General features: G+C 37.8%; 5 protein-coding genes across 7 annotated transcripts in view; 4 read left to right on the top strand and 1 right to left on the bottom strand.

Annotated features, from left to right (window-relative positions):
• LOC134755842 (semaphorin-1A-like) overlaps positions 1-76672 on the bottom strand; it is a 164333-nt gene extending 87661 nt beyond the window's left edge. The window contains exon 1 of the mRNA XM_063692462.1: positions 76538-76672. The gene's annotated coding sequence lies outside the window, so the exon portion shown is untranslated. The remainder of the gene's footprint in view (positions 1-76537) is intronic.
• Positions 76673-98500: 21828 nt separating this feature from the next.
• On the top strand, positions 98501-181400 carry LOC134755847 (major facilitator superfamily domain-containing protein 12-like). 2 transcript variants are annotated; one of them, XM_063692479.1, is made up of 10 exons: positions 98501-98553; positions 172179-172348; positions 172790-172873; positions 173894-174116; positions 175711-175822; positions 176227-176465; positions 177070-177256; positions 180012-180123; positions 180416-180566; positions 181231-181400. In XM_063692479.1, the coding sequence occupies exons 1-10, from the start codon at positions 98537-98539 to the stop codon at positions 181364-181366; spliced, it is 1431 nt and encodes a 476-aa protein (XP_063548549.1). In that variant the 5' UTR covers positions 98501-98536; the 3' UTR covers positions 181367-181400. The 2 variants fall into 2 exon arrangements, with proteins under 2 accessions (XP_063548549.1, XP_063548548.1); XM_063692478.1 differs by lacking the exon at positions 98501-98553 and adding an exon at positions 166708-167071.
• A 3169-nt stretch (positions 181401-184569) lies between these two features.
• On the top strand, positions 184570-190317 carry LOC134756210 (uncharacterized). The gene has a single exon (XM_063693038.1). It carries the CDS (start codon positions 184570-184572, stop codon positions 190315-190317), a length of 5748 nt encoding a protein of 1915 aa, XP_063549108.1.
• Positions 190318-192627: 2310 nt separating this feature from the next.
• Positions 192628-206142, top strand: LOC134755832 (chromodomain-helicase-DNA-binding protein 1). 2 transcript variants are annotated; one of them, XM_063692445.1, is made up of 24 exons: positions 192628-193031; positions 193998-194086; positions 194167-194523; positions 194616-194795; positions 194942-195126; positions 195254-195583; positions 195798-196048; positions 196145-196258; positions 196336-196500; positions 196603-196883; positions 196969-197326; positions 197425-197799; positions 198192-198443; positions 198653-198820; positions 199304-199424; positions 200219-200394; positions 200927-201098; positions 201501-201663; positions 201848-202214; positions 202757-202969; positions 203055-203369; positions 204191-204402; positions 204659-204943; positions 205206-206142. In XM_063692445.1, exons 1-24 carry the CDS (start codon positions 193023-193025, stop codon positions 205408-205410), a joined length of 5343 nt encoding a protein of 1780 aa, XP_063548515.1. In that variant the 5' UTR covers positions 192628-193022; the 3' UTR covers positions 205411-206142. The 2 variants fall into 2 exon arrangements, with proteins under 2 accessions (XP_063548515.1, XP_063548514.1); XM_063692444.1 differs by having other exon boundaries at positions 204599-204943.
• A 4871-nt stretch (positions 206143-211013) lies between these two features.
• Positions 211014-234347, top strand: LOC134755856 (agrin-like). Its single transcript, XM_063692489.1, has 17 exons — positions 211014-211099; positions 212787-212932; positions 213318-213554; positions 213974-214189; positions 214659-214871; positions 221750-221962; positions 223067-223167; positions 223294-223408; positions 226675-226908; positions 227302-227467; positions 229772-229943; positions 230236-230377; positions 230810-231070; positions 231336-231482; positions 232180-232443; positions 232740-233283; positions 233516-234347. The coding sequence occupies exons 2-17, from the start codon at positions 212818-212820 to the stop codon at positions 233673-233675; spliced, it is 3300 nt and encodes a 1099-aa protein (XP_063548559.1). The 5' UTR covers positions 211014-211099; positions 212787-212817; the 3' UTR covers positions 233676-234347.
• Positions 234348-288358: the final 54011 nt, after the last annotated feature.

The raw sequence follows: 288358 nt of genomic DNA, 5'->3' as shown, positions 1-288358 counted from the left end.
TCTAACTACATACCAATAGTGTTACATTTTAATTTATGGATTTAATACTAAGTTGGTTCATTTGTTGGAATTCTCTATTTCGTAATAGGTAGGTAGGTTATACCAAAATGTATTGGGAAAGCGATTGGCGGGCCACAGGGTCCAAAGCAATATCTGAGGCTGCAACCGGGCTTAACGCCAAAATGAGCGAGTTAAGGTTATACTCCGATTGCAATGTATGATGATTGTAGCAGCGTTTCTGTTACAATATTGCTGCTGTAGCGTTGTAACAGCGGGGAACGGGCGATATTTACTGTCAATTTCCTTAATCAATTCAGTTGCTTTCGTTGCCGCATTACTGTCGTGATGGAAATGGTTACATTCGTATGGTGACTGCAGCAGCATTGTTATTGAACCAATGTTAATAATTGATAAAATGGTGACGGACTTAAAGTTCTAATCACGGCAGCAATGCAGCAACGACAGCTACATATTTTATTCATTAAGGACATATGCCTGTGACATTGCTCGCGTCAATGCTGCAGTAGTAATGCTGCAATAGCAATGCTTTTACAACCGGAATGTAACCTATGTCTTGAGAAAGGGTTACATGAAAACCACACTTAATAAAATCTTTATTAAAACTAGCGTATTCGGACGGAGACCCGTAATTAATGGACGCTCCCTGGATCCTTAATAATCGTTAAAATAGCGTAAAAGCACGCCGGTCGTAAGTCTTAATTCTGTTAGTGGTCACTAGTCACTAGTGTGACGCACATACCTATTTGTGATACACTTTCGAGCCTCTCTTCAGGGAGCGACCCTAAAACGTCGGACCAACCCTTCGTCAGACTACTGGTAATATTTTATCGCTTCGGTGCCACCTACCTACACTGAGCCCGGATAATTTGTTTCGATAAAAGGTGAGTTTAACAAGGCTTTTCTGTGCCCTTTTCTACAGGGCAGCGAAATGCGAGAGAAAGTCAGGCAGGCGAGACTTTCACCGCCGTAAATTGTCCTATCTCGCATGGTTTTCCATTATTAAGTGCGATAAACTTTACAAATTAGAGATTAATTCTACTCGTATTGTTTAGGAAATATTTATAATTATTTAAGTACTGCGGAATGGAGTATCGAGACTATTCGAGACAAACCATTCTGGTTTAACGATGCTTTTTATCAAATATCATGTAATTGTGATTTATCTCTAATAAATAATAAAAATAATGCAAAACCAATTATACCTACTCGACTGCTTGGCTAATTTGATTAATTTGTAATACCTAATTCAATTTAAAAAAAATATGGCTGTCTGTAAAGTCGGTTTACGGACGATAATTTTGCGTGATAATGATAACGTCATATAAGAAAATTGACCTCGTCCTAACCAATTTCCTTTTTAGAGAGCTCTAAAGACTGGAAAGATATTTCATTACTTTTCCCGAGAAATTCGTCGTCTAAGCAGGCGTTGCTAATCTTAGCACTAAAAGCTCTGAGAGCAATCTTCAATATTTCTCAGAGGTAGCCGTGACGTAACTTCGATAGGTAAGCTCACAATGCGGTAATATTCGGCGAACACCCGACGCAAGCTGTTTGTGCCTGACGTTACCATGAAAAGCGTGATTTACCTGCCTCCAGGGAAATACCATCGAACGCCCGGCTGCGATGCGGGTAATACGCACGCAGCTCTAATTCAGCTAATCTCCCTTTCTCGACTCTGCGGTTATAGGGTTCCATGTCATGATCCCGGCTAAGTGATATCTTAATGTTATCTCGTACGAGATTACTGTCGGGATTCTTCGTAATAAATTTCCTTATGGTTCCGCGTTGCGGAACGTTGCGAGTCATTTGCCGTCGACGTAGTTTGTTCTAGCATATTGATAAAGGCCTGTCATCAAAATCGAACGTAGAAAATGTTAACAGTGATATATGTAAATTATTTATTACTAAACATTTTATAGGACTAGTGTTGACAACTACGTCCAATTTACGGCGACATGTAAATTGTAAATAGGTATTAGCACTCGTCGTTCATTTAAAAGTGGCTTAATACTTTATGATTTATTTAGCTTTACATTTAGTGAAAATTAAGATGAAAACGTAAATCCAATATATTACAAAAAATTATATACATATATATCTTTAGAAATTAAGTGCAATTTATACAACTATGTAAATATCACGCTAAAATAGGTAGTAAGTACGTAGTACTTGATCCACAGAACTAGTAGTCAAATAAGGCATTTAGTATTCATATCCTTAGTTGTTATCGATTCGATTGTATCAGAAAGGCAGAGTTGAATCGGAGTCGAGTCAGAAGAGTTAACGAGTTAGACTCCCAAGCAATATTACAACACAAACTGACAATTCACTATTACGTGAAATGAATTATTTTTGCGACATTTATAGAAAAGCAGCAACCGTTACTCAATGAAATAAAGGCCACGGGGCAATATTCAGAAATCAAAAGTTAATGGGCATTTATATGAATTTTAGTGCTCTATTGGGTCCACATGTCCACAAGAGGGGCTGGCCTCTAGAGCGAAGGAGTTCCCGCAAGAATATCATTCTCAATAATTTTAATATATCCGAGGATCATGCTTATGGTTAAAACAATCATCTATCACGCCAATTGACAAGAGTAAATAAACTGAATAATATATGATAGGTACATGTAAATCACGACGTCGCAAAAGATACTAAACGACGGTATAGTACTGTCTATCACTGGACTCTTTTATTCCTTTCAATTCTCATGAAGGTGATACAAAGGACTGTTTGCATAAATCCTGACTGTCGAATAAATGGCTTGTATGAGTTGTATGCCTCTACTTATCGTCTCTCGGATCTATAACGGCTCCACCGGGGTTTATTAAGCCAGATGCCCGATGTTAATTCACAATCTTTATTTTTATACTGCGATCGAACTGTTGATGTCTGTTTGGTCTGAATTAAATCCAATTTTAACGTTAACATGGCCATTGAAGTGTTTGAATAAAGTCTAAACGAAAAATGTGTGTTAAGCGATATCGAGGCCAACATTGTTAGCAGTGGCGAAGAAAAGCCCTTCAGATTCCCAGTAAGAGCAAGCGTTATCATATATACGCCATGCCTCTGAATATATAAGACGTGTAAAAACCCGTTAAGAGAGGTTATCTCTTGTAGAAAATTGCTTTGTATCTCTAAAGAAATAACGTGGCAAGGATATTCGTTTTGCGAAACTTTCAGAATCAGTTTCGCGACGCTAAAAGTCAGCGATTGATGTTTACCTATGCTAAAAAGATACATAGGTACCTACAAGCAAACAAGCATCACTGATGCGATTAAATAAGATGTGCAGTTGCGTGCACGTATTTGCATTGTTTATTTTTATTATTAAATTCTTATTATTTATTTATATTCTTTTACCATAGATGGCTTACATGAATCATTTTTCTGTGATCCACGAAAACAAAAAAAATATATCCTCGTATGAGTTTGTTTAGAATTGCTAACTGCAATACACAGCAAAAACAATTCGTGTAATATTGAAATACATACATAGTAGAGTAAAAAATTATGTAGAGGCATTGACGCGGGGACCGAATACACATGTAAGTAGATATGTCATGTATGTGTAAAATATAGGGCTTGTTAGGTATCCTGTTTGAAGAAAATATAAAGGTGGTTTAAGCGCAGCATACCGTTCTACGAGTAGAGAAGATTTTTATACAATAAAGGTCTATTGTTAAAAAGTATGTTATTATGAATATAGAGTAGTGAGTAGTCTGAACACTGAAGTAAATGGAATATTTAAATTTGCTTGCGTGCGGAGGCGTGCGGGCGGCGCGGCGTCACGCGAGTGCTCATGACAGATACTGCACACTCCACCATATAATACCTACCCTCACATAAAAACTACATACCCGAAGTGACTCAGTAGCGAGTGCTTTATGCTCACTCATGTTTTGTCATAACTTTTATTGATGTGCTGCTTTTAACCGCCGAACCACTAACAAAATATGTGAATCACGGAACAATCGTATAACGTAACATCAAAATCATTATTTCGAACTAAACATGGGTATGTTTTACATTTTTTACTTAAGATAGGGTCATAGTCAGTCACGGAAATGGGGTTGGAGCTTTTATGTTTATATTTCACATTTAATTGTGCTAGCTGGCAGGTCATCTAACGACGTCAATTACAGGGTGGGTTCAGTGCAAGGGGAGTGCAGCCGGAGAGCGTCAGCCGGTGACTCACCAGCGCGCCCAGACGGCGCCGGCACGCACTGTCTTGACCCCCCCCCCCCTATAAAACAGCAGCAACGTGCTGGTTGCGCACAACTCTAGCTCATATGGCTCCCGACACGGATAACGAACTACTCTTTACCCCTTTGTAAAGAGAATTTCGAGACACACGCGAAAACAAAGGAAGAAACTAACTCGCCTGTCTGGGCTATTGGCGTCCTGTGCCGGCTTCGCATACTAAGTAATGCAGTAACTTTAAATCGTTATTTAGTAGTTACGCGTATACAAAAGTAGTTGGGAATACGATTTCAATTACTAATTGGTGTTGGATTTATTTCCAAGTTAAGGTTTTGTTCATGTTATATTTTTTACGATTGTTCAGAATTCGCAATTTGGTAGTGACTAGTGACGTGTAACGTCCATTGGACTTGCAACATTTTACATTTATAATGTTTTACTATTTTAAGAAGTCGGTGAAATATTTTTCGAATGTGCGTTTGAGTGACAGTGGAACGAGGACGGTGGGTTGGTTCGTTTCTATCAGGGTAATGCTGGGCTGTAAAGCTGTAATTCTCAGATGCATCAGAAGAAATAAATATCATACTCGTTAACGTGAGTTCTAACATGCTAGTTCCTATCCTATCCTATCAGAAATGAGTTAAATAATTGAACAAGTTTGACCTTAATAAGAAGTAGTTCACTGTATTTTCGCAATCTTTGAAAAAATATTGTTTTAACTAAGAATATAGATTGCGCGTGGCACGCGCTCAGACACAATGGTCACGCGCTCGGACACAATGGCCGACCGCTCGAAAAAAACAATGTCTTTTATTTAACACATAAGGGTCTTTGGCGTAAAACTCATTAGAGAAGATTCATTCAATAACCAGTCATCAGCGTCATCGCCTCCCGTTTGATACTTTTTCAGAAGATAGTTTGTGAGTTCGTGCTGTGTGTCGCTACAAGTGTTAGGTGACCCAAACCCAAACACATCACTATGCCCGCCTACAACGATAGCGCAAGACCTCCTCCAACCGGCTTTCTCGGCGCGCGGCAATACGCAATACACGGTCGTCGTGAACGCTGCTCGCACTATTAGTGCTTGAGAAAGGAGACCTAGGCTCTCCGAAACATGTCGCGCGAGTGACTAAAACAAGCGAGTCTAAACCGTGAAATTATTTAATGATGATAGTTTAGATGCTATTGTTAATAAAACAAATCGTCAGCCGGTTGTATCGCGGTGGAAAGACCGTGTTACGCGTTTCGGTGGCTGCCATTCCTCAACCCACCAACGGAGCGGCAGCTGACGTTCACGAGGGTTCATCATACATAGCCGTTAACCGCTATACGAGTTTTCGCACGGGAGGCGATGACTGACGAAATTTGCGCCTGGCTCGCGGTCTATTATGTACTCTATATTTATATTTAAAAAATAAAAACAAACTGATTTAAATCCAAATAATTGATTCCTCAGATTTATTTAAGATTTGCCCTTATTTAAAGCTAAGAAACACTGAAATACTGAATCGCTTTTAGTTGTACATTCAAAACTTTACGCTAAAGAAATTTTAAAAACAGAAGACCGAAAAATGCTTCGGTTTTTCCGAAAAACTCTTGCAAAGCGGCGAATTTCCTTAAAGAGTTTGTTCCCACAAATAACTTGTTACGTCAAGCACCTGGATTTATTAAATGTCGCTGCGAAAAGTGCCTTGATATTTATTTGTTATGAGGAATTTATATATATATATATATATATAAACACACAAGTATGAATGTATTCAGTTTAAGCTTATTCAATTGCTGCAATTAAATAACCTACTTATACATAGGTAATGTGTAGAACGAGCTTTTAGAGTTTAGAGATTGTAAGTAGTTTTTTTTGCGTTGTTGCTCCTGTTTTTTTGTTGAGAATCAATTGTCTACCAACTGCATATAATATAAGCAATACAAAAATCATGAATGAAAGTCAAAGACTATAGAATATCGATACATTCGCATTTAGCGCTCGAAATGCCTCTTAAACTCTAAATTACATATATTTTAAACGTGATGTCACGTCTTTGTAGCAGCCGTCCTAATGTATGGAAAAAAAAATACTTTAAATTTGACGGTCTAACAATTTAGTTTTTACTTTATTATGATAAACTGATCATCTTTTATCCATTTAACTAGTGAACAACTTAATTTTAACTAGATTAGAAATAGTAACTTTAAACTGTAGTACCTACCTGAAGTTAAATATACGAGTAAAGCATGTTAACTATGTAAATAAATATCAAATTCAATTAGGTATATTACGCGCTGCACTGAGTATGATAGTTTTTAACTTTTACATCGTTGCCATAGATACGTATTTGAATATAGCAGGTTATACTTTATTTTGACAAATCAAACGCTAACAAGCTTATATTATAAATTCCGAAATTTAGTAAATCGTGAATTCATTGGAATTGTCTCAGTACAATAGTAGGGAGGAGACAGGCGGCCAGACGTACGCACACGCTTTTTATAGACAGACGCCGCAAATAAAGTTTAATATGTTGCGCGCCGGCGTCTGCAGCATCACGTTATTTTAGATCAGCCAATTCACAATGCCTTATCTCGACTGTAAGCTTGTCTCCCTTATTACTTGACCTCGAGATTCTTAAAAAATATGCGTAATCAGTGTACACATTTACACTGGTTTCCATGAAAATTCGGTAGACTTTGTAACCTAACAGTGAAGCAGAGTTTCAAACCGAACATTTCTTTCGGGTTGAGCTTCAATATATCATGAGATGAGCTCGATATTTTACGATAGCTATGGTAGTAAATTAGGATTTAACAATGGAAAATGGAGCCGTGGCAGACTGAAAAGGTGGAAACGCGTAAAATAAACTGGGAGGAGGGCAACAGGAAGATTAACTTAAATCATATAAAAGGAACTTGTATCTCACACCTGTCATGTTACATACATATTAAAATATGTAACGTTCTCGAGAAAAAGGTTACCACATCGCAGTAGCGCCGCAGGTAATAACTACCAAAAATATGAAAACGACGCATTTAGAGGTGAATGATTGTAAACGTTCGTATACAAAAAACTCTACGATCGACGCAAAAAAGACTATATACGAGTATACAAATAGGCTGTAATAAAGTACATTTTTCAAAACCCTTTAATCAGTTGGAAAGGCAGTTAATTATTCCGAAACTCGGTTATATTCTGTATTTGTTAAATTAATATTCTGAATCACGAAGTCCATTGCTTTCTAAATCCCCAAATCATTTCAAACTATCTCTGTTCAACAAAGCATTTGAATAACTAAGTAACTTTATTTAATGAAACATTAAATGGTTTCTCTAATTTAGGTATTCAACGGCTTCTATTATTCGTAATGAATAAGATTTGTACAATGAAAACGTAATTATAGCTTTAAATCTTTGTACTTAGTCTAAGAGATAAACGCAAATCTACTTACATCATCGAGTACCTACATATTTGGCAAGGACTAAAAACACGAGTATTTGCTACACGCCTACGTTTAGATTATATCAAATAATATGTAGAGAAACGGGACCTGTAGTTTTGACTGAATATACCTACTAATATTTTACTAGTGCTAACTAAGATAAGATAATCAATCAGTTAACTGGTTTATAGTAGGTATATTGGTTTATATAATAATTCGAACACTTTATGAATAATCCATTGTTTAATCAGGTAGTAAGATTGCGATTAGACTTTACTCTATTTGTATGTACCTATGTAGATATGTATTAACTGTTTATTAATACGACACAAATACAGGATAGGCAGTACAAAGGGGAACTTTTCCCTTTCAAGGATCTCTCAGTTAACCTTTGAGGAGATGAGAATTAATGAAGAATGGTAGGCAACCATAGCACTTAGGCAGTAAATACAATAGACTAGCTAGAGGAAATCAATAAAATAATAAAAAGAGGGCCATTGAGAGTTTTATCACCTGATAATAATACTTAATTAATGATTGACCACGTTTTGACATTAGTTGTGATTATGGATGATGTGATTGAACGAAAGTCCGCTTCAAAAGTTACGAGATTTCCTGTTGGTCAGTGGACTGATGTATAAAAATAAAGGAGCGCGACCTCGACCTGATGTTCCCGGGCCATTAGTAGTTCCTTACTTAATGGATATCTATCTACTCACACTCGAGACTAACATAAAAACTCACATCTTAGCGACAAGTCGAAGCTCGTGAACTTACGACACCTTTAATGTGGCACTATTTTCACTTCTATTGTAAAAAGAGCTTATAATTATGTAACAATTATGTCGGCTATGTCGTTTTGAATTCAGAGTTAAAATAAACCTATATCGGTAAACACGTAGTTAGTAAGTACCTAATCTTCGGTATAAAGAGAACTAAACGGGATATTTTTATCTTTCCATGAAAGTTTTCGTCAATATTTGTTAATGTTTTATGGCGTGGCGGCGTTTTATGAACCTTCCATGTAATACCCTGTCTAAATGTATTGAAATATGAAATGTATTCAGAATATGTGTTATTGGGTACGTCATTCAACTTTAGTACCAAACATCATGTTTCTAGATGTTTATTAGATTTTAATCTATAAATATGTAAGTTTAGCGACAGAACACCAACAGAATCGGTAGGCATGCCTTAGCATATTTGGCTTACTTCGTCGTCACAAAATAGACAAGCCGGTGTGATTCGAGTAGCTTGGACGCCAAGCCACAGATCGACCTATATCTACTTAGATTTAGTTACCTGGAACCGGTAATTATACACTGCATTTACACTGGAGAATATGTAGTTAACTAAGCAAAGGTACCTCAATCGCATTTAACAATGGCAAGGTAAAGCTTATCCGAGTTCTCTTTGACCGACTTGCGAGACTTGCACCGAATCCTAGACCGGTACGACTAAAACTCATTTACTATTCAGTAGTTACGGTAATTACACTAATTAATACCTATTGAGTCAAAGACCTATGTAAATCCGTATAAGATGAATAAAGTCAAAAAACGTGCCTCGGAAATCAAGAAAAATTTATTCTTGGATGGATGGCGCCTACACCGTTGGCCTATTCTCGACTAGATGGCGTTGAAACACAATATCAGTGAGAAAACATGGGTCAAAGTAATATAAAAATAATAAATACAAATAAAAAAAAAACATTTATAAGTATATATACGTTTTTTGATATTTTTATACATTTTTACTTTTAGTTTTAATCGTGTATCGATAGATGGCAGTATATTTACTGTGACTACAAAATTTACTATGACAGTAACCCCCTATCCTATATATTTATTCTCTTTGATTTGAGATACCTAATAATGCCCTAGAAGCCCGACTGTGGCCTTTGTTACTTAATAATAAGTAATAACAAATATTGTTTATCATTAAAATAGGTACAAACATAATATATGTTTGTATTTAAATGACAACAAACAAGTTTAATGCGTAACGGGACACATTTGATTCAGAAAATCAAAACTGACCGAGAGCATGCGGATCACGCATATTTAAATAATCGTACGTAGGTATACTTTCATATACGAATACATCCAAAACGAGTAACGAATAATAAAATTTTCAATAGGTATTGGCTTCTTATCTAAGAACGAATAAGGAATTGAAAGAATTACTTATTAATGTATAAAATACTTATTCACATATTTAATTATTATACAATACAAATGACTACGGCTACTAAATAGTGACAGCTGGTCGAAATGATAGAAGCATGCGAGATTACATAAACGTACATACCTAATCAATTACTTACTCCACTTTATTCTGTTCTAGATGCCAGTGCGACCACGTCAAGCCTATGTTTAGAGAAGAACCGGTGTTTTAAATCAGCGCCGAGAGTGTGGGCGCTGCGCTGTGCGCAGCTTGCGATGGCAAAAAATACGGATTCGGCGAATCGGCACCTGCTGCGTTTAAAAACATTAAGTAAATAATATAAATGCTAACACGTTTTGTAGAAACAGCGAGATCCTAGGGCTATTGATAAATACAATTAAAAACTTGTCGTGTGCTGTTCTGAGAACACTTGTAGTGACCAAAAAGTAAAATTGCAGTTGCAGTAAAACTTATTGAAACGTCTACATGACGTTGAACTGAAATAACCTTGGCGTGAAATTTCTCTAGTGAATTTAACGAGGGAGCACTGAAAATTCCACGCCCTGTCTCCGCGCCACTTGTCAAAAGACGTTTAACTGAATGAGAATAGCCCGCGCGCGCATTTTCTATGTCCTTGAAGTTCCACTGCAACTGAACAGCTATTCTTATTGCTTTACTGGTGGTTCTATTCGTGGCTGTGAGCTGTACTTGAGATTAAATATTATGATTATGGCCACTGCTTGTGTTTTCCTAGGTGGTTCGCTCGCATTTCCAATTGCACGTTTCGTAAACAACGCAGGAGTCAGAGAGAATCAAATTAATAAAGAATCCATATCGCCACCATACAACGCCACGCTCTCATCATGGTCGTAGTTGGCGGTATTTATTATGTGTTGAAGGTGCGAAAACAGGTCCAAAATCTTTATTGCACTGCAGGTGTAAAATTGTAAATCGCGTTTATCGATAACTTTTTACTTTTCATGATTGGTTTATTGCAAAGACATCAATTCAATTGCAGATCCAAATATTGATTTTAAATCGGGTATCCAAGACAAGATCAGTGATCTAGTTACAGTTAATTATTGCAAGCTGAGGTAAATAACGGTCGCGTCGCACCCCCGGCCCGCCCCTAGGCGTAGCGGCCTAGCGGCTAATTGCAGTAGAAAAACCCGGCGCATGCGGCTAACGGCAGTATGGAACTGTGGAAATATATAGAAGGCAGGGTTGCCACTTGATTGTCGGCTTTCTTCGAATCCATTCGACGTTCGTTTATTATTAAAGTTAAAGCTTTGGCTTTGTGCATGTCGATGTTCCAAAGTTGGCACGAATGAAATGAACCAAACAATTGAACCAATCAGTGCTATTCCTCTCCGAGTAACCTGTTCTTTGGTGACAGCACGATCTCTTCGCAGGTAGGTGCTCAACAAGGAGATCCGTTGGGTCCTCTGGTATTTTGCCTTGCGATGCAGAATTGTATAACGGCATTGCAGTCACCATTGAATGTGTGGTACTTGGATGATGGCACTATTGGTGGAAGCTCTAATGTAGTTCTGGATGATGTGAGTAGGCTCTTGCCGGCTTTGCAATCAATTGGGTTGGAGGTAAATTCCACCAAATGTGAGCTATATCCATGTGGTACCTTAGCATTAGATTCCGTGCCCAACTTCCAATCGGTTTTTCCAGGTCTCCGGCTGCTGAACAAAACTTCATTTTCGTTATTAGGAGCACCCATTTTTCCTGACGGGGTGTGTTCGGCGGTTCAGGCTAAAACCCAGGCGCTTGAGTCTGCTTTTGTGCATTTTAAACACTTGTCGGCGCACGTTTCACTAATCTTACTTCGAAACTGTTTTGCGATGCCTCGTGTGACGTATCTCTTGAGGACTGCACCGATTTGGAGGTTTGATCAAGATGTACAGGTTTTTGATCGTGTGCTTCGGCAAGGCTTAGAGGGTGTTTTGAATGTCAGCTTTAATGAACCACAGTGGCGCCAGGCATCACTTCCTGTTCGATATGGGGGTTTGGGGGTACGTTGCATGCGTGACGTCGGTTTGGTAGCTTTCCTAGCATCATCTCATGCGGCATCAGGTCTTGCCACTAGAATCCTTTCCTTCGATGGTGGCAATATCTGTATTACATTTCTTCAGGAGGCTCTTTCCGAGTGGTCGTTCCGCTTTGCAGGAGTTGAACGACCAGAGAACCCCTCATCACAAAGACTATGGGATGATATTTTGTGCCGTGAGTGGCATAAGGGCCTGTTGGAGGGTGCCGTGGGGAAAGACGTTGCCAGGCTAAAGGCTGTTAGGGAACCTGAGTCCGGGGCATGGTTACATGCCTTGCCGACACCACACTTGGGAACCTTACTTGATAATGACACATTACGGATGGCGATTGTACTAAGAATTGGGGGCAAGGTGTGTGAGCCACATCAGTGTAAGTGTGGGGTAATGGTGGAGGCGGATGGACACCACGGGCTCAGCTGCTTGCGGTGTGTGGGTAGGATACCCAGGCACTGTGCCATTAACGATTTAATAAGGCGAGCTTTGGTGTCGGCGAACGTCCCATGCATCATGGAGCCCCAGGGTCTAAGTCGTTTGGACGGTAAGAGACCGGACGGCCTTACGCTTGTTCCTTGGGCGAAGGGCCGCAGCTTACTTTGGGATGCCACGTGTGTGAGTACTTTTGCTCCCACTCATCTCGCGCGCACGGTGAACAAGGCAGGTGCAGCGGCTGAAAGTGCTGCTAGGTTCAAGCATAGCAAGTACGCAAACCTTGAACAGGTGTATGATTTTGTCCCGGTTGCCGTCGAGACGGCTGGACCTTGGTGTGCCGAGGCCAAAGCCTTTATTAAGGATATAGGGCGACGCTTAAGAGAAAGGGGCGGCGACCCTCGCTCTGGTTCTTTCCTCGTCCAAAAGATATCCCTGGCCATTCAGCGAGGTAATGCCGCCAGTATTTTTGGCACATTTGGTCCGGGGGATAATCAGAGTGGGGGGTAATATTGTATTTGTTATAATTTAGTTTTACTTTTTTGCATTAATTACCTTTAGCTTTAAGTTTATTTGTTTTGTTTTAATTTGTTACTAACAATATATATAAATACCAAACAAATGACACCTATCGCTGCGGAATTCACCTTGTTGAGATACCTATAGATAACAATTTTGACAGAGTATTTGTTTGGCCAGCCTTTAGGATAGACCCATATAATAATAATAATATGTTTGTTTTCATTATCAATTATGTGATGATAATAATTTATATTCTGATGTTTGACATGTAATATTTTAAGAATATTATGAATAAATGAGTATGAGTATGAGTATGAGTAATATATGTGCTTAATAGACAACCTTTCAAATCCAGATAATTTATCATCTTAAACGAAAACTATATACCTATTATACGAGTATATAGGTATAATACATGAATGTAGTAAATAATCAGAATAATGTAATAGACATGCAATGTGAAATCTATGACAAGATAATCCATACCCATACTAATATTATAAATGCGAAAGTGTGTCTGTCTGTCTGTCTGTCTGTTACCTCTTTACGCTTAAACCGCTGAACCGATTTAGTTGAAATTTGGTATATAGATAGTTCGAGTCCCGGGGAAGGACATAGAATAGTTTTTATAGGTATTCGGCCGAATACCTACTAGTTGCCGAATGTTCGTGGCATCTCTAGTTTTAAGCATTATGTTATGAAACCAAAGGCGAACTATTAACAAAAGTCACTGTTATGGTGGCTATATTACAAATTGTAATTAAAAAACGTAGAGTAATGCCTCCAGCAGCTATTACCTAATGATCGTGTTCGGCAACTTTATGAAGATAGTCTCTTTTATATAAATTAGCAATTAACATGATTAATTAATTATTAGCATCCATTAACATACTCGTCTGCAAAGTTTATATTAATTACCTGTTGGTTCGTACTGTTCGTAGTATCAAATTCTGAATACTTATATCAAAGTATATGTAACTTAGTATATCATAAATAAAGTCTAAGGAAAAAACGTGCCTTGGAAATCAAGAAAAAGTCATTCTCGAGTAGATGGCGCCAAACCTTTGGCCTATACTCGGCTAGATGGCGTTGATGACACCGTCATAGGTCCAAGTCATATGGCGTTCTAAAAAAAATAAAAATCATTTATGCATATATAATATATATAATATAAATATATTTTTTTTTATATTTTCACATATTTTCATTTTGAGGTTTAATCGTGTGTCGATGTCGATACCGATAGGTGGCAGTCAATTTACTGTGACTACAAAATTTACTATGACAATAACCCTCTATTCTATACTATATCTTCTCTTTGGTTATATGTAACAACAGATAATTTTTCTATGTTATCTGACATGAGGCGAGTCGTTTTCCGAGATGTACGGAAAACTGGACAAATGGAAATCCTTCGGGGCGGCGTGCGTCAACAACATAATAAACTATTGCGCTAACGCAAATAAAGTGTGGCTAGTTAGTTTATTACCTACTAGATTTATCTGAATTCGTAAATAGAAAGGTAGACAGGAAAGAGAGATAAGAAAAAAGCGGCCAAGTGCGAGTCGGACTCGCGTTCCAAGGGTTCCGTATATTACACAATTTAAACAATGTTTTTTATTTTGTGAAACGTGAGTGAAATGTCTTTAAACACCCGTAGCTACGGGTCGGATCAAAAACTAAGTAATTAAGTCCGACTCACGCTTGACTGCAATTTCTAATAGGTTTTCCTGTAATCTATAGATAAAGATCTATTTTGTTTTTTTTTCAAAATTTTAGACCCAGTAGTTTCGGAGATAAAGGGGGGGGGGGTTACATTCTTTGATATTAGAATGAGAAAAATGAAGGCGGATTATGTAGATACCTGAAAATAAAGAAAATTACTGTTAAATAAATGTTTGTAAAGTGATAACATTCAACAAGTGATGGAAACTAAAATTTTAATTACTTTTGGACAAATAGAATTAAAAAAATATCGTATGCCTCATACATTCATGTGAATCGGCAAAATATTACAGTTTAGATTTGTTAGGCATAGCGATTGGTTACATTACAACTGCTTAAGTGACAATACCGCAGGTAATTGTTTACTATGACTGGTTAATTTATCAGAGCCGTAACGTGTACTAGCCCCGCGAAGGTTGTATGTAAAAGCGGTATAAACGGCCTAGTACAAGAACGGGTTGGTCCAGGAATTTAATTATTACGAAGTAGTATAATGCATAGTTTAGTGGAAAATGTGGAAAGGTCCAGCGACACCTGCTCTCGTTAGCCTTATTATATCAGCTGCCTCCATGTGCCCTACGTAAATTATTCAAAACATTATAAAATAATAACAGTCATGTTTTTCACCCACCTCTCATATTCTGAAAATGGGTTGTGGTTTGTATTAAGATAAGAAGCAGGTCAAAAGTGATATGATTCGAACTTGGGGACGAAAAATGGTGTTTTCCTATTTTTCACCGTCCCGTAAGAACGTCTCGGGAACAAATGGAAAAATCTCATAATATTAATATACCATGACCGATGAGATGACCGCGTTAACTTGGCAGTAAGAATGCATTGCGTATAGAAAGATGACAGCCCTAGCCACGTAAAACTATCGGCTTCCCTATTTAAATGAATTAAAGAAATCGTCATTGTAGTCGCAAATCTTTCAAATGTTTTAAATTACAGTTGGGCCGTAAATCAATTCGAAGAAAATATGTTGATTAAAATATTTCTCAGAATGTTAACAAATTATAATATTACAAATATTCATGAGCAAAACCTAGAGACCCAGATCTCTGACATCTTCGGGTCACTTAGTAACAGAGTGTGTGGGTAAATATGTTTTCGCGAGACTAATTCGAAAATAACTTACGAACATCCAATATAGTAACGGAAAGGTCATCAAAGTTCAATGTCCGTGACACCATAAGTGCAGGTGCTCGGCAGCTGTATTCAGTCCCTTGGCTGCACAATGTCACATGTGGTTATCATGCCCTATCTCATATAAGACGTCATTCTACTAGGGATATTACTTAAGACTCCATTCGCGCACGCGTCGACTTTAATTAGAAATGTCAACAAGAAATAAAGCATGTGTTTATACGTATGGATACCGAGAACAAAATCCAGCAAAAAAATACGACGACACAAGAAAAACAGCAGGTTTGTTAAGGACGCCGAACTGGAACATTTTAACCTTTATTTTGATAAGAGTGTCTTACAAGTAAAACCCTTTTAGGTTTATCGTTGTGTAAACATTTTAGGCCCTTACTTTAGGCAATTAAATGCCGAATTCGATTTCGTTATGTTTTCTTGTAACGCATTGGTATGCGTATCATCATGTGATCAAATTTCTCGTGATATTAATTGTACTTAAGCGCTAGTCAAAAAGCGTTGCTTGTTATAGCTGTAAACATTTAAGCAACCTTAACTAAGTTATGATTAACTATATTCATGTACATATTAATTCGTCTCACTGTTAAATTAATATTGGAACCTTGAGAGCTAATCATCGTTAAACACGTGCATACACGTGTGGGAGATGTCTTAACCTCTTTGATTACGGAAAACTGAGTTGGACAGGTACAATATTCTTTTAATTCAAACGAATGATTTTGAAGCCAATTAAGCTCACGGCCATGTCATTAAGTTAAATAAAGCGTAAAAAATATTGATTTAGGAGACCAATGTGTTTTTTTTTTCATACATAAAAATATGACGAACGCCTTAGTAAATGCCTCTTGATTTATTTATAGGCATACGCATTGGCTTTTTATGTGATATCTTTTCAAGCATTTCTAAACCTTCAACGATACTTTGGATCGTATGTAGAGGACAAGTTACTTTATACTTAGCAAAACCATTTATTTACGTTTTAAGATTCTTGAACTGAGATAAAAAGAAATATACTAGTGATATGTTTATTTCTTTAATATCTTAATATGACTTCCATGGCCGTATTATTGATGATTAATGGTTGGTTGAAGTAATTTATTTACAGTCGAGCGAACAATGCCGACAATTTCTAGGTGCATGGGACTGCGTAAACAGCGGGTCGAAACTTACGATCATGTATCGTTTTAATTTAAGGGTGCTAAATGTCAGCATGCTGTATCAATTGACCTTTCGTACACTTGACTGCATTCTTTGGCAGTTGCTAACCGTCAGCGTCAGTATTGTATCTGTATGATATTTTTTATTGACTTTAAGAATACGCTCTTGAGTTTTTTTATATAAATTTGTTAAATAGGTAGTCATGGACTAAGGCGACTATAAAAATATGTGTTTTAATATCATGCTCCATACAGTACAGTCAGATAAATTAATTAAATTTCAGTAACAATCAATATGAATTATATAAAAGTAATAAACTGAAATAGATGTCCTACTTATATTTAAAAAAACGAAGCCCTCCAGTGGTGAAGGTGGTGATAAATATTTAATAAAATAATTTGATAATTTGATTTCGAAATTTTAAAACGTAGTAAATATAAGAGCCTCGGTAGAGAGTATCATTTCGTTCCATTTGGAGTTGAAACTCTAGGTCCATGGGGTCCCAGCGCGCATAAGTTGTTTGCAGAAATCGCGAAGCGTCTGGTTGACGTAACTGGTGACCGAAGAGCTGGCGGCTTTCTCGCACAACGTATCAGCATTGCGATACAGCGGGGAAATGCCGCCAGCATCCTTGGTACAATGCCTCAAGGGCCTATTTTAGATTTAAGCTAGTTATTAATTTCGTTTACGTAGAACCACTGTATATATCTTGTATGTAAATAAATTAAAAAAAAAAATTGATTTCTTCCCAAAGTTGTGTATATAAAAGTCGCTATTAGGGACGTCATACTTATTGTCTTTGTGACAACGTACGGTACGGAATTGTACCATTGGTACCTACTTAAACTTGACCGTACGTACCTGCTTTATTTAAATGTGGCTTTCCATTACAGAAGGGTCCTTATGCTTCAAATGCAATAAGGACGTTTCAATCTGAAATTCCAACAGAAGTTCTGACGGAAAGTCACAAATAAATATGCTTTGTTTTAACGATGAGCAAGAATGCTTCCATGGGCCGTTGTACTTGACACATAAATATCAACATCATTATTATGCTAATTGCAATACCTGCTTGGTAAGGCTAAAGTACTAGCAAGTAGGTACTACGAAATCTTAAGTAGAATCGTAATTTTAAAGGACATTAATTTAACTACCTACCTAGGTTACTGTAATTGTCTGTTGTAATCATTATGAATAGTAAGGTACTGTACGAATACCTATATTAATATTCAACATTGCTAAATAAATACTTAAAACGATATTTAATTCTCGTGTTAAGTCTACCAAATATTCTGGACATTCGGATTTTAGTACTAAGTATTTATAAGTCCCCAATCCGCATTGGGCTAGGCGTGGGGACTATAGCCCAAGCCCTCTCGCGCATTGAGAGGTGCCCAGCAGTGGGACGTAAGTATATGTATTAGGCTGAGTTATTATTATTGATATGTCTTTCCCCTCACGGAACAGTGGTGTTCCGGACTTTTGGGAGGCGTGCGCGGAGCCGAAGCCAACACGTAGAGTCCCTTTTGACACTAATGAAATGTAAGGGATACACCGAGCGGAGGCTGCCCTTGCCCGTGTCACGGGACGCACGCAGAGGCAGCACCCGCCAGGGTGTAAGGACAATTGGAGTTGATGGAATCCAAAATAAACTAGGTTATTGGGTGAATGCGATGGACTAAGTACTGAGCTATGGGATAAAAAACCGGACGCCTGCCTAATATAGTACGCAAGTTTATTTCTAGCAGACGGTGACTCGCCCTCACAAGATGGGCCCCCACAAAAAGCGGCATCTAGGATGGCCCAAGGGCAACACCGGTGTGAGCGGCTCAGAGGTATCGAGAGGTGTGCGCCGCTTTCTACCCGCCACTGTGCCAACTCGCGTCTTATGCATATTTCACTTCCACCACTGGAGCATATACTTAGCTCTAATGACTCCACTCTCGCCGGCCGGCCAAGGCAAGCCAGATAATCCCGTCCAACCCACCCTCTTTCGGGTGACAGAACTCCCCAGGAACACTCGGGTAGATACGTGAGGTCGCTACTCCCCAACAGCTAGCCACAGGCTGCCCTACGTTGACTGATTCCTTATGGATAGTTCCTTGCATTTCGAAAACCATATCATTGAAACGGTTAGAAATTGCTTCTATAGATTAACAGTTCTTTACAGGGTGCGAAACTATCTCAGTGTGGACATGCGCGTGAAATTATGTGACACTCTTATCCTATCCAAACTTAATTATGCGGATACGGTATACGGGAACTGTTTACTGGCTCGCACCAAAAGAGTTATTCAACGACTGCAAAATGCCTGCGCACGCTTTTGCTTCCCGATACCACCTCGGTCGCACATAAGTCCATACCTGAGTACTAATAAACTCTTAAACATGAATAATCGACGCATTCTACATTTTGCTACGCTCCTCTTTGGTATCTGTAACAGTAAAAGGCCGGTGTACTTATTTGAGAAATTGACCATCTATCAACACATCAGACGTGGTCCCAGACTACTATGCCCAAGGCACAGAACCGCTGCATTCCGTGGCAGCTTTCGCTACGCTGCCACGAAGTGCTGGAATAATCTTCCGCCACCAATCCGACAGAGCAGTACTATAGGTTCCTTTAAATCAAGACTCAAAGCGTACCTAATGGACCAACAAAGTTTTGCTGCCTGAAGCTAAATATTAAAAAAATCCGGATCCCGTTATCGTCATTATTACCTATTCTGTTCTGTTCTTTAGTTATTCACAAGTTAAGTTATGTATATTTGTATATATATATATAAATTCGATGTATATATTTATGTTAGTAGTACTCTATGTTATTATATCACGTCGTCCACAACGTGTCCCGTCCCGAACTATGCTGTCCCGCACACTCCGCTGGCTCCACAGAAAACCAGCGCCGTCGACCACGCTAGTCGTGCCAGCTGCATTGCTGAGTGGAGACCATTTCAGCTTCACATCTCTATTTCTACTGTTTCGTTTATCTTTGTCTTGTATTTGCTATATATGTGTTGTATTGATGTGTTGTCTGAATAAATGATTTCTATTCTATTCTATTCTATTCTGATTGCACTGGTAAAACCAGCAGGCGGTGGTGTCGTGAGGGTCGTCACATCCCTACGCCTTATTATTTATTATTCCTTTATTTATTTTTAGTCCTAGGCTAGGCTTTTTACAATATGAGTATAAAAGTAAAATACAAAAACAGTTACAAAACATTACAAAAAATATATAAACACATTATAACCTAACCTAACCTAACCTAGGGTGCCGCCGGCAGCGGGGCAAGGCCCAAACTGCCGGTGGTCAGGGCCGCAGAGAGAGGAACCGGCGGACTATCCGCGCCGTGTCCAAGATCACCGCTTTCTGCATCTGACCCTTGATCCAACCACATAGCGGGAGTCTCAAGGTGTTGGACGAGACTCTTCGCTATGAGACCGTTCGCTGAAACGACTATCGGGACAATGATCGTCGAATCAACATCCCACTTAACTAGGCGGTTATCTCGTGAGCCAAGTCTAGGTACTTACTGGACTTGTCCTTCTCGGCTTTCACGAGATTCTCATCATGGGGGATGGTGATATCGACGAGCACGGCCCGGCATTGCGATCGATCTATTATCACAATGTCAGGATTATTAGCTACAATAGTCCTGTCAGTGATGATAAATCGATCCCAATAGAGCGTGGCACGACCATTCTCGAGAACTGGCACAGGTAAATACTTGTAGTACGGTAGTTAGTGGTCCACAAGGTCGTATAGAAGAGCAAGTTGCCGGTGAATAAACCTGGCTACAAGATTATGTCTGTGCAAGTACTCGCCGTTAGCAAAATGAGAACAACCGGAAATGATATGCCTGAGTAACTCTCCGGGACGGTGGTCTGCCCGACACATTTAGGATATATTTCCGATAATTGTTCGTCATCATAACTTCGTCCGCAATTGCACAGGCAGAAGAGGTCCCCGAATCGTAACCAGTTCACCGACGCGAGCAGGTTTACATCGGGTCCCATGAGGGCCTTGTAGAACCGTCCGTGTAGCACCTTACTCTCCCATACCGCCCTGCGGCCCGCAGTACTTTGTACCACAGGTTTGTGCCAGTTCTCGTTTGCCAAGGAGAGCGGCGTGAAGTTCCTGTCCACTGCCACCACATCACGATGCATCACACACTCGTTGTTAAGGAAATAATTCCTGAGATTGCATACCTCGCGGTTGTGGAGATCTTTGGCGTTAAGGAAGCCTCGACCTCCACACTTCCTTGGGATGTACAATCTCATAACTGACGAGCGTGGGAGCATACGGTGTGTGATGAGCAGTAGACGGACCCTTCGATCCAGGACGTCCAGCTCGGTCTGAGTGCACCTTAGTATGCTAAAGGAGTATATGAGTAGGGGCATTACCCAGGCGTTGAAGGCGCGCACTTTGTTGCCTCCTGACAAAAGACTATTAAGGACTTTTGTGAGCTGACTGAAAAAGCGCTCCTTCACCGACCGTCTAATGGTGGACCGTCTAATCACAAAAAAGAAAACAAAAGAAAAGAAAGCGTAATAGGTTTTTTTTTATGGTTGAATGCCAAGACGTTGTGTCACAATTTGACGTTTAGAAACAAAATAAGGTTGCTTTACAGGCCTAGGTATGTAAGGCTGTATGAAATTCCTTTACATATAATCTTCACTCATCGCACCGGATACGTAGTATTTCCGGACCTAATTTGAAGTAAGTCATGTCAACATTTCATTGCAAATTTGAGAATAGTTATTTGTTATACAAGGGTGCAAAGTTGTATTTTACCCGCGAGTGTTTCAACACACGAGAAGTAAAATACATTTGCGCCCGTGTGTAACACAAAACTTTTCACCTCACTATAGCGAGGAAAGTGCAACATCCACAGGCGTTAGATCATCTTCATCACTGGAATCACTCATTTCTTTACGATATTATAACAGAAAACTCTGGAAGGTGTGTATTTTTACGCGAGTCGGTGAGAAAAGGTTTTAAGTAAATAAATTGTTGACAATGTTGACATTTCTGATGTATGAAATGTCAACGATGCGTTTTGAAATTGCATCGACTCAACTTGTGCGTTCAGAATTATATTTAACATCATTATAAAAAAACAAACGTTTCTTATGGAATTTTAAGGTTTATGACTTAAAATCATTAAATAAAGCTAAATTTGGTGTTTTTTATTAAATTCTCAAACCATTTATTTAATGATAATTAATATCGAACGAACCATTATCATGAGCGTTTTACGTTTTGTCATCTGTCAAGCTACTTAAACACGCTCCATCCAAGGTCAAATTACTTTCCCCACTAGTGGATAAAACGCGTTATTCCCCGCTTGTATTGAAGGATAAACGACAACTTTCCGAGCTAGTGAGTGGAAAAAAATATTTTACATCGAATTCGAGCGCGCTGCTACTGTAATGATGAGTAAGTAATATACTAAATTTTGGATGTACATAGTTTGAATATTAATAAGCATAAGGTTCAACTAAAAGCAGCAGTGAAAAGCCAGCAGCGTAAATCGGGTCGAGGATTTAACTCCAAAATTCGACGTTCTCCAGTTTTCGTCGAGTTTAGCGATGCTACGATTTATCAGCTTTCTTGTTTTATAGCGGTCGTAAACGACGAACGCGCCGAACGGCATCGGTCGAGAGCAGATAACAATACAAATGCTAATCGCGCGACCTCCACTTCTGATTTCTTACTCAAATCTGAAGTTTCCGTGACACGACACGGTTTCGCAATATCAGAACTAGATTTTAATATTCCGATTTCATATATTCACGAAATGAATTAATCCTGAATAAATGAATAGGTAAAAGATTAATGTGAGCAATTTTTATAATACTAATTCGTCAGATTGCCGCCTTCCTGTCTATCGACATTATTAGATTACACATAGATTTATCACCTTGTTTTAATGCAACAAGTCACCATTAAAAATCATACCGTGTGTTTCCATTTTAACTTTTGTACCTACTCAATGTAGAATAGGTAAGTAGAGTTAGACCAAGACAAGTCTGCAACAATTTTGACAGCACACGCAGTGCAAGTGTTATTTTAAACGTCAAACTTCTATGAAATTATGACTTCTAAATAACACTTGCACTGCGTGTGCTATCAAAATCATTGCAGACTTATTGTCTTGGTCTAACTCTATTTGTTATATTTTCCAGAATAATCGGGTATAAAGATAATAACGCATCGATGTATTCATAAAGTGGCAGAAATTGTTTCCTCACTCTGGTACGTGATACCATTGTTGCAGTATGGCACGGACGGTTGAACATGAATTTAAAGTTTCAACTGGCCATAATTTTCCAGCATTTTCCTCGCGGGTTCGAACGTGGTATATTTTCTAGAGCATGATGTCAGCGGTTCGCCTTGAGGTTCCGTGCAGCATTCCGCGTCGATCCCGCACTACACTGCACGTGGAACCTTCCAACTAATTATACCTACACTTGTTGTAAACTAACACACATCAATCAATCGGCCGGCACGGGCAGCGCATAGTTAAAACTTATAATATAAGTTTATTTGCGTTCAATGAGCAAAATATTTGTTTTATTACAAAGTCTAGGCGTGAGATTTGCGTTTAAGTAGCCTACTTACAGAAATTTATTAAGCTAATCTTTGCCGATTTATCTAGTTCGCATAACAAAGTTCCTAATATCCTATTAAATTAATTATCATAATGATATTACTGTTCACAATAAATATTGCTATTCAGCGACATGATATAAAGTTCGATGTAATTTTTCATCTAACTCGGTTTTCAACTAGATATCACTCTGGATATCCCTGAACTATATTTTAAACCTTTCAAAAACATCACACCCTGTTTGAAAGAACAATTTATCACGCATTGTTCGCTCACAATCTAGAAACTTCACTGCTTCAAACTTCCTAAAGGACCGGAACCGTTAAGAACTTTTATTTAAATAAAGAGAACACAACGAATGTTCATGTGGGCAGATTAGTCTCTCCAATAGGGAATATAGGGATACACGACGCCACCGACTAATGTTGATATTTTAGCTGTCCCTTAACTCACGTAATGTGCTTACTTGACACACGTCTTCTGCCCTCGTAAGTTCATTAATGGACTCTTTTATCTCACGAAACACCTTTTGTACTGTTAACAACTGTCACTTAGTTTACTTGTGAACTAATCTGATGTCAACGCAACGTGACGACTAGAGGGAGTTGTTAAAGGCAAATAATGTTGTACAATGGTTGTACTTATATGATCACTTATTACTCCCGAACTATTAAAATTGATTTTGTAAAATCTACATAGTAAGATTGTGTCGAAATTAAGCCTATTGTGTATACAGAAATGTCAGTACGTATAGGTAAATACCCAATGAAACATTTTGTTATTATAATTTTTACATAAATATTGAAAAACTAATTAAGAGTGGGTTGATGATATTACCAAAGAGAATAGATAGTATAGAGGGTTAATTATTGTCATAGTAAATTTTGTAATCACAGTAAATTTACTGCCATCTATCGACACACGATTAAAACTAAAAATGAAAATGTATAAAAATATCAAAAACTGTATAAATATTTATATGGATAAATGATTTTTCACACCTGATGGTCTCATCGGAAGATCAGCGCTGGAAGTCACATTTCGTGGCACTTTAATCTTATTTTATGTTTTCTTTTATATTATGTAATGTCTTGTTTGTTTGTGCTTACATTATAAAGCGATACAAGGATGTTCTGAAAAGACATATGAAGAGATGCAAACTACAACCCTCGGTCTGGGAGCGGAAGGCAGCGCAGCGGCCCGAGTGGCGGCGCCTCATTCACGATCGAGTCACTGATTTCGAGACTGAACGCCGCAGTGAGCTCGACAGGAAACGAGATGAGCTTAAGGCTCGGCCGCCAACCTCGATTTGCTACAACTATGTAGGTGGTGCGCTGACGTGCCCAAAATGTGCTCGAGTATTTAGCAAGAAGATAGGGTACGTGAGCCACCTAAGGGCGCACCAGAGAGCGGATCAGCTACACGCTAATAACGCGAATTAAAAATTGCCTACTCCAGAGCACACAGTCGCTGTGGCCGAAATCGATCAGGAGAGCATCATCATCACATTATAAAATCTTATTCTATTCTATTCTATTTTTATTTTTTTAGAACGCCATATGAATATGACTGACCCATGTTCTTTCACTGATATGTGCAGTGCCGGATTAAGCCAGCGCGGGGCCTGTAGCAAATTCTATCATGGGGCCCATGGATTATTTTAATTTTGTTGGACGAAGTGAACGAACGAAGTGAAACTTAGGATTTTTACGGCCACGCGGAGCCCGTGGCATATGCTACTTTTGCCACGTTTTCTAATTATTGGTTTATTACGCACGGACCTACCAAATTAATACTCAGTCCTCTCCTGACCTAATAGGAACATTAGGAACTAACATTGCCCGGGTCTTTGTTTAAGTAACTACTAAAACAAATATCGTGTCGATTATTATAGTGTTTGTTTCAGACTTTTTGTCGTAGGAATCTATAGGTATTTACTAGGGAGAACGACTTACGGACCAATTCGAATATTAGTTATTAAATCTGATTCCGATACGGTACTGATCTGTCAGTGTCAAAAATTGCATTTCTTCAACCAAAAATGTCACTTTCGACACCGACAGATTAGTATCGTATGGGAATCAGATCTAATATGTAAAACTCGAATTGACCCGTAAGAGACGATGCGTGGGCGGCCATATTGGTTCAACAAACTAGCGTCATCTCGTCAACGAATCCACCCATGCGATATTTTAATAATTTATCTATTAACTATGTAAATAAATGTCACTACACTATCTCGTAAAACATTATGTTGTTTTGCACCTGTTCGCATTTAAATAACATATTATGTGCCCATAATCATTTTCATTATTTTAATATCCTGTTTTAGCGTCTACTTGTGTTGTTGTTTACCCTACTTTATATTATTGTCAAATTTGTGATGTTAAGTAAATGTGTGTTATGTTCACCACTGGAGGGCTTCGTCACTTTTTCTTTAATATATGACATCTATTACAGTTTTTAATTTATATATAGTAGTGTGACTACTTAAAAAACACAAATCAAAATATTTAATAAAATAATTTGATTTGTTCCCAAACTTGTAAATGTATGTATTTTGTTTCTTTAAATATTTTTTATTAGGTGCGTAAATCATTCAATTGCTAACAAACTACCAAGATATTAAAAAACTGGACACTTTCCACCTACGTTGTCTGCGCTCAATTCTACGCATAAAGTGGCAAGACAAGGTACCGAACACGGAAGTTTTACGTCGCGTCAAGATGCCGGGTATTGAAGCACTGATCATGAAGCATCAGCTAAGGTGGTGTGGTGCGTATGGAGAATGAGAGATTGCCCAAAGCGATTTTCTACTCGGAGCTCTCTTGTGGAAGGCGAAAGCAGGGAGGTCAGTACCTGCGACATAAAGATGTCCTCAAACGCAACCTAGGCGCTTGCGGTATACCGACTGACTGCTGGGAGGACATTGCATTACAAAGATCGGAATGGCGTTCTAGTGTTCATAGGAGTGTAGACCAATTTGAGCAGCAGCGATTGGAAGACCTAGATGCTAAGCGCCATATCCGCAAGACACGACCTAAGCCCTCCTACACGTGACCGCATCTTCAAGACAAAGTTTGGTTTTGCGAGCCCATGGGAGCCACATCAGGGCATTTCATAGTCCGGACCAGAATTGCTAATGGGGTCGCCATTGCCGGATGCGGCAAGGAAGAAGATGATGAGACTGCCTTAGAAGTCAGCAGTTATGCATAGTGGTAACAATCATGTACAATTTAGATTGCTTTTTAAATCTGACAACTACCTACAAAATGTAGGTCACAGACGTAAACTGTGTACTATCGAGTATTTTATAGTCATTATAACAGACATCAGAACACATACCAGGTTAGTGAGGTTTGTACGACAAAATGTAAATAATTCAAAATTAATTCAAAACTACTTTCGAACATGTTCAGGATCGGTTTCTAAATCAAACTAATAGAGACAAGTGTATTTAGCAACCACTCTGTTTGTGACAGTTGCTAATGATTTGCTTAGTTTAGAAATTGGAGCACATATATACTTATGACTTAGGCCATGCAGTATTTCGCTACGGTGCGGTGACGGCGCGACGAGACGAGATGGCGACATCCAAGACGACAGCGGACCTTGGAGCGAGGCGGTTGAAGGATGGGTGAGCCGCTCCTTTTCTAATAAGTATGTGACCACTGTTTCGCAATACAACTGTATCTTTAGATGCATCTTCTGTCGTAAAATTGTGCTTGACAATGAACGATGTTACATTATTAGTAGGTATTTAACATGATGAGTTCGCGTCACATGCAGTATTATAAAGTCTTGTAATGTTTATGAGTATTTTAGGTTATACTCTTAGAAGGATCACGGGAACAGATCGTATATATTTAGTAGCTTATTCAATCTTGACCGCTAAATCAATTTTGTCTAAGGCACCATTTAGCCTAATAAACAATATTTAATTAATAAATAAAAGATTACATTTCTTACAAATAATTATATAATTACACGAGGTAATTTAGTTAAACCCGTTCGTTATAGCTTCCGGTGCAAGAGTTCCCATAATGCTCACGGCATTACCCCGCTGGATGGCTATAAATAAATTATTACATTAAATAGCACGTCACCTTAAACTGTATTAAACTGCAATATCATTTGGGAAACTGTCGTTTTCATCTGATACGCGTCGTAATCGAATTTTACGGTTATTGGCGTCGCTGTAAAAAGCCGGCGGTGGATTGTGACGGACGGGTGAACCGTATCGTGCCCTGGCCAGCCCCGACTTTTCTGATTACGTCGTGAACTCCGAGCGCAGGGCAGGTAACGTTCAATTTATGCACAACAGAAAACAAAAAGGTTAACAAGTAGATTTTTTCTTCTTAATAGGTAGGTATTCTATGTAGATTCTGATTTTTATATGTTTTACAAATGGCCAAGCTGTCATTTAAAAATGACGAATTTATTAGAGCCCGCGAGCCAAGGAACACAGGGCCTACCGCGAACACCGAAGTTCGCAAATTGCGGTCATCTTTCTCTTTTACTCCAATCAAGCCGTAATTAGAGTGACACACAAAGATGCTTACAATCAAACAGGATATAATATTATAGAGCGGTACTGTCATAGTAAATTTTGTAACCACAGTAAATTCACTCATCTATCGACACACTTTAAAACTATAAATGAAGATTTATAAAAATACGATAAAATGTTTTTAAATATAGATAAATGATTTTTTTTTATTTGCATTAATTATTTTGACCCATGTTCTTTCACTGATATGCGTTAAAATTGTTAAATAACGAACAAAACCGTCAACGCCCTCTATACGAGAGTAGGCCAAAGGTAGTAGCGCCATCTGATCGAGCGTCAAATTTTCGTGATTTTCGAGGCACGTTTTTCCTTAGACTGTATCCACTTATTACGGAGTTATATCTATCTTTGCTTACAATGAACTTCGGTGTTCGCGGTAGGCCCTCAGATTTCCGTATCCCGGGCAATAACTAACTTGTAAAGTGGTTAAGGGCGATGCGTTTGGATGGTTTTTTACATGTTTGGGTGGCTGCCGTTCCTCAGTCCACCAAGGGAGCGGCAGCTGACGTTTACGAGGGTTCATTACACATCGCCCTGAACCACTTTATGAGCGCGCGGGATGCGATGACCGACGAAATTTGCGCCGGGCCCGCGGACTAATCGCTATCGCTCTTATTGTGAATTGTGAAACGAGCGCTGCATCGGCGGCGTGCGTGAAGTCTCAATGTCGGGTTATGACGGCTCAGTTACTTTACAAATAAGAGTACCAGCCTTTAGAGACATAATTTTAGAGAAAGGATCATTTTTAGTTAGCCTTCATTTTATAATAACTTAACAAGGCTTGTTAGCGAATAAGCTAATCCCGTATATAATTAGGTGTTATTGTTAAATGCCAAGTATAAATTTGTAACCGGTAAGACACTCGTATGGTCTCGGAAGTATGCAGTAGGGACGAGTAATGATCGCCTCGAGAGATAGTCTAATGGTACTCTTAATCGCTATCTGCAGGGGAATTGTGGTGTAATTAACATTAATCATAAAAATGTTGGGTCGGGAGTACTAATGGGCAGCATCAGTCGTAGGCCCCGGTCACTGAGCGGTGACAAAAGATACAACTTGCAGACGACGCTGAGAAATAGCCTCGCACTATGCAATAAAAGCTGATGTAGCTTTCATCCTAAGGACTAATTGTGACTAACGAATGCGGGTATAATGCCTACAATTACCGATATTAAAGTCACCAGATATGATTTGTATTAGGTATGTGTGACTTAAATAGAACTAGTGAAATGCACACAAAAATTGTGTTTAATCGCTTGCTACATTTGCGTTTTTTATAGTGAATTTGTATAGGTAAGTATAGGTAAGTATAGGTAGGTATAGGTGAGTATAGGTAAGGTATAGGTAAGTTATAAATAAAGGTATAGTATGAATTTTATTAAATGATTCATTCGGCTCGGTCCCGTTAAACGTATAAAACCTTTGTTTTATACGTTTTTAGGGTTCCGTCCCTCAAAAGGAAAAAAACGTCCGTCCGTGTAAAAAAATAGTTTAATTTGTACGAAACCCTCGGTGGGCGAGTCAGACTCGCACCTGGCCGGTTTTTTTATACCTACACATTTGTATGCAGGGGTGCTATGTTAATAGTTTTGTTGACTGTATATTATACATGCGTATTATCGGGCTATATATCATTTGCCTTAATTTTTAATACTTACACGAAGCTTTCCCACCGATTTTCGAATCCTATATTTCCACAATATGACGCATTTTTGAGAAAAAGAAGAATGTTTCTAATTTCACATTTAAAATCGGGTCTATCGCGAATTTATTTTGTTACCTTTATTTACCGACGTTTCGACAGGTAACAAAATAAATTAGCGATAGACCCGATTCTAATTTCTATAAAAAATGTATGAACAAATACAAATGCATTTATTTCATTACGTTTTACAGTTCTTATGGTAAGCAGAGAACGGTCAGTTATCCTTCTAATTGATCGATCAAGTACTTACCTACCGCAATGTAAAAAAATGTTTGGTTGTATCTTTCCCGCCAGAATAACAAACTTGCAATAAATATCACACAAAGCACATTTTTCGTTCCCGGTGTTGGACTGTCCAATTGAGTGTTTGAGTGAGGTTGCGTGCCGGGGCTCCGTGCCTGGCTCCGGTGTCCCGCCGCATGTCGCCGGTCACGCCAGTACCACCACCAGTACACAGTACCTACACCACCTATCCAATTCTTTGTTACCCTAGTTTATACTGTGTAGGTGCAGGAGGCTGACTAAGGTATTAAAGCTGACAAGCTAACCAAAGGTATGTAATTTAGGTAAACAAAATAAAAGATGATACTGATTCAAGTACTTACTGTTTATTATCACAATATCAAATGTATCCTCAGTCTTCACACTTAACTCACCAATGCAGGTATAGAACGCTTGCGTTGCTATATTTAAAGCATAAGCGTTAATAAAATAATTTAACCATACAATACAATTCACAGATTAGCACTTTCTCTTTTAAATCTTCTTTCCTGTTGGTGGTTAAAACAAGACTGACTACAAGCCGTTGCCACTATTCCCGCTACTTTATCGCGTCATCACTGTCGGCCAATCAGAACGCCGCGCCACCATTTTAGCAGCGCCCTGATTGGTCGACGTGCCAACTGTCCGACTTGGTTTAATCATTACACTTACTATATTTACTAAATAAATCAGATTATTAATAATAAAAGTACAAATAGATGTAAATAATATGTTATTAATTATATGGAGCTAACAGTCGGCCATCCAATTTGATGCAACGACCTCGTAAATCTAGAATTATACAACACAAAGTTAATGAAATAAGCATTAGTTCATAGTACATCGAAGAAACTTTAGTTAATACATAGTTAAAAATTTAAACATAAAAGGCATTACTTCATGGCCTTGACTAATCTATCCGTGATATAACATTATTTCATAGCCCATACAGGGAAACAAGAAAAACTATACTTAGTCTTATCCTAGCAGGCATTATTTCATGGCCTGTAAAGTACATACAAGCAGGCGTTATTTCATGGCCTGGATTTATATATTAGTAGGCATTATTTCATGGCCTGAGTTTATATTTTAATAGGCATTATTTCATGGCCTATGCGTATTTGCAAGCAGACATTATTTCATGGTCTGTGCAAGCTGAAATGAAATTATTATTAGTAGATAGGCATTATTTCATGCATAGGTACTGGAAAAGATATAATATATCATTATCAACATAAAATATTTTAATAATCTCGGACTCTCTATTTATCATTTATATATACATACAATGAGATCTGAGAATAACCCTAAATCAGTTTCAGTATTCGTAAACTAATCATTCTCAGTTTGGTCATCAACTTCATCATCTTCTCCGGAGGAGATATCGTGAGGCCTCATATAATTCAACCAAGGTCTGATTTTATCAACGGCTACCACTGTAGAATAATTTTTGGAACCCTTTTTCGTCATAGGGGTGTCCTCAATTTGGTACCTATCATAATCGAACACTTTAGTTATTCTATATGGGCCCTGAAATTTAGGTATAAGCTTTTTACTACTCCCGGTAGCTTGAACTTGCCTTTCAACACGGACTAAATCCCCAACCTCGTATTTCTTGGGATTACAACGTTTTGCATCATAATATATTTTTTGGGATTCCTGTGACGCTTCTATATGCGAATTTATATCCTCCCTAATCTTATCTACATCTTGACAATTTGTGCTAGTAATGTCGTCAGTTAACTCTGTCAGGATACGACTTTCACTAGGCCCTATTAACCTTATACCAAATAGCGCCTCCGCCGGTGTACGGTTAATACCTTTATTGTACGTATTATTAAGCCCCCATTGGACATCGGGCAAGTGGTCGTCCCATTTGTTTTCGGCTGATCCAATGCATTTCGCAGTCAGAGCGTCCAACAACGTCTTATTATAGCGTTCCACTTGCCCGTTGGCCCTGGGTGTGGAAACGGCATTTAATACGTGCTTAATATTCTTCTCACTTAAGAATTTCTTAAAAGATTCGCTAGTGAATGAAGTGCCCCGATCGGTAATAATACGGCGAGGAACACCAAAAATTCCGAAGTACTCGCGAAAAGTATTAATAGATGTTTGAGATTTAGTATTTCTAACAGGTTTCAAGTATATGTATTTTGTAAACGAATCTATTATGACCAGTATGTAGACGTTACCTCTTTTGCTCCTAACAAATGGTCCTACATGATCGGCATGTAGCGTATCGAACGGAGTGTCGACCTTCTGAATCGGATGCAGATACCCCGGTTTCTTACCTCCGCCTGACTTAGAGTATGCGCATTCAAGACAAGATTTGACATATTTTGTGACAAAACCACGCATCTTGGGAAACCAATAAGAAGCCCTAATCTTTTCTAGGGTTTTATCTACGCTGAAGTGTCCTATATCGTCGTGATTCTGCCTAACTACTTGCCAACGCACACCTTTTGGGACTACCCATCGGTCGCCATCGGGAGTAACTCGAAATAACTTGTTATTCTTTATTTTGTAGTTGGATTTAATATCAACGACATTATCTAACTCAGGGTCATTTAGGATGCCAATTATTCTCTGAACCTCACTGTCTGCATTCTGAACGGTAGCTAACCAATCCGAATTTATTATATTAAAAACGTTATGTGATACGCTAACTAACGGCGGCGAATCAGGGACAGGGTTGCGGCTAAGCGCATCAACGTGAGACATTACTTTGCCAGGCCTATATTCAATGTTGAAATTGTACTCTTGCATTTGCTCCCACCACCTAGCAACACGAGGCAGCATGTCTCTTTTTTGAAAGGTAGCTCTAAGCGAGTTACAATCGGTAACGATCTTAAAAACAATTCCTACTAGGTATACTCTAAATTTATGCAAAGAGGCCACTACGGCAAGCGTTTCAAGATCATAGGACGAATAATTTTGCTCTTCTGGGGTGGTTTGTCTACTGAAATACGCCACAGGCTTAAGGATGCCATCCCTATTCCTTTGGAGCAAAATACCAGCGACGCCTATTTTGCAAGCGTCGGTGTGTAATTCGGTGCTGGCTTTAGGGTCGTACAATGCCAAAGTTGGCTTTTGCGCTAACTCACGTTGAAGGGTTCTAAAGGCGTTCTCTTGTTCGGGTCCCCAGAACCATTTGACGTCATTTTTCAACAACTGTGTCAAGGGTTTGGCAATGACAGAAAAGTGAGGTACAAACCGTCGGAAAAAACTCGCAAGGCCTAAAAATTGCCGAACATTATGCTGGTTTTCAGGAACTGGGAAGCGTTCCACCGCCTCTATCTTCTTCGACCCTGGACGTATCCCATTTTCAGATACTTCGAAGCCAAGATAATCAACTGAACGACCAAAAAAGAAACACTTCGAGAGTTTTAGAGTAAGGCCCGCGTTACGAAACAAATCTAAAACAGACTTTAACCTTGACATTCCCTCAGCAATATCCTTTGATGGTATAATGATGTCATCTAGATAGGCTAAGGCTTCCTTGTGACGGGCCGAGCCCAGGACTTGGTTCATAATACGCTGAAACGTTGCAGGCGCATTAGCGAGACCGAAGGGCATCCTATTAAATTCGTAATGCCCGTCGGGTGTTACAAACCCAGTCTTATATCTGTCGTCCTCGCGTATGGGTATTTGATAGTACCCTGACGCTAAGTCCAAGGTGGTATAAAACTGATTACCCGCTAAAACATCAAGTTGATCGTCGATGAGGGGCATAGGGAAGTTTTCCTTCACTGTCTTTTTGTTAAGGGCTCTAAAATCGATACATAGGCGTAGTTCCCCGGTTTTCTTTTTAACAATAACGACTGGACTGGCATAGGGTGACGTAGAAGGACGAATAATATCATTATCCAAAAGCTCCGAGATCATGTCCCTTACCTTTTCCTTCTCCGATGCAGCTAATCTATAAGGTCTATAAACAACGGGGTCATCATCTTGTAGCTGTATGGACATATGCCCTACTGACGTGATACCCAGCTCTGATAAATCGAAAGCAAAGCACGTTCTATACTCATTCAGCAAATTTAGAAGTTGGTTTATATCCTGAGAATTGAGATCTTCACCACATCTTAAATCAGAGTTTGATATACCAGAGTCCTGCTCTACATTACGGGTCCTAACATTCATAACATGTACGCTGGTCTCCTCCTGAGCTATTCGGCCACGTGCAACCAAAGCATCTTTGACTAATGAACAAGTATCAGGAGCAGGGCAATCTGCCATAATCTGACCTATCCCTCCAACACCAACTCGAAATACACCGGACGATATAGAATAATTCACTCCATTGTTGACTCTTAACCCTCCTTCTATAAAAACGTCGCCTTCGTAAATCGGGTCAGTGCGTACGGTAAAGACGGTCGGGCCTGAGATCTGGACATCACTATCGCAAAGTAGTTTGATTTTATTATGCACAGCAGCTAACTGATCGACTTGAACTTCATCTAAATGACTGCTATTGTTATCATTCACAATAGCTGATTGATCAACCCGAGCTATATCTACACGACCACCAGAATTATTATTCGACCTAACTAATTCATCAACCTGAACTATTTTTAAATTTCTACTAGTTTTAATTACGAGAATATGAGGTTGTTCTGTGTACGTCTGCCCAACTATCAACTTGAAAGGACTGCTACCATCGGGGACAACTAGTAAGTCTACATTAGCCGCCACACCATCCAATGTAACTCGAACATTGCGCTTTCCCAACGTTTGTACTGCCCCATTTCCAAATCCTTTGAGCACTGGAAAAGCACTAGTTAAATTGATTTCTAAATCATCTTTAATATTAAACAATTTTATAAATTCTGAAAGATTAATCATGGAAATTTCGCTGCCTAAATCAACAAAGCAATCAACCGGTATATCATTTACCAGAGCTGTTTTAAAATATTTATCAATAGGTTTTTGATCAAGGGGCTTTACAGAAGTTGGATCTATAGATGAAATACTCGCAACATTACTCTCAGCAACGCGCATTGTTATCTTTTCATTGGGCAGCTTTGCGTAACATTGTTCGGTTTCGTGGCCTACTCTCGAACACCTACCACATTTCTTTAACGGTAGCGTACATTGGGAAGTAATATGACCTTCTTTCTTACAATTAGAACAACGCAAAGGCCTTTGATTTACGCGTACCTGACCATCCTGAGTTCTTGAAGGTAAGTTTTTGGGAAATTTACGTTCTATATTCGGTTTTGTGTTTCTAGCATTGCGCAAATACGGAAGCAATTTATTAGGGTCGTCATATTGTGCTGCTTCCGCACCTAACCTTACGGAACGATCGTCGATGCCGTGCAAAATGCATTCTACCGCACGCTTGCCATAAATATTACACCTACTTAACAACGCTACCTTCTCATAATAATATTCCTCCAAAGAGTCGGAGAATCGTGCCCTTTTAGCTAACATGTCGGTGAGCATAGTACCATAGTTCTCCTCCGATGGAAAAGCTAATAACAGTTTTTCCTGCCATTCGACCCACGAAAAGAGAACAGACGGGAGACTCTCGTACCACCTCTGTGCAATACCTTTTAATTTTGGCAATGCGAAGTGGATAATCTGCTTTTCTGTCCAGTTGTATATGCTGGCGCATTCGTTTACTTTATGTAGCCACATTGTCATAGTCTGTTCTTTTTTTCCTGGATCGAATTCAGGTACCGTATTATTCATAGAGAGTTTATCTAAACCAACATTAGGATTACTAAATGTCTTTAAAGCTGATACCAGATCCGCAATATTAGTAATATTCAAAGGCTCACCAGTATCCTTGGTTCTTCGCTCGCCACGACTGCGTGCCCTGTGTCTGCTCAGGTTGGTACGTCGAGGAGTTGAGCGGCGTGATCGGTGGCTGCGCCGGCTTCGTGACCGACGTGTCGGGCTACGCGAGCGGTGCCCCAACGGCCCCGGAGCAGCCGCGTCAAGGCTGCCGCTCACGTGGCTCTGCTGAGTGCCGGGGTCCCGGCTGCGCGTCCGTTGGTTCAGCGTCCGACGGCTGCGCGACCGCTGACTACTCGGGCGTCGGCTGCGCCTCTCGCCCCGCCGACGCTGGTCTTCGTCCGGAGAGCAGCGGCTGATACGCCCCCGCGAGCGCCTACTGGTGCGGCTGCGCGACCGCCGCGGTGCCCGGCTGCTCGTCCGCTGCCTGATTCTGCTGCGCGACCGTTGGTGCGTCGAAGCCTCTCTCGTAGGACTCGTGGGGGTATACAGCTCCCGACCATGAGATCCAGTATTCATAGCGACCTGGAACGTTCAAATTATTCGCGAAAATCACACACAGATAGCTAAATAAGCTAAATAACTACACACTTTTATTTCTATTTAACGCTCTGTGCGAATTAAGACACATATAAGAACACACTCGTAATCCTACAGCTGTATAATAGCCCTCAGTGATATTTAAATAGCTTAGGGCTGATTAAAAACTGCATAACGGCTCTAAAAACTAGCATTAATACGCGAAGAGTAATATAAAGATATATTTGCTACGACCATACACAGCTTCAAGGGTTGTCTAATGCTTTAACCATAATAAGGTCGTGTGGCGTATGATACAGCTTATATAAAATAAACGAGTATCGGTTTTGCTACTACGATTGTAATTGGACCTATGATAATAAATTTTAAGTTGCTTTTATCTTATAAAAAAGACGGTAGTATTTAACACAATTAATTTTAAACTAGCACAGCATACATTATTCAACTCTTTTCCAAAATAACATATTTAATGTAAGCCTAGCGCAGCAAATAAGTACTGATGCAATTTCATTGTTAATCAACACTTAATTTTTGATTAATTAGCACTTGCAGCAACTCATTTGCACATATGACGTAATTCGTTAACAAGAACTACATACCTTTGTTAAATTTCTAAGCAATCGGTTAAGATAAAAGTTTATAATTCAAAATGTAGGTAGTGGACGTAGCGGTTTGACGAAAACAAAAGCATTAAGTAGAAAAAGAAAAAAAAGTGTAATTATTTATCACTTTAATGGTTCATATATCCCACTGGCTGAGATGTAGGTGCAGGAGGCTGACTAAGGTATTAAAGCTGACAAGCTAACCAAAGGTATGTAATTTAGGTAAACAAAATAAAAGATGATACTGATTCAAGTACTTACTGTTTATTATCACAATATCAAATGTATCCTCAGTCTTCACACTTAACTCACCAATGCAGGTATAGAACGCTTGCGTTGCTATATTTAAAGCATAAGCGTTAATAAAATAATTTAACCATACAATACAATTCACAGATTAGCACTTTCTCTTTTAAATCTTCTTTCCTGTTGGTGGTTAAAACAAGACTGACTACAAGCCGTTGCCACTATTCCCGCTACTTTATCGCGTCATCACTGTCGGCCAATCAGAACGCCGCGCCACCATTTTAGCAGCGCCCTGATTGGTCGACGTGCCAACTGTCCGACTTGGTTTAATCATTACACTTACTATATTTACTAAATAAATCAGATTATTAATAATAAAAGTACAAATAGATGTAAATAATATGTTATTAATTATATGGAGCTAACAACTGTTACATGTTGTGTGCAACCCATCATTTGACCATAATGCCGTAAACGGTAAACGAGGGTAGTTTCTCGCGCCCCGCCGAGTCATCCGGCGCGGAGGGCTGCGGCCCATAGTCTGCGCCGGTCCGTCACCGTCAACGCAAGCTCTTGATGAACTCCTCGGTACGGAGTGAAACATGTCGAGCGTTTTTCGACTTAAAATACGTGAGTGACCCGTTATTAATATATTTAATGATATATCTATAATAATAAAAGTACCTACTTACTACCATAATATATTATATGTACATATGTAGACGCGGATATATATACCTACTTCATTTTTCAACAGATCGTGTTTTCATGTAAAATATAATAAACACCGCAAGTATTATGTCTATATTCTTCAAATATATATACCTATATATGTAGTACCGTAAACTTGCTCAACTTTGCTAATGCCAAATGTTGCCTGACTTGAAAAAAACAGTGAACTCATAGATGCAACGATTCATTAGTTACTTCCTTTAGCAGAGGCGAGTAAATTGGCATTACGCGTGCTCTTATTGGTCGGAAGCGAGCAGGCGCTGATTTACACGGCGGCGGCAGCTGCCACTTATAGGAAGTCGGTGCTTGGACAGATGCACGAAAAAGGAAGTCGAGAAACGAGATCTGATTTCAGTTACTTACTGGTAATGTAATATTTATTTGCCCTAAACTACCGACTACGAAACTACCCTCGTTTACCGTTTACGGCATTATTGTCAAATGATGGGTTGCACACAACACTCACTACGTTATTCGCTAATGGTTCGTCCACAGGCACTGACCAACCACAAAAATTCGGATGACGACTAATTTCGATAGCCTCCCGTACTTTTCGCTCCCGTACGGTTTCGCGTCTAATCGAGCTTGAGACGCTATACAGTGTGATTTTGTTATATGTCATGACCATGACCATACTCTTAGGGATGAATATGTAGGTCATATCAATGATATGATAACTCCATGATATGTTATAGTCGTCCCAAAATTGAAGCGTTTAAATTATACCTATACTTGCTGCAATACCAACTGGCAACTGAGATTATAATGCAATCTCCTTAGGACCAACCAAGAGTGAAAGAGATGGCATTATAACCTGACTCCCCACTTAGTTTTGCGGCAAGTATACCTGACCAGCTATACCTGAGCACGTGCTAACGTTCTAGCTTATGTTCAACAACGAGTGTAACAAAGATCAATGCTGGTATGCGAAAATTAATCAACAAAAACAGATTCATTTGTAGGTACAGTCACGCTCTGTGATTTGGAAGCCATTTAGGGATCTAGCTAAATATTGGACATTCGAAAGCGTAAGTATGGAACAACCAATTTAGCTAGGACTCTAAATGGCGTAACAATCGCGGAGCGTGATAGTTAGTATCTACTGAAATAAATACTTATAGTATTTTTTGTGGTTCTTATGTATGAGTATAGCCTATCTATAGGTATGCATATAAGATCATTGGATCAGTTGTTCAGTACGATGTACATATCCTCATCTACTACTGCACTCCATGGACCATTAAAATTCAAAGCCTGTAGAAATGTAATTACTTCTCCATCTAGAGTTCCATCGACTTTTATTCGTAGTAATTAAGTTAAACGCCGGTTTTACATCTCAAGGATCGAATCGACTCGCAGATGAGTTTCTCTTGATCATAAATTTTATTACTTTTAATATGGTTCATTATAGCTATGCGCGGTTTTTGATAGTCACTGTGATTTTGTGAAATGTTTTCCTTGAAGATGGCAAGTTGTAGTTTGTGTGAACGGAAAGCTCAGGTGTTTCTGCACACAATCAGCAGTAAAAGGGAACGAGGCTTATTGAAAAGAAACGAAGTAGAAAAGAATATCTACGTGTGTATTCATAGTAGGTAGGTAAGTCACGTAATTACGTAGTAGGTGAATTAAGATAATTAGTGACTCACTCACGGTCTGGAAAGTTTACTGTTCCTTTTGAATCCGTTAAGAAACGGTGTCATATAATAGGAAAATTAGTCACCATGAGAAAATCAAAGACATGATTTTTAATTGCTCAAAGATTGCAACAGAACCGCGGGTCAATCAGTGTAATATATTTTATAATAATCTAGAACACCTTTGAAAATATTTAGTACATACCTACATATAAGATGTAAGTAACGTTTGGTCGCGTCATTTCCCTACACTATGAACCGGTAGGTCGCCGCCTTGGTGACAACATAATGCCTGCTTTATTATTTATAATACCTATATACTACATCTACTCGGAAGATGGCTCGTAATCAGAGGAATGGCACTACGATAAGTGGATAAGTGTTCTAAGAAATCACGAATTTCAACGGCTAAATAGCAGCCTCAAGAGTGTGCTGAAATGATTCGTTCTTGAAACTCCAAAGCAATTTATGTAGGTCCCTAACATATATGTAAGGTGCGTTGGGGTAAGATTGAAAGGGTTTAAGGGGTAAGATAAAAAGCCGCCCGTATAACGAAGCATTAAGGGCGGCTTTTCATCTTACCCCTCATGATTTTTCAATTTCCTTTTCAATCTTATCCCAACGCGCCTTACACGTGTTTTTAACATGACAAGCCTGCATGCTGGGGTCAAATAATAGAGCTAACTAAAGTAGCTAATGTAAGCAGTCATTAAACACTTAAATAAGATATACGCCGCAGACAAGAATGTGCAAACTGCAAATCCAATAGTGGAAGTTTGTGTTAAGGGGCCAACTATTTAGAACAATTTGCATGTTCTTTACTTCAGCCTTTTCGAGATAAGAATAGAGTATGACGGGCAGCGCAACAATTTCACGCCCAGGCCGAGTTGGAGTAATGAATTAGCTGTGTCCAGTAAATCCTTCGCAGGATTTATGTTGGCTAGATCGTTGCAGTTTATCTTGGCGCGGTCGCCGGCGCGGCGATTTCACGGCAAGAGGCGCGGGCGCACAACACGCAACACTAAATCACTCGATATCGATATTCGATAGTGTTTGATGCGCGTGCGATACTTAAACGCTACCACTTCACTACCAACTGCAATCGCTCTAGATATATAATGGCTTTAATTGTAAATAGCTATAATGGCTCTTTGTTTACCGGAGCAGATAACAGGCCTTATTAACTGCCTTGATCTTATTTAATTCCTAAAGAATTCGAGTGGAGGAATTTATGCTGTGTAATGGGTTGTTGAAATGTAAAAAAACTTGACATTAGATTAATATAATTTAGTGGCTGGAAGACGGCTTGGCGCGTACGCGCAGGTGTTTAGTTGCATCATGCGGTGCATTCCTGCCGTCTGCGTCTATCTATTCGACAGCCATGCATTCAGCCTGTTATGTCGGGAATTCTTACGCAAGGTATTTTATACGCTATGCACTGTGATTAGAAGCACTGAGAAATATCCATGAACTTAACTACGAGCATTTAACGTAATTACTGCGGCTTAATTAGATATCCATCGAAGCTGTATAATTACTGCAGCTTTTACAATTGCGTATGGATTGCATTGCCGTTGCCGCTTTACCTAATAAACTGCAATTCCTTTGGATAAAGTTCTGCCAATTATATTATGCAATTAATTTTGCAATAAGAATATTCATTGAATGATTAGGCATTTAAGAAGTCTTATTTAATTTATTATCGATTTATTAATAGATGCGACTGTGTAATGAATCGCCCTCATAATACATATATCTGCCATCTACAAATTTTCTCTCTCTAATGAAGAGGTCACAAAAATATCAATTTCCTAAACAAACATTTTTAAGACTAGGTAACTAATCAAAGGAATAACCTTATAATATTATAGTACATCGTAATACAGTTTAAAATAAATAAAAAAGGCATCCTAGTTAACCGTCATTGGCGCCTCATTTTTTACCCCGTCTCGTCTATCGAAAAATTACAAAAACATGCTTATTATGGATCATTATAATAACGTTAGGTACTTAATGGTTTTATTTGTGCAAAAATGATTGAAACTTGTCTAAATATACCGGGTGTTTCCTGTAACAGGAGCATTAAATTAAACTGGAGGCTGTACTTCTCAAACTGACCAACATTTGTTCAGCAACTTTTAAAAATAACTTGTGTTTTGATTTTCATTACACTTTAAAATTTATTCTAAGACGCAATGTATAGCAAAATTTGTTATGTTTAAAGGGTGACAAGCAACGTCAAACATACAGATGGCAGCGTACATGGAAAATAATGTTTAATATAATATTCTTGAAAATAAATAAAAAACATATATTAAATTTAAAATTAAATAAACTAAGTAATCTCTAGAACTAAACTAAACTTATAAAACTAAACTAAACTAAACTTACTTATGTTTAATTAGTATGAAAAAGGTATAATCTAAATATTTCATAATTTTAAAAAGTTGCTGAACAAATGTTGGTCAGTTTGAGGCGTACAGCCTCCAGTTTAATTTAATTCTCCTGTTACAGGAAACACCCGGTATAACTAAATATTACGAGTCGCAGTTGTGTTATGTTATTGATAGTTGATATATAAATAGTTGTAAATATGAAATACTGTATTTGACATGTAAAACTATGTTTTATAAAGGATTAAATGAATGAATGAATGAATGATGATGTTAAATTGCTTGTCTAATTGTGAATATATGCGATATTAGGAACATTAAATAAACACTTATGTTCCATATACGGCAGTGGTAAGTTGAAATCTTGAAGCTATAACATATATTGTATAATCTACATAATGTACAACATATTGGTTTGATGGTTACACGTAGGCCGCTGCCCGGCTGCCCACTATAACTAAAGCGTATACTAGGTACATACGTAGGCGAACAACACGCGAACGCAAAGCGGCGCGGCGCGGAGCGGGGTGAATCAATCATTTGATACCTATAGAAATGTCTGTCGTGGCCGTGGGCGATCTCGTTGCGAACGCGAACGCCTTAGGCCGGCCGCGCCGCTTCGCTTCGCGTTCGCGTGTTCGCCTAATACGTAAGACGCAGCGTTATAGCATAGAGTAACTTATACTAGAGCGGTACTGTCATAGTAAATTTTGTAACCCCAGTAAATTCACTGCCATCTGTCGACACACTTTAAAACTAAAAATGAAGATTTAAAAAAATACGTTAAAATGTATTTAAATATGGATAAATTATTTTTTTATTTGCATTAATTATTTTTATATGATTTTGACCCATGTTCTTTCACTGGTATGCGTTAAAATTATAAATAACAAACGAAACAGTCAACGCCCTCTATACGAGTGTAGGCCAAAACTAGTGGCGCCATCTGACCGAGAGTCAAATTTTCGTGATTTTCGAGGCACGTTTTTTCCTTAGACTGTATCCATCTATTACGGAGTTATATCTATCTTTGGTTATAGTGATGACGTCGTAAATAATGTAATAGGTACTTATTATGGAGTGCTACCAGACGTTTTTCTCGTAAAGAGACGTTACGACTCAGGAGTCTCAGGACATTTCGTCAATTATGACAACCTTGAAATGGCAGACGGCGTGCCCGAAGCATAAAGCTTAAGCCCTTGTTACCAGTACAATAAATACATTACTATAATATACTAATAAAAAGTACATTACGTAACAACAACACCGCCTTATGTCCGCAAGTGATATCAACCTAAACAAAAAGGTAAAAAAAAACAACACCGAACGCTTTTTTTTACCGAGATGACGTTGTACCTACGATATGACCTTTGTTAATGATTCGCCTTCACATAACTTATTCAGCAGATTGAATTGATTGAGTCATTAGTCAAATTGTTTGATATTAGTTTATTGCGCACTCGTAATTAATAACAGCATTCTACACAACAAGAAATCGTGTTAAAACCATTTACAATACCCGCATAAACAAATAAGCTTAAGGCCAATATTTTTTAGTCGTGTTTTTTAAACGGGACCCTATTACTAAGACTCCACTGTCCGTCGTTCTGTCTGTCACCAGGCTATATCTCATGAACCGTGATATCTATCTAGACAATAGAAATCTATATTATATAAACGTAAAAGTCCTGACTGACTGACTGACTCACTTAAATCAACGCCCAGCCCAAACCGTTGGACCTAGAGAGCTGAATTTTTCACAATAGATAGCTTTTACGACGTTAGTATCCCCTAAGAAGGGGTTTTTCAAAATTCATCCCCTAAGGTAGTGAAAAAGGGGTTGAAAGTTTGTATGGAGACCATAAATTTTTTTGAGTGCGGGACTTGAAACTTTGTATAAAGGCATATTATTAAAATACTAGAAAAGTAATTTCAGCGTTTTTGAAAATTCATCCCTTAAGGTGGTGAAAAAGGGGTAGAAAGTTTGTATGGAGGTCAAACATTTTTTTAAGTGCGCGACTTGAATCTTTGGATAAAGGCATGTAATTAGAATACAAGAAAAGTGATTTCAGCGTGTTTAAAAATTCATCCCCTAAAGTGGTTAAAAAGGGGTTGAAATTTTGTCGTAGTCCTAATTTTATTTTAAGCTAGGTACTTGAAACTTCATAGAAATATATATAATTAAAAGAGAAAAAACTTATTCAGTGTTATTAAAAAATTCATCCCCCAAGGTGTAAAAATGGGGTTGAAAGTGTATGGAGGTAAAATATTTTTTTGAGTGCGGGAATTGAACCTTTGTATAAAGGCATATATTATTAGAATACAAGAAAAGTAATTTAAGCGTTTTTAAATATTAATCCCCTAAAAGGGTTAAAAAGGGGTTCAAAGTGAATCTATTACAAATGCTTTGAAACTTCTTAGAAAGGCAATTTTTTTGAGTGCGGGAATTGAACCTTTGTATAAAGGCATATATTATTAGAATACAAGAAAAGTAATTTAAGCGTTTTTAAATATTAATCCCCTAAAAGGGTTAAAAAGGGGTTCAAAGTGAATCTATTACAAATGCTTTGAAACTTCTTAGAAAGGCATTGTATAAGATTCCAAAAAAGTTATTTGAACGTTCTTAAAAATTCAACCCCTAAAGGGGTTAAAAAGGTACAAATTTTCTTTTAAGCTAGGAACTTGAAACTTGGTAAAAAGGGCATTATATTAGAATAGACGAAAATTGATTACTTACACCGTTTTTGAAAAGTTTGTATTAATAGTTTCGGGAGCGATTTTTTTTTTAAATAGTGGACTTGTAAATCTTCTAAGAGGGTCGAGAGGGATTATATCGGGAACAATTTTTTTCAGTTAGGGTCTTGAAACTTCGTAGTTTGTGAAAGACAAATTTCATGCGTTGTATAATTAACAAATGATTAACCGTCCCTACTGATATCTTTTGCTGCATAATGTTCTATATTATGCTCATGTAGAATATATAACCACCAACATACAAATCCACGCGTACGAAGTCGCGGGCAACAGCTAGTTTTCTATAAATTAAATTTGTACGGAACCCTCGGTGGGCGAGTCCGACTCGCACTTGTCCAGTTTTTTATAAAATTATTGTGTAATGTTTAGATTTCTTATCTGCGACCAATCGGTCTGAACTTCTGAAGTAAACTGTCGTTCGCTTGACCTAACAAAAATTGATTACAAAAGATAGTTGCACTTTTTGAAACGGTATAATTGGCCGTTCGATGCGGACTATTTTTTAATCCAAAAGAAAAGTCGGAACAAGCCGATTACGGTCAGTCAATGTATTATTACCTACTTTCCACGCTTAAATACAGTTCGGTCAATATTTAAAAGCCTCTTGTTGATTTATAAGACGTTTTCAGTAACTTTTTTTTCTTTTTTTTGATGACCATACAACGCAGGCTTTATCTGAAAATTAGCACCTCTAGGGACTGGTCCCGTTGTTATCTAACCACGAGGTGTTATTTCGGTGGGAGCACGGTTTCAGATAAATTATTTACGAACACGCACAGACCAAAATCACGTTTGACCTACCTACCTTTTTATGAGAATGTATGTTCTAGAATGGTTGTAGGCTCACGCGCTAAGTACATGTGCTCGTTATACACAGTTACACGTACAGTTATTTGAAGTCGCTTTACATGGTACATTACATTCAGGAACTTATCAAAGTTTGCCAATAAAGGCTCTCGAATTGTTCCTAGAAACCATTAATGGCGACGGACTTGATACTTAAAGGATAATTTTGGGGCAAGAACACTACGCGTTTGTGGACACACGACCTCTGTGACACTATGCGTTTCCTCTGGGGTCAAGGTTAATGCTTCTGATAGGTTTAATTTGAAAGTGGGCGGCGGCGGCAAGATCCGTTCAGACGATTGCATTGAAAATTCACCACGGCTTTTTAACAACGCCTACTTAAAAGACCGACTCCTTTTGAGCACCCGGAGCGAGATTAGAGATAATTCATTTTCATGTCTGTGACGACTGTTTGAATATTAATGCTCACAGTGAAGTCGCGCAAACTTCCAAGGGCAGAAGAGTGTTGAATAATCGGGACTTATTTAACTCTGACCAAGCTCGTTATCACGGCGGTTACGTACGTCACGAAACTCAATTAAATGGAACCATATACACATTTAGTTGTATACACACAATTTATTTATTAAGCCTGTTGCATTTTAAAGCAAACAGCGGTTATGCTCGTTGCCATAAAAATGTGTAATCAACTAAAACAATAGACGTTAAAGTAATGAATAAAAATATGAGGCGTATCTATTTGTATAAGTAATTAGATTGAACAATGTGCTGGTCCGGTTACAAATAACATAAATTGTATAATATGGTATCCACTCCAATTTCTAAAACAGTCGCTCCTGACTTGTCACATTCCACCATTATCAGACATCTAATAAAATAAATTCGTGAATGTAATAAAAAAAACAAATAACGTTTTAATCGATATTAGAAGCTACTGATACTAAGCAACTGATCCTATGTACTAGTAAGTGGGTTAGTTACATTTAGGCGATTGTTTAGTAGATTTGTGGTCCAAAGAGGCCGTTGATTAGGATCCGAACACGCGAAACGGTGTCGCTGAAAGAATATTATGCAGCAAATAATAGCAGTAGCAGCGGTTAACCGCTTGTTAATAATTACCATACAACGCATTTGATTTGTCTGTCACAACACTAACTACGAAGTTTCAAGCCCCTTACTGAAAAAAAAAATGTTCTCGATATAAATACTCCCTCTAGAATCATCATCTCATCATCTGGATGCAGTTTTGTTTCTTTTTAAAAATAAAAGAATGATTCCTTTAAGTAAAATGAGCTAACTGAAGGTTTTAAGGGCCCTGGAGGGACTTTCCCTCCAGGGCCCATTAATTTTTTCCACCCTGCCTGTATAGATAGATTTACCTATAAGTACAAGCATTAAAGGAAATTAAAGAAACATCGCCATCGTATTTATTGAAAATAAACATGATTATCTTCTGATACTCGATAACCTCTGATTACGTCCATTATTGGATAACGTTCATCTCAATATTTTGGTTAAGTATTGCTTTTCTGTAATAAGAAATCTCATTATACTCGTACAAATAGGTAATTTACAATTTGATGAACGACTTCCAGTATCATACACACTGTAATCACAATGCTTCCTTTGCCTACTCCTACTTTCGATAAATTAAGAGTTATAAATGTACTTGTTGGTATACTTTCGTGAATTTTATGTCCATATAGTATACGAATTAAGCTACAAACTACTTTTACATCATCCTTTTCGCACACTTCGTGTCAGCATCCATAAATGGAAGTGGTTTCATTCACTGTTTACAAAAGTAAAAAGGAAAGTTTAAGTAGTAGGTGTACCTGACGTGCATGTCACGCAAACCGTCGTGTAGTGATAGCGATTCCGCTGTTTTTGTAGGTAGTTTTCATGTAATGAAAAACATTTGTCCTCATCAGCTTTTGTAGATCGAACAATGCATTGGTGATATTAAAACACTTGCTGGACAGACAATGTGGCTCGGATGACACCTATCTAACCCTTTCCCCAGAACAATGGCCTCATTAACTGCAACAATAACACTCCGGTGGACCGGGCGATGCTCGGCTTGTCCAGACTTCTATTATTCCAATGTTAAAAAAATATTTAAATTGAATTCGCCGCTCTCTCTCTTAGTTTATTTTGTGTCCATTCTGCATAGGGCGCTTGCAACATTTATTGCACTCGTGACCAGCCTGGCCGATCTGTATATCTACGACTTATGTTCGCCAAACTTATACATAAACTGGCGTTTTGCGTTGTATTAACATGAAGTTTTATTACTTGGCAGTGCTCCACGCACGGGCGTTAATCTGGCGTGAGCCCTCGAGCCGTTAGTATTTACTGCATGGCTTGTGCAGATATTCAACATGATGTTTTGTATGTCAGCCAGTGTGCAGTGTATTGTGAGCCTGTCTGCCGATCAAAATTCACAGCACGAGCCACCTGCCATGCCAGCCGCAGGCAGGCTTTCACGCAAACATACCTACCGGTTGTGTGTAAGACAACGTTCACCTTGTTGCTGCCGCCATCCCGTGTGTGCCCGCTCCATTCATACTATTGATAGGATAATACCGTCCGCTACGCTGCGCGAAGTTCAACATAAAGTTTCCCGGGACTAGCTTTGTACATTCTTCGGGAGGGCGGTGTTCTGGGATTGTGGCACAAAATTTACGCGCCCTTAAATTAAGCAGAAAATCTTTATCACCGAACACAATACAAGGAATTATTTATTAACTACCAACCATTTCACTAAGCAAGTCTAAGGATATATAAAATCACGTACAGGTAAATAATGGGATAAAGTTGTTTGTACGTTCATAGCAACCTTTATCTGGACAGAGTCCGAAATTAAATACTGGAATAGCGATTAACGGCGCGCGGCCATGTTTTAGCTTAGCTTTATTTATTATTCAGTATCTGTCGCCTTTGATGTAATTTATAAAGGCGTAGTTAGATGAATACGAATCGGATTACGATCGCAGCTTCTGGCTGTAAGATAACGTAGGGACTAAGTACAAGAAGCGATCGGACACCTTTTGCAATGTCCAGGGATTGGCGGCCACTGACATAGTTTCTAACCTATTCAAAGTATAATTGCGATGGACGCTAAATATAATTGCACATTGGCATTCGTATCGCGCCGCTGTTCGCCTGAGCGCCCTCACACGCATCACAATCAGCCGGCGACCCCGCAGCCTACAAATTACAAATGAAAACTTATATTAATGTTTTGGTTGGTAATTCATTTTAAAACAATAGCTTCCAACGCTGTGTTGAATACTTTACGCAACGTTAATAATAGCCATTTGCCGTTTGTATGTTGAGTTGGTGTAGCTGCTATACAATACAGACGGGAGCGGGTACGTGCCTTAGAAACCGACCTGTTATAAACATAGAGATATTACATTCTGTGCGGAAAGAGAAGAATCGTGGAATGTAAGGGAGCCCATACATTCTACGACTCTTCTCTTTCCGCACATGATTTTTTTAAATAGGTTTTTATTTTCTAATTTGCTTGCTATAAATAGCAATGTATTACGTACGTTCAGTATGCACCCCATGATACGCATATAAAAATGATCGTTAATTACGGAGTATAAAACACCACGTCTGTTATGGTAATGCAATGATAATAATATCGTAACATCTATGAAAAAACTATTGCAAACGTCGGAGACACATTTTATAAATCTTAATGTCTCAATGAATTAAATCCTTATTCAGGCTGGTGCTTAAAAACACGCTTGATTGTATGGAGGTTGTTTGTTTATTACGCTAGTATTCATATATTGAAAACAACTTAGGGTCAACGTCCTGACTCAGTTCCTTTCACTTTCTTGGCTTTTCTTTACATAGGGATTCTTTACCTACAAGTTGAATTGAACTTTTAAGGCCACACTTTTAATATGTTCACCATATAAAATGAATACCGAAGTGCAATAGCAGGAATAAGAGGATGATGCATGGGTCATAACATAACTTCAAAGGTAATGCATATAATACATAATTGCATAGATTAGAAAAAAAACTACCGTACGCCTCTAAACATTTTATTACCCAAAAACGCTAGATTTAGGTGTGGCTCGTACTAGGTAACAGTTCCGACGGTTGCTGCCGCGTCCCAACCAGTTTAATGAAGAGATTTGGCACGACTGCACGCGGCTTAACGGTGTATCTCCCCGCAACTAATATCTAAATACATAATTATGTCTGTCTAGGCCAAGCAATAAGAAGGTATAGAGGGAAATGCTAGGAACACAATTTTCCGTAGCTTTGTTTGGACTAGTTTGGAGATGAACATATCAAAAGTCCCCGACCGTAACCCTGGTGCTGGGGGGAAAGGGGGGTTTGAAGGTTCAATTTTTCGGTTTTTCGATTATATCTCGGAAACTATCCGTCTGAGCGACATGGCCACTTATACGAAATGTAGTGATTTAATTTGTTACATGTTTTATTACGTCAAGTTTTTTTATTTATTGTATAGTTTTTGAGATATCCGCTCTTGAAGGTTTATTTAGGGCTCTCATTTTTATCTTGATTATCTACATAAGTGAAGCTGCTAGGCCGGGTTTGGTAACAGTTTCGTATAAATCGGGGGTGCTGAATTCATTTATGGTATTATAATAATAATAATAGTAATAGTAACTATAATATTAGTAATATTCACTTTATTGACGGTCTGAAAAAATACAAAAGGTTTCTTGTTAAATTTACTTGAATGATAAGCCTTTTTATAGGGACGCAGATACCAACAATGGAATCTACGATTAACTACATTTTCACTTGGCAAGCTTGGCTATACAAACTATTGTAGGTAATTAGCACGAGGATGATCGATGTGTTTTATATTTTTTCCAGTATTGTCAGCGCAATTTCCGACGACCCGAGAGCAATTTTATATAATAACAAAACAGGGGTAGCGGAGCGTGAATCCGCGCTCTTCCTGTGGCTGCTACCTTATCCGAGCATGCTACATAAAACATTGATAGAGCTCAGCATTGGTCAGCTATATGGCCTATATGCCCAATAAAATCTAGATATGGTGTGGACACTAGACCGATGGTGCAAAATGCAGCGGGTTAGCAAGAAAGCTTACGATCACGAGTATCTGCTTATGAATCTATACAAAATGTGTATCTACACAATGCCGTTTTGTCATACGGTTCGGAAAAGAGCGCAGCGTATGGCACCTCTATTAGTGTACACGTGCGAGCATGTATAAGTCTAGCCCCAGCTCACGACGACAATGGCAACGCTACTTCCAATATCCCTTCATTTGCATACTCCACTCCGCGTCTGTCGGAGCCGTCGGAGGTATCTCTATTTTACTTGAATGTATAGCTTTGCGGTGTATTGATAAATACCGAGCTTTTCTTTGAGATAGCGGAAACAAAATAATAATGAGGTATAAAAATAAAAAGAATTTCCTAAGTTACTAGTTATACAATGATGTCGAAAGAAATCTGGGGGCACGGCAGTGCCCCCGCCAAGTCGAGCAAAACAAAGAGGCACGGCCGTACCATCCTTTTCTCGAAGCCATTCAGGCAATTTTCGACGTCCTGTAATTTTGTGCTGGCTAAAGCTAGAGCCCTGAATTTTGAGTGACATATAGGGCATGATATGGCTTACATATATTCCCAAGAACATTCAATTTGAACTTGTAGTTTAAGAATTATTGCATGTCAAAGTTCCTTAGTTTTGTCACTGACACACTCACTCACGATTATCATAATTCTAAAGTACTTCTAGCAGACCCACGAGCTCCAAATTTGAAACTTAATTAGTTTTTAGCGTATTAAGCCAATAAAAACTTAAAAATACTGCAATATCAGTCACGTTTTAAAGATTTAATAACTGCACAAGTAAGTTTGTAATCCTATATAAACATATGCGATAACCTAGTTACGTTTGCAGTTCCTAGAATTAGTATGCTAAGTATAGGTACACTACGTTGTACGATGTGAGTATAAATAAAGATGTGTATACATAGTATGAGTATGGTATGGGTATGAGTACACGAAAAGAAGGACTGCCTACAAAAAGAGATGAGATCCCATCAAAAACATTACATGTAAAAAGATGCCAGTCTCGCAACGCAATACTTCTACTACAAAAAAGTTTAGAAATGTAATATGATACCAAGTCGGTTATTTTAGTCAGTGACAGAGGGTGTTAAAACCGCATCAATATTAGATATCTTTAATTTTTAATACGTATAATGACTTGGCCATCGCACGGCTGCATAATGAGATAAGGATCATCGTCAACTATAAAAAATAATTCTAATTGAACATAAAGGGGCCCACTGACTATCAGTCCGCCGGACGATATCGGCCTGTCAGTTAGAACAAAGATTTGACAGTTCCGAACAACTGCCAGCGCTTTGGTGCAAACTGTGCTGTGTAAATATGTTGTTATAATAATAATAAATAAATAAATTATGCAGCCGTGCGATGGCCAAGTCATTATACGTATTAAAAATTCAAGATATCTAATATTGACGCGGTTTTAACACCCCCTGGCACTGACTAAAATAACCGACTTGGTATCACATTACATCTCTAAACTTTTTTGTAGTAAAAGTATTGCGTTGCGAGACTGGCATCTTTTTACATGTAATGTTTTCAATGGGTATATTTTACCTAACAATGCCGCTAAAAAAAACCGTGAGTCCTTACAAAACAGTTGTCTTTATTACAAGCTTTTTATTAACCTGCAATGTACCTAAGTATGTACATAGTAAATATGTACCTACGGGTCAAATCTTGCAAGTTAAATTTGACCCACTTCCCGACTTTCATTGTAGGTGAAAATTTTCATACATGATGATGATGATGCTCTCCTGACCGATTTCGGCCACAGCGACTGTGTGCTCTGGAGTAGGCAATTTTTAATTCGCGTTATTAGCGTGTAGCTGATCCGCTCTCTGGTGCGCCCTTAGGTGGCTCACGTACCCTATCTTCTTGCTAAATACTCGAGCACATTTTGGGCACCACCTACATAGTTGTAGGGAATCGAGGTTGGCGATCGAGCCTTAAGCTCATCTCGTTTCTTGTCGAGCTCACTGCGGCGTTCAGTCTCGAAATCAGTGACTCGATCGTGAATGAGGCGCCGCCACTCGGGCCGCTGCGCTGCCTTCCGCTCCCAGACCGAGGGTTGTAGTTTGCATCTCTTCATATGTCTTTTCAGAACATCCTTGTATCGTAAGTGCTGGCCACCACATTTACGCTTACCATTCTGGAGTTCTGAAAAGAAGATGCGCTTCGCCACTCTGTCTTCTGACATCCGAGACACGTGCCCACACCACCGCAGCTGCCGCCTCATCAGATACACCTCAATGCCTCTAACATTTGCGCGCCTCAGGATGTTTGTATTTCTGACCCGGTCCATCCATTTGATGTTCATGATGTCTCGGAGACATTTAAGGTGGAATCTGTCGAGTGTACGTATATGCTTACGGTAAAGGACCCATGTCTCAGACGAGTACAGCAGATTCGGCAGCACTGCTGTCATGTACTGTTGTTCCAGTGCAGCGCAAAAACGACCACTCTCCCCGCGCCGCCTGTGTGCAGGTCTTGGACAAAGCCCAACTTGCAAAGCCAGACCTCTCTACCTCAACCCATCGCCACAGGACTTTCCATGTTCATTTACCAGTATCCAGAAACAGTCCGTTGCGCAGGATATATTATGGTGCGTAAGTGCTCGCGCAAGCACAGACGCACCCTCTTGTCCTTACCCCCCTTGTTCCAATGGAACGGATAGCCGCTACGATCGGAGAGAAGTAGAGATGCAGTATCTAGGTAGCGATAACAGGTCTCCTATCGCTACCCTTCAGGCCCTCCACAATTGCCTAGCTACCTCGCCACCGGTGGCGGACTGCTATTCAGCCGAAGCAGACACTATGCACTATGCGGGGAGCGACCGCAAGGCTTAGGTGCAAGCACCTAAACCCCCCTCTACCAGGTTCGGCCCACGAGTCGACGTGGTTGCCCGGGGTGTGGCAGCTGCGTGCAAACAACTACGAGGAGCCACTGGTGAGAGTTCATGGGCATCAGTGATTTTAACTAGGTAGTCCCCCGCCAATAGGCCGACTGGGTGGATCCGACACTGAAAGCCCACTACACCCCAAACTTTCATACATATGTATAAATCGGGTGACAATGCAATATTATGATAACATCGAGCTGATCTGATGATGGAGACAGGTGGAGCCCATAGGAACTCTGTGATAAAACAACAACCTAATTGAGTTTGGGGTTTTTAGAAATGTCTAGATGAATATTCATTGCTTTAAAAAAAAGTACAGTCAGCGATAAAAGCTTGTACCAAAAATAATTTTTTTTGGCAAAACATCTAATTTCTAATAATGGTCACAATTAATTTTCCCATTAGGTTTTCGTAATTAGATCAGCTGTTTTGCAAATAATCACAGGCAATATTTGACATGGAGGGCAATGTTGAGGAAGATGGCTGTGGGTAACACGTATTTTACTCGTAAAATATATTATGTTTCCTACACACTCCACAATCATATGTAGTATTTTTTTTTCCCTAGCCTGATTTAGTGTCCCACTGCTGGGCAAAGGCCTCCCCTCGCTTCCTCCACTCGACCCTGTCGTTTGTAGTTTCCCGCCAATCCGGATAAAATGCGTCCAAGTCGTCCCGCCATCTCCTTTTCGGCCTACCTGCACCCCGGCCAGCACCATCTAGTGTTCCGTGGGTCCCACTCGGTAACCATATTCGTATGAGTCTCAGTGTGTTAGTTAGTATGACGGCAGGGCAGGAATAGGTGAAACAGGAAATTTCCCGAAACTAAAGTTGAAAGCGAATATCGAAGATCTCGTATACAAGTTGAAAATAAGGATGAAACAGGCGTTTCCGCCATTGTAATAGTAAAAACAAGTGCAAAAGGACAATTACAAAAACGCTGGAAGCAATCCAGCGGGCGTTCTCTTAATTGGATGAGACCACTTACTCTAAACGACATCTAGCTCCCTGCACCCCACACCTACTGTACGAGTGCATCTTGTAAAACTTTTCCTATTGTCGTTTACATGCAAAAGTTGCAAAACATAAGTTCATAGTTTACGAGTTTACATAATAGTGAACTCCTTAAGTAAAAAAGCTTTTTTTTATGGTGATTCGTGTGTATATAGTAAAGGCCGGCCTTTTGAAGTAAATAATGGTATTACAAAGATAAATAAAGATTTGTTTTTAACGCTTATTTATTTTTAAAATCGTGCAGTCGATCTATAAATTTTCGATACACTTTTAGCTGAGGCTACCGTTTAACTGAGCCCATTGGTAAGGCTTGGCTGCATGAAGCTATATATTATGTATCACTTAAGTATATTAAATAAATGCATATAAAATGTAGAATAAATAGTACATTGTGCAACGTGGGGGGTAAGTGTAATTTTGCAAAAGAGGTCTTTAGATGCACGACAGCCGCAGGCTGGAGTGCATTAAAGACTCGAATTTGCAATATTCTTACCGCCGGAGTTACACACAATGTTTATCATCACACTTGCCAAAAAAAAACAAATTTCAAGCGAAATAATTCTTAAATACGGTGACATTTCAAACATTTGTCCGCCATATTGTCATTCGTTGACAGGTTACTCAGGTTAGGCATCGAAGGCACAGACCTATCCGGCATTCAGGCACGATTGAAAATTGTATTTGCAGCATTTTAGTGAATTACGCCGTACCGCCAGTACTAAGTAGTAGTGTTTTCGCATCTCGTACAACAAAACAAACGTCACGAGAAAGTTACTCTCTGATTACCTTAACAAAAGCTCTTATTCTAATCATTATAAGTGGGAGTATTTGTTATTCGATGGCAATTTTTTTGTATCTCTGCTGTTGCAATGAAAGTGTTCTCTATTGTTACGCTCGTCGTAGTCATGTTGCTTTAATTGCTATAGGTGTACGTGCTAGTCCGGGAGAAGGGTGCAACTAGTGCAAGTTACGCGTGCGTTTTTTACGCGAACGAAATGCCAATGTTTATTGGTTGTTGATTACCCTAAAATCTGAACTAGCCTCATCAGTAGTACACTTGGTTATTCTATATCCAACTTTATAAAAAAGTAGGCACTAATAGCTTCAATGTTTCGGGGGTTTAAAAATACGTAATACATACTAGGGCTCAACTTTTTCAAGGTTTTACATGACTTAATGGCAGGTGTAGAACGAAATTACACAAATTGACTAAGTCCAACAGTAAGCTCAAGAAGGCTTGTGTTGTGGATACTCAGAAAACGATATATACCTATAATGTACAATACAAATACTTAAATACATAGAAAACAACAATGACTCAGGATCAAATATCTGTGCTCATCACGCAAATAAATGCCCTTAACGGGCCTCAAGACCCAGGATCATCGGCGGCAGGGTCACTACCGACTAGCTACTCGTAGCTAGGCCATATCGGTCAAATGACATGAAAAATTCATCGATTCCATATCATTGATCTAAGGAGACTAACATCTGTTTCACTGAGCACTCGTTACTTAAAATATACTGCGTTGAGATAACGGTTCCCTTCAGAGCTGATCTCAGCAGCCACGTAACGTTAAATAATCCTGAAGTAATGCGTCGAGCCTGACTGCGGTTACTTAAGCACGGCCTCGGAAGATAACTAACAACTGTCATTATATTATTGAGTTTCGCAACTTTTGTCTCTGACTGCGTCACTTTATTCGAATTCTCTTATATAAAAAGTTATTTTCAGTAGCGTGTTCAAGTCGCTTTAGAGAAAGGAATCATTTCATCTTGTCTTGATAAGAGAAACTTCTATTAGAGTATTAAGGAACTAACTTTTCTGTTGTAGATCCATTCTAAAGACTACACTCATATACACAATACAATTATAAGATACTGCAGTTTTGTTTAAAATAACTGGGGAATAGTGCAACCGTTTGTAAATAAGGAGAAAACTTACCAATTTTTATTTTATTATATTTCTTCTTGCTGCATAGTCGTTTCCTCACGATGTTGCTCGCTTTTATTGCTGTTGAGCAATGTTTCCTAACTTTGTTAATATTCAGGCCAAATTATGTCATTTAGTTATGGTGCGTCTCGCTTGCGCGAATACATGTACCCGACAAGTACCTACGAGTGAAATGGGAGATGACTAAATGACATCATTTAGATATCATTCTGATGACAGTGTTCGATTTTCCTGACTCCCTTAAACTATTTGGGAAACTATTTTTACCCCAATTTACAATGACTCCTTACAAGACAAATCTTCGGATATGAACAATATTAATTCAACTCAACCTCTTAAATGCCCGCATATGTGGACGAATACAAACTTTAACTTGTAAGTTTTTATTAACTAAAACTGGACTAAATCGCATAGAATTAAGCTAGAAAATTATCTCCGACGTTTCGGAAGCGACATTGGTCTTGTGGTCCCAGAGAAAAATTTATTAAAATTTATATTTTTACATAAATCATCTGATATACTTACATGTATGTATTTTTTTAAACTGGCAAAACAGCATCGAGGCAAAATGTGAGAACTAATGGAAATCAATGAGTGGAAGTAGGGTTGCCATTCATCAGGATTTTGTCTGACATGTCGTGTCGCGTCGTCGCAGGGATTTCGCAGTTATGGTAAGCTTAGCTTTAGCTTTGGCTTTAAGCGATGACGGACATTTTGACTTAGCCAGATCTACTCTCTAAAGTTAATTCCGCACAGATATATTTATTCCTAAAAAATGAGTCTGACCCTTGGCTGTTTTATTATCTTACAAGTTACATTACACGTCAAATAAATTTGAACATTTTAGAAAAGCAGCTAAGTTAGTAAAACTTTCTATATGAATTAACTACTATATTATTATTCTTCGAAGCATTACTCATTAAGTCATTACTCAATGTCCTTGAATAGCAATATAGTCGACCAACTGTGGCACACTTCTTATACCTATGCAATTGATACAAATTGCCATCAATCAATTTCAGTACTAAACGATCTCTAATAATTGGTTGGTTCAATCTGTTTCAGCAGCCTAAGCTTGCAATGGCTACTATGAGAACTGAATCACAATATTCTAATAATGGCTGGTCGGTCGGATTGTCGGAGTCTAAAAACCGGACAAGTGCGAGTCGGACTCGCCCAATTCGTTATTATAGCGGTAACAGCAATACATTATCTGTGAAAATTTCAACTGTCTAGCTATCACGATTCATGAGAGACAGACAAACAGACAGTTGAGTCTTAGTAATACGGTCCCGTTTTTACCCTTTGGGTACGGAACCCTAAAAATGCAAATCAACAGGATTCCGGATTGCATAATCAAATAGAGCTAGCTCGGTTACCAAATCAAGTATTGGCACTATTTCGAAAAATTATAAGTTTTATAACATTTAATTGATTTAAGCTTTGATTGACCTTAACTAGAAAATTCAACACATTCTAACCCACTGGCGGTTTTGTGGAAATTGGCGGTGATATAGATTTTTATCCACCCCTCGTCCCATATGACAAATAAGACAAATTTTCCAAACGCAAGTAATATTAGCTTTCCTGTTTACATAGTAAAATGAATTCCTGTGTTTGTTTATTAATCCATCAACTGATGAATTAGATTGGCATGTGTTGGAAATGAGAAATGTTGTAAACGAAACCGAACAACGGTAAGATAGGATCATTCTTGGAATACCTATAAAAGTTTTGTTGTCAAAGAAGGAACCTACCCTAAAACATTTTGTGTTAAATTAGGATATTTAACCGTAAGAAGCAAACGAAGATCCAATTGAGTATTCGGTGAGTGTCGCTTGTCTGGCTTCCCAAGAAACATTAGTAATGACATTTAGACTTGTCAAATACGACGCCTCCGTGGCCTACTTACGGAATTTCATTCCAGCCAGTGACGAAGAATTTAAAGAATACTTTAAAGAGCATATATAACTAGTAGTTCACTCCGAACTGAGAATTCGCGGTTCGCCAAAATGTTAGATCCATTGAGTGCACCTACCTAGACGGCAAAGGATCGAAAACCGCGTGCGATTTATTGCAAGGTCTGCGGAGTCCTTAAACTGATAAATTTGAGTCCCCATAGAGATTAAAGTAAAATGTATCTGTGGTAACCCGTAATCTTTCCTGTCAAATGTCAAATACCTACCTATATTTTGTTAATTTTATTTCGTTATTATAAATCTTGCCAATTACATTACAGTTGGTCAAACCAAATTGTCAGTAAATAAGAACAAAAAAAAACTATACTGATCCTTTTCTTTTGGGTGCTAATAATACTAGTGTAAGACAAAGATAGTATGATTCTCTCTGTCTATGTTTGAAATAAGACAGTCCTTTGATAAACTATAAAAATGTATAAACCGAGCACTTTCATTTGATACCCAACTCGACCATACTTTCTTGCAAATAAGATGACCAGAATAGAAGAGAAATAGCTTTTTGGCCTTCTACGCTCTTCTAGCTCCATAACCCCTTGATCGAGCCTGCTCATAATTTAATGACTAAAATATAATGGCTTTATCTACACGTTAACCCAATTTCATTTATGTAAATTAGAACAAATTTATTTAAGTTATTGTCCATCAAACTATCCTCTGATAGTTCAGTTTTAAAACCCACCACTTTATTCGCGGATGATATATCTCTCGCTATATCGTGTAAAGATGATCATGACTTGAAAAATCAATTGGACTCTGTGCTAACGGACATAACAACTTGATTAGCCGACCACAATCTACAAGTCAACTTTACAAATACAAAACTGTTAGAATTTAAGCCACATCAACGAAGTGCAATAAACCTAAATTACTCGTTTGAAGGCACCCAACTAGTTTGTGGATACATTCCCTCTTTTGGGCATTACTATAGACACCACAATTAACTGGAGAGAACACATTAACAAAATAATGACAAAACTAAATATTTATATACGCACTACGTAAACTAAAAATATGTACAAATACAAAAACTGCCACGTGCGCCTACTATGCTTACGCACATGCTTGGTTGTCGTACGGTATAGTGCTGTGGGGAAATAGCTCAGATTCTATTCATCTATTTAGGTTACAAAAGCGGTGCGTTAGAATAATTTGTAATATAGGCATGGGAGATAGCTATAAGGAATGTTTTATAGAGCTAGGAATTTTAACTCTGCCATCAATTTATATCAGAGGCGAGCATGTTTGTTAAAGGAAATATGAATTTATTTCCACGACATTCGCGACCAGAAAACTTACGTGCAAGAAGTAAATTGGAAAGACCAACCTCAAAGTTACAAATGGTACATAACGGACCGTTTGCAATGTGCGTCAAAGTTTACAATAATTTGCCAGCTGACCTAAAGAATGAAAATAGCCTACCCAAATTTAAAACCCAATAAAAAAAATATCTACTACAGAAAAACTTTTATTGTACTAATGAGTTTTTTCGGAAAACTAATAATTCATTTTTACCTGCCAGTATCTTTACTCTCATACCTACTATAATTAACACTAAAATTTTAAAGTATAATTCTAATTAATTTAAATTCTTCATGAACAATAAAGATTGTAAGCCAATATTTTGACGCATATTTAATTATTTAATATTTAATAATTCGATTTTTATTAAATTTATGTATTAATGATATTATTTTAATTAAGTACATATTATGATTAGTACTAGAAATGTAAAAATACACCTAGATTTAAGAATGTTGCAATCCCCTTACAGGGTGTTATGTACCTACAAATGTATTTTTTGTAACACCTGTATTCTGATGAACATGATAGCAATAAAGATATGAATATGAAAAAAAAACATCGAAATGCCGGGACGTGCCCCTAGCCGGCCGTGCCGTGTGTTCCAAGTTGAATGTAAGAACTTCACTTCGCTTCGCTCGCTCGTTCGACTAATATTTAAACAATAATTAAATATGTTCTATTGTTTATTACAGTGCTCAGGCAAGACCAACTGAATAGCAATAATCTAGCAGTCTACGCATAATGCTAAAATTTAAACATAATAAATAATTAAATATAGTACTAGTTTTTTTGTAAAACAGTGGTGCCATGGGGGTTCGCGGGTTGTACAGGTCACATCAAAGCCACTAGTTTATTCTGGTTGCCGTAATACTTATGTATATATATCCTATTCAGACGTGTTCACGATATACTCCAAACAAATGAAAACTTATAATTTCAATTTGCTTCATTTCTAAAGCTTCCAACTGTAGAGCATCGAACTTCTTGACATTTACCTAGTTGCCTTCCTGCGAGTCAGTCATAGACGAATTTAATGAAGCAACTTATTCGCAGCACGTAGTACTGTAAAACAACGTAATGACGGCCGGAAAACGCTACCAAATTAATGCTGACCGTCATTAGAAACTCCCGTTTAACAAACTGTAGTCTACATTACATATCTCATTAATCAGTGAAATGTTCACTTAACATTGGAGGTTAGAGTTTAAACCTTAAGGGGACTAAGTATCATTAATATTGAGCCTTTTGAGAAAGAACATGGGCCAATTATTATTTGTAAAAGAGGAACGGATTTCCTACTGTAACAGTTGTAATACCAGATAAGTATAAGAGATATATGTATAACAAGCTAAAATATTTTCTTTCGAATGTATAGTCGTAATTATGTCCAATATTTTGGTAGTCAAATAAAGTCAAATGTACACACGCCTTACGGACGAAGGTTAGAGTTTATACCTTAATAATGAAAGTAAGGCAAAGCCGATGGATGGGCGGGCATTAGGTGCACGGATTACTCGTTAGCATAAGTCAGACGTATCCCGAGTTCATCGCGGCTGAGATTTACTCCGGGCCGCGATCCTGTCGCCTGACCCCGCGGGAAAGCTGCGCCGCACGTGCTTATGTAACTCAAATATATTGTTCAACTTTGATGTTGCACTACGACATATAATAATAATGACTTTGGTCTTCATTTCTCAGATTCACCGGCATCCTGATACGATGTGAAAATTAATCTTTACGAATGGGCAGCATGTCGTAGTTTTACTGATTCAATTATCCCCGGTACATAGAAACCAAACTCAAATACATAAACTAAGAAAACCAGGGACTACAATATAATACAAATTTATACTCAATAGTAGAAAATAATACAGAAAATACACAAGTAGACAGCAACACAAGTAGAGGTATAAACAGGCGAAATTATCGCTGAAAAGCTATCTCTCCCAGATAACCACTTCAACTACATTATATATACACACACTATATTTCAAATTCAGCCATATAAACCCGGAATCATACGTATATATTTACGCACGTATAAATATTAGTCCTAGGTCCTAGTCCATGACGATTCAATTCAGCAAGCGCGTCTTTTACCAGTATGATTTACGTTTCAATTTGCAGTAAAACTTTCACAACTAGAGGTCCCCGATTAACGAAACCCAAATTAACTCAATGCGTAGGTACTCAAGTTCTCAACCTACTCCATTGAACTTTTGTTAAAGAGCCGTTGAGCTTGACCCGCAACCTTTGCGCTGTTAAAATTGTTAAATTAGTAGGTAAATGAAGTAGTAAGTCAGGTGAGATGGTGAAATATTCAAAATAATGGTCAAGGCCGAATCCTTGTGATAAAGAGACATTTAAAATTGTGTGAAAGTCCGACGCACACAACGAAATCAGTGATATATTTTTTCGTTCCTGAAAAGGGCTTACTTAATTGTTATCATTAAGACAGCAGTCGCCTAAGGTCCGAAATAAAAGCCCTGTTCTGTAATTAAGTGAACCTCTAAATGTACCAATTGAATGATCTCATTATATAACGCAGTTAGCAAACTGTGTTAACAAACTGTAGTTTTGTCAAATGGAAGTTCCTAACGATGTACAGTATTAATTTTATTGCGTTTTCCTGCTATGTTGTCGTAAGACTCGTAAGGGTAGTACCGGGCCACTGTATCCTTGATGGCCATGTATTGTCTTAGTATACGAAAATATCAATTTATTTATTATATTTATATACCATTACCATCTCGATTCGTTACCGTATAAACCTTCAAAAGCTCAAAATAGTATTTTTAGGGTTCCGTATCCAATGGGTAAAAACGCGACCCTATTACTAAGACTGCTGTCCGTCTGTCTGTCACCAGGCTATATCTCATGAACCGTGAACGTGATACATAGACACTTGAAATTTTCACAGATGATGTATATTTGTTGCCGCTATAACAACAAATACTAAAAAGTACGGAATCCTCAGTGCGCGAGTCCGACTCGCACATGGCTGGTTTTTTCTACTTGTCGACTGTAATGGTTGAATTAAGATTTCGTATACCAAACTATAATTGCGTACTTTTCATGTATGGGCTCCCAACTCAACTATAATATTCATTTGGATACGCTGTAGTCAACTATAAAAACAATTGACCAATCACGTGCCGCCGCGCTCCCATAGAAAAGACAAGACTTAACGGGCAACAACAGGTGCGCGTTGATGTTTTTTGTACTACATTTTTGTAGTAATAATTTTCATTAATTTATTTAGGTTTTATAGTAAAAAAGGTATTATTTTAGATGACTCGTAGAAAAAGTATTGTACACAATAGTAATATAATCAAGCTTTTCAATCTCGTGCCTCACTTAGGCAACTCAGCAACCTTTGTTGCCTAAACACGGTACTCAACTGAAAAGCTCTCTATTAGGTATATCACGATTGTATAATAGTACATTTCGAAGCTAGTGCGGAAAGTATGTCATTACTTCACGAGTACCGAGAGGCAAGACTCGGGACGAGTGAAGAATGACATATCCGCACGTGTATCGAACGACGTTTTTTAATACAGTTGCGAAAAAATAAGAAAAGCAACAAGTAAGGAATGGAATTCCAAACTTTTATATTATTAATTCTGTGACACTGACATCATTGATATTGACATTATGAAGAGGTGTTTTTCTAGCTTTTATTCGACAAGAATAGATTTTCGCACTTAAACTATCGTGAGACATATTTCAAAATATTTATCAGTACGGTTTTTACTCACTATTATTTTTAGTCGCTTTTGGCGACATGTTTCGGATTCTTTGGGAAACATGTCGCCAAAAGCGACTAAAAATAATAGTGAGTAAAAACCGTACTGATAAATATTTTAAGAATAGATTTTGTTATTATTATTGAACCCACTTCAATGAATGTTTTTTTTCCAATGCATGTTCTATAAGACAGAAACAATTGTAAATATTAAAACATTGTACTATTATTACCTAAATATCGTTATTTACGATTATTTGTGTATCGTATATTTATAAAAACAATATCGAATGTTGCCTTTGGAAACTTAAAACATTCTTGCAGTAAGAAAATACGCCTCTTCTTTGACAGGCTTCCGTTCCATTCAGACAACTCATTAAGAACGGTTTTTCAACATTAAAAAATAAACGTGTTATAATACTTATAATGATGAAGAGGATAAAATATGAAATATGCATTTTTTTTGTATTCTTACATTAACAGTAGGTTTTTAAGTTAATTACGACGTTTAAAAGAAACTAATATTAACACTCATCAATAAGTAGTCATGAATTGGAACAAGTAAAAATTTTAAAAAATTGAAAAAGTAAAAAGCACTAGTTCGCAAAAACCAACTTTCCGCACGCTAAACAGCCACGAAAAGTAGCACTTTTTGAGCACCTGTATTAAAAAATATATTATTGTAATATAACCGTATTCTATGTATTGACTCAAATTAAGGCCAAAAACGGTGCAAAGATGGCCAAAAGCGGTACCTCTATCCTAGTTTCAGGGTAGCACGTGCTGCGAATTGTTGCCTACTAAATACTTTTTATTGAGTTGGTAGGTTTGACATCCTATTTATTATATATCCTGTTTATTGACATGTATAAAATACTAGCGATCCCGGCGAACTTCGTATCGGCATAATTTTCGAAATCCGCACCCCTACAACCTAGAAAATGGTATCCATGACGATTTGACGAAAAAAAGTAGGTACATGTCAGCTAACTTGGATTCTATAATTATGGCCAAATTTTTGAAATAAAAGAAACAAGAGAACCTAGAAAACAATAGCCATAACGATTTTTACGTAACAGTGCATGTCCGCTATCTTGGATTAAAAAATTTCGAAATTTGCACTCTCTACAACCTAGTAAACGATACCAATGACGACTTTTGCAAAAACCTAAAATACGATATCGATGACGAGTTTTATGAAATATTTTTTTGAAAACGTCAGCCGTCAGCTATATTTTTTTATAATAAGAGGAGGAGGTGATATGCACAGCGATCTCTTAAGATGAAAGAAAGAGAGATGCTTTCCAGCTCTTTAGTTCGTTGGTGGAAAGTTTTCACCAACGAACTAAAGGCGAGGCGAAAAGAGAAATCCTAGTTGCTGAATTTTAGACACTGTGCGAATTTCCTGCTTAACATCTCGCGCGACCGTGGAAAAACAAATTAAGCTAGTCCCATAATTATGTCCCATTCCTAAATTACCTAATAGTGAAAGGTATATACATAGGTAATTATAACTTGGCAGTAGTAGGTACTAATTACATAGGGTTATGTTACGAGCATCAAATAAGTTTGTATAACAACATTGTAATTACCCAGTGTATGATTAATAGATACAAATTAGGTACTAACATTCTGACAGCAAACCTTTTCAACATATCAAAAGAATTTTATACCTTTTTAACGTTCAAGATCATTTTAATAGAGGTAGTTTACTCTAGTGTTGCTGGTAGTAATTACTTTTAAGGCAAATGTGAATAATTTAAAAGCTTTGCGCTGTTATGAAATTAATTTAATTGGACTTTACCTTCGTGCTCAATGGTAGCGGGACCTTCACCGCGGTTGCGCACTCAGCCTTATTCCTACGAGAATCAGTTCAGCACTCACCTACTTTCAATCTCGTTAAACGCCTCGAACAAAGAGTTCAGTTTGCTCCATCACATTATCACACTTAACAATGATTAAATGTTAAGAAAGAAAGCAGTAACAGCCACGGTGCTGCTCCTTATAAGCAAACTTGCCGGCACTTCCTTCTTGTTGATTGTCTGATAATTCAGTTTATTCAAACTCGCGTTGATAGTATTGACAAGTTTAACCATGAAGACACTAGAATATTAGTTGAACATAATTGATAGTTAACATAAAATGTATCTCGTATTCAATTTTACACAATGGTCACCCAACAATCAATGGATTCACGTCACAAAAATAAAAAACGTCACTTGGACCGTAGTAAGCAACGCAGGCGCTGCGGCCACGCTCGGCTAACTTCGGTTCCCGTCGTCCGTAAAAAAGAAAAACAATCTTGCTTCTCCTTCGCACTCGAGGAGGCTACGAGGCTACGAACCTTCCTACATGATCAGATCAGTGAACCACAAAGAAACAGAAACCTCTGTCTTTCTCTACCGGCGCGGCGCGCGGCGGGCGGGTTTGAAACCGGTTTAGTATTGTTACTTTTTAGTCCTTAGGAATAAAAACTCATGCATAGATAATCGAGCATCGTGCAGCGCGAGGCACGGAGTTTTATCTGAGGCGGCCGTGCCGTCATGCCGTGGAAGGAAGCTGTTACTGAACGGAAATGGACACGGGCACTCATTATACCTAATACACGAATAATTTAATAGCTCTTGACAGTCTTGACGATGGGTGCACTACATTTTTTATAATTACTTTTCATATAATATAGTTTGATATATCGTAGATTTGAATAAGGTAATAAATGGCATACTACCGTAATACCTAATCAACGGAATAAATAATGTTACTTTTGGTATAATGGTCATAAGGTATATTTTCAATATCGAGCTATTATACTTAGTAACTGTATCTCGAGTATAATTACAGTGAGAGGCCTCATTCGGTTCCCGTAGGTATGTTTACTTTTCTCTTAATTAATATGTTAATTATACAGGATTTTGACTCTTGGGGACCCTATACATCTCCGAGGATAATTTGATAAACTAATCTTATAGCTCTTGAGTTCTGACACTTATTAAAATTTTACACCTATAAATAATTTTAGATTTTTTTGTATGTACAATGTACATACATGTTTTTTTTTAATTATTTTTGTAGTTTTTTTTATGTAAGAGTTTTGAATAATTCACGGTTAGCCGGGATATGGCCGTGATTACCTTTTGTATTGTTTTTGAGCTCCCGATATATCGACGCAGTTACATGCATCTTGTTCACGGGTCGCCCGTGCATGCATGCAAGATGCATGTAACTGCCACGTAATATCGGGAGCTCATAATCAATACAAAAGGTAATCACGGTCCACACACATCCCGGTCAATATGTCTAGTTTATTTTATGTAGTTCGACATTAAGAAACCTTATTATTATAGCCTCTTTATATCTCAGAAAAAAATCACATTTAGTTACATGTATAAACACATTGAAGTACAAGTACACATACAAGCACATAATTTTACAGCTTAATTAAAATAGTAATACATTTCGACATAGGTACAATCGTTATTTCTAAAACAATTTAATTACAAATATGCTTAAATGAATACTAATTTTATATAATATTTTTTTAACTAATTTTTCAGAAAAAAAAGATAGATTCGATTACATTAAAATAGTAGTTAAAAATGATATTTATATCATTTCAGCAATAACATTTGGGAAGTCATGAATGAATAAAATTCAAAATTTAATTTAAAAAAATATCTAATATAAATTATGTAATTCAATTAATGAGCAAAAATTGTTGTATAAAATTATTTAAAATTAATTTGATTTGAAATATTGAAGTAATCATATTTATATCACAGTTTTAAAGTTAATAAATAAACAAAAAAATGTATTTTAAAAAGATTAGTTCACATACATCTCTAAGTAATTGTAATACGCTAGTTTGAATTGTATCTAGATTGCCTAGATTTTATTTTATTTATTATTGTATTTTATTTTATAATTTATTGTACCTATGTGTGTGTTTTGTAAATTGTAATTGTATGTAAAAATATATATATATATATATTTGTAAATTGTAAGTTAGTGAACCTTAATTATTAGTTTTAAGATTTGTTGTACTTACTAACACTATATGGATCAAATGATTTGAAATAAATAATTGAATTGAATTGGTAGTTGCAGTTAGTTCTATAAATTCAATGTTGACGTGTAAAAGTGTCCTTGTGGCCTTATTTGCTGAATAAATGTTGAAGTCGAATATTTTGAAAAATTAAAAAATTAGGTACTAAATGAAATTATTTTCAAAATTGCTTTCTTGGGGTTAGATATGAGGATATTACGAACCATTAAAAAAAAATCAGCCATATCGTAACTTGGTATGTTTTGAAAACTACTTTTGTTTTATTAAAAAAAAAAATGGCTAAAATGTATTAGATGTGGTATATTTTCAGAAGGGCCTCAAAAAGCCCTTTCATAAAATACCACACACGATACGTTTCTGTTTTTTTTCCATACAAAAAAAATCCCTTAAAGGATTTTTTTTTTGAACTGCGGGTCATAAATTTTGTTTTGACTAGTATGCGTGTGCCAAATCGCTAAACTGTACATTGATTTGCGGTTTTTCTTTGAAATTGGGCTCGTACGGCTTCCACTGGGTGGGCGTATAGGTTTAACTGAAAATGTATTCGGATACCTATTTATACTGATTCATGTAGGCTTTTAGGCATAACGGTTAATTAATCAAGTATTAAGCAACGTGCTCCCGGCGCTGGAAAATTGAGGTCGGTCTAGCTATTTTCTAGAGCCCATGTCAGGCCAGTCGGTGTTAACGGTTCACTGTAAATATTATTCTTATGGCAACGATCGTTGGGTTGAAATATATATAAGATAAGATAATCGTTTATTTGATAAAACACGAGTTATATATAAGATGTTAATAAATACAAATTCAGTTCTTTACATGTCTGGCCGGAATTTCAGCATTCAAATATTTATCACAAAAATAATTCTAGACCCCGCTATCGGAGGTGCAAAATGGTAGCTGTCAAGTTCTTAGGGATGGACAAAAATATTTATGATGTCGATATCGATACTTGATTTTTCTGTACAATTAGTTTTTTATGTACAAGTACCATTTATTTGGCTAAGATATTATATTAAGTTAATTGTTGTATGTATTTATTGTGCACTAGATTACTGCAGAGAATCTAAAAAACCTGATCATTCATTAAGAATACGGTATCCTGGTGGAAATAAAAGAGAGATTTATATTTTGTTTTTAATTCATTTATAACGATAATTTCTTAGTAATGATGAAAGTTTTTTTATTTATAAAAATTAAAAATGATTAATACATGTTCATTTTGTAATTATAAAGTCCTATTTAATAAAATAAACACGTTTAATTAAAGTCTTAGACTATCATTCGGGTAAAGATAAAATATCGACATATAGTAGCTATAATTATCGACATGTAGCAAGTATTTCAAAATATTTTTTCACATCACCAATTCGAAAAAGGGGTTTTACTTCCCTGCTAGGAGCGATCAAAGTGGCACTTTTCTTCCCTGCTAGTAACACTTTTCTGTTCTAAGACACTATTTTTACAATTTTTTGCACATTATTTTTTTAGCTTAAATAATATTTTTAACCGACTTCAAGATTTCAAAGGAGGAGGTTCTCAATTCGGTTGTATGTTTTTTTTTTTTTTTTTTTTTTTTTTTTATGTTTGTTACTCCATAACTCCGTCATTTCTGGACCGATTTTGAAAATTCTTTTTTTGATTGTAAGTATATACATACAGATTGGTCCCGTTTTTGTCAAGAAGCAGTTCTGATGATGGGATCCATGAGGAATCGAGGGAACTCCTCAAATGTTAAAGGCATACATATAGTGATTTTAGTATTTTCATCAACAAATCAAGCACTTACATTTAAAAAAGTGACATTTGATGAAGTGGAACTGCTGATGATGATCAGAACGGAACTCTTCAATGACGCATAGTTCACGTTTGACGATTTGTCCTCTTCGTTATGTTTGTTAAGCAAGTTAGGTTTTCAAGATACATTTTTGTCAAGCTCGAGTTCTGATGATGGGATCCATGAGGAATCGAGGAACTCCTCAAGTGTGAAAGGCATACATATAGTGATGTTTGTATTTTTATAAACAAATCCAGCACTTCCATTTTAAAAAGTGACATTTGATGAAGTGGAACAGCTGATGATGATCAGAACGGAACTCTTCAATGACGCATAGTTCACGTTTGACGATTTGTCCTCTTCGTTATGTTTGTTAAGCAAGTTAGGTTTTCAAGAAACATTTTTGTCAAGCTCGAGTTCTGATGATGGGATCCATGAGGAATCGAGGGAACTCCTCAAATGTGAAAGGCATACATATAGTGATTTTTGTATTTTTATAAACAAATCCAGCACTTCCATTTTAAAAAGTGACATTTGATGAAGTGGAACTGCTAATGATGATCAGAATGGAACTCTTTAATGACGCATAGTTTACGTTTGGCGATTTGTCCTATACTTTATGTTTGTTAAGCAACTTAAGTTTTTAAGACATATTTTTGTCTAGCTCGAGTTCTGATGATGAGACCCACGAGGAACCGAGGGAACTCCTCAAATGTGAAAGGCATACATATAGTAATATTTGTTTTTTTATCAACAAATCCAGCATTTACATTTAAAAAGTGACATTTGATGAAATGGAAACTGCTGATAATGATCAGAATGGAACTCTTCAATGACACATAGTTCACGTTTGGCGATTTGTTCTCTTCCTTATGGACCCAGCCCTAATTTTGGACCCAGACTCGGACCCAGACCCGGGTCTGAACATGGACCCGGGTCTGAACATGGACCCCAACTCGGACCCGGACCCGGACCGAACTCTGACCCAAACTTGGACCCGTCAGCCGGACCCGGACAGCCGGACACGGACCCGGACTCTGATCCGGACCCGGAAATGCTACTAGAAAAGTGGGTTAGGTGGGTGGTTGGGTTTTGAACTGCGATTCTCACAGAACAGAACTGCTATTAGAAAAGTAGGTTAGGTTAGAGCTGTGACCCTTACAGAAACGAAATGCTATCAGAAAAGTAGGTCAGGTTAGGTTAGAACTGGGACCCTTAAAGAAACGAAATGCTACTAGAAAAGTGGGTGGTTTTACCTCCTTTTCTACATTATTAGGCAAAAGATGCTGTCTTTTTCATTTCATTGTCTGGAATCTAAGAGTGCACCATCAACAATAAGTGAACTTTCAGCGGCATCCCCCATTGAAGTCGGTTTTTTTTTCTTAAAAATTATTAAACATAATAATTACCTCATAGGTGATGTGAAAAGCAGTATATGTCACATGGTAGCAAAATTATTTACATCTTGGGCGTAACACACTTGAATCCCTCACTACGCTCAGGATTCTACTTTAGAATCCCTCGTTACTCTCGGGATTCTATTATAGAATCCTTCGCTTCGTTTAGGATTCAATTGTACGCCCTCGCCGTAAATATGTCATTTTGCTCCCTTGTACGCATTTACGCATCCCTAAGAATGGCTTGAAATTGATAACTACCATTTTGCACCTCCGACAATCTCCGGTCTAATAATTACAAATATTAAATAAGCAGTACCGAAAAATGTTGAAAAAATGTCAATGTTGTCAATATCCAAATTATTAATCTAAATTATCTAAAAATTATATATGTAGGTAAAAGCACCGTTATATAAGCACCGACACCGGCGCCGGGAAAGCAAAAATGTATGGCTCGCTTTTTACTTACCGGCGCCGGTGGTATCGGTGCCGGTGCCGGGCTGGGCTAATGGAAAAACAGGCATTAAGGGTCGGTAGATGATTTTACTTTATGATTTAGAACATAATAAGCAACTTTATGTCGTCTACGCACGACTTAGTCGAACTTTACGAGCATGAGGAGTGAAAAATAACTTAGTTTAAGCACACTTACACGTAGCACTTTTAAGTATTAAATATAAAATGAAATATACGTCATACCTATACTAAAGAAAAGTCACCAGGCCCACAAGCAAGCAAGCCGGCCAAGCCGGGTTACATCACTTTTATATATTTATTTAAACTTTAGTGTATACTCGTAACTGCTTCTTTAGTGTATGCAATTTATTTCATTGTATAGTTTTTATTTATTTTAGTTTAGTAGGTAACGATAATAAAAGGATGTATAATTAAACTTTTGTAACAACTTCTGCATATTAGTATAATTAAACATTAACTTATGTATACATAATATACATATACATATAATATTAGCTATAAAATTATGGATAAATAATTTATAACATTCTTTGTGTACCCCGTGTAGATGTAAGTATTATACGTACGAGTAAGCAACCTAGCTGCTCGTGCATACATATACATGGATCAATGAATATAGATGCACTCAAGTTACTGATAACTTTGTTACTTAATGATAACCTTGTTTTCTGCTCCTACACTAGCTACTTTAGATTAGAAATTATTTTATTAAGGTAGGGCACTCAAGGTCTTATAGGCAGTTTGTTGCCTAAATAAATAATATATATATATATTATAGGTTCCTAGTAGCGTGATTAAGTACTTGAAAAAAAACACAAATCGAAAACAATCAAAAGTAAGTAGGTATCTATCTATAAAAGTAAGTAGTACAATGTTTTGGTCATAGTCGTTTTAATGCAAAATAATCATAAAATTATAATTATCTAATAAAATAATTTTCAAAATATTTCATTAGATAAACTACCGTGAACCGTTGATGAAATAAAATAGGTACCATGTTCGACCTAGATAAAATTTAGGACGAAGTGCAATTTTGAAGCGTATAAAAAAAGGAAAACATCCAAAAAAGGAACTCAACAAGTTACCTGACGACACGTCGGGTATGCTTATTTATTTCAGAAGCGCCCCAGTTTTAAAAGAAAAATACAGGTTCAGAACTATCTTTATTTGCCGTTTTATTTGTAATATCTGCGAGCTTTGTGCTAGAAACCTTAATTCTAAAATGCTCGTGGTCCAATACAAAATCAATTAGACAACGTGTAATCAGAAAGCTGACCGCGTGCTGTAAAGTGGTGGTGAGCTGCGGCGGCCGCGGCTACGGGTGACCTACAAAACTGCTTCTACTAATAGGTACTACACACACTAGCGGTGTAGAGACACTAACGCCTAACCAACTTCTACGTTATATTACTTAGGGCGATAAAGACATGATAGACTAGACGCACCTCAATACATAGTTGAATGGTTTAAACGTTTCAGTTAAAACGCGTAAATGTAACCTGAGTATGGTTAAACGACTTTGCTTTTCATTAATTTGTTATTTGTTTTACAAGGGGCAAAGTTGTTGTGCGAATACGAGAATTGATATCCGAGCAATCAAATTATTCCAAAACTAAACCTCGAGCGTAAAGAGTCATTCGAAAAGTGGAATCATGAGCGTTGTGAGGGTATCAAGGCACGAGGGTTAAACAAACTTTACTCCTGAGTGAAACATTTTTCACCACACCAACGCGAGGAAAATATGAACTGTAAAACATTACAAATCAAAATCATCCCTTTCTACCAGCCAATATGAGGAAACAACTCAAATTTTGCATCAGTTTACTTTGCCACTCTTGTGGATAAAATGAAACTTTCTTAGACTTATATTGTCCGGGATATGGTTTACTAATGTATTGCCAAAAATCGTTTCCCAAAGTATTACTTCCCAAACTATTTTACACAAATTATCATTTGGCAAAATTTCATTTCGCAAATTTTCATAATCCAACCTAACCTAACCCAACCTAGTACGTCATTTTCATTTCGCAAGTATGGGGTTGGGAAATGAAATGGTTGCGAAGTAAAAAACTTGCTAAAATTTCATTTGGGAAATGAAACTGATGCCATAAGTTTGTTGGGAAGTGAAATTTGGCGAAAAATATTTTGGCTAAACGGCGGTATATAGACCGTGATTACCTTTTGTATTGTATTAATAAGTCTATTTAAACTAACCGTAAATCATTCAAAACTGAAACTTTCTTATCTGTTTTTGAAGTATTTTAGTGCGATATTTTAAATCTGATATTGTACGAAATATTATCGATCAGAATTTTATTTTATTTTAAAGGTCTGTAAATGTGTGTTAAGTGACAGAAATATATATTAACATTTCTTAACAGATAATCTACCTATAAAATAAAAAGAGGCCTTGATCTTTCTTGGATATTCTCCTACCATAATAAATTTAGGATCCTTTTATCGAGATGCAGTGAGATAATCAAGTTATGCATATCTGAAATGCATGTTTGACAGTTTAATTTATAGTAAACTCGGGCATATTGTAAACAACAAAATTAAGCCTTTTTAAACACCAAAAGAGTGACAAGACGAAAACACCATATATTTTACATTATCTTATGAAGTAATAAAAAGGACAGCAAGTGCTGTCCAGAGCAGCTGGTATGTCAATATGATCAAACGCAGTTGCCGGTAGTACTTATACATATAATATATGTTGGTTTTATTAGCACATATAAGTAAATAAAGTTGCGAGCGGCACAGGATCGGTCGGAGTGGCGAGCCTTGGGGGAGGCCTATGTCCAGCAGTGGACGTCTATCGGCTGACATGATGATGATGATGATGAAGTAAATATTTTGCCCCGTAAGTCGCTTGTTGAAAGAAGCACTAAAGTTATCATAACAAAATTTTCTGTATTGTGATTCATGCAGCGAAACGTTTAATAATAAAACAGACATGCACTTTACGATATATAAATATAATATGTAGATATGCACTAAATGTATAATTTCACAGAATATATTTTCGACTACTCGCCTTAAAATTTGGGCGCACGAATCTTAAAAATTACGCCCAGCTGTGTTGGTGTTTTTCCGTTTATATAGTCATGAATCTTTTGTACAATCGGATCATGACCGACGTACTCATTTATTTTGTATGTATAAATAGTAGATTGTTAACGAAGGGATGAAAGAGAAATCTTTCAGAGCATGAGAAATGGAATAGTGACACATCACAACGGAGCAAAATGACATATTAACGGCGAAGGCATACATTGAATCCTGAGCGTAGTGAGAGAACATACTGCTTTTCACATCACCTATGAGGAAATTGGTATGTTCCAAAATATTATTTAAGCTAAAATTGTGTCCTAGAATAGAAAATTGTCACTTTGATCCCTCCTAGCAGGGAAGCAGAAGCCCCTTTTCGAATGGTTGATGTGAAAAATAAGTTTCTGACACTTAAGGCGGATTGCACCGCGCACCATCAACAATATTATTAACGTTAATTATGGCGCCAGTAGTATAGTAGGTATACCGGCCGTATTTAGAGAATCAAACTTTACCAACACGTAAATGTTCATCAACATTATCAGTGACATATTAAATATTAACTTTTTTAGGGTTATTACTTTATTGACTTCATATTATGTCAGTCTCGTCACCATGCACCGGCAGGGGTCGGCAAACAGCGGCTCGCGAGCCGCTTGCGGCTCTTTGAAGGTAGGATTGCGGCTCTTCAAGGGACCAAAAACATCAGATTTAGAGTTCTTAGGCCAGTGAAAACAACATTTGCGGCTCTTTGAGATTCCTAAAACTGGTGACTTCTACTGCGGTTGGCTCTTCTTCTCAAATTTTGCCGACCCTTAGTGGTAATGAATTTATATCTAATCTATAATAATCAAATTGAGAGAAGTTTGGAAATCAGTGGTTACAGACACCCCATGAAAAATTTGAAAATTACAAGTTCCTCCTATGCTAAAATGTTCCCCAAACCTAAAAACCAACACCAATTCTAAACCCTAAATGAGGGATTCTTCATTACTTACCTACTGACTTTACAATAATCCAATAATTAGGGATCATATTTATAGTTAAAACCAAAATACCTATATTAGCATTAAATCCATACTTCCATACTAATATTATAAATAGAATAGAATAAAATATAATAGAAAAACGTTTATTGCAAAAACCATCTACATACAGCACCTACTTACATAAGCTTAGAAAATCTTATACACCAAATACTTAAAATTACTTGTAGCTTACACTAACATGCAATAATTACAGTATTGTTGCTGGTATAGAGGCTACAAATGGACACGACTCAGCATATGCTCTAACATATATATATGCTACAGCGCTGGTCTTCCGTGAAATACGAAAGTGTGTCTGTCTGTCTGCTACCTCTTCACGCTTAAATCGCTGAACCGATTTAGTTGAAATTTGGTATAAAGATAGTTTGAGTCCCGGGGAAGCAATAGGATAGTTTTTATGTCGGAAGTCATCCTTAAAGAGGGTGAAAATGAAAAATTAATGAATTGCCTGTTAATTGGTGTAAGCATATTATGCTCAAAATTATTGCTATTAGATTTTATCCAGGCGCTATTCTTACTCTGACTGCTAGAACTAATTCCATGCAGACGAAGTCGAGGGCAAAAGCTAGTAAATAATATGAGGAAAACAATACCCGCGGTTAATTTAGTTGGCTTAACTGTGTTGTACTATTTATTTGTTTAAATATCGAAGACGTTTGTAAGTATTTGTTGTTCATTAACTTTAGGTTAGATTTATGTTTACGTTTGCGTCCCGGGGCGAAGTCTGGTTGATTTTCAATTTCCCTAAGGCGGCCCTCTGAAGGTATCAATAACTGGCAACGTTGCTTGTTTATAACTGGGATTGCTAACAATGGAAATTCTCAGATAAATGCCTTCAGCGTAGGTATATTAATTAAATGACAGTTATCAAAGCTTCGGCATTTGAATACCCATGCCAAGCAATAACGTTTACTCTGGAGGTTGCGTCAGTTTTAATGAAACATTTTTAGCAGTTTTTGGCGCGGTCGCTGGTTTTGATAGCCTAAAATAAACACGAGGGAAAGGGGAGCACTAAAGGTACTTGAACTACCTAGGGCATTCAAGCGGGGTCGCCTAAAAGGGTTCTTCCTCACTTAGTTGAGGAAAGGGTTTTTTAGCAACTCTAGTAAGCTACCTCTCACTAAGTATTTTGTAGGTATAGACTTATAAAAAACAAGATAATTATTTCGACCAGAACTTGTTCTTTTGACATCGATCCAAGTTAAATAAAATAGTACGTAAATATATAAATACATCTAAGTTGTTACCTACCTTTAATCGCGCGTCTCGTATGTGATATGCTTTTCACAGACAATGTCAAATAATTCGTCAAGTAGTTCGAAACTTTAACTGCAGCTTTTACACCTACAGCTATAAGTTTAACTGTGTTTTCAACAGGAACTATTCACCACATCAATTTCCAAACACTTAAGAGTTTTGTTCCAATTATTCACTTATATCGGCATTAGAATAAAGTAAACATTTATAAACATTCATAAACATTCATTAAATCTAATGACAATGCTGAAATATTAATTGGAAAGTCCTGCCAAGTTGTTAAACAATTTCTGCGTTTACGAGACGGTTAACGTATTCGCCAGTATCGGTATCGGTAATGTTCACGATGAGTATTTATTCTATGACGTCATGAGTACGTGCGTCGCGTGGGGCGGCCGGCGCGACACTAGGCGGGCGACCGCCCGCCCTTGCGCAAAGTTCATGGCAACATAAAGTGACTTTCTGTTTGGTGACATTATTACATTTCTATCGCATGTTTGCAGAATAAACATCATAGTTAATTTGTGTAGAAGTATGGATTAACTAATATGAATCTAAATTATTAGAAAACATATTTTGAATATTACAGTGATGGGTGAAGTAAAATAGAAAATTTGTAGCAGATTAGACTACTTATGTTTTTTTCCCTAAAAGGAATTTATTATCATCGATAATCAATTTAGTTTGGATGATAACATTTTGTAGGTACTTAATTTAAAAAAGATGATAAATGACAATGTTGTTTATGGTTAAAGTTGCCATGGTCAAAGAGAATAAAACACTACGTGTTATGGTGCGGTATTCTACTTTGACAACTAGTACTTATTCTTGTGACGGCAGGAAGTATATTTATTATTTTCCTTTCTATTTAATAGAGAATTGTAGCATCAATGTGTCTAGACTGTCTAGTTATCAAAACACGGAAGTGTTCGGATATTTACTATCCACCTAAAAGTGGCATTCGGATGAGTGGCGGTGGACAACAAGCGGCGTTGACGCGGGCCATGTTAGTGTTAATTTATATTGAAACTTGCGTTGATGTCGTTGCGGTGTTGCGGTCCGTTCAATCTGTCACTCATTTTATCAAAAAGATTGTCAGTGGCATCACCTGCATCAACGCCGCAGCAGTATCGCAGCAGCAGCAGCCTATCGAGTAATTGGCCTCTGTGGATGTTGCTTCACTTTCTGCATTGAGTTCTCGGAACAGATCAACCCACGAGCGCCGTTCAGCTATACAAGATATGAGAAGACATGCACCAAATGGATATCATTTGATCAAGATCAAGACCAAAAAGATAAGCGAGCAAAGGCATTTCAAAACACCCCCTGCAAATTAGTTGATGGTGCCAGGATGTTGTTGTTCAATCAATCAATCAATCTTTCATGTCAAAAACACATGTCAAATTACAATACAAATAAAATTAAAAATACACAACACCCTAAATTAAATAACAAAATCACACATAAAAAAATAAAATATAGTTATATATACAAATGTCAAAAATAAAAAACCATTAAAAATCAAAAATACAAATGTCAATAAAATAAAATACACTGGGCATCATTTTATGTTAAACTTAGTATAAAATTCTTTTACCGTGAAAAATGCCTTGTCAATTAAACACGCTTTCAACTTTTTAACAAATAGCTCGTAAGAAGCCGCCTCTTTTATTTCACGGCTCAGGCTGTTGTCAATTTTTTTTCACATCACCTATTCGAAAAGGGAACTTTTCTTCCCTGCTAGGAGGGATCAAAGTGGCACTTTTCTGTTCAAGGACATTTTGTTGCCAGTATGAAATATTGACACAAAGACATATGAAATTAGTATGCATATAATCGATTACAATTTATTTATAATCGATCACGTGCATACAACTTTTCTAACTTAAATAATATTTTGTTGTAATTGTAAACAATAAATGTAATTAGCGTATTTTAAATTAATTAATAGCATATTTAAATTAAGTAAATTAATTAATTAGCGTAATTATTATAGTTGGTCAAACCAATTTGTCAGTCAGTAACAATCAGGAAAATTATACTCATCCCTTTCTTTTGGGCGCTAGTACTAGTGTAAGACAAAGATAGTATGATTCTCTCTGTCTATGTTACATAGACAGTCCTTTGACAAACTATACAAAGAAACGTAAAATAAAGTTGTTTAATAATTTTATTTTTATTTTGACATTTTAGGTCTCCTTAAACGCAGCCATACTTGTCTAAGCAATTTAAAAAGTTTATATTTAAAAAGTTTTGTACAAATATTTCACAAAGCATAATTATGCGGTTCTGTATTGTGTATAAATTTATAAATACTTAGTTTAAATCATTAACTTTATAATAACAAATAAGTGATATCAGTCTTCATAGTGTTCTTCCGAAGATTTGGTTCAAATGAAAATAAAAAATAAAAATCATTTAATTCAGAAAACATAGGTTCCATAATATGGTTAGTAACTCTTTACTTAAGAACTATGTTAGAATATTATTAAAAGGAAAGGAAAACTAAACTAAAATTAAAATTAAGTCAAAGGGGTAACCGCTAATTTGTTACCAGAAAAATCTACAAAAATAATGTACTTGATTTTCATTGTATAATTTTAGGTGTTTGCTGCTGTCTTTGAAAATATATTAGGTACATAATTATGAGCTGTAGGTATTTTAATTTGTCAGTACAGTCACGTCTGAAAATATCGATACGGACAAAGTGCCAGAAGTATGTACCTACCTATACTAAGGTCGTGTATACATATTTTTGGCACTTTGTCCGTATCGATCTTTGCTTAAAATAATAATGTTTTGAAACCTAATATACGTATGTAATTTCCTCATAGGTGACGTGAAAAGCAGTATGTGTCACATTGTAGCAAAATAATTTTCACCTTGGGCGTTAACACTTGAATCCCTCACTACGCTCAGGATTCTATGTTAGAATCCTCGCTACGCTCAGGATTCTATTGTAGAATCCTTCGCTTCGTTTAGGATTCAATTGTACGCCCTCGCCGTAAATATGTCATTTTGCTCCCTTGTGACACAATCTACTAATGCCAACAACCCCCAACGAGTTGGACGATTTTACGAGCCTGACCAAGACGGATTTAATATCACGATCAGTTTGCCTCTGATCAGGTCGACGCATCACATATTCACTCTGTTCACTTCTAGGTTTCATTATTCAAAAGTAAACATATGATTTGTTAGTTGTAGGTTAGGAGTCTAATACTATTTCTATAACACCGCCCTATAGCTAGCGCAAGCGCGCATGCAGTTTGTTTTTCATACCATGTAGATACGTAAAGGGCAAACAGACAAATTTTATAACAATCCAATCGTAAAGGGTTCCGTCCATTTGGCATAACTTTCGTGACCCGAAACGCATCTGGCATAACTTATTTGGCAGAACTGTTTATCGACGAATGTTAACTTTGCCGAAAGCTTCGTTCGCATAATATACAATTGGCCGAATGTTTGCGACTCCGAATCTTAAATAGCCTTTTATTATCTTGGCCGACTTTTGATACGAATAATTTTATTTTGCGTTTGTTCAATTGTCCGAAACGTTATTGGCATAATCTGTTTAGCATAATAGGTTTTAGCCGAATGTTTACTTTGCAGAAAACTCATTACGTTTCCTTCTATATGGCATAACTTCTATGTTTTAAAACGCATGTGTCATATATGTGCTACATTTGGTAGAATTGTTTTTCGACGAATGTTAAATTGGTGTGCGCTGCATGAATGATGTTCGCATATTTTCCCATTACTTTTAATTTCCAGTAGCTTACTTTCCTGTTAGGTTTTGTAACCATTCGCATAATTTCCCACTATACATTTCATTTGTTTACAATCACGGAAGACAGAAAATAAATAGGTGCGACGACGAGCCAGAACCGACTTATTTTATTGTACAATACCGATTTACAAAAAGAGGTTATTTTTTAATTAGTGTCTCGTATATTATAATAAGAATGAATACATATCTAAATTATGCGAATGGTTAGAAAACGTAACAGGAAAATAAGCTACTGGAAAATAAAATAAAAATGGGAAAATATGCAAATGGTTAGAAAACGTAACAGGAAAATAAGCTACTGGAAAATAAAATTAATGGGAAAATATGCGAATGCTAAGAAATGCTTTCGGGAAAGGAAGGTATTGAGAAAGAATAAAATGGTGATGGACATTCGGCGAAACGAAATTATGAGAAAATGTTGTGAATTCCGAAACATTCGGCAAATTGATTTCTGCCAAAAAATATTCGGCCTAAAAACATGTATGACTTTTGCAAGTATGCAAAACTTTTATATGCCATAAGATTTTATGCTTGTAGTAGAAGAAGCGCTGGTAGCCTAGCGGTAAGAGCGTGCGACTTGCAATCCGGAGGTCGCGCGTTCAAACCCCGGCTCGTGCCAATGAGTTTTTCGAAACTTATGTACGAAATATCATTTGATATTTACCAGTCGCTTTTCGGTGAAGGAAAACATCGTGAGGAAACCGGACTAAAACCCCAACAAGACCTAGTTTCCCCTCTGGGTTGGAAGGTCAGAGGGCAGTCGCTTTCGTAAACACTAGTGCCTACGCCAATTCTTGGGATTAGTTGCCAAGCGGAACCCAGGCTCCCATGAGCCGTGGCAAAAATGCCGGGACAACGCGAGGAAGATGAAGTAGTTTATGCTTAATAGTGAATTATGCAAAAATAAATTATTACAAAGAAAATTATGCCAAATGAAACAGATACCAGGTCTCCATTCGGACATTAATTTTATGCCAAAAGATACTTCGATACGTTTGCGCAACTATCCAGTACCAAGTAAGTTTATGCTAACAGTATATTATGCCAAGTTATTATGCAGAATATAATTATTACTACAAAAATATGCCAAAGATAGGGGAAAGATGGGGGGATAGGGGAAAGATAGGGGGGAACGTACCTACACCTACCTACCTACCTACCTATAAATAACACTTGCACTGCGTATGCTATAAAAATCGTTGCAGACTTTTCTTGGTCTACTTAACTTATCCACTTTTCACTCCATAATTACGTTGTTATTACTTTTCCATTTGGTAAAAAAACCGATTAATTAGACCTTGGAACTCGAAAATAACTCAGCGCCACGTTAAGTTGTACAGGTATAATTTAAATAACTAAGAAATAATATCTTGTTGGCTCTTTTTTTCCGCCGATAAGATAAAAAAGGTGATAAACCACCCAACGTTTCTGCCCTGTTTTGAGCTTGACCATACAATACTGATATGTTTTAAAGTAGCCATTATCTACATCATGCATACCTATATCCCAACTTAGTTATTATTGAATAAAAAGTTAAAATTACAACCATTATATACGGCCAAAATATCTAAACAAGAGACAGAGTTTGTATTCGGCAGATATTTCAGCTATCCGCGAATCGAGCCGTGGCATGGTATGACAAACGTTCGTTTTGCAAACGTATCGCAGATTTTAAACTTCGTTGAATTTTTATATAGTTGAAATAAAACTATGAAAATGGATTAAATCGCGTACCTATGTTGAATTTATAATACATCCCGACGTTTCGAACCCTTTACAGCGTTCGTGGTCACCCGTTGACAAATTTGAAAACACTGTGTATACCTATATACACAGTGTTGCAACGCCAGATAATTTGGAATTTTTTGGTTATTATTATTCACAACGACGGGACTTAATCGCGTAAAATAAGTTTTAAATTTACCTCCGACGTTTCGAGGACGGCGTTGTCCCCGTGGTCTCGGAGAAGACTGGCTAAAGTTGACATCAACATCTTCTAGGCGTACATTTTCTAGGTTTTCTTGTGAATAATAATGAGTAAAAATCGTGAAAGTTTAAATCAGTGTTTTTTGGTTATACTCTAAAATTTAAAAAAATACTCAAAATGTGTTCTTAATCAGTCCACCCCAATGGGTTAATTTAATTGTACAAGTAAAACGTTATATTTCGACCCTATTTGACATTATATTACACCAGCGCAATAAGGGACGGGCTTCGGTCAATAATTCAGGAGTTTACGATTAGTTGGGGAGCCTAAGAGGGGATTTTTGGAGTTCCTCGAGCGCGTCAGATTAAGATAGGGGGAATACCTTGCATCCTGTTGAGTACCTCCACCAAGTATGCGTCTTTGAAGCTGAGCCGATAATAGAATAGAATAGAATTTCATTTAATCAAGTAGGATTTTACAATCTCTTTTGAATCGTCAAAAGTACATTACAACTAACTTAAAAAATAAATAACAGCTTACAAAATACAAAATTCAACAATTAAAATTTCAAATACAATACAAATACATTTCATAATTTATTCATTTACTTATAGAAGGCCATGCATCTTTATCATTAATATACTCTTCGACTGTGTAATATGCCTTATGCAGTAGACCAGATTTAACATATTTTTTAAGTCCTGGAAAGCCCGTCAGAATACTAAAAAAAATCGCCACCTTTGAAATACTCGAGCGCGTCAGATTAAGATATGGCGGGTTAATTAATTGTTAAGTAGTGCCCATATCAATAATCTGACGATTTTAACGATCCGTAAGCGAGTGACAGGGTCACAGTTGCAAAAAAAAATCGCGACCTAAAAGTACTCGAGCGCTTCAGATATTCAAAGGGGCTGATAAATGGACCCTACAAAAGTGTATATATAAATAATCTGACGATTTCAGTGATCCATAAGCAATTGGCAGTCACAAAGTTGCAATAAAAACCCACCATCTTGAAAGACTCGAGCGTGTTAGATTGCACACAGACACAGATACAGAGAGTGAGTGATAGAGCGAGTCAGAAATACAGACAGGATTTTCCAAATTTTCTACCCTTCCTTATGGCCACCCTGGCCATGTAAACCTGCAGGTTACGCTTGTTATCGGAGACATGTTGCGGGACTGATACTACCAATATCTGACGCGCTCGAGTGTGTGGTGAGTGGTGTTTTTTTAACATTTAAAAAAATTGTAGACGCTTTGCCTGCTCGCTAAGGAAAGAAAATATTATATAACCTTTTTTTCTTTCTATCATCTAATCTTTCGATTCCAATAGGTCTCAGACGCTCGAGTAACTACACATTTAGCATCGGCTCCTCCTCAGCTAGATCGAACTTCCATGAGGAGACATAAAACGAATCCCATTGCTAGTTGCCGCGCTGAAGGATGTAACTTTTCATAATAAACCAGCGCCGTAAACCATTTCGATACTTGCAGTTTACACTTTACTACTGCGTAGCCGGTATTTTAAACGTATCTACCAGCAGATACCGTTTGCGACAACATACACCTTCGTTTTTTCTTTCTGAGTTTTTTTTTTAATTGCCAATATATTTATTATATTTAAGCATTACGCTCTTAATTCTAAGGGTTATAATATCAACCTAGCTTGCACAGATAATAAGCCTGCATCAACATATACCGCGCGGAGTCCGGAATAATGCTCTACAAATTTTTACCACACTACGACTACGCGCTGAATTGTAGCTATCATTGACCGTTTAGTCAGTCAAATCGTATTTTGGGAATAACTTCATAACCATGTGTTAATAATGCGTCATTAGGTCATTGCCGTCACATTATCTAATATTTGCTGACGCTTTTGATTTGCTACACAAATGTATGTTCAATCTGAAACCAAGCCAAACCTTTAATACTTTATTGAAACGACATTTTCAAATCGACGCATATGGATGAGATATGTCGCAACTTTAAAATCTCTGACGCATCAACTGCCCATCTCGTCTTTAATAAATACTGTCAGGAATCTGGCAGTAAGAATTGTTTTAAGATGGAAAACTCTATATGTATAAGTCTACTCGAGTATAACACTGTACTGTCTCCCACGTACATCTTCGTCTCGATAACCTCTTGACTGACGTGTCTTCCTGTCCCGTTGCTGCCACCGATCCGGGCTCTGATGCTATGTCGACAACTCAATGATACACGGCCTTAAATCATGCATTCTCACAACATGGTTCGCTGTCTTCGCAACTGTCAAATAGTTTAGCCGTTGTGATTTTCTATTTTGTCGGTGATACATGTGCGCGACAATAATCTACCTACTGATCTACGAGCATGTGGTAGTAGGTACCTAGGTACTCAAGTCGATCCTGGTACTAAATAAATCTTGCTCACACTAATGAATCATTTTCACAGCGCGTTAACTTTGAGATTGCCTGCGGTCTGCGGGCTTCTAAACGTTGCCCTGATATAATACTTAATTAGGTACGTGGGTAACCATACTGCTTGAGTGCTCAACGCGAAAAATAGTATTTTGTTTTGTTTAATATCTGTGAGATTAAAAAGCTAACGCAACCCCGTTTAACTCAAAAAGGCCTATTCAATTTAACATGCATCTCTTCGCGCTTGCTTGGCCACCTCGAAAGGTTGGGTGAAGATCGGGCAGCCAAAAGGGCCTTCAGTCTGGCAAAAAAGAGTAGAAATTAAAAAGTGGCAACACTGTAGTGTCGTCCCTTTCAAATCAATCTAAGAAAAACGGGACGACACTACAGTGTTGCCAGTTTTTAATTTCTACTCTTTTTTGCCAGGCTGTACTTGGGTCGACCAACTGGACGCCGTCCTTTTGGTCATCCTAAATATCGTAGAGTGGAGGCAGATCTCCGTGAGCTCGGCGTTGGCGAAAGCTGGCGTGATACCGCTTTGGACCGAGCAAAGTGGATGGCGTGCTCTTGTGCTGGAGGCTAAGACTCATTTTGGGTCATCGAGCCAGCCAAGTAAGTAAGTAATTTAACATGAATCTCATCTAAAATGCCCTCAAGGTTACTATTGGACCAATCTTATATCTTGGTATATATATAATATATCTTATATAATGGTATATCTTAGTGGATACAAACTATAGTGCTCGTTACCACACTATTATAATGAACCTGTATGTGAACAAAAAAGCTCTGAATTGAATTGATAATCCGTTCCGACATTCTTTGCGTGATTATAATCTTATGTGGGCCATCGGAAGCCGAAAACAAATTACTTTATATGGAACAAGCTTCGGAGATTCCATTCCGTGATGGGATGTGATGCAACTAATAAAACTATTTGGAATTTAAATAATATATTATGTTGCACCTTCACACATTCCCGCGGCGGTTAGCGCATGTTATTAAATAAAGTGAATTTAATTTACATTTGACATCACGAAGACATTTTAGCCAGGTACGATTCGTGACGGTTATTATATTTAACTAAGGTTATTATTTAAACAAAAAAAAATGACGAGGCCTGTTGCGGATATCATCAATGGTATTTTTTGGGGACGAAAAAAAAATTAAAATTAATTTGTGATCCCGAAAATTATAGCAATAGCAACTTATAAGAAATTTATGTACTTAGCTATATTGCAAAAACTTTCCAAAAATCAGCGCTTCGTATATTAATACGCATAATTATACCATTATGCCACCATATAAAGATTTGTAGCGCAGTATTTAAACATATATCTTTGGATTCTCTTGCTATTTATTTTATGCTACCCACGCAACACAATGCAATCAGCGAGTTCGATGACCATAATACAGCGCTTCTTGCGAACATTCGTTACCTTTTGATTCTATCGTTTATAGGCTTCCTAGACTGATTCAAAGAGCACTTATAAAAGTAAACAGGATAGCAGGGAGGGATGCGATACCAGTTACGGTCAAAGCCGACAAGGAACTCGTCTACGCCACCATAAGAAAGCAGCATTCTAAGAGCTGGGCTGTAATTTAAATCAAAGTTACACGCATGTTGGTTGAAGTAAACCAGTAAAGTGTGATCTCCGATTATGCATAGTTTTTATTCGAATTAAGGGGATCAAGTTATACCAGGAAAGTGTTTACAGTAGAGGCTTAATGTTTTGTGAACCATTTAGCTGGCCACCGGATACCGATGCGCCGCGCCGCGGGGAAAAACTCATAATTGCTTCTTCGTAGCCGAGACGCCGAGATTCTGCACTGTCCGGTTCACAGCCTACCCTGCCATTAGAGGAAATGGCACCCTTCTTACGGACTTGTATATATGAGAAGACTCCTACGCATTAAAATGCGTCCGACAAGAAACGCATTCACAATGTCATTAATTTTAGTCTATTATATTTTCTCTAATACCACTGATAATATATTCCGAGACTATTAAAATTGGTTTATTTAGACGTAGCACGGGATATCTAACTACCTATATCTAAGAAAATACAATAGGTTTGCATTATACAAATCGCGTCAATACTTTTGTCTTGACGTTAATGAAAAAGACATATTAAATAAAGATATATGTAAATTTTCCACTGCGCAGTTTAGCGTACATACCTACTAAACTTATTGTAAAGACATTTGAATTTTATGCATAGGTAGGTATATCCGCAATGCGATGTCCGAATATAGATATTCTGATTACCTACTAACAGAAAGTCAATTTAAAGTCATAGTCATCTCAGGAAGGGCTGCACGCCACGCTACATGAATTAATTTTACATCGTAACATACCTATATAAGTGGATCAAATTTTAATTAATGATATCGAACTGGAAGCGTTCCGTGTTATCTCTGCCGCTGAGTTAAATTATTCGAGTCACGTCAGCTTCGGGCTCAGAGTACAGCCACTAGCACTGTGCCAGCGCCACTCCTGCGGCTCCTATGAATGGCAAATCCCTCTACTATGATCAATAACCATTGTCTATTAGTGAGTACTTGATATTCATGTGAAGTTGCCTGATTGGTTCGACAAACGACATTTCGTATCGGTCGACGGTCGCGCGACAGTTTTACCACAAAGGACATGCAAATCGTAACTGTAGCCTTAGTTGGTGTACCCGTAGATTAACATAGGAATAGGGGAGTTGGTGGCAGTTAGGCGCTTCCGTGCGGGTCGCAGTCGCGGCCGGCGCAGACGCCGCCACTAAATGATTGCAGACGCAAATCTGGAACGCGCATTCATAACTCGAGCAAAACGTTCACGAACTAAATCTACATAAACGTCCCATTACTGTAATAAAATGTAATTCTACGATCCAGTTCTGACTGTTCCTTAACTAAATAAAAACATAGTTTACGGGAGATTCACTTATTAAATTTTATTAAATATTTAGTGTAGGTTGATTTTGAAAGCTTGTTATTTTTATTAGAATTTAAGTGTGAAGTTTGTGTAGCGTATGTAGAAAATATTTACCTAGTGTCACTTGAGGCTGACATGTTGCAGCACTTTTATGAATTAATCATCCATCAACTTGGCAATTAGTGATGAGTCTAACCCTAAACTTATTTTTAGTGAGGTAGTAATAGCGTAATATTAATTTGGTAAGTAACTAGCTACCTATATTTATAACTTTATTGGGTAAGGGATTGGGTTACCCAAGGTATTAATTTACAGGAACTTTTATTTACACTCGCGGATTAAGTTACACTTTTTTTGACGTAATAAATCGAAAAGAGTAGGCTATTGACAAAGTTTACATTTGTATTAAAAAGTTAATCGACTGGTAGACCGGTCGACTCGAATGAAAAGACACCCATGGCGACACGGGCCGTGGGTGGTGCAATATCGGGAGACGTATTGCACCCGCGGTGATATTCTGGTTACTTACAAAGTGTGGGCGACTAGAGCACTAGGAAAACGAGTGTAACTGTGACCAAGATACCCATGGTAACCAGGCGTAAACGGAGAGCGCGCATAAATTGGCTAGGTAAGAGATTATAATACCACACGTGCGCCCACGCACATCGGCGCTTGCGGAGCCGAAGCCATGCTTATTTGTGTATAGTATAATTTGATAAACGATCACTCGGAGGCACAATAATCCACCAAGATGAGGGGATATCAAAAACTCCATTAACGTTATCATTTCCCTGAACTTTGTTACGAAGATAATCATCCCTTCTACTCCACGTCATAACAATTTCATGAAGAACTAGCTTTTGAATCAGTAACAGCAGCTAGAGTAAGTTTAGCGCGTGCAGGATAAAGTGTAATAGCAATGATTCAATTTGAGCATAAGCTTAATTACTTGACATCAATTATCAGGCAATTCATTAAATCTCTCAATTTCACTCCCCTTTTTACTCTCTTTAGGGATGATTTCCGACATAAAACTATCATATGTCCTCACACAGACAGACAGACAGACATATATTAGTATAGAAGTATGGATTATGCGCTATAAAACTTACGAATACGAATTAATGTTAATTATAACTCTCGCTGTAAATCAACAAGAAAACCCATTTACGCATAATAGACTATGTTAATCATTCACTTCAAAGAGTTCACAGAGAATTATGTGGACATTATGTCAATAGTTAAGCCTTTGACTTGCGCCATTTAAATCCATTTTGACCCGCCCGAACCATTCACTTAATCTCGACAATCAGTCCCCGGTCTAACTGCCCCTATTCAGCAGCGAACAGCAAAACACACAATAGTCGTGATATACATTATTGAGATAGCCAATGCCATCGAAAATAGATTAGCCTTTATTTATTCTTGTATGGCATATTGGTTGTGACCTACAGTAAAATTTTACGCATGGATTTGAAAGGAGTATGGTACAGTAGATTTGTTTATTAAAAAGTTTCGTATATAAAAAAAGAAAAAGGTCATTGAGTGCTACGCAACCATTTGTAACTAGTGCCAAATGGTTCGTTATTTCTAATCTAAGGTACGTAACGTAACAGACATATTTTACTATTATCTTTACTAATTCTAGTACCTACCGACGAGTAGGTAGGTACGTCAAATGATTAGTATTGTTGTGTGAGTTGTGTCATTCAGTGAGTTAAGCTATTTATTCAGAATCACATTTATACTAGCTCGTTATATTTATAACGGGCTAGTATAAATGTGATTCTGAATAAATAATAGGATTGCCGATAAGGTTAGTTATAATCATATTAAGCCAGCTGAATTGAAATACTTAGTACTCAACAAATACACTTGGTCAGCATGTCAACAGTTGTCAACTTTTATAAATGATAAGATATCGTATTGATAAATTATCTACTTTTATGAGTATATATAGGTATTGCATCGATGGTGAATGCGTTAATAAGACACTTTGACGGGCTCCAGATAAAGTAAATAATATAACATAAATTACTAATGCGCGCAAGGCATACGAGGCCTATGTTGGCACTTTTGTGTAAGGAAAGTTGCATCTGAAAATAGGTTTTAAATCATCTAAATAGTAAATATTACAAAATACTAGCCGTGCCCGCGGTCTTGCCTATTCCATCCATAGGTATATACATGATACGTATTATATAAACATACATAAATCATATAAATTAGTAATTGAAGCTATTACTGAAACTTGTTGTAATATAAGATCGATTTTAGTCGCAAAAATGTAAAATTTATACATTTAGTCGGTGAAATTGTACACCTTTTGTTACGTAATAGAAATAACAAGTACTGGTTTCTATTAGCACGTCTTGACATCTTGCCGTTTTACAGATACATTTTTTGAAAACAGAATCACTATATTAGTAATGATTTTTTTTCTGATGGACGTTTAGGTAAACGCGCGTAAAGCACTGATTATGTCGCTTATTTGTAAATTTCGTAAAGTTTGGTCGGCTAAAAATGGTAATTTTGTATTACTCATATTCTGTACTCCACCTTTTACAGACTACATTTTTATTATTATGACTGAAGTAGTATAAATGAAACTTAGACTAAATCAATTTTCTTCAGAAATTACTTCAAAACAAGTGACAATTTCTCTGAAAATCGACTTAATTTCAACGTACTTTTGATACTTAAACAATCTACAACATTTGCTGAAACTGTCCTTATCATTTTGTATATAGGTAATTTACCACCATAATTTTTTGATGAATTTTCAAAAACTGCCCTTTCTCTTCGTATATTACCGGTGGTGACGCACGCTTGCGACCTCATTATTAAAAGGCAAGATGAGAAGACGTGCTAATAGAAACCAATACTTGTTATGTAGATATTACGTAACAAAAGGTGTACAATTTCAAAGGCTAATTCTATCAATTTAACATTTTTGCTCTAAAATCGTTACCGGGCTCATAAGATATACTTAAATTTAAACAGTTGTGAGACATACTAGCATGAAATAATTTTATTCTAGTCTATTCTAGTCTAGTCTAGTCTTAACCGTGAAATTATTTAATGTAAGATATACTTGTTATGAAAATCAATTTCATCTGATAAACACTTGTCCAGCAAACTCTTAAACACATTTTAATATTTGTATATATTAAAAAACCCATATAATATTTTTTAAACATATTTTATGTGTACTATTTAAGTAAAAATTAAATATCTCAATAGTTGGCACTATTGAGATATTTAATTTTTACTGATGGACGTTTAGGTAAACGCGCGTAAAGCACTGATTATGTCGCTTATTTGTAAATTTCGTAAAGTTTGGTCGGCTAAAAATGGTAATTTTGTATTACTCATATTCTGTACTCCACCTTTTACAGACTACATTTTTATTATTATGACTGAAGTAGTATAAATGAAACTTAGACTAAATCAATTTTCTTCAGAAATTACTTCAAAACAAGTGACAATTTCTCTGAAAATCGACTTAATTTCAACGTACTTTTGATACTTAAACAATCTACAACATTTGCTGAAACTGTCCTTATCATTTTGTATATAGGTAATTTACCACCATAATTTTTTGATGAATTTTCAAAAACTGCCCTTTCTCTTCGTATATTACCGGTGGTGACGCACGCTTGCGACCTCATTATTAAAAGGCAAGATGAGAAGACGTGCTAATAGAAACCAATACTTGTTATGTAGATATTACGTAACAAAAGGTGTACAATTTCAAAGGCTAATTCTATCAATTTAACATTTTTGCTCTAAAATCGTTACCGGGCTCATAAGATATACTTAAATTTAAACAGTTGTGAGACATACTAGCATGAAATAATTTTATTCTAGTCTATTCTAGTCTAGTCTAGTCTTAACCGTGAAATTATTTAATGTAAGATATACTTGTTATGAAAATCAATTTCATCTGATAAACACTTGTCCAGCAAACTCTTAAACACATTTTAATATTTGTATATATTAAAAAACCCATATAATATTTTTTAAACATATTTTATGTGTACTATTTAAGTAAAAATTAAATATCTCAATAGTGCCACTTTCAATGGTCGGGGAGCCCAAGAGGGCATTTTTGGAGTCACTCGAACGCGTCAGATTAAGATAATGGGGGATACCTTGCATCCTATTGAGTACCTCCATCAAGTATGCGTCTTTAAAGCCGAGCCGAGAGTCCAGGACAGCCCGTCAGAATAGTAAAAAAATATTTTATCGATCCGTAAGCGAGTGGCAGGGTCACAGTTGCAAAAAGAAAATCGCGACCTTAAAGTAATCGAGCGTTTTAAATTTTTATTTAATTTTGAAGGGAATAATGCAAGAATAACTAAATAAAAAAAACCTGCCGATTTGGGCAAGCAGAAGTGTCAAAAATCGTTTATGAAGTTTAGTGCATTCAGCTCTTTTTCCTTTAACTTGTTCGCTATCTCTGACTCCTATTTGTAAATTAAGCTCATTTATATTTTTTAGTTGTAGCAATATTTTTTTTACTTTCTTTCTCTCTCACACTGTCCCCATATACCCCTCCGTTGTCATTATTTTAATAATGTGCTTTTAACGAAATAATTAAACAATGTTAATAACAGGGGAGCCCAAGATGATAAAGTAACTCGAGCTTAAAAAAATTCGTTGTTAACCAACATTTATTTAGAAATCATCAAACTGTAATATCTCTTGAACCTCTTTGTCGATTTTGATCTCCTTAGCGGCATTCTGCACAGTTTTTTAGGCACAAACAAGTTTACAAATAAAATAAACACATACGACTACAATTTTTAAAATTATCTTGAAAATGAATTTTTTTTTTTTAAATCGTCAGAATAAGGATACTGCTCCACATTATCGTCAGATTATGGTTAAGGCTTTACATAACTGGGACATCAATCTGAACCTGTCTCTATAATAATCGGACACGCTCGAAGTATTTCAAGATGGCGGTTTTTTTTGCAACTTTGTAACTCTGTCATTTACTTACAGATCGCTGAAATCGTCAGATTATTGAAATAGACACTTTTGTAGAATCCCTTTGAATATCTGACGCGCACTAGTAACTCCACATGGTGTTTTTTTTACATATAGTCTCTACGACGCTCGAGTTACTATTACATTTAGCATCGGGAGGTGACGATGCTAAATGTAATAGTAACTCGAGCGTCGTAGAGACTATATGTAACTGCTACAATAACGTTTCCCACCTGAGGCCGGTTTTATTGAGTCAGATTAAAGATGACCGTTTTAACAGCCAGCAGCAATATAATTTAGTATCTAAGATTAGGGTGAATGGTTAAGCAATAAATTTTAACGGGCCTTCGGTTAAGCGTGAAGCAGGAAACAGTTGACAGATATTGGAGGCGAGTGGATGGCCGGCCAAGAGAATGTGAGCTTATTGAATATTCATTTTTGATTGCCCAACAAACCGAGCCTTTTATTGGCCGCGATAGGATATTCAATGAGTAGAACCTCATAAAACAGAATGTTGATTGCAGCGTAGGCACGGAAGTTACGTAAACTAGTCGTATGACGGGATAACCTGTAACATAACCGCGGTAAACTATTTAACAACTTTTATTACCTAAACTATAATTAAGATTGTCAAAACAACATCCCTATCTTCGCGTTTCGGCCTATTACAATCATATCAGGCGCTGCATCCAAATGCAGCGATGGTATTTGCTATTCTTTTTTTTATAATGGCTGAACTGCGCTAAGGACATGATACTGTCTCGCTTGCACACCGTCGTATCATCGGGAAACGGCATCATTGTAATAACCGCCTTAGTAATCGTATAATTTCGACTTGACTGCTTATACGATATTCATCCGCTGCAAATATGAAGTGATTTTAGCGACCAAAAAAAGCGAAGCTATCGGGTCAACGGCCCGTTGTTTTCAAAACCAACAAACTTTCGTGACGGTAATTTACGCGAAAATTATACGGTCGATTACTGGCGCACGAACAAGCCTTAATAAAAAAAGTATTCAGGTTCTTTAACTACCTAAATCTAGACTTTTTAGAGTCATATCACCATACTTACCGCCATTCTATCTTTTTTCTAAACTACCGGTAAGAAACATTAAGTTCTCATATTTTTATTCCCAACAGAGAAAAGTGTCCTATATTTGAAAGTGCTTTGAGTACTCAAATAAGATAAACGTGATGTGTGTGTTTTATGTAGATGCCTACCTAGTTGTGACATAAAGCCAAGATACAAGTTTGTATCGCTCCTCTGGGTACGGAAGTGCTCGCCGTGATGACTAACAGAATTTCACGCACGAAGAGGCCTTATTGGTTTTAGAAGAGGCACCGTTGACGCGATCACGTTCGCTATCCCTGCTCGCCATCGCCCTCGCCTGTGGGCGTCACTACCACTTTATTACTTTCTTTATTCCTTTGAACTTTACAATATAAAAAGAAAAATTAATATAACATTTGCATGAATGCAAAACTCTAGGGACAAGACCTGATCCCATCTAAAACATTACATGTAAAAAGATGCAAGTCTCGCAGCGCAATTCGTCTACTACAAAATAGTTTTGAGATGTAATGCGAAACCAAGTCGGTTATTTTAGTCAGTGCCAGGGGTTGTTAAAACCGTATCAAGATTAGATACATTATTAGATATCTTTATTTTTCAATACCTATAATGACTTGGCCATCGCACAGCTGCATAATGACATAATGATCATCGTCAACTGTTAAGATAATCCTAATTAAACATAGCGCTAGCCGGGCTATTCCTAACCTAATCACATGCAGTTTGACCAATAAACAAACGAGTACGAGTAAAGCATTGTGTGCGATTGCCATGTCATCGCATCTTCAAAACCAAGTTTGGCTTCGCAAGCCACATTAGACCGTTCCATGTTCCCCATTAAAAACAGTTGGAGTCGTCGTCGTCGGACACGGCGAGGAGGACATTATTATTAACATATGTATTAAAAAATAAAGATATCTTATCTTATAGCACTGACTGAAATAACGATTTGGTTTCGCATTATACATCTCAAAACTTTTTTTTAGTCTTAGAATTGCGTTGCGAAACTTGCATCTTTTTACATGTAATGTTTTTTTTTATGTGATAGTCAGCAAACGAGCAGACGAGCCGCCTGATGGGAAGCAGTCATCGTCGCCCATGGACATAAGCAACATCACAGGAGCCACTTAAGCATTTCCGACCCTTGAGAACCCTAAATACCCGCTTCTTGAAGAATCCCATGTCGTAGCATAAAGGAAATACCTCAGGAGGCAACTCATTCCACATTCTGCACGTTCTGGGAAGAAACGAGCGAGATGCCCGCTTATTCTTGGTATGCCATGTGTTTAAGAAGTGAGGATGAGCTTTACTCCTTTGGCGGGAGGTGCGGTGATAGAAACGAGACGATGGCACCAGATCAAACAGTTCCTCGGAACATTCCCCATTGTACAGACGGTAGAACATGCAAAGACAGTCAACGTCTCTCCGAAGACTAAGAGGTTCTAAGCCGTCAGTAAGTTCGGGATTGCCGACAATACGAACTGCCCGCCGTTGGATGGAGTTAAGGGGAAGGAGCTGGTATTATAGGCAGTCATCTCTTTTTGTAGGCAGTCCTTTTTTCGGGTACTACTTCTTGTACGTCAGCTACCACTTTTCTCATAGCTTATATATCTATACCACACTCATACCCATCACACACACTATACTCGTATTCATACCTACACAATACTCATGCCCATACCAAACTATACTAAACTTATCATATCGTTAAGTGTAGCCAGTAACAATACAATTTGTATTGTTTGTTACTGGCTACACTTAACAATTACACCCTGTATACCCATTCCACACTATACCCGCACTCATACCTATACAATATTAATATCCATACCATACTCATACTATACACATATCATAACTATATACATCTTCATGTTCAGATCGTTACATCGTAGTGTACCTTTACTTTACCTCTTTGTAGGAACTGCAAAGGTAACTTTGTAATAGCAAATATTTATATAGGATTACTTATGCAGTTTTGAGGTTTTTTATATGGTCTGCTAGAAGTACCTTAGAATTATGATGATCGGTGAGTGTGTCAGTGACAAAACTAAGGAACTTTGACGTGCAATATTTCTTAAACTACAAATTCAAATTAAATGTTATTGGGAATATATTCAAATCATATACTGAAAATTCAGGGTTTTAGCTTTAGCCAGCATAAAATTACAGGAGGTTGAAAATGGCCTAAATGACTTCGCCAAAAGGATGGTACGGCGGTGCCTCTTTGTTTTGCTCGACTTGGCGGGGGCATGTAGATATCGCCTCGCTTCTCGCCTGGAAGGTCGATAAAAACGACAGGGGAAACAATATCATACACTTCATTGACTGATTAAAAAAAAACGCAGATAGGTGAAAAAACAAGCTTGTTATCTTCAATTAGTTTCCGAAGAGAGCGGACGGCTAGAATCATAAAGCGGAGTAATATAGTCGGCAGCGGGCGGTTTGAAAAAAAAACACGTTTTGCGGCTCAATGGCGGCGGTTCTTACCGAGAAAAGGAAAAAGGGCTACCACGTTCAGGCGGGTATACTTCAATCAAATAATATCAATAGATAATAAATAGATTGCAATCAAATAAGATCACGTGAATAAATATTAAATATTGCAAGAACATGGCATAGCTAGGTGGCTTAAAACTCGATGTAGGGCACCACACCACTTCTATCTAATGACATAAAACTGCCCAAATAGATATGTACAATAATCGAGTAACCCAAATCTGAGTTAAGAAGCTAATGCTATCTTTAATCTGGAGATGAAATCTTTATAGGTACATTCGTAGGTACGAATAGGTAGGTAGGTAGGTAATATGTATAGGTACACATATTAGATGTCGTGATTTCCGTAGGTACGAAGTTACTTACACGTGCTTACACGCTCTTTGATAGGAGTTTACTAACAGGGCCAGCACCGCTCAAGTTTGTTTTCAGTTTGGTTCAGTGTAATACGTAATAGACTACATGTGCAAACAAGACTACGGTCAATAAGTTTAATTAACGACGCACTGCAGCGCCGTAGAAAGGACCTGTCACATTTCGGTTGACGAGCACAAAACTCGGAATTCTATTTAGAGAAATACGAGTACCCAGTGTTCACCTGGATTAACTATTAACCCCTAGCTGCCACTCATCCGAAAATCCGCGAGAATAATAATCTGGCTTTGCTGACCAATACCCTCAGGTGGAGTTCGAACCTGTAATACTGTTTGATGACGGCCCCATAATTATTAATATTAATTTACTCATTTAAATTTCAAACTATAAATTGATGTCGGATGAAATGTGAACGACAACACAATAATTTGACTTGTATTTTAAAATGTTAACATCTTCGTATTTACGTAAGCTGCGTTTTTATATCCCAAATACTAAAATAACAGTTCATTTAATATCTTTGTACTAAAATGGTAGACGAGTTCAACAAATTGGGGCAATTTAACTGTCATTTTAGGATCTAGGATACACAAGATCGGTAAGCAAAGCAAGAAAAAAACTTTTAATTCAATCCTTGCAAAAGGAAGACAAAAGTGGAGGACCCGCACGAAATCGCCTTTTCATACAAACGTAGTCCTCATTTTCCTCGCTGGATTTTAAAATTATTGAAAATATTTTAACACATGCTCCGAGCTAGTACTTATGTAGGTATTACCAAAAAATTTACAATTATCGCTTATCTTGAACAAATGTTGATGTGGTCTCCGACAACGCGTAGTCGTTACGAACATCAAGGTCAAAATATACCAGGGACAAGGGTCGCAGTAGAGACCAATATACTTTCTAGATTAGTAAGCAGGCCGCCGGCCGGCTCCCGGACTGTTAGCAATATTTAAATTGTTAATCTGTTATCGAGGACCGCTGCTCCAGATCAGATTGCATATCTAGACATGCGATAGCGTGTCCAGTCAAGTTCAAAGAAAAAGGAACTGGTGACGCAGCAACCGTGTGTAAGTTTTTACGTATAGGCTATTTTATATTGGTCTGTTATTTTTCTAAAATTTGGTTTGTTGGTAAAAACTAGCCACGTCATATCCTTTATAATTTCAGGATTTTCCACACAGCACAGAGCTTGGCACCCATATCTTAGATCTCAATTCTTTTGTCGGCAAGTCAACGACGACACATATTCTTAATATTGAACTTGGCTCTCATTTCACATTTATGTTTTTGTTGGGATATTTCTTAAAGAACTTCGCAACTGCGAGACATTTACTGCATAGCATGGATACTAATTTATATTTGATATGCAAATGATTGCAGTCAATAAATAAACCTTATTCTTTACGTGCCTTAATGCTTGTTACCTTTTTTTAAATGTTGGTCAAATTAATTTCTCTCCCACTATGGATTTATGGCATTCTTGTTTTACATTTTTACAGACTCTTTCACTCGTCGTTGAATCATGCGACCGTTATCTCGTCAGAGTCGTGCGAAAGCGACATCCATTTACCGATCCGAAAGTCTTTGAACCGTCTTAAAGTGCCTTAGAACCGTCCCCTGTAGCAAAGACCATACAATAGTACGCCGAACGTTGCCGCATTCACGGAAACTGGTTAGTTTTCATTTCACGATCAAACCTAGTATTTAATAGCTATCACTTTTATCGCTTAGTCATCGAACCATGTCTATTATAAGTGTTTGTTGCTATATTTAACTCCATTTCCTATTGCTATTATCACGACTCACATTGTAAGAGCACTCAGTTAATGAAAACCGTTTCAGATCACTGATTCTTACCATTGCACTTGATAGGTTTTAATTAAACGTCATTTAAATCTGAGTTTAAAACTGTGAAATGTTTTGTAAATATATGTTTACATGTCTGCGTATTTTCCAGATACCTGATTAAAAAATACACTTTGAAACGAATCAACGTCATGCGGGCTTTATATTGGTAAGCGTTTTCTATTTTATTACTTATATCTTTTTGTTTTATTACGGTTTTTTAAAAGATTAAGTATGAATTATACAATTAATTAAACATATTTCTAATTAAATCATGAATAATACTCGTACCGTACGTAATCAAAAACTTTCTAGAGCAATACAAAAGGGACAGTGCTCCAAGGAGAAATCCTTGTCAGCTTATACTCGTAAATAGGGTTGGTAAGGCGCGTGTAACTAAAATAAAACTAAATAATAAAAATAAAGTTCCTGTCACGTTCAATTCATATGGTAAAAGATTTGCCAAAATTTTACATTTGTACATAATTCGATTTTTTACAGCCGACTATATGTATGTTGGTACTTATAGGCGTCGCCTTTGACTGGGTCTTAATAGGTATGCTCCTTTAATCCCGACGCTGTGCTCGGCTTTCTTCTATCACGCGGAGGTCACTCTACAAATATTAGCCCAAATCTATTAGTTTACGGAGTGTTGGTGTCTTGTTGACACACTTCCCACGTCGGAAAATTAAACCTTGCCCAGTTCACTACCTTCAGGTCAGTGTTTCCACATCTTGCTTTCGTGTATCATTGTTGAATGATACATTTTTCGTATGTGGCGAAAACACAATAACTATGCAAATTAGCTATAGGTGTAATTTGTACAGTGGCGGCTTGAAATAGATTCCCAGCTAGTAAGAGGCAACAGGAGTAGTCATTTCACCAATTTCACCAATACTCGACTGTTTCCTCCGTGGTTTTTGAAGTAGTGGTTTTCAAATATTCGCAAAAACGGCCTAATTTACTAGGCCGCAAAGAGAAGCATGGTATTCAAAACTGACATATTTTAGCCTAAAAAGCAAAACAATCCAACACAGATAATTTCATTAATCATTAGCATTTAGATCTCAAAATTTCGTTACATTTGGTTAAAATTTGGAGGAGGAAACAGTCGAGTACCAAACCTACTTTTTTGAGATTTTTACGCAGGATTTTTCGCCTAACCTGGCGTTGTCCTTATCGCACTAGTTTTAGGAGCGGCTTCCGTTAGCGAGACGCATATATTCACCTAAAATATTTAAATCTCAGTTAAGTAATTGTAATTTAATGTATAATAGTTTAAAAATCTTACTTGTGTTGAAACCGAGACCAGATTATGGGGTATAACATTTTTTTTTATACTACGTCAGTGGCAAACAAGCATACGGCCCGCCTGATGGTAAGCGGTCACGTAAGGCGGTAAGGTGTTACATGCGCGTTGCCGACCCTAACACCCTGCACCCTCGTAAAATTGGACCCACTTCCCTACTTCCATTGAAGCTAAAAAATACCATCGAGCTGATCTGATGATGGAGACTAAATCTATTTACTGTCCAGCTCATGAACTCTAAAAAATTTATAAATAATTCCATTTCAATGCGTCACTTGCTTAAAATTCTGGAACGAAATTAAGACAGTGTGAATTTTCATTATAATGAAAATAACCTCAAATAAATAATAAATAGGTTATAACCTCGTTTAAACAAAATTATAAATTTGTATTTCCTATAAATCAAGTGTTATTTTTACTATTTTATTACCTACTGTTGAAACTCCTAAAACAATAAAGTTCAGTGTCATTCACTTTCAAATGCTTACAAACAAATAATATAGGATCTTAGCATAATAAACTTGTAAGTATATCCTTAATCTGAATCTATAACTTTTATAGGAATTCGGGAATTAAGAGCAAATGCTCTTACCCCCAATTTTTCAACACTTACTTACTTACTTCGCTGGCTCAGCGACCCGAAGTGGATCTTGGCCTCCGATACTAGGTCTCGCCATTCGTTCCTATCCTGTGCGATCCGACGCCATTCAGCCGCCTGGATGTCACATAGGCCCTTCTGGACCTCATCGATCCACCGGTACCTAGGCCTTCCGACCGGACGTCTCCCAGTTAGTCGCCCCAGATAAGCTCTCTTGGCCGCACGATCCTCTCCCATCCTCTCCACGTGGCCGAGCCAGCGAAGCCGAGCAGCCTATTTTTCAACACAAACCTTTGTAATTTTTTATTTAACAGAAACGTCTGCGAGCGATACTACAAATCAGCTCAGTGTGGCTCAGTTGGCAGAAACGATTGGACCGGTGTTCCAATGGTCGCAGCCTAGGTTCGAGTCCTGCCGGAGTTGTAAATTTTTCCATTTTCCTTTAATTCAAAAATTATACAAACCTTTGTATTCTGTTTTACGGTGGTTCTAATGCAACACTGCTTATTTCATCCAAAACCATTCCACCTTCCCTCAGCGCCTTTACCTTATTCAATTTCGATTCGAATTTAGGATTAGGAGACAATGGCCCTAGGGCCAGTATTATTCCCGTAGCATCCACTGTATCTGTGAAATACAGTTAACTAATCATATTATGATAGCTAACAATAGCAAGTTAACAAGATATATCATTCGGTTTTTGCTTGAACGCTTGAACAATATTAAACGCAAACAACTTATTACTGCCCCAGAGGCGTTCACCTGACTATGAACCTGGTACTATTAATTTATTTACCTACCGAGCTAGGGCTAAGCAAATATAGCCTTCATTTATTGAACCTTCAGGCAAAGATAAATAGGGCTACAGTTTGTCGTAGATCTGGCTGGAGTGCTATTCCATTGTGTTTATTTACGTCTAGTATCGTAATTCTTTTACAAAGTTAGCCAAATTACGTTCACTTGATTTGCTTTTTGTTTTCTGTAGCCTCTGGCTGCGTTTTGTTTGCTTAGAAGTTGTTGGACTGCATTCGAATATTAGGATCATTTCCTTCGGCTTCCGTAGGAATAGGCACTGATATTTTCGACGCCCCGCCAGCGCCAGTGCTAAGTTGTTAGCTCACTTATTCCGATGTAATAATTACATAGTTGTACAAATATGTAGTTTAAACTTAGTCTATTCGCAAGTTTCTACCATTGTATATATTTGACTCAAGTTTCAGTTTAGTTTTGTTTTGTTCTGCCAACGCTCAGAAATGCTGGCGCAATCCTACGTTCAAATCAGATGAACTACTTGAAGATAGGTATTACATTGACTTAATGATAGATTTATAAATAGCTAAATTCCAATCAATACAATACTAATATATGTAAGTATTTAGTTAACCTTGTAGGCAAGTAATCAAGCGCTTAAGATTAATTGGTGTTTCAATTTTCATTTCATATGTACGATTTGCTCTCTGAAACTTCGCTGCCATATGATGTGCATTTGCTCTCACTCATCCTCGCTTTATCATTGCGTAGTTGCGTACGTGGCGGCCTGGCGGGTTTAAAGTTTAAACGGTAGGCAATCAGACATTGTCTGCCTAGCGTGGTGAAATTTATGTTTAAAAGTGCATTTAGAAATAGCACTATTCCGTCATTTTCGAAAAAAAAAACGTTAAAAAAGCCTAAATAACTTCGATATCGTTTTTATGTGCCAAGATAATTTTAATTCTTGAGAATTTATTGCAGTTCGATGTATTTATAGAAACCACAAGAAATGTTCTAATGTTTTTATAGTCGGTTTAATGGCGTGAGCTAATAATGTCTACTTATATCTCGTTATCAGCTTTGTAATTGAACTATAATTTAATTTTAATGACTACCTATATTATAACTCAGTACATAGATGAATGAATGAATAGTGATCGGTAACGTTTTAATTTCATGGCAGCGTTGTCAAAGGAATCTGTAAAGTAAAATTCAGCTGAAATTATTAATTAAGGTTAATAACCTTTAAATCCGATCACTATAGATGAACTCTGCCCAATCCTTAGCATCTATATTTAGAAGGTTTTCTCTACTTTATAACAAGTTAGCGGCTAACGACGGGTGGCATTCATTGACTTTTTGATTGTAAATATTCTGATACCTACAGTCCGTTTCTAGAATACTTTGTGAGAACAAAGGGCCGTAGCCGAGGCTTCAATGTGGTTATAATCAAATTGTTAAGGCTAACTAGAGTTAATTGTATAAAGCGGAGTACTTAGCTAATTAAACATATCCAACAAGTTAAACCGCAACGATACTCGGGCGGCGAGCCGACGTCGAGGTCACAGTGAAACTTCAAAAGTCAACCGAACGCCCCGAGGTGCAAGTTTTAGAACTATCACACACGATGGCTTTTACAGCGATAAAGACATACATCGGTCGCAATACAGTACCGCTGCTGCTGCACTCCAACTACGCGCCATTCATTCTCTGGTGCCTAAAACATTCGCATGATTTAGGGGCTATCAATGCAGTAGGTAGTAATACGGTGACGCCATAGATGAACTAACGACAATTTATTTCTTCTCGTTGATATTAAAAATTATACGTTTATAGACTGTCTATTTTTTAAGAGTAAACAAAAAATAAATTGTAGATGTTAAAAAGTGCCGAGCAATCTTTTCCGCCTGAAAATCGTGTGCTAAATTTTATATAAGGGTTCGAATAAGGGTTGCTTGCCTGAATCCGGGTCGGAGGTTACTTCCATCTTGTATATAAATACATAGCTCAATTAGCACCTTTCATATAAATACTTACACATACATGAAAATGTTACAGATTTTTATGTGGTTATGATGATATGGTTATTTTAAATTTTTGTTGAGTTAGTTACTTCTGACTCTCCTTTAAAATTTGGAAGCCGGTTAAAAAAGGAATGTGTAGATTTTTAAAGGGTCTGCAACGCGCATGTATCACCCCTGTAGTTGCAGGCTTCCATAGGCTACCGTAACTGCTTACCATTAGGCGGACCGTATGCTTGTTTGCCACTTGCGTGGTATAAAGAAACAGCATCTAGTTGGCGTCTTACAGGTACAAAATCAGCAAAGTATTACCTACAAGTCATAATAGAACAGACACCAATCAAACACAACAACCGTTTCAACGGCTGATAATTAATTACACGTAATTAATGATGTTTCGTGCAGAGAGTGCGGCGAAAGGAGCAGAGAGCCTATCGCAAACCACGTTCGACGTGTTGCCCCTCTGTCGCACTTGTAAATTTGTACGTAAGTGTGACAGGGAGGCAACACGTCGAACGTGGTTCGAGGTAGGCCTTCAGCACTGAGAGCTGTTTTCACACTATGACGTTGTTCAGGCCGTGTAATCCCGTTTTTTTGAACGGTCAGGCAAAACTGTGTCTAATCCAAGAACGAGAACACCGTGCTCCAAACCGTGGCGTGGACGAGGTTATTGAATATCAAAGTTACGGAAACTGCCGTCCCCCTACCGATGCCGACCAATCCGCCGAGAGAGATCTACCGCAACTCAACCAACTTCAGCACTTCGATGGAATGACTCCTTCCTTTTCGAATTAAAATTTGCTAGAATAATTAATCATACATATTAATGAGCTAATAATGAGTAATGGAAGGTGTATTAGGCGTATAAACACCCCGAGACTTTTCACAATAAAATATCGCACAATAATTTGCAAGGCGTTAACTTATAAATATTTAAACCAAACGACGCGCCGGCAAATAAAATTTTGTTGATAACAACAAAAATGCAACGCATTTTTATATTTTCCAGCTTCCGCTACAAAACTGAGGCAATGTTTTCGTCAGACAATGACAATTTTTCAAAGCTACGCTTTATAAACAACGCTGCAGCGCAATCGCAATGCGTAACAAATAAATTCAGTGGGCTATCGCACGCAAATGTACGCGGTATTGTGCATTTTTTGTGATTGTAATGTGCACATAACATGGTAAATTTTAGTTTTACTGCCATTACACAACTTTGGGAAAAAATCACAAATATTTAATAAAATAATTTGATTTGTTCCCAAAGTTATGTATCGAGAGCAGCACCAGTTTCTGTCGCTATATCGTAATTCCGTAAGGAATTCGTATAGGAGGTGCAAGCGCGTACTGCTTGCCCTTAGAGTTGGTCAAAGACGCCTAGTCTTAGTAAAATGGCATATAGTCGAGAAATTGGGACGGGTTCCGCCGTGGCGGGATGGCCTAGGGGTTCAAGGCGTTAGACCTGATTGCTAAAGACGCCAGTTCGAATCCGGCCTTGACCACTGGAGGGCTTCTTCATTTTTAGGGTTCCGTACCCAAAGGGTAAAAACGGGACCCTATTACTAAGACTCCGCTGTCCGTCTGTCCGTCTGTCCGTCCGTCTGCCCGTCTGTCACCAGGCTGTATCTCATGAACCGTGATAGCTAGACAGTTGAAACAAATACCAGGCCTATGGAACTCGCGAGCTCGGAATTATACCTATTACGAATCGCCTCCCGTTCACGGTAGATACGCTAGTCAGTTGGTTGCCACACGCGCTCACGCACGCACGCGCTATGAATTTATTTAATTAAACATGTAGTGTTTATTATTATTACGACAAATTTATAGTTAGATATCTACCTTTATTAATGGGTTCTCTATCATTTTTATTTATTGTGTAACATCAATCTCTACCTGTATTAAAATTACACGAAGTTTTAAAACTAATTATTGCTGTGTTCATTGCGCGGTTAATAAAACAGCGTAAACCCTGCGGTTACTGCAGGGACACACACGGAATATTATAACTATTGGAACTTAAAATGCTTATATGTAGCTATTTTACGATATGCTGTTACCTATACTGTACCTTATTAGTTTAAATGTTAGTTTGATCAATTGATTTAAAGAGGACCGGTCGGAGGAATTTATACTTGTACCTAAGTAGTTAGGTATCTTCTATAAAATCTATAATCGCAATACCTACTGTCGTAAAAGACACATTCAAATAACCTGAAACCTACACTAAAACCAGCCACAGTCAAATTTAATAACAGATCACTTAGAGGAGGAAAAAAATCATAGGTAGGTACATTATATAAAAGTAAAACAGTTGTAAATGAATGATTAAAATACATAATTTAAGATTTAGATTTCATTTTATTTCACTCCGCTGTTAGAAATGACAAAATACCTACTGGTATTTATCATTTCTAAGTGTCGGCAACCCTAGCGTTGTGCCGGTGCGCGCGGTGCGGGGAGCGGCGCGCTGAAGGTCACTCCATTGTATTTTTGTGTAGGTATCAAAACGGTAGGTATTTGCGTTTTCTTTGAAAGATAAGTATCTGTTCGTAAGAACTATTATATAATCTGTGCAAATACTAAAAACAGAATAATATAAATATTTAAATGGGGCTCCCATACAACAAACGTGATTTTTTTGCTGTTTTTTTTCCGTAATGGTACGGAACCCTTCGTGCGCGAGTCCGACTCGCACTTGGCCGGTTTTTTTTTACAGCCATTGTTAGGTCTTATACATCGCAGAATTATCAAACAATACCTGTAAATGATTTAAGGATACATTCGTCGACTAATCGAGCAAACCATTATCAGATCCTGAGTGGAATTCTCAAGTTTGTTTTTACCACGCGCTCGTGCGTCTATCTAGTGCCACGAATCCGCGATTAATGCGGCAGCCAAGGTAATGAATTTGCTATATGTTATATGTAGATCTGTTCGCGATATCTTTGCGAAGCTCGAACGTGCACCTAAATAGTGGTAAACGCGGGATACTCTGAGAATTCTCTTAATTAATGATACAGAGAGAAATAGGAATAAACTTAATTAACATGGCTGCACGGATGAGACTGCAACCTGTTCATCGATTGCATAATTACAAGCGTCCGAGAACTTGGACTTCAGATAAGTTTTTAAATGAAGCTGGCTTAAGCTTGTGAAACATGATTGTATCAAACTAAAGCTATTAACGTTCTGCAAACTACTTGAAACTAGTGTTTGTGACCTGACTCTATTAAAGCGAAAAGTCTTTTTGCAAATCCAATGAGTTAGAGCCGACTATAAATTATTAATCTACAAATTATAACTTACAAGTCTTCAACCAACTGTGAGTTATTGTCAGGAATAAAAGAGGAAAAATTGCCCCTAGTCTACTGTTGAAATAACATATCCGTAATAATGTATACCTACTTACGTTTCATACGCAAGTTTTGACGTAGGTATATTCCATAAATACTGATCATTTGCCTTGAGACTAACTCTAAAGGGGGGTCTATCGTCCGGCGGACTGGTAAACAGTGGGTTACTAGTCTGCAGGACGTTATTGGCCTGTCAGTTGTTCGGTACTGTCAAATTTTTGTTTTAACCGACAGGCCGATATCGTCCGGCGGACTGATAATCAGTGGGCCCCTTAAGTTTTTAAAGGGTCGACAACCTTCAAATTGATATAACAAACAGTTTAAAAAGCGATTTGTGAAGCAAGAAAAATAGGTACATGTCAACATTAATTTTACACACGATGGTCTTAAAATAGTTATTTGTGCAACAAGAGAGGAAAGTTGGTTTTTCTTGCGAGTGTTTATTTTGAGTCCCGAGAAAGCGAAAGATTCTATAATTGAATCACGAGCGAAGCGAGTAATTCTAAGTTAGAATCTTGAGCGTAGCGAGGGACTCAAAAACACGAGATGTAAAGTACTTTGCTCTCGTGTTGCACACATAATTTCTCACGTCAGTAGTGAGAACATATTAAAGGTTAAAATGTATTTCGAATTACACAGAATAATACAGAGAAAAAAATATTGTAATAAAAGTATGAAGTGGCCTTCACTAAATTAAAAAGCTACTTTGTTTCTCTCCTTGGAGAGAGGAAAGTCGCACTTTCCTCACTCCAGGGAGTGACGAAAGTAGGCTTGTTCGAGCTGCTGAGGTGAAAAGAAATAAACAGTTTTTTTAGCTATGAGCTAATTTAGGACTTTCGGACTCGTAAATACCCAGCATTGCTGCATTTTTTTAACGGAAGACAGTCAGCATCGAAAGTAGCTCATTAGTCATTAGAATATTTGTCAAAATATCTAGCTGATATTAGACATATCTGATATCGATAAGAGATACAATATGTCTTTTCGACGCGTTGTTTCATATGCTAATGTTGATTGACTTTTAGCAAATGTGTAATTGTGTATGTAATGTGTATTTGACATACATAAGTACGTATGTAGGTATGTCAAATACAAATCATTTGTAGGTTAATAACATACTCGTTTATTGACACTGCTCCGCCGAAGAAGTCATTTTTTAAATTTCGCTTGTAGGTCAAATAAATATGGTTAACTATAGTCAATTTAAGCGAATCAACGGAACGGGGACATAATATTGTACGGACACTCGTGAGTTATTTCAATTTGTAACCGTGCATCCGTCTCAGGCAGACCATTATAAGCGTGAGCTTCCATCCTCATCATCATCATGTCAGCCGATAGACGTCCACTGCTAGACATAGGCCTCCCCCAACCCAAGGCTGGCCACTCCGACCGATCCTGTGCCGCTCGCATGCACCGAATTTAATAGCGTAAGCTTTATAATAATATAATCTAAACATATTTTAATACCTTAGACTGGTTAGACTGGTTGGTATTATTTAGAAATGATGATGGTAATATCAGAGCTTATGTTGTGTGACGTGCCGCACATTCCATTTTTATTGTCCGTTTGTTGAATGCACAAATTACCTTTGCGTGTAAACTTTGCAATGTGGACAAGTTAAGCTAAAAATAACTTTTGTGGTAAATTACTCACTCAGGCCCACTTGCACCATTCCACTAACCCGGGGTTAACCGGTTAAACCGTTAACCCAGTGTCAAATTATAGTGGTAACCATGGTAACTCCAGGTTTAACCGGTTAACCCCGGGTTAGTGGGATGGTGCAAGTGGCCCTCAGTGAAGTTAAATAGGGTATGGAAGTTCGTATTTATAAGCGCACCATTTTCTGTAGAACTTACCTGAAGTCTTTTGACTATAATTATGATTTTATGTGTTAAAATGTTATGCCCATGATAATATTAGAACAATTTTTCTTTTTTAATATTTTTATTTCTGTTATTTCAAGTAGAAGCACTAATAAGTATATAAATTATAAACCGAAATAAATGTCATATACGAAGAAAAAATTATCACAACCTCCAGTGCCCATGCCGAGAGCTGAAATTTCGGTTTACAAGACTGCCCGTCCAATTCGCCTCCGTCTATTATTTACTCTGCTATAAAAATTGTTCACGGGAGCTATATGTATAGAATACTCTTGACTTGAGTATATACACTTGTCTACCACGCCATGCTATATTCAATTACATATAGCAAAAAATATCAATGACAAAGGCGTGAACGTCCATTCAAAATAATCAGGACAAACAAAACGATTACTAACCTCACAAAAAACTTTTACCTACTTTTAATCAATTAATTTCGAATCAATTTTGTTTCTAGTACCTATAGTGAAATATTAGAAAGTAAGTTCACAGGTCTCGATCTTGAGGTCGCCGCTATTATTTCAGCTTTTAAACATTTTGTGCGTCTTTCACCTCGGTCCACTCGATTCGGAAGCGGCGAAGTGTCAAGTGCAATTGAAAAATAAATTGTACGCGCAAATACACAAGTCACGCTGCATTAATCCGCTTCTAATGTTGACTAGTTTGTGCCGAAATTTAATCCGAATTAACTTTAATCCGAATTAAATGGCTAATGGTTAATGGCCATTAACCTTTTTAATTGTTAATTTTTAATGGTTAATGGCATTAGCGTTCGGCCAACACTGGTGCCGTGATGGCTTGATATCAGCTACAATTTGTTCAAATGAGAATAGGTGGCACATTACTTTTTAGATCACTGCTGACGAGGGCATGTAGTTTGCTACAGAGATACAAATCTGCAAAATGTCCAGTCATCTCTGCAAATTATTTAGAACGTTTCTGGAATTGACCGGTCTCGGCGCCATCTAACCGCAATGTCACTGCCGTCCCGCGCAAATGAGGACATCTGACTATACGAGTATCTCGAAGTGGAATTCCTTGCGTTTTGTAACTGGGCTCTTGCTAATATTGTATTTAGTAGGCTGCGTTTCCGATACCGATAACCGATTGTAGCTACTTTCGTTTTTAAACCATCGTTCAAAATTATCCAGGTTTTATTCCATATGAACATGATAAATGTTATCATCATCAAAAAATTACAAACAGAATACAAAAAAATTACATTATAAAAATACCAACCACAAAAATACGTATTACTTAAAAATAACCACAATATACTTAACTAATACTAAACCTAAACTAACCCTTAAAAACTAGTCGAACAACCCACCCCGCATCGCTCCAGACGCAAAGGTGCCCATCACGCTTGCTGCGTTTCCGTGTTGAACCGCGATGGACAACCTCTGCGCCAGGAACGACCCGGAGCAGGGGTAGAGACCCCTCTCCCGCAGGCGACGCCCCAGCTCCCCAAGAAAAGTTTTCGCCTCCGCGCACCAGCACCCAGACGTCTCCACAGCAAGGGGAACGAACAAGTAGTTCGTTAGCCCCGAGTACTTGTCCCTCTTTAGGGACGCCACTTGCTCAGCGGCTGCTCCTGCCGACCGCATGGTGCGGCCAAGGTGCGAGGCGGCGAATGTGCTGACGCAGGTGGCGTCCCACAAACGTCGTTTTTAAACTAGTATAGATAAATAAACATAAATCGTAGATGTATTTAAGAGAATATGAATTATTTTATTTAACACAAAAAATACAATACTTAAAGTATACCTAAGAAAGACACAAATCATAATTAATTACCTAGTCGATATTTTTCAATAATACTAAGTAGGTAACTTATTTCCGTTGCTTTATATTTGTTAGTTGAATAAAACAAGTAGGTTTGACATTGTCATACAACATACGAGTACTTGTCAGTACAACTCCGTCTGTCAATATCCTGTCACAAGATCAAAAGTATCAAAACCCACTTGTCCATGATATGCCAGCAGCAAATCCTGACATATGTTGGCCACATAATGAACAGATGAAATAATTATAGTTGTTGAAAACACTGAACGCAAACTAACTCTTTCACTGATCTAATTATACCAAAAGAGCCAAATAAAAAAGTGACCCAGTGATGACCAAGATGTGTATTTGACTGAGGAAATGACACAGTTTCAAACTGCTTATTACTCTTCCTAATTCTAGATATCAACATAGTGTTAAAATAAGGGCGAAGGGAGCGGACACTTTACTATCGGCAATAAACAAATATATGCTGCCGGTCCTAGTGGTTAAACTTTCCACAGAGTTAGTGCACAAGCACGGTAAACAAAACTTGAGTGGCGACCGGAACGCGGACGCAAACAAAGCCCGCCGCCGCTGTGGTCAAGTTCGGCAATTCAGCGCCAACGGGCCGAGGCGCCATATCTCCTCCGCCCACAGTATGCTCTGGCTTGGTCTGGATGTAACCGCCCATTCAATGCGTTTACCCAAAACCTATTTATGCATCATAAATCGGTTTCAACTTAATTGACGATTGCACTAATTATATTAACGTAACACCCCGCTAATGGTTGCCGCGGTTTTAACGTTGCAATTTACAGTAGTTTCCGAAAATTCGTGCTCATAAACGCGGTTACCTGACGACCGGCAATGCCTTTTGTGGCGGATAACTAATTTATAACATGTGACAATGCTGTAGGTCGAGATTGCTAGGCACCACGCGACGAGGAAATGCGAAAAGTTACAAACTTTGTCGTTATCTGAACGCGCCGCGGAGCATCTGCCTTGAGAACGTGCCAGCTGGTTAAAAAGTGAACTTTTTGTACTAGCTCCGTATAATAATCGCTGTTACATTGAGTTTATACAGCCGCCGTCGTTCCGGATATCGGGGAAAGACAATTGTGGGAATTTCCATTGCTACGCTTAGTTAAAGGCCCTGAAATACGAGTCGATTATTCATGTTTCACTGAAGCTAAAGCATTTTAGTGTTACTTATACTGATTCTGTAAATAAATGGAAGTTTTTGTTTCACCAATTTCCACGTTTCAACAAAACACCTATAAAAACCCAGCTACCGTAGCTCGGATTCTTCTTTCGTAACCGTTACAAATGTGAGAGCTTAAAAGCTTGTTTTTGTTAAAAAATTAGCCTGTCAAATAAGAAAAAGGAAAAATATTTAAGAGTGCCGCTTTTCTTGTGTTGTAGCTATACTTAGATCTTATTAAAAGTAATATCCTATCGAAAATAGGCTTAGGAAAACGACCCTTATTATTCAAACGAGTGAGACGGATTTTTATGTTTTCTTTTGCCAGCGACTTTCAGTAGAAATTAAGATTATTTTATTTTATTTATTAAAGAACATTCACATCATACATATTATAACTTACATCAACAACATTTTAAAAGATAATAAATACTGATATATATGACAAAAAATTATTGAGTACATAACATAACAACAGGACGACGAGGAGGAGGACGAGGCGGAGGAGCATACCTACTCTTATATATTGTCAAATCTTTAGAGTCACGTTTCAAATATTTATCATCACCTTCACCGCTCAGATATATATAGGTACATATCTGATCGCAACTCGGCATCAATAGTAGTGCATGAGACTACGAGTCAAAAGAATATACCATCCACTAAAGCTCTATAAAAACAGGCGTAGGCGCATCACATCGTATACATCTTTAAATATTATCTATTATATTATACCTAAGTATATATCTCTATTTGTAATATTGGAGGGTGGCATATATTTTTGGCGTTTGGAGCTTTCTATGCATTACTATTGATGCCGACTGCCGACTGTACCTACCTAATTGTATTGTTCATCCAAAAATAATGTTTGGAATGAAATCAGTTATAATCAAAACGGTCAATAGTTCAATCGCATCGGTGGGCCAATGTAAATTCGGTACTCCCACGGTCTAAAAAGGTTATTGTCGTTGCGAGCTATTATGTCCAAAATTGGCATGTTTACAAAATTTCGGCAGGCGGTGTCGTGCCGTGGCCGTTAGCTGGGTTTTTACAGCCGTGGGGGTCGCTGGCGTATTGAGCAACGATTGACCGTCACGAGTACCTTAATTAGTTGATCGTTGGCAGTCAACGTTTGATGGCATTTGAAAAGCTGCGGTTAATCTCAAGTACTTGTTCCCGTTCTACTTTGAATCGTATTTTATACGCTGCTAAATAAACTTTGTGTTAATTTAGAGTTATTTATTTTTAATTACGGAATTTAATTGGACTGCACTGTGGCAAGAAACATTCAAAAACAGTACAGAATATTTATAGCAAACTTTTACTATTTTAGCACTTTTTTAAGTAACCGCTAAGAACCGATTCATTCATTTATTTTATTTTTGACATGGTTGAAAATCAAACATAAGTACGTTTTCCAGTATACATATTTTGTGGTTGGCCGACAGCTCCCAAAAATTAAAATTCTGCCACAGTAGGTAGTCGCCTTAAAATTCAAGCATAAAATTGCCAGCAAAGCCACCTAAAAATGTCTGGTTAGTCGGCTATAACTAACGTCACCGACAGAGCATATCGGAGCAGTAATTGAGTGCCACCGGGCGCGGTTATCGAACATTTCGAGTCGTGCGAAAAGCGCGCTGAATTTCCCCCTATCGGCTGACTTGACCCTTTTGGACAATCTTGATGCCTACTCCACTTTTTTAGCGGCAAAGAGCACTTTTTTAGAATATAGTCCAACACATCCATCATCGATCTATCTTCTTACTCGAGTCTTTATTTACTATAAAATCCCGCCCGAAAAGTAAACAATCATTTTGACTAAATACACCACTATAACAATAAAAGTTTATTACTAAATCACTTTATTTTTCGTACGTAAGCACGTAATAAAAATTTGTACGAGGGCAATATCCAAGATTCGAGTTTATGTAGGGTGGAGTAAATGGAGTTATTTTTTGCTATGCCACCCGCGGTTTCTCACTTCATCTGATTCGGCGTTTATAGCTGGGATAGTGCGAAAAGAGCCGTAAAATCGCCGATAAAAGCGCTTTATCGCATCCACATTTCAACGAACGTTCAATTTACTTTTTCTAATTTGGTACATAACCCGCACGACGTAGACTGAGTAGCTCGGCGTTTAATGTATTTTTAGGCACTATGCCGGGACGAAAATTGAATTCGAGAAACAGAAAATAAGCAATAAATATTTCAAAGCAATAAAATCCATTATACTGATAACTCAATATCGTTCATTTCGAGGATAACTCGCCCAGGAGTGCTACCGAAGGCATCCCGAGTCACGACGCGAGTGAGTATGGGTATTGTCCTTATTCAGATCAATTTATCATGATACAGATCGTGTATCTAGTGCGGTCTCTGTTCCACCAAGGAAACGGTACGAAATAATGTTGGTGTGGAAGATATGCGGTTGCTATCGAATTGGTCGCCAATTGTGGATGAGCTAACCTCGTTAGGCGGATAGGACGCCTGGCTAGAATCTGCAAGCAAGCGATGCCTTGGCAATTCATTCTGCAACCTGCGGCGCAAATGACCGCTTGCAGTAATCACAGGGACTCTCAATGGGAGCCGATTTCCTGCCTATAGTTTATCCTCATTCCGCTGCACTTAGCAGACGCGTTATCACGAACTATGGCCGCAGTAAACGTCTTCCTACTCTACTGACTACATTTGCGGCTCTTTAAATGTTGCTCCTTTTCCCTTTTATTAAACTGAGGTCCTAGCTAACAAATTATTTTTCACATCACCTATTCGAAAAGGGAACTTTTCTTCCCTGCTAAGAGGGATCAAAGTGGCACTTTTCTGTTCAAAGACATTTTGTTGCCAGTATGCAATATTGACACAAAGACATACGAAATTTGGATGCATATAATCGATTACAATTTCTTTATAATCGATTACGTGCATACAATTTTTGGTAGCAAAATTATTTTCACCTTGGGCGTTAACACTTGAATCCCTCACTACGCTCAGGATTCTATGTTAGAATCCCTCGCTACGCTCAGGATTCTATTATAGAATCCTTCGCTTCGTTTAGGATTCAATTGTACGCCCTCGCCGTAAATATGTCATTTTGCTCCCTTGACACAATCTACTATTTCTTAATAATTTGCTCTAGGTAAGTTATTGTTACTCAAAAAAGAATCTCGTTCTTGTTGACACATAATTCCCGTAGTTAAAGTAAAAATGATATTTGCCATTTTCCTGCTAGCATAAAAACGCAATACAACCGTCCGTAACAAAGTTTTCCCACTCATTGCAACTTACCTCGCCATGAAGCGCTGTCAGGGGGATGAAAAGTGCAGTCCCGACTCGCGGCCCAGGGGGGGGGGGGGGGGGGGCTGTCAATGCGACTGATTGCGACTCCACAACGTACTGGATCTATTCACGCATGCAATATGTCACTTGCACACAACACGCGCCTGCATGAAATCGCCGTCCAACGACACTGAAAAATTGAATACCGTTTTATTGTTTTCATGCGATTTAATGTCTTTTTCAACGTTGCAATTAGCATTGCATTAGAAATCATTCCCTAATATATTTATAGATACATTTTGTATTGTATTACTGATTGTGTCTTCTATGGCTCCTCTACACGATGGACCATCATACTGGCCCACTAAGATGGGCCAGCGTGTAGAGTTAAAGTAGTGTCGGATGACTTATGGCGCGGCGGAAACGGAAAGGCGATGGGGTGGCCATGGTGTCGGACTTTCGTCCGCACATCAAAGGTAGTAGGCCAGTGATGACGTACGCATATCTACACGTGACATAGTGCGTGTTCTCAACCATTGCATAGCCATCTCGCTGGTCCAGCGCTGGGCCATCGTGTAAAGGAGCAATAACCATCGCATGACTATTTCGCTGGTGCACCGTGTAGAGGAGCCACCAAATGCCATTGACGTCATGATGATACGTTTTGTGCACGTGATGATGAACGTATGGTCAAGCAAGATTCGTAAGTGAGGCATCACTAACGTTCCAACACCTTTGGCTGCGGACCTTTGATAGATACTATCAAGTGAAAAAAACCGGCCAAGTGCGAGTCGGACTCGCGTTCCAAGGGTTCCATACATTACACAATTTTAACAATGTACCTATTTTTTATGTGAAACGTGAGATGTGTTTAAAAAATCCGTAGGGGTCGGATCCAAAACTAAGTCATTAAGTCGGACTCACGCTTGACTGCATTTGTGATAAGTTTTCCTGTGATCTGTGTGTGTGTGGTATAGAACTATTTCGTATATTTTTTTAAAAATTTTACAACCAGTTGTTTCGGAGATAAAGGGGGGAATGGTAATTTTTTGGCTATTTTCTTAAATAACTTCTAAACTATTTATTTTAAAATTACAAAAAAAAAATTGAGATTCTCATTACGTGTTCTTTCATTTGATATGTAACACGATATAGTTTTAAAAACTTTATTTTTTAATTTTCTTATTTACCCCCCAAAAGTGGCCCTCATGTTTAAAATACATTTATTTACGTTACATGTCCGTCTTTGGGTCATAAACCTACGTATCTGTACCAAATTTAAACATAATTGGTCCAGTAGTTTCGGAGAAAATAGGCTGTGACAGATGGACAGACAGACAGACGCACGAGTGATCCTATGAGTTCCGTTTTTTTCCTTTTGAGGTACGGAACCCTAAAAATATAAGGCAAACGTCACATGACGTGACAGAACAGAACGAGTTACTTTATCTGTCGCTTGTTGCGTGTTGAATGCGGCTATGACACAATTTCTGGAGTTTAAGCGTTATGGTGCAGCTTATGCGCGACCCGTAGGCATTTCTTAATTGTAAACCCAGTTATCTCTAAATCATATAAACAGTATAAATCGAAAGAAGATAAGATCTAAATAGATACTAAATTTAAATTTTATATGAGTTGACGTATATACTTAGTATTATCTAGTACCTACGCAATATTAACGCGAGGTCAAATAAGCAGACGAACAACTAGTTCCGATGGATCAAGCGTACTTACTCGTATTAATCGAAGCAATCCCCCAGCACGGAGGCCCCTCGTAGATTGCGTCAATCTACGATTCTATCGATATACTGGTCAGCTGCAAAAATATCTACGCTAGTAACTCGCCCATATTATTATATAGATAGTGGACTCTATTATCATTAAAATACAGTCGTTGAGCACATATTTTTGATGGCGTTAGTAGTATGGATATTTCTGCAGCTGATAGTACTGAGTAGGAAGCGACAGTGATTCGTTATTTAAATACTAGATGAAGCATCTGTAGCTCGAGCTGAACACACTCTCGCACTTTATTCACCTAGACCGCGACCGCTTGTTCCAGTGGCGTCCACATTTACGACTAGTACGTAAATAAACTACTAATCATCATCATGAGCCCAAGTATACCAACCGTTCCACAAGCCTCCTTTCGTCTTGTCAAAAACGGGTTGAGGAATAAAATTACTAATATCCGGAAAAAAATCACTATGTAGTGGTGTGAGATACAATGCGACGCAATTTACGTAATACACAAGACCGTGAGTCTTCGTACGTACCTATTTCATAATGCGGAGTCTACGAGAGAACATCTACGGGGCGCGGTCATAAAGTCATAACTCACATATTGGATGCTAATATAATAATAGCACAATCACACCGCTGCGCTGCGGGCCTGATGCGTGATCGACTCATACTGACGATTATATTCCTCCATTTGATTGCACGCCATGTTGTTCCGATTTAGAAAATTCACATTGTAGATTTTACATTCACCTTTACACTCTACAGTTAGAAATTTTAACTTACATTTCTACGATTATCATAGATCACACTATTTCTGACATTTAAAACTTTCGCGTATTGAACACATATTAGTAGCGATTGAAATTAGGAAATACCCCAGAAATGGTAATTGGGAAGATGGTTATAGCTTATCGCCAATTTGGGGACCAATAATCCAGAACAGAAGTCAAAGCCTAAATCTATCTTCAGATATGCGCGCGGATGTAGTGAGTGTTTCGTGTCAGACTATTGACAATAATTTATGGTTTTAATTTGCGATGTCTACCCTCAACTTTTTACAGATTTTTCGACGACGGGGACACAAATCCCTGTTTGGACATTTTGCTAGGACATCAGTTTTCCGCGACCACTTAATTAAGGGACTAAACCCACGCAACGCAACGTATGCAATGCATTATGACAAGTATGTTTCTAAGCATGCAAATTTCAGGGTCCAGATTTCATAATGCATTGCATACGTTGCGTTGCGTGGGCTCAGTTTGTCCCTACCTTTAGCGTAACCAGCGTTGAAACGTCGGAAATTAAGGTAACCAAATACTTTCGCGATAAACTCGATAAAATCTCACAATTTAATTTAAATAGCATTTCAGGGTTTTAGAGACCAAGGGCAAATTTTTATGTATTCTCAAATTGTATGTGGGATAATGTTCATTCGCCATTAAATCTTTATTACGTATACAAGAAAGTTGTAAGATTTTTATGACTTCGATCATAAACGTAATAAATGCAATTGCACTTATTAGAACAAACAATTGAGTTGTCTTGTGTTGAACTCGATCATTTTATAATAATTTGTGTATATAGGCCGCCGTCTGCGGACTTCAACCTTTTTGAGTCAATAATGGAGGAAGCCTTAAATAAAGTTTTTAACAGCCCAAAATGTATTGTCGTTTGTGGGAATTTTAATGTAAATCTGCTAGAAGATACCAGCACATCATCCAGTATATTACATTTATTTAAGTCGTACAACTTAGTAAATCTTTTTTGTGAACCCACGAGAGTTACGGAAACCACTGCAACCTGTATAGATAATATCTTTTGTATGAAGGACCCGACTGATAAGCTGGTTTTTAACAAGTTAGGCTCTGATCACTTTGGTCAACTAGCATGTTTCAGTGGTAACGTGGATGAACTAACCTTAGAGATTTTGTACAGACCGGTCACAGAAAAGAGGTTGGTAACTTTTGGTAGTAACATTAAATCTCTACTTGAATTTCCAGAACCATGAAAAGAAGACCCTAATTTGTATTATTCTAAATTATTTAACTGTATAGAAACTGAATTTAATACATGTTTTAAAGTTAAAAAAGTTAAGCGCAAGGATAGAGTAAGTTTTGATGAGTGGGCTACTCCTGGAATCCACAAATCTAGAAATAGACTGTATGAACTATATGCATTAAGAGTATCAAATAGTGACCCTAATTTCAATGAATATGTTAAATCATATAGTAAATTATTTAAAAATATATGTATTATGGCTAAATCCAAATATTTTGCACGTAAAGTAGAATTATCAGTAGTGAGACTGGTAAAACGAAATCGCGTGATCCAAATTTTGCCCTACTAGTAGGTGATAAATTAGTAAAATCAGATATAGATGTCGCAAATGAATTTGAACGTTTTTTCACAAATATCCCTATTGAAACGACTAGACCGCTTAACTCGATCTCCTTTATGGCCGAAAATATGCTAAAAGCAAATGTGCCGGAATGCCCAACGATTTTCTGGTTTAAGTACGTCACACCGCAAACAGTCGTAAAAGCGTTTAGGACATTAAATCTAAAAAAGACCGAAGATATTTGGGGCCTATCGGTAAAAGTTTTAGTATCGATAGTGGATGCTATTGCACCGCACTTGGCCATGATTTTTAATAAATGTGTTGATATAGGAGTTTTTCCCGATCTTATGAAGCACAGTCGAGTCGTTCCATTATTTAAATCCGGATCAAAAAAAGAGCCTACAAATTTTAGACCCGTTTCTATTCTACCGGCAATAAGTAAAAGCTTTGAACGAATAATGCTGGATCAATTATTATCACATTTTAACGTTAATAAACTACTCTATAGATAACAGTTTGGATTTACACGGGGAAGGTCAACGATGGATGCAGGCACGACCTTAATCAAACACATATTTGAAGCTTGGGAACAACAACTAGATGCAATAGGCGTGTTCTGCGATCTGTCGAAGGCCTTTGACTGTGTCGATCATGACACTCTTATTCGCAAGCTAAACCACTACGGCGCGAAGTATAAGGCTCTTGATCTCATCTGGTCCTATCTTATAAATAGAATCCAGAAAGTGGACATAAATAAAACTAAATCGTCGGGGTCTATTACTTCAATGGGCGTCCCCCAAGGATCTATTCTTGGCCCATTCTTGTTTCTCGTCTATATAAACGATTTGCCTTATATAGTTAATGAAAAGCATAAGTTGGTTCTCTTTGCTGATGATACATCTATTATATTTAAAGTAAAAAGGAAACAGAGTGATTTAAATGAAATAAATGATGTATTGTCCTCTGTAGTTCATTGGTTTACTACTAATAATTTACTTCTCAATGCCAAGAAAACTAAATGTGTAAGATTCTCTTTGCCTAATGTACAGCATGCGAGTGACGCTCAGGTTGTTTTAAAAGACGAGATTTTAGATTTTGATCATAAAGCTATTTTTCTAGGCCTAACCTTAGATTCAAAATTACAGTGGGGTACGCACATTTCTACACTGGCCGGTAGACTAAGTTCAGCAGCATACGCAGTTAAAAGAATCCGTCAATTTGCAGATGTTGAGACAGCACGGCTGGTGTATTTTGGATATTTCCACAGCGTCATGTCTTACGGCATTTTATTGTGGGGCAAAGCCGCTGACATTAATTTAATTTTTGTTTTACAGAAGCGTGCTGTTCGTAACATATATAATTTAGGAACGCGAATGTCTCTTAAAGACAAATTTAAAGAAATCAATATTCTCACTGTTGCTTGTCAATATATTTACGAAAATATAATGTATGTAAGAAACAATATCGACATGTATAAATTGAATAGTGACATACACAATTTTAACACTAGAAATAAAAATAAATTGGCGATTCCGAAATTCCGTTTAAATAGAGTAAATAATATGTCATTTATGGGGAACAGTGTGCGCTTTTATAATAAGTTACCATCTAATTTAACGAAATTGTCAATGAATAAATTCAAGTCAATTGTAAAACGACAGCTTTTACAAAAAGCTTATTATACGGTTAAGGAATTCGTAGAAGATAAGGATGCATTTATGTTAAAATAGAATAATTATGTGTATATAGTTATAAGTTGACATGTAGAAGAGCTAGCTTAAGCCTATTTACAGAATAAACATTTTGAATTTGTATTTGAATAGAGCAACCGTTGACGTCTTGGGGGCACTGGTCGAAAACGAAAACACACACTGGATTTTATTGCCATGCGAAAAGCCTTATTCATAAAAAATGTTTCGACTGGGAGCTTATCTTTTGTATAACCACTAAATAAGTTTAATTATAGATAATCTACGACAGACTTACTCTGAAGTGCCTTACCTACGGATATTTAAAGACAAGTCTGCAACGATTTTGATAGCACACGCAGTGCAAGTGTTATTTTAAACGTCAATCTTCTATGAAATTATGATTATGACTATCTAAATCGTTGCAGACTTTTCTTGGTCTAACTATAATAAAAGTCTACTTATTATAAATGAATGCGTCATGCTCTTGTACATATGACTGGATTCTAAAGCGAATAAACGTACGCTGATCCATCAAATGCACATTCGAGAAGGGACCTCTATGATTACAGAAGCGTGCTGTTCGTAACATATATAATTTAGGAACGCGAATGTCTCTTAAAGACAAATTTAAAGAAATCAATATTCTCACTGTTGCTTGTCAATATATTTACGAAAATATAATGTATGTAAGAAACAATATCGACATGTATAAATTGAATAGTGACATACACAATTTTAACACTAGAAATAAAAATAAATTGGCGATTCCGAAATTCCGTTTAAATAGAGTAAATAATATGTCATTTATGGGGAACAGTGTGCGCTTTTATAATAAGTTACCATCTAATTTAACGAAATTGTCAATGAATAAATTCAAGTCAATTGTAAAACGACAGCTTTTACAAAAAGCTTATTATACGGTTAAGGAATTCGTAGAAGATAAGGATGCATTTATGTTAAAATAGAATAATTATGTGTATATAGTTATAAGTTGACATGTAGAAGAGCTAGCTTAAGCCTATTTACAGAATAAAAATTTTGAATTTGTATTTGAATAGAGCAACCGTTGACGTCTTGGGGGCACTGGTCGAAAACGAAAACACACACTGGATTTTATTGCCTTGCGAAAAGCCTTATTCATAAAAAATGTTTCGACTGGGAGCTTATCTTTTGTATAACCACTAAATAAGTTTAATTATAGATAATCTACGACAGACTTACTCTGAAGTGCCTTACCTACGGATATTTAAAGACAAGTCTGCAACGATTTTGATAGCACACGCAGTGCAAGTGTTATTTTAAACGTCAATCTTCTATGAAATTATGACTATAACTATCTAAATCGTTGCAGACTTTTCTTGGTCTAACTATAATAAAAGTCTACTTATTATAAATGAATGCGTCATGCTCTTGTACATATGACTGGATTCTAAAGCGAATAAACGTACGCTGATCCATCAAATGCACATTCGAGAAGGGACCTCTATGATTGACAGAATTTGGCACGCGCTAGGCGTCGATAAGTAGGTGATAGGGGTAAGTTTGAGATTCGTTGGCTTCAGCCCCCTAACGCCCGTGCCAAATCTTGCCGCCACCACTTTAGGTGCCATAATTTCACTCAGTTCTGTAGAGAAAAGCAGAGCTTTTAAGTTTATAGGTAACGTAGACAAAAAACCGAAAGTTTTAAAAATTAGGTACCAACCGTTTCATAAACGTATAACATATGTGTGTTAACGTAGTCTAACGGCACATTACCTACATGTTACAAAGTTAAAATCGGGCAGGCTATTTGGACAATGAACAATAAATCTCTCCCCTAGAATATTTACTTAAGAGCTTATTTAATAACGCTCGTGACACGCAAACATTATTATAGAACTGTCAGCTCCATTTCTGCAAAACATACTCATAGTCATAATACATTTACAAACTATAATTTAGTTGAATTTGACTTTAAAACGTATTTAGCATTTAAAGCAAAGTAGAGGGCAAATAGAGCGTGTGTGGAGGCAATTATTTGTAGTTGGACGACTCCCTCCAAACGAGGGTCGTATTTGCTTGAGGCTAGGAAATGCAAATCGGTTATAACTGTAACCGAAATAATCGGTTATAACCGATTATTTTGACAAAAAATCATAACAGAATATTGGAAACTCGAATAACCGGTTACGGTTATTTTCTATTATTTATTTATGACTTGAATTCTATGAATTTCAAACATCAAACATTTATTCAGCAAATAGGCCACAGGGGCACTTTTACATGTCAATTTTTACAAGCAATAAAATTAACCAAAAAAAAAAAAAAACAATTACAAATATGGAATCAATATGATTGAATCAATTGATCTTCTAATGACTACAAAATCCTGCCTTTTTTGGCTGTGGTGCCGCGCCTGTGATTGTAACTTTTGTCATTTGTGTACTTAACGAAATATTTACCTACTTGCCTTATTTATGAAATATTTTGATTGAATATTGTACCACGTCCAAGGTCATATTTCTAGTTTTATACTTTATTTTGTGTGTTTTATTAAAATCACTTATACTCACATTGCGCGCGGGTTAATCCCGCCTTGACTCGTTCAGAGACGAATTCGCATTTAAATTCGCTATTGACACACTCAAACCCTATGCCTACCTCAAACCCTATGATACCTACTTAAAAAAAACTCTTATTGAAAAAAGGGGCAGTCTAAGTAATGCAAACATTCAAATAAACGTATTTTTAATTAAATTGATAGAAAAGCATCCTTTAATAAAACGGTTGTTATTGTTAATAAGTTTTTGGCAAAAATTTCACTTTTGGTACAAGGTTTTATCGCTGACTGTACTTTTCTTTGCACAGGTAACTAATACTCATCGAGACATTTCTAAACACCCCAAACACAATTAGGATTCGTTGTTTTATCACAGAGTTCCTATGGCCACCTCCCGGCTCTATCATCAGATCGGCTTGATGGTATCATAATATTGTATTGTCACCCGACTTACATATGTATGCAAATTTTCAGCTTAATTGGAAGTCGTGAAGTGGGTCAAATTTTACTTGCAAGATTTGAACCGTACATACATACATGGGTAAGGTACAGTCAGCTGCAGAGAAAAGGCACCCCCTTGCATAGAAGTTTGTATGCAAAGGTGCTAAGCGAATAGTATTGCTGACTGTACATTGCAAGTTAATAAAAAGCTTGTAATAAAGGTGCCACTCACTGATGACAACAACATGGTAAATTAATAGCCACAACACTACGTTAGATACTAACGGCGAATTCGAAATGTAATGTAATGTATTTTTCCCATCACCTATTCGAAAAGGGAACTTTTCTTCCCTGCTAGGAGGGATCAAAGTGGCACTTTTCTGTTCAAGGACATTTTGTTGCCAGTATGAAATATTGACACAAAGACATATGAAATTAGTATGCATATAATCGATTACAATTTCTTTAAAATCGATTGCGTGCATACAATTTTCTAACTTAAATAATATTTTGTTGTAATTGTAAACAATAAATGTAATTAGCGTATTTTAAATTAATTAATAGTATATTTAAATTAAGTAAATTAATTAATTAGCGTAATATTTACAAAGAAACGTAAAAAACATTAGTTTAATAATTTAATTTTTATTTTGACATTTTAGGTCTCCTTAAACGCAACCATACTTGTCTATGCAATTTAAAAAGTTTATATTTAAAAAGTTTTGTACAAATATTTCATAAAGCATAATTATGCGGTTCTGTATTGTGTATAAATTTGTAAATACTTAGTTTAAATCAATAACTTTATAAGAATAAATATAAGTGATATCAGTCTTCATAGTGTTCTTCCGAAGATTTGGTTCATAAGGGTACTTAAGAGCTAATTTGTTACCAGAAAAATCTACAAAAAGAATGCACTTGATTTTCATTGTATCATTTTAGGTGTTTGCTGCTGTCTTTGAAAATATATTAGGTACATAATTATGAGCTGTAAGTACTTTTAATTTGTCAGTACAGTCACGTCTGAAAATATCGATACGGACAAAGTGCCAGAAGTATGTACCTACCTATACTAAGGTCGTGTATACATATTTTTGGCACTTTGTCCGTATCGATCTTTGCTTAAAATAATAATGCTTTGAAACCTAATATATGTATGTAATTTCCTCATAGGTGATGTGAAAAGCAGTATGTGTCACATGGTAGCAAAATTATTTTCACCTTGGGCGTTAACACTTGAATCCCTCACTACGCTCAGGATTCTATGTTAGAATCCCTCGCTACGCTCAGGATTCTATTATAGAATCCTTCGCTTCGTTTAGGATTCAATTGTACGCCCTCGCCGTAAATATGTCATTTTGCTCCCTTGTGACACAATCTACTATTATTTATTCATTCGATTTTTATCAACAACAACTATATAGGTATATGTAAAAGTTAGAAAATAAGTATATTATTTTATTTAGCTACAGGTACTTACCTAGGTAGGGTAGGTGGTAGCGCTCCATCGAATTCTAGTGTCGAAATTGATCAGTAGGCCGACTAAGATTCGAGTCTACAAGACAGTAATTAGAACAATTTTGATGTATGGGTGTGAAGCTTGGACTTTGACTCAGAAAGAAGAGAGTAAGCTCTAAGTGCCGGAGAGAAAAATCTGGTGGAAGATTCTGGAACCCATCAGAGATAAACACGGAGTAGGAGATAAAGGTGGCCGTTGGAGGCACAGGAATAACAGGCACCTAGAAGAGCTGGTGGCGGTGCCCAATATAATTGGCGAGATTAAAACAACACTACTGCATTGTCTCGGTCACCTTGAGAATATGGGAGAAGATTGAGCTGTGAGAAGAGCGTGTGTAATATCGCTGGAGCGACGAAGACCTGTCCGCCCTCGGAGTACCCAACTGGCGTGAAGTGGCGCAGAATAGGGCAGAGTGACGTTCTTTTGTGTTTGTGTCAGAGGCCAAGATCCTTTTTGGGTCACTGAGCCAGTATAGGTTCCTACAAACATCACTAACAACATTACAAACTGGGTAACAAAGAACCATTCTTTTTATTTAATGTAATCATAATAGGTAGTAGAATGCAAGTTTTAATCAAACAATCTTGTTCCTATGAGTTACTTAATTTTGATTGCTTTCAGTGTTAGGAAATAATTCAAAGTGTAGCAGAATTCCTTACAGCCGTTAAGGTTAAACTTTCTAATACGCTCAATTGATTATTATGCGTTTCAGGCTGTTGTAAACCAAACAGGATAAATAAACGTACAGCTTTTTTTAGGGTATTTCACGAAATTATTTAAATATGTTTATTTGGTTCATTAAGGCCGTTTATCTATCTATCGCCCACGGCTGAGCATAGGCCTCTCTCCGAGTACGCCACTTATCCCGGTCCTGAGCCAATCTCATCCAAAAGTGACCCGCAGTCTTCCGAATGTCGTCCACCGAACGAATATTAATATGAATATATAAATATTAGGACGCATAAAGTCTGTTCACGAAAAAAAGTGGTCATACATAATAGTGTAAATCTTTTATATGAATGTAAATTTTCAAGCAGCACGTTATGTACATAATTTGTGGATATCAAACTACATATTAATAATTTTTAAGAAAAAAAAACCGACTGCAATGGGGGATGCCGCTGAAAGTTCACTTATTGTTGATGGTGCACTCTTAGATTCCAGACAATGAAATGAAAAGAGTTTGGGTCAGAGTTCGGTCCGGGTCCGGGTCCGAGTTGGGGTCCATGTTCAGACCCGGGTCCGGGTCCGAGTCCGGGTCCAAGTTTAGGTCTGGGTCCATAAGGAAGAGAACAAATCGCCAAACGTGAACTATGTGTCATTGAAGAGTTCCATTCTGATCATTATCAGCAGTTTCCATTTCATCAAATGTCACTTTTTTAAATGTAAATGCTGGATTTGTTGATAAAAAAACAAAAATCACAATATGTATGCCTTTCACATTTGAGGAGTTCCCTCGGTTCCTCGTGGGTCTCATCATCAGAACTCGAGCTTGACAAAAATATGTCTTAAAAACTTAAGTTGCTTAACAAACATAAAGAAGTGGACAAATCGCCAAACGTAAACTATGCGTCATTAAAGAGTTCCATTCTGATCATCATCAGCAGTTCCACTTCATCAAATGTCACTTTTTAAAATGGAAGTGCTGGATTTGTTTATAAAAATACAAAAATTACTATATGTATGCCTTTCACATTTGAGGAGTTCCCTAGATTCCTCATGGATCCCATCATCAGAACTCGAGCTTGACAAATGTTTCTTGAAAACCTAACTTGCTTAACAAACATAACGAAGAGGACAAATCGCCAAACGTGAACTATGCGTCATTAAAGAGTTCCATTCTGATCATCATCAGCAGTTCCACTTCATCAAATGTCACTTTTTAAAATGGAAGTGCTGGATTTGTTTATAAAAATACAAAAATTACTATATGTATGCCTTTCACATTTGAGGAGTTCCCTAGATTCCTCATGGATCCCATCATCAGAACTCGAGCTTGACAAATGTTTCTTGAAAACCTAACTTGCTTAACAAACATAACGAAGAGGACAAATCGCCAAACGTGAACTATGCGTCATTGAAGAGTTCCGTTCTGATCATCATCAGCAGTTCCACTTCATCAAATGTCACTTTTTAAAATGGAAGTGCTGGATTTGTTTATAAAAATACAAAAATCACTATATGTATGCCTTTCACATTTGAGGAGTTCCCTCGATTCCTCATGGATCCCATCATCAGAACTCGAGCTTGACAAAAATGTTTCTTGAAAACCTAACTTGCTTAACAAACATAACGAAGAGGACAAATCGCCAAACGTGAACTATGCGTCATTGAAGAGTTCCGTTCTGATCATCATCAGCAGTTCCACTTCATCAAATGTCACTTTTTAAAATGGAAGTGCTGGATTTGTTTATAAAAATACAAAAATCACTATATGTATGCCTTTCACATTTGAGGAGTTCCCTCGATTCCTCATGGATCCCATCATCAGAACTCGAGCTTGACAAAAATGTTTCTTGAAAACCTAACTTGCTTAACAAACATAACGAAGAGGACAAATCGCCAAACGTGAACTATGCGTCATTGAAGAGTTCCGTTCTGATCATCATCAGCAGTTCCACTTCAGTTCCCTCGATTCCTAAAAAAAAACCACAACCGAATTGAGAACCTCCTCCTTTGAAATCTTGAAGTCGGTTAATAATACAAACATGATATACCGTTAATTTTCTATGAATTTTAGCAATATAAATATATCCCATGGTACCAATGTTTTCTTGTACAGCGTCTTCTGGCAGTCTTTACCAAGTTTTCCTGCAAAATATATAGTTTTTTTTATTAGATAATCCAAATTATACCTTATGACGTCCTCTTTTCACAAAAGAAACAACTTTTCTAATTGTATTCATGTGCTTGGAGTAGAAAGTCTTCCTGACTACCACAAATAGAAATGAGTTTCAAAAAGTATTTTCTTGATAAGATGACATTTTAAGAGGCCGTAGTCGATTTTGGAGCAAAAATGTAAAATTGATAGATTTAGTCGTTGAAATCATACACGTTTTGTTACGTAATATCTAAATAACAAGTATTGATTTCTATTAGCACGTCTTCTCATCTTGCCTTTTAATAATGAGGTCGCGAGCGTGCGTCACCGGTAATGCATGAAGAGAAGGGGTAGTTTTTAAAAAATCATCAAAAAATCATGGTGGTAAATTATACAAATTGATGTATAAGTATAGTTTCAGCAAATGTTGTAGATTGTTTAAGTATCAAAATTACGTTGAAATTAAGTCGATTTTCAGAGAAATTGTCACTTGTTTTGAAGTAATTTCTGGAGAAAATTGATTTCGTCTAACTTTCATTTACACTACTTCAAAGTCATAATAACAGAAATGTAGTCTGATAAACCTCAAGTACAGGATATGTGTAATACAAAATTACCATGTTTAGCCGTCCAAACTTTACGAAATTTACAAATAAGAGCGACAAAATCAGTGCTTTACGCGCGTTTACCTAAACGTCCATCAGAAAAGCAAACATTACTAATTTAGTGAGTCTGTTTTCAAAAAACTGATCTGATAAAAGGTAAGATAAGAAGACGTGCTAATAGAAACCAGTACTTGTTATTTCAATTAGGTAACAAAAGGTGTAAAATTTCACGGACTAAATCTATCAATTTTAAATTTTTGCGACTCAAATCGACACCGGCCTCTTAATCTGCCTAAAACAGCTTGTAAAAATATAAATACAGTTGTGACATTGTAGCACTCACTCGCTTCCAGTGAAGAATGTCAAAAAACCGGCCAAGTGCGAGTCGGACTCGCCCACCGAGGGTTCCGTACTTTTTAGTATTTGTTGTTATAGCGGCAACAGAAATACATCATCTGTAAAAATTTTAAATGTCTAGCCATCACGGTTTATGAGATACAGCCTGGTGACAGACAGACGGACAGTGGAGTCTTAGGAATAGGGTCTCGTTTTTACCCTTTGGGTACGGAACCCTACAAACGCTTTACAAGCAATGAAAGGTATGATGGAATTTATTTGGTGAAAACTCACACAAACCCATACAATAAAATACGATTTTATTTTTGGTATATAGTATTATATGTGTATACAAATTATTAAAATAAAAACTTCTTAAAAACTTACATTCGGCAAAAAATATACCAGATCATCCACGACCACTTTTTTTCGTGGACATACTTTATTGTATAACATAACAGGTGTTTTAATGAGTTCCTTGTTTTATGCAACACTATACCGGTTCCGGGACAAACTGCCGAATCCGACACAACTACAAGTGACAAGACCAAGGGCCTGTTTATCAAAAGCTTGTAGCTTGTAATACAAGTGGAAGTCCCTTTCTAACAAAAGCTGTCAAAAAGGGACTTCCAATTGTATTACGACGCCGTTTTATCGACTAAATAGTGTTGTTTTTAAGTTTATAATATGCATATATATAGGTAATTATGTTTGTCTGTTAGGTACCTATTTGTAATATGGGACTTGGTGCCTGATTTAAATAAAAAATAACGATTTGTGAGTACCTAGTCATTAAAATGTATATATTTAGTTTATAAATTAAAGTATAATTAAATATTTTTTTCTTATAATATAAAAAGACGTATTTAGTATTTTTCATTTAGGTACTCTGCATTATGTTTTCTTTTATATTATGTAATGTCTCGTTTGTTTGTGCTTACGAATAAAATAATTCTGTTCTAATATTCTATTAATTAGTTGTAAATATAAATTTTAAAATGATATGGCGTCTAATTAATATCAACTAGTTGCGTAAATTCGACCGCAGACATTTTTATAACGACCCGACTAAAAATGTAGGTACTTGGAAGATATAACCAACGGAGACGCCTTGTCTGTAATTTGCTGTACAAAAAAGTCTGCCAATTTTTGCGGGGAAGGGGAACGTCAAATGGCTAATGCTAATGGCTACTCCGTTTGGTTATATCCTCTAAGTGTAGGTACCTATATCAACAACAGTTTATATCTATAAAGCATTATTTTATACGTAGGCTTCATTTGGAACTATCTTTCTAAGTCTATGCTCGGTTACGCGGCTTACGTTACGCGAGATTGTATCGACTCGATTAGATACTATTGTCGGTAGCCTACTGATATAATAACGACAATGTATTGCATTTAAATTCGTGCTTGTTTATTTTGTCTAGTCAATACCTTTTACGACTGTGTGTGGTAGAATCTTGCTACCGAAAATTTAAATGTGTAATCTGTAAGTTAACAAACAGTTTGGTCGTGTAAAATTAACGAATAAAAGCCCATTTTTTATAATTAAATAAAACGCCGTCATTTTCATTCTCAGTTAAAAAATCAAACGTCGTCCCTATTTTGGAAAAACAAGTTTTCTTTTTACTCGCGGTTAGTTTTAACTGACAATGACAGTGGACAAGAAAGCAAGAGATATAATAGAGATAAGGAAACTTTTACTGGTCTATGAAACCGGACAGAAAAAAGGGAAAATACCTATAGCGAGATTATAAGATCAGCTGTATTCCGTGATTATTATTCAAAATCTCTATTTAATTGATATAAATAATTTTCCTAGATTAGTCTAGTCCAACATACAATTAAATAGGCATATCACACTCTCGCACCATTTTCACTTGCATTGGCAAAGGATGTGAGAAACAGTAGGTAGGCGTTTTTTGTTTTACAATTTTTAATGTGTAGGAACTGCTAGACGTCCTCCGTTCCAAAGAACTTCAATCAAGCATAATGTCAGGTTATGCAAAGCGACGGAAATGTCAGGCGGGACACATTGATCGCGGCGCCGGCGCATCGATTGCTCTTTCATACTTGCTATTCTGTTTGCGCAATCGGAGAATGATGTAAACCACAGATTTAATATATACGCTAGATGACGCAAATATCACGATTTGTATTGAAGCCAAGCGTGCCGACTTTTTCATACAAAATTTACGCATAATATAATTTTAAAATTACTTATCTGAAGTTTTTACGGACGTCCGGCTGCAACAACCGGCGGCGTGGACTGTAAAGAGCGACGGTCAACCTCGACGCTTGGTCGGGGTTCGGACACGCGAAGTAGATGCATTTGTGTCTTCTTGGTATATGTATTTATTTCTGTGGTGTAAACCATTCTAATTTTTTTCATTAGATACGAATATCAACGTTATTAAGAATGAGACACGTACAGAACATGCAAATTATACATCATCTTTATGTCTCAAAGATTACGAAAAAAATCTGAAACGAGTTATCATTTTATACAGCCAGTGTTTGACAACACTAAAGTGTAAAAAAAATATTGAAACGACCTTAATATTACAGATCCGTTTCGCATTAGAGTCTTTAGACTACAGAATAAGTAATAATATATGTAGTAATTTCATATATCAATCGTTTGCTGCTGGCCATACTGCAGGCCACATCTGAAAACAGTACGGAGATACAAAATGTACAATCTACATCCATTGTAATATTATGCTGAAAACGATTTATCTTGTGTAATTTAGTGGAATGTAGTGAGCAATGACTGAAATGAGTCGGGTGCAAATAATTTTAAAAACTTAGTTCCCTTATTCAGTTCTATCTCAAAGTATAATAATATGTAAGTGTAGCAAGCCAGGGCAGCATCCGCTCCATGAAACCCTTACATTTGATTAAAGTATTAAAAGGGCTCTACGTGTTGGCTTCGACTCCGCGCACGCCTCCCAAAGGTCATGAACACCATTGTCCCGTGATGGGAAAGACATACCTACAAGTAAATGTAGTATTTAATACCGGGTATTTTATATACATACTAGCTTTTGCCCGCGACTTCGTGGAGTTAGTAACTTGAGTAGATAATTTTTTATCCAATCTGTTTTTTATCGATTCCCCATACAAACTTCCACCCCCCTTTTCACCTCTATAAAGGATTATTTCTGGGATAAAAACTACCATATGTCCTTCCCCGGGAGTCAAACTATCTCTATACCAAATTTCAACTAAATCGGTTCAGCGGTTTAAGCGTGAAGAGGTAAAAAACCGACAGACAGACAGACAGACAGACACACTTTCGCATTTATAATATTAAAGTATGGATATGATTAAGTAATTGATTATTTTATAAGCTGGACCAAATAAAAATCGAAATACATATAAATACGACTACAAGTACCTATAAAAAAAACAATATATATACTAGGTAAGTATATACATTGTTTTTTTTAATAGGTCAGATATAGATTTTAGAACGCGATGTTCTCGTGAGTTTGGTTAAGAATTAGCGCCATCATACGATCCTTCTCCAGCGGCCCGGAACGATTATCGGCATCTTCAAAATAACTAAAATCAACAGCATCTCGTGTTCACCCAGCCCGTGCTAACATGTCTCCGTCACCTTTGTACACCATTATTATTTTTTAAACAAAAAAATAAATCGTTCCAACCATGCAAATCCTCAACTATTGTTCATATTATTATATCTGCACACGCTATCAAGATTAAATCACCCTCGCCATAATATGTTGGCAAAGGTAACAAAATGCAAATGAAAGGAAATGAACAATTCCGTTCCCAGGTCCCTACTAAACCTCGAAACTGTGGGAAATCGTAGTGTTCTGTGTTAATTACTTATCACTAAAGCCTGAAGTAGATTACGCTCCCTGTTACCCTTGCTGTGAATTGCTCTCGTGTTCCATACAAATTAGCAAATAATTTTGCTAATGAAAGTGGTAGGTATATAGTGCGGTGCGGTCACTAATTTACACCAAACGCTTCTATTTATACAGTTACTTATGAACTTATGGGGTTAACGCTGATGGAAAGCCAGTGACCACTGAAAAAGCTTACATATTATACCCATATGAGACGTTGGTATCGCACAAGTTGTGCGCCTAAATAATGGCATGATAAATTTACAAATCAGACTTTTACACCTAATATACGAGTTAACAGCCTTAATTTAATTTTAAAGATAATCATTAAACGTTAAAAACGTACCTACAGCAGAGCATAGTGCATAGCTTGTTTGAATAACATAACGATTATACTTCGTTAGCCAATTTAGATTAGCACTTTCCAGCGATCAATTGTAATCGCATTATGTAAATGCTGATGCAGTGGACTGTCGAGTGGACAGGACAGTGGACTCGCCCGGCCAGTGGAGAGTGATTAGCGCCTCGTGCCAGCTGCTAATTTACTAATGCAGACTGTCATGCATGTCAACTTTATAACGCACGGCAATGAGATAATACGTCCTAGTTATCGCGCCCGGGCGAATACACTGCTGCAATATTTAAGGGGCCCACTGACTATCAGTCCGCCGGACGATTTTGGCCTGTCCGTTAGAACAAAAATTTGACAGTTCCGAACAATTGACAGGCCTCTATCGTCCGGCGGACTGATAGTCAGTGGGCGCCTTTAGTTTTGGTTGATAACAAACTTCTTCATGACAAAATTAATAAATTAATATTTCTACGTAGGTTGATAATTTCACTTCTGGTGGCTTGCTTGAAATATTATATGTTTGCGTATAGCTTCTATTTAGTAGGTAGTTATGTTAAATTCTTTAATAAAAATAACATATAAGTTGATTAGAGGATGCATAATTTATACTTAGTTGCAATGCCATTTGCCAGGGCGACTAGAAAAATCTACTTATTAGAACATTGGAAGGGTTGTCATTACATACAGCCCATACAGGATTTATTACATATTACCTACTTAGTTTGTAGAGAATAGCGAGAAAATAGAATCACCAAATATTAGTAATATTTTAATACCATAACCACTAGTGGGACTCAATATACAGATTACATAATAACATAGAGTAACTTATACTAGAGCGGTACTGTCATAGTAAATTTTGTAATCCCAGTAAATTCACTGCCATCTGTCGACACACTTTAAAACTAAAAATAAATATTTATAAAAATACGATAAAATGTATTTAAATATGGATAAATGATTTTTTTATTTGCATTAATTATTTTTATATGATTTTGACCCATGTTCTTTCACTGGTATGCGTTAAAATTATAAATAACAAACGAAACAGTCAACGCCCTCTATACGAGTGTAGGCCAAAACTAGTGGCGCCATCTGATCGAGAATCAAATTTTCGTGATTTTCGAGGCACGTTTTTTCCTTAGACTGTATCCATCTATTACGGAGTTAGATAAAATTCTTTGATAATAAGTATTGTATGATGATATGAGCAAACCGGTGGCCACTTCAGGTCGTCGTTTCATTAAGCTCGCGCAACGCCGCGCCCGCAAATGAAATTGTCAGTGAAAGTTGTTGTTTTAATGCTGGCACCACACTTCGCCTTATTTGGCAAATATTCGTGTTGCATCTCTTTCCTTTCACATACAAAACAAAAGGAATGCAACACGAATATTTGCCAAATACAGCGAAGTGTGATGCTGGCATAACACGTATCGTGTTCGGCGATTGTAACTCATATCGCCTGAGGACAATCACACTTACTCTATTAAGTTTCGCGTTGGGTCGAGCCGATGCAGTGAGCAATAACCTCATTACTTGTTTTTAAATAGAAGTTTTCGACAGGCCTTGTGAAGTTGTGAGATTTAAATCTGAATATATCTGGCTTTTTTTAATTATTAACTAAGGAAAATGCCCAATGTGAGAGGGCGGTAATATTTCAGTCTAGTTAGTAGTTACTATGTCAAGTAAGCATTTCTTTTTTAATTTTTTTATGTAAAATCACTTCATTAAGAAAAATGGAAAAATATTGTCTTCGGTTTCCGCGATAGTTACTCATGAAATAAAACTATTTCAAAAATGGAAAAAAACAATATTTCCTGACTCCGAAGATAAGCAAAGAAAAATTATGAAATTACATTACAGTAACATTATCATAAATATTACAAAAAAAGTGGAAAGACAAGGACAAGTTGATTTTTTAGTTAAATAAAAAATCTAAAATGACAGCCTTTGCGTGTGTTTGTTATTCTTTAAATACCTACCAATGAGGTTACGCTGTTCTTTCAAATAAATAAAAAAATAGAAAATGTCCCTGAAAAACCAATATAAATAATACATAAGCTCACACAAATTAATGAGCCGATTTGTCGATTTGCCGTATGCTTGTTTTTAGGGTTCCGTACTCAAAGGGTAAAAACGGGACCCTATTACTAAAACTCCGCTGTCCGTCTGTCCGTCCGTCTGTCTGTCACCAGGCTGTATCTCATGAACCGTGATAGCTAGACAGTTGAAATTTTCACAGATGATGTATTTCTGTTGCCGCTATAACAACAAATACTAAAAAGTACGGAACCCTCGGTGCGCAGGTCCGACTCGCACTTGGCCGTTTTTTTACTTTGCGCTGTTAAGATTTTTCTGAAGTCCTGAAACCAAAAGGCAGATTTTTTATATATTTATACGATTATGACCCTTTGAATACGGAACCCTAAAAAGGATTGCCGTAAATTACCATAGCGTAATAAGCTCATTGTAAAATGATCTCACGTTTAGATTGGCATATGGTCGATACGTATCGATCAAGTTTTGTATGAACACGAGCACTAGGTACCATTGTCTGAAAGTGGTTCATTGCCATTAGCCCATTAGGACAACTATTGTGGTGCTGTCAATGGCTATGGCTGCGAATAATGCACGCTGACACAACTCGAGCAGTTCTTGACATTTAATCCTTTGTGTCTATTGATTTAAGTATACTTATGAAATTTGGAGGAAAATTACAAATGGTTAAAAAGTTGCTAATTTTATGGTCTGTCCCATTCTTGCAAATGGAGTGCGTTCCGGAAAAAAAAAGGAAAAAGCTATGCGAATATCAAAGAGCGTTGCGTTGCAACCTCAGCCGTCGGTTTGTACACTTTGTACAGCGGGTCATAATTAAAAATAATAACTGTGTTATTGTAAGATCTGGAAATCTTCCATTATTCGTAATGAAGAATTTAAGTTTTAATGTTGTTGGTATTTATTTCATTATCATTATCAATGTAGTCATCTCAAGAACAGACATACGAAAGTTATTTTACGAGTCGCCGAGGGAGCGGCGACAGATTTACAGCATTTGTTCATGTATCTCGTTAACGTAATTGTTTCCCAGCGGTAAACTTAACACCGATAGTAAAATAATTTTGTATCAAGTATCTAATCTCGGCACCGGCACCGGCACCGGCACCGGCCCAGGCGGCAACATTGTCAGATCTATGGAGAAATCTGTAGAGCTATAATTTTGAAACATAAATACCTGTATGTACAGATTTTTGTGATTTTGTCCAGTAAATCAACATGTAAACTTTAATACCCATATATTATTTGATATTTTTTTTGGGATCACCTTCTACAAATATATCAATGGTTAGGCCATGATTTAACTGTCTTCGTGAGTTTTTCCGGATCAAAAATCACTGAAATTTATTACGTTTTATTCTTATGATTAAGTATATTTTAAGATAAGTTAGGGATTCAGGTTCATTGGAGGACGTGTATCAAAAAGTAGGAGCTATAGATTTACTACTACTAGGGTTCCTTACCCAAAGGGTAAAAACGGGACCCTATTACTAAGACTCCGCTGTCCGTCTACCTGTCCGTTTGTCCGTCTGTCTATCTGTCTGTCCGTCTGTCTGTCACCAGGCTCAGGCTGTATCGCATGAACCGTGATAGCTAGACAGTTGAAATTTTCGCAGATGATGTATTTCTGTTGCCGCTATAACAACAAATACTAAAAACAGAATAAAATAAATATTTAAGTCCCATACAACAAACGTGATTTTTTTACGGAACGTACGGAACCGTACGTGCGCGAGTCCGACTCGCACTTGGCCGGTTTTTAAATATTACGGTCCAAGCTTATAATCAAGTCTAACCCGTTCGTATAAAAATACCGCAAATCGATGTACAGGTTAGCCGTTTGGCACACACATACTAGAGGCCAAAACAAATTTTTTGACCCGCAGTTCCTAAAAAAATTTCGCTGCGGGGGGAGTGGTAAAACATTATTTTTTTTTGTATGGAAAAAAAAAAATTCCAAAACCTATCGAGTGTGGTATCATACGAAAGGGCTTTTTGAGGCGATTCTAAAAATATATCACATCATATATATACAAAAATCGGGCATTTTTTTTTTAATTAAAACAAAAAGAATTTTCGAAACATAACCAAGTTTGGGCTCCTCCAGACACGACATGGCTGATTTTTTTTGTACAATATACCACAAATGATACGTGATATCCTCATGTCTAACTCTAAGAAAGCAATTTTGAAAATAATATCATTAACAATTTTTTTTTAATTTTTCAATTTTACAAAGTGACACAGTTCTACTTCAATACCTATTTCACGAGACTTATGGAACTATACTGCAGATACGGTACATATTAATCATAAAATGATACGTAATATCCATATATCGAACGGGAAATACCTCTTTAACCCTTTAACTGTGCCATTCATCCGTTGGTATACTTTGTTTAGTTTTTGACACAAAATATCAAGATTGTATCCTTCAGATACGATATACCCTATCGATTTTTCTTTGTACAATATACCACAAATGATACGTAATATCTTATTATCTAACCCCAAGAAAGCAATTTTGAAAATAATTTCATTTAGATTTTTTTTAAATTTCTCAATATTGTAATATTGACAAATTATACACATGAAAATACAAAATACAATTTAAAAAAAAAAACTTAAAGAAATTATTTTCAAAATTTTCAATTACTATTACTAAAAAAAATTAGTAAGGTACATATATCGTATCTGAAGGATACAATCTTGATATTTTGTGTCAAAAACAAAACAAACTATACCAACCGATGAAAAGGCGCAGTTAAAGGGTTAAAGAGGTATTTCCCGTTCGATATATGGATATTACGTATCATTTTATGATTAATATGTACCGTAACTGCAGTACAGTTCCATAAGTCTAGTGAAATAGGTATTGAAGTAGAACTGTGTCACTTTGTAAAATTTAAAAATTTAAAAAAAATTGTTAATGATATTATTTTCAAAATTGCTTTCTTGGGGTTCGATATCAAGATATTACGTATCATTTGTGGTATGTTGTACAAAAAAAATCAGTAAGGTATATCGTAGCTGGAGGATACAACCTTGATATTTTGTGTCAATAACTAAACAAATTATACCAACTGATGAAAAGGCGCAGTTAAAGGGTTAAAGAGGTATTTCCCGTTGGATATATGGATATTACGTATCATTTTATGATTAATATGTACCGTACCTGTAGTATAGTTCCATAAGTCTCGTGAAATAGGTATTGAAGTAGAACTGTGTCACTTTGTAAAACTGAAAAATTAAAAAAAAATTGCTAATGATATTATTTCCAAAATTGCTTTCTTGAGGTTAGACATGAGGATATCACGTATCATTTGTGGTATATTGTACAAAAAAAAATCAGCCATATCGTGTCTGGAGGAGCCCAAACTTGGTATGTTTCGAAAATTATTTTTGTTTTAATTAAAAAAAATGCCCGAAATGTAATGATGTGATATATTTTTAGAATCGCCTCAAAAAGCCCTTTCGTATGATACCACACTCGATAGGTTTTGGAAAAAAAATCTTTTTTTTCCATACAAATAAAAAAAATGTTTTACCACTCCCCCGCAGCGAAATTTTTTTAGGTCAAAAATTTTGTTTTAGCCTCTAGTATGTGTGTGCCAAACGGCTAACTTGTACATCGATTTGCGGTATTCCTTTGAAATTAGGGTCGAGCGGCTTCCGCTAATTAAAATTATATTATGCGTAAATTTTGTATGAAAAAGTCGGCACGCTTGGATTCAATACAAATCGTGGTATTTGCGTCATCTACCGTATATATTAAATCTGTGATCAAAACACTGAATTCCAACAATTTGATCTAGCAACACTTGGACACGGGACCGGGTTTCTGATCCAGTTTTTCTAGCGCTGGGGAATGCAGTCCAACGCACCTGCCTGCCGATGCCGGCCGGTTGCACATAAATCCAAAATTGATAGATAATCAAAACAATACTCGTAAAATGCTATGTTCTCCGTTAGGCGGTGCAAGAGCAATTGTCGGGAGTTGTAATGGGAACACTTTCCAACAGTAACGTAAAGCGGACCACGTTCGCCATGTTTGTACAGTTTACACTAGGTACCAGTAAATAATAAAGACTGGATAGTGAATCAGGAGCTCCAATTCAGTATTAAAATGCAATGCAACTGTACTCAGAATTGTGTTATTCAAATACCAAATAAAAATGTTGTGTTTAGTAACACACAATTTTTTTTAAGTATAATATATTTCGCGTAGGTATAGTACAAGTACTTGTTAAGTTTTGTATTTTCTTATATACCTTAAATTAAGTAGCTAAAGAAGACAGCATAATTTTTCAATTCCAATTTTAATAGAAGTAATTTTCAATAACAATAAAACCTTAATATCCATTAAACCAATCCATTGACTAAAACTAAAAACTTATTTATTTTATAAATATAAACGGCATCACCACGTGTCATTAGACTGCAGTGGTAAATACTAATAATATTTTGTGTAGCGCTTTGACCTCCATTTAACACACTGTATGAATATGACAGACAGCTGTCTTAGAAAGTTTTCATAGATTGTGTTGCCTCTTGCTATTCATTCCTCAAACGCAAAGAGATTGTTAAGTCTTTATTACTTACTTATCTCTAGTGCTACACAAAGTAAGTAGACTAATGTGTTTAAGTTTGTACCGCAATACGTCTGCTTCCAATTTATTTTTTAGTTGAAAAAGTTACGCAGAAACGTGTCCAAGTCGTTAGGATGTGAGCTCACTATATGTATTAATTTTTATACCCATACATACAAGTTCCCGACAAAAACAAAAGGGATCATAAGTAATGACGCTGTGCTATACCGGCATAATGCTAACAAAGTCTCATTGTGTATAATGTTGGCTTGCAAAAGGGGGAATTTCCTCTTTGAGAAATAAAAATCCGGTGAGGTTTAAAAAAGCTACACAGATACGATATGAAGTTTGTTGTCCGTGTTATTATTATTAATCTTATTTGATTGTGCGCAAGGTAGTAGGTACTCTAATATAGGATTAGCTACTCGCTGAAATGTCTGCTGATAGCATACATTGCATTTCAGTGATTGTAGTTCATATTCAGTATTAAATCGTTTATAAGTGTTTCAAATAAAAATCGTTTCCGTTTGTTATTCAAATTGGTACAGCGTTTGGGTAGGTACCTATTCACGAAGGCGACTTCTATTTTACTTTCCGGAAGGAAAACTAGAACTTGCTAGAATTAGTCCGCTTTCCTAAAGGTTTTTTAACGACTAGAACTCGCTAGGATTAGTCCGTTTTCCCAAAGATTACTTACTATAACGAAAAGCTAATCATAACCTATACCTTATAAATTCCAAGAAGTTCGTTGGTTTTTATGCATCAGGATATTGAAATGTTAGACTCTTGATTTAAAAATCGCCCGCCTAAAGCGCTAGGTTACCATAGTATCCTGTCATCCCTTAGCAAAGAACAAGGTTTACTTACAAAAAAATCGTCACAATGAAAAACCACAATGAGCCCCATCTTTTTATCTGTGTCGTTAAACATTTGCTTTGCGTGTAACATCGATATATTATAAATAAAACTGTTAAGAGAACTTTTGGAGAACACATTACCATGATATTGTCGCGCGCGCCCTGAATAGCGATCGTGTCACATATTCGTGACGAGAAACTTGTATCTGTATACTTAATGTTTCCCTTTGTAATAATGGTGTAGTTTTCAAACATGTAGGTAAATAATTCAAAAGTATTGTTTTTTTTATACCATACACTTTCAACCACGTGGTTGCCAAAAAATGTAATATCCCTAAGGCGTGTGTAAGGATGGCATTCGAAAGACAATTGCAGCTCCATTACTGTTGCGGGACTGATGCAGGCGCTGTCACTGTCAATTTGTAGTAGTAGTAGTTGTACATATAGTAGTAAAACACTATTGTACAAAAAGAAACATAAACCAGGCAGCAACACACATCATTTGTACAAAGGCGAACTTACCCCTTTCAGGACTCTGAAACTATCCCAGATTTGTCTTGATAAAATGATAGATGTTCGTTGCCAGCTTACTCTCGCGATTTAAGAACGTTTACACCCGTAACTCATTTTATCATATACATTGACAGTGACAGCGTCTCCATCAACGCCCCAGCAGTAATACCGCAACAGTAATACAGTTGCAGTTGCCATTCGAAAAAGAAAAAAAAAGTTAATGAAAAAATATTGCTGCAAACGGATTTACTTCGGTAGCTCATTTGGCAGAGCAGTGAGCCGCCGATGTTCTAACAGTTCAAGTTTTTGGACACTGTTAGATAGGTATATCAAAAGAAGAATATATACTTATAAGAATACATAAATGAAATAAATAAATAAATAAATATTAGGTGACATCTTACACAGATCAACCTAGCCTCAAACTATGCAAAGCTTGTAATATGTTGTATGTGTGTAGACATAGAGTAGAGATCTTGTTACAAGTAGGAATATAAAGAGCCATTTTAACATAGTTATATGAACTTAAAGGTTGCATTGTGTAATAGTTGTAGATATGAACGCGCCATAGGCTACACTAATGACCAATTTATATTCTTCAGATGAGGCACAAATCACAACTTCCGATGAGACAAATTTCTAATCAACTGAACGGAAAGGGACTAATAATATATTGATTAATTACTTGCTATGCAAATTAAGTCATCAAAATGCTATAGATAAAAACGCCGCCCACGCGCCAGCAAACATATCGTTTACTGCGCGTGGGAAGACAGCGAGAATTTCCTAGTGTTCATTTGATTGTATGACACAAATTGAACTAAAAAGACGAACAAGCGATGAAAAGGGAAGCAACGTTTTTTGATTGAGGTCCGATATGCTGAGTTGACTGCCGATACAGTGGCAGTGACACACTTTTGGACTGAATCGTTATTTCGCCTCTCGTTAAACTCCCGCCGAGGCAGTTTAAACGCCGCCTTTTTGCCACTGAGGTCACGGCCTAATGGAATTTTAAATAGCTTGCAGTTTACTCACGAGCCCATCGCATGCATATTAGAATAGTCTACCTTTAATCTTAGAAATAATTATTTTTAAATCTTTCTAATATAATGCCCTAATATAATATAATGCCCTCTAGAAAAATGTTAAAATTTAGACGGCTATTATGGATACTTTTTCAAAGCGCCTTATTCGCCTTGAAATATAATAAGTACCTAACTAGTTTTTGAAACTGGAGTTACAACGTTAAATCAGTGTACTTAAAGAGTTAAAATTATTATACAATCCTGCTTAAATAAGTAAGCTTAAAATTTTAACCTTAAATTAGTTTACTTAATTTAACGATATTGAGAACTAAATCATTTTTTCCTCATCTGACATGACCCGATAGTGCATAAATATTTTGCAAAGATTTTATGTAATTAAATCTAAGCAACTTGATACTTTTTCCGTCGTTACAGTTTGTAATATCGATACGCAAACTTTTTCCGTATAGTTAGCGAAACACCCTTTTATGTATTTTGCAAAACTTTGATATTTGAAATAGTCATACTTGTTATGAACAAAATGCTGCACTTCATGATAAAAGCAAGCCGCTCTGCACAGTGATAGTAGGGACCAAACTGAGCGATTTGACCCGCAGCAGCGGCAGTTTCACCCCTTAGGAACAGAGATGGCGCCACTTCTTTAAAAAATATTTAAAAAAAATCTACAAGCTAAACCAATGAACCGATTTAAATGTTTAATATCTCAAATGAAAGCGCATTATATACATTACTTTTAAAAAAATACTCAGAAAATATATACTCAATACTTTTGATAAAAACGGGAATTTTAAGTTTGTTTTTTTACTCGAGTGATAATTTTTACTTGATTTCTCAAAAAAATTGTATGGAATATGAATAGTTTAATGCATTTGTATATTACTGAATAAATAACAAGTATTATAAAAAAAACCCGACACCGATATCTCTCATACTTCTCGAAATATGAAAGTTTGAATGTGAGTGTAAATTTCTTCAAGATATATTCCAAATAATTCTACAAGCTAAACTATTCGACCGATTTTAATGTTTAATATCTCAAATAAAAATTCATTATATATACTACTTATAAAAAAATATTCAAAAAACATATACTGAATACTTTTGGCAAAAAACGGCATCTTAAGTTTTTTTTCTTACTCGATTGATAGTTTTTACTTGATTTCATAAAAAAAAATTATGGAACATGAATAGTTTAATAAATATATATATAGTACTGAGTATATAAAAGTATTACAAAAAAACCCGACACCGATACCTTTCATTCTTCGCGAAATATTTAAGTTCAATTATGCACGTTCTTACAAATAAATCCTTTAAAAGAAATCTTCAACCGCAGTAAGTGCACTGATTTTAATATGAAATGTGTCATATGAAAAGAAATCACCCAATTTATTTTAATAAATAAAAAAAATTATAAATAAAAACTGAATAAAGTTTTTTCCTGGTGCTGAATTACAAAAAAATATAACAAATCTAAAATTAGGAATTATTTTTATTTAAAGTGACTACATTTGTAAACAAAAAACTTAAATGTCCTCTTCGGGTTCACCGGTAGATGTAGAACTGAAAAAAAAAGTCGTTTTGAGAAGTACTCGTACCATTTCAATACTACAAAATCACCGATCATACATGAACTGGTTGCTGTAGATTACTGTTGGATAATTTTTGTGCCTGTAGATTTACTGTTGAATTATTTTTGTGCCTAGTTGATTACCATTAAACCTATAATTTTGTGCCAGACCTATAATCAGTGGTCAGCATGCAAAATAACTCTGGATTGAAAATTACATTAACTTACTTTTGATTTGTACAGCCACCTTTGCATGATTTACACTGGGCTGTGCATGGTAAGCTGACGCGACGACACTCACAACGCATAGTTTCGCAGCCAGATTTGCAGCCACAATGGTCCAAGAGGCTTAATTGCGACCAAATCGCTGTAACTGCCGACCATTCCGGAGTCCAACTCTCTTTTTCTTCAGTCCATCCCCAAGAAGATGGACATGGTATGGAAACTTCTGGTTTCATAGCGTTTTCCCATATATGGCCCGCTTGGTAAGCCGCTCGAAGTGCATGTTTATAGAGAGCAGCTGATGTAGGTGGCAGGCTTGTCACAAGCTTGTTTTTTGAAGCAAACAAATATTTGTGAACTTCATTTACGTTTATGTGTTCCGTTTGGCCAAACAATAACACAAATCTAGGGTAACTTTATACTAAAATTAAAATATGTAGTTACACACCTGACAACTAACAAAATCAAAAACTTAAAAGTTGACATACTCCTATTTTCCCGTCTTTTTATAGTGGCCAGAGAAAGGCAGCTTGATCTGAACGAATTCTTCCAGTACGAAAACCAAATTTGTCCACCTTCGTTGTCAGTCAATGGAGGGCGTCGTTCAGGGAACAAATCTGATTTGGCCGAGAAATTAGAACCTGCCAACCCTGCCACCTACATCAGCTGCTCTCTATAAACATGCACTTCGAGCAGCTTACCAAGAGGGGATCTCATATATGGGGAAACGCTCTGAAACCAGAAGTTTCCATACCATGTACATCTTTTCGGGGATGGACTGAGGAAAAAGAGAGTTGGACTCCGGAATGGTCGGCAGTTACAGCGATTTGGTCTCAATTAAGCCTCTTGGACCATTGTGGCTGCAAATCTGGCTGCGAAACTATGCATTGTGGGTGTCGTCGCGTCAGCTGGCCATGCACAGCCCAGTGTAAATCATGCAAATGTGGCTGTACAAATCAAAAGTAAGTTAATGTAATTTTCAATCCAGGGTTATTTTGCATGCTGACCACTAATTACTGTTTGGTCTGGCACAAAATTATAGGTTTAATGGTTATCAACTAGGCACAAAAATAATTCAACAGTAATCTACAGCAACCAGTTCATGTATGATCAGTGATTTTGTAGTATTGGAATGGTATGAGTACTTCCAAACGACTATTCTTTTTCAGTTTTACATCTACCGGTGAACCATATAATTTGACATCACCTAATAATAATTAGTTGCCCGTTTATTTTTGTATTTAATACACTGACAATTATCTGATTCAATTCGGCTTATATGTATAAAAACTACTAAATTGACCTACTTTTATATTATACACATAGATTTAAGATTAGATCCTAAGTATGCATGTAATATTGCTATGCCCCCACGGGGTCCATGTGGAACTACCAAGAATTTGTAATACCTATAAAACCATGGTTGCAATAAATAAATATGAAATATGAACCCGAAGAGGACATTTAAGTTTTTTGTTTACAAATGTAGTCACTTTAAATAAAAATAATTCCTAATTTTAGATTTGTTATATTTTTTTTGTAATTCACCACCAGGAAAAAACTTTATTCAGTTTTTATTTATAATTTTTTTATTTATTAAAATAAATTGGGTGATTTCTTTTCATATGACACATTTCATATTAAAATCAGTGCACTTACTGCGGTTGAAGATTTCTTTTAAAGGATTTATTTGTAAGAACGTGCATAATTGAACTTAAATATTTCGTGAAGAATGAAAGGTATCGGTGTCGGGTTTTTTTGTAATACTTTTATATACTCAGTACTATATATATATTTATTAAACTATTCATGTTCCATAATATATTTTTTAAGAAATCAAGTAAAAACTATCAATCGAGTAAGAAAAAAAACTTAAGATGCCGTTTTTTGCCAAAAGGGTTCAGTATATGTTTTATGAGTATTTTTTTATAAGTAATGTATATAATGAGCTTTTATTTGAGATATTAAACATTGAAATCGGTCAAATAGTTAAGCTTGTAGAATTTTTTGAAATATATTTTAAAGAAATTTACACACATTCAAACTTTTATATTTCGTGAAGTATGAGAGGTATCGGTGTCGGTTTTTTTTTATAATACTTGTTATTTATTCAGTAATATATACATGCATTAAGCTATTCATGTTTCATACATTTTTTTTGAGAAACCAAGTAAAGACTATCAATCGAGTAAAAAAAAAACTTAAGATGCCGTTTTTTGTCGAAAGTAATCAGTATATATTTTCTGAGTATTTTTTTAAAAGTAATGTATATAATGAGCTTTCATTTGAGATATTACACATTTAAATCGGTTCATTGGTTTAGCTTGTAAAATTTTTTGAAATATTTTTTAAAGAAGTGGCGCCATCTCTGTTCCTAAGGGCTGAAACTTGCGCTGCTGCGGGTCAAATCACTCAGTTTTGTCCCTACTAGCACTGTGCAAAGCGGCTTGCTTTTATCATGAAGTGCAGCATCCGGGCAAAAAATGGCCATAACAAGTATGACTAAAACCCAAAACCTCTGCGAGGAGTACCTACAACAGTTTTGAAATCCTAACCAGTGTTCAAAAACCTCTGCGAGGAGTACCTACAACAGTTTTAAAATCCTAACCTGTGTTCAGGTGATCAACTGGCTAAGACATAAGGATATAATAACCTAAGTATTTTCTTACAAAACATTCATATTTTCAATTTACCATCTGTGCTTTCTACCAAGCTAATAGTTCTGAATAGGCATCGTTCGCGGCACGTTTGCAGTGATGATAACAGATGGGTACGCATTTAGATAATTCGCGTACGGCTCGCCGAGGTCTTACTTCGCCCTCATGAATTCGGCCGGGCGTGAGCCACATCTCAATATCTGCGGGTGTTTGTAGGCAGCGCTAACACTCATTTTAAACGCTTACACGAGATTATTTGTTGCTATGAGATCCCTTATTGGACGTTTATTTAAATAAAGAAACGTTTTCAGAACAGTGTGTGTTTAGGATTTGGGAGTACGAGGTGTGGAGCTTGCTCTTTTGTGATGCGGAAAATTAGGCACTACCTTAAAAGTAAATACAGCCGGGCCGCCATAAATCCTCGGTACACACTGCTGACAGATTATACCTACCGGCCGATCATGATAACCTGATACTCCTACTGCTTCAATTTTTCAATCACTTCAGTGCTCTTATATATATTTTAATAGCCAACTCAGTCACATTGATGTTACAAAATTTGCTCTGATGCACTAAACGTCAGCGTCAATATAATAAATATAGATTAGAATAAAGTTCCATGAGATTTAACGAAGTTAGTTATAGTTATTTTTTTAGTCTTCTATTTGTTTAAAGCATATTGTCTGGTATCGATTCATGATATTATAAACAGCCTATTCGGAACATCCGGCCCACACTTCCTAAGCCTGACTACCGGGTACCGATAACTTTCTGAAGGTACTTAGTATTTTTCCTTCTTTCGTTTGCACTAAAAGACAGGAATCACAGGCCGATTCAAATTCAAACCGGTCCACACAAAAGAAAATCCATAAAGATGCTTTTATATTCTGAAAATAAATGATAATTGAAATCTTTGCAGCGTTTTAGAGGTAATGCTACACTTATCGCAAGTTACGAGTATGGCCGCGGCGGGATTAGGGTTACCACACGTCAGGATTTTTCATCAAATTTCGAAAATGTTTTCTGTTTTCATGACATAGGTATACATACAGCGCTTGAATGGTAATGAGGCATAAACACACAAATGTCAAAATTAATAACAAATAAATAAATAAAACTCTAATAACAGGATACTTGTTTGACTAGCGAAAGAAACTGCTCAAGTATTGCCATTATACCTAGACAATATCTACATGCATCAATCATTTAGAGACAATAGTACATTTACAATTACATAAACTGCCCTAAAACGAATTCTAGTACCTCTCCAGATGTCACAATGTTTTAATTCATGTTTATAGTTTGTCAATGGCTGTTTGTCGGTGAAGCAAAGGCAGAGAAAATCATATAGTTTTTTTATACCAGTAGGTATTGACACGAGGGATAGTTATATAGTTTTTACATTCTACTGTTACTGACAAATCTGTTAGAAACTGCTATTGTTTGACATAGTATAGCAACCCTCGCAGGAGTATTGACCCTTTATCGCCAGGCTCGATGCACGCGATGTTAGCACCTGACCGGTTTGAGTTTACCATAACTTTCCTTTACTTAGCTCGGCAGTTAAACCTGCTCGTTTCCTGCCAGGGTACTTCTTAGCACAACGCAGCAGGTGTTTAGACGTCTTAAAAGACGGTGTTTTTTTTTATTTATTATCATAATGGTTTGTTATTTTACAAGTACCAACCTACACTTGACATTATATTAGAACCCAGAATATGCTGCGTATCGTACAAACAACACACATTTTTTTTTAGTATTTAAACATCACTTTCACCGTTTATTTTCATATTATTTTCAACGTTTCCAAGTCATTGCGCATGTTCGCTCGCCATTATATGAACATTATGAACAAATCTTTACTTTTGAAATCTTTGTTTCTAGTACCTTACTAGACCATAACTATTTATTACTTCATCTCCTAATAAAATAAGTTTCTAAATTTAAAACTGCAGAAATGACTGGAACATAGGAGGATAATTATTTTTCATATCTCATCATGCTCTGAAAGTGGGTCGTTGTTGTTCCAAGAAGTGCGCAGAAAGTGATACGTTTCTGCTCTAGTGCAGAAAAGTGGTGTACTCCACTGCGTCTCCGTCCCACGAGCAACTGGGTAGAAACAAAATTGAAAAATAGTGTATTTATTTCCCCGCCTGGAACAATTGGTAATTGTTCTAATTTTACTAATCCCGCATTGAATCGTCTTTTTATCAAAAATGATGTAAGTAAATTGTTAAAATAAATTATTCTTGACTTCTTTCGTTGAATTGTATTTACTCGATTTCATAAGGCAGGAACCAAAAGGAATACATCAAAATAGTACATTATGATACAAGTGTGCTAAGTTGGTCATTACACACAAGGCGATATTGTGCGCGCGAGCTGTAAGCGAGCGCGCAATAAGAAAGCCGATGTGTGTAATGACCAATGCACACGCGTTTCATACGACGTTTTTCAACACACTTACGAGAAAAAAAAGAAACTTTCATATTAATCAAATTTTAATGGTTAAAACAGTATTGTGTGTTTCATCTGTCATACTCGTACTGCCGCGCACTGCGCGCCCGTGCCCGCCAGTCCGACCAATTAAAGAAGGCTCCCTTTCCATGCATATTAATAGCAATCGGTTAGATTCTTAACTCAGTCGGATAATATAATGAAAAAGCACGAGTGGAATAATACACTGAAAAAGCACGCGTGTTTAATATCTAGGATTATGAGCCAAAAATCGGTGGAATAAAAACGTCGTTTTGAGCAAGTGTGTTGAAAATATATTTTTTAAACCTTACACTTGCGTAAATGAGCAAAGGCAGAATCTTATACAGCCAAAGTTAAACGTTTGTACGATATTAAATATGTTTTTAAAGTTATTTAGCACTATATTCATGAAAATAAAATAACATATAAAATAAAAATTGCTTATTTTATTCATTATTAAATTGTTTTTTAAATTTTTTAAATAACTAAAATCATAGCCGTAGATCTCTAAGGTACTTTGTTTACTGATTTTGCAAAATTGCCTTGTCTGGTTTGGTTTCCTCGCATTCGATATAAAAAGTAGTGTTTAACTCGGGTGAAAGGCACCATATCCGTCTCGGACTATTGGTGCTCTAACTGCGTTCGAGCGCCAAACTACCTCGGCGGACTTTCAACCCTTGGTTAACAATCTACTAAATCTTGTTCCTGTCTTATAATCAGCGTTAACCATAAAACCATATTTATTTGTACCTTCCTATTTTTTTTCAATGTCGGTTACACGCTGCATATGCATATTATGTAGGTATGCCTAAAATTTTAGTAGCTACCTGTTGCAAAATTAAACAGTACCTACGTTCTTACTCTTTCGAACACAGGATATAATTTTTCACATTAATATGCACTGCTAGCACAACAGTTGCGCTAATCGGCTCAGATAAGAAACATTTGGGGGGAAATTATTTGTGTTATTTTGTAGGATGAAGCTCAATCGTTTGTTTAGATAGCTTTAAAACGGCTGCCGTGGAATAATTAAATTGTTATCAAACGACCCCACGTCTCCAGGATATCGTTATAGTTACTATATCTTATGTAAGCCTGTAAGGAAGTCTATAAAAATAAATAAACTAAGTGTTAGTCTAATTACAACATTTACTATACAATTAAGAGTAGAAGTAGACATAAAAACAAAAACCTACTTACTTAAGTACTTCATTATTTTGTACTGCCTAATACAATATTAGCCCAGTGCCTTAATATAGGGCAGTCGAGGCAGCTACCATCCTCAGGATGCTGTTACTGCTGCCTCTACTCTATCTATACTACTCGTATCAGAAAAAAGGCTGCCCTCTTGCGTCTGATGGCATGGAAGCCATCCGTGTGCGCCTCGGCAAACATGCCTGACGCACTATAGTGGCGAGGCAGCATCCTGAAGATATTATTAAACTGAACACGAAGCGCGTTATAAACACGCTTCGTATGCTTCACCCATAGACTGCAGGTATAAAAAGATGTACAATATGCTTTAAAGAGTGTGAGCTTAACTACTTCCATTGAACATTTTGCAAATCTACGGATGAGCATGTTGCCCCTGATATGATATGATGCTGTATTAACGCAAGAGGCTCTATAACACTTAGAGGAGACCCGGAAAACGAAATCTGCGACAAAATGCATCATGTAATTAAAATTTAACTGTTGCAGGGAACTATTTTTACTCAGATAGCTATAAGGAATAAGAAGAGACTGAAAAAACTAGCTTAAGGTGGTTCGATTTTCATACAAAATTCAATCTGCTTTAATTAAGGCACTACACACTATTACTACAGAAATATTTGCTCATTTATCTACTTTCGAATATTCGTTTGCGCTAAATTAATAGAAAAACTTTGTTTCATACAGAAATCATACATAAATCAACGTAATTTTTTCATCAATTTTACGTATGTGTGTGTCACAAATGTCGTGTACAAATACGTTGCGTGCGGCGTTGCCACTCTATGACGTTGGCGACGTTGCCTGGCCGACCTAGCAGGATTTGCAGTGCCGTCATGTTTAGTGCATTTTTTGTTGACAGTGTTGACACTGACACATAGGGTCATGTTTATTGTGAGTTATCAATTTGTTTGTATAAATTCAAAATGATAGCAACGTCTAAATCAAGTTACAAAAATCATCGGTGTTCTAGTCCGCGAAAATCCAGGAAAATTTAGACTCAATTGAAGCGGAATTCATGATGGTGAAGTTTCGTAAGGTAGTTTCACTCCTTCATTGTACATTGTAATTTTCTCGTGCCGATCTTTTTAGAAAATAATTCTCACTTCTTCCGTAATGGTAGGATAATAAGCAGTGAACAATACCTATATAATGTAATTATTACTGTTTTGGTTGCCAAATAGTCAATGTGTCACTAACTCTAGGTTTTTTTTTAGGTATTGTGCAAAATGAAGAGGCATTCTTGGAAATAAAATGTTTTCCTTCATTAGCCAGAAAAAATCAGGACATCCCCACTGCAATAAAGTAAAATAAAACATTTCCTGGGGATGAAAATTGTAGTATATGTGCAGGGCGCATAAGAGAAAGGCACACGTCCGTTCAGTAAGCGATTTATTATGAGACTGTCGGTAGGTCCATAACTTATTACCTATATACATATCATTACTCTCTTCTTAAAACTACACATTAAATATTTTTTAATACAAAAAGAAAAACTTTAAATCTCAGTCGGCCAACCAAAATCTTATGCTTAAACATACATATTTATTATACTATATAGTATACATTTTAACAAATAACTATTACCTATTTCTTACTCTCTTCTTAAAACGACATAGAAAGGTACCTATATATAGTTGTTATTTGCTTTATGTCGGTAACTAAACAAGGTCATAATATAATAATAATAGGAACGTTGATCAGCTGATGAGCTGTGTGTAGGTATAGGAACGTACATAGGTAAGTATAACATTTAATATAAAGTTGTTTACTTTCGAAAGAGGGTCACTGACCTTCCTATTGATCAATAATTGATAGCAATGTATTTACATTTTGATTTGTTTCCTAATAAGTGCTTAAGTACATTTTAAACTAATTATGGTATTGATATTGACTAAATAGTAGTATTACTTACACAGATTATATTTATCTAATTACATGTAGGAAAATAATTTGTTTTACAAAAAAATTTTTATTATATGGTTCTTAGTTACAGGATACCCGCACGCTAACCTAAATAAACACTTATTTACTTCTACTTATACGGGTATTTCTTGTCCACACAACAAATAAAACTTTTATGAATCTTATTGCAACGAGATAAGGTGTACCAATGGTAAGTTAATAACTATAATTTGTATTTCGGTGGATTAAAAATTCGGCACTCCCTAATATGGCGGGGTTGAGGCGGTTCAGGTGGCGGCAACGGCGATGTTTGGGGATTAGTACTGAGGCCAGCGTTAGGTGATGGCGGTGTACTGTGGCGCGCGCTTCCGGGTGGAATGACCTTGTGTGCCGGGGTGTCTGGCGTTGTGGCCGATGATCTCGCCTGCTCTGGCGTACCTGGAGTGGGTGCAGCCTCTCTAATAAATCATCAATTTTTGGGAGCGGGTACCTATCGATCAGCAAATTCGGGTTCAAGGTTATTTTGTAATCGGCGCAAATCCTTAATCCACCATCAGCTTTACGTACCGGCACGAGGGGCGTAGCCCACTCCGAAGTGTCGACGGGCTCGATGACTCCGCTGCGCAGCATCTCGTCCAGCTCGTGGTCCACCCGGTCGCGCAGCGCGTACGGCAGCGGCCGCGCGCGACAGTACACCGGCGCCGCGCCCTCCTTCACGCGAAGAGTCGCCTTGCCGCCCGTAAACCGCCCCAACCCGCCGCTGAATAGCTCCTTATACCTGTCGAGTAATTTACACAATTCATCATTACTCACTGTTTGACAGTTAAATAGTGGGATATTAATCCCTAGCTCCCTCAGCCATTGCCGGCCTAACAAAGATGTGGTACCCCCTTCTACAACAAACAGTTCTAAAGCTTTTAATTTCCCTTCGTAAACAACATCTGGTCTTATAACTCCTAACGGTTTAAATTTACTCCCATCAATAAATGTAAATGACAAATTGAATGGCTTAATTGGCCTATGCCTAAAATATTTATAATAGTTTTCCTTACTAATGCAGGATATTGGGGAGCCCGTGTCTATTTCCATGTCTAACATTATGTTGTCTACGTGCATAGACATGCTTACCGCGCTGTAGTCGTTCAAGCAGAGATGATTCAGATTTTCTTCAAATTCAGGGTCCGACGAATTGTCCTCGTCGGCCCCTGGAGTCTCATATTGTGCCGCTTGGACGTGGTGAAAGGCGCGCCGCGAGCCTCGACCGCCCGCGCCGCGTCTGCCGGCGCCCGAGCTGCGCCCCCTGGCAGCCCCCTGGCTGCTAGCTGCGTCCCCAGACGGACACATCCGCCTTAGATGCCCCACGCACCCACACTTGCTGCACGTTAAATTCCTATAGCGGCAACTCGCTTCACGGTGGCCTTCCCGTCCACAAACTGCACATTTGGAGTCATTATTCGGCATATTGCTGGTGCTGGCACTGTTACTCTGTCTGTTATTAGGATTATTGCCTTTATTTCCGCCACGTGGTCCCGGTGTGACTAAATTTACAGACGCCATGTCCGATCTGGCAACGTTGCTCTCGCTCGCACACGGGCGTTCTACAGTCGCTGCGTCCCTCTCCGCCGCTTCCAACGAGAGCGCAAGACTTACCGCTTTTGAATAGGTTAAATTCTTCTCGGTAAAGAGACGTTGTTTGATTGTATCGTTTTTTAATCCACACGTAAACTGATCACGGAGATTTTCCTCTAATGACGTATCGAACTCACAATATTTCGACAATTTCTTGAGCTCCGCGAGGTATTGTGCCACGGATTCGTCCTCGCCCTGACGCCGCAGCCGGAAACGATACCTCTCGGCCATAAAGGAAGGTTTGGGTTCCACATGATCTTGCATAATCCTAATGACATCAGTGTATTTCAAGTCCCCGGGCTTCTTAGGGCTAGTTAAATTTCTCAACAGCTCGTATGCGTCCGCGCCCATGACTGCTATTAACGTTGGTAATTGCACATCCGTTTTAATGTCGTTTGCTTTAAAATACATCTCCAAACGTTCGATGTACGTAGTCCAATTGCCAGAAGCTACTTCGAAAGCCTTGATCTTCCCAACCGACATTTTTTTGTACCACGATAATGCACCACCACAAAATAACCGCTGTCACGTCCATTAAATATTTACGCACACTATCACAGCAAAAAAAAACACTATTCGCATATGTTTGCACGCATCAATCAGTCCGTATTATATTACTTAGTTTAATCGTCGATCGCCAATGTAGTATATGTGCAGGGCGCATAAGAGAAAGGCACACGTCCGTTCAGTAAGCGATTTATTATGAGACTGTCGGTAGGTCCATAACTTATTACCTATATACATATCAAAAATTATGGAATTTTGTCTATGAATGAAAAACACAATTATTACTAGGTAAGTAAATGATAACTTTATTAGAATCCATATTGTTGCATCATCTTTCTTCCTATAACATTAGAGATTTTGTGCTATCATGATATTATTTTTCTTTCAGGTACAGGGACAACTACGGATAACAAATATGAAAAAATGTTATTTCATTTGTTGTGTGAATCCATCTACACCAACAAGACATCCACTGCTGGACATAGGCCTCCCCAGGGATCTCCACAACGACTGGTGTTGCAAGACCGGCCAAAATATCGAGAAATAAATAATATAAATAAACATGATAAATATCCCGTTTTCTATAATAGTTATAATTAGAAGGCCATGCAATGTTGTTACTCACTGTACCTACTTGAATCCAAAAAAAAAATATAAAAAAAGTTTTAATTTTATTTTACAATTACTACTTTATTATTAGTACATTACGATACAAGTGCGAAAAGTAGGAAATTGGCAACGAGTGGCGATAAATTGAAACACGACCGAAGGAAGTGTTCTAATCGACACGAGTTGCGAATTACCTTTTCGCACGTGTATTGTACAACGTTTTACAGTACATAATTATGGCCCTTTACATTTTCGACATATGCATGTATTGTACCAATTACCGCACTAGGGCGGTAACGTATATGTAGCACCATATGTACTAAAAAGTATTTTACAGTACATATGGTGCAACTTTCTCGCCCTAGTGCGTAAAGAGCACTTTTCATGCATATGTCGAAAGTTTAAAGGGCCACATGTACTGTAAAACGTTGTACGATACACGTGCGAATAGGTAATTCGCAACTCGTGTCGATTTAAAACACTCTGCGGTCGTATTTTAATCTGTCACCACTCGTTTCGAATTTTCTCTTTTCCGCACTTGTATCGTAAATAACTATTTCAAACTGCAAGGGTACGATGATAGATCTCAATTCAATATAATTTTGCAACATTTGGCATTATTAGGTTATAAATTGTATGGAGATGAAATCTATCATCGTACCCTTCTAGTTTGAAAAATACTATAGAGGCTGGGTAGTAAGGGATTGCTTTACTTGTAGAACTATATTTAGCGCTTTAAAAAAAAACTGATACCTGACACTTACAAACCTGGACTTCCGGGCTAGTGCTACTAAGAATCGTCAGTATTCTCCATCCTTTCTGAGTTGGAAGAACCCAAAAAGGTGAGATTTGTGAAAGTCAGGTTTTCAATATATGTGGCGTTTTCAACCAAACGGGTACCTACTTATTGTTGTCATATTTCCATAAAGCTTCAAAATGAAACCAACCTAATCGACAACCGACAATGTGGTACCATTTAGTTCAAAACGTCACATATTTTTATAAAACGTTATAAACTAATTTATTAATAATGCTGAATATCTGGGAGAAAAAGAAAACATAAGTAAAAACTCAAAAATGCTCGTTTTCCCAGAGATAAGACCTAGCTAGATCGAACCCCTTACAGCAAATTTCATCGAAATCGTTAGAGCCGTTTCCGATATCACTGAAATATATTTCGGTTATATCGGAATCGGACAAGAATTCGAAGAATAAAAGGTATAAGAAACATAAGATAACACAAAAAGGACAAAAAAAAGTACCCCTGACGTACTAGTCTCGAACCCGAATCCTCTTGCACGTATTTCCACGAACATACCGCAACGCCATTGCAGCATACTTACACTGCATGAAATTGTCTACTACAAGCATCACGGAAACACTGTTTGCATGTGTGAGTAATAGTAGGAAATATCATGACAGAAACACTCTGTCGACTTTAAAAGTGTTTTTTGCACTAATGAAGTATTCAATGTTTATTATAATAGTTCAATATTTATGTAAAGAGTGCGCTAAACATACTTTTAAGTATACAGATACCAACACTATTCCACAAAAAAATAAAACCTGAAAATATGCGAAAGTGACGCCATCTAGCGGGGTTTAAGCTTTGGGTAACCTAGTCGAACCACCTTAAATTATTACCACAATAAACCTCGATACTTTTTACAGAACAAAGAAACCTTGTTTATAAGATTATCTTTAATTACCTACCTTAGTTACTAAAGCTGTAGAAGATATACGAACACTAGCACTCTTTCTGTACTACTCCGTAGTTCCGAGTGTTCCGACCCTCGTTTTGCCCCGGTGTCCCCCATTCCTAATCGTACCGTAGTTTATACGTAATTATATGTATAGGTATTTCAGAATGACGCTATCACCACTAAAGGTTTGTCTTCATTAGAGTATTTTCATATGGATGGTTGTGTGTCGAAGAGAAAGGCAATAGTTTCAATTACGTATATTTAAGGATAGGTACTGGATTTGAGAAAATTGAACTCGTAGAAAATCCCCGACTCTCCGGATTGGCAAATATCTGTGACGTTTTCAAGCAAAAGGTTCCACATTGGCGCTTGTCGATAAGTTTGATTTCAAATTGAAATTATATTGAAATAGCGCCTTATTGACAACCGACAATAAGTACCCTTTTGGTTGAAAATGGCACATCCTATGCAACACTGCTGGACTATCGCACCAAATGAGGTATTCTGTAAAATGAAATTGGCTCAAAGCGGTTCATCTTTTCTGAAGCCATTACGCCATTGCCACATACACACACACGCGTGAAAATCAACAGTTTTCGTACTTTTTATGATCTTCTCTTTCAAAAAAGTCAAATAGTTAAAACAAGAGAACTGTTACAGCAGAATGAACTAAGGGCCTTTGTACATTGCCGATGGGCTTCTGGGCTAAAAAAAATCACTAAGTGCGTCTAAAAAAACTTAACAGAGAACTGGGTTCCTTTAGCAGTAACTAATAGTGGGAGAATAGACGACTCAATATAGGGGTAACTATAATTATAGGCTCATCAAAAAAAACAATAGGTATTTCTAAGTGGTGGAGGTACTTTAATAGTTGAAATCATCTTTTAATTAGACGACGAGCAAACAAATAAAGAGATTACAACGTTAAATAAAATTGTTTCGAAAAATTGTATTCAGTTCTTTTGACTAGTTTTTTGATAGCAGCTTTTTGCTTTAGATCCAAAGCCGCGTAGCTAAACCTTTCTTCAGATAAAATTAAGGCCATGCAAATAGTCGTAATATAGTGAAACTCGCACATATAGCAGGGCAAATATTTCAAAGACCGAGTTTTGCATAAAATTCGTATAAGTCCGCCATGGGCCGTTAACGGTAGACTATTTTGCATGTAGTAGTTAAGTTACCCCTTGGATTTAATCTGCTACGTTTCCGTTTTAATAGCATGGCATAAATAGTCTGGTATTAATATTGAGTGTGTGCCTACTCTAGTATGAATGATGCCATCAAAAATCCATTCTAATATTATAAATACGAAAGTCCGTCTGTCTGTCTGTCTGTCTTTCTGTCTGTGTGTTCCCTCATCACGCTTAAACCGCTGAATCGATTTAGATGAAATTTGGCATAGAGATAGGTTGAGTCCCTGAGAAGGACATAGGATAGTTTTTATCCCAAGAATCATCCCTTAAGAAAGTAAAAAGCGGGGTGGAATTGAGATAATTAATGAAGTGCCTGCTAATTTGTGTGCATAATATGCTCAAATTGAATTATTGCTATGAGAATTTTTCCAGGCGCTACTTTAGCTGCTGTTACTAAGTCCACGCAGACGAAGTCGCGGGCATAGACCATAAAAGTCGAATAGATTTAATGATTTTATCTAACTCCAGCTCCACCGAGTTTTATCTATTAGGTAAATTGAGACCTAAAGAAATATAATTTCCAATGAGATTAATTCAACGAAGTAAATTACCAAGTAAATTTACATACACATCATTAAATGCTAGCTAAAAAAACATTACGTAGTTTCATTTTACCATAATTAACGAAGTGGGTAGGTGGGTTACTAATTACTATTACTACGCATTCGATAGGAATATATACTTAAAAGTAGATAATTATTTAATTGAAACAGTCGGTATATTTGATCTGTTAATGTTTCTACATTTTATTAAAAAAAATTATGTGTCCATATCACACATAAAAATTTTGCTTTTTAAGTACACTCGCTACGTCCCTACACGTCCTTATGTAGTTAACTACCTTCAGTAAGTAAAGGTATTTAGGTACCTACCTAGGTTATTATTAAGTAGAACAATAATCAAGTATGGTCAATCGACAACACAACAATAATCAACTATGGGGTTATTGCGTTTATTCGAATTATTTTTTAAATACACTTATTAAATATTTCATAATATGGGGTTAAAGGAGAGTACAAAAAACATATTTAAAAAAACAGTAACGCATTTATCCCGATTGACCATTTCAACGGTTTTTATTTTGGGTTATCTGACTTACTGAGTGTAATAGTTTAAACAAGGATCATATTCGTACCTATAGATCGGTCTACCTAAGGTCTATTATATGCATGACTTTATAAGAAAGGAGAGCATGTAATAGGTTGGTTTGTGTGTAGATAGAAATATAGATAGAATACTCTTTATAATTACCCTAATTTATTTGGTTTTGTATTTCTAGTTACTGCATAGTATTAAAATAATGTAGCAAGGTTACTAATAAATACTCATAAACATACAATAGGTCTTGAAACTAAAACAATTATATCAAAAACTGCATTGTACCTAATTAAGTAGCGTGGAATGATGATGGATACCAAATTTCACCTTAATCGGTTTAGCTGTTTAAACGCACCTAAAGAGGTAATAGACAGACAGACAGACATAGCAGACAGCGTTACTATCGCATTTACAATATTAGTAGCGATTTTGTATTTACCAAATTTACCACATCATTAAAGTTACACATACTTGTAAATACTTGGCTGGAAGTACTCTTTTTTCACAATTTGTAAGACTTTATTTAATCTTCTTCGTTTCTGTGGTTGTACAAAAAACTGAGCATTGAGTGATATGAGTTGCTAAATATTTGCGTAAAGATTATTACGTAATTGTACAAATTAATTTGAACAGAAATTTCAACGTGAGCGATGTATGTACTCAAGTATGCAGCAAAAATATGCAGAGCGCAGCAATCCGTTAGCAGTCCACGACGTGGCATGGCATTTTCAACGTTCGTACAATCTAGAGCTTCCGTTGACGAATTGCACTGTACACTACGTAATCATAATGCCATGTACACAGCTTTAACCGAGGACATAAATTATTCATAAAATAGACCCAAATGCATAATAAACACAAATGCTATAATTCAGCGCTGTCTCCCACGCGTTCCGTTGTTAAAAGTTACGACACCGTTTTACAATGAAATCATAAAAACAGGAACAGAGTTCAATCAGTTTTCATTAGGTTCTTATTAAAAAAATATATACTATGTTCACTTTGTAACAAGGATGAACCTGATATATTTTTATTTAGCTTTCGAACACCGTTTGGACATTATTGTGGCTATACTGAATTGTAAAGGAGTAAATCAAGCCGGTCTTGTTTTAAACGGTATGTTGACTGCATATTTTGCTCATAGATTAAAAAAAAGCTTGTGAAAATTTTCAAGCTATTTTACTTATTCAGCGGATCCAAAATAGCGTTATAGCCCGGACAAATTAAATTATGGTGCAGTGATGCCCTCGGGTCAAAAAGTTTGATGACCCCCGGGGTCTGGCACGACATATTAAGAAAAGAGAATTTAGCGCTTCAATTTTAGATCTCAAGATTTATATTTTATTATAAACTTTCATTACAACTATCCCACATTTCGAAAATGTGATTTTTTTTGGAACTTTTATGTTATTTCTACTCAGAACAGTCAGAACTACGAGCTTAAAATAAAAATTGTCCCAGTTTTTTTCTATTGTGTTATCATAATTCCATATACTTTGTAAGGTAACGAAAAACAAAATTACAACACTGTATAGAAAATTTTGGGTCACTTTTTTTCTCTATTGGGATTGGGATGAAAAGAGCTCGTGAAAAAACACTGAATACAATACACGTGGAATTTTTTTAAAGATAATATGCTCTTTTATCATCATTATAAAGCAGGCAATAATTATTTATAAATTATTATTTATTACTTTTACTACACTTTAGAATATCTCAGACACATACTCACATACATACATACATACTCAGATACATAAAACAGAATCTCATTATTTTTTTAACAGTAATCTCCATAAAAGCTTGCAGTACGCGGTACGAGTGGCTTTACATTGGTCAGTGCGAATGCGAAGACCTAAATCACGTTAAAAACATGAGCGAGTTCCTGCCGCTTTTCCTAGACCACATCCTACATGCTACCGAAGAAATTTGAATGCAAAACAAGAAATATAGCTAGTCGTTGAAACTATACAATATTCGCAAGTCGCTTTTCTAGTATTTCAATATAGCTCTTGGTAACAAATGGCAGCAGACTGCATGCGACGCCCGAGCGAGCCTGTGCGACGGCGGCGGGCGGTGATTAATTGAAATACTTATATATATGTAATTCTATAATTACATGTAGATGCAAGCAGTATTCAATATATCTATATATTAGCTAAATAAATATGACTAAAATATTGACATAACTTATTTCTTTCTATGCAGCACAAGTTTGGACAGCAAAAACTGCAAGACAAAGTAACCGACGTACGACGTACCTACGTACGTAACTACCAAAGTACTTAACCAGACCAGTCACTAAATCAGAGAAGTGTCGTATGATTAAAAGGTCGAGAGCGGTGTAACGCTTCCTAACATGGACACGTTGGCCTCTACCGTCCATTAAGATGGTGTGTAAAATGTTAACTTGCAAAAAAACTAAATAAAACTTCCTAGTTCAGAAAATTTTTGGTTTGTACTGTTACCTATCTGCTGAAAAGTAGACCTCGACTTGATATTAAATACCGAATAGCAGCCACATTACACTTGCTAAGTTGTAGCTCCTTACGTAATTCTGTCTGTATGATGTAAATAAAGAGTACGAAAAACAACTGTGGCAAGCGTCTTTTAAACCTTCTCGACTTGTTTATTTTAAGATATGTACATATTTTAGCAAGTGCTAAATCTCACCGATCTCGACATATGATTGATGCCCATCGTCAATTATTTACACAGATACTACGTGGAAGTGCGTCCCCAGTGGAAAAGCCTATTGCTTCTGGACTTTGACTTATAATTTTATGGCTAAATTAAAGGCGCACTTTCCTCAACTCAATAAATCAAGTGGGCTTTATCTCCAGATACTTTTATGTTGTTTATCCAATTACGCTAAACGAAAACTAACTATGATGTGATGGTATTGTTTATGAATGTACAAGTCTATTTCTTAGGTGTGAAACTGAGTGAGTACTAAGTGTAAATTGTAAGATTTTGTCTTAGTTGTACCACAGATCTTATAATACTAGTGTTGCACTATTGTTCTCAGCTGATTGCAAATAGATAGAGTAAAACAGCTGCTGCCCATGCAGCTGAAAGTTAAACTTGACTGTTTTAGTAGATCGAAGGTTGACTCGAATTTGAAACCTGTTTTGCGTGCGCCTTTTACTCGAGTCTTGACCTTTTTATTGCAGTTCGTGTACCCACGTGTCATGTGTAACGTGATTATAACATGTAACGAGTAATTAAGCCACTAGGAAGCGTGGCTGCACTCGATGTAAAAGTAGTTTGGTTCGAATTTTAATGACTAAAAAAAAGGTCGAGGTTCCCAAGTTGGGAGTATTTTTCATGTTTAAATATTCGAGCCCTGGACATATTAACATATTATACATTACCAAAAGTCAATTGTATCCATTGCTGACACTTTTGTAGAATATAATGTAAGTAATTAATAGTAGTCCTAACTCGCCGTAACCATATATATGGTTTGTCAAAGGACTGTCTCATTTCAAACATAGACAGAAAGAATCATACTATCTTTGTCTTACACTAGTACTAGCACCCAAAAGAAAAGGATGAGTATAGTTTTTCTGGTTCTTATTTACTGCCAATTTAGCTACCAACTATATATGGCATATACCTACCTACCCAGATGTAGAAGGCAAAAATTTTTAGAAATAGATGGATCTGCAGATGTTGCGAACGCAACGTCTTATTTGTAATGCAGTAGCTAAACGCAGCCGTCGGGCTCGCTTACTATGCGGAGGCTTATTTAAATGCACCAATAGAGCGCTCCACATAACCTGTACCGCGGCCAATTAGAGGCACCTAAATTTAGACTACCATTTTAACATTCAAAATTAGCTAAATCACTTTCGCATCAGCCTCCATACTATTACTACCACTTCTACACCTTTAACCGTTTACGTCAACTGTACCTTGTAAAGTAACCAGCACCTATTAATTATAAGTTTACTTCAAATCGAAGTCTTTTTATTTGTCGTGAGCCTGCACGGCGGCTAAAGCAGGTAAAGTTAAAAACTATGATAGGCTGGTTCCATTATTGTTTTCAAATTTTTCCATTTGTCGAAATACTAAAAAAGCATAAGTATTAATTAAACCAAAGATAGATATAACTCCGTTATAGATGGATACAGTCTAAGGAAAAAACGTGCTTCGAAACTCACGAAAATTTGATTCTCGATCAGATGGCGCCACTCGTTTTGGCCTACTCTCGTATAGAGGGCGTTGACAGTTTCGTTTGTTATTTATAATTTTAACGCATATCCGTTAAAGAACATGGGTCAAAATCATATAAAAATATTAATGCAAATAAAAAAATCATTTATCCATATTTAAATACATTTTAACGTATTTTTATAAATCTTCATTTTTAGTTTTAAAGTATGTCGATAACTGGCAGTGAATTTACAGTGGTTACAAAATTTACTATGACAGTACCGCTCTATCTTATTATATCATCTTTGATTAAACTAAAGCAAATCGATATTTCCACATACGCTCTCTACAACCAATAGCACACATAATGTTCCCTTGGCTATGGCCACACAGAAAGCAACAGACAAATTCAAGTAATAAATTAAAAGCGTCATTAGTGCCGCTATATCAATTAACGGATTTAATTATCGTGACTGCATGTCTGGGCAGGGCGGCAGTTAATCAGGGTAGTTGTGCATAGGCCGTGCGCCATCGGTTCCGTGGGCGCGGGCGAGTTGACTTCTCGGTCAAACCACTGTAACGTGGCTTCGAGATCCATACTGGATGTAGCGATTGTAGCGCCACCCTCGCGATAATAGTTCACTTTATTAGTTTTCGTATCCAAGTACATCAAGTACAGTTTACATCTGTCAAATACCACTAAATGTTTTGCCGTGTGTTGCAGTTTTTTACCACCACGCACATCGCACGAAACCAAAAAACCCGGCCTCCTAGCCTTTTAGGTTATAATTATTTGACTGTAGTGTTGGCATCACACTACATGCTCGTTCGCTGACTGGACTGGATAGCTGCTGGGATTGCTTAAATATAACTTCCAAACCAGCAGGAGTTTCCTAAATTAAAAAAGATTTCTATCCAGAGAGACTGAGTTTGCAGTGCGGGGAAATGTCCTTATACGCCTAGTCTAATACAAGCACCAATAGCACGCCCAGTTCATACACAGATTTTGATTTTGGGTAGAGATAAGACAAAGTAGAACATACTTTGTCTTATCTCTACCCAAAAGTTGGTAAAACAAATGCGCCCAATGTTAGTACAGTTTTTAAACTACAGCAAGTCCTAATTCTTATATTAAAGGAAACATTGAAAAATTCAACGCTACGGCAATCTGTGCATTTGTAGTATCACTCGCAGACGTAACTGCTTGATAAAAAATTGGTTTACAATGTTTACATCAAGTCCGTCTTAGGCGATATTTACAAGTACAAACTAGAAATTAGGCTCTAGGTTATATCATTAACGTTTACAACAGTAGAGTAGCCGAGAGAAGAGTACCAGAATAGGACTGAAATTTTCCAGTTTTGTTCCTTAGTTGCACCATAAATTAATCATGATATGAATAGCTTCATATTACGATGAATTTATTGTTATCGGTATTAAGTGTCATTATCTGATAATGGAAACCGAAGTTGGCTATAAAGAATCTGTGATAAAAGAACGTAACCTCATTGAGTTTGGGCTCGTCCCATCACCACTATAAGTAGAGTCAGACCGAGATAAGTGTGCAACGATTTTGATAGCACACGCAGTGCAAGTGTTACTTTAAACTGCGTGTGCTATCAAAATCGTTGCAGACTTACCTCGGTCTAACTCTAGACGACCGCTCAATAAAGTACAGTTTGTGATAAATTCTTGTATCAATTTACTTGAGAAAATTAACTTTTTTCTGGGTGTACACATACATAGGTATGTCCCGCCCGCAGGCCCGCACTCGGTAAACGGCTGGAATAACAACATAGGTCCGATTGTGCAATCGCTTGTGACCGATCGTGATCAGCCCATTTTTAATGGTCTGCATTGCCGATGCAGGGCACAATACGTGCAGTGAAACTGTCCTTTTTGCAATTATTTTCTTTGAAAACTGGATGCGTGGCTAGTTCTAAAGTTAAATATAAGAAAACAGTGTCGAAGAATGACGGCGCAAGCTGGTGGGTGTTAATGACTAATTTAAATCTTAATGTCGTACGTGTTAAACGAAATTAGTTTGAACAATAAAACTCATAAATTCTTGCCCACCATATTGAAAATACAATGATACATGTACATGTGAGAACCAAGTATTACATAGAAGATAATATACTTACAATAATAATAATAATAGATTGTAATAATAAAAAACAGGACTAGACACGCCATCTACCGGCAAAATGCTTCTTTGGTTAGCTAAGTGAGTTCGACACACAACGACAGGGAGTGAATGGCAATGAATACTTACAGCTAATACAGTAAAACCCATATAGATGGCGGTTTAGTTAAAACTATAATTTCATACGAAAGGCATATAGACATGTAAAATTAATTCGTAATAGGAATATGTAAATGTAATTTTGTATCGTGAAAACCATGTGAAATTTACCACACAAACCACTAGCTCTCGCGAGAGCGTATTTTTAGGACTATCTATGAAACTATTGTTACAGCGGTGGCAAACCAGCATACAGCTCGCTTTATGTAAATCGCTTATAGCAATGTCTTTTAAAATCTGTAGAGTAAAACTGTCCAACATTGACGAATGCTTGCGAATACGTAGTTTTTAAAATACTGAACAAAACGCCGACACAATGGTATTAACTGTCAGCAGTAAAGCAAGCGAGGTATTTAAAATAACCTTAACACAACTTGACTGCTTAGTAACCTACTGCTGAATGTACTATAATGGGTTAGCGTCTTTTTCACTATTTATAGTCTACAAGCTACAAATTCGTTATTTGATAGCTTTTTTAATATTACCAGTAGAAACTTAATAAGGCATGACGAGATAGCCACATGCCAAATTGCCAATGGGAAATGTTGCCACAACGGGGTCACAACGTCCATTCGAGTTTTGTGTCCAGTGAGGCGTGGGCCCTGCTACCTAATCCACACACTAAACATCTTTATTGCAAGATCTTCCCTAGTATAACTTGATATACAAATACTTAGGAAATGTGCGTGAATGGAGGTCACTTTTATACTAGTTTGACTGAGTTGATGTAATGAGAGTGATAGGAATTAAAGCTCTGGATGAAACCTAATACCTCTTACTTACGGAAGCCACCGCTAGTATAATCACCCCTACGTGCGGGCGACGACCGGATCTAGACTAGATTCATACTTAAAATATATTAGGTACCTTAACCTAACCACTAGAAAGCAACAAAAATCTATAAATTGTTTTAAAATTTTCATACCCGCGAAGCGTGCATTGCCAATTGGATTCCATTACAAAGCCAAGCCCAGAATCGTAGCAAAAGACAGTTTTTGCAATGTATATTTTGTATCACTGTGGCGAATTACCTGTTAATTATTAGTAGTAGATGCAGTCAACAAAACTTCAGCACCCCTGCTGAAAAGTCTAATTTATATTAAAACCAACATATGTAAAGCAATGTATGTAGGTATATGTATGTTAGTCTATACTATAAGGTATTTGTAATATGGGCCGTGTTGCATGATTTAAATTTTAAATAAATAAAGCGTTAGAAAACATAATAGGATACTCGTTAATTTGCTTTAGACGTTAATGTTATAAAAAGCTTTATGATATAGGTATATTGCAGTTAACCCGTTGAGTGTTGAGAGAGGAATTGAATGGATATGGGTATATTGGGTATACTAGTATTTATCACGCTGCCGACCTACCTAATAGGTTACGAATTGATTTGACAAATGGGTTTGACATTGAGTCACCTTAATAAGTAGTTATCACATTGATCAATCTACATACAATGGTCTAGTCTAACCTACAATACCTAAAGCACAATCCATCATTGTATCAGTTGATTCCAAACGTCAATTAATAATTCGCTCATCCAGCGATAGTAAGGATAGGGACCGCATCAAATGCAAACGCCTATAAGTCTTCTTTGACGACACACGCGCGCACCGTTACAGAACTTGAGTACATTAATAACATAACTCGTTAATTTACTCAATAACTGTTTTGTTCTTATTGTTTTAAAATGTAAATTTCGTAATGCCTAAAGATCAAAAGTGAAAGTGAAAAGTTTAACTTAATAACAGACCACACATTGTTGGATCCCTCGGTACACGTTGCCAAATGACCAAAAGTGTACCTACTATATTTAATGCGTTAATACACAGTATACTTTAGTTTTAATAAAGAAAGGATGTGTTCCAAATATGGATCAACTGATGCTAACGAGACAATGGTGGAAAACGCGAAGGAGGCGGAAGTTGAAATTGATTTAAGGTGAGTAATTTACCGGGTCGTTCCATTCAGGACGTCATTCATCTAATTCTCTGCAATTTGACCAATTTTGTGCATGCAAACGTTCAGATTCCTAATAAACGCTATACAGGTTAATAAATATTTTCTGTATGTAATTTATGTAATAAAAACTTTATAAGTTTTTATTACATTTCGATTAAAACTAGTACATTTCGATGCTCTGCCGCCGCGTCAGACGTATCTCTGCTATCTCAAAAAACACACTATTGACTAATTCCACTTAAAAGTTTTTAGTGAGTGTGAAAATTAATAATCTCATATATTTCGTGAGTTTATTAAGTTTTTGTGTTTCAATAGACGTGAAGAATAATATTTCTTTACTTTTTTCTTGTAAAAGTACTTACATAGTATTTGAAATAAACGCACAAACATAGTTTGGCGTAACCGCTGTTTTATACATTTGGTGGTTGCGCATAACTATGTTAACTTAAAGTTAGATGAGTTCGTTGTATGAGGCTATGAGTGTTTATAATATTACGCGTGGCCAAGACTCGCGGGCTTATTGAGGTTTTCGTTTATCTAAAGTTAGAAGACTACATTGTATCAACTTCTAGTAAAACGTGTTACCAGGGCATGGGGAATATTGAGGTAGTCACGCGTAGTTCATTTATCTTAAGTTGTAAGAGTTCGTTGTATTAGTGCTCCTAGTAAAACACGTAACCAGACTACACAAGATAACCCATTGTATTATGTATTAACTCACATTACATAAAAGGAGCCCGATTTCCATCAGTCCTTACCTCAATGGTTATAAAGTAGATCAATCGATCGGTGGAAAAGCCTTATGTTTAATAGCGTATGCATGTATGAAAATGAAAAAAAAAATGAAAAATGTTTATTTCTTTTAAAACATACAGGTTATTTTACAATGGTAAAGATCTCCTAGTAGGTATACAATACCTGTGGCAGGAGATCCTGCTCATCCGTTATGTTACGAGTAGTTACCTATATAATAAAAATAAATGAACAAAAAGTACTTATATTAAGTAAGATTAGAAGCTTAAAAATGTATGTATGTATGTATGTATGTAGTATGTATGTATGTATGTATGTGTGTGTTTGTTTGTATGTACTTTATTTAATTTTTATTCCCAGTATAACAGTGTAAAAGGCGGAATTAACGGCAGAAGGTCAGTTACTCCAAAAATTTTAACCGCCTTAAAAAAAGGTTCTCAGTTTGACCAGTGTGGTCCGCGATTATCTCGCGTTTGGCTGAACCGATTTTGATGCGATGCGGTTTTCAGAAGTGTTTGTTACATTCTGGAGAAGGTTTCAGTATACATAGAGCTAAGCTGATGCTGAACCCTGGCTGTACCTAGTGGAACTCAGGTTTAGTGCAACGTAGGCAAACGCTGTTTTGGTCATCCGACAAGCCTTGATGAGCACTTGAGAGAGCAGTACCCAAGATAGAACTGATGCTGAACCCTGGCTGTATCTAGTGGAACTCAGGTTTAGTGCAACGTAGGCAAACGCTGTTTTGGTCATCCGACACGCCTTGATGAGCACTTGATAGAGCAGTACCCAAGATAGAGCTGATGCTGAACCCTGGCTGTACCTAGTGGAACTCAGGTTTGGTGCAACATAGGCAAACGCTATTTTAGTCATCCGACACGTCTTGATGGGTATTTGGGAGAGCAGTACCCAAGATAGAGCTGATGCTGAACCTTGGATGTACCTAGTGGAACTCAGGTTTTGGGCAACATAGGCAAACGCTGATTTAGTCATCCGACACGCCTTGATGAGCACATGTATGTAAGTTATGCATATTAAAATTATAGGTACGTACATGTCATTCAATAGGACTAAATAAAAAAATTTTTTTTGATAAAATTAATAAAATCTACAATTCTTTATGTCCGGATTTAACTTGTTAAATATTTTGATTGCTATGTTTGCAATTTTTTGACTAACACTATTATTAAAGTGGCCTAAACTTGACTATGACGTGCTAAATTATTTTTATTTCTCAAATATTGCAATCACCATATTTTATTTGGGATACTTATTCCTATTTGTAAACATAAAGACATTATGCGATAGAGATACATTGAGGTGATCGTCATGATTTTTTGGTCTTTGATCTCTGTGGGTAATTGGTATACGCGTGGATCCAGTAAAAAGTCGTAGTGCCTTTTTCTGCAAGAGTAACACCGAATTAATACTTGAGCTGTTACCCCAAACTTTGGGACAGTATATTATTATGCTTTCAAAATATGAGAAGTAAACAGTTTTTAAGATATTGGTGTCTGAAATTTTAGATATGCTTTTCAATGAGTAACACGCACTGGCTAATCTTTTGCAGACCGTCTCTATCTAGCTATGCCACCTCTGATAAGGGTCTAGATCTACACCCAAGAATCGAATACAATCAGATTTTTCTATACGCAAATTGCAGGTTAAATCAGTACTTCTAAAGTTCCGGCGAAAGTTGGTGTAATTTTTTTTCCTAAAATTTATTTTCAAACCATTACAAATTAACCAGTTTTCGAGTTCCTTTCAGCATGTTTCGATCTATATCCACGCGGATCCAGTAAAAAGTCGTAGTGCCTTTTTCTGCAAGAGTAACACCGAATTAATACTTGAGCTGTTACCCCAAACTTTGGGACAGTATATTATTATGCTTTCAAAATATGAGAAGTAAACAGTTTTTAAGATATTGGTGTCTGAAATTTTAGAAATGCTTTTCAATGAGTAACAAGCACTGGCTAATCTTTTGCAGACCGTCTCTATCTGGCTATGCCACCTCAGATAAGGGTCTAGATCTACACCCAAGAATCGAATACAATCAGATTTTTTTATACGCAAATTGCAGGTTAAATCAGTAGAAGTTCCGGCGAAAGTTGGTGTAAATTTTTTTCCTAAAATTTATTTTCAAACCATTACAAATTAACCAGTTTTCGAGTTCCTTTCAGCATGTTTCAATCTGTAAACAGAACTCGTGTGCGGTGTTCGCGTTTACTATTATGCTGGTGTCGTCGACGTATAAGTAGGGTGTGCAGTTAGATTTACTGGTAAATCGTTAATAAATATTAAAAATAATAAGGGTCCAAGTACTGAACCCTGTGGTACCCCGGCCCCGTATTTAATTATACCTTCATCAGAACGACATATTTTTACATTATACCCACACGCAATCTGTACATACTGTGTACGATCAGTCAAATAAGATTCGAAAATATTGAGAGATGTGCCTCGAACTCCGTAGTAATCAAGCTTGTTTAGAAGTATTTCATGACTGACACAGTCAAAAGCTTTTGTCAGGTCACAGAATACGCCTCCACAGTCAAGTGGTCCCCTTTGTTCGGGATGGACAATCTTCTCGATTGCTAGCGACGTTTTGAGTGTAAAATAAATTGTTATTAAGTGAGATTCCTTGTATAATTTAAACCTCATGGCCCTAAATGTAGCAGAGCTACAAATAACTACAAACGATTCTGAACAAGAATCAATCATAAATGTGTCGAATTTTCCAACTTTTTAACTTATTATTAAATTGTCTCTCAATCTCATTTGTTGTTACAACAAATGAGATGAAAAGAACTGCTAGTAGGTAACTACAAACAGTACAAATGAATCTCAACAATAATCAATCACGAAAGTGTAGGATTGATCAAGTTTTATCTTACTTATGGTCAGTTACACCATCCACACTCACTCATCAGTTAAGGTGTGAAATTACCATATAATAATATTTAATACTCAATATTTTATTGCAAATTCACAAAGTAATTGTACAGGTGGTAAACTTATAAGCTAGGTCTTTGTGAACCCTGTTGGGCACTGCAATATACTATAACTACAACTATAACTATAATTTACAATTCCAAGGAGAGGAGAATTTTTGATTAATTATTTTAACATACAATCATTATAAGCAAATGTAAAAATAAGAATTTAAATGTCAAAAATACACTCTTCGTGTCGAAAGTTTTAATTGCAATGTCATTTGTCATTTATTATTCAAAACATTAAGTATTATATTAACAAGAACAAATAATCTATAGATATTATTGAATTATAATATGTCATTAAAAAATTCGCTTAGAGTGTAATATGACTTATCTAATAATAACTGTTTAATTTTATTTATATATATATTATCATTTTCTTTCTTCTTCTTTTATAGAGTCCGGGAGTTTATTATATATTATAATAGACATTACTAAAGGGCCTGATGACAGTAGTTTAAGGTGGTGGGATTAGTCTATTCTTGTTACGTATGGGTCGTGTAGAAGGTAGGTCCTCTCGTTTTATATAGAATTCCCTGTGCTTTCGAACGAACTTACACATTTCTAATACTATATACATAGATGTAAGGGTCAGCAGTCCAAGTTCAGAAAAATAAGGTTTGTGGGTTTCGATTTCGTCAAGTGTTTTATTTATTAAGATACGAACAAGCTTTTTCTGAAGGGTAAAAAGTAATGGAGCGTTGGTACTATTACCCCACAGAATAATACCGTAATTTAGCCAGGCATATGCATACGCGTAATATGTTGTTAAGGCTGTCTCTAAATTTGTCGTTAGTTTAACCTCCCGAAGCGCATAGACGAATTGAGATATTTTTTTCCTAATTTTCTCTACATGAGATTTAGCGAATGGTTTTCGGTGACTGACAGTTTGGTGCAACCGACAGTTTGTCCTTTCCTTGTAAAAGTTATAAACGCGCTCTCGTGTTTAGTTTCATAAACGGGCTCTTAAGGTTTATTTTATATTTTTATTTTTTTGGAGTTATTTGGCTACTACAAATGAAAATAAAGGAACTACAAACGATTCTAAGCCAGGATCAACAAAAAAATATAAGATTTTAAAAGTGGGGTGCTGGGATTTTTCTCACCCCATTAACTTTTTTTTGGTGCAACTACAAAAAAATCCTGTTAACTACAATCAACTACACACAAAATACTATCAGAAAAAAAAAATTGGTCAAGGTCGGGTGCCAAGTTCACAAAGGCCAATTTGGATGCACGCGCCTCTTGCATTGCAATCAAATTGGTATCGCATTTTACCTCGCGGATGCTGCCTTCGGTATTGACTACGATAATACACGTTTCATGATTGTGTTTTTCAGCCGATCATCGAAAAGACGACAATGGTGGCGGGACCACCAGCACGTTCTCTTCGGCCTGGGGCACGTGCACAACGACCTTTGCGCTGCCATGTGGTTTTCCTACATGATGCTTTTCTTTCAAGCGGTGCTGGAAATAAGGTCCGCTATCGCTGGATTCCTACTTATGACAGGTTAGATCCAGTCCATTCATTCCATTTTGACTATTTTTTATAACTGGGTTTGAGCTAGTAATATATCGTCAAATTTAGCTATTTAGCGATGGAGGGACATTATTGTGATCCAAACACAAAGCACAATGCAGTGTTATGTTAGAGGTTTTGTATGTTTATCGTACCATCGTACCTATTAGGTAAGTACGTGTCTTTTTTATGATTTTTTACAGTAGGTACATATGGTGCGATAATAAGCTCATTACGCAACTATGTCGAAAATTATACTGTACTGTAAAACGTTGTACGATACATGTGCGAATAGCCTGCCTGTGCCCCTGTGCCTGTAATATCTTATTACCAATAAATTATGTCTATGTCTAGTCTATGTCCATGTCTTGCCCATATTGAGGTATGTAATAGCTAAAGATAAATGTCAATGCATATTGTTTTTATTTCCAGGACAAATTGTTGATGCAATAGCTACTCCAGTGGTAGGCATTCTGGCAGATAGGTATGGCACTAAGAAGTCCTGGCACTTAACAGGTATGTATCCGGTATTGATAGACCAATAATATCAGTATAAACGGATGTAAATATATATATTTGCATCTTAGACATACAATTAAATCTTATACCTTTAAACGAGCAATTCTTATATATATCTATTATATCTATATTTATATATTTCGGGGATCTCGGAAACGGCTCTATTTCGATGAAATTTGCTATTTGGGGGTTTTCGGAGGCGAAAAATCGATCTAGCTAGCTCTGGGAAAACACGCATTTTTGAGTTTTTATATGTTTTCCGACCAAAGCTCGGTCTCCCAGATATTTCTAATAATATGGCAATCATTAAGGTCGGTTTCCATCCTTCTATCCTGATAATAACCGCTTCCGAGAAAAATACAAGGGGCACTTTGTTTCATCTAGGTACTAGGTACATAATATAATTGTCCAGGACGCCCGACTAATCAGCAGGTCTGAACTGAACTGTAACAAATACCGGCCAAGTGCGAGTCGGACTCGCGCACGAAGGGTTCCGTACCGATACGCAAAAAAAACGGCAAACAAAATCACGTTTGTTGTATGGGAGCCCCACTTAAATATTTATTTTATTATGTTTTTAGTGTTTGTTGTTCTAGCGGCAACAGAACTACATCATTTGCGAAAATTTCAAGTCTAGCTATCACGGTTGATGGGATACAGCCTGGTGACAGACGGACAGACAGACAGCGAAGTCTTAGTAATAGGGTCCCGTTTTTACCCTTACTGGGTACGGAACCCTAAAAATGGGAACCAAAAATGTTCACACACCGATGGTTGTTGGAAAATGCTAAATAAATAATGATAATAATAAAAAACCTTTATAATGATACTGCATCGTGAAATTCGTGATGAAATTAAAATGGTTTAATCGACTTGAAATTTAAGTAAACTGATGCTAAAGTTTGCCGATTGAATTAACAGGTGACAGCGCAAATTTTAAACCTATCAATGCTAGTAGTTTGTTTTACAGCGAAATATTGTTACAAAAATTGACGAAGTCTATGTGTACGTTTTCAGGGAGCATCATGGTAACTTGCACATTCCCCATGTTATTCATCCGCTGTTGGGGTTGTTGGATAGGCGCGGACGTCGACTACCTCGCATGGTGGATGCCACTCTACTACACCGTGCTCATCACCTTCTTCCAGATCGGTTGGGCCATAGTCCAGATATCGCATCTGGCAATGATACCGAACATTTCCGACAGCCTGCAAATTCGTTCGGAACTTACTTCCATAAGGTAACTTTACATTATCTGTGCCATCCGCCGCTGGATTTGCTGCTTGTGGATGCTACTCTACTACACGTGCTCATCATTTCTTCCAGATCGGTTAGGCCGTATTCTAGATCTCCAGATAACCCCATCCAGCAATCAAACTAAGCATTTTCGACAGCCTTAGAGGGGTCATCCATAAATTACATCACACGATTTTTGTGATTTTTTGACCCCTCTTTGTCACACCTGGTCACATTTGGCAACCCCCACCTCCCTTGTGTGACGTCACATATTTGGCAATTTTGTTTTCAACGAAATTAGCAAATCGAATGAAATATAGTAGTTATATTTACATACTATGCAGTGATATATTGGGCATCATCATCATCATCATCATGTCAGCCGATAGACGTCCACTGCTGGACATAGGCCTCCCCCAAGGCTCGCCACTCCGACCGATATATTGGGCATTTTCACTTTAACCCTTTACCAGGCTAAGGGATATATATTTCCGACATACGGCACTTCAAACATGTGTTCTATTTTCGATGAGTAAGACTGGCATTCGATTGTCATTTTTGAAATGTCAGCCTGGTAAAGGGTTAGGGGTGCACCCCCCGTTTTGATGGTGTCCCTTGGGTTCAAAAATGTATTACTGTGATAGGTACGTAACGTATTCATAATTTGAATATAGACATATAAAACGTATGTTAAGCTTGAGTGCGATAATATAAAAATAATAAAATTGCGATATAATATATAATAATAAACACTTATTACTGCTGTAACTTATTATTATTTTATAAAACTACATAGGAACAATGTTATTTAAAATAGTGACGTAATGTTTTAATCGATTCATCTTAATTATAAAGAAAATAAAGAACGTAACGGTACCAGCCGTCACAAAATTAAAGTAAAAACGTATTTACAGCACATATGGTGCTACTTTCTCGCACTAGTGCGTAAAGAGCACTTTTCGTGCATATGTCGAAAGTTTAAAGGGCCATATGTACTGTAAAACGTTGTACGATACACGAGCGAATAGGTAATTCGCAACTCGTGTCGATTTAAAACACCCCCTGCGGTCGTGTTTTAATTTATCGCCACTTGTTTCGAATTTCCTCTTTTCCGCACTTGTATCGTAAATAACTATTTTTAGCAATAGGTATTCGTTAGTCATAAAAATAGTTTTTGCCTTTTTCTTAAAATATTAATATATTTTAATAATTTAAATGTAAAATACTATTGAGGAATAAAATAGTTAAAACAGTACCGAATTCTTCAGTCGTCGCATAAGTAACTGACAGCCCTTGGATACTTATCACTCTTATCAGTTAAATAAATGAATAATTAAAAAACTAAAAAATAAAACACAATCTCATATACTTTAAAGTATTTTCTTTCCTCTGGATATCAACATAGTCAACATACCCACAAAAAATAAATAAAAAATAAAAAAGTGTCATTTTCGCCTTCGGTATGATATTACGATTCAGGAAAAACGCCCATATAACCAAATTTGCCCAACAAATTTGTCTTTCACTAAATATCGCCATTTAGTGTCGAGTGTCAAATAAATACTTTCGAATAACATGTAATTTGTTGATTGTTTAAGATATATGGCTTCAGTGACGTCAAGCATAACAGTCTACCTTATTACTTGGGTAGTATTACGAGCAACCAACTACAGTACGTTCATTGGACCAACAGACGATTACAAATTACGCGTAAGTGGTACCTACTTATAGTAAAGGTAGCAAAATGTAATGAAAATTACTTAAGTACCTACAGCTATTTTCATAACATCAGTGGTCAATTTTATCAAGCTACAAGTTACAATCTCAAAAGCTTAAACGGCCAACGGTCTTGATAGATAGATAGTGTCTGTTTCACCTTTTAAATGTGTAACTCGATATTTTCTTTTAATTGTTATTATTTTTATACGGTACCTACGTATAACTTACACCTGTTAGATTAGGTAATGTATTAAAACTTACCTAGTGTTATCCGGGCAAATCCAGCGCAGAACGCGAACATTGAATAAACTTAAGTCGCAAACCGGCATCTGGACAATCAGAAAGTAAAACCAATTAGATAACTCTTATTTATTTCGATTCATAAACCTTTTCAGGACGTCGCATTGATAACAACGGGGATAGGCGTGACAGCATTCACGTTGTTTCACATCCTGTTCAAGATACGACCATCGAAGCCAACCAAGAGCAATGGCCATACTATAACCAACGGTTCCTCGGCTTTGCTGACAAAGGAACAACACGACACTGAGCAGCAGAGTGGTCAGCAGACTGATACCAAATCTAAAATTTATCATTTTCTACGGATGCCGCTGCTGTATCAGACAAGTTTATTGTGAGTTGACATTTATAAAACCGTATTGCTTCTCCCCTCTTCTTCTTTATACCTCTTCTAACCGTCACCTTAGTGACTAAACACGTACCTGTTTATTTTGTCTATTACGATTAGGATATGCTTGGACAAAAAGAGCCACCTAGCGGGAATTGAATAGGCACGCAAAGTAGCTTGCTCTGTAAAGACGTGCCTTCCCGTTTAATACCGGAGAGGCACGTCTTCACAGACAGACCTGATTCGTCCGACAACATTCTATCGTTCTATGTGGACCCGGAAATAGAGAAAAGAACGAGGCACACAGTCGCACGAGGCGAAATGGGGTGGCATCAAATGATTTGAAAAACTTTAAGAGCTTACAATACAATACGTACCTACACAATACTCTTTATTGCACACCTCAGTAAAAGAAAACAGAAACACAAGCAGATAATAAATATTTATTTAGCTTAGTGCTTAAGTTTATTCAATATTACAGATTCAATGCCAGCGCGCTGCGCTGTGAGCGCAGTCAACACGTATTTTACACTAAAGCGCCTACGTACGTAGAGAACACGCCTAGCGTTCGCTGGCAGTCAATGTGTTAATAATATATCTTTTATTTCAGATACGTTTTCTCACGACTCTACTGGGCACTTACATTGGTATATGTGCCCCTATTTCTGGAAGAGAGACTCTCAGTCAATCCCAGTGCAGGGTCCGAGCTGGTGGCTAGCGTGCCTTTGGTGTTGTATATATCGTCTTTTTTCTCATCTCTTCTACTTAAAAGCAAGATTACCAGTTGCGGTAACCAGGTAAATCACATGTACAAATTAATCGAAATATTTTTCTAATATCAAACACCTAAATACGAAAACATTAGCTATTAAAGTTCCAGTAGGCGCTATAACTCACGATCGCCATTCTTATAATTAACAACTGTCAGTCTCATGGTATAACAAGATTACTTACCTGCACCTAGCTTCATATCTAAGGATTTTTTGTTTTGACCTTTGTAATGTATTAATGGTTGCATGTATATATTTACCTATACCTATGGCCCCTAGGTATTATAGGGACTATATATATTAATACTAGCTGTTGCCCGCGACTTCGTACGCGTGGATTTGTATGTTGGTGGTTATACATATTCTACATGAGCATAATATAGAACATTATGCAGCAAAAGATATCAGTAGGGACGGTTAATCACTTGTTAATAATTATACAACGCATGAAATTTGTCTTTCACAAACTACGAAGTTTCAAGACCCTAACTGAAAAAAAATGTTCCCGATATAATCCCTCTCGACCCTCTTAGAAGATTTACAAGTCCAATTTTTCATTTTTCATTTCATTTTTAACTATAAAAAAAAAATTTCGCTCCCGAAACTATTATTACAAACTTTTCAAAAACGGTGTAAGTAATCAGTTTTCGTCTACTTTAATATAATGCCCTTTTACCATTTGTACCACATATAAACTTACATCCCCTTTTTAACCCCTTTAGGGGTTGAATTTTTAAGAACGTTGAAATAACTTTTTTGGAATCTTATACAATGCCTTTCTAAGAAGTTTCAAAGCATTTGTAATAGATTCACTTTCAACATCTTTTTAACCCTTTTAGGGGATGAATATTTAAAAACGCTTCAATTACTTTTCTTGTATTCTAATAACTTTATACAAAGATTCAAGTCCCGCACTCAAAAAATATTTGATCTCCATACAAACTTTCAACCTCATTTTTACCACCTTGGGAGATGAATTTTCAATAATGCTGAAATAAGTTTTTTTCTCTTTTACTTATATATCTTTCTATGAAGTTTCAAGTACCTAGCTTAAAATAAAATTAGGACCACGACAAACTTTCAACCCCTTTTTAACCACTTTAGGGGATGAATATTTAAAAACGCTGAAATCACTTCTTGTATTCTAATAACATGCCTTTATGCAAAGATTCAAGTCGCGCACTTAAAAAAATGTTTGACCTCCATACAAACTTTCTACCCCTTTTTCACCACCTTAAGGGATGAATTTTCAAAAACGCTGAAATTAGCTTTCTTTTCTTTTAATGAAATACCTTTTTACGAAGTCAAAGCACAAACCCACTTTCTCCCACATGTTAGCTTAGTTTTGTTTTATTTAATTTAATTGTGTTTTCCCTGGTTGCCCTGAAAACCAGCGCCATGGCTAAATATCTTAGTCATCGGCATATTATTATTATTCGAATTTAAACTGTTGTGAGACATACTAACATTAAATCATTTTACGGTTTAGACTCACTTGTTTTAGTCACTCGCGCGACATGATTCGGAGAGCCTAGGTCTCCTTTCTCAAGCACTAATAGTGCGAGCAGCGTTCACGACGACCGTGTATTGCGTACTGCCGCTGCCGCGCGCCGAGAAAACCGGTTGGGGGAGGTCTTGCGCTATCGTTGTAGGCGGGCACAGTGGTGTGTTTGGGTTTGGGTCACCTAACACTTGTAGCGCACACAGCACGAACTCACTATGTCCACTACATGTGCTTGAGAAAGGAGACCTAGGCTCTCCGAAACATGTCGCGCGAGTGACTAAAACAAGTGAGTCTAAACCGTAAAATTATTTAATATTATTATTTATCATTTATTGCAGACAACATTGTTTTTATATGCTGAGTGGCATCCATTTTGGTGTTAGAATATATTAGAATAGGTTAAGTTTTATATTTTACACCAAATAAAGTATTTCTATTCTATTCTATTCTATTCTATAAGTGTCAAACTCTTAGCTTAAAATATAATTTGGACCCTATACAAACTTTCAACCCCTTTTTAACCCTTTTAAGGAATGAATTTTTAAAAACGCTGAAATTACTTTTCTTGTATTCTAATAATATGCCTTTATACAAAGATTCAAGTCCCACACTCACAAAAATATTTGATCTCCATACAAACTTTCAACCCCTTTTTCACCACCTTGGGAAATGAATTTTTAAAAACGCTGAAATGAGTTTTCTTGTTTTTTTATTATAATTAATAAACATTTATATTATAAAATTTGAACCCCAAGACAACCTTTCATCCCCTTTTTAACCCCCTTAGGGGTAGAATTTCCAAAAACGTCAATATTACTTTTTTTTGTAATCGGCTATTATGCCTTTCTAGGAAGTTTCAAAGTATTTGTAATGGATTCAAACTTTCAACCCTTTTTTACCCATTTAGGGGACGAATTTTTAAAAACGCTAAAATCACTTTTCTTGTATTTTAATAATATGCCTTTATACGAAGTTTCAAGTCCCGCACTCAAAAAAATTTATGATCTCCATACAAACTTTCAACCCCTTTTTCACCACCTTAGGGGATGAATTTTGAAAAACCCCTTCTTAGTGGATACTAACGTCATAAAAGCTACATATTGTGAAAAATTCAGTTCTCTTGGTCCAACGGTTTGGGCTGGGCGTTGATTTAAGTGAGTCAGTCAGTCAGTCAGGACTTTTACGTTTATATATATAGAAGATAAAATATACTTATGAGTTTTCTTATTACGTATGTAACGTATACGTACGTATCCAATAAATTTATATTCTGTCCAGGTGGCGTATTTATTAGGAAGTTTTCTGAGTTTCATCAGCTGCCTGTGGATCGCACTCGGGGTAGATCCGCACGCCAACATAGTTCAAATTTATCTAGTAGCAGCTTTAATGGGTGCGTATTATAACTTCATAAATACACAATACCTACATTGAGTCCTATATACTTCATTTTAGATTTAGATAATTAAACTTATTTAAATTTCAACTATTAGTAGAACGGTTCTTGAGATAGAGTTCGCTGACAGACGTGACGGATTCATATTGTCACCCTTCGGATACAGTAGAACCCTAAAAACAGTCCATCCCCATACCAAATATATCTCCTGCCTCGCATGAATAATTCATGAGTTCAGAATGTAAGATTACTAGGTACATATTTTGAATTTATCCCTCCATTTTTTTAGGCGCTGGTAGCTCAATAACACTAGTTTCCAGCCTATGCGTTACCGCGGACCTAATAGGTCCTCACTCCCACCAAGGTGCCGCTATATACTCCATTGTCACCTTTGCTGACAAGCTGGTGACCGGTATAGCTGTCGTTGCTATTGAAAATTAGTAAGTACCAGAAACAAGTATAAAAACACTTCTTCATCTTCATTTAAGCATGTATATTATTATTGTATATTTAATTTTATATTTTTAGTGACATAAAATCAACTATGAAATCATTAAAAGTTAAATAAGACATTGTCAAATATATAGGTATATTGTACGTACATATTGTCAATCCGTGCCCTACCAGGGCCCATGTGAAACAAACTATTATATCTTGGATGCAATAAATAAATATGAAATAAAATACGTCGCTGTAGATGGCGCCAGCCAACTAGCGAGGTCTCGAGCTGTTTATTGTATAGCGTTTGACCTTTGCACGCAACGCAACATACGTATAAAAACAAACTAACTTTGATCTCCGTCATAGGTTAAGTATACTTAATTTTATAAAATGTAGCATTTACCCAAGTCGCAAAAGTGGCTAGAAAATTTATGTACCTACCTACCTAAAAACAATGTGAAATATAGGTATATTATATAACTATACAAACTAGTCCTACCTAGCTATTAGAATACTAACTTGCTAATGACCTTCACTTTTGACATAGGTATTTGGTCCATGCAAATATGTATCTAATTACTAAAATATATACATAAATACTGAATACTTCCGTTATATCTACACTGTAATTTATTCATAATTTTATATTTATTTGTTTTCCAGTAAATGCAATAACGCAGCAGACTGCCCTGAATACTACAGGGGAGTGCTAACCTACGCTTGTGGAGGCAGCGCTGTCTTGGGTTCCTTCTCATTAATCTTCACCCGATTAACAACCAGCAGAAAAGCTGCAACCTAAACCTATGTATTTTAATTTATAGTATGCTTAGTATTGTAGGAATCAAATAAAAGAAATTCTTAAGCTGTTTTATATATTTTAAAGTATGAAAGTGTTTTTAAACACTAACAGCTAGGAGGATATGACCAAACGGAGTAGCCATTAACAGGCGTTCCCCTCTGTCGAAAATAGTCGGCCAATGGTCATACGCAATGTATGGACTGATGTTTATCTGACATGGCTATTTTATTATTATTATTATTATTATTTAATAAGCAGGCAGGCAGTTATGGCAACTCATATGGCCTGTATCCAGTAATCATAAAGATATATATCATGAACGAGTATTAGATGTAGTGTTATGCTTGTCTAATTTATTTTTAAACTGGTTCACATTTTGTGCTGAAACTACGTCTTCCGGGAGTTTGTTCCAAGCCCTTACTACTCGGTTGCTCAGAAAGTGTTTGTAAGGGTTACTGTGAGACCTATGCCTTTCTAGCTTTTTTTTAGCTTTTTAGCTTTTTTCTTTGATCTTACATATACATTTGACATTCCCCTTCCCCGCAAAAATTGCCACTTTTTTGTACAGCAAATTACAGGTGTGGCGTCTCCGTTGGTTATATCGTCCTAGACTATAACAGCAGTATATACAATAGTTTGGCCCAGGACTGTCTCATTTCAAACATAGACACAGCGAATCATACTGTCTTTGTCTTACGCTAGTACTTACTAGAACCCAAAAGAACATGAGTATTAATTTCCTGGTTCTTACCGACTGACAAGTTGTGTTTGCCAGACTATAGGTCCTAATACCTACCCACCATATTTAAAGTCTTTAAAGAATGACCAAAAGGGTGGACTTGATGCCAAAAACCATTCTGTACTGTTAATCAACTGCTACACTACACTATTATGTGAAATATAAGGCATCCCTCCTGCTCATCTTTTCCTCTATCTAGTAATCATTGTCTTGCTTTCAGTCCTGCAAGAGTAGGAGGCAACTCTATCTATATTATCTTTTCACTCTAGCAAATAGTATACTAGAGTTAAACTAAGAAAAGTCGACAGTTGCTATAATTAGAGAAATAAGTAATCTTAGAAAGTTCACTCCATACATAGATAAAAACCCATTTTATAATTGAGGTACAAGCTTAATAAGTATTATGTTTTAAGCAAGTTTAAAAATTATTTATCATAAGTTTAATCACAGGTACCTCCATTAAAACTTATTATTACTAACTAAGGATATCCTGGTATAATGTGAATGGGACAATTACTTTTTATTTGAGAAAGATGTTCATCAAGCAAAGTAGATGCCTTTTAGTACTGCCAGAAAACTTACACAGTTTGTCACACCCAATGTGCCAATAGCTGTAACATCTGAAAAGAAGAAAATAAGTTTTCACAGTACTTTCAAAACATATGCTTAAGAGATACCCTACCATAGATAGCCTACCAATGGGACTTGGGTTGTGTAATGTTAGGACGTTTAAACTTTAAATCCAATCAATAACACTTGTTTGCTTTTTTCCCAAGTTCTCAGTTTCAGCTGTTTTTCAAACAGCATGGGTACAGTGACAAATGCCATCTCCATACAATTTATAACACGCAAAACAGTACTATGACATCTGTCACCGTACCCATGCTGTTTGAAAAATACTTTTAAGTACATAATTAGGGTCATATCATAAGTATATTTGTTGAAATATCTTCAATTCTCGCTTATTATATCGCAGCATATGTCGGAAAATGTTTGAAAATTTCATATTATCATATCAATGGCTTTCGAAATAGAACATTAAAAAAACATGAACAATTCTAATTACATACTAAGATATTCAATTTCAAGGTCAGTGTCTGTACTCTCAGAAAGCAGACAATGCAAAAAAATCGCCTCAGTAATTACCTTGCAATACACAAATGCCGAAACATACTTCTCATCAGTTATATATCATTATAAGCAATATTGTTTTCGATCGCGATTCGAATTTTACATACCCAAACGACAATAACGACATACCTCAGCGACATACGAAAGCAAAACAAAATGTCAATCAAACGAAACGATTCAAACGTCTGTCTGTCAAAGAGACGTCAAACGAGGGTCTACCGCGAACTATTTTCGACGTGTTGCCTGTCTGTAGCTCTTGTACATTCATACTTAAGTGTGACAGGGAGGCAACACGTGGTTCGCGGTGGACCCTCTGGGCTCCACGCTCCAAGGAAGACGTTAGGCTGAAGGGCTCCACAGACATATTTTGAGGTTCCTGTACACCATGGCCCAGTGTAGGCCATAGGCCAGTCCAAGGAACGCATATACGCGTTAGAGAGAGCAAGTGATATTGCTATCTCATTCTACCGCATTGCTGTGTCCGTTAGACTGGCCTACGCTGCGCCATGGTGTACAGGAGCCATTGGACATATCAGTGATACATCACAGAGGCACTGTACACGACGCGCATAGTATTTTGTAACTTAGAGTCATTTTAACATGTAATAATTTTAAGTCGCGTCACGTATAGAAATAAATGGTATTTAGTATGTTTTTATAACAGGACAAAGTATGAGTAGCATACTTTGTACCTCTTAAAGGAATCCAATAAGAGAATTCCAATTAGGTAAAGTTAGGATTGCAATATAATTTAATTAAGATAGGCTTATAACAAATAAAGAATTTTCCTCATTGTGTTTCATTACGTAGATCTGTATAAGAAAATAGGGCAAAGTATACGCTACCTTATTCTAATAAGAAATTGTGATATTAGACTAGAATCTAATAAGATAGGTAGGATAAATAAATAAAACATGTAATTTGTTAATATATAACATAACTTTAATAAATAAAGAGAAACGTAGGAGAGTCGAGGAAAGAGAGGTCTGCGCATGCGCGAAGCGCAGACGCCCGCGCCGGCGCGGCGCGGGGGACGAGGTCTTTAAATATGGAGGGAATAAAAGGCGGTGCGCCGGCCATAGGAAGCCATTACGAATCGAGCAGCCAAGCAAGCAACACCTCTCTTAAGAAGAAAAAGAAGACCTCTCCGACCTCGACCCTCCTGCATCTGATTTAAGAAGAGCTCCAGTTGTTTTACTCCATCCTTGCCGCCTATGCCGCACCCTATACAGTCCACACCCCTACGATAGATCTCAAGACAACAAGATTAGGGCCTAACACTCACATTGTTTGGTCCTTCGAGCCGGATCTCTGAAGCAAGAAAAATAGCAAGATGGCAGTAACAAGAAGCAACCACGGCAGAGAAGAAAATTCGTCAGATGAAACGCAGGCCACGGACCAGACCGGCGATACATCTGGTACAGGAGAGACGTCAGGCACAGGCGAGACGTCACGAACAGGCGATACGTCACGCACAGGCGAGACGTCAGGCACAGGCGAGACGTCAGGCACGGGCACCACCACAAGAACGCGCACTGCAACAGAAGCCAGCATCGCCGGCACCAGCACGAATGGGGGCCCAGCCGACACGTCGGGAATCAGAGCAACGCCTGCAGTTAGCACCGTCGCCACACTCGTCGGGCGAGATTCCGTCGAGTTAATGCCACCGCCGCCAGTTCCCGCTAAGCCCGCTCGGTCACACCGATCCAAGGCCTCCAGCAAGAGACTCCTCGCGGAGTTAGAGGCCAAGGAGAAGTTAGCCGAGCTGGAGCTGAAGCGCGTACAAGCCGAAACAGAACTAGCAAGAATCAGACAACAAAGACTCGACCTCGCCTCGTCAAGGGAAGAGTCTGAAGAGGAAGAGGACCTTGCTCCACAACGCATTGCCGATTGGTTCAACCGCCGCCCAGAACAACCAACAGCGATTGAAGAAGAGCCCGCCCATGAAGAAGCACACGTGCCGGCCCCGCGCGCCACTAGAAAACACGCGCGGCCGGAGGCCCCTCGAGCCGCCCACGCCATGGACGTGTCATCGCTGACCGCCGCCCTAACAGAAGCCATCCAAGCCGGCAAGTCCTACAGAAAATACATACCAGACCTGCCGACATTCAGTGGCCTATGCAACGAGTGGCTACAATTTAAAGCCGCGTACGACGAGTCCGCCCCCAGTTTCGCCGCAAGTGAAAACGTCGCCCGTATAAGAAAAAGCCTCAAGGGAGTAGCCTTGGAAGCCGTAAGCGCCCTCCTCATCAGCCGGCCGCACCCCGAGGACATCATTAAAGCACTAGAAAGAAGATACGGAAGGCCAGACGCATTACTCGTCAACGAACTGGAGAAGATGAAGGGACTGCCGCGACTCACCGACAGCCCGCGCGACCTGTGCATATTCGCCAGCAAGATCGCAAACACTGTCACGACTATCGAGATATTGAAGAAGCCTCAGTACCTCTACAATCCAGAGCTACTGCGGTCGATGGTCGATAAACTCACGCCTATACTTCGAAGCAAGTGGTACGACTACGCGGCCACGAGAGAAGATACGCCCGAGCTTAAGAAGATTGCCGACTTTCTAAACAACGAAGCCGACAAGTGCACGCCTTACGCTCCGCCTGAAAATACGACGGAGAACAAAGAAGTGAGGACCGCAAGAAAGAAGCCCGAGCGAACGTACGCCGCTACCGCCGACACTAAGAAGCCAAGAGAAGAGAAGCAAGCGTGCCCACTATGCGAACACGCTACTCACCAACTGCCGTCGTGCCCGCAATTCATCAAAATTGACACGAACGAGCGCTGGGAAGTAGCGAAGAAACACAACATTTGCTACCGATGCCTCGCTAGCAAGCATCGCCGCTTCGCGTGTCGTGCGAAGCCCTGCGGCCACCTGGGCTGCCCCATGAGACATCATCGCCTACTACATCACGAGAAGACGCCGCAACCAGTCGCCGCTGCGCAAGTCGAGCCACCACAACAACATAAACCGGAAGAAATAGTGGCCTCGGCAGTGAACACAGTCGCCTGCGCACAACCACGAACGAGCCGCGCCTACCTGAAGATAGTGCCAGTAACACTGCGCGGCCCGCGAGCGACACTAGACACGTTCGCCCTATTAGATGAAGGCAGCACGGTGACAATCATCGACTCAGCACTGGCGGACGCACTCGGGCTAGACGGTCCCACTGAACCAATGTGGGTGCAAGGCGTAGGCGGGAAAGAGATGGAGCACAATCAGAGCAGGAGGGTCGAGGTCTTCATCAAGAATAAGCACGACAGCCAAGAACAACGCATAACGAACGCGCACACCGTCGGCAGCCTCGGCTTCACCACACAGTCGATCGGCATGGAAGAAATAGACGGCTGCGCGCACCTCCGGGGTATCAAGCACAAGTTAACCTACCGCGGTGCAACCCCACAAATACTCATCGGCCAGGACAACTGGGACCTGATCGTGTCACGAGAAATAAGAAAAGGCCGGCGCGGACAACTCGTCGCGTCGAGAACCCTACTAGGATGGGTACTTCACGGCTGTCGCACCACAAAAGCGAAGCCGATCGCCTACTGCTGCGCACATCTCACTCGTACCGGGCCGACCGAGAACATAGAAGAAACCATGAAGAATTATTTCGCCCTCGAGTCTCTATCAATCGAGCCGAGGCGACCCCGTAGTGATCCCGAACAACAAGCTCTACGCATACTAGAAGAAAAGAGCCGCCGCCTACCCAATGGCCGGTTCGAGACGGGGCTACTGTGGCGCAACGAAACAGAGAAGATACCTAACAATCGCACCGACGCACTCAAGCGGCTGCACACGCTCGAGAGGAAGCTGGATCGTGACGCAAGCCTAAAGCAACAATATAACGAACGCGTCAACAACCTACTTACCTCAAACTACGCCGAGCGCGCGACAACGCCCCCGAGTGACAGAACGTGGTACTTACCTCACTTCGCAGTCTGCAATCCAGAGAAGCCGAAGATTAGACTGGTCCACGATGCTGCGGCCACATCACACGGTCGCAGCCTCAACGACATGCTACATACGGGCCCAGATTTCCTACAATCGCTACCCGGCGTCATCATGAAGTTTCGACAACATAGCATCGCAGTCTCAGCCGACCTGAAAGAAATGTTCATGCAGATAAAAATAAGAGAAGAAGACCGGGACGCCCTCCGCTTCCTATGGAGGGGCGATCGCCGCGAGGGAGAACCAGAAGAGTACCGCATGACTTCCGTTATATTCGGCGCGTCATCATCACCGTGCACCGCCCTATACATAAAAAATAGGAATGCACAAGAACACGCGACACAGTACCCGCAAGCCGCGCGAGCGATAGAACGAAATCACTACATGGACGACTATCTACAAAGTTTCGACACAATAGAAGAGGCAAGACAAGTAACAAGAGACGTCGACTATGTGCACAAAAAAGCCGGGTTCCAGTTGCGAGGATGGGCCACGAACGAAGAAGAAGCAATAAGTAACGTCGTCGGCAGCGAAGAGCGAGAGGGAAATACTGTCCCTATCGGCGGGAGCGAGATAGAAAAAACGCTCGGCCTGCTATGGAACACAAATGAGGACAGTATCCGCTTTCGCCTCAATACAAGAAGAGCGCAGCCCGAAGTAATCAACGACCTGCGGCCTCCAACGAAGAGAGAAGCACTCAGTGTCATTATGTCAATTTTCGACCCGCTCGGCCTCATATCACCAATCACTACGCCGGCCAAGCGAATCATGCAAGACACGTGGCAACATAGCACAGGCTGGGACGAAGCGATACCAGAGCAGCTACACGAACGCTGGAGCGAATGGCTACGACAACTTCGAGACCTAGGTACACTAAAAATACCTAGGTGCTACGACACTACGCCCGCCGCCACACACGAGCTGCATACTTTCGTCGACGCCAGTGAAGAAGCCTACGCCGCCGCAGTGTATTGGAGAATGACGCGAGCCGACGGCTCAGTCAGGATAGCCCTAGCCGCCGCAAAAAGTCGAGTCACACCCAGGAAACCGGTCTCCATTCCTAGATTGGAGCTACAAGCGGCCGTCCTAGGCGTACGGCTAGCAAAAACAGTCATAGAAGAACACGATTTCGAAATCACTTCGAAAACATATTGGAGTGACTCTCGCACGGCACTGGCATGGATACGCGCCGAGCCCCGCACATTCAAGACGTTCGTGGCACACAGACTCGCCGAAATAGAAGACTGCACTAAGAAAAACGAGTGGAGATGGGTACCGACAGCACACAACGTGGCCGACGACGCGACCCGCGCCACCCCGGCAGATTTCGACTCGCAACATAGATGGTTCACCGGCCCGCCCTTTCTCTATGAACAAAAAGAGACTTGGCCCCACGAGAATAAGGTCGAAGTTCCCGCGACCGGCGAAGAAAAAGAGACGTGCGCTGCGATCGCCGTCCCTACGCAAGATAAACACGCAGCTATACCCGAGATCGAACGCTTCTCAAAATGGATGCGGCTGCTGCGAGCGACCGCGCGCGTGCTACAGTTCATCGACCTAGTGCGCCCTCAACCCCGCGCGCCCGCCCCGCCCGCGACACAACTTATCGCGGCGGCGAAGCGCAAGCGGACACGAGCGAACGCGGAACAAGACGGCGCATGGAACAAACGCACGCAACACACGCGCGTGCCCGCCAAGAGTGCAGCTACCCAACCCCAAGAAGAGAAGAAATACTTAACGCTAGAAGCCAAATACCTAAACGCCGCCGAAAAGTTACTAATACGCGCCTCACAAGAAGATAGCTACGAGAAAGAGAGAAGGCGAATAGCGAGCGGCCGTACGCCCGACAAGGACGACCGACTGGCCAAGCTGAGTGTTTATATGGACGAGGACTGTATCATACGACTACGGGGAAGAATAGCGGCGGCCGGGAACATACAAGAAGAGACAGTGCAACCAGTAGTGCTATATGGGAAGCATCACTACACGAAATTGTATGTTTCTCATGTGCATGAACAATTACATCATGGCGGTACGGAAATAGTGGTGAACGAGTTGCGACAGCGAGTGCACATAGTGAAAATAAGGCCGACAGTGAAACAAGTGATCGCTCAGTGTCCGAGATGTCGACTACGTCGTGCGAAGCCCGCGGCCCCGGCCACTGGTGACCTACCGGCGGCACGCCTGGCGCATCATGTGAGGCCCTTTACCTACACGGGTCTAGACTACTACGGGCCGCAAGAAGTCACAGTGGGGCGTCACAGAGAAAAAAGGTACGTCGCGCTGTTCACATGTATGACGTCGAGGGCCGTACACCTAGAAATGGTAGCCTCACTAAGCACGGACTCGGCCATCAACGCACTACGCCGTTTCATTGCCCGGCGCGGGTGCCCTACAGAGCTGTGGAGTGACAACGGGACCGCCTTCAGAGGAGCCAACCGCGAGTTGACGGAAGCCATGAGAGACGCCGCCCACGCGCGCCGCATAAACTGGCGTTTCCTACCCCCCGCCGCACCCTTCATGGCGGGCGTGTGGGAACGTATGGTGCGCACGGTGAAAGAAGCTATGAAGGCCACCCTACATGAAAAATACCCGAGCGACGAGACTCTACAAACCCTACTGGCGGAGGCGGAGGCGACGGTCAACTCGAGGCCCATAACCTACGTAGCGGTGAATCCAGAAGACCCGCCGGCACTGACTCCAAACATGATTCTGATCGGGCCGGACTGCTACACCCCGGCTCCCGGCACCTTCGAAGAGAGCGACATGAACGCGCGACAACACTGGAGGCGCGCCCAGCAGCTGGCCGACACCTTCTGGCAGCGCTGGGTTCGCGAGTACGCGCCGCTACTACAACACCGGCGGGAGCCCCACGGCGCAGGAGTCACCCCGGCCGTCGGCGATGTCGTAATAATATGCGACTCCAACCTCCCCCGCAACATATGGCCACGTGGAATAGTGAAGCAGACGTATCCGGGCAAGGACGGCGTGGTACGAGTCGTGGACGTCACCACCAGCAGAGGACACGTGCTGAGGCGGCCAACAAAGAAGATCGTCGTGCTACCAGTGGGATCGCAAGGCGACGGCGGGAGAAATGTACACGACGCGCATAGTATTTTGTAACTTAGAGTCATTTTAACATGTAATAATTTTAAGTCGCGTCACGTATAGAAATAAATGGTATTTAGTATGTTTTTATAACAGGACAAAGTATGAGTAGCATACTTTGTACCTCTTAAAGGAATCCAATAAGAGAATTCCAATTAGGTAAAGTTAGGATTGCAATATAATTTAATTAAGATAGGCTTATAACAAATAAAGAATTTTCCTCATTGTGTTTCATTACGTAGATCTGTATAAGAAAATAGGGCAAAGTATACGCTACCTTATTCTAATAAGAAATTGTGATATTAGACTAGAATCTAATAAGATAGGTAGGATAAATAAATAAAACATGTAATTTGTTAATATATAACATAACTTTAATAAATAAAGAGAAACGTAGGAGAGTCGAGGAAAGAGAGGTCTGCGCATGCGCGAAGCGCAGACGCCCGCGCCGGCGCGGCGCGGGGGACGAGGTCTTTAAATATGGAGGGAATAAAAGGCGGTGCGCCGGCCATAGGAAGCCATTACGAATCGAGCAGCCAAGCAAGCAACACCTCTCTTAAGAAGAAAAAGAAGACCTCTCCGACCTCGACCCTCCTGCATCTGATTTAAGAAGAGCTCCAGTTGTTTTACTCCATCCTTGCCGCCTATGCCGCACCCTATACAGTCCACACCCCTACGATAGATCTCAAGACAACAAGATTAGGGCCTAACACTCACAGGCACAATAACCAAGTTTCGATTTTTGATTTTAAGCAGTAGGCCAATACTACTCTTTGGTCTATTCTCTATGCGTAAAGCCGAGGGGGCTTATTAAGCAATAAGTATAATATCGGAAGTCTAATGGTAAAGTCGAACACACTAGCGCACCGCACCGCGACCTTGGTGCGTCGCACCCATAAGTGAGAGCGAGCAACCATAGACCTAGCATTACATAGACCAGCTATACGCGTGCGCCCGTAAGGGATAGACATAGATGACGTCATAAACGTGGGGATACCATATTGGTAAAAATTACCCCAATATTTGATATCACGTTTGGGGCGATTACCCTGGAGGCAAAGTTAGCTTGTTTGACGGTATTAAAAAATTGTTAAATAAAATGTCAATAGGCCGTTCTTTTTAGGCGTATAAACAATGAAATACCTCCTATAATTCGCGCAAGTGGTACAAAACTAAACATGTTTAGTAAATAAAATGTATTATGGGTTTTAATTTAAAGAAATCACAAATCGCAATCACACCAATTAATGTACACCTAATCTTCACAACATTTGTTTATTTATTTTTTGGAATTAGAAGTACGAAAAAACTTCGAGGTCAAAATTACCCATAACATTAGGATATTTTCATCTGGTATCCCTAACATGATTGTTATGCAGCTAAATTAAGAAGAAGTTTAAGAATGGCTGACCTCAGACTCCTACCTACCTACGTAATTTGGGCGGATAATTTTACAAATAATTTTTTGTTAATTTGCGTAAATAATTGTGATATTTTTATTGAAATCGTTTGATTCTACATTGCTTTGAGTGTAACGTAATTTTACGATGTTATTCTCACATATTGCGTTAAGAGGAAGGTGTAAAATACCGTACTTACGTGTGAAAGGTTATGATCTCATATTTTTGCTCAGAGCGCCTATTACAGCCGATTACAGAACAATTCACCAGTATTTTATCAAAGTTCAAGCATTCAAAACGTTAACCATCACTATATTTCATAAGAGAAAGCACAATTTTATACAAAACAACGATAATTAAACAAGCAACGAACAAACATGACATGTCACGTACTTATTTGTTTGCCACAACCTCGGTTGTGGCAGCGGTGGAAAAGTGAAACTATGACAAGGACAAACAATAACAGCGCTTTCTCTGCTACTCCTACTGAAAGATACATAAGACTATCCCGTTCGGTCATTTTCCCCCACTCCTCATGTCCGATCCAGTTATACTAGATTCATGCGAGCAACAGATAGCTCTTTCTCGCTCTCACGCGGTGCGATAGTGTGTTAAGTGCTCTAGACTACGCGGCGCCAAGCCGCGATTCGCGCACGAGTGTGGAGGGGCTTCAATAGGCCCTTATTTCTTACCCGGTAAACCAAGGTCATTGTGCGATGCATCTATATGTAAGAGCGAGAACGGCCTCGGGACCTTTAAAACTGAAAAAGAACTTGGTTTAATAATAGGTGTTCTTATTCTTTATCAAAATAAACTTTGCTACTGCCAAAATATTCAACCATTGCAACGGAAGTGGCGTATGTGGCAAAGTATGGTCACACTGAATATTTTTTTAAACATTTTCCAGCCAGGCAGGCGGAAAGATGGCAATATGGCTGTAGCTTTCAAGTTTCGCTGGTAGTGTGCGGTGCTCACATCGTTTCTAGTGTGGTCGAAGCAAATCCGACGACTCAAAGTTTCTCTTTTAATTTTTTTAGCTGTCGTTGCTCATGTTTACATTGTTTTAACAAAATTTGTCTATATAAATATCTGGTTTTTCAACTCCTTCGTCATCAGATTCATGCGACGACAAAATGGCGTCGCTTGACAAGATTTTACTGCAAATTTATTTTTCATATTTTATTGGTTTAACATAGAAAAATGTTTGAAAACATCATTTCAAGATATTATTTGTGCTTTTTCTCAATGAAATTTCTAATTGAAGTTTATTTCATTTATCAATTTTCTTAGTAATAGTGAAATAAACTTATTTTCTTCAAAATGCACCTGGTAAGTGTTATTGAGGCTTATTTAATTAATATTTGGTGTATTTCATTGTTTTATTTAACAATTTATGTTTTTAACATTCGTGGAAACTTCTAGAAGTCTTGGGTGTGGCTCTGATTGAGGGTGAATTTTTGAGACGTAATTTCAGTTTTAAGGGTTTTTGTGATTGTTTACAACAGTTTTCCCAGTTTTTATGTATGAAAATGTTGTTATACAGGTCAACAATGACCTTTCTTTCGTTCTTTGTTACGTAACCTTTCCATACAGATAAATAAAAATGGAATTGGATGAGGGTCCCTTTTTGCAATTTGCTTTTGAAAATTGGTCTTCATATTGTGTGCCCATGTAAATAAAGATCAATTGAGGTTATGTTTCAATAGTTAGCCCTATTCAAGTCTTTTTAATATACTTAAAATAGCCCAGTTTCTGTGGAGCAATTGGAAACTATATTAGTTGAAATAAGCCATCTAAATACTGAAATTTATTCATTTTTTGCCAAAAACATAAATAATTTGAGGTTATACTTTCATTCATTATGATAATTTGTTGTTATCCTGTGTGTTTTTTATGTGGTGTGCTTGCTATCTATATTTTTGTGGATTTTATGGGACAGAAAAGATCATACAGTTCTTGGGAGCACAATCCATTTTCAGAACAGCGGACACTGTTCGGTGACCGATATGGTATTGCATCTACCTCGGTCGTCAGTGAATTCATTCATATATCTGAAATTTTAATTGTATTAAAGAATAATATGCAAAAACTTATTGAAAAACATAAGTAGCGTATTCCTCTCTTAGGTTGTCTAATTTTTATCTTGCACCATCAAAATTATGGATACTTCGTTTGCTATAAATCATGTATGTTTTTAAAATTGTGTTGATGTAATATACAACAATAATTCCATTAATCTTAATTAGGGTATTATTATGACAAATATAGTTTGTAAAAATATTTGTGTACTTTTAGAATGGCTCAATGAAAGAATCTGGGAGTGATTCCGCAAGTGAAAAAGGTGACAAATCTGAATCAAGTGGATCTGGTTCAGGAAGTGAAAGGTATGGTTATATTTTATAATTTGTTTCATGATGTAATTTTTTTTAATTGGCATAATAATTATTTAAAATATTATCAACAGTGATAGTGGCTCCAGTTCATCGGGGTCTGGATCAGAAGGGAAGTCCGGGTCTGAAAAATCATCAGCGCATGATGGGCATCATAGTGATTACTCCAAATCTTCACCTAAAAATAGTAATGCAAATTCTACAAAATCAGATCATCATACTGATAAAGACTCTTCTGATGATTTTCACTCAAAATCTAAATCAACAAATAATCATGGGAAAGTGAATTCTGAGTTCTGGGAAGATAATCCTGACATTTATGGCATCAGAAGATCAGGTAGATCTCGGAAGAAGCCTGATCGACTTAAAGTAGCCGATAGTGATTCCAGTGATAAAGGGCAAAGTCAGAATAGAAAGAGCAGAAAAAGAAGGTACTTATTCTATATATTTTTTATGCTATTTTAATTGTTATTTGGTACTTACTTGCATATAATATACAGCTAATTAATATTTTATTTTGTAGTGACTCATGGAATTCAGATTCATCAGATAGTGATAGTGACATGAAAGGTTCACCTCCCCCACCTTCTAAACGACCTGGTCAAAGAAGTGTACCTCTCAGAAAAAAGAAGCCAGCTAGAAGAAGAAGACTGTCTAGTGAAGATGAAGAAAGTACTGAAGGCTCTGATGAAGAATCACAAAGGTTTTTTTTTTCTAGTGTCCATTTTCAGTAACATGTGTTTTAAATAGGTCCTCAGTGTTTGAACTGTGACATGTGCTTTCTTATTGGACTGTAAGTTCAGTTTTGAATTTTTGAGTATTACAGTTTATATTCTTGTTTTGGAACAGTCGTGCGGCAACACGTCGAGCTGCAGCAGCCGTTAGTTATAAGGAAGCAAGTGATGAACAAACTGATTCATCAGACCTTTTGGATCCAGTAGAAGGTGAAGGTGAAGCTGAAGCAGAACCTGAAGTCGAAGACCACAGTGAAACTGTTGAAAGGGTTTTAGGTCACCGAAGAGGAAAAAAAGGAGGTAAGATGAGCTTCAATAAGAATGGTACCTAATCTTTAATTTATTTATATGTTGGTGAGTTGTAATATGCATTTAGGTGCAGATATCCATGTAAAATTTTAGCTAATGTCTTCTTATCATTGTGCAGTCACTGGAAATGTGACTACAATTTACTACATAGAAGAAAATGGAGATCCCAATGAAGGGTGTGACCCTACTGATGAAGAGTCAACGGAACCGCAATACCTGATCAAATGGAAGGGCTGGTCACATATACATAACACATGGGAATCAGAGAAATCATTAGCTGAACAAAAAGTTAAAGGCCTTAAGAAATTAGAAAACTATATGAAGAAAGAATCAGAGTTGTCTTGGTGGAGAAAACAAGCCGGTCCTGAAGATATTGATTACTTTGAATGCCAAGCTGAATTACAACAAGAATTAGTAAAGACTTACAACAATGTTGAACGAATTATAGGTAATTATTTATAATTGTTACACAAATGCCTATTAGTCTTATCGTTTAAATAATACTAGTATGTTAAACCACTGGTTTTGTAGACACATTTCCATAAATATTTAAAGTTTAAGACATCTTCATACATTTGACAATATTGCAGTAACTCATAATACAATTTAATGAATAAAAGAACCTTATTTGATTCTTATGAAATGGAATATCTTGATTGTAGCTGAGCAAACTAGAGAAATAGAAGGTGGTGGAACTACTCATGAATATTTTTGTAAATGGGAATCTCTCCCTTACGCTGACGCGACTTGGGAGGATTCTGCCCTGATTGAGAGAAAGTGGCCAGTTGAAGTGGAACAATTTAAGGCTAGAGAAGGAGCTAACACTACTCCCTCAAGACATTGCCCTGTTCTAAGAAGAAGGCCCAAGTTTCATCAAGTCAAATCACAACCAGAGTATTTGGGCTCTGATCAGGTATATGATACATAATATATCTTTTATTACTGTTAATTGGATGATATTGGATCAATTGTCTATATCACTTATTGTATCATGTATTGTATTTTACAGACATATGTTTTAAGAGATTATCAAATGGATGGATTAAACTGGTTAATACATTCCTGGTGTAAAGACAACTCTGTTATTTTAGCCGATGAGATGGGCTTAGGGAAAACTATTCAGGTACTAATAATTTTATGGAGCAATTTTCATTTGTAAGTAATAATATTTAAAATTTAAGTTGCATTTTTATCTTTCAGACGATATCATTTTTATATTACCTTTTTAAATCTCAACAACTGTATGGACCATTCCTCTGTGTTGTACCTCTAAGTACTATGACGGCATGGCAGAGAGAGTTTCAACAGTGGGCACCTGACATCAATGTCGTTGTTTACATTGGTGACGTCATCAGCAGAGACATTGTAAGAACCCATAAAATGTATTGCTTAAATTTACTGTTTATTTTATTATGAATTACATCAAAAATAGTAATTTAAATTTATTTAAGGTATTATTGTTTGTAGATCAGGCAGTTTGAATGGAGCTTTCATCCTTCGAAGAGATTAAAATTCAATGCCATCCTTACCACCTACGAAATATTACTAAAAGATAGGCAATTTTTAAGACAATTTAGTTGGGCATGCTTGTTAGTAGATGAAGCTCACAGATTAAAAAATGATGATTCGTTGTTGTACAAAGCATTAAAAGAATTTGACACGAATCAGAGGCTATTAGTCACGGGTACTCCATTACAAAATTCCCTTAAGGAGCTATGGGCCCTTTTACACTTCATAATGCCTTACAAGTAAGTAGACCTAAACATTTTATTTTCTGAATTGGAAAACCAAAACATGTAAGGATAATTCTAAAATTATATCTGGTATATTTAGGTTTGAATCATGGGAAGACTTTGAAAAAGACCATGAAGATGCTGCCACAAAGGGGTATGAAAAACTACACAAGCAGTTGGAACCTTTTATTCTCAGAAGGCAAAAGAAAGATGTAGAGAAATCCTTGCCTGCAAAAGTGGAGCAAATATTGAGGGTTGAAATGACTTCAATACAAAAACAGTACTACAAATGGATTCTAACGAAGAATTACAGTGCTTTGCGCAAAGGTGTGAAGGGTTCTATAAACACGTTTATCAATATCGTGATAGAACTTAAAAAATGCTGCAATCATGCTCTTTTGACGAAACCTGAAGATTTCGAATCAAGAGCATCTCTTGCTACAACTGATGCTGTAGAGGTAAAGTATCTTTAAGCCATATTCATAAAGACAAAGCACGTATACGCGGGCACATTTTTTTAATGAAAGGTATTAAGTATAAATTTCTCTTTTTACAGAAATTATTGAGAGGATCAGGAAAACTTCTTCTTTTGGACAAACTGCTATGCAGATTAAAAGAGACTGGACATAGGGTGTTAATATTTTCACAAATGGTGCGAATGTTGGACATCTTGGCAGAATATTTACAAAGACGACATTTCCCCTTTCAACGTCTAGATGGCAGCATTAAAGGAGAAATTAGGAAACAAGCTCTCGATCATTTTAATGCAGAGGGTTCAAACGATTTCTGTTTCCTCCTTTCTACAAGAGCTGGAGGGTTAGGTATTAATTTGGCTACGGCTGATACTGTGATAATTTTTGATTCTGATTGGAATCCACAAAACGACCTGCAAGCTCAAGCTCGCGCACATCGAATTGGTCAAAAGAATCAGGTAATTCTTGTAACTTATTTACCATAAAATAGGCAATGCTTAATAGTCTTATTACCAGACCAGATCATGTTGTAAAATTATGATGATACAACGGGTTCGAAGGGAGCCGACCCTTGCCCCCTTCGGTCTCCCTGGGGCACGCCACGGCACGACTGCACTAGCTTACTCCACTATTATGGCGATTTATCTATAATATCCCAGCCGTTAATCTTATTTCTGTTTGACATACAGTCGCCATCAGATATATCGGAGCGGCCAAGGTGCTCACAAATATCTGAACACGCGTTTATTGTCAGGGCGTTAGAGTGCGTGTCCAGATATTGTGAACACCTCGGCTGCTCCGATATATCTGATGGCGACTGTACCATCAGCTAAAAATCATTTTGTCACAGGTAAACATCTACCGGTTGGTTACCGCGCGATCCGTGGAAGAAGATATCGTAGAACGCGCGAAACGAAAGATGGTGCTAGATCATCTTGTCATCCAGAGGATGGACACGACTGGCAGGACCGTCCTCAACAAGCGCGATTCTTCCGGTACGACGGCCAATAATCCCTTCAATAAGGAGGATTTGAATGCCATCCTGAAGTTTGGTGCTGAGGAGCTGTTCAAGGATGATGATGAAAACGATGAGGAGCCTGTCGTAAGTTACATTTACGTTACGTTTTTAGGCAGGGGATTTTTTTCCAGTAGTTATTGCTACCAGTAGTAATTTTTCCAGTAGTTGTTATTGGGTTTGGTAACAGTTTTTTTTTTTTTTCATTTTTAAGTATTGCCGTAGCCCGAATATTATTTCAAGTGTGTTATTATGTGTTTTATTGTTTTTTGACATCCGTCTTTTTTTTGTTTCAGTGTGATATTGATGAGATTTTGCAACGCGCCGAAACTCGCGACGAAGGTCCGGCTATGGTTGGAGATGAACTCTTGTCGGCATTCAAAGTAGCTAGTTTCGCATTTGACGAAGAGAAAGCGGTCATGGAAGTCAAAAAAGAAACTACCGAAGAGGAAAGCAAAGATTGGGTATGACCGAAATTGAAAACTACAATAATGACTTACAAAAAACAATAAATAGAAATATATATATTTAACCTTTTGAACGCCAAGAACAAGTTAACCTAGAATAAGTTAACAGTAGTAGTAGTAGTAGTAGTAGTAGTAAATCACTTTATTGTACAAAACAAAAATTGTTAACATGAAATTCATATAAATTTAGGTACAAAGGCGAGCTTATCCCTAACAGTATTCTTAAACTAGAATTTATGTATTGTATTGTTGTATTGCTATGTTTTGTACTATCATGTTTTGGCAATCGTCGTCACTAGTCGTGGCCACAGCGCCACGGACAACTATAGGTGTTATGACGTGACCTTTACACTTTCAAGTAAGGTTTACGTTAGCTCGCTTGCGCCCGAGACCTTGGCGTGTCAGTGACTTTTTTGTTTATGATAAAGCGTTCAAAAGGTTGAAGGAAATGCACGATTATCTAATTCCTTTATGTTTTAGGATGATATAATTCCCGAAAACGTGCGAAAGACAATTGCCGAGGAAGAAAAGAACAAGGAAATGGAAGATTTGTACTTACCACCAAGAAGAAAGAATTTACAAAACAATAGCGCAGAAAGCAGTACGTACACAATTTTGTAATTGCATTTAAGCTGCCGTTAGTACATACAGTTGTGTGCAACATAATAGCAGTCAATAAGAAAGTGAAAATTAGGAGAAAACTATAACTTTAGATCAATAATTGATCTAAAGTTATAGTTTTCTCCTAATTTCGGTTAGTATTTTTTGTTATAGTGGCAACAGAAATACATCATCTGTGAAAATATCAATTGTCTAGCTATCACGGTTCATGAGATACAGCCTGGTGACAGACGGACAGACGAGACAGCGGATTCTTAGTAATAGGATCCCGTTTTTACGCTTTGGGTACGGAAACCTAAAAAGATCCAATATAATTGATCTAAAGTTATAGTTTTCTCCTAATTTTCGCTTTCTTATTGCCTGCTATTATATTGCACACAACTGCTGTATCTATGCCTATTGTACAGTCAGCTGCAGATAAAAGGTACCCCCTCTGCATAGAAGTTTGTATGGCGCCATACATTTATTACGTAAGACGATTTTTGCCAGTTTTTTGACCCTTCCCACCCCTATGTAAGAAAAAATAAGAATGGCCGACCCCTCCTAAGTCGTCTTACGTAATAATAGAACGGCTCCTATGCAAAGGTGCTAAGCTAATAGTATTGCTGACTGTGTACGTGTAAACGAGCTAGCAGCTTTAGATTTAACAAACCTAACTTTGACCTGAAGAGCTATCTTTATTGGCTTCATAATGTGACGTCGCTGGGTCCAAGATTTGAGCCCGTGTGGCATAATAAGATAATAAAAAATAATAAAAAGTGACACTATTTCTAGGACGTAACCGAAAGCGTGGCGGCCAAGCCTCGGGTGCTGAAGGTGATGGGGACGGAGAGGCGGACGAAAGCTACGCTTCCGAGGGCGACGCCAGCGTCGACGACGACCGACCGCGTAAGCGTGGCCGTCCACCCGCCTCGCACAGGGAGAAGATCAAAGGATTTACGGATCAAGAGGTACCTACACCCTCTATTTTTTGTTAATACACACGTGGACCCGTCACCCGAGTATGTACTTAAACTTCGTCCAAAAGAGAGGTATAGACACTGTGAATGTCATCTAGCTTTGTGTGGTAGGGTGTGCCACAGCGGATGTCGTTCCAGATTTAGACCAGAGCCCAACTGGGGAAGTACCTCCACCTTACAGAAAACTGCAGCTAAATAACACTAGACCCTACTCATAGTGTTGTGTTCCTGCCGGTGAGTAAGGTTGCCAGAGCTCAATGGGGGTGCAGGGTGTTAGGGTCGGCAACGTACATGTAACACCTCTGTAGTGGCAGGCGTCCATAGGCTACGGTGACTGCTTACCGTCAGGCGGGCTGTAGGCTTGTTTGCCACAGACGTAGTATGAAAAAAATCGTATCTGATGTGGGAAGAGGCAGCCTAGCCCAATGTTTCCATCATTTGCCAAGCTCGGATGAATATTTGCTTGAGGCGAACCAATTTAACCGTGTGGTAATAAGTAATAATAGTGTGATTTCTTCTACAGATAAGAAGATTCGTGAAAAGTTACAAGAAGTTTTCTGCGCCTCTAAAACATCTTGACAGTATAGCATGTGATGCTGAACTGCAAGAAAAACCATTGGCGGAATTAAAGAAGCTAGGCGAGATACTTCAAGAGAGGTGCAGGGCTGTTTTAAATGATACTTCAGAAAAGACAAGTAAGATCAGTATTTCATTATAATTATATCTCAGATAAGTAGGTATAGGAATCTAGGTAGGTACGTAGGTATAGGTAGGCGTTATAGATAACGTTAAACAAATTATAAAATAATGTTGTGTGGCCAAGTGTTATCGGTTTACTGCCTTAGTTATAAAAGCACTAATGTTACAAAGTAACAAAAAAAAAAAGAATGTTTAAAAAAAAGTATGTTTGCTTTTAACGTATTTACTGAGAAATTCAATGGTCTTTTCATTCAATCATTTTGTCTTCATCATTCCAATATTTAGAATTTTAACACAGTGCAATCAATAAATCACTCATTGGTTGCTTACTTGGTTCACAATCTACTTCATACTAATTTAAATTACATGTCTAGACGCTTTTTCATGTTTCGTTTCAGATGAACCAAGCGACGGGCGTAAGAATGCTAGAAAAACGTTTAAACTCGGAGGTGTACCTGTAAATGCCAAAACGATGGCAGCGTGCCAAGACGAGCTTGCTCCTTTAGACGGATTCTTGCCAGAGACTAAAGAAGAAAGGTTAAAATGGCAATTAGATTTTAGGTAAGTTGTTAATGTATTATTTGCAAAGATAAAAGTAAATTATGTGACTTATGAAATGATTTCTAACATTAAATCATTTTACGGTTTAGACACTTGTTTTAGTCACTCGCGCGACTGTTAGTATGTCTCCCAACAGTTTAAATTCGATGATTTCTAACATTCGTTATTTATTTGACTTAATTAGGACAAGGCCAGCTAATTTCGATGTTGAATGGACAGTAGCAGACGACTCAAAATTGCTTGCCGGTATTTATCAATACGGAATGGGCTCTTGGGAGGCTATCAAAATGGATTCTTCCTTTGAGATTGGTGAGAAAATTCTGACCAACGAAGACAAGAAACCTCAAGCAAAGCATTTACAGTCTAGAGCAGAATATTTGCTGAAGCTTATCAAAAAACTTCTCGATCAGAAAAACGGAAAACAGAAGCAAAGAAAGCCACGAATGAAACGAGGCAATAAAGAACCTGTCACTAAGGATATTATAGAAGATGATATTAGTTCTGCTGATGAGAAGAAAGGAAATAAAACTAAAAATGATAAGGCAGACAAGGTTTGTGATAAAATTTATGTAGAGTATTTTCCTCGTTTAATATAAGTACTTAATACTAGTGATAATACTATAACGATCACAGATCACCTCACCTACAGCATGGAGCATATACGCGCCGGAATCGTACTAATTTTGTACCTAAGCATGACCCGCTAGTTCTAGTTTTACGTCAATTTTTAGAACCTGTAGGTACTCATGTAAATTCAAAATATCTACTAAAGTTGAGTTATAGGGGTTGTGAACATAGCATAGGGCAATCAGGGGCTGTATAATTCCCGGATTGCCCCGGAATCGTACTAATTTTGTACCTGAGCGCGATCACTTATTTTAGTGGGGAGTTTAATTTAGTTGTCTAAATTATACTTATCTACTACGTTTGAGTTATAGTGGTGGCGAACAATGGCTGTTGTTACACAACTGTTTTTACCGGTATTTGAAGCCAGAACAACCCAGGCTATTGCGCACGTAGCGGCACCACTGACTAGGTTAAAGTGGCTATTAGATACGCCATAATATATGTTTACATAAGTTATCTATTTCAGAATAAAACGAAAGAAGAAATATCACATGAAGAAGGAAATGACAAGAAGGATAAAAACAAAAAACGCTCGAAGAAAGGCGAAAAAGATAGGCTAAAAGGCGAGAAAGTCAAAGGCCGTAAGAAACCTGCAGGGGGACCTATGCATTTTACTGCTAATCACGAGCCACGCGCCTTAGAAGTTTTAGGAGATCTGGACCCTGCTGTCTTTGAAGAGGTATCATTATTTACTATGTTTAAACGATTCGCTTCTCAAACATAAATTGAATTACTTCTCTACTAATTTATTCTTTTTTTTTCAGTGTAAAGAAAAAATGAGACCCGTAAAGAAAGCTCTAAGAGCATTAGATAATCCAGACCAGACATTGACAGAATCAGAACAAGTAACGAAAACCAGAACATGTTTGACTCAAATAGGAAGTCAAATAGACATATGTTTAGAAGAATATCCAGATCCTGAGAAGAAAGTTGAGTGGAGAAGTAATCTCTGGTATTTTGTTTCAAAATTTACAAATTTTGATGCGAAACAGTTGTATAAGTTGTATAAGTATGGCCTTAAGAAATCAGATACTCCCACTAAACAAAAGAAAGATGTAAAACACAAAGAAAATGTAAAGGTAAGAAATGTTATAACCGCGGGCCAGGAACAGATTTCCATGACCAATCGCCACCCGGGCGAAAACTCGTATAGTGGTTAATGGCTGTGTATGATGAACCTTCGTGAACGTCAGCTGCCGCTCCGTTGGTGGGTTGAGGAATGGCAGCAAATAGTCTATAAAAAAATTTAGTCATCGCCTCCCGCTTGATACTTTGTCAGATGATAGTTTAGATGCTATTGTGAATAAACAAAATCGTCAGCCGATTGTATCTCTGTGGAAAGACTGCCAGCTGGTCACATGAACATGTAAAAAAGAAAATTCTTTTCAGTCATCAGCGTCATCGCCTCCCGTTTAATACTTTGTCAGATGATAGTTCAGATGCTATTGTTAATAATACAAATCGTCAGCCGGTTGTATCTCGGAGAAAGACCGTGTTACGCGTTTCGGTGGCTGCCATTCCTCAACCCACCAACGGAGCGGCAGCTGACGTTCACGAGGGTTCATCATACATAGCTGTTAACCGCTATACCAGTTTTCGTCCGGGAGGCGATGACTGACGAAATTTGCGCCTGGCTCGCGGTCTATTAAATCATATGAATAAAAATGGGAATCAATGGGGCACGGAGACGTCGTGACAGAGCGAGTGTCGCTTTTGAACACCGCGCCATCCTAGGAAAACAGAGCTTAAGATCGACCGACCATCCTTACCGCGTTCTTTGAGGCATTGCCAAATTTCAATGAGCATTATTTATTCCCATTAGCATTTTTACATCAGTGGTCATAAGTGGTTTCGTTTGTTTAATGAAAATGTAAGCTGACAGTTACATATTTTTTTTCAGGTTAAAAATAATCACAATGTCAATAATCATGTCAAGAATAATAAGGAGGCTAAAAATGGTGAAAATAATGTTAAGAAAGAGAAACGGCCCAAAATAGGGAAAACTAAGTCTGAAAAGACAAATGATAAAATACCACACACGTCAGGTGTTAAGAGAAAATTGGAAGAAGGCGAATGTGATCCAGAACCCAACGAAAATAAACGGCATGAAAGGTAATAAATGGTGTGACCTCATTGTATCTCTAATAACAGTATTAATTATTAATGCTCATTACTAATTTATCTGTAGCGTTTGCTCGCCACGCCTCCATTACGTTTTCATCAACTTCATTCTAGCCTTAAAACTAACCCCATAGTTTTACTACTCCTAGTACTTTCATCGCCATCTCGCTTTTTTACATCCCTGCAGACATAAACACAAGCACTCGAGCAAGGATAGGAGCCTGAAGCGCGATGATTTGACCTACAGAGAACGTAGTCGATCGGAGCGGGAGCGAGATCGCGAGCGGGATCGCGACCGGGACCGCGACAGAGAGCGGGACCGGGACCGCGACCGGTCTCGGACGCGGCGCGACAGCGGCGGCGTGGCGCCGCGCGCGCGGCCCGCCTACCCGCCGCACGCGCACGGCGAGCACGCCGCGCACCCCGCGCACCCGCAGCACCCCCCGCACCCCGCCTGGACGCCGCCCGCCTACCCCGGCCCCCGCCAGTACCGCGGCGGCGACCGGAACCCGAGGCCGCAGGACAAGAGGAGGTAAGCGAAGTTCGCTGCGTGTATTTTCTGTTCATAATGACATGAACATGTATTTTCATAGTGGGTAATAATCCGTAAATACGCTAGTTTTTTTTTTAAATAAAGCGACACATACGAAAATGACATAAGCTCGTAAATTATGTTGATTGTAAATTGTAAGGATGGTATTCCATTCAAATTTTCTTTTTATAAAAACAAGAATGTGAAAATTAAACTAATACTATGTCTATGATGAAAGGCAGTGTAGCCATATATTTTTTAGTAGGTACGGGTACGGCGTGATGGCGGGCAGCTACGGCGGTTACTACGACGGCGCGGCCATGCCCGGCGGCATGGGTTTCCCCCCCGCGCGCGCCTACCCCGAGGAGTGGCGCGGATACTCGCAGCCCCCCGAGTACTATGACGAACGCGACTACGAGCGCGAGGTGTACAGGAGGGACTATGATCGCCGCGCCCCTCCCACTTAATACTTACATCACTGACGCTTAACTGTAAATATAGTGTACATTCTAGTTTTAGTTAGAGATTAGACGTAATCCTTTCCCGTGGACGGCTGAACTGTGAAACTGTAAAGTGTAAGTGACAAATAGTGCTGTGGTTTTTATCTATGTGATAAGCGGAGCGCATCGTGTCTACGGAGACTTTGAATATTTCATTGACTGTGTTTTGTAAGTGAGACTGTATAGTAAATTTATTTATTACTGAATCTGTCTATTGTTAATGTACAGATTGTAGATGAATACCATTGATTTTTTTATATTACATCAATTTGTTGCCGATTTTAGCGCTTCAAAATATTTTACTGTAATCTGATTATCTATTTATTTGATGCCTCGTCACTATAAACGTATATGTTTAATTAGACAGAAACAGGTGATATAGTTCATAGGGATTGTACAAAATTAGCGATTGTTAGGCTTGCGTATTATTCAAAATCATGTGCAATTTCAGAATGTATAGCTTGATGAAAGGGGCACATAAATTTTGTCATTGCATTTTAGCAGTGGGCAGGAAAGAGTGTTTTTTTTTGTACATTCGTTTCTCGTTCTACGTGCATTTCCGAGTCCCATTGGGGCTCGTACAGTCCTATTTTTATACATTATGTAAAGTCTTATTCTCTGTTACATGCAATTTAATGTAATGAGAGCGTGAAAGCGTCTTAATGGTATAAACCAGGATAATAAACATATTAAAGTTAATTGCGTTTTTTCTTAAACAAATATCACCATAAAATGTTAATGTTGTTACATAAAAGTAATATCTTAGGCAACATAGCAAGTAAGTTTCTGTCCAAATCGTAATACCTGTTAAATTCAAAAGCGAAAAGTTTGACAAAAATTACCTTTTTCTCGCTCCCTGTATGTTTTTTACAAAATCTGTAAACGCCAATCTTCTTTAATTTGAAATCGAGGGAAGGTCTTCTAAGACCATTTTCGCGTAGCAGCACGGGATCTGGTAGCTGCCCTGACTGACCCAATAAGAAAATCCACCCTGTATATTTTCTTACTGGGTCAATGAGGGCAGCTACCAAATCCCGTGCTGCTCATTTTTGCCAAACTTTTTTTTTATGCCAATCGGGCAATCGATCTCATTCCTTACATAGCCACAAATCAAGGAAAACTTATTTTTAACCGACTTCAATTTCATAGAAGGAGGAGGTTCTGTATTCGGTTGTGGCTATTTTTTTTTGATGTATGTTCACCGATTATTCCGAGACCCGTGGTCCGATTTGAGTAATTCTTTTTTTGTTCGAAAGGAACTACTTCCAAGTTGGTCCCATATTAATCTGGTTCTGATCTGATGATGGGATCCCTGAGGAATTGAGGGAACTCCTCAATTTTTAAAGGCACATGTATGGTGATTTGGGTGTTTTCATAAGCAACTTGAGCATTTTCTCTCGAAAACGACCAATTTGATGAAGTGGACCTGATGATGATGATTGTTTTGAAGATAGTGATGATGATTTTTTTAATGTAGGATGTTCAGCGATTACTCCGAGACCCGTGGTCCGACTTGAACAATTCTTTTTTTGTTTGAAAGGAACTACCACCAAGGTGGTTCCACATTAATCTGGTGCTGTTCTGATGATGGGATCCATGAGGAATTGAGGGAACTCCTCAATTTTTAAAGGCACATGTATGGTGATTTGGTTGTTTTCTTAAGCAACTTGATAATTTTTTCTAGAAAACCACCAATTTGATGAAGTGGAGCTGATGATGATGATTGTTTTGATGATAATGATTTCAGCGATTACTCCGGCACCCATGATCCGATTTGAGTTATTCTTTTTCTGTTTGAAAGAAGTTACCTCTCCAAGGTGTTTTCGTAATATTTTTGGTTTTGATCTGATGATGGAATCCGTGAGGAATTGAGGGAACTCCTCAATTTTTAAAGGCACGTGTATGGTAATTTCGGTGTTTTCTAAAGTAACTCAAGCATTTCCTCACCAATACCACCAATTTGATGTAGTGCAACTGTAGCCTAACCACGAGTTTGGCACTAAATATTCTTCGTAACTTACTTTGTACACTAATACGCCAGTACGAGCGAGATGCATAAACAGTAAGTTACGCACACGATAGCGAATATATCAATGTCAAACTCGTGGTAAGGCTACTGATAACTTCCCTCGTATGTGTATTATGATTTTTGATGTAGGTAGTGTTGGAAACAACCAAAGAGACTGAGAGGTGAAGGTAGAGGGTATTAGTGTTTGGGGGGTTTGAGGTTGGGGGTTGAGGGAAGGTGAGTTGATGGGTCGGAGACTTGAGGGGTTGGGAGTTAAGGGGTTGGGGGTTAGGGTTAGGAGTTAAGGGGTCTGGGGTTAGGGGTCGGGGAATGGCGGTTGAAGGGTTGGTGGTTTAGGGTCGAGGGGTTCAGTGATCAGGGGTTGATGTGCTGTGAGGTTGAGTGATCGGGGGGTTTGAGGGATTGGGTCAGTGGCGGGGCGGAGAATGGATTTACTGACAGGAATGATTTCCCAGACGGACTCGAGGAAAATTCTGATTATTTAATAAAGTTACGAATTTACAGATAAACATGATTATGATTTTCATTCATGCGTCACGCTCTTAACAATGTCTTAAAACTAAAAATGGAAAAATAAAAACTTTTATAAAAAAAAGATAAACCGACTTCAAAAAGGATGAAATAAAATATTATCCTTTTTAGGGTTCCGTGTTTAAGTATATGCGTTACCAACTGATATGTTTGAAGTCGGTGCCAAGCCAAGTACTCCAAGTAGTAACAATACCAGTCAAAAATAATCAGCTTTATGTCTATAAATCCCATTACAACTGTACAAATATTATAAACGTGAAAGCAATTATGTCTGCCTCTTTGCTACCTTTTCATGGCTAAACAACTGAACCGCTTTAGCTGAAATTTTGCATGAAGGTTCCTTGAATTGTTTTATATTTTGAAATGTAGTCCTCTGGATAAGCGACAGAAAATAACTCGGTCCCAATCCCACACTTGCGTGCTATGACTGTATAAGAATTAGTAAGAAATGCTCTTTAAAAAAATACGACGACAAAACGTATTAGATTTACACTAACGTGCCGACAAGCATGGTACGAACTGCGCCAAGAAGGTTCAACCGTGTGTTCTGTTCTGAGGTGTACAGGAAGTTCGTTTATTGTCGTCGTGTAACGCTGCGTCTTACATAGGCGAACACTCGCGAACACGAAGCGAAGCGACGCGGCACGGCGCGGCCGGCCCAATTCGTTCGCGTTCGCAACGAGATCGCCCACGTAGGACACTTCTATATAGGTATCAAAGGATTAATTAAGGCGCCGTGCCGCGCCGCTTCGCATTCGCGTGTTGTTCGCCTACGTAGTACGCTGCATTAGGTAATCCAACGTACATACTTATATAGCCGCATCTTTATATCTTTATCGAATTGCACCAAAATCCCTATGAATATATGGTTTAAAATTTGGCTTGGCACCGACTTCAAACATATCAGTTGGTAACGCATATACTTAAACACGGAACCCTAAAAAGGATAATATTTTATTTCATCCTTTTTGAAGTCGGTTTATCTTTTTTTTATAAAAGTTTTTATTTACATGATTTTTTATGCCAATCGATTCCATCCTATCCAGCATCAATAGTTTCCTAGGGGTCAACTTAAGGTAATGTACTAAAAAGCATCAAATTAAAGAAAACTTTCCATACATTTACTATGGAGAAACCGTGAAATTTTATTTGCATTTTTCTATCTCGCCAATCACTCACCAAATGTGGGAAGCGTCACGTGTTTATCAACCACCAACAGAGCGGCAGCAAACGTTCACGAGGTTTCATCATACTTCCAACTATTTGAATTATCACCCGAGAAGAACATTACTAGGTCATAATCTGTTGCTGGCTCGTGGTTTCTGAGCGTGGTTTATTTGAAATGTTTCATAGCATTCAGTGGTCGAGTGGACACGTTATCTTATACCTTTAAACGAGCAATTCTTGTATACAGGGCGTCCCAAACTTATGGGACATGAAGGGGAAGTACCTTAAATATCGTAAATAGTGAATTTTATATCTATTTTTTTTTGTGAAATAGGAGGCAAACGAGCAGACGGATTACCTGATGGTAAGCGATTACCGCCGCCCATGGACACCCACAACACCAGAGGGGTTGTAAGTGCGTTTCCGGCATTTAAGATGGAAGTACGCTCTTTTCTTGTTCTTCAGGTTTGAAGGTCATATCGGTCCGGAAATACCGCAGGCGACAGTTCATTCCACAGTTTAGCTGTGCGATCTATCTATATATATTTCGGGGATCTCGGAAACGGCTCTAACGATTTCGATGAAATTTGCTATATGGGGGTTTTCGGGGGCGAAAAATCGATCTTGGTCTTATCTCTGGAAAAACGCGCATTATTGAGTTTTCATGTTTTCTCCCAGTCTCCCAGATATTACTGATAAATTAACAAAAATAAAACGGTAATGCGGAAAAAGTGGTGGCTTATCGTTACCAACTCTTGACGCATACTCGTATACGCTTGGGTTGGGACAAACCAGTAGAAAAAAACCGGCCAAGTGGGAGTCTGACTCGCGCACTGAGGGTTCCGTACTTTTTAGTATTTGTTGTTATAGTGTGAAAATTTCAACTGTCTAGCTATCACGGTTCATGACATACAGCCTGGTGACAGACAGACAGACGGACAGCGGAGTCTTAGTAATAGGGTCCCGTTTTTACCCTTTGGGTACGGAACCCTAACCTAATACAATAGAAATTGCCGGTAGTGGTACTTATGTGAGAGTCTTAACCCTTAAATGCATGATTTTTATTTTTGCCCGAAATTAATGTAAATATAAAATAATTACAAACCCCGAAAAAGACGTCCAAAATCACATACTTAAAATAATCCAATTCTGGATTTTATCAATTTTTCCGACATTTTGTCATAAAACGAATATAATTTTTATAAATAAAAATATTGCGAAAATTTAAATTTAAAATCGGAATACAGATTAGTTTTACTATTGAAATACAAACGTTTAACTATAATAGGAACAAGTATATTTTATCTAATAATGTATAAAATTAGATGTTATTGTTGTGTAGCCTGCATCCCTCACTAAGCATTTAAGGGTTAAAACGTTGACACTAGGTCAATTTTATTCGGTTAACACCGGTAACACAATTACTGCCAGCGATCCACTAGGTGGGTTCTCTGTTCATAGGCGCTTTTCGCTATAGAGCTGATTAACCACTTAGGCAATCGGCTACGATCGTAGCGCGCGCTGGCAGTTACTGCACTAATGATTACAGGCCGGAAAAAAATACCATCGCTTGCGGCTGTTTCTAACTCCTGACAATCAATGAGAATCAAAACCCTAAAAAATGATGCAGACTCAAGACGTTTCTAATCTAATCATCGAGGGAGAGCACAGTTCCAATAACCGACGCCTTCACTCTAATGCAGGAGCACGTAGCGTTTATATGCAGTTCTATGTATTACAAATACAAATGGTTTATTCGCAGTAATATGGTTACAATGAATTTAAAGTTGGTACAAAATAGATCTACATATTTTGAAGGATCATCTCCACTGCGCATGTCTACAGTTCATTCAGTGGCCCCCAGTCGCACCTCGTCTTTCAGCCAAAGATATTGTCATTGCGATTTCGACCGGTCTACATTGTGAGCAGGTAATTGTTTACTTATTTATTTGAATGTACTTTCTACGTCACAAATAGATGCGCTATCTACGATACCTATTGCCTCCCTATTGGCTGAAGTGGTCATCATATATTTATTATTTACTTATAGGTTATTCCGTCGTTAATTAAATTGCTACTAACAAAAACAACGCGTTATCGATTGACAGAGTTAGTGCTATTTTAATATCGTAACTATTTTATAATGCAGGGCTGTGACCTAAATAATAATTAGGTACATAATAAATTCTACATATGTGCCTTTCCATGGAAGAAGGGTCCTTATGCTCAATTCTAGTTACGGAGAGAACGTGTTTGTAAAATACTTCAAAATTATCATTTTTTTTTCTGCGTAGTAATTTGTTAATTTCTGTTTTGAGCCCTTGTATTGATTATATTTGATTATGAGCACGTTTCATGAGGTTTGAAAAGTCTTATCATAATTGTTTATAAATTATTTTTAAAAGACGCAATTAGCCCAACTGGGACAAAGGCGTCTAAATCCCCGTCAAATAAAAACATCTCTATCTCATCTCTATTTTAATTATAGTGCAACGAAAAGTTACTACACGAATTATCTTGGCAAAGAGTTGTAGAAAGTACACAGCAAATAGTATTTTATACAATCGTGATATAATAGACAGCTTGAAAGGTACGAGATTGAAAGGTTTAGTACCTATATAGTTTTTCGTAAATAACTCTTAAACGGTGGCCTGTAGAAAAAATGTTCTATTACTATTAAAAGATTTTTCCCCTCACTAGCTCGGAAAGTTGTCTTTTATCCTTCAATACAAGCGGGGAAAAACGCGTTTTATCCACTAGTGGGGAAAGTAATTTGACCTTGGATGTAGCGTGTTTAAGTAGCTTGACAGATAACAAAACGTAAATCGTTTATGGTAATAATTCGTTCGATATTAATTATCATTAAATAAATGGTTTGAGAATCTAATGAAAAATACCAAATTTAGCTTTATTTAATGATTTTAAGTCATAAACCTTAAAATTCCATAGGAAACGTTTGTTTTTTTTATAATGATGTTAAATATAATTCTGAATGCACAAGTTGAGTCGATGCAATTTCAAAACGCATCGTTGACATTTCATACGTCAAAAATGTCAACATTGTCAACAATTTTTTTACTAAAAAACTTTTCTCACCGACTCGCGTAAAAATACACAACTTCCAGAGTTTTCTGTTATAATATCGTAGAGAAATGAGGCATTCCAGTGATGAAGATGATCTAACGCCTGTGGATGTTGCATTTTCCTCGCTATAGTGAGGTGAAAAGTTTTGTGTTATACACGGGCGCAAATGTATTTTACTTCTCGTGTGTTGAAACACTCGCTACGCTCAGGATTCTATTTTAGAACCACTCGCTTCGCTCGTGGTTCACCTATAGAATCCTTTCGCTTGCTCGTGTTTCAATTCTACACTCGCGGGTAAAATACAACTTTGCACCCTTGTATAACAAATAACTATAGTACACTTTTTCGCTAGGATCAATATTTTTAAATATATTAAAGTGGGTAAGTTACTTATAATTTGTACTGTCGTTTTTTTTTTTAGTTTTTCGTTAATAACTCGTAAACGGTCGCCCATAGCAAAAAATCGTCTTTTAAAAATATTAAATAACAGTCCCAACTGTTACTCGTACATTTTATTTTATTTGTATTCTAGCGCTAACACTTACTAACGATGCGAGAGGAGGATGCGTGATGGTGGCAGGGAGGTGCCAAGACGGTACTGTAGGATGGTGACCGTCCGGGCGACGCTACTATCTCTGCTGGTGGTGGCCGCTAGCGGTTGCTATCTGTTTCCTAGTGGTATGTACTGTCTTGTTATTATTGTAGTTCCTACACACACTATCTACCTAACACTATCGTTTGAGGTGGTACGTGGCAGTGGCGCAGAGACGGCACGGTATTAATGGGTTTAAATGGTGACCGTCCGAACGACGCTACTGACTGTTAGTGGTGGCCATTAGCCATAGATTTGAGCCACTGTTTCCTAGTGGCGAGTAGGTACTGTCTTGTTTGATAAAAATATCAATTCAATATGTGCCATGTTACCAGCCTTACTCAAGCCACCCATCCATCCATATCATATCCAGACTTGCGGTCGCCTGATATCCGCTAATTGTTTCACTTCACATTCCTATTTAAACAGGTTTTAATGTTAGATAATGTCCATCGTAACACTTTTGTCCAGACGTAATTAACCCTTGCATCGGGGTGACGTGCGGCCCAGGAGCCCAATGCCGGCCGTCGGCTGACGCCCAATCCTACACCTGCGAGTGTCCGACGTCGTGCCCGAGCTACGGCGACCACGAGGGCTCGCGCCCGCTTTGCGCCAGCGACGCCCACGACTATCCGGGCGAATGTGAGATGCAAAGGGCCGCCTGCGACACAAACACAAACATTACCTTCAAGTATTACGGCAAATGTGGTAAATAATCTTTAGCGATGTCTACACCACTAGACCACTAAGTATCATGCTGGCCGCCCGCTCTAATAAGACTGTACTAGCAGCGGAGGATTTGAATTTTCGTCAGATGAGAAGGCATCATCCATGCGGCTGGCAACTTATGGATGACATTGACATTAACCAAAGATGGCATTGTTCCATCTCTTTTGAGGGAGGCCTTTTACTATCAGCTAATAGGGGTTCTCGCGTGATTATTATTGTCTTTTGCTTATTTATTAGGTTTTAATTTAATTATGTATTGGAATGAAAAGTTACAACAGTTATAAAAGTTATTATACCGAATAACGTTTTAAGTTAAACTGGCCAAATACATTGGCCATATTTTCCTTAGAAATGCCCGGATGCCTTAAGTGGTACCTACATCTTTTTCACACGTACAGATCCGTGCGCCGGCGTGACCTGCCCAGATCCCGAACTGTGTCAACTCGACGAGAACCGAGCCCCGTCCTGCCGCTGCGCAGAGCCGTGCCCGCTCGAGTTCTCCCCCGTGTGTGCGTCTGACGGCAAGACCTACTCCAACGAGTGCCAAATGCACAGGGAGTCTTGTCGCGCTAGAAAACAATTGAGGGTCATCTTCAAAGGGCAGTGTAGTACGGGTGAGATATTGTGGCTGTAGTGGAGTTCACCCTCGTTTATATATATATCCTGTCTAACCTAGCTTTAAGGGACTTTAACGAGTACCCAATACATGGAGTTTTAACGCAGCAGGAAGCAGCTGAAGATCGTCTTCAAAATTCAGATCATTTAATGTTTTGCTCCTATTATTTTATGTGTCGGGCGGGAAAAACCCTGTCTATACGGTGATACAACATTTATTTTGCTTCTTTCTATGCATGTGCATTACCATAGGAAAAAGCAAAAACTTTATCGTTGTGTACTTTGTTCTATGGTACCAGTACCGTTTGTGCAATCGGAGGGAGGGTTATCGTCTATTTTGGATTTTGGCTAGAAAGCAGTAGAGGCAAATTTAAGTAAACCTGGAATTGAACCTACGTACCCTTTCTGTCTTCCTTCTTTTTTACTATTCCTTATGTTATTTTTTTGACTTTGGAATTTTGCTGACAGGAGTGAACCCATGCGCAGAGGTGGAATGTCGGCACGGTGCTGAGTGCCGCGTGGAGGGCGCCGGCGCCGCGGTCTGCGCGTGTCCGCCGCCTTGCGAACCCGTACTGCGTCCCGTGTGTGGATCTGATGGCACACATGATAGCGAGTGTGAGCTGCACCGGGCAGCCTGCCTCCTTGGGAGGGAGCTGCGAGTCCTCCATGCCGGACCCTGTGGTAAAGCCGGCTTCACATTTGTGTCTAACGCAGCATGCATCGCAGAAATGTGAACGCAACCATATTAATTGTATGAAACTGATAACATTTCTGATACGCCACGACACACAACACAACAGACAAATCTGCCGTGTCAGATGCGCGCTTAACCAGTGCAAAAAGAAACTAGACCCTATGCTTAACATAATACATATTATAAATAAAATTTCAAAAAATGTCTTTAGTTACTGAAATATTTCATATTTTAAGATAGACGTTTGCCAATTTTTGGACATTGAGTTATGCGTACAGCACTGAGAATAGTAGAGAAATGGTGCAAGGAGAATGACCTATCGGTAAACCCAAAAAAGACCGACACAATTCTCTTAACACACAAACGAAAACTGGGTACATATGCAATGTCAACACTTTTTGGCACAAAACTGACACTTTCAAAGGACGTAAAGTATCTAGGCATAATCCTGGACGATAAACTGAACTGGAACAAACACCTGGACAATAAACTGAACAAAGCAACAGTAGACTTTTGGCAATGCCGGAGGATGGTGGGCAAAAGATGGGGACTTGCCCCTCACATTATACTGTGGCTGTACAAAATGGTAATAATGCCAATGATTAGCTACGGCGCGGTGGTATGGTGGCCCCGCACCCAGCTAACCACAGTAATAGACAAACTAAATAAAACACAAAGACTAGCATGTGTGGCTGCAACGGGCTGCATGAGAACTACTCCGACTGCAGCTCTAGAAATAATGCTAGGACACTACACATATACATACAGAAAGAAGCGGCTGCCACAGCTCTTCGTTTGAAAAATCTAAACCTTTCAGCTCATCGCACAAGAAGATCTATGAAAATACGATCTCAAAACTGCCCATGCTGGAAGCGCCCATCGACAAAATACCAAAAACTATGATGTTCTGAAAAGATTACGCCATATCGTTAACGGAAGATCCGAAAGAAGGACTAAACCAAATAAACCTAAGAATATTCACAGATGGCTCAACAACAAACGAAGGGACAGGATGTGGTGTCTTCTCAGAGGACCTGAACATACACATCACCAAATCCCTTGGTGAACACAATACGGTATTCCAAGCTGAATGTGTAGGAATAATAGAAGCTTGCAATGCTATTACAAGACGACAAGTGAAACACGAAACCATACTAATACTGTCAGACAGTAAATCGGTACTACAAGCGCTATGCAGCGACAAACTTACTTCAGAGCTTATACTTGAATGTCATCGGAGCCTCACTGAAGTGAGCAAAGAAGGCAACAAAGTAACAGTACAATGGATAAAGGGGCATAGTGGATCAAGAGGAAACGATGCAGCAGATGAACTGGCCAGGAAAGGTTCAGAAACACCGGCATATGGACCCGAGCCAATCATGCCCCTACCAATATCCTACATACACAACCAGCTAGAACAACATCACAGACAACTGCACAACAAGTACTGGAATGAAATGAAGACATGGAGGCAAACCAAAGAAATTCTACCGGAACTGAACCACAAGCTTACCAAAATATTACTGAAAACACCAAGAAGCCAACAACGTAAAATAGTAGGATTAATAACAGGACATAACACACTAAACAAACACCTACATATTATGGGTAAAACGGACAGCCCCATGTGCAGAGCGTGCATGGCAGAAGAAGAAACAACAAAACATATTCTCCTAGACTATAAACAGGTAGAAGTATATAGGAGCAAATACCTAGGGAATCCATGCACACAAAAGGAGGCAACTAGCAACCTGAAGACTTTGCTAAGCTTCGTGGAGGAGCTGGGGTGGTTAGAGTAGCGCTACCTCGTTTCACGCAAAATAGGCACATTGGATGTCGAGTTGCAGAAAATGCCCAGCAAAACTAACTAACTAACTATGCGTACCTATTCTAACTCAAGTGTAACTCTTCGCAGTTTTTATTACGGCGTCTGGATATCTACTATCTCGAGTTATGACCAAAACAGCGTTTGCCTATGTTGCATCAAACCTGAGTTCCACTAGGTACAGCCAGGGTTCAGCATAAGTTCTATCTTGGGTACTACTCTTCCAAGTGCTCATCAAGTCGTGTCGGATGACCAAAACAGCGTTTGCCTATGTTGCCCAAAACCTGAGTTCCACTAGGTACAGCCAGGGTTCAGCATCAGCTCTATCTTGGGTACTGCTCTCCCAAGTGTTCATTAAGACGTGTTGGATGACCAAAACAGCGTCTGCCTATGTTGCACCAAACCTGAGTTCCACTAGGTACAGCCAGGGTTCAGCATCAGCTCTATCTTGGGTACTGCTCTCCCAAGTGCTCGACATCAAGGCGTGTCCGATGACCAAAACAGCGTTTGCCTACGTTGCATCACCCTTGCACCAAACCTGAGTTCCACTAGGTACAGCCAGAGTTCAGCATCAGCTTTATCTTGGGTACTGCCCTCCCAAGTGCTCATTAAGACGTGTTAGATGACCAAAACAGCGTGTGCCTATGTTGCACCAAACCTGAGTTCCACTAGGTACAGCCAGGGTTCAGCATTAGCTTAGCTATATCTATACGAAAACCTTCTCCAGAATGTAACAAACACTTTTCTTGAAACCGCAGTCCGCATCAAAATCGGTTCAGCCAAACGCGAGATAATCGCGGACCACACGGGTCAAACTGAGAACTTTTTTTTAAGGCGGTTAAAATGTTTGGAGTTTGCCGTTAATTCTGCCGTGTGAGTTAACACATTAAACAATGGATTATCTTGTGTAGTCTGGTTACGCGTTTTACTAGGAGCACTAAAACAACGAACTCTTACAACTTAAGATAAACGAACTACGCGTGACTACCTCAATATTCCCCATGCCCCCCTGGTTACACGTTTTACTAGAAGTTGATACAATGTAGTCTTCTAACTTGAGATAAACGAAAACCTCAATAAGCCTGCGAGTCTTGGCCACGCGTAATATTATGAGCGCTCCTACAATACAACGAACTCATCTAACTTTAAGTTAGCATAGTTATGCGCAACCACCAAATGTATGAAACAGTGGTTACGCCAAACTATGTTTATGCGTTTATTTCAAAAACAATTGTACTTTTACAAAAAAAAGTAAAGAAATATTATTTTTCACGTCTATTGAAACACAAAACACATATTAAAAATGACTTGACTCAATAAACTTACGAAATATATGAGTTTATTAGTTTTCAAGCTCACCAAAAATTTTCACGTCGATTTACTCAAAACTGTGTTATTTGAGATAGCAGAGATACGTCTGACACGGCAGAAATGTGAATCCGGATTAAGTTATCTTCCGTGTGAGCTTGTGTTGCGTCCCGTGTGTGGTCTCGATGGCAATAAATAAATAATAAATTACGAATAAGTTCTTAAATTTATCCGCCCGCCAAACATTCGAAGTGGTTCCGCTCAATCTTATTGGCGTGAAAGGGCTATTTGCCCTCGCCGAATGTCAGATGAAGCGTGTAAAGCGTGTTCGTTACATTCTTACATTTTATCTGTCTTATGAATGACTAGCTGTTGCCCGCGACTTCGTACGCGTGGATTTGTATGTTGGTGGTTATATATTCTACATGAGCATAATATAGCACATTATGCAGCAAAAGATATCAGTAGGGACGGTTAATCATTTGTTAATAATCATACAACGCATGAAATTTGTCTTTCACAAACTACGAAGTTTCAAGACCCTAACTGAAAAAAATTGTTCCCGATATAATCCCTCTCGACCCTCTTAGAAGATTTACAAGTCCACTATTAAAAAAAAAAAAAATTGCTACCGAAACTATTAATACAAACTTTTCAAAAACGGTGTAAGTTATCAGTTTTCGTCTATTTTAATATAATGCCCTTTTTACCAAGTTTCAAGTTCCTAGCTTAAAAGAAAATTTGTACCACATATCCTCTTTTAACCCCTTTAGGGGTTGAATTTTTAAGAACGTAGAAATAACTTTTTTGGAATTTTATACAATGCCTTTCTAAGAAGTTTCAAAGCATTTGTAATAAATTCACTTTCAACCCCTTTTTGACCCTTTTAGGGGATGAATATTTAAAAACGCTTAAATTACTTTTCTTGTATTCTAATAATATGCCTTTATAAAAAGATTCAAGTCCCGCCCTCAAAAAAATATTTGATCTCCATACAAACTTTCAACCTCATTTTTACCACCTTGGGGGATGAATTTTCAATAATACTAAAATAAGTTTTTTTCTCTTTTAATTATATATCTTTCTATGAAGTTTCAAGTACCTAGCTTAAAATAAAATTAGGACCACGACAAACTTTTAACCCCATTTTAACGCTTTTAAGGAATGAATTTTTAAAAACGCTGAAATTACTTTTCTTATACTCGTATTCTAATAATATGCCTTTATACAAAGATTCAAGTCCCACACTCACAAAAAAAATGAGATCACCATACAAACTTTCAATCCCTTTTTCACCACCTTGGGGGATGAATTTTTAAAAACGCTGAAATGAGTTTTCTTGTTTTTTTATTATAATTAATAAACATTTATATTATAATAATAATAATATATATAATGACCGCCCTGGCCCGCAGGACTCTATAAGGATCGAGCGAGGAATATTTCAGGGTGACAGTCTGAGTCCCTTGTGGTTCTGCCTAGCTCTGAATCCTCTCAGCACCCTGCTGAAGGATTCAGGGTCAGGTTGCCGGCTTCGGAGAGAGGGTGAAGTCATTTCTCACCTTCTGTACATGGATGACCTCAAGCTATTTGCGCCAAATAACCAAGACTTGATGGTGCTATTGAAAACAACAGAAGTTTTCAGTACCGCCATCAGAATGGAGTTTGGTGTCGATAAGTGTGCGGTTATGCATGTACAGCTGGGGGAGGTTGTAAATTCAAAAAATTTACAACTTTCTGAGACAATGTCTTTCAGATCTATCTCTAAATCAGAAACCTATAAATACCTTGGTATGTCACAGTCGTTAGGTATTTAGGGAGAGGGTATTAGACGGTCGGTGAAGGAGCGCTTTTTCAGTCGGCTCACAAAAGTCCTTAACAGTCTTTTGTCAGGAGGCAACAAAGTGCGCGCCTTCAACGCCTGGGTAATGCCCTTACTCATATACTCCTTTGGCATACTAAGGTGGACTCAGACCGAGCTGGACGCCCTGGATCGGAGGGTCCGTCTAATGCTCACTACACACCGTATGCTACACCCACGCTCGTCAGTTATGAGATTGTACATCCCACGGAAGTGTGGAGGTCGAGGCTTCCTTAACGCCAAAGATCTCCACAACCGCGAGGTGTGCAATCTCAGGAATTATTTCCTTAACAACGAGTGTGGGATGCATCGTGATGTGGTGGCAGTGGACAGGAACTTCACGCCGCTCTCCTTGGCAAACGAGAACTGGCACAAACCTGTGGTACAAAGTACTGCGGGCCGCAGGGCGGTATGGGAGAGTAAGGTGCTACACGGGCGGTTCTACAAGGCCCTCATGGGACCCGATGTAGATTCGGGGACCTCTTCGGAGAAACCGAGGGTTTTGCCTGTGCAATTGCGGACGAAGTTATGATGACGAACAACTATCGGAAATATATCCTGAAGGACGGTACGGTCGACATTTGTCGGGCATGCCGCCGTCCCGGAGAGTCACTCAGGCATATCATTTCCGGTTGTTCTCATCTTGCTAACGGCGAGTACTTGCACAGACATAATCTCGTAGCCAGGATTATTCACCAGCAGCTTGCTCTTCTATACGGCCTTGTGGACCGCAAAGTACCGTACTACAAGTATTTACCTGTGCCAGTTCTCGAGAATGGTCGTGCCACGCTCTATTGGGATCGATCTATCATCACTGACAGGACTATTGTAGCCAATAAGCCTGACATTGTGATAATAGATCGATCGCAGCGCCGGGCCGTGCTCGTCGATATCACCATCCCCCATGATGAGAATCTAGTGAAAGCCGAGAAGGACAAGTCCAGTAAGTACCTAGACTTGGCTCACGAGATAACCGCCATGTGGGATGTTGATTCGACGATCATTGTCCCGATAGTCGTTTCAGCGAACGGTCTCATAGCAAAGAGTCTCGACCAACACCTTGAGAGACTCTCGCTAGGTGGTTGGATCAAGGGTCAGATGCAGAAGGCGGTGATCTTGGACACGGCGCGGATAGTCCGCCGGTTCCTCTCTCTGCGGCCCTGACCACCGGCAGCTTGGGCCCTACCCCGCTGCCGGCGGCACCCTAGGTTAGGTTTTTTATAATGTGTTTATATAGTTTTTGTAATGTTTTGTAAGTGTTTTTGTATTTGACTTTTATATGCATGTTATAAAACCCTAACCTAAGACTCAAAATAAATAAAGGAAATAATAATAAAAGTTCTTTATATAGATAACGAAGATACACATTTTGTTAGTTACATATTTTATAAAATTTGAACCCCAAGACAAACTTTCATCCCCTTTTTAACCCCCTTAGGGGTTGAATTTCCAAAAACGTCAATATTTTTTTTTGTAATCAGCTATTATGCCTTTCTAGGAAGTTTCAAAGTATTTGTAATGGATTCAAACTTTCAACCCTTTTAAACCCATTTAGGGGAAGAATTTTTAAAAACGCTGAAATCACTTTTCTTGTATTTTAATAATATCCCTTTATACGAAGTTTCAAGTCCCGCACTCAAAAATATTTATGATCTCCATATAAACTTTCAACCCCTTTTTCACCACCTTAAGGGATGAATTTTGAAAAACCCCTTCTTAGTGGATACTAACGTCATAAAAGCTACCTATTGTGAAAAAAATTAGCTCTCTAGGTCCAACGGTTTGGGCTGGGCGTTGATTTAAGTGAGTCAGTCAGTCAGTCAGTCAGGACTTTTACGTTTATATAAATGCCCTATCCCTATTGTCTTCAGGCTCGAATGGTATCTGCGCCGGCCGCGTGTGCCCCCACGGCGGCGAGTGCGTCGCATCAGGCGGGCGCGGCGTGTGCCGCTGCCCGCGCTGCTCCAACGAGTTTGCGCCCGTCTGTGGCTCCGACGGCATCTCCTACGGCAACCGCTGCAAGCTGCAGCTCGAGGCGTGCCGGCACCGCAGGGATGTCACCGTACTCTACGACGGACCTTGCAGTAAGATAATGTTCAACGGCATACCATTTCTGACAACGTCAACAAATTTAGAAGGGTTAGTGACGTTAGTGATCTGTGTGTCGGTAGTTAAGAATTGTGCACCCACCCTAGATTATGAATAAACCACGAATAAACAGTCTTGAAGTCCAACTCGAGTATCATTAACGCATACCCTGACATGGCGCAGCCGGAAATTATTTACCTAAACGGTTTAATTAAAGAGTATATAGTATAAAAAGTTAAAATATTTAATTAGTGGGACTTACCTAGTTGTTTATATGCAAACATGGAAACAGTGCTTACGCCTCCGTTGCCGTTTACTTATGATCAAAGTTGATTGAACATTACTACGGGCAGTTGGAGTGACAGTTGGAATAAATGGAGTAAAGGATTTAAAATATATTTCGACGCGTGTGAACTTTCAAAAAAAAAACCGGCCATACAAATAAATATATACTAATATTATAAATTAAAACGCATCCAAATAATATTGTATAAATAAAACAGATACGTTAGTAAGTTAACAATGTATGTAAAATTAGTAAAATATGTATAAATAAGATATGTCCTGCATAAACAAGTATATATTTACCTAAATCTAAAACATAAAAAAAAAATAGTATATCTAAATGCCATAAATACCTATAAATACTTGTTTTGTTATAATTGTAAAAATATAATAATGTATTCAATATTAAAAAAAAACAAATAAAATTGTATAGGTCCTTTAAAATCTATGTAAAAGCATAGGTTTGTTTAAAGTTCTATTACTAGAATAAAATAAGAAAATGCATTCTTGTTTTAGGTATGTCCTAGTACTTATTTCTTATTATTGTTTTTAAGAAGGAAGATGTGTCGGTAGTTAAGAATTGTGCACCCACCCTAGATTATGAATAAACAGTCTTGAAGTTCAACTCGAGTATCATTAACGCATACCCTGACAATACAAATTTAAAATTTCTAGCATTTTTTTTTATTGACTGACAGGTTGGCTAAAATCCAGACCTTTGTCTACATAGTATACTACTCTTAGCGTGGCTCGTAGCGGCAACCGACAAATCCTTTTTATTAGAAACCTACTCACGAATGTTGTTTTATTTCCAGATGGATGTGAGAACAAGAAATGCGAGTTCTATGCTGTATGTGAAAGTGATGGGATTTCAGAAGCAAGTTGTGTCTGTCCGAAGCATTGCGAGGAAGGAACGGTTAGGATCCTGTCATTATCCAGGACTAAAAATACTTAGTATCTAACATTATTTAATTCGAAGCAGACCTTAAACTTGGTTTAAAGATTAGCTGCAAATAAAATAATTTGTCTACACTTATTTCAGGAAACCGAAGAAGTGTGTGGCAATGATAATAAGACCTACAGCAGCGTATGCTCGCTGCGTGATGTAGCTTGCCGTGAAAAGCGGCGACTGCACGTCAAACATATGGGCTCTTGCGGTAAGTTACTTCAAGCAAAGTGTGTCTACATTATTATTCAACAACGACGGGACTTAATCGCGTAAAATAAGTTTTAAATTTACCTCCGACGTTTCGAGGACGGCGTTGTCCCCGTGGTCTCGGAGAAGACTGGCTAAAGTTGACATCAACATCTTCTAGGCGCGCGAGTTTTTCGAACTACCCGCACTTGGTCTTGTTTATTAACTTGAACGTTTTGCGCACTAGGGATGTCACCGGGTCGACACACACCACTCACAATACTCGATTTTTCAACTTTCGATATTTGTTTTCGCTTACACTTACTAATGACTGGGTTCCATGTGGATGAGATCTTAAAACCTTCGTCTCGATTGAAATTTCTATGTTTTTTGATTTCAATTTCTTCACGGATTTTTCTACTATAAAACCAACGATCTGTAAAGATAAAGATTCTTTATTTGCAAGAATACTTAATTCTAAAATACAGGTGTTGTTTTGTTAAAATATGGTGTACAGTATTCAGTCGCATAACGACATACAAATTTTCAAAAAAAAAAATGTTATCTAATAGTATAATTAATAGATTAAAATTCCAATATTAAAATTCATAATAAGTAATTGATTGATTAATTAATAATAAGAACACTTAACTTAAAATAAATACATTTTTCAACCTTAATTCTTAGGTACAACTGCAAATTACATTCCAAATATTCCTTAACGCTATAGAAACAGTGCTATAACAGAAAACTAGTTAGTTTTTTCTTGTATTCCATAGCGTTTAGTTGTTTTATACTGTTGGGCAAATTGTTGTATAGATCTATGCACATATTTATTTATTTATTTAAACTTTATTGCACAAGCAAAGAAAAATGTACAAATGGCGGACTTAATGCCAAAAGGCATTCTCTACCAGTCAACCATTAGGTCAAACAGAGACATAAATGTTGGCGCAGGATAGATTCATAAATTATAACGAGAAATAGAACCAAAAAAAATTCAAATATTATGTATATATATATAAACATAATAACGTAAACTAACAAAATTATGATTAAATACTAATACTTATATGATATACAAAAGATAAACTAATACATATCAGTACATACAAGATGGAGAACATTATTTAAATTCTTCTGACAGAAGATGCTTGCGGAGTAGACGCTTAAAAACAGGCTTGCTTGGGGCTTGTCGAATCGAGAGAGGGAGGGAATTCCAGAGACGGATTGCCTCAACGGCGAAAGAGTTGGACATAAAACCAGTACGGTGAGAAGGGATGGAGAGTTTGAGTGAGCGGGAGGAACGCAGTTCACAGCCTGGACGGGGGGCGACAAAAGTGAATTTACATTTAAGATATCCTGGTGTAGAAGGCTGGAACAAGATGGAAAATAATATACTCAGGATTCTAAGGGACCTACGCCGACGGATGGAAAGCCAGTTGAGCTGACGTCGATAGAAAGAAACATGGTGGTATTTGCGAAGGCCGAAAATAAAACGTATGCCATTATTAATGAGACGGTCAAGTTTATTGAGGTATTCCTGCGAGATATTAGTCATGCATACGTCCGCATAGTCAATGACTGGCAAAACTAGAGCCTGCACTAGGAGTTTTTTGGTACCTACTGGGAGAAAATTCTTAAATTTGTAGAGATTACGCAGCGTCCAACAGACTTTCCGACTAACTTCTGAGATTTGGTAATTCCAGTTAAGGCTTGGATCTAAAACAAGGCCGAGATCTTTCACTTGTTTAGATATTGTACATATTGTACGCATTCCTCTTATATATATCCAAGTTGCACCGGGGTTGATAAAGTAGATTTTGGTATTAAGTTCTCTGGCTTGAGAAGAATTCAGATCTCATTTTAAACAAATCTGGACGGTTTTTTACAAGTAAACATGCTTTTTTAATATACATGCATGGCAGCGGTAATATTTTTAATTTCTGAAATAGTGGTCGGCAGCTATCAGTTACCCAGGCTCTCATTATTGCACGGACACATTTTTTCTGCAATAGAAATGCTCTTTCGACATCTACCGAATTTCCCCACAGTAATAGCCCATGTAGAAAGTATTATTAGCCAATGTAGAAAGTATTCTAGGGTTGTGAACAGTTGTGAAGCTCAATCCAGTGGTTTGGCCCTGACTCTTCTCTTTTCTTCTGAAGTCTGCCGTTGCTGAGCATTTACTAGAGTCAGGGCCAAACCACTGGATTGAGCTTCACAACCCTATAATACTTTACAGATCGTGGGTTTTATAGTAGAAAAATCCGTGAAGCCATTGAAATCAAAAAACATAGAAATTTCAATCGAGACGAAGGTTTTAAGATCTCATCCACATGGAACCCAGTCATTAGTAAGTGTAAGCGAAAACAAATATCGAAAGTTGAAAAATCGAATATTGTGAGTGTTGTGTGTCGACCCGGTGACATCCCTAGTGCGCAAATCGATCAAGTTAATAAACAAGACCAAGTGCGGGTAGTTCAAAAAACTCGCGCGCCTAGAAGATGTTGATGTCAACTTTAGCCAGTCTTCTTCGAGACCACGGGGACAACGCCGTCCTCGAAACGTCGGAGGTAAATTTAAAACTTATTTTACGCGATTAAGTCCCGTCGTTGTTGAATAATAATGAGTAAAAATCGTGTAAGTTTAAATAAAGTGTGTCTACGTATAGTTTAAACACAGTTTAATAAATTTACCGTCTCACTTGTGTTTCTTCTTGGTGCGTTGTACCAAAGACGCGGTGACCAAATAGACTCACTTCAAACTTTTCGAACATAGGCAGCACTATCTAATTTGGGTATTTATTACGTATCTAAATCGTATGGAATGCAAAATTAGAGTAAGCATGCGAAGAAACCTACACTAGGTAATAACGAGTCCGGTAGAGACAACTTAGGGAACTAGAAACATTCGTTAATATGAGGTTCGAGGATATTGTTGACCAGGAATGTGGCTCGTTAAGGGCTTAAGGGTGACTAATGTTACCATGACAAATACCGGGGCAGAAACGACCAAGTACCCGATGGCGAGACGAGCTGGATGACTACGCGATACTATAGGTAATATAATGGACTAGACTGGCTACCGAGAAACGGAATTGGAATAAGATGATCGAGGCCTTTGCCCAACAATGTGATCTTAAAAAAAAACCCCTACTAAATAAATGAATAATAAAAATAAAATAACAGCTAACACTTGAAAGTTAAATTATTAGGCTAGTAAATAAATAATAAAAATGTTACCATTTTGATAGTTTGGTATTGCTTACCTACAATACCATTCCAGAGTCATGCATCGGCGTGGAGTGTCCAAGCGGCACCTGGTGCGCGCGTGGGCAGTGCGCATGCTCCAACCCGTGCGCCGACGTGCCGCGCGAGCCCGTGTGCTCAAACATGCGCACCACCTTCGTGCACGAATGCGCGCTGCAACGCGCCGCGTGTGAGGCGCGCATGCGCGGCGAGCCGTCCGTGCGTGTGGCCTACTATGGCGAGTGTGCGGAGGAGGAACACAGTACGGCGGGTATAATATACGTACTTACTGTTTTACAGTCTGCCAAGCCGTTTTTCTACTTGTGTATACGTATAGGGCCTCTTGCAACAAATGTCTGTAATGTGTTTCGTATTCGTGTAAGTTTGTCAGTTCTCAATGGAATTGCCTGCGTCATAAGTATTTGATCAACTCGCCCTTGGTAACCTACCCTCTTTTTAGTGTTTTGATGGAAATACAATGCATGCTATAGATGCGGCCCGACTCGGAGGCGCCCCTACGGGCTAATAAGCTACGTTTTTCTGCTTTGACAAATTTCAGGAGAGCCAGATGCTGCAAAGGACAAACAGTAAATTAACTCTCGAGTGCCTTCGCCTTCGTCTCATTCATGAAGACTTTTTCTATAAACATTTTCATTAATTACAGGTGTAAACAAAAGCGCTAAAATCACGGAGATAACAAACGAGATCTCAAATGAAAGAGAGAGAGAAGAGAACGAAAACTCCAGCGAGCCAACCGGCACGGCGGTGTGCGCTCGTGTCCAATGCGCATATGAAGCTACTTGCGCGGTTGACTCCAATGGACAACCAAGGTGTGAATATATTAGTATTAGAGTGCCAACTGTGCCTTATTTCTCGAACGGTATTAAGCGAGGTTTAGACTAGCAAGAACTTGCATGCAATTTTCGTTACATTGCGATATCTGATCAAACTTTTGAATACAGTTTACCTTAGTAGTCGGCAATGTAACTTAAATTGCATGCAAGTTCTTGCTAGTCTAAACCTCGCTTAAGTCTAATATTATTAGTGTGTTGCCATGGTAACGGTATACGACTTGACAGTTCATCATGATCCTCCTCGCGTTATCCCGGCATTTTGCCACGGCTCATGGGAGCCTGGGGTCCGCTTAGCAACTAATCCCGATAATTGGCGTAGGTACTAGTTTTTACGAAAGCGACTGCCATCTGACCTTCCAACCCAGAGGGTAAACTAGCCTTATTGGGATTAGTCCGGTTTTCTTCACGATATTTTCCTTCACCGAAAAGCGACTGGTTGAACCCGCGACCTCTGGATTAAAAGTCGCACGCTCTTACCGCTAGGCCACCAGCGCTTATTATTACTTAGTCTAAAACTGTTTGAGAAACGGGCTCCTTTCGTTGATATTGTTATTGCATAAGAACATGTTTTCGACACCCTATTTGTTTTAAATATCGGCACGGCATTTTAAAGTAGCGTTCTTCAAGGTATAAAAGTTCACTTATTGTTGATGGTGCACTCTTAGATTCCAGACAATGAAATGAAAAAGACAGCATCTTTTGCCCAATTATGTAGAAAAGGAGATAAAACGACCCACTTTTCTAGTAGCATTTCGTTTTTGTAAGGGTTTCAGTTCTAACCTAACCTTTTCTGATAGCAGTTCTGTTGTGTGAGAATCGCAGTTCAAAACCCACTTTTCTAGTAGCATTTCCGGGTCCGGGTCTGGGTCCGGATCCGAGTCCGGGTCCGTGTCCGGCTGTCCGGGTCCAAGTTTGGGTCAGAGTTCGGTCCGGGTCCGAGTTGGGGTCCATGTTCAGACCCGGGTCCGGGTCCGAGTCCGGGTCCAAGTTTGGGTCTGGGTCCATAAGGAAGAGAACAAATCGCCAAACGTGAACAATGTGTCATTGAAGAGTTCCATTCTAATCATCATCAGCAGTTCCACTTCATCAAATGTCACTTTTTAAAATGTAAATGCTGGATTTGTTGATGAAAATACAAAAATCACTATATGTATGCCTTTCACATTTGAGGAGTTCCCTCGGTTCCTCGTGGGTCTCATCATCAGAACTCGAGCTTGACAAAAATATGTCTTAAAAACTTAAGTTGCTTAACAAATATAAAGAAGAGGGCAAATCGCCAAACGTAAACTATGCGTCATTAAAGAGTTCCATTCTGATCATCATCAGCAGTTCCACTTCATCAAATGTCACTTTTTTAAAATGGGAATGCTGGATTTGTTGATAAAAATACAAATCTCACTATATGTATGCCTTTCACATTTGAGGAGTTCCCTCGATTCCTCATGGATCCCATCATCAGAACTCGAGCTTGACAAAAATGTTTCTTGAAAACCTAACTTGCTTAACAAACATAACGAAAATGACAAATCGCCAAACGTGAACTATGCGTCATTGAAGAGTTCCGTTCTGATCATCATCAGCAGTTCCACTTCATCAAATGTCACTTTTTTAAATGCTTGATTTGTTGATGAAAATACTAAAATTACTATATTGTATGCCTTTAACATTTGAGGAGTTCCCTCGATTCCTCATGGATCCCATCATCAGAACTACTTTTTGACAAAAACGGGACCAATCTGTATGTATATACTTACAATCAAAAAAAGAATTTTCAAAATCGGTCCAGAAATGACGGAGTTATGGAGTAACAAACATTTAAAAAAAAACAACCGAATTGAGAACCTACTCCTTTGAAATCTTGAAGTCGGTTAAAAATAAAATTGTCACATCCACTCATTAATTCATTCACTACCGTTTTCGCGATTAGTATTCTACATAGCTGTGTGTGTAATCATTCACCTCGACTCTCCTGCCGATATCTTTAACCTATCGTACCTTTTTATAAAGCACTAGGTTCTGTCCGCGGCTTCGGCTGCGTGGGATGATGACGTGATTCACAGGGCCGGATTTATATAGCGTCAATAGTATGGACGGCAATGCGAGCGCTTTGTGTTCGCGGCGAGCGCCGGCACGAGCGTTAGGTGCATGTAATGCTCGTATTGCCATCCACACGCAGAATTCCTGTTACATTACACGATGGATGACTATACACCTTACACCCGTCTGGACTCGGCTTTATATAAGTATGGATATTCCTAAAGTTCGTGTAATGTTTGGCAGATGTGCGTGCCTGTTCGACTGCGCGGCTGCTGCCGCCGCAGCGGCTACGTCGGCGCCTGTGTGCGCGTCCGACCTGCGCCTGTACCCCACGCTCTGCCACATGAAGTTAGAGTCGTGCCGCCGGCAGGAGGAGCTGCGGCTGCGGCCGCTGGCGCTGTGTCGCGGGCTAGAGGTACACTAATAATTAGTGTTTTTAGATATAGACAATTAATTAAAACATACAGACAATTAATACTGACTAAGTTATAATTATCAAACTGGTGCTCGCAGTACCTTAGTAGGTACGCAGCGGCATTGTTGCGCGCTCGTGGGGAGATCGTTGCGCGCTTGCGGCGAATTCGCTGCGCGCTTGCCTCGCTTTCAACTCGCTCGCAAATCGCCTGTATGATAGGGACCTTAACGTTAGGGGACTTAAGCAGGTAAACGTCAACTTGTTTTTAAAATGTGTTTCTGTAATTTTACAGTTCCGCCCGTGTGGCGACGACGAGCCGGTCACGGACTCGGAAGGGCGGCCCGTGGACTGCGGCGGCGGCCCTCATCGCAAGGACTGCCCCGTCGGCAGTTATTGCCATCACACCACTAAAGCAGCCCGCTGTTGCAGAAAAGGTACCTAAGGCCCTCGTATCACTTCTTACCACCTGATAGCATATAGCAAATGTGCTATATTTTTTTCTCGAGCTATGTCTTAAGATATCAGATGCTCTTCGATAACCGGCCGCTGCTTGAGAAGCGTACATGATTGACATTGCTAAGTCGTTAGTCCAGTGCTTTGCCTGGTTTCGATATCAGCAAGGATAAAATAATTATGATTATAATAAGTAAATACATAATATCCGTCAACTAAGTCATATTCATATAAGGGCTTTTAGTCCTGCTAGAACTATGATATTATGATCCAGGACGTCTCTTATTTGCTTTATGTAGGTACCTAACATAGCAACGTTCCCATCAGACGCAGCAAAACTTCATTGATACATAATAACAATTGATTTCATCAGCTGCGGCTTGATTGTAATAAATGACTATGTACTCTTTCAGACAAAAATCAACCCGAGAAAAAGATCTGCCAAGAATCATGGCACGGGTGCTGCGCCGACGGGGTGACGGCAGCGCGCGGGCCCGGCGGCAGCGGCTGCCCGTCGCAGTGCGGCTGCCACCGGCTCGGCGCCGTGTCGGAGCAGTGCGACGGCGCCGGCCAGTGCGACTGCCGGCCCGGCGTCGGCGGCCTCAAGTGCGACCGCTGCGAGCCCGGCTACTGGGGCCTGCCGAGGATCGGGACCGGACACATGGGCTGTATTCGTGAGTTGCTCTTGAACGCTTGTTCGTGCCATCAATCTGAAACAAATGACGACTTCGTGTGTCCGAAGGTAATTAGATAAGACAAGATTTGGCTTGCTGAATGCTGACTGAAAAAAGACGTGTATAGGAAATTTGCATCTCAAGGGGCTTTATATAAAAAAAAAAAACAGAGTAATGTAAATGACACGACAAATTATAACAAAGTAGTCCTAGCAGAGTATTCACGCCGATATTATTTATTTATTTATAAACATTTAATTTTCAGCTTGCGGATGTTCGGCGTTCGGATCAGTGCGCGAAGACTGCGAGCAAATGACGGGGCGCTGTGTGTGCAAGCCCGGAATCCAAGGGCAGAAATGCACGGTGTGCTCCAACCACGAACACGCGCTTGGGCCTAATGGCTGCTTCGATCGTATGTACCATTTATAAACCATCCCTGTTCTGCGTTCGGGTCAGTGCGCGAAGACTGCGAGCAAATGACGGGGCGCTGTGTGTGCAAGCCCGGAATCTAAGGGCAGAAATGCACGGTGTGCTCCAACCACGAACACGCGCTTGGGCCTAATGGCTGCTTCGATCGTATGTACCATTTATAAACCATCCCTGTTTTGCGTTCGGGTCAGTGCGCGAAAACTGCGAGCAAATGACGGGGCGCTGTGTGTGCAAGCCCGGCATCCAAGGGCAGAAATGCACGGTGTGCTCCAACCACGAACACGCGCTTGGGCCTAATGGCTGCTTCGATCGTATGTACCATTTATAAACCATCCCTGTTTTGCGTTCGGGTCAGTGCGCGAAAACTGCGAGCAAATGACGGGGCGCTGTGTGTGCAAGCCCGGCATCCAAGGGCAGAAATGCACGGTGTGCTCCAACCACGAACACGCGCTTGAGTTTAATGTCTGGTTTGACCGTATGTACCATTTAGGTACATACATCACACACTTAGCAATACCTACTAATATTAAATATGTAAATGCGAAAGTAACTCTCCCTGTCTGTTACCTCTTCACCGATTTAGATAAAAAATTTGGTATAGAGATAGTGTATCACAAGCCTTATGGAGGTACTGTAACGTTTTATGGAATTGTGCGCAATGACACGTTTTTTCTGTACAGCGGAATCGACACAACTGCCAGCGACGAGCTGCGAGCACATGGCGTGCTACTTCGGCGCGTACTGCGTGGTGCGCAGCGGGCTCGCGCAGTGCGAGTGCGGCGGTGGCGACTGCGGCCCCGCAGAGGCGCCCTCAGTCTGCGGTAGCGACGGCCGCACCTACCTCTCCGCTTGCCACCTCCGCACGCACGCCTGTAGGACGCAATCCGACATCGTCGTGCAGGCCTTCGGCCCCTGCGCCGACGACGGCCCGCACGTTAGGCGAGGTAGTCGCTCCACCGGCAAACTCACCCTCACGCGCCTCCGCCTCCGCCCCCGCACCCCATCTGCATCGCTAGCGCCCGAGCGCTCCGACCCCGGCCACGCGTCCACGGACACCACCGACAGCGGCAAGCCGGACAGCCCCGAGCCCGAATTGACTTGCGTCGACATCCTCCCGCCGGTCGGATATCGTTAGAACGAGCTAGCTCCACTACCATTACTCGCACAACTCTCATTAACTATCCGCTAGAAGCACCCGTGTACCTAAATATTAAGACGTATCGATTGATTAAATTTCCAGAAATGAACAGTGATACACCATTGCAAACGAATGAAGTCCAGTCCCAATGTGTTCCGCAGCCGACGGCGATGATAGTAGAAGAGGTCGAAGAGGAGTTGACGAATGAGTTTGGGGAATATTCGATTTATGATGATTTCGAGGACGTAGAGGAAATATATAGAATGCCCCTGTTCGACGGCTTTGCACGGATGATGGCCCGAACGAGGCTGCCCGCGAAACGTTTTGATATCTGGGCTGAAGTGTCCGCAGTTTGCGACGAAGGCACGCTCCTCAGCGCGGCCGGACCGAGCGATAACTTGTGGCTCGGGTTCGGTGAAAACAAAGCTGTGTTACGTTGGAACGCTGGCAGCGGACCGATGGAGCTGCGTGCCGGGAAAGTGAGATATGACGGTCGCTCGAAGATTTCTGCTCGACGGTACAAGAAGGATGGGATGTTGCGGATGGGCAAGGCGACCGCGAGAGGCTCGACGCCGGGGCGAATGACTTCGCTTGACGTCGACCCGTTCATCTACATAGGTCGTCCGCCGGAGAATATTACAAAAAGGTAAACATATTAAATGTTGTATTTGCTATTGTGGCAGTGTCGTCCAAGTTTATGTAAAATAATTGATAAAATTACGAAAATAGAAAATTACTCGTCTCTAAATTAGTAGTAGAACCGGGACGGGCTTGAAACCGGAACCCGTTTCTATGAAGGGTCAGGAGGTGTCCCCTTATTAAAACGCAGGATTTGTTGGACACTTATGTAAATTCGGTGGTTGGTTTTATGTTCACAGGCTGCCCGGAATCCCAACGCTGTCGGGGTTCGTGGGCTGCGTGCACCGGCTGCGCGTGAGCGGGCGCGACGTGATCCCGCCGGCGCGCGGGCTCACGCTGCGCGGGCAGGGGCTGCGCGCCTGCACGCCGCGCAACCTCGCGCAGATCGTGTGCCCCTAGTACCTACTCTACACATACATACGCAATCCAAACTACAAGATCTCAGACGCGCTTACTTTATTCACCGTATGTGAAACTCTAGCTGAGTTTCACATACGGTTATATTAGAAAATCATCGCGCCATTGTGGAAATTTTGGTTTCTGCTACGGGATGGGTTGGGTTACTAAGTATTTTTTGTAAAAACAGGATTGGTTAAACCGTCGTACACTCTAAAGTACCTTTGTACGATTAACGAGGTCTTAGTATGAGAACATAATTGTTTGATTAAATTAAATATTTTAAAGTAAAACAATTTAGGGACCGAAACTGTTAATATTGTGGTGCCAAAAGCGTTTTACAAATTGGGATTTGGCTGAACATGGATAATGATAGGAATTGTAAAAGATTGAAAAGATTATCATCTTCTATTTAAATCCAAGTATAATAAATGACTGTCAAATGTAAGCAATAAATGATAGTTATAAAATTAATATCGTATATCACCTCTTTTAAAATAACTTTTCTCAAGTTACCATTAAAATTATGTATTCTACGTCTACGTAGATACATTTATAATGAAAAATGTGATAGTTTATGAATTCTTGTAAGATATCAAAGTGTGTATCACTATTTTCTATAACATATCTAATACTGTGCATTTTTAAATAAAGTGTCTTGTTATTTATAACTAATTTATGATTATATATCTTTCCTACTTATTGTTACTATTTCCTACTTATTCGGTTTCCTACATAGGTAAATTATACTATTATTAAGTTAAACTAGCAAAGCATGATATTTAGCAACATTGATTAAAAATAAAAACTAGCAAATTTTGTTGGCGTGAGCTTCCAGTTATTATAATTAACGGATAGAGAGACAAATTGAGGAATAATTGTTTGTTTTTTAGGTTAAACCTGGAACTCGTACATACGGAAGCTGACGCGTAAAAACGAATGCAGCGCCATCTGCGTTGTGCTTTGCGCATTTTCTTGACCATTTTCTTGCGCAAGAAACGTACAGTACAATAGTACGTACATGCCTACAGGTATTTAATATACCAGGAGCAGTCGGGTCGTTGATCATACAGGTAACTTAAAGGTTCTAAGAGAAAATATTCACCCGCGAAAACTCTGTCATTACAATAATTTGTTAGTAGGTGCAGTAGGTATTTTATTTAGTATATAGAAAATATGGAAATATACATAGGTACTAGGTGTAATAAAGACAAGTCTAAATAAACAACACCTCAATAACTATAAGCTATTAGGTACCTACTTGGCTGTCAGTGGGTGTTTTACCGTCGGAACGTAGGTAAACATCTCAAAAAATTACGACAAGGGTGTCTTGCGCACAGCTCATCAGGAGCCGCAATTAAAGCAAGCTTGCATATAAAAAATCTAACGTTTCTTATCAAGAATAAGTTAACCCCACCAAAAATATTTTCATGTAAAATGTTGGCAAGATGAAACCATAAGGCTCGCACTGTCAAAAAGTAATCAGATCTCTTGTAGAGCCAAGCTTCTAAGTCTACAAGCCCTAACTTCACAAACTCTACAGCTCTACACCTTAGTTAAAATATGTGGCTTTGGGGCAAAAAATTTCAAGTTTTTGAATTTTTGTTGTTGTTTGTGTACTAAGACATATTACTTACCAAATTTCAGCTTCCTAGGACTTTAGGAAGTACCCTAAAGGTTTTGGATGATCATCAGTGAGTGAGTGAGTCAGTGACGAAATCGGGTTTTTTTAGATATAAATAAAGTCTAAAGTATAAGAGCTATGCAATTAATTTTTTTTATGCTTAATAAGTCCACAATTGACATCATATTCCGAGAACTTTGTTTATCTGGTATATTCCAAACCCAAGTTATGAGGGTTCAAAAAAACGACGAAGCGCTTCGAGAAAAGGTAGGTACTTCTTCTTCTCGTGTCGATGGTTTCGTTCGTATACATTTCATATTAAGCGGGACCAGAAGGTAGGTACTGCCCTTGCGCTTCGCTTTGCTCGTCTTGGCGGAGGCACTGCCGTGCCCCCAGATTAAGGTGATTTCGCTGATTACGAAATGTCTATAGGCAAGAGCATAGTCATAGAGTAACTTATACTAGAGCGGTACTGTCATAGTAAATTTTGTAACCCCAGTAAATTCACTGCCATCTGTCGACACACTTTAAAACTAAAAATGAAGATTTATAAAAATACGATAAAATGTATTTAAAAATGGATAAATAATTTTTTTTATTTGCATTAATTATTTTTATGATTTTGACCCATGTTCTTTCACTGATATGCGTTAAAATTGTTAAATATCGTTTGTTAAATATTGAGGGTTTCGTTTGTTATTTATAATTTTCGTCGTTTTGTGTCGACTTTTTATATCGATAAATTATGCATATGCCCTGTGTGAAAAAATTATCACGAAATTGCCAAATAGATAAAAGTAAATAAATATACCAAAATATACTGAGGCGAACGACGACGAGTATCGAGTATGTAAACAGAGGGCTCACCGAGAACACCGATGTTCCCAAATTTCGGACATCTTTCTCTTTTACTCAAATTAAGGCGTAATTGGAGTCACAGAGATAGTTGCTCGAAATTTACGATTTTCGCGGTTATTGCCTAGTCCACTCGCTATTCGGCTAGCCACTCGTATAGGTACGCATAACTAAATACAGATTTTGTATCGTGGATAAGCCACACGCACGATAACAATCTTGTATGTACAGTAAGCCAAGAAAGTGGTCTACCACTTTTCGACTACATATATCACTATCCAAATGAAGACGAAAGACTTTCTTGGCTGACTACATGAAACTGGCAGCGTCATATATCTAATTCTTAATAACATGAGAATTTATGCATGTACTTACCTAATGTAGCATCCATATCATTTGAAGTCCACCACTCAGAATCTTCTAAGTTGCTACTTATCTTATGTACCAAATGGGAAATGAAAGAAAACGTTTGTGTTATATAATTTTGCAGTGTTTTAAGCATATCTGTGACTTTTTCAAAACCAATTTCGCCTATTTACACGATGAATCCATTTTTTTTAAATCCTCGTCTGGAAATCTAAAATAAAACGTTGAGTTTTGCCAGATAGGTTTGCCAACGGGATCAATATCTAAGGAAAGTTAATCAATGCAAAAGCTATTAATGTCGATTTGTTCCGAGGTCGATATATAAAAACACACATTACTATGCGAAAAAACATAACCTTTCATAGTTCGCAGAAAATTTCGAAAATATAATTATGCAAAAATCTATACAGAATTGAATTGAATTGGTGTTAGTTTTTTTTTATGAAATAGGAGGCAAACGAGCAGACGGATCACCTGATGGTAAGCGATTACCGCCGCCCATTTACACCCGCAACACCAGAGGGGTTGTAAGTGCGTTGCCGGACTTTAAGATGGGAGTACGCTCTTTTCTTGAAGGTTCATTCCACACTTTAGGTGTGCGAGACAGGAAGTTTCTAGAGAAACGCACAGTTGAGGACTGCCAACCATCTAAGTGGTGAGACGTGAGACTGGTGAGGATGGTAATGTTGTCGCGTAGGGCGATGGCGAAAAGAAGCGGCAGAGATTAATCCGAACAATTCCTCGGAGCACTCCCCGTTATACACGCGATAGAAAATGCAGAGCGAGGCCACATCTCTACGCAGCGCCAAGGAGTCAAGCCGTTCCGAAATACGCTGGCACTCGGCAATTCGAGTCGCTCTTCGTTGGATGCGGCCCAGAGAGAGAAGCTGGTATTGGGGTGCCCCTAGTTACATAAACTACTGATATTGTAGGGTTCCGTATCCAAAGGGTAAAAACTCTAAACTAAGACTCCGCTGTCCGTCTGTCTCCAGGCTGTATCTCATTAACCGTGATAGCTAGACAGTTGAAATTTTCACAGATGATGTATTTCTGTTGCCGCTATAACAACAAATACTAAAAAGTACGGAACCCTCGGTGCGCGAGTCCGACTCGCACTTGGTCGGTTTTTTCTATGTTCAGGTTATTAGGTTGTAACATAGCAAACCTGCATAGTGCAGCCACCGCGCGCACTGGCCTGTTGTAAAAAAAACTAAGCGATTTGCCCGTCTTGTTTTTTCTGATCAATTTTCTCTCGGAATTTTGTTGCAAATAGCGCAACTTATATTTATTTAATGTGACTCAAATTTATAATTTGTGTTAAAAGTACTAATACGATTGTTATACGAAGGCTGCGTCTAATGCAGGTAAAATTTGTATATATAGTATTAAGTTTATGTTTAAATGAAAACTAATCCAAGTCTTATTTGTACGTCACTGGTTCTTGTAACTTAATGAGGCTTGGGTTAGGTTCTAACCCGAAAACTACGAACGCACGATTGTTGCAGCCCTTTCTTTTGGTTTAAAACTGAAGACGCATGATAGAAGCTACTTATTTTCTGGATATTCGCTCCTGAAGTTTTTATCTGCTTGCGCCTGGTGAGCCCGCGTAGCCCGCAGTTGTACCCGCTGCCGGAATTCATCGTTCGGCTCGACGAAGATTGGAATGAACGTTAAGGTCAGTGACAATATTTTATTGGTTTTGCCTCGTGTACTGACAGAATTAGTTTAATTTATTGTACATATTTTTACTATTATATTGTTGTTGTATTGTATAAGAACCTAGTTTTCATTTTCTACCGCTCTAGTTAGCCGGCCGGCTACAAGGTCCTGTAAATGAATATCATCAAAATTTAACGAAAAACCGATGAAAGGTTACCGGTTCGTGCGTATTTTGTTTTCTTCCTGTATGAGATTTACAGCCCTCGGTCACACAAATGGCCAGTGGCGGCAGTGACCCGATAGGCGGGTTCTCTATTCGTAGTCGCTGTTTTTTATATACGAGATTTTGCATGTTATCGGCTACGCTCGTAGCGCGTAGCACGCTGACGCTGGCACTGAATGTGATAAGGCAGCGTCTTACGTAGGCGAATAACTCTTGAACGCGACGCGATACGCCGCGTCACGACGCGGCGGCCCAGGTGGCGGACGACGTGGTGGCCAAGCGAATTAACCGCGAATGCGAAGCGGCGCGGGCGCGACGCGGCGAGGAAGAAATAAAAACGGCAAAAAAATCACGTTAGTTGTATGGGAGCCCCACTTAAATATTTATTTTATTATATTTTTAGTATTTGTTGTTATAGCGGCAACAGAAATACATCATCTGTGAAAATTTCAACTGTCTAGCTATCACGGTTCATAAGATACAGCTTGGTGACAGACAGACAGACGGACAGATGAAGTCTTAGTAATAGGGTCCCGTTTTTACCCTTTGGGTATGGAACCCTAAAAATGTAATAATAATAAATAATTACTTTTTCGAGTCATTATCACAGCGAACTCATAATAGTCGTAAGTGCCATCCTTTATGTCAATTTCCGTGCATTTGAATATTTTTTTATTTATTTTCCCTATAGATTACAGTCAAACAGGAATATGCCACGTGTAGATGCGTACGCGCCGTCGTTAGCCCACTACCTTTGATGTGCGGATGAAAAACCGACACCGTGGCCATCCCATCGCCATCCCGCCGCGCCGCGCCATAAGGTATCCGACACCACTACCACTATTACTACGCTGGCCCATCTTAGTGGGCCAGTATGATGGCCCATCGTATAGAGACTATAGAGGAGCCATAACAACGGTTTGTTTCATCCGCGCCGCGTCTCTTTTTTGCATTTTCATAAAGATACTACAGGTAGGTACTACAGATGTAGGGCATAATTGTTTTCCATCGTATATTCTCGGAAACGTTCGTATTTATCATGCTACTTCAGTCAACCTCAGTACTTCTGTACAAAACAGAGACTTACTGAAATAGCAAGACACGTTCGTACGTTTCCGTGAAAATACGATGGAAAATCATTATGCACTAAAGTACCTAGTTTTCGGAAGTATCAAGTGTGTTCTGTGAAACTAATATTAGAGTAGATATTTTATTTTGACGAGCTTTTACCTTCTATGTAGACGGTCTGTATGTACAGCAGGTTAGGTACCTACAGTTTTACGATTTGTCGCGGTCATTTAAACATTTATTACATTTTAAAAGTCAAGTTATAATTTACGCAGTGTTGATACGTTATAATAGAAGTAAGATAAATTTCTAGTCGTTTCGCTCGGTTTTCATCGTCGTCGGAGCCCCATTATTTTCTTATCTACATTTCGGCCCCTTTCCTTTATAATCCCTCTTATCGCCGTCTACTTCATAAAAGCCAAGGACTTCAAATTTAAAGCCATTATTCCGTTAGATGAACAACTGAAAGCAAGTCGTAAAAAGTTTATTTTTTCAGAGTTTTTCCTTATCAATAATGAAATGATAATAACAAGTTCGCTCCGTCGTTATGAGCACTTGAGCAGTCATATTAATTTAAATGTTGGTAAGTAATTGTAGCTTCCGCCGCAGATATTTTCCGGTCTTGCTTTAATCGCCTTGTACCTCGTAACACCTATTATTAAGTCTTCTCCATTTCAAAAGTAATCAAAACTTTCTAAAAAAATATTGAAAAAGTAGCCATAAAGTATCCAGGGTCCTAATTAATATAATGGGTAATAACCGACTTTTTGGTATCTATTACTTGTGATACATAGACATCTAGTGTCTAGTGTAGGGTTGCCATGCTATAACTATGGGGACGTTGACCGGGACATTTGAAGAAAAATCGGCCAAGTGCGAGTCGGACTCGCGCCCCATGGGTTCCGTAATGGCCCATTTTTTTTTCTTAAGAATGACTGAGCCGTCATGAGTAGACTTACGCTTGACCTTTTTTAAAGGATTTCCTATAACTAGTGGCAATATCGGGAACTAAGAAAATATCGAGTTTGATAACTAAATATTTGTACGCTCTCGAAATAGAAACCGGAGTTTCCAACGGTATTTATCTTGAAATAATAGGACTTCTAATGGGAATCTAATCAGAAGAGACTATGCTTTTATAAGCACTTAAGCTTTTTTGTTATCAAAGTCGACAAGAAACTGCCGCTGGTCAGCTACTATAAGAACAGATGGCGGCTCACCCTGCAGCCATACGAGCATGAGCACTCACTTAGGCGTGAGGCATTAATTTCGTCATAACAGTCGTTTGCCTAATCGCCTGGCACGCAGTAATATCGCTAAAAGCCACCATTCACGTTCCCCTGCGTCGCTGTGAACGTTCTCGTCGTTACCGGAGACTTTTTCTAAACGAAATGAAATGAAAATTAGGGTGCGAGATTTTGAATTTCAAATCGGGCGAAAATTGGCGGTAGCACAAGTGGCCTAATAAAGAGCTTGGTGTTAACTTGGTAGTTTGAGAACTTGCTCGTATTTTCTTTGGTGATTTTTAGGGTTGCGTATCGTACTTACCCGAAGGTTGCCAAATGGAACCTATTACTAAACCTATGTGATCCGTAAGTCCATAAATCGTACCTGTTATTGTTACAGGTAAAAATATTCCTCCCGCCGGTGCTATATTAAGGTAAGCTGCAACCTTTGAAGTTTATGTTCAATATAGTTAGTTACTGATGCATTTCGGCTTCCATCTTAGCTAAGTAGTTATTTACCTCATTTGGAGACTTCTACCAACCGTCATTTAAACTCTAATCGAATCTCGTGTGCTTTTCGTCCAAGTTCCCTCTTGCGTCCTTCGGTTCGCGGTATTCACTCAAGAATTTTTAAAAGTGTGTGTGTAGATATAGGTACTATACTATCGTATTGCTATGATTAGGTCGCGTATACATAGGTTACCTTTTGTGGGCACATTAAGTTTGTCCCATCCATATTTCATTTCCACTGTAAAAGTCAGCGAGAACATCAACTCACGAATGTTTGCGCTCAGACTGAAACGGAAATTGTAATATCAATTTTAAACAGTAGTCCTCGCTTCATCAGTCTTAATTTTCTGCGTCGCAATCTCGCCGCTTCCGGATGCACATAAACAGTAAATTATAGGCGGATTTGTTCGCTGAGCTGAACCAATGCTCCTGAAATGGACTAGCTTTACGATCTCGTCTGCGAGCTCCGAATTTCAATGACGAAATAAGACTGAATGAGTGAAATATGAGGGTACCTAAATGCGAGGTTACGGATCAATATCATCTTATGTGGGACGTTAGGTATGTTCAGTGTTAGATTTCCTGTGTTAGGAATTCGATTTCGAGTTGAATCGGTGCTGGAGCACGCCTATTGTGTTGATGGCGAACTTATATCCTGTATGGGCGCAAGTTCTAGGCAACTATGTCAGTGTTATTTGCAATTGTAATACTCAGCACATCGAAATCATCGTACTACCGAAAGTACTTAGATAAAGTGGAATGTTAATAATATTGGTTTGGTTTTCGAACGAGGTAGAAACTAATAACAAGTGAGCCGAAACTATAATAACCTTTTCACTGCAGGTAATTCATTAACTTGCAATGTTTGTACATTCCATACCTTAATTATCTATTTGCTTACGTTTAGCTCAAATGTTAATAGTTATATACCTACAGCGTTTATTTTTGATACGACCCAAATTTGAGTACTAAAGTTTTTTATTTTATTTTATTTATTTATTGGAAACAATGTAAGTTTACAGTTTAAAACCAATTCACTTACATGCTAGGAGTACAGATATGAGTAGGAACATGGAAACTAATTAAAACTAACCTCAACATAAATACTTATAAAAACATGCGCATAAAAATGTCAAAACAAATTCTAATTTCAAATTTACTTACACGCTAGGAAACAAAAAAAATCGGGTATAATATTAAACAATGTCAATAAAATATACAACATACAAAATAAAATGTCATGACAGTCAATTAAAATTATAAAAATTCAAAATGCTAGGCAAGCAGTTCTGCACAAATGTGCTAAACGATCGGCGAACATGTCAGCGTCTACATACTGAGTGAGCATTAAATGGAGCAATGATAAAGCACGCGTGGTAGGTGCGTGCCTCGCGTAACACGTGCGAGCGGCCGGCCGCAGCAATACACACGGGCCACACGGCCGGCGACGCGGTGCGACCGCCCCGTCTACGATATGCGATAAACGCAGCGTTAAACGCATGCGTTAACGATATGTATGAAAAATGACAATGTGTTTACCGCGAAAAACTATATAGTGTCATTAGATTGTCTAATGTAAAATGTCATTTTTCAACAACCGCGCGCTTTAAAAAAAAACGGCTTTTATTTTCCTTATAAAATTATTCGGCATGCAATGTATTAATTTTGTTTTTATTCAAAATATCGCACTTACTGACGCGACTTCACAACAATCACAACTGTCGCAAGTGATGACTATGTGCTAAATATATTTAGTTAATGTAGTTTTAAGGATAATTGCCATACTCTGACAGGGTGCCATGTGATCTTTTTCCATTGTAACATCTATTGTATTGTACCATGGTTTGCAATAAACGATATACTGTACTAGTATATATACATTGCCGCTTAAATTCTTTTCAAACTTTAAACGAATTCTGTTAGTAAAGGTTATATTTAAAATTCGTTTTAAAATCGTTTCATAGCATTAAAACCTGCGCCTCGTTTCAATTTGCGGTTATATTAAAGTAATATAAGTTTGTATGGTGTTGGTGATGCAATATTATATTTATATTAAACGATATTGTAAAAGAACTGAAGGTGGCTTAGAAACTCTTTAACAACAAGACAACGCAACCCGAGGTTAGGCTCAATAAAACCACTTAGCGCCTCTTGCACCATCCCACCAACCCGGGACACTGGGTTAACGGTTTAACCGGTTAACCCCGGGTTAGTGGGTTGGTGCAAGTGGCGCTTCGATAGATAACAATGCAAATAAAATTATTGTAGGCAAAATCTGCAAGTGGTTAATTCTTTATCTATAAACTTAAACCTGCTTAAAAAGTGCTTAATTTATTACTAATGCCGATGTATGCATTTGAGGCATCTCTTTCGTCAGGCATTCATTCGTATATATCTGATTACATTTATTTATTAGGAAATCTAATTACCTATACATATATGTAAATCTCGGTGGCACCGACAAATATATGTAGGTATACGTACATAGGTATATATCTACATTTATGTTACTGATGGTTTGCTGCACTTGGCCCTTAATATCACATGTCGTTATGTAACTTACAAGCCTTACAACATTGTAGTCTGAAGAGATAGTTTCGAGTGGTGTTAGATATAACAGTTAGAATAGTTGTATTAGATATACGCACACTTTGTCTCATCCCTAGTTTCCCGCAACGGATAGATCACTTTCGTTAATGCCACTTTGAATTGGCTTTTATACCTACTTACACGTGTTAACTTTGTCAACAACAAAGTATTTATTTGTACGTGCTTGTAATCTAGTTATCAAACCAGCTGAGTAACAATAAGTAGACGTATCTCGGCCGTGTAAAAGGTAAAGGGTCGGTGTCATGGGTCGAATTACCTACAGAAACGGTCGGGTGTAACAAAGGAAAGTTTATAAGAGGTGTTACTGCTAGGCGCAGTGTCACGATTATGGGCTTATCTGCACATAGCTTTACCTTAGTTGTTGGTATTGTTGGAAAATCTGCTGCTGGAAAATTACTGCCATTACATAAGTGTGAACAAACACACTATCTTTGCATGGCCTTGTGGGACACTTGGAAACATACTTTGATAATTTATCGGAGTTACCCAAAAACGGCGCAGTACTTTTGCTACCCGTAAGATGTTCGTTCGGTTTTTTAGGGTTCCGTACCCAAAGGGTAAAAACGGGACCCTATTATTAAGACTCCTCAGTCCATCTGTCTGTCTGTCCGTCTGTCTGTCACCAGGTTATCTCATAAACCGTGTTGAAAAAATTTTCACAGATCATGTACCTATTTCTGTTGCCGCTATAACAACACATACTAAAAAGTACGGAACCCTCGGTGGGCGAATCCGACTCGCAATTGTCCCGTTTTTTTGACTGTGTTATGGCTGTAACTTAAACCTATGCATGGTTTCGAGTTTGGGGTTTACTCTAGGCCTGCAATAGGTCTCTCATTAAAATTGTATCCTAATTATCAGCTTATCTTATAATGTCCGTATATTGCAGACATTTATGTTAAACAATAAGTAATATAATGCCAAATAGCACGTAAGGTTTATCTGTTAGTGCTGTTTGATTGATATAAATAAATAAACTAAATAAATATACAGGCCAATTCTAAAGATCTGTCGTGCGTCTCACTTGCGCCAGTACATGTAGGTACACGGACAAGTACGAGCATAATACACGCTGAATGTCATTATTAAGATGTCATTCTGATGTCAGTGTACGTTCAAATTGGCCTGTCAATAGATCGACTCGTACCTATTATACCGTATGATGACTATGATGAGAAACATGTATATTACTTTCACAGAAAAATAATCTTCTTTAGAAAAATAGGTAAATATACTTTTTCACCGCGACAAGTTTCAGCGCCTTGAAACTATACAATATGTAACATAACATAATAGTTCAGTTGAGTGAATTTCTAAAAGAATACACTGTAAGCACAATCCTACCGTTGATTTCCAAGAAACGAACAAGGAAGCATTTTACTCCTTAAAATGATTGTTCATTCTTTAACCAGTGTTTAACGACGATTGTGGCAGATCATCGTAAACATTACAAAAGTATATTATGAGAGTTTTGTAAGTATATATCATACTAGAATCCACGTCATAATTTAATACCTCTTACCGATATTTTCCAGCAGGATTCTCTCACCGATACACGTTTAACATAATCGCATAAAATCAAATTAGCATTACAACCATACTATGTGTACCAATTACAAGTAAATGGAATTTAGCGTTTAAACATGAAAGCGTTTGAAATACCTCGGTGCGTGCATAATAATATATCGCGGTGTTTATTGCGGAATATTTTCATAGGAAGCGCCTAGTCGGCGACATTGTTAGAATTTTCAAACGGGTTAATATCAAGAGGGCGGAATGTTTAATTACCGCCGTGACACTCGGCGGAGACAGTCGGCTCACGGCATTGATTCTCACAAGTTCGAGCGTTTACCCTTGGATGAACCAGTATATGTGAACCCACAGTGTGCTTACACCTGGATAGCTGCTCATCAGTGCTTTCCTTGTTGCGTCCTAAATAAAGGGCGGGGTCCGCTCCGAAAGCCATATTCCCTATTTGATCTTTCGATGTGTGAAAACTAGATCGGTTTTTTACAAATCCTTCAACAGTGGGTAGTGGCTTATCTAACAATATGTATTGCGGCTATTAGTAATAAAAAATCGGCCAAGTGCGGGTCGGACTCGCGCACGAAGGGTTCCGTACCATTACGGAAAAAAACAGCAAAAAAAACACGTTTATTGTATGGGAGCCCCATTTAAATATTTATATTATTCTGTTTTTAGTATTTGTTGTTATAGCGGCAACAGAAATACATCATCTGTGAAAATTTCAACTGTCTAATAGCTATCACGGTTCATGAGATACAGCCTGGTGACAGACAGACGGACGGACAGACGGACAGCGGAGTCTTAGTAATAGGGTCCCGTTTTTACCCTTTGGGTACGGAACCCTAAAAAAGCGATTCAGAATTTTATCTCACAAATATTTGTTTTTGCCGTTTCATTTCTAGTCCTAAATGTTTGACCTATCTATCTAGTGTCTATCCTAAGTAGCTGATGTCCTGAGGCATATTCTCGGCAAGTGATAGGAATATCGGTGCAGTTCCTATCTTGCAGGTGCGGTTGTTGTGTGCAGGTTATGTAGTTTGCTTATGTCAGAGTTTATGTTTGCCTCAGTTAGTTTTCATCTGTAAGTAATGAGGAATTAGTAAGCAGTTTCAAAGAAATAGAGGTTTATTAATGTGATATGTAACAACTAATTAATGCACATATTGCATTATAATTATTTGTTATTTCTATTAATATAGCGCTCTATGGCTAAATAATAATATGGCGCTACTTTAATGATAACGAGATTTGTAACATTACAAATAACTCTCTCACTAGTCTGACACTTTATAGCTGGCCCCGAAATTTGCTATTGAAATCGTTGACTATTTTACGGGGCTCTTCGTCTATCTAGTAGCCACCGAAACCTGAAAGTAGTCGTGATAAAAAAAAACTGAGACTAGAGAAGGTACGACCAAATAAACTGTTACTGTTGGAGACAATAATAAACCGTGTTGCAAACATAATTTGTTGATATCTTCAACAAACAATAAAGTCATCAAATTACTTAGAATTCATTCCGAGTGGGAAGCGCAAAATTATGTACCTACCTAGCAAATAAACGTCTGCAATTTCCATAATAAAGCGCGTGTAAGTGATCTCATAGATTCACTCTTGGTAAGGAATTAACGCTAAAGCCACGACAATTATTTACGGCTCCTACCTCTCGGAATTACAGCTCGCCGCGCCTTTTATGTATTCACGGGTTATAATTCGCAAGCACATATGATTATTTGAAAACGTAAACGTAGATGCGGTCATATTTCACAGCGCGGTCGGGTGGCAGTTGCGAAACTAATCGCTGCAAACATGTCGGAAATTATCCTGCTGTAGGCTGTTCGTATTGTAGACGCACCGCTACGATCGCGAGCTCGTTTTGGATGCACTAACGGAATGTATTATGGATTCCGGATTTATTTCAGCCCAATTGTCCCGACATACTGACAAATTTTAGCTGAGATGCGCTTTATATGTGTGCCCCAATAGACTGTGCCATTCGATATTTATGTACCCGTTTTTCTTATTTATTTTCAACAACGTTAACCACCAAGATTTTATCGAATGGCAGGTAAATCTGCCGCTGAGTATGGAGCGTCAGCAATAATAAACTGAGGTTGTTACGACGCCTCGTTGGAAAGAGTCGTACGGCGCGGCGAATGATCAAGTGTCAAATAGCGACCATTAAATTTGGATAACGCAGCTTACGTTTATATTTCGCACGTAATCCCCTCGCCTGTAAAATATGGCCGTCAGTAAATATTAAACTCAGCTATAATTTCGCCTGTGTCAGTGTCATAAATATTGTCCAGAGATTTTCATATTAATTGCAACTCCACTAGGACGCCTTTGTACCCATGAATTTTAATTATTTGACGCTTACGTTGACGTTGTACATACACTCTGGTTGATGTGTCAGCGCCAAAATGAAAATGAATTCATATTTTTGGAAATAAAATTCATAGCTCAATATATGATATGGGCCTGACCGACGAAGGCTATGTTACGTTGGCGATCAATAACATTATAGTAAATCCTTGTAAAATTGCACAAGATCAGTGCCGGATCCCAGTCTCAGGTGTCGTTCTGGCTGGGCGCGGTAACAGATAGTCCTAATTTATAGCCTGCCCTCGGTCCAAGAATGTGCCCATAGAATATCTGTGAAAAATGTGGTCTCCTATCGTTCTACATACTCCTAATTCTGATTTAGTAAAACGACTTTTAAGGCGGTTCCCTGAGCCACAAGGCGAAAAATCTCCTTATATGATCATGTTTTTCTAAGAGGCGTTGATATTCGTAGATAAGCGCATTTCACGGTTCAAGCCTATTTAGGTTAAACAAATCTTCTGTAATTGACTGTTACAAATTGTATTTTCTCGGAAATATTTGTGTAATCACAAAAACAAGCAAAAACTCTAGGAATAGTAAAAGAGGAGGGGGTTTGTATTTTAGGCAAAAAGGAGACAGATTTTGAAGTCGTTAACTTAATGGATGAAATAAAGGAAAACAATGTCTTCGAATGTTGCGGAATTTATATTTCAATTATTAATATGGTCCTTATAGGTATTTATAGAACGCCTACAACGAATTTGATACTTTTTTGCTGAACTCTACATATTTTACCGAAAAAATATTATCAAAAGAAATTGGTACTAATGGGAGACCTTACCATAAATATATTAAATCGTAATCTTTACTCAGATCAGCTTTTATCTATCGCAGAGAACTATAACCTATATATATAGCCATATGAATGTACCGACCAGAGGTTTGAATTGTTTCGACCACATCTTTAGTAACAATATTTGAATAACTCATAATATAATGTAGTACATAATGTAATAAATACTTCGTTTAAGAGGTTTACTGTCAATAGGTACAAATGGAAAATCGTCTACTTGAAAGGACCATTCTGAAGTTGGATAAAAAGAAATACTTAGTATCCAAAGTGAATCTAGTCAAGATGTACGAGTAATTGTGCTAAAAACCATTTTTAACCAAATTCATAATTGTCGTAAATAAATTAAGCCAGAATGGAATTTTGTCCATTATAAATTATATTTTTTCTGAGTGTTGCTATGCCCTACGAGTGTATGTTGTAATCTAAGATATAAATAATAAGACCTACTGTAAACACATGTATGCAATAAATGATATGAATATGAGTGTACGTAAACAAAAATGGACAAATATTTTTCAACCTGTATGATATTTGACATTTTTACTATTGGTCATAATTCTTTTTCGACATTATGCTGGCTAGACAATTTTCCTAGTTGATGTACTTTAAATTGTAACTTTTCTTTTTTGACGTATAATTTTGAGTGGACAATTTTCCATTTGTACCTAATGATACTAAACCGTTTAAGAAATACATCTAATATTTGCATGCTGTTTGTGGACGATTGAATTAGGAGAAACTTTATGTATAATATGTATATATATACTCGTAACAACTGTAATCTGACCCTTTTCAGCAAATAAATAATTTATGATTTATGAAAAACGGTGTAAACAGTAGAAGCAGGACAATACAATTAATTGAATCCTGATGTCGTTTGCGATATTATAATTTTAATTTTCCTTTTCCTGCTTATAAATAGGAATTTAGGAAGGATCCTATGATTAATTGTTTTGTTACTTACTTGTTACTCATTCTCAATTACGGGGCAGACAAAGTCATGGGTAGTGGTTATGGTTACTAATACTTCTTCGTAATACATAATAATAGTCACTGTATCAGCCCCGTTTTAATGATATACTTATAACGTACTTAATCGGTAGTAAATAAGAACAATGAAAACTATACTCTTCCTTTTCTTTTGGGTACTAGTATAAGACAAAGATGATTCTCTCTGTATATGTTTGAAATGAGACAGTATTTTGACAAACTATAAATACATTTGGAAGTATGGTAGAGCAAGACCAAGATAAGTGCAACGCAATAACAACAAGTATGTATAAACATGTAAGTATGTATGTATGTAAGTATGTATGTCAATCACTAATTGCTCTACGTGTTACCCATTTCCTCTGCACAGTGCACACACCACAAGGTACACACCAATGTGACGATAAACGTGAAATTTTGATTTTACGCTAAGTCGTCCTTTGAATAGGCGCCTACGTGTAAGTTTCTATTAAAATGATCTGTTTGCCGTTGGTACTGGGGTGAAACTTTTTCCCAAAGCTTGCCCAAAGGTAAAGAGAAAAATGTTATTTTATTCTTATCTACGGCGAAAAGATAACTTTTTTTATAAGTACCTACTAAGTATAAAAGTGTTTTTACCACACCAGCTGGTAAAGGCTCTATTGATTGTTCAAAAACTGATGATAAAGTTGCATTTTCCACATGTGGGGCAAAGTATTTAATGCAAATGCAAATTTTGAGAACGTTGTTTCCTTATGTTGGCTGGTAGAATTGACTTTTAAATGATGATTTCGAATGATAAATATATAATAACATTCATTTTGAATTGATTTGCTTTATATTTTACAGTTAGTATTTTCCTTGTGTTGGTGTGGTGAAAATTTTTGTGTTTCACTCGGTGGCAACATTTGTTTAACCCTCGTGCCTTGAAACCCTCGCAACGCTCAAGATTCCATTTTTCGAATTTTGGAATTTTTCGCTTGTGTCCCCTTGTAAAACAAAACTATTATTTATACTATAGGTAAGAGTCTTACATATAGTAAGTAGTCTTACCGTAAGACTACCTCTAACTACTTGTTGTTTCATTTAAACCGCGAAGAGAAAACTCGTTACGAGCTACGCGGAGTCTATCAGATGTACTGTCTAGTTTATTTATTGATATCTTTTGTACTATATTACGTTTATAGAGACATTTGTGTAACAAATGGACGTTCTATAGACGTGGAAAGGAAGCGTTAGTTCCGCGACAAATCAAGATGGTGTCGGTGATAAACGTCGCATCCAATTGCCGGGTGTCCTATTACAAGGTGCGTGGTGTTATTTACGCGAGACCAATCAGTATGGAAATATGTGAGGTAAGTGAACGATCTGGAGTGAGTGGGTGCAAGACGCGGGCGCGGCGCAGCCTTCGGCGCGAGTTGCGCTCGAGCGCACGCTACCACTCAACCCTTGATCTTTTTTGATAACGCACAAAAACACAAAACACAAAAATGTTCTGACCTACTCAACCTTCCGTACTTGTTTATTTACCCGAGATGCGGGCCATCGCAGTGTTTGTATTGTTGACGCTCATATTTGCGAACGTCAATATGGACGCGCAATTATCGGTCGCAAGAGTGCTTCACAGACAGCAGCGATCCGTTCCATTCAACTGTAATAACATTGTTTACAATAGAGTATTTATCAAACGGATTACTTTGACGTCGAAATACATATTTACCGGAAAAGTGTACGATGTGAAAATTGGTTATAACGATACGCGGTCTTATAAAGTGACGATTCGGAGAGTGTTAAAAGGTGATATGAACGACGTTAGTGTGATGGTTAGGTTTGGCGCGGCGAGCGCGCTGCGTTTCAGCGGGGCTACTGTTTCTGTGGAGAGTTCCCGCCGATTCGAGTGTCCACCGCTGCGCATTCAGACCTACGCCATATTCCTACTGGAGAAGAAGCGCGGCAATGGAAAACCTTGGCTGGATTTAGTTGTTGAACCTGTGTCGCTGACGCTAAGGAATCTGGAGATACTCGAATCAGCTATAAAAGGCAAGTGTGTTTATTTTTAGACAACATTTAGATTCACTAATACAATTTAATGACATTTATAGAACTGTAGAATTAATTCAAAGAGATGTTACTTAAAAATGATACATTTGATACATTTAACAGTCTGTTAATATTTTTTTGGATTTTAAAATTGGATTGGATTTTAAAATTGGTTTAAATACAAAAAATTAAATGTCTGTTTTGGTGTGTGAATACCAAGTGGGTCCTACGCTGGAACTACGATATTATTCATAAAACTTAAAAGCGCCTTTTTACGGTTAATCCCGGGTGCATATATTTTTAATGTATGTGCGTAAATAAATAAACAAGTGGGCGGCAATTAGTCGCGGGGCGGGGCGACCGTCCGCAGACGGTGACGGAAATTAGCACGGCTGCTGATCAAGAAGGCTTTGGAAATAGTACATTTCGATGCTAGTGCGGAAACTATGTCGGAAGACTCGGGACGAGTGAAGAATGACATTTCCGCACGTGTATTGAACGACGTTTTTTAATACAGTTGCGAAAAAATAAGAAAAACAACAAGTAAGGAATTCGAAACTTTTATATTATTAATTCTGTGACATCATTGACATTGACATTATGAAGAGGTGTTTTTTTGCTTTTATTCGACTAGAATGGATTTTGTTATTATTATTGAACCCACTTCAATGAAAGTTTTTTTTTCAAATACATGTTCTATAAGACAGAAACAATTGTAAATATAAAACACTAGCTGTTGCCCGCGACTTCGTACGCGTGGATTTGTATATTGGTGGTTAAATATTTTACATGAGCATAGAACATTATGCAGCAAAAGATATCAGTATTAGGGATGGTTAATCATTTGTTACAACAACGCATGAAATTTGTCTTTCACAAAGTACGAAGTTTTAAGCCCCTAACTGAAAAAAATTGTTCTCGATATAATCCCTCTCAACACTTAGATTTTCAAGTCCATATTAAAAAAAATGTTCGCTCCCGATGCAAACTTTATTAATACAAACTTTTCAAACACGGTGCAATCAGTTTTCGTCTATTTTAATTTAATATAATGCCCTTTTACCACGTTTCATGTTCCTAGCTTAAACGTAAACTTGTACTACATATAAACTTACATTCCCTTTTTAACCCCCTTAGGGGTTGAATTATTAAGAACGTTAAATAACTTCTTTTTTGTAATACTATACAATGCCTTTCTAAGAAGTTTCAAAGCATTTGTAATGGATTCAAACTTTCATCCCCTTTTAAAACCCTTTTAGGGGATGAATATTTAAAAACGCTTAAATTACTATTCTTGTATTCTAATAATATGCCTTTATACAAAGACTGAAGTCCTGTACTCAAAGAAAGATTTGATTTCCATACAAACTTTCAACCTCTTTTTTACCACCTTGGGGGATGAATTTTCAAAAATGCTGAAATAAGTTTTCTTCCCTTTTAATTGAATATCTTTCTAAGAAGTTTAAAGTACCTAGCTTAAAATAAAATTAGGACTACAAATTTTCAACCCCTTTTTAACCACTTTACGGGATGAATTTTTAAAAACGCTGAAATACCTTTTCTTGTATTCTAATAATATGCCTTTATACAAAGATTCAAGTCCCGCACTCAAAGAAATGTTTGATCTCTAGACAAACGTTCAACCCCCTTTTCACCACCTTGGGGGATGAATTTTCAAAAACGCTAAAACGAATTTCTACTCATTTAATTATATACCTATTTACGAAGTTTCTAATTTCTAGCTTAAAATAAAATTTGAACCCTATACAAACTTTCAACCCCTTTAAGGGGTGAATTTTTAAAATCGCTGAAATTACTTTTCTTCTATTATAATAATATACCTTTATACAAAGATTCAAGTCCCACACTCAATAAAATGTTTGATTTCCATTCAAACTTTCAACCCCCTTTTTACCACCTTGGGGGATGTATTTTTAAAAACGCTGAAATTAGTTTTCTTGTTTTTTAATATAATACCTTTTTGCAAAGTTTTAAGTTCCTAGCTTATAATAAAATTTGAACCCCAAGACAAACTTTCATCCCCTTTTCAACCCCCGTAGGGGTTAAATTTTCAAAAACGTCGAAATATTTTTTTTTGTAAGCGGCTATTATGCCTTTCTAAGAAATTTCAATGCATTTGTTATGGTTTCAAACTTTTCAACCCCTTTTTAACCCTTTAGGGGATGAATTAAAAAAAACGCTGAAATAACTTTTCCTGTATTCTAATAATATGCCCATATACAAAGTTTTAAGTTCCGCATTTGATAAACTTTTTGATCTACATACAAACTTTCAACCCTTTTTTAACCCATTTAGGGGATGAATTTTCAAAAACGCTGAAATCACTTTTCTAGTATTTTAATAATATGCCTTTATACGAAGTTTCAAGTCCCGCACTCAAAAAAATTTATGATCTTCATACAAACTTTCAACCCCTTTTTCAGCACCTTAGGGGATGAATTTTGAAAAACCCCTTCTTAGTAGATACTAACGTCATAAAAGCTATCTATTGTGAAAAATTCAGCTCTCTAGGTCCAACGGTTTGGGCTGGGCGTTGATTTAAGTGAGTGAGTCAGTCAGTTAGTCAGGACTTTTACGTTTATATATATATAGAAGATTGTACTATTATTACCTAAATATCGTTATTTACGATTATTTGTGTATCTTATATTTATAAAAACAATATCGAATGTTGCCTTTGGAAACTTAAAACATTCTTGCAGTAAGAAAAAACGCCCCTTCTTTGACAGATGTTCCGTTCCATTCAGACAACTTATTAAGAACGGTTTTTCAACATTAAAAAATAAACGTGTTATAATACTTATAATGATGAAGAGGTAAGTAATAAAATATGAAATATGCATATTTTTCGTATTCTTACATTAACAGTAGGTTTTTATGTTGATTACGACGTTTAAAGGAAACTAATATTACCACTCATCAATAAGTAGTCATGAATTGGAACAAGTATAAATTAAAAAAAATTGGAAAGTAAAAAGCAATAGTTCGCGAAAACCAACTTTCCGCACGCTAAACAGCCACGAAAAGTAGCACTTTTTGAGCAACTGTATTAAAAAATATGTTCTTTTGTTTCAGAATAAAGGCAACGACAACAAACGACAGAAATAGACTTTACAGTACATATGGTGCTACTTTCTCGCACTAGTGCGTCAAATAGCACTTTTCGTGCATATGTCGAAAGTTTAAAGGGCCATATGTACTGTAAAACGTTGTACGATACACGTGCGAATGGGTAATTCGCAACTCGTGTCGATTTAAAACACTCCCTGCGGTCGTGTTTTAATTTATCGCCACTCGTTGCGAATTTCCTCTTTTCCGCACTTGTATCGTAAATAACTATTGGACTGAACGGAAATTGTGCATGAATTTCGCGTATTGAACACATAATATTTAAAGCGGTCTATCGCAAATTTTTTTTGAACCATTTATTTCCGAAATTTCGATAAAGGTTTCACTGGTGATCCAGATGTTCAAAGCATAGTTAGCAGGGATCTATCTTCGGATGTGTGCGCGCCGTACGCGGATATACTTATAGTGAGTGTCGCGTGCCGGACTATTGACAATAATTAACAGAGCGAAAGATTGGTGCCGATGACAGATGTATGACGTTAAGTCGCATTATAGGATGTTTATTTATAAAAATGATTGGTAATTTACACAAAAATAAGTAAACAGAAATTGGTTGTCATTTCCAACAATCTTGTTTTTAACATGACAAAGACAGTTAGTTATGTTTTTATACGTGGCCAGTACGTATAAAAACTCTCAACTCAAAACTAAAGAGGCTAAGTAATAAGTTGCTTTTTGATTAAGTATCTAGATAACAACACACTGTATTTAGCTTGACGTCATACGTCTGTCATCGGCACCAAAGTTTCGCTCTCTGGTGATGTCGACTCCCAAATTTTTCATAGACTTTTTGTCGGGTAGTTACCCACATTTATGTCTTGGACAGTTTGTAGGGACATCAGCGACCGTGACTTACGTGTACGTGCACAGAACTATATCAAGATAGAAGTAAAGAGCTCGGCAAATTGTAGGGAGACCGAGCGTGTAACATTTTGCGAAGGTACTTTGACGTTACGAGCGTAATTTAGTGATGAGAAACATAAGCCTTGCGAAACGATTCAAAAGCATCGATTCACAGATCGATTAGAACACGGCATCGATTCTAAAATATCGATAAGAACCGACAGAAGAATGATAATTATTTTCGACAGAGGAAATGATAATTCACGTTGACGATTCAACGGAGCCACGATGTTCTATTGCCAAAATAGTGTTTAGTTTTTAAGTATATGAAATTTATGTGTATGCTAGTCTATAAGGTATATGTAATATGGGCCTTGTTGCCTGAATTAAATTTTAAAATAAAAATCACAGAACTATATCAAGATGGAAGGAAAGAGTTCAGCAATTTGTAGAGAGACCAAGCGTGTAACATTTTGCGTAGGAAACCATTTTTTACGACCAGTTGCTTCAATTCATTTATTTTTAATATTAGGATCATTCGGAAAACCAAAACAAAATTGCAATATAGAAATAACCATAACCTGTTTGTTAATAATATTTGCTTTGCACTACGTACATTATATAGCTGCATAATAATATAAGAACGTAATTATCATTTCGTCTGTTTTCAAAATCGATTTTAATAATCGAGTAAGAAAATCGCAGTGTACCGCACTATTCTTACTTTTGACAGAAAAAATGAGAAATCGACCTTGAACGTGACTCGACAGTGTTCGACAGTTTGAATAGCTTATTTTTACATCGCTGGTTTTGAACGCACGCCAAGTCTGGCTCTTCAAATTTAAGCCGCAATGGAAAGCTAGCGTTGGCACACAATCGCCCGCTACTGTTTTGATGAAAATAATAAAATAAATAGTTTTTTAATCAATAACAAGATATTTAAGGACAAATTGTACTTACCAATGAAAGGAAATACCTCCATTAACAGCTCCAACTTTATTGGTAGTGTTTGAACAGTTAATTATTGCGCAAGAAACCATTTTGTTTTTAAAACCTGACTTCGCAAGCAGACATCGATCGGAAGCAGACTGAAGTTCGCGGCGAGCAATTGAGCCACCGGGTCGTAGTTTCGCCACGCGTACATACATTCTTTTCTTCTATCTTGATATAGTTCTGTGTGTACGTGTATAGGTACTTAAGGTACCTACAAGATGACTGTGTATGGAAAAGTATTGTTAGCAAAAGGCTTATCATTAAAATTAAAGTTCGTTTTTCCATGTCTATTACCTATCTCTCTTTCGCGCACGGCAAAGGCAGTCGTACTCGTATGCATGAAAGCCTGTTAAATATAAGATTCATTAACGTCGTAATGCGATACTCAACATAATTCCGGTAAATAACCAAATAGAATTTTCGGTCTAAAAACGGGGAGTCAGAAACAAAGGAAGGTTTACCCGTATGCATGCTATGCATAGTGTTGGCAGGTCGATGCATATTGCATAATATATTTACCAAGTCGTGTCCGACTGGCTTCGTGTATGTAACTACTAACTACATACAAGCCACGGTGGAATATTAAATTTTCTAGTTCCATGTCTCTAGGAAGTTGCTTCTCGTTTTGAAGTTTCGTTTACCTTGCCGCAGCTCCATGAGATATTAATTTTATAAAATCCCGCGTCCCGCGTATGAACACCAACTTTGGTATACGAATCTACTCTACTTGATTCGTTGAAGTTTGCGTCAAAAGATTCCCAGCCAGAAATGAGAATCCAGTTTAATATTAATCAACTGGTAACGAGGTCTTAATATGACGATTTCTGCCTATATGAGTACATGCCTTTTCAAATTAAACGTCTGTAATTACCCCCGTGGGGGTAAAACTGGCATTTTACGGGGGTACCTATCTATAAGAAAAAATATTAATGATTATGGAAGAGGGGTAAAATCGAGTTCCATAGTTAGTCAAAGGGGTCACAGTACTAAAAAGGTTAGGATCCACTGGTGTAATCTATTTTAGTTACTTATTACATATAATTACATATTTTTATCACCAAACTGTAAGGTTTATCTTTATTATGAATTTAAAAAAAAAAACCCTTAGGTCTATGTATAAGTAGTGTTTAAGTAAATAAAACCGGCCAAGTGCAAGTCGGACTCGCGCACGAAGGATTCCGTAGCATTACGCAAAAAAACAGCAAAAAAATCACGTTTGTTGTATGGGAGCCCCACTTAAATATTTATTTTACTCTGTTTTTAGTATTTGTTGTTATAGCGGCAATAGAAATACATCATCTGTGAAAATTTCAACTGTCTGGCTGCAGTGTTCATGAGATACAGCATGGTGACAGACGGACAGACAGACAGCGGAGTTTAAGTAATAGGGTCCCGTTTTTACCCTTTGCGTACGGAACCCTAATAAAAACTGTTAACTCCGCTGTCAAAAAATACATTACAATATTGGTATAAATATAAATCATCAATCTCTAAGTCTGGACGTCTATCGGCTGACATGATGATGATGATGATGAATCTCTAAGTAGCTATTTGGATGAGCGAAGGTTTCGGCAACAAAAAAATTCGATTTCAATTCGAGTTGAACGTAGAACTCGCCTGTTTTTACGGCTCGATCATGAAGAATAGACTCCCGAGTTCTGACAATGACACATCTGCTATGTTACATTTTATGTTTACTAAAGGTATCTTTCACACTTAATATACTAAATGAGAGTGCAAACGTTTTAGGAAGTTAGAACATTGCATCGGAAAGATTGTTTCAGTAAACTTTCAGAAATCTAACACGCAATGTAAATAAATACGCTACGCTGAGTAACATCGATGAACTTCGCAACTGCGGGAACAGTTCTGTTATAAAAGGTCAAATCCACTTTGCGTTATAGTAGCTTTATTACTTGTTACATGAGCCGATAAATTAACGCCAATTGGCTCTGATTTAGTAATCTGAAATCCAACCAAGCCTAAATACAATATTCTTATTGTTGGCAATTTCTGTTTTCTTTTTATAATTTAACATTTTTGATAAATAAATAGAAATAAGAGCGTTGAGAAGTGTGTGTGTAACAGTGTGATAAGGGAAAAGTGTGGACTGAACGAAGATGTAGTGACAAAAATTGAGAAAGGTATCTATGTTGAGATGGTTTAGACATGTGGAAAGAATGAGTGAAAGAAGGCTAACAAAGAGAGTATATAAGGGAGAGGTACAAACGGGAGTTGGAAGGGGAAGACCTCGTCGGACTTTCTCTGATCACATCGGGGAAATCCTGAAGAAAGGCCAGGCCAAGAGCACCCTAAACCGGCGAGCGAGTATGAGGAATTTTATGAAAGTGAAGGAAGCGAAAGAGGTATGTCAGGATCGTAGCAAGTGGAAATCCGTGGTCTCTGCCTACCCCTCCGGCAAATAATCGGCTTGATTATATGTATGTACCTATGTATGTAAATAAAAATAAACTTCAAGCCTAAATTCCTAACATTGCTGGTAGGTATGTAATCAAAATATTGATAACTAAGTAAAAGTATAGAGTTTAATGTCTAAACTTTGCAGGTCGTTAAAGTTGATGATCGAGTTCGCTTCAGCTTAGGCTAACTTCGGATCCTTTGGGGAAACAACACCGGCTTCAAACTCCGCTGAGTCGCAAACATGGTTACGGGGCCGGACGATCATTTCACTTAGGTAATTATTAAATAAATTGAATCACATTACCTAAGGGCGATTCGAAATCGAATCGTAAAACATTAAGACTTGATTGCAATTAAGTTGTCCTTATTTTAAAAAAGCTGACGGCTGGGTGTCCGATTCGTCGAATTTATTGATTATAAATTCATCTGTATAAATCGTTTATGTGGTATTAATTGTCCGGTTCGGGACGGCGTGCCGACGGCCGGCGGCTCGGCGCGGTCGGTGAACCGCGCCTCTCGTATATCACGGCACTGACGCGCGCGATTCAATTAAAGCAGCAACTGACAGAGGCCAGTCAAAGGCATAAAATTTCATAAAACACTACTCACTACCCACAACGATCTGTCATATCACACGAGTGTATGCATCGCTTTTTTACTTCGTCGAGGTATTCACGAGAGGTGTTCAGTCGCACTTTTAATACGATAGTTAGTTTTACTTTTCAATTTAAAGTGTTGACGAGCGCGTCCTATAGGTATATTACTTAATTGCGTGTTACGCGATTGTTACGGTGTTGAGCACCGATGTGGGTTGAGGGACCGAGGATAAACTAACGTTGTTAAATCTGGTAGAGATAATAAAGAGGGTCCTACGTATTTACGAGACGACGTCGCAAGTTATGGGTCGATTCGATTAGCGCAGTACAAAGTTTACTGAGCGTGCTTACGGCAGCTGAGCAACGGCGTACCTATTAGCTATTTCACGCTTCTGCAAACAATTCATGTCAACTACTAATGACATCATGCCGGATTAACCCGCAAACTTTCTTAACGGCAGTACTTTGAACATCAAGCCGCTATAGGCAGCGGTTTAATAAATACCTATAGAAAATTTGTTTCTGATTTAGTTATGTACCTCAAATTAAAAACCTAGAGCCGGTACAATAGGTCCATGTACATACATATATGTACGTTGTTTTTTGCTACATCTAACTACAAACGGTAATGTTAGGTTAGGTTCCCCTCGTGGGGTGCTCACCTTGTCGTGTTGGAGGGGCTTAGTAACCGTGGCTTGGTCACCCACGGTGAAGCGAAGAGGCAACCAGGGCCGGCCTGTTTGAGGTGCGGGCTGGCCCGAGGAGGACGCTCCAAGTGGCGCTTGTTAAGCCCGCTTGTGTCGCGTTGAAGGTGGACCGTCAGGAAGAGGAGTGTCGGTATTGCGGTAAGCCGTTCTCCCTATCCTCGGCGGCCGAGGAGGGATCTCAGGGCAAGAGGAGTGATGGTATTACGATGCGCCACTCCTTATTCCCTGCGAACTTGGCGGGGCCGTTCCGCTGTAGCGGCGTTGGTGGGGCTGCAGAGGAAGAGGAGTGTCGGTGTTATGATGTGCCGTTCTCCCTGTCCTCTGCAGCCGAGTTGTGGTTTTGCGGCAGAACCATAGACCCGATTTGTCGCCGGGCGCCAGGGAAATTTCTGGCAATAATGCAGAACGGAAGCCGAGGAGGAAGGCGCGTCGTACCATCTGGCGCGCCTAGCGTGAAGGGCCTTCGGGCATTCGCGAAGGAGCCGCTCGTGGGCGACTGCCGCCGGTGAGATCGCGGATGAGTACGCAAGCGTTCCTGTAACCCCACCAATAGGGCGGCGAAGCGGCATATGTTTTTTTTTTGTGGGTACACCATGGGCCTCATTAGCCTAGACGGGAGTCCCACATAAGCACTCGGGTCACCCCTCGCACCCGGGTGGTATGAGGAACGTATTTTCCCCTCCTGCACAATAATTAACCTTAGTTAAGTCACTTTTACATTTGGCCTTTGTATTTTTAAGGGTAGTAAGAAGGAAACAAGAGTTGGTCATTTTCAATTAATGTTGTTGGAGTTCAGTGCTCCTGTTGACTTAGTCATAAAACAACACTATGAATATCACGTACAGCTAAACAAGCATGCTCCTACCAGTCCTACCCTATGTGGCGTGGCTGCTACCTATTCCATTATGAAATGAAATGAAATGAAATTAAAGTAGTAAATTAACGTAGTCAAATAAATTCAAATTTTAATTGTTGGTGGTTCGTTTAGTTGCTGTTTGTTATATTATTGTATACATATTGCACGTATTTTACCTGCCTTCAAATTTTAAGATGTCTACATACTATTTCGAGCCCGAAAATTCACACATTAAAAATGTATAAAAGCCTAAATTTAATTCAATTAATACATGTTTCATTTCAGAACAGCTGGAGCCATAAAGCAAAATTGTCAATGATTAATGAATTATTAATCTCTTTAAATTATTTTGTCCATCCTGCCCAAATCGCAGAGTAATAATATTGTGGTTTAGGTAATTAGCGAGGGTGTAACGAAGAGGAGAGAAATGGAATGTGTAGGTACCATATATTAGAGCAAAAACGCGACATGAGACTTTATTTTAATAATAATCTATATTTTTATGATATATTCTTGAAGCCAGAGTTCTCCGAGATATTTGAACTATAATTTTATTCACCTTGGCGTATGGTCGCTTGTGACGTTTGCTGTAAAACGAATGTGTACCTACATAGGATGCGTCTCGTGTAATAGTATGTAGAGTATGAGTATGAGTAAATATTTATTGGTAATAATCATAAATTTATTAATACTTACGAGGGTAAAAGTTGTTAGAACTGCATATTTACAAAACCTCTTATAGTTTTATTTATGGAGTGTAGAAGTAAAAGGAGGAAAATCTCTATATATGAAAAGTGTCCATCAAAAATTTATTGTCGTCCTTTCTATACCGTCCATAGTTTGATTTTTATTTGTCATATTGACGTATTATGATAATTATTTCTAATCGAGTTACTGCCTGCGTTGTTGATCATGAACTATGAATGTACTTGTTTTTTTACTGATAATAAATATTTTTTATTTATGGAAGAATATAATGTATGTCTGACATTGCATAATATAAAACTTTAGTATAGATAGAGGGTAATTATTATTATTATTATTATCTTTATATAGTTTTTCCTTTTTTTACTTTCTTTTAATTTTTTTCTTGGCATTTACAGTTATATTATTGATTGAATTAGTCAAATTATGAAAAAAATTAGTTACGTGCCGCTATATAAAGTACTTGTCTGGAAAAAAAAACCCACCTGTTTTTTTTTCGATTTTCAAGCGACTGTTGGCACTGATGCTTTACTCCATTCGACGGCCGCTTTCTGGGTTGGTGAAAAAAAAAGAAAAACGAAAAAAAAATAAAAATAAATACAAGATAGGCGAAAAACTATCCAATAATCCAGATCAAATTTATAACTTGGAGCGCAACTCCGTGCGTGGGATCGCCTCATGTCACCTTGAAGTCACGTGAGCGTGCTTCTGATGTCGCCGGGAGGCCTGTCACAGCTTAACGGGTCAACACGCCTTCTGACGCTGGCTGACTCGTCGTGAGACTCCAAAACAGGCCGAAAACGAGTGTGTACATACTGCTCCCATCTCATCTCGCTCTTATTCGTCTCGTCTCAGCCTTCTCCGATTGGGTCGGGGCGATGCTGCGGCTCTCAGCAAGAGGCTCTCGACGAGCGTAAACAGCCGGCATGAGGTATGTGAAGCACGGGCTCCCCTTAAGGATCAGCTAAGCTGCCGGGCGCCTTCACTGCGGCCCCGAAACCTGGCCCCGCTCAAACAGTATCACGTTGGACAGTTGGATAACGGCCGGTAGTGACTAAGCTGGCAAGCACCTGACACACAGCCGTCCCCAAAATGACGGTGAATGATCACCCCAGAAGGTGGGGTGCGACCCGAAACAGGCTCCAAATCAGAGATGCGGAAGAGCCCGGGTCACACCCTTCCAAAAGGGTATCGAGTGAAACCCACCTCCTTTTAAGGAAAAATTCTCCCTGTGACACTGGCGACACTGCAGAGCCGGTTCATTCTGGTCTATGGATTGCGAACCGATTAAGGCGATCTACGTGTCACGCCTGCACAGCAGCAGTACTCCGTGGCCGACCAGGTGGCTTGAAAGTGATCCTGAAAGGGTTCCAAGTTTGAGCTATGGAATGGTTAAAAAAGAGACTAACTACATTTTAGCATGCAAGTAAACAAAACACAGCATTAAACACATTAAAATAACTATAATTCAGCACGCGTCGCCGGCAACGCCGAAACGAGACCCGCTACCAATCGTAAAGGTTTAATGGACGCGGGTACCACAGCAGCAGATTTACAATCAGTAGGTATGATTAGTCGCTGTTATTTCCTTTCATGTAGCGGGATAGCATCTTTATAGTAGGATGCAATCTGGAAAGCGTTCAAATGATTTTGTCTTGTAGTAAACAATTGAACATTGCCTTAATTTTTAGGCCCACGCCACGTAGCACCACGTTTGTATGGAGAAGCGGTTGTTCACTATCCTCTTAAAATGTTAATTTACTTGTGTATTTGTAAGAAAGGGATAAATATAAATTAACTAATTAAGTCTTGTAAAGTTGCACGAATAAGGGGGTAAAATGCGTATTTTAAATTTCCAAATCTCGAAGCACTACTGCTCCGAAAAACTTGGTACATGCTGCGTTTTACTTTGTACTTTGTAGAATTAAATGTATTGGATCAACTCGAAATAGTATCTCTGATAGATAATACTGGGTACTGTGAGAAAACGCTATAATACTGGCTGTTTTCAATTTATGCGCCGAAACACACTCCCGACGTCCCGACTAACTCCAAAAGTGTAAAACCAATGAGCACGGTGAAAAGCTCAACATAATTAACAGTGCCACCTTGTGTGACTAATTTAACTTTAGGAAATCAATATTAACCTGTACCCGATGTCACATTCGGACTAATTTATGTGTCCTCTGGTGTGTACACGTATTGCATGTACAGTGAGGTGAGTGAGGTAGGGTTCATAATTTCTCCATGCAATTTTGAACCTCACTTGTACAGTGAACTGCGAAATTGCATGGAGAAATTATGAATGAAATCATAACCATGTACACAATATAAAATGTAAAATACAGAATTTTCATCCCCTTGTTTCCAAATATTTTTTTTAAATTAATTTTTAACAAGCAGAAACGTCTGCGATCGATACTATTAAGCTTAGAATAAATTTAAAAGTAGAAAAATTACTGCCTTGGGTCTCACCCAAAGCCCACCCCACCCTCTTTTTTAAATTGGATATCAATTGAGAGCCGTTTTAGAAATAAAGAAAAAAATATTAAATTATGGATTTAAATTTTAATAACAAAACTTCCGTGAGACTGACATAAATATATTAATCTGGGTCACTCACGTATTAGTACAGCGGCCAGATGGCCTAAAACACCATTCGATGTGACTGCACAGTATACTACCGACAAGTGGTATGGTTGTGTTCGGTAGAGTCTACTGAGTACGAAATAACAACTTGTCACTTTCTAAGAGTGTGGGGGGGATAACTGTGACGTCACAAAATCGGCAGTACTAAGTTTTTAACAAATGAAAGGGAATTGTGAGTAGATTACAAATATATAACATAGTCTAACATTTCCACTACTTGGTCTAACAAATTATTGGAAAATGATCAAAAATTTCGCAATCCTGAGTTGATTTTGAACTGCTCTAAATTGAAAATGGCTGAATGGATGTCCAAAATTTATATACAATGACTGTGAATATACTCTATATTATATCTAAAAATAATTAAAGAGGTATATCCAAAAATAAGAAAAGTATAATAGCAGTAAAGAGAATAATAACAGTATAATTTTCAGGTCTAATGTATGTATTTATTTTGGTGTAGTATAACAGAAAATTATAGTGTTATTCAACTTGATGTACTTTTCTTTTTTTTGGATATATCTGGTTAATTATTTTTAGACATGATATTAAGGATATTCACAGTCATATTGAATAATACTTGGACTAATCCATTTAGCCATATTTAATTTAGAGCAGTTCAAAGTCAACTCTGAATTGTGAAATTTTTGATCATTTTCTAATAATTTGTTAGACCAACTAGTGAAAATGTTAGAGTATGTTATATATTTGTAATCTACTCACAATGCCCTTTCATTTGGTACCCCACATGGTATGTTTAAAAGAAAAAAGTTAAAAACTTTGTACTGCCGTTTTTGAGACGTCACAGTTATCCACCCCACACTCTTAGAAAATGACAAGTTGTTATTTCGTACTCAGTAGACTCTACCGAACACAACGATACCACTTGTCGGTAGTATACTGTCTAGTCACATCGAATGTTGTTTTAGGCCATCTGGCCGCGGTACTATACCTATATATAAAGTCGATGATTGCTCGACATGTTTCGATCTTCGTTATGAATGATTGCGGATGTCTATCAATTACCTACTTAAATAATGATAAACAAATATTAAAATTTGAACTTTTTTACAAATTTTTATAACTTACTTCTTATCCAGGAATGAACATTTCTCAAAAATATACCTTTTAGGGTTTATAATTGTAGAATTTCTTGTAGAATTTCCTTTGAATTTTATTTTATTTATACTTACTCTGAAAAAATATTTACATCGTAATAGAAAAAAAAAACCCAAAATTTTCTATTGGTACATTTTAGACAATTACCGTCTTAGGGGCTCTTTTAAAAAATTACACCTTATAATATAACCTCCGGTTAGTAAGTACACATACAGATTAATCTTTATTTAGATTACGTACCGCTAGGTACACTTTTCGAGATACATTATGTTATGTGCTATATTACTGATACGTTAATGTGCCTTTTACAAGACCCCTCTCAATCTCAAGCGATGCCGTTAAGATAGCCATAACGATATGAAGTGGCTGTAATTAAATTATAGAGGGGACATGACAAGACTTAACCACGAAATGTTTGACAGTTTATTTCTAAAGTCTTTAACTCTATAAATATATCGATCAATATTGCTATGTAGGTAATATATTTACTATACCGTATGTCGATTACAGCATTTCGATGGCTTACTTGTGGTTTCAGTTTCTTAACTACTTATGTAAACATTCCAATATTTCAAATGAAAATGCGTCCTTACTTGGACATTTTGAGCACAAAGCATCAATTTTAATAACAAAACTTCCGTGAGACACAGACATATTAAACATATTAATAACGGGTCACTCACGTATCAGTCAAATATAATATAATAATAATAATATACATATGTGTAATATGTTTAATACAAAGCATCAAGGTCATATCGGTAAATAATATCAGCATAAATAATAATTTCTTAAAAAAAAAAACAAAATAAAACGTACGATAGCAAATCATTAGCACCTATTAAAATATTAACAAAGCGAGAAAATTGACTATTATTTTCCGTTCCCAGTTTCTTGTGCGTGTAACATATTTATTATTGAGGTTTGAATTGTTTGCCTAACGAGAGCTTCGCGTGCCTCGTCCACGGTACATACCGTAGGTTTGTAACTACACTATAGTCATACGTTTTAAATCAGATTGAGTCTTATAGGTTTTCTGAAACAACTACTACTTATAACCTTGTTGCATATGTAATCAATTCAAGTACAGGCTTAAATTTAGGTGTTCTCTGCCAGTGCCACCAAAACTTATATGGCGTTTGCAAATTATAAAAGTTTTCAAAGACATATAGCAAATTACAAATAACGTATTATTATAAAATTCATTACTATGCCTAAACAAAAACAGAAATAAGCAAAAGTAAATAATTAAAAAAATATTAAAACAGGTGGTGTTTTATCTACTTAAATAACATTCGACGTTTTCCATGAAGTTTCGGGCTAGTAGATACTTTCGGCACTATTTTTCATTTTAATGTAATGTAGGTAAGCTAAAATAAAACTTGGAGACTTCAGACTGAACCGTTTGACTTCATGACCTCATAAAATCCACTTGCATGACCTCATAAAATGCACATGCGTTACGCTGCTTTAGTCTCAAATAGTGCGGTGAATTTCTAGCCCCAATATGGATTTTTACCCGATTGCGCGACGAAAATGAGGGTAATTTGTTTATTAGTTTATGTATGGATGTGTGTATTATGTTTGTAGTTTTGTGGCCGATATTTTGATAATTTTCAAGTGTCACTTAAAGACATGATAGTAATTTAAACTTAATATGTGAAGCCATATTGTAGAAAAGGAAAAAAAAAACTCGTAGTGGGTACGTTGAGAGGGAATTGAAAATCATTTGTGGGTTTCTTAGATTATACTCGTATTTAATTTAGAATGACTATTTAAATTATAACGATTTAGAGGCGTAAGCCCAACTTGCATATAGCCGGTATTTACATATTTAGTTTACAGCATCTCTTTCGTTTGCATTTATAAAAATATCAAATATCTAAAACCGTGCAATCGATTCCGTTATCGTGGCATTTACTCATGTAAGCATAGGTCGTGAAGTTTGGCTATGACCACACCGGGCGCACTTCCCCGATGCTCTTTTAATGGGGTAAAGTTTAACAACTACGGCGGCACACTAATCTTCGTTTAACTACCGTTTGACCGAGCAAACTTCATTTTAAACATAATTTTCTTATAGATGTCCCATATGGACTTACGGAGAAAATTTCATTTCTGAAATGAAATCACCGCGATATATAGATAAGTACGCCAATAACGACGATTTCGATAATTTAATTTCTTTAGAAATAAGCGACATCGCTTTTATAGTAATTTGAAATAATCAATGTAGTTCAGGTTGTGAATAATAAATGGGCTGCTAAGGGCCCTCCTATCTACGTCAAACAGAAAATGCCGTGTTATGTTATAATATTTATTGCCTTGAAGAACTTATTATAAATCTTAGAAAATGTTTACCGATCTGTCACTATCTAGCTAGAAGTAATTAAGCCTGGTAAAAACCCATTTACTCACCCTTTGTTATTAATAATATTCAAATCACGTATTTTCTAGAACTATATCCGCAACGTATATATATATATATATATATATATATATAACGTATATATAACGTATATATAACGTATATACGAATAGGCAAATTTACCTTCCAGGGCAAAAATGGACGAATTCACGGTAAATACATATCGTCATTCTGTAAATAATTGGAGGGAAACGCTTTCAATATCCCCCTTTCGGTTGCCCCGTACTAAAAAATCCTCGTAAATCTATTTCACCGGGTCCCGTCCGATTCACAATCTGGCTGCAGTACAATTGTACAGAGCAATAACGCTTTCTCATCGATTATCAGCGGGGACGTAGGTATGTGAGAAAGGGATAAAATATAAAATCTCCTCGGTCATGGTCGAATGGTTATGAGATTAGGTAAAGCCGTCGTTCTCGTGCATTGACTGAGACGTATGCAAAGGGATCAATGAGACAAATTGCCAGCCCCCGCCACTTATTTCACGGCGACGGGAGAGGAAAGGGGAGCCTAATGGTGCGCGTGGGCATTAAGAACCACTCGACTTAATTACACTTTAAGACAATGGCTTAATGGTTCGTGTGATGCAAACGTCATTTGCGACTGAGCTAAATTCTCTTTAAATCGTTAATAATAAAATAACCTTATATCAAAATTATAATATTTTACTCAGACGCTAAAATTTACTGCTTAATTTAAATACCTATAGGAGTAGGTGGTAAATAAAACTGTTTGTTTGTTGACACATGTTATAATGTGTATTTAGAATATTATATCTGCAACGGTACATAATTACTAAAATTCCCGAGAATTTTAAGACCTAATTATGTACCGTCAGGCCCGCCTGTCTTCACAAAACTTAAGTTCGGTTTGTTTTGTAACTTCGGCCCTTAAATTTTAAGAACCTTTATTATGTACCTGTTTCACAATAGTACATTTCGATGCTAGTGCGGAAAGTATGTCATCACTTCACGAGTAACGAGATATCTTGCCACGAGCCGTAGGCGAGTGGCAAGACTCGGGAGTCTTGACGAGTGAAAAATGACATTTCCGCACGTGTATCGAACGACGTTTTTTAATACAGTTGCGAAAAAATAAGAAAAACAACAAGTAAGGAATAAAAACAATATAGAATGTTGCCTTTGGAAACTTAGCTTGCAGTAAGAAAAAACGCCTCTTCTTTGACAGGCGTTTCGGCAGCTATTCCTACCTCTACCTTTCATAGCTATTCCGTTCCATTCAGACAACTTATTAAGAACGGTTTTTCAATCTTCAATATTAAAAAATAAACGTGTTATAATATAATGTTGAAGAGGTGAAGAGGTAAGTAATAAAAAATGAAATATGTATATTTTTCGTATTTTTACATTAACAGTAGGTTTTTATGTTGGTTCCGACGTTTAAAGGAAACTAATATTAACACTCATCAATAAGTAGTCATGAATTGGAACAAGTATAAATTTAAAAAAATTGGAAAAGTAAAAAGCACTAGTTAGCGAATACCAACTTTCCGCACGCTAAACAGCTACGTAAAATAGCACTTTTTGAGCAACTGTATTAAAAAATACTATTAGCCATCCGTCTCATACCTTGCGATTACAGTGAAACATAAATGGCTAAATAAATATACCTACACTTAAACGCAATCTTTCAGAATCAGAAAGTTATGAACTTGTTTAGTAGAAGAACTCTTCTACGGCATTCAATTCAATTCAATTAAAACATTTATTAATAAAATCACAATTTTCCACTATATGTGTGCACCAACATGGATCAAAATTCTCTTAACAAACTCGAGCGACTGGTAAACAACGGAATACGTTTCATTTTTGGAATTCGAAAGTTTGATCATATATCCAGCTACCGCCGCCAGCTCAAGTGGCTCCCCATACGTCAGCGCCGATCCTTTCGAATACTCTCCTCACTGTTCTCTATCCTATTTGAGCCCATCACTCCAGAATATCTCAAATGTAACTTCAGCTTTATTACCCCACGCCTAGGCTGCGAGCTGCGCGCTGCCCGTTCTCTTAAACTCTCTGTTCTCCCTCACCATACCGGTTTTCTCACGTCTTCTTTCGCTGTTCAAGCCATCCGTCTTTGGAATTCGCTCCCTCTAACGATTAGACAAGCCCCAAACAAGCTGACTTTCAAACGAATGCTCTACAAGCACCTGCTAGATACTATCTAGTGGGACCCCCCCCCCTCCCCCCTACCCCGCACATGCAAATATATATTTATGTATATTATATGATAAATTTGTATATGTATTTATATTGTTTATTTATGTACTTTATAAAGGTATTATAGTATATAAATATTACTAGTTTGTATATTGGCGTTAGTAGGTATTAGAATTTATATTTAGAAATTTTTTTTCGCATCGCACTGCACCCACCTTAACAATTTCTGTTTGGCCCAGTGGTTGACTGGTAGAGAATGCCTCAAGGCATTAAGTCCGCCTTTTGTACTTGTTCTTGTGCAATAAAGTTTAAAATAAATAAAATAAATAAATATATAATAATAATTGCAATACATTGCTATTCTATATTTAAATCCTATGAGTGATTCAGTTTCATCATATTTAAATTACATCATTTTACATATACATAATCATTTAGCGACACTTATATTAATGTTTGTGTGCGTAACACTAGCATAATGTGTATGCCTCTTTAATGATCATGTCACCATAGGTTTGAATCGGCAAACAATAATAAATTAAAGTCATGTAAAATGCAATTCAAGTGGACATAATCAAACAAGTATACTAGTACATGCAACATGCGTAAGAACGTGATGAACAGAAAATATAACATTACTGATAACATACCAAAAACAACTGACGTAATTTAGTCCGGTTCATTGTTGCCCACCACTTGCCCACCAAGGATTGGCGAGGGGAACAACACGTCTACTGTTTTGACGTGGCACTTAGAACTTTTTAAAAGAAGGCAGAAATAAAAAGTGGATTTTGAGACAAGGAAAAACAGAAATAGCGCTTTCTCTGCTACTCACTCACTCAAGACTAAGACCATATCGTTCGGTCATCTCCGCCCTCCCCCCTTGTCACATCTATAGTATTGTTCATCTACAGGAAATAATAGCTAGTATTATCTGCCGGTAATAGGTGAAATGCAGGCGGAAAGACAAATTTATTGCTGTACGTGAAAATTTCAGAGCAACCACTTGAGCAATTCAGTTGACACCTTTCCAATTTTCCGTAATATATTCAGAGCTTGCGTTCGCTGATTTTCAATATATTAATAGTATTAAGCCGTCCTTTGTTCAGGATGGAGGGAGAAATTATTTATTTTCCCGATATTTTATCTCGCAACTGCGGCTGACACAGCGCTACTGAAATATCGGTTAAAAGGTTTAAAATGGCTGTTAAGTCCGCGCGACAAAGTTGATGTATAAAATAGCTTAGCTATTAGAATATTAAAATCTTCATTCTAACTTCGATGTTTTGAATTTGTTATAATGTATGTGGTTTAGTTAAGAGTCCCCGGCAGGCTCGGTTCTCCATGCAAACGTAGTTACGCTCTCATTTTAAAACGACTAGCTAGATTGCTCTGAAACTTTGTACTTACAATAGGATAAGGTATATCTCGGTCTGTAATCAGTTTATGTAGCTTCAGATACAGTGTACCGGATTCGAAACAAAAGCTCTAGGTGAGTTATAGGTACATTAAATTGAATGTCAAGATAACAATTTGTCACTATTAAAAATCATAGGTATATAATCAAAATATTTATTCTTCGCGCCATTAAATACGTAAGTACACGGCTAATATTATTACAGAAACATCGAACGAATAGGAGCGTGAGCACTTAAACGGTGTTCCCGCAAATTAAAGCCGCTATGAGACTACAAATAACCTCAAATTTATGTAGATAGCTATCAAGTGCTCGCCGTTACGTAAAACGCGTTTAAGATGGTGGCGAAGGCGATAACACGACACTAGTGTTAACATCTGGGGCCTCCCGAGCTTAGGGTCACCAGATAAAAAATTGGAAAGTCCTGCCAAATCATGATTTTTCTTATAAAGTTTTGACGTTTTTGCTGACACGCTGTGTGTGTGTGTGTGTGTGTGTGTGTGTGTGTGTGTGTGTGTGTACTTACTCTGCAAGATGATCTTAAAGAAAAATCTAGAAATAAAGTAGACATTTATTATGGAGAAACTCATCTCAATCTCATCATCATCCAGAACCAGGTAAGTAGCCTTGTTACCCCTGTTTTCTAACCGGATACCTACCTGTCAAAAGATCTAAATTCCTGACAACCGATAACCCTACGAGCTGCGGCATAAACATTGGATCTCGACGTCATGTCTTAATTTGCATGTTTCCTGGCGACATCAGCACCCGGCCCGACAATGTCGATAGGCTAGTATCATCCTAAATTTATTCAAAGTATAACCAAGGTAGTTTATGGATTTTATAATGAGCAGTAACTAATGAGTAGTAATTTTCTCGTAAATGTATTTCTTATAGTTTGCCATTTATGAACATTTGTTTCTAGTTATTTGAGTAATTCATCTCAATAAATGAATTAGTGAGAAGCCAATGATAACAACTAAATAGATATAGTTAATATATTTAAGTAAATTTTTTAATTACATACCTACTGATTCCATAATTACCTACGTACTAATAATTTAAGCCAATTCAATAATCGAAATAAACTTTACCTAAAAATAATTTCACCCGTAAAAATTCAAAAAATACAATTTGTATTTTACAGTAAGTACATATGGTGCTACTTTCCCGCACTAGTACGGAAATAAGCACTTTCCGTGCTTATGTCGAAAATATAAAGAGACATATATATGTACTATGTACATATATGTATCGTACGATACACGTGCGAATAGTAGGAAATTCGCAACGAGTGGTGATAAATTAATACAAGACCGAAGGGAGTGTTAAAAATCGACACGAGTTGCGAATTACCTTTTCGCACATATATTGTACGTTTTTCAGTAAATTATTATTATTTAAGCTTTATTTTTCGCACATCCGTTATAAAATTGACTTTTCTTTTGTTATATCCATTGAGGGTAAAAGCCTCCTCCATCTTTTTCCATTTCTCTTTGTCTGTAGCATTATTCTCCCAAGTCTTTCCTGCAATTGTTTTGATGTCAACCCATCTTTTTCTTTGTTTCCCTGAGTTACGTTTGCCCAGTGGGCCTTTCCATTTGGTTGTTTGTATAGTCCACCTCTTGTCTTTGTGTCTAGCCAAATGTCCAGCCCATCTCCATTTTTGTCTTAAACTAAACTGTAGTGCGTCTGTCAGTTTTGTTTTCATCCGGATATCTATGTTTTTTACTTTGTTTATTCTTCTTAGTTTCAATAGGCTTCTTTCTATTGCATGTTGGCAAGATAAATTTTTTCTTTAACTTTCTCAGTGAAGACCCATGTCTGGCATCAGTAGGTTAAGCTGGGGAGGAGGCAGGAATCCATAATTATTTTAAACTATAGTTTCCTTTTAGGATTTCTTTATGTGACCAGTATTTTCTCGAAGCTATGTTTATCCTCCTTTCCAACTTGTTTATGTTGCTATTGAGGTCAAAAGAAATCATTTTTCCAAAGTTTACATAGTTGTCCACATATTCTATTGGTTTTCCTTCTACAGTTATACTTTTTTTGTGACTGTTCGTCATAACTTAAGTTTTAGACGCGTTCATAAGTAGGCCCACTTTTTGGCTCTCTGAATTTAGACTCTTTAACATTGTTTTCAGACCTTTGGCAGTATCACAAAATAAAACTATATCGTCCGCAAACCTCAAATGTGTTAGTTTTTTATTTGATATCCATATGCCTTCCTTTCCCATTGAAGTTTTTGAAAAATTTCTTCCTATAAAAAGTTTTGGAGAGAGGGTCTCCTTGTCCCACACCTTTTCCAATTTTGAATTCCTCTCCTAGCCTTTCCAGTTGTAAGACCCTGGGTGTTGTATTAGTAGAATCTTGATTAAGAGTATTAAGACAAAAGACTCCGCTGAAATATATGTATTTCCCAAAGTCGAGGAACAATCTCGTAGATACAAAGGTATTACATTCTAAGTGTTCTAACGACACCATGCGAATCTCAGGGTGGTCGGGAAGAGAAAAAGGAATCTTTAAGTTTCTACGGTTGGTAGTAGTTAAAGCGCGGCCAATCAGGGGTGGCTTCTATAGCAAGCAAGGCCCTGATTGGTTCCGCGAATCAAAATTGACACAGATAATATGAATTGGGTAAGTTAATGGGTCTAACATGAATGAGAAAAATAACTAAATGAGATAAAAAGTGCGGCGCTGGCACAGTGGCGCCACGCAGTCTTACCCTGCTGACGCTGTTGGAGTAGATGTTAGACTTATATCATAGAGTAACTTATACTAGAGCGGTACTGTCATAGTAAATTTTGTAACCCCAGTAAATTCACTGCCATCTGTCGACACACTTTAAAACTAAAATTGAAGATTTGTAAAAATACGATAAAATGTATTTAAATATAGATAAATGATTTTTTTTTATTTGCATTAATTATTTTGTTGATTTTGACCCATGTTCTTTCACTGATATGTGTTAAAATTGTTAAATAACAAACGAAACCGTCAACGCCATCTATACGACTGTAGGCCAAAACTAGTAGCGCCCTCTGAACGAGAATCAAATTTCTTGATTTTCGAGGCACGTTTTATCCTTAGACTGTATCCATCTATTACAGAGTTATATCTATCTTTGCTTATATTGACCGGGATATAGACCGTGATTACCTTTTTTATTGTTGTGAGCTCCCAGTCAATATAAGTCTAGTGAAACTAACCGTGAATCATTCAAAACTTATTGGAGTAGATGTTCTTTATGATGTTGATGTATGTTTCATCAATTCTGTTTCTATTTAATGTGTTCCATATGGACTTGTGTATTAAGCTGTCAAATGCTTTTGAGTAGTCCACAAACGCCACATACAGTGGTCTTCGGAATTCTTTGAATTTTTTTATAACTTGTTCGATGGCATGCATGTGGTCGATTGTTGAGTATTGTGGCCGCAATCCGGCTTGTTCGATCGGATGGGTTTTGGTCAATTTCTGGTGCTATTCTGCTTAGTAATATTGATGAAAAGAGCTTGTAGACTGGGGAAAGTAGGCTGATTGGCCTGTAATTACTGATGTCAAGTGGGTCTCCTTTCTTTTAAAGCAATATGATGTTGGATTGGCACCATTGTGTCCGAACTTTTTCCTCTACCATTTCTCTGTTAAAAATGTTGACAAGGTGTTCACCTAACTCGTATAGGCGCTCCAATTTTTAAGGCATCATTTGTAAGTTGGTCCGGGCCTGGGCTCTTGTCAGGTTTTAATCCGGTTTTAATCTTTTGATATGTTCCATTACTTCTTTTGAGTCTATTGGGTTTACTGTTGATGTTCGTGCCATTACTTGTAGAGCAGGGTTATTTTGTTCATAACTTCATACTGTATTGTAGGTATCTATAGGTATAGGCTGTTTATATAGGTCGGAGTAGAAAGCTGTTGCATGTTGTATTATGTAATTTCTATCTCGTGATTCACCTTCTTTATCATTTAATCCCTCTATCCAATTCTTTTGAGTTGAGAGGTCTTTATATGCTCTCTTGGTGCTAAGGAATTTTGTGATGTTTTTCTCGACTACTGATTTTCTGTAGACTTCGTAATCGTCTTTGAGTGCTCTAATTGTTTTTTTATATAGTTCCCCGAGTTCATTCTTCACTTCTCTTGTCTTATATTTCGTAGCTAGCAGCCTTAATTAACTTGAATGTGTGTTCGCTGATAATTTTATAATTATTTATTACTACTTTTATCAGGCATTTTGGCTGCATTTAAGCTTTTTATTATTATCTCTTCTAATGTGTTCCTAATATTTTGTACAATTTCCCTGTTTTCAGTGGTTTCATTCAGTTTTTGATTCTTTTTAAATTTTGTATATATTTTTCTTTGTTGTTGATCAATCTGCAGCTTATTAGTTAGGGGTGTAAATTTTCGTCTACTGATTTTAGGCTGGTTTGTTTTCAGAGAGCATCGCAGCATCCTATGGTCTGATGGGAAATTTATTTTGTTGAGTACCTCTATGTTTGTCACTACTTTGGGGTTTGGGCCAAGTATGAAATCAATTTCATTTGTTGTTTTGTTTTTTGGATATCTCCAGGTCTATTTTCTAGATTCTTTTTTCTTGCAAAATATATTCAGTATGGAGAGTTTATTCTCATGAGCAAATGCTATCAAGCGTTCACCCCTTGTATTTCGTTGAAGTCGCCCATGATTAGAAAGGTCTTGTCTGCCATATTTAGTGCTTTTTTCAGGTCATGATAAAAAAAAAATCTTTTCTTCATCCGCACTTTCGGTTGGAGCATAGGTATACTTGAATTAATGACAGCGGCCCGTGATTAAAGTTAATTTTCAGTAAAGCAAATATGGCCCTTTAAATTTTCGACATAGGCACGTATTGTGCTAATTACCGCACTAGGCTAGTAAAGTAGCACCATATGTACTATAAATAACTATTTTAATACAGAGATTCCTATTACCAAACACCAAACACAAAATTCGAATGTTATTGAACATAGGTGTAGTCATATTCGCGGCCGTTTTTCCATGTTATGGAGCCCCTCTGGCTGCAAATTGTGGATGGTAACAGGCTAACAGCACAATGCGGCCTTTAAATCGATACCTATCCAGTCTTAAACGGCACAATGCCCGCTCGTTTGACCAACTCCATAAAACTGAAATATAACAATAACCCCAACGAGGGCCTTTACAAATCCCGAGCGATTAAAGTCCTCGCCGAATGGACAATCCTGAATCTATTAGACGGCACATAAAAAGATGTTCCATTTGGCAATAAATAACAATTACTCGAGTTAGTATTCGTAATGGAACGCTGTTGAAGTTGAGCTAACTTTTACGACTTCGAATGCGCTTTTTATTTGCATTTTTTACTGCACCGTCAAATGGTGTTTACGATGTGCGCTTTTTAAAGCTTAATCTATAATTATGGTTAGTAAAATGTTTAACTAGGGATAATAATGTGAATAATACATAAGTATTGTTAAAATCCCATTTTAAGCTATATAACTATAGAATAATAAATGAATGAAGGTAAATATAAAATAAAATGAGTTGAATATATACTAATTAAGTAAATACGTACCTTTAATTTAAAAAGTGAAACCAGTTATATTGTTTTTAATTATTTTTAAGCGATTAGGTACGTACTTTTATTTCCATTTTTTTTTCAAGAAAACATATAACAATGGTCTGCCTGCACGTCTGATTGTCAATGTCGCGCCCCCAGATAAAATCGTTTTGTACTATTTCCCGTTGTGGTTTAAGATGATATATGTAACTACTGATGTCGAGGAACAGGGTTGAACAGAGGAGGGACCGTTACCCTGCCGCCTGAGAATAAGTCAAACAGGAACCGATCTAGCTTAAGGGTCTCCGGCAAGCTCGGTTCTCCATACAAACGTAATTCCGCTCTCATTTTAAAACGACTAGCTAGATTGCTCTGAAACTTTGTACTTACAATAGGATAAGGTATATCTATGTCTGTAATTAGTTTATGTAGCTTCATATACCATAGTTAAAAAATACAGCGAATTTAAATTTTTCATACAAAACTTGTTTTTGCTCTATTTTGTTTGTTTTATAAACTGGAGCTATATAAACTAATTTCAAACCTAGATATACCTCATGTCATTGTATGTGCAAAGTTTCATTACAATCAAATACGTAGTTTTAAAATGAGAGCGGAACTACGTTTGTATGGGAAGGTGCAATTCGGCCGAGCTCGCCGGGGACTCTTGAAGTGGCTAACGCAAAATTTTAGTTTCTATTGGATTTTTTCACGTTTTATATTTTCAGGAGTATTATAATCTTAGTATAAAATAGCTAGTGATATAGCAGTGAAATATGACGAGCAAAATTTTAAATACAAGTATATATTTAGATAGATTGCGATAAAAGGTGCGGCGGCCGTATCTTTTGTTTCCTTCTAATTTCCTGGCTTTACGTCCCCTCTTAAAAGCGGTGTCCTGTCAGAGAGACAGGGTACTCTAGAAACAGAACCCGAGAGAACCCGTATACTTTTTTAAGCCTGGGTACCCTAACATAACTTTTCGTTTTACAAACGTAAATTGTAGTTTTAGGTATAGGTACTTAGTTCTATAATCATTAAACTCGATTGGAAATGAAATAATGGAAACTCTTCGTATAGGTACGTTGGAATTTCCAATAATCCGTTAGCAACGTAAAATACTATTCGTGCAAACTCATTCAACCTCGTGAAGCCATGGTACCGTAAAATTTCCGCTGAAAATAATGCACCATATAAGCCATGTTGCAATGAAGGTATTGGAATTTTTAATACATACATTAGTATATCGGTTGGTAGGTATAATATATAGCAAAATGAAAGTCTTTGTTAACTTCTGAAATATTTAGTAAATTTTAATGGCTTTTCGTTTCACCACAGCATCAAAGTAAGCTTTGTGTAAAATACCGTTAAGTTAAGTCACTTTCAAGATAAAAGTGCCAAATTGTTCAAAATGTTGAGAAAACTTAATCGTAGGTAGGTACATTGTTGACGAGATAATTCCTGTTTCCCTAGGTGTAAATTTCATTCGACAGAGTGACGTGACGTTCTACGCAAACGTGCGTTAAGGCTTGGCCAAACACAAGGCACGACGCAGCGCCGCGTCCGCGCGGCGCGACCGCCGCCCATTCTAACAGGTTAGCGTCGTCAAACAGACTGCGTCCCGCCGGCCCCTTGCGTCTACGCGGCGCGGACGCGCACGGACGCGGCGCGGACGCGGCGCTGCGTCATGCCGTGTGTTTGGCCAAGCTTTAGTGTCATTTGTATGGGATTTTGAGTATCCAAAATGTTCCGCTTCGCGCACTGTTCAAAATCCCATAAATTTCCTCGCTGTATCGCAATGCTGATACGTTGTGCGAGGAAGCTTCGGTCACCAGTTACGTCAACTAGACGCTTCGCGATTTCTGCAAACAACTTGTGCGCGCTGGGACCCCGTGGACCTAGAGTTTCAACTCCAAATGGAATAACTTTTGTTTGACAACTTGCCGCTTTAAATGTAATGTGAGTAATCGTGGATTTACCCTTCTGAAAAATTATTTTCAACTTGCTACTTAAAACGGTTGTTGAGATGAACACAGTCACAACACAGACAGTCAGAAAGCCGGACAGGGGATTCCAATTGTCAGCCTTCGGGTACGGAACCCTAAAAAGGCACCTTTTCAATATTACATTATTTCATTTAAATCTCATGTAGGTAGTTATTCTTCTATGTACCTTAAATAATAACAATCATCGTTCCTCTTTCTACGCCCAAAAAAGATCCATCCGCTAACCTAAAGCTATCCACTATCTCCAGATCTTATTAATAATTAATATCTAAATCTATGTATTAAATTGATTCTGTTAAGACATAATAAAATCGCTTACGAGACTTTACACCATGAAACCGTCAATACCAGCGAAGACCTGGAATTTTGGGACAAGGCCACCACAAGGTATTCGCTGCGGGGACCTGCCCAACAAATAAGTAATAGGTACCTTCAAGAGTCAAGACACATTAAATATAGCTTGAATCCTCCTCGCTAGAAATGGCCGCCCGTATTTCTAGCGAGGAGTCGAGGACCGATTGACTCACACAAATGATACAAAAAAAAGATTGTGTGCCTAGAAAATAAAGTTTATAGAGTTAGACCAAGAGAAGTCTGCAACGATTTTGATACCACTCGCAGTGCAAGTGTTATTTATACGTCATAATTTAATATTTATTCATATTTATTCATATTTATTTATTGCATCCATGGTACACAGGTGTTACACATATAATAGTTTCACATGGGCCCTGGTAGGGCAAGGCAATTATCTTAAATCTAAAGATTCATTTATATATGTACAATATATTTGACAGTGTCTTATTTAACTTTTAATAATTTCATAGTTGTATTATATAATATATAGTTATTTCTAAAGTCCATAACTGATTTTATTTTACCAAAATTTATAAAATTAAAATTAAATATACAATAATAATATACATGCTTAAAACGATTGTAAGTTGATGTCAAAAATATCGATACCTATATAATGTCAATTTCAAGCTTAAATTAAAAATTGTAAAATGAGACATGTCCAATAAATACACTAAACTACAAAAGAATTACATTTCATCTTCCAAAAAATCTTTAAGCCTATAATAACACTTATTAATTAAAAAGTCCTTTAACTGCTTATTGAATAGCGTTTCTGATGTCTGCAATTTAATGTCGTCGCTGATTTTATTATAAATTTTGATGGCCATCATGTTTGGGCTTGATTTATGTAGCTTTAGTACAGAACTTGTCGGTGGCGCCAGGTTATTCTTAAATCTACTTTCAAAACGTCGAGGACGGTCGGCAATTTTTGGAAAGAATTCCGGGTGTTTCCTGACAAATTTGCAGATTTCTAAAATGTACATTGATGTTAATGTCAAAATTTTGTATTTAATAAAGTAGGGTCTACATTCGTCGGAGTCTGTAGTGTTGGCGAGTATTCGTATGCATTTTTTTTGAAGGACAAATAGATCATTTATGTCAGTACTGTTTCCCCATAGAATTATCCCGTAGCTGAGCCATGAGGAAGCATAGGCGTAGTAGGCAGTCAAAGCGCATTAAAAGTTGGTAGATTTTTTTAATTCTCTAATTACATATATAAAGCTGGACATTTTGTTTTTTATTTTATTTAGATGTGATTTCCAGTTGATGTGAGAATCTATGTCTATTCCAAGGAGGGTAAAAGCGTCTACACATTCTAGGGTTTGTCCGTTAAATGATAGATTTATATCTAATGCTTGTTTTTGGTAAGGCCTAAATTGTATGATTTTAGTTTTTGCAAAATTTATCTCTAAATTGTGGTCAGTGAGCCAGTCTGTAAGTTTGGTCAATATGTTATATATGTCGCTTTGAATATTTTGATCATTTTTGCATGACATTAAAACAGAAGATATATACAATAGAAGTTTGACATTTAATTTGCACTGCGTGTGCTATCAAATTCGTTGCAGACTTATCTTGGTCTAACGCGAGTTAATTACGCTCCAAATTGCACGTTATTTGCAGTCAAGGTCCAACGGGCCAGACCACATGGCGACGCTATGCATGCCGATTGCCGACAGCAATGCAATTCTCGTACATCAATTCAATTACCATAATTGAGAACCTGACACGTCTGCTAAACATTGAAAAGTAAAATATTGTTTTGGTCAACACATACATATGAATAGCTTGCCGGTAAAAATCACATTAGTGAACAGTATTTGCGCTGCACAAATTAGTTTAGGGTTTTAGGTCACAGCAGCACTTGTCTTTGACAGGTATTTACACTCAAAAGCAATAAAATCGGTTTCTTAGTTGGACTTAAGTGTACTTAAAAAATAAACGATTACTTTTTTTTATACTACATCGGTGGAAACTAGCATACGGCTCGCCTGATGGTAAGCAGACTCCGTAGCCAGCAGACGCCTAGCTGCAACTCCAGAGGTGTTACGGGTCCTTCTCAGATAAAGCTGTTCTCAGCCTCAACTCCGTCTTGATTTTAGATATTATTCTCATTGCTATATTATTTGTAAAACGCGAATGACTGAGCCTTATACATCATTTCTCTGATTTGTCCCACAAATATGTCAATTAGTTCACATGTTATTTAGTCATTGTTTTCTTCACCAAGATGGAGTTTAGAATTATTGCTATGGAGTTGATAGATTGAAGATGGAGATTAGAAATATTGTCATGGAGTTGGGAGACTGTGGATATGAAAAATTAAACTATATTACATTTATTGAAATATAAATAAATAAAAGCCAACTAGAAAAAATTATAACATTTACTTTCATGAAGTGTAAGGGATAAAAATTATGCCTTTTTTCTCAACTACACCAAAAAACTTACGGAGACTAGGGGAGAAAGTAATTTATATTTTTTATTTCATCTGCTCTTATTTTGTAAAATTGTAAATAACACATTAGAGAGACAACAGTTTACCACATTATATAAAATAAGCTATTTCCTCAAGTACACCAATAAAAACCCAAACAAATAAATACTCCGCATCACCCTAAATATAATAATAATATATTATTTCACTTTACGGAAGCGGAACCGATATTCGTGTAGGTACAATATTTGGGAATAGAAGACTTTTTTACTAATAAGTTTTATAACTTACTTTACTTAATCCATATAACTATAATGAAAGGAAATATAAATGATTCCTTTTCCTAATAGGTATCATTTATTGAGTTCCCGATACAATCCCAAAAGAAATATCATGCATGGTTATAGGCATATACAATATTACATTTTCGAGTACATGTTTTCCTTATTACCAGGTGGGTGCAATTTCTGGTCAAAATGGTTTATTTGCGTAAATGGGTGTGCGGTGCGGACGATATGCTGATGCTTGCGGTCGTACTGTTGCAGAGTGGATTTAAGTTGGCTGTTAATTAATGGAATGCCTGTATTCGGGCGGGACGAAGCCGACCGCATACGTTATACGCTTCTCTCTAATAGTCGACTCGGAACGGGTGCTTTGATCGAAGCCTCAACTGGCTGGACGCAGTTATCGCCTGGGGGTCTATTATACGCTCGATATTCCGTCTCAGGGGACTGGCCGTGATTTCTGAGCGTACGCTGACTCTGGTAAATGGCTCGTTAGGTTACATACTGTGGGGTAAAATATTTGGTGCGGCAAGTAACAGAGGTCCCTCGTTTATTCGCTTACTGACTGTATCTGTAGAAGGCTCAATAAATCCGTCAATTAATTTAAACTATCAGTTTGGTCTGTGGCCAAATGATTCTACGATCCATCTGCCTTGAAACTTATAGTCTGCAATCAATGCAGTTTCTATGATCTTATTGATGAGAAGCACCTCTTAAGTTACTTGTACAACTGTGTAGCATAAAGTGAGATACCTCACAAATGAAGTGTCCCTTCGCCCGTGACTGCGCCTGGATAAATTTGGTTTATGTTCTTTTTCATATTTGGTGATTTTAAAATTTCTCCAGGTGTTGGTGGTTTTTTTAAAAACCAAACCAAACGAATAGGTACCGTAGAAAAATACAACATTGCCAGCTTTTTTCGAGCTTCTCGTTCCATATTGTATTACTTATCTGTAGCAATCCCACATTAACATACTTTTCTTTGTCTGAGTAAGCAAGCTACAGTAAATTTACGTACGGCAAAAAAATTTAAAAGTTTCAACTTTGCCCACTTTTGCATATATTTTCTTAACTTTTGGATTATCAAATTTTATGGTCAGGAATCTTACAGACTATAATCTAGAATAGTCTAGACTATAATCTAGAATAGTCTAGATTATAGTCTGTAAGGAGTAAAATAGTCTGTAGTGTAAATTTCACCTCCAAAACCCACTTGCCCACTTTTCCATATATTTTCTTAACTTTTGGATTATCAAATTTTATGGTCAGGAATCTAACAGACTATAATCTAGAATAGTCTAGACTATAATCAAGAATAGTCTAGATTATAGTCTGTAAGGAGTAAAATAGTCTGTAGTGTAAATTTCACCTCCAAAGTTATGTGGGCTAAGTTGTAAATAAAAATTGTGAATCCTTCATACAAAATCCTAAATTTGATAGGGTTGTCAATGATTGCTTTTAACCGACTACAACTAAAAAGGTGTAGTATGAGGATAATTTGGTAGATAATATAAACGGTGAGAGGCCGGTAATGATTTTAGCTGCAAAAATGTATAATTGATAGATTTCGACGGTGAAATTGTACACTTTTTGTTAGCTATTAAGGCACAACATGGTATACCTTATCCTGTCACGGCCATATCATTTTATTTTTATTACATAATATATATTTTTATGTCTATTATTATAAAATCGTTGAAGCTACGAATTTATATATTTTTTGACCTTTTGGGATTCATGTTATTTTTTTTATAAATGATTGGCCTGAAACGTAAATGGCATGGAATGAAAAAAAAAAAAAAAAACAAATATAACCGTACCCATACAAATATTGAAAGTGGTACTAAACTTTAGAAAAAAGTACGTGTTTCAGCTTCTTGTACTACACATTTATAGTTATGCTACTAGCTTTTGCCCGCGACTTCATCTGCGTGGAATTAGTAACAGCAGCTAGAGTAAGTATAGCGCCTGGATAAAGTCTAATGGCAATCATTCAATTTGAACATATGCTCAATTGCTTACATCAATTAACAGACAATTCATTAATTATCTCATTTCCACCCCCCGTTTCACCCTCTTTAGGGATGATTTCCGACATAAAAACTATCCTTTATCCTTTCCTGGGACTCAAACTATCTCTAGGACAAATTTCAACTAAATCGGTTCAACAGTTTAAGCATGAAGAGGTAACAGACAGACAGACACACTTTCGCATTTATAATATTAGTATGGATAGTGTATTTTTTTACTACTCGAGAACGCAGCTCTCGCGACTCCACTCTGGACGGCCGGCTAAGGCAAGCCAGAGGCAAATGAACCTATCCCACCCATCCTTTCGGGTGACAGTAGAGCTCCCCCAGGAGCACTCGGGTACGTGTGGGGTCGCTACTCCTCAACAGCTCGCCACAAGCTGCCCTGCGTTGACTGATTGTACTGGTAAAACCAGCGGGCGATGGTATCCCATCCCTACGCCTGGTTATTATTATTATTATAACGTTTTGAAACTGCTTCCTCTCGAGTCATTTGTAACATACGAGTGAAAACCCTAAGGGTAGAATTGTGCTGGGCAAAGTTATAAAAAGTGGTACCTACCCAAATATGTTTATAACATTGCCCAAAAGTAAAATACAGATAAGGTGTTGAAATGTCGTCTTCAGCGTTTCTGAACTGCATAAAAGTTACAGTTAAAATTACATACACGTGGGAGTTTTCCAGACCGAGATACCTATTTCGCTTTTACTGAACTGTGACGCGGTGGGCAAAGTTATGTTGAAAGGGCAAAATTGTAAATACCTATCTGAAAATTCTTTTCTAGAGCCAGTGTCCGATCAGTCCGATCAGGGCCCTCCTGTAGCAAAGCTTCTTTCTGCTGCCCGTGTTACGGCACACCATTTTGAATTAAATACATAATTCTATTTGTTAAGAGCACTAGTATAACTTTATTTATACTTGAGCTCAGTCATATGAGGTGCTAACAAACAGACAGGTAAAATAACCTTCGCATAATCTTTATTTTGTGTTCATAGTCTTTTGTCATTATTCTTTAGCTTTATTTTTATATAACCGCTTTACATTTTCTCCGCTGTTAGCAAAAAACCTAATGTTTGACACATATCTTTATTCTGTTTAAGCCTACGCCAACCGTAAATCAGCGTTAGCTCACTTTCCACCTATTAGGTGCCGCCTACATTATCTGGATAATCGATACTACAGGAATGCTATTCGCTGTAGGCGATATGATGCTATCGTTCAACGCAATTCTGCAACGCCACGGGCTTCTGATCTCGACAACTGTTCTCGAAGGTATTATATTCTGTCTGCATGTCATGCTCGCTTGAAAGTCTTTGCTTACGATGGCGTCGTTGCTCGGGTTGCCACTTTTCCAAATGAAGGTTCAGGGAGGCGATAGCTGAGATACGCGTCATATTCGTGAACGGGTGCTATTTGTGGAGACTGGTCTGTTTAAGCTAACACGAGTTATATATGTATTTGTACTTATATAATATATATATATATCGTTGTCTGAGTACCCACAACACAAGCCTTCTTGAGCTTACCGTGGGACTTAGTCAATCTGTGTAAGAATGTCATAAATAAATAAATAAATTAATTTATTTATATTTATTTATATTCTACTTTATTTTTGAGTATAATTACAGGGAGACGCCTCATTCCGTTCTCCTATGTTTCTTATTTCTCTTAAGGCCGTTCCATCGGTTTGCCGCTGTCACTGTCACATTTCGCAAGAAAGAACGGGAAAGATCATGCGCGCCAAGTGTCAATTTTGATCTAATTTTGTCGATTTTTATTTATTTTAAAAACGTTACCTTACAATATCGAAATTCGAAACCTATGAAATTACTATGTTAAGATTGCTTTGTTTCTTCTTTTTTTTGTTTATAGTATCACATAATAAATAACCGAGTAAAGTTTGATTAAAAGTCCGAGTTAGAGGTTACTTTGGGAATTAATTGTATCGAGCGAAGTGTCATAATTCGTGTATCGGAAGCTAGAACTACATATATTTTTCCACGTTTACGAATATCAACGCCTCTTAGAAAAACATGATCACATGCGGAGATTTTTCGCCTTCTGGCTCAGGGAACCGCATTAATGAATGTGTAATTATACAGGATTTTGACTCTTGGAGACCCTATATACCTCTAAGGCTAATTTGATAAACTATATAGGTAATCTTATAGTTCTGATCCTTACACCTCTAAACAATTTTAGATTTTTTTTAATGCAGGTATCTGTGTTTCTTTTAATATTATTATTATTCTAGTTTTTAAAATAATTCGACATTAAGAGACCTTATACATCTCTAAGTACCTAATCCACAACCAATACGTTCGTTTGAATTGGTAGTTGCAGTTATTTGTATATTGAAATATTATTATTTGTATCTCCTTATCATATATATATATATCACGGGCCTATAAATTCCGGTCTTTTGATAGGCTTACGTGGGGATATAGATTCAACACGTAGAGGCCCCTTGGAGAGCTTTAATGTCATGTAGAATGCCTGCTGGAACCCGTTCACAGGCGCAACAATAGACACCCATGAACCGATCGCAGCAGGCATTGGGACTATTGTAGAAAAAGTGATCATTATACCGGTCTATGGATTGAAGTTTGGGTGGACAATGAGACTGGGCTATTGTAAAGAAGTCCGGACACCTGCCATAACAATGTTAAAACACGTTATCGAGGCAGGTGGTGACTTGCCGCTGACTAGATGGGCCCCTGAAACTGCCGTCGTGAAGACGACCAGGAGCAACACCGGTGTGAGCGGCTCAGGGGTGTCGAGCGGTGTGCGCCGCTTTCTACCCAGTGACTGTTACCAGCCGCCACTGTGCCAACTCGCGTCTTATGCATCTTTCACTTCCACCCCTGGAGCATATAGCTCTTACGACTCCCCTCTGGACGGCCAATGAAGGCAAGCCAGAGCTGAGAGTCCTGCGGGTCCCCTTGGGGTCCACTCCGACCGACGAAGACACGCCGGAGACGGAGACCCTGACCGACTCTCTGGAGCACTCGGGTTCGTGGGGTCGTCACTCCCCAAAAACTCGCCACGAGCTGCCTGCGGAATATTATAATTGTTATGTTTTTTTTTGCTTGTATGTAAATTCAATGTTGATGTGTAAAAGTGCCCTAGTGGCCTATTTGCTGAATAAATGTTGAAGTTTGAAGTTCTTAAAGGAGAGTGAATCACTTCAGAAGCACCAACATTTTGCTCTAATTTGTTTGCAATTACCTATATAGATTACCATATTTATTATTTTCTGCTTACACACACAAACACACACACACACACACACACACACACACACACACACACACACACACACACTTATATAAATGTAAAGTATATATGTATAGGTATGTGGCATATGGCATATCAGAGGCGATGTGGGAAGAGGTGTGGTCACGGGCACAGTAATGTGTCAAACACATTTCGTCGTAATGAGATTATAATTAAACCCAATGCTGCGATCGGCATTAATAAGCTCATTTCACGCTTTGGCTTAATAAAGGCAGATACTCGTATATGTAACTCCGTATAAGATAAATGAAGTCTAAGGAAAAAACCTGCCAAGTGCGAGTCGGACTCGCGTTCCAAGGGTTCCGTACAGCGGCGGCTGGTGATTCTATATTATGGGTGTTCACTATCACAGTAAAAAACTACACATTCAATTAACCGACACAAAATACGGTCATTAAAATATGTGCTAAATTGTTAACACATCGGTTTCGGTCCAAGCAAACTCACCGCACAGCCGTCGCCCGGCCCGCCCGCGCCCGCTCCAAACAAGACATATGTACTTAGGTAGGTAACACGATAAACTAAAACACCTAGTTACTTTTATCACAGCGACATAACACAACCACGGTGTTTTTGCATATTGATCTTATTTAATGACATATAAGTTTTTGTTTTTGACGAACATTGTTACGAAAGTTCAAGGTTTTCCTTTTATATTGAACTCGAGTCGATTTTGTAAACTTTTTTCACATTCTCCCGTTAAATTCATTCATTTTAAATACCTCACAACAAACAAATTATGTGCACTTACTGCTTAAACTCTTGGTTAATTATTTATAATAAAAAAATGCCAAAATTCCA

Source organism: Cydia strobilella, chromosome 3, assembly GCF_947568885.1.
Source record: "Cydia strobilella chromosome 3, ilCydStro3.1, whole genome shotgun sequence".
Taxonomy (NCBI): domain Eukaryota; kingdom Metazoa; phylum Arthropoda; class Insecta; order Lepidoptera; family Tortricidae; genus Cydia; species Cydia strobilella.
Note: the sequence above shows the minus strand (reverse complement) of the source record. Positions and strands in the feature narration are given on the sequence as shown.

Bases quoted from the DNA above. Each gene is read 5' to 3' on its own strand.
- LOC134755847 (XM_063692478.1), top strand. From the start codon at position 166,989: ATGTGTTCCAAATATGGATCAACTGATGCTAACGAGACAATGGTGGAA. The intron at 174,117-175,710 runs GTAACTTTACAT...TGATTGTTTAAG, and splicing joins TCGGAACTTACTTCCATAAG to ATATATGGCTTCAGTGACGT. The intron at 176,466-177,069 runs GTGAGTTGACAT...CTTTTATTTCAG, and splicing joins CTGTATCAGACAAGTTTATT to ATACGTTTTCTCACGACTCT.
- LOC134755856 (XM_063692489.1), top strand. From the start codon at position 212,818: ATGCGTGATGGTGGCAGGGAGGTGCCAAGACGGTACTGTAGGATGGTG. The intron at 212,933-213,317 runs GTATGTACTGTC...ACTTTTGTCCAG, and splicing joins TTGCTATCTGTTTCCTAGTG to ACGTAATTAACCCTTGCATC. The intron at 223,168-223,293 runs GTTAGGATCCTG...CACTTATTTCAG, and splicing joins AGCATTGCGAGGAAGGAACG to GAAACCGAAGAAGTGTGTGG.
- LOC134756210 (XM_063693038.1), top strand. From the start codon at position 184,570: ATGGCAGTAACAAGAAGCAACCACGGCAGAGAAGAAAATTCGTCAGAT.
- LOC134755832 (XM_063692444.1), top strand. The intron at 194,087-194,166 runs GTATGGTTATAT...TATTATCAACAG, and splicing joins TCTGGTTCAGGAAGTGAAAG to TGATAGTGGCTCCAGTTCAT. The intron at 197,800-198,191 runs GTAATTCTTGTA...ATTTTGTCACAG, and splicing joins GAATTGGTCAAAAGAATCAG to GTAAACATCTACCGGTTGGT.